The sequence below is a fragment of the Parambassis ranga genome, chromosome 13, assembly GCF_900634625.1.
Source record: "Parambassis ranga chromosome 13, fParRan2.1, whole genome shotgun sequence".
In the NCBI taxonomy this organism is placed as follows: Eukaryota; Metazoa; Chordata; class Actinopteri; family Ambassidae; genus Parambassis; species Parambassis ranga.
The window spans coordinates 10,763,335-10,981,660 of record NC_041033.1 but is presented as its reverse complement, the minus strand read 5'-3'; the positions used below and the strand labels follow the sequence as shown (position 1 = coordinate 10,981,660).

Below are 218,326 nucleotides of genomic sequence, written 5' to 3'. Positions count from 1 at the left end.
TGCTCCTTCACTTTAGCCCCTTTTACCTTTGATATGTCCTGTGTTCTGTGTGAAAGGTACAGAGGCTGAGCAGGGTATACTGTTGTTCCTCCAGCAGTGGAAGCACTTGGCCCAAACAGGCTGTTAAGATCAGCTAATTGAGGTGGTTCAGAGACGTTTACAAGGATGCACCTTGGGCTTGAGATGAGGCTTGCCGGAGTCAGGGAGGCCTGTGTGTATTTCTGCTTTCTGGACACTGATGGGTTAAGCAGCAGCCTTTTTTACACAGTGTCCTCTTCAAATACACAAGTTTGGCTCTTTCTACCGAGAGACAAAACTGTTGTCCACATAGAACGTCCTCACCTCAGCCCTCTGATTACAGCATGACATCACACTGTTGTGTAAAATGTATAACAGGTGGCTGTGACAGCTTAAAGACAGTGAGAAGAGACTAAGAAACATCAGAAACTTTTTTTGCACACAACACACAGAGCACACAGGTCACCATAGAAACCACCGACAGACTTTTTCAACCGGTGTATCAGTGGTAAGTTCAGGCGGGGTCATACAAGCCATCCAATTAAATGTCTGTGCTAATTACAGTCTCCCACGAACACCTTGCAGCAGCACCTCCACAGCGCTCTGATCCTGTGAGTCAGCAGGAGGCCAGCTGCTCAGAAAAGGTTCAAGCCAACTAATAGCTGGACACTTTTCTTATTTTTACCTTCTACTGTGAATTTACTGGGTTAACACACAGCTGCATTAGAAGATTGTAGGAGCAGATGTCATGTTAAATTGTTATGCACCATTTAAAAAAAAAAAAAACATCAGGAAATTCAAATAATCACAAATCAGTGTTTGGAGATTCTGTGACACAACAACAACTGTGCTTTAAGATCAGTGAAATGTAAACACTACAGTTTGGCATGTTAACAGTTAAATCGTGAAAAGTAGCCAGAATATGTGCTGATCCACTGTGTTTTGCCACTGTGTGATGTTAGCTTCACTTTTTTGCACTCTAGGTTTGATTAACTGAAAACACTGGCTTTGGCTGACATAAGGCAGCCATAATTACACATTATAACATGGATAATGATGCACTGTAAATCCTAATGATAAATTTAGAGAAGGATAATTACAGTAACTCCTGTTGGACATTATGGATAGCATTGAGTAGATGATGACTGTGATTAAAACTTACAGCAAAGAGTCACTGTTAATATTTCTACCGTTTACATTTATCCAACTCATTTTCTATCTCCCTAGGCTGCTTCCTGTCCCAGTACGTGTTGCTGTGGCAACCCTTCCTGTGCTGTTATCATTACATAGCAGTCTCCTCCATACAGTCTAACAGTCACATCACACGGGCAAAGTAGCCGCCAGACATTTGTCCATCTGTCCGTCCATCCATCACTGACCACTGTTCTCGAGTCCCACCCCGAAGGAAAGAGAATTCAACAAAGCAGAGAAGACTTCTCTCTGTCCCTGTGGACACCGGAAAGATTGACTACGAAACATACAGCGAGATAAACAACAGTGACCAGAATTGAGATTAAGGTTAAAAAAGTGAAGTAAACAGAGAGAGAGTATAGAGAAAGGCAGATCAATCAGAAAAAGGAGAGAGAGAGAAGGTCAGAGAGAGACAGTGCATGTTGTTTGTTTGAACCCATCAGTCCAACACGGCTGTTTTTGTCTGTCAGCAGCTTCTTATCTTTCCCTTGTGGGCAAACACACACATATACACACACAAAATGTCAGCTCGCTTTGTCTTACAGATTAGGCTGCCCTCAGGCTGTGTTTTCCATTTTCCTTAAACATGCATACATTTAAATGACTGCAGTACACTGCCATCAGTGAGGCCTTCTTGTTCTTGACCTGATTCGCTGTTGGCTCTTCCACTCAGACTCCACTGCACTGCTTGTTTCATCACATCCCTCTCATTCTTCTCCCTTCCATCCTCTCTGTATCCCCACAATGTTTTCTTTGTCCGTTCTATCAGAACAAATCACCACCCTGCAGTTACCTGGGAAACCAGGAAATGAAACCATAAAAGATGAAGGGTAACATCTGAGGATGGTTATTCAAACCTCTCCCCTTCTGACACCCTCTGTCTTTTTCTATGTTTTACATTCCTTTTGTCATTTTGCACATTTCCCTCTCTCTGATGGTGTTTAAGTGCATGTCTGGAGGTAATGTTATGTGTGATTTTCACTCTTGCTATCATGTATTAGTCATCAAGGCAGTTTTTAACAAACCTCACTCTGTGGGAAATTTACCATTCTCATCTGGCCTTCTCTGGCAGAGCTCAGAGACAAAATGAAAATCGCTTCATCCTGTATTTGACTCTGCTTCAGGTCTTATTTATAGCCTTTTAGCACATTGTTTTTGGTGTCAGGCCTCAGAGTTGACAATTGGGGCTGATATTGGCCAAAACAGATGGACCGCGCTGTTTGTTGGTTAGCCTGCTGAAGCCTTTCTGTGGGTTTTCTCTGGGTAGTTTGACTTCATCCTGCATACAAGTTGCATGTCAGGTTAATTAGCTGAAGGTGTGAGTGTAAGGGGGAAAGGTTGTTTGTCCCTGTGTGTATCTCTGTGTTAGCCCTGCGAATACACTGGTCACCTGTCCGGGGGGAACCCATCTCCCACCCATTGACAGCTGGGTTAGACTACAGCCGGTGTACAGAGTAAAGCAGGTTCAGACAATGGACGAATGGAAAGTTGGAGACAGATTGTCAGTTTTGGGATTTGGATATCATATTCATTGGCTTTGCACAAACACAATGTGGTCATTTTCTCCTGGACTTTTATAGATTGAGTTGGCTACCTGCTGGTTAAGATAAAGAATGCTGTTTTATTACTCTCTATGATGGAGAACAAATCAGAGGGAATTCCCTCAACAGATTCACTTACAAAAAGAAAAAAAATGCTTCAGTTTAGATAAATGTCAGAAAAGATCCCTGGAGAGAAATCTATTTTTACCCTCAGGTTTTTCAGGGTGTCTACAGTCTCAGTAGACTGTTCCAATGTTGAACTGCAGTTGAACTTCGTCACCCTAGAAAATGAGCAAGAGGAAGATAAAAAAACAAGGTTATGCTGAAACCATGATCTAATTCAGGGTGGAGGCTCATTGCAGTTAATTAGCACAGACAGTGTTTGAGACAAAAAGAGTTGCATGAATTGACTAATTAGAACAGAAGTTGAACTTGACAGACACAGACAGTGCTAGACAGGATGAGTTGAGGGTGAAGGTGGACACAAACAGACAGACAGGAAAAGGCCTCAAGACAGAAAAAAAAGGATTTCATAGAGACACACACAGAAAAAGCGACACATGGACAGATGATGAGGAGGTGGAGGAGAGCTGATGAAGTCATCGAGGCGTGTAGGAAAGAATGGTGAGAATATGACCCTTAACTGAGACACGATGTAGCGAGACAGCACTGCCCTACATCACACACTCTGAGCTGACATGCAGCAGAGATGAATGGGAGGAACACTGTCAATCTGTCCTCTCATTTTTAAAAAAGGCTCCATCTCTTTTTCTCTGGGTGATTTCCAACAAAAGAAAAGAACATGCTTCAATGTGACAATTTAATGTTGTATCATTTTTCACGATTCTTTTTTGTTTTTGTTTCCGTGGATAAAAAATGTTCAAAATTCATTTTAACACACACACAGACAGACATAAGCAGCCACCCATCCACAACACACACCATTTCACCATGTTTCCTGACCTCCAGCCCCCCCCCCCGTTCACACTACATTATAGAACAGCTTTCATTTAGGTATGAATATTAGATATTTCTTTTGAATAATGGAGAAAGACCGTATGTGAGGAATCTGCAGACATAGGGAGAAAAAGGACAGTCGTACTTGAGGGTCTTCACTTGCACGTTTAAAATAGTCCAATAAAAATGACATTCTCACATCCAAACTGTTCCATTAAATAAATGATTAACTTAAAGTGCAAGAGGAGAGGTAGGCTCTGTGTCTGTCTGCGCTGACTGCAGAGACGTGCTCCTGTGTATCCTGGCTGCTGTTCTGAAACCTTGGCCTGTGATTGGGACACTTTTAGATACACTTCACTGCCAAGGGATGCATTTAAAGTTTCACATGTAACTTCTACAAAGGATGGTGGCAAACAAAACAAATGTTTTTCCTAAAAAAAATCAGGTTTGTGAGATTACATTTATTACAGCGTGATATTGGAAGAGAACAGGGCAAAGGGGGGATCTGAGTGAAAAGGAGAGGGAGAGAGGAATAAACCCAAATAACACAAGCCCCGAGGCGGCAGAGTCACTTTAATTTGATGGAAGTGAGTCACAGCTGTGTGTATCTGTGTGTGTGTGTGTGGTTCATTCTGGCAGGAACCTCATGCTGCACTTTATTCTTACAGACTATTCAATTATCGGAATTACCTGATGCACAAACCTAAAGAGCTTACCTCTACACACACGACACACACATCTTTGTGTTACTTTGACTTTTCATTTGCTCCAAACTTACCACAACCTACCTTACAATAACATTATAATGTATGCCCCTCCCTGCTTTTTATCCCCACAAACTCCATATCCCTGATCCCATAACACAGATGAGACACACATTAAGCACCTTACTTCCAAAGTGACATACAGTATATATATATATATTGGGTTTGCCTTGTATAGGGTCTACTCTCTTACTTTGTATTGTAAAGCTACATATGAATAATGCTAAAACACAATCAATTAACAGAGTTTTTGGCAGCTGGTTGTAATCAACAAGCCAATTTAAGATGCCGCCGTCTGCTTTGGTTCACTTTGAAGGCTTTCTGTCAGTAAGAGCTGACACCTTTAAAAACACCTGCAAGGATTTATTTAAGAGAAAGTCATGCAGCTATTTACATTAACAACTGTCAAAAAAAACCTGCAGCTAATTACCAGTTAATTACCAAAACCTCAGAGGATTCACCATGAGATGCAAACACCTTATCAGTTTCAAAAACAGAACAGCAGAACTTCTGAAAGAAATTCTGGGACAAAAATAATCTTCTATCAAAATTAAGAAAACTGGAAAGTGTCAAGAAAAGAGCACATAACATCTGTCCTGATGTGTCAGACATGGTGCTGTTATAACTTGGGTATGTGTGGCTGCCACTAATTGGAAGCAGCAGAATAAATGCATAATCAGATTCATCATACATGTAGCAACAAGAGCTTTCCACAGTGAAGAGGTGAAACATTCTCAACAACTCTGCTTTCCACTCATTTTAAAAGCAGACAGAGGCCTGAGAGAACATCACGGGGGGAAATATGCAGCCTGTGCTTATGTTTGTGGGTCAAAAACTCATTAGCCCCTTTCACACAGCCTGTCGGAGGAGGGACTCTGGTGCTTTTGATGCACCTCCCTGCTCTGTGTGAGAAGTATGAAGGTGGTACAATAGGGAATTTTGTTACGCCTCTGTGAAAGTAAACAGGCGCATTAGCATATTTGGTGCAATCTGTGTAAAAAGTTACTGACTTCAACTTTTTCAAGAACACGGCATATTTCTGTTCAGTTTCTTTTACGGCCTTTAACTTTGGGCATAATGTTTTAAACTGACTTAAACCTAAAAAAGACTCTTACATTACAGCATGATGAGAGCAGACAGATGTGCCCCCTGGGCCTTCATGCTCCAAGCACACAGTGATAAAACAAGCAGGCTTTCACCATGTTTCTCTTCATGGAAGTCTAATGTGTTTGGCTCAGGCTGTGCACCAAACAGAGCTGGCTGTGGCAGCAGGCAGGAACACTGCCGGTCTGTGTGACTCCCACAGGTTGGTCAGGAAGGTCTGTGCAGAACACAGCCTGAAACTCTCAATATGGAACTCCTCACTGTGTGTCTAAGTGTGTGTGTTCGTGAGTTTAGTGCTTCATCCAAACAACAGGGTTGCAGGGTGCAGGGTTTTGTTTCTAAGACAACAATATCGTGACAAGATAAACCGTTTCTCTCTTCATTTAGTTGATAAATATGGAACACATCAGGATAGACATGCACAACCAGAGCCTGTGTAACCAGTAACCTGGTAACTATAAATGTAATTATTAAATAAGAATGTGTAGCCCAGCCTAGAAATTGCCAATATATATATATAAAATAATGAATAAATAAATAGATCTGTTAAAAATATCAAAATTCATACTGGGCAGATTCAGGAAGTGTGTTACTGTGCGTACTTGTGTACATGCAGAAGCATGCTCAGTTGCACTACCTAACCTCACGGGCCTCAGACTGTCCATCTTGCCTTCTCTTTATTGGTAGTGGGCGCGGGCCAAATGACAGCCAATCAAAGTAGCTGAAAGGTGGGACGTAAACCTGGCATGCACGTAGGCTGTAGAGCGAATACAGGCGAGAGACAAACAAGTACCGGGAGGAGTGCCAGCCGACAGAGGTTTCCTTATTACCTGGTGAATGCAGAGTCTGCCACGGTGTAACGGGAGGTTTCTGGAGGATTCGTAAGGTAAATACTTTGTAGTGGAGTGTTTGTCGTATAAGAAAATGAAGTGTATAACGTCGCTGTTAGCGCGTTAGCATTCGCTGTAATGACGGTGCTATATGGCTTGCTAGTGTGATGCTAGTGTACCTACAAGATAAATTTAGTATATGCTGCTAATGCGCGCTAATTGTGAAGCTAAATAAGCTCGGACTGAGCATTTTGAAGAGACTTTTAGCTGACTAAATTGACTGAGAGACATTGTGTGTGCTTGCCGAAGGATACGGACCAGGAGACAGTCCTTGGGTTTTCTTTACTCATGGCGGCGGGAGCATAGCGTGGAGTTCAGATGCAGTACGACACTGCGGGCCTGCCCGGGGGGTTGCTGGTGCCTTCTTCTGGACTCGTCACTCTCACTGGGGATTGGTCATCTGTTCTGGCTACGACTCTCTACTGAACTGACTGCTGATGATGTGAGTACTCTGTTTACGTGCATTAATTTGTTTTTGCTTGCGTCGCAAGTGAAGCTGTTATTCAGTTTCAGACCACAAGCACACAAGCATCGTTTCAGGCCTGCAACATTTATTTATGGTGGGGAATTTTCATTTAGCAGTGTGTGAGTCTGTGTGTGTGGGGGCCCTTTTTGTTAAGATAAGCTAAAGATTTGTCTGAAACAAACAAAGGACATAAACCAAACAATTGTGTTAACTTAATTTAGGAAACAATATAGATCTCATTTATTTTATTGTTGTTATTAATATTTTGTGTGCATTGCACAGTTTTTTTCTTTTCACCAAATTCATAATTTGTGTTTAAGAAGTATCAAAAATTGTGCTTTATTCAAAAACACTGATAGTGAGAACATTTTGAATTTTTTTAAACTTTCTTCTAAGTCACATGTGTCAAACTCAAGGCCCGCGGGCCAAATCCGGCCCGCAGTAACATTCTATCCGGTTCACACCACAATGTCCAAAACACATATGATCTGGCCCAAATCTTTTTTGTAAATGTAAGATTTACATTTTTCATATAAATTTAAACTACCCGCAACATTCCACTGAATATCACCACAGTAATATGAACAAAAATGATTTATTTTGTGCAGCAAAAATAACGGCAAAGACCAAAGGTAGGCACTCTTACTCTGCCATTGTAGGTGTGAGAGCACAGCTCAGAGCTTTAATTGTTGTACGACTCTGAACAATAAAGGTGTTTGGTGAACAGTTTCAAAGATGGACACAGCAGGATATTTTGGGAAGTTCTGTGAAAAGAATTACGCACATGCCGTGTGTGTATCTGTGTCTGCGCGTATTGGGGCGAACTCCACTCTGTGTGATAGAGAGACCAAAGAAGTGTAAACCCAGGGACTGTAGAGGCGGTAGAGCTATTGGTGACGTTAAATTGACGTTAGACTCAACAAGAAAACGCTGGGAGGAAGCTATTGTCTACTTAAAGTAACAGTAGATGGTATCATTTGGCCGATGATCTGTTGTTTGCCATATCTGCGATAGACATAAGGAGAAGGGTTACAGGCTGGAATTAGTAGATCTGATTCCGGAATCGGAAAATAAGCTCTTACTTCTGTATGTAAAATAGGTGTTTAACAACCTGTTGACTTTCCTGCAGGAAATGACCTCTAGTAAATGGAAAATTTTCTGGGGGAGGACCCCACCGCTCCTTTAATATAGTAATGATAATAGTAATAATAACTAGATGCCCCAACTCACATTTTAATCCCCCCCCTCTCCCCCTGAAAAAAAAAACAAAACAATAAAAACAAGTGACCCCTTCATAGGACCACAAGGTATGGAGTTTCAATTTGAGTTTCACACCCCTGTTCTAAGTGGAGGCACCGCCATTCCTTATAGTCCATGGGTCGCTATAGGCATAACAGGAATTTACACAAGCTATAGTACATCAGAATAAAGCAGAGACAAGGTGAAACTGAGAAACACTGTACCTCATCTACTAAATAATAGAAATAAAAAAGTATGCCCACTGACAAAAGAATCTTTAAAGTTTTGTTAATATTGAACTAATTTAACTAGACCAAGTACAGGTTTGACACCAGTCCACTGGGGGTCATCCAGGGGAGGCGGGGGAAGAGTGTTTTCAGGCCTCGTTGGCGCCTCCGGCCGCCCGTGTGTCGAGCAAGCCGCCTCCTCCTACAGCCAATCGCGAGGCCGAGTGCTACCACGAATCTACCACGAATTGACCAATGACGGAGCCGCCCTCTACCACGATTCGCCAGCTCCCGCCTACCTCCACCGACGGCCAACCACGAGGCCGAGTGCTACCACGAATTGACCACGAATTGACCAATGACAGAGCTGCCCTCTACCACGATTCGCCAGCCCCCGCCCCTGGCAACGAGCCGGCCAATCACAGCTCGGACCACTGCTTGAGGCGGATGTGGCCCGGTCACGACGCTGTTGCTATGGCTTCGTCATTGCCTTTTACCGAGCTACGTCGCCGTGGACGGCTATCAGGATAATTTACCCCAGTAACCGTCTGCAAGATTAATTTCTACCGGAGATTCCGACGTGTCGCGGAGATTCCGACGTGTCGGTGAGTGAGTGTCGTTGTGTACATGCTGGTATGTGATTGTAAAGCGCTACGTTTGTGTAGCAATGTATGTATGAACGTACCTAGCCGGTGCTCTACTGGCTAGGATAAATTCACAGTTACCGACGGCTCAGATGGAATAATTGATCATAGACTGGCCTCTGTGTTGTTTACACCTATAACGCATTTGACTGGGAGAACGCTACATTTAGTGTGTTTTAGCAAACATTTCCATTTACAGCGTTAGCTTCGGCTAATCAGCTACAGACAAGCCTCTTGTTATTGTTAGCTTTAGTTAGCTCTCTCTTTGTCTTCAGTTAGCGTAACTTTCAATGGACTTTAATTACTGTAGTGTAGTGTAGTATTACTGTGTCATAGCATCACTGTATTGGTTTTCAATATCCTATGATCATGTAGTTGTTATAATTAAATTATTGTTTTGTGTTAAAGTGAGGAACTCTCTCTTAGTGTTCTGATAAACATTATGCTTCTCCTCCTTGTTCTTCTATTGTTGTTCTTTTAGGACTATTTACTGACAGACATGGATCCTGAAGCTGGTGGACTACACACCACCAAGGAAATACACTGGTACAGTTTCCTAATGTCTGGAAAAACTCATTTGTATTTAGGTTTAGTGCATATATTAGTACATGACATATGATTTGATGTGTTTGTGTGTATGATTTTCAGGAGAGCTTATGGGGTGGAGTATCTATATGACCAGACAGGCTACGCTTTGCTGGAGCCAGAGGAGTTTGAGGACGGCACTGTCCCCTTGCTGGATGCTCCTCCACTCACTGGTACATCTGCCACAGCACCTCCACTCACTGCAGGCTTTATAATTGTGAATTATAAGACAGCTACTGTAATATCTGGTCATTATTTTTCAAACTAGCATGTACACTTATCTTTTACTGCTATATTTCACACTGCCTTAATTTTCCAGGTGTTTCATCGGGTCCCAAGGGCAGCCAGACCTGTTCGACTCCATTCAAGAAAACTCTACAAGTCCTTGCCTTGCTTCAATCATCTCTATGATTATGACCTGGATGACTGAGACTCTTCATCAGCATACACCAGTGTGTTGTCAACAAAGCCTGTGTGATGGCTGAGACCACCATCCAGCTGCCTGAGGTGAACACAGCAATGCTGGCATGACGGTGAGTAAATCATGAAGTATGTGAACCATGTCAGCTGTATTTGTGGAATATATTGCTTCTGTAAAACTACTGTTTTGTTGTTGTTGTTTTTTCAGGTACAACAAGCAGAGTCGGGCTCGGGAGACCGAGGTGCTTCAGCAAGCCATTGAGTCTCCAAAGCCATCCACACCTCAGAGAGAAGCTCTCTTGACCATGGCTGCAGGGGACAACCTGCACAGCTTTACCGTGCCAGCCAATACAGCAGAATGGCCAGGTTTAAAAGGCAGCTGGTGTTTGGGGGAGACAGACCCCCATCTCTTCTCTGAATCTTGAGGCCAGCCCGGCATCTGCTTCACTGCAGCATCCTGCCACCAGCGCAGCATCTTTGCTGCAGTGTATATCAGTGTGTATATAGTGTAAACAAACACATTCTTTTGGTATCAGTTTCCCCCTCTGTGTAATTCAGTTAATAATAATAATGTTCAGGTAGTTGGGCATGTACAGCTTCATAGAATGATAGTAGATTGAACAACAGGTCTGCCAGACAGTATTGTTTGACCTCTGGAATGTGTGGATTCTTAAAACTGTGAATCTGCCTTTATCACAATTAAATGAGGCTATAAACATTACAAAAGCTTTTGTTCGGTTTTTACAGGATTTGTAAATACAGTCTGATTTCAGTGTTTGTAAATACCATTTAATTCCATAAAATACTTTGATAAAAAATTATGTTTATCCAAATATGAATTTAGACTAATATTAAGAGGCTTTATGAGCAGTAAAGACTGCAAATAAACTCCTACTGGTCCTTTACATGTGCTCAATGTGAGCAATATTCCCCCCAAAAAGTTACTGAAATGGTAATAACACCTAAAAGGTTTTTTTCCATTGTTCTTATATATTTGGGTTTGTGGGGGTTAATCAAGAGTCTGGAGCCATTGATGAGCCTTATATTGCAGACAAGGTCGGTATACAAAAAAGGATGTTAAGAAAAATGCAGATTAACACATTACAGCTTGTTACTAAGGATACAATTATTGTATGCAATCCTGTTCCTCTCAAGCTCTTTCCATATTAGCTAAACAGTGAGCAGATTGCACTTATCCCATTCAATGCATGCATGTGCAATTGGACTATTACAGCAAATGACACGTGAAATTTGTCACATACAAACGGTGTGCATCACTCTCCTTTCGCTTTGTTTTTAATTATAACGTCACCTCGGTAAAATGTCATACAACGACCGATATGTTTCGCGTAATTTCAGTGCAAAATATTAACGCACCTAGCGGGATTCGAACCGGCGCTCTCGGCGCGATTTGTGGCATCAACGTCGACACATGGGCGCTAGCCTTGGCGCAGTAGGCAGCGCGTCAGTCTCATAATCTGAAGGTCGTGAGTTCGAGCCTCACACGGGGCAGCTGCATTTTTTTTAAGGCAACTGTGACAGCAGGTCTGAAAATGGAAGTGATGTAACAGTACTTACATGAGTCCTTATTGTCATTTCAGCCATATACACAGGATTGAAATGTTGTTTCTCCCTGACCCACGGTGTGCCAAACAAGATGTAATCTTATCATAAATATCCAGTAAATATGTTATTAATTTATTATATAAATTAATGTTATTAATTAATGTTATTAATTTATTATATAAATTAATTTATTATATAAATTAATTTATTATATAAATTAATAACAAATAGGAGTGCTCCACCTGCATTAGTCCATATAAAACATGTACCATCAGTAAGGAGCAGTTTTTATAGCAGCTATTTAAAGTAAACAGGGTCTGCAGTGTAGCTCACATTCCCATAACATAAGTGGCTGTGTGTTTATCAAGCATGTCAGGGTAACAACCTTGGAATGCTAAGGTTTTTATAAGGTAGCCAAGGATATGGCTGTGTGATAGTTGTGTGTTTACTTGTACAAAGACCGCAAACATCTCTCTGCAGCTGCAGTGTTGCTGGTTTTTATTTATTGTTTATATAGTTGCTCAGAGGTTTTATACGGTAAGAGTCAGGCTCACTTGGCCTTTTGGATTGTCTTCACAAAGTAAATGTGTAATTCTGAGAAGAGTTTTGGATTTCAAGGGGAGAGCTTTCCTTCTTTTCGTTCTTTGCCATTCCCACTATTACATTAGTATGTAATAATAGTAATGACCATGCGTACATATAGTACATATAGGCAGGTTTATGATCTAAGAAGGTGTCTCAATCTCCATCTCCATGGTGACAATGTGCAGATATGGTCAACATAGTGGGAACTTCACAACACTCAGACTTATCCGGCTAAAACAACTGCCCCGTGTGAGGCTCGAACTCACGACCTTCAGATTATGAGACTGACGCGCTGCCTACTGCGCCAAGGCTAGCGCCCATGTGTCGACGTTGATGCCACAAATCGCGCCACAAATCGCGCCGAGAGCGCCGGTTCGAATCCCGCTAGGTGCGTTAATATTTTGCACTGAAATTACGCGAAACATATCGGTCGTTGTATGACATTTTACCGAGGTGACGTTATAATTAAAAACAAAGCGAAAGGAGAGTGATGCACACCGTTTGTATGTGACAAATTTCACGTGTCATTTGCTGTAATAGTCCAATTGCACATGCATGCATTGAATGGGATAAATGCAATCTGCTCGCTGTTTAGCTAATATGGAAAGAGCTTGAGAGGAACAGGATTGCATACAATAATTGTATCCTTAGTAACAAGCTGTAATGTGTTAATCTGCATTTTTCTTAACATCCTTTTTTGTATACCGACCTTGTCTGCAATATAAGGCTCATCAATGGCTCCAGACTCTTGATTAACCCCCACAAACCCAAATATATAAGAACAATGGAAAAAAACCTTTTAGGTGTTATTACCATTTCAGTAACTTTTTGGGGGGAATATTGCTCACATTGAGCACATGTAAAGGACCAGTAGGAGTTTATTTGCAGTCTTTACTGCTCATAAAGCCTCTTAATATTAGTCTAAATTCATATTTGGATAAACATAATTTTTTATCAAAGTATTTTGTGAAATTAAATGGTATTTACAAACACTGAAATCAGACTGTATTTACAAATCCTGTAAAAACCGAACAAAAGCTTTTGTAATGTTTATAGCCTCATTTAATTGTGATAAAGGCAGATTCACAGTTTTAAGAATCCACACATTCCAGAGGTCAAACAATACTGTCTGGCAGACCTGTTGTTCAATCTACTATCATTCTATGAAGCTGTACATGCCCAACTACCTGAACATTATTATTAACTGAATTACACAGAGGGGGAAACTGATACCAAAAGAATGTGTTTGTTTACACTATATACACACTGATATACACTGCAGCAAAGATGCTGCGCTGGTGGCAGGATGCTGCAGTGAAGCAGATGCCGGGCTGGCCTCAAGATTCAGAGAAGAGATGGGGGTCTGTCTCCCCCAAACACCAGCTGCCTTTTAAACCTGGCCATTCTGCTGTATTGGCTGGCACGGTAAAGCTGTGCAGGTTGTCCCCTGCAGCCATGGTCAAGAGAGCTTCTCTCTGAGGTGTGGATGGCTTTGGAGACTCAATGGCTTGCTGAAGCACCTCGGTCTCCCGAGCCCGACTCTGCTTGTTGTACCTGAAAAAAACAACAACAACAAAACAGTAGTTTTACAGAAGCAATATATTCCACAAATACAGCTGACATGGTTCACATACTTCATGATTTACTCACCGTCATGCCAGCATTGCTGTGTTCACCTCAGGCAGCTGGATGGTGGTCTCAGCCATCACACAGGCTTTGTTGACAACACACTGGTGTATGCTGATGAAGAGTCTCAGTCATCCAGGTCATAATCATAGAGATGATTGAAGCAAGGCAAGGACTTGTAGAGTTTTCTTGAATGGAGTCGAACAGGTCTGGCTGCCCTTGGGACCCGATGAAACACCTGGAAAATTAAGGCAGTGTGAAATATAGCAGTAAAAGATAAGTGTACATGCTAGTTTGAAAAATAATGACCAGATATTACAGTAGCTGTCTTATAATTCACAATTATAAAGCCTGCAGTGAGTGGAGGTGCTGTGGCAGATGTACCAGTGAGTGGAGGAGCATCCAGCAAGGGGACAGTGCCGTCCTCAAACTCCTCTGGCTCCAGCAAAGCGTAGCCTGTCTGGTCATATAGATACTCCACCCCATAAGCTCTCCTGAAAATCATACACACAAACACATCAAATCATATGTCATGTACTAATATATGCACTAAACCTAAATACAAATGAGTTTTTCCAGACATTAGGAAACTGTACCAGTGTATTTCCTTGGTGGTGTGTAGTCCACCAGCTTCAGGATCCATGTCTGTCAGTAACTAGTCCTAAAAGAACAACAATAGAAGAACAAGGAGGAGAAGCATAATGTTTATCAGAACACTAAGAGAGAGTTCCTCACTTTAACACAAAACAATAATTTAATTATAACAACTACATGATCATAGGATATTGAAAACCAATACAGTGATGCTATGACACAGTAATACTACACTACACTGCAGTAATAAAAGTCCATTGAAAGTTACGCTAACTGAAGACAAAGAGAGAGCTAACTAAAGCTAACAATAACAAGAGGCTTGTCTGTAGCTGATTAGCCGAAGCTAACGCTGTAAATGGAAATGTTTGCTAAAACACACTAAATGTAGCGTTCTCCCAGTCAAATGCTTTATAGGTGTAAACAACACAGAGGCCAGTCTATGATCAATTATTCCATCTGAGCCGTCGGTAACTGTGAATTTATCCTAGCCAGTAGAGCACCGGCTAGGTACGTTCATACATACATTGCTACACAAACGTAGCGCTTTACAATCACATACCAGCATGTGCACAACGACACTCACTCACCGACACGTCGGAATCTCCGGTAGAAATTAATCTTGCAGACGGTTACTGGGGTAAATTATCCTGATAGCCGTCCACGGCGACGTAGCTCGGTAAAAGGCAATGACGAAGCCATAGCAACAGCGTCGTGACCGGGCCACATCCGCCTCAAGCAGTGGTCCGAGCTGTGATTGGCCGGCTCGTTGCCAGGGGCGGGGGCTGGCGAATCGTGGTAGAGGGCAGCTCTGTCTTTGGTCAATTCGTGGTCAATTCGTCGTAGCACTCGGCCTCGTGGTTGGCCGTCGGCGGAGGTAGGCGGGAGCTGGCGAATCGTGGTAGAGGGCGGCTCCGTCATTGGTCAATTCGTGGTAGATTCGTGGTAGCACTCGGCCTCGCGATTGGCTGTAGGAGGAGGCGGCTTGCTCGACACACGGGCGGCCGGAGGCGCCAAGGCCTTAAAATGACCCTTCACCCTGGAGAAACAGAGGTGGATGACCCCCCCAGTGGACTGGTGTCAAATGTACGAGGCCTGAAAACACTGCTGACAGGGCTGTTGAACTACCCTATGTTATGTTGATCCTTTGCTGTAGTGATAACTTGGTGGATAAAACGTCATAAATCTGGAGTGTCTAAAGTACAAAGATGAAATTAAAGGATCGGAAGAAACTAGAATGGAGCCTGAGAATAGACCCTTCGTCAGAATAGACCCTAATTTGTCAGAACACTTTGGGATTCCAGTTGTTTTTTTTAATTTTTTTCTAATTCCTGCTGTGTGAAGCTACAGTGAGAGTGATCGGCTGTGTACGCAGTAAATACGTTAAAATAATAACAAAATAATAACAAATAGGACTGCTTGTTGATGAAGATTCTCAGTCATCCAGGTCATCATACGTAGAGAAGATTGAAGCAAGGCATCTGGACTTGTAGAGTTTTCTTGAAGACGTTTCGCTGCTCATCCAAGCAGCTTCATCAGTTCTGTTTGGTGGGGAAACATGGTTTATATGTGGTTACAGACCTATGTGGGTGGGTCTGGGTAAAACTTAAAAAAACAATAGCACTAAATGTTTCCATACTTACCTGTGATGTTCTGGCTGACTGGGCCAGGTGTGTCTAACGACTGGCTAACGACTATGAAACTGCCGGAGGGGGACTGGTTGACAGCCCTTTGTTCTTACTGTGAGTATGTGTAAACTTCCTGGGAATGGATGGAATCACTGCATTGTATGTGGTGGAAAGATGATGTCTGAGGCCACCACCTCTGTTAAGGGAAGGTTTTTCCAGCTTAACATAGATGGCTTCCTTGACTCCTCTTTCAAACCACCTTTCCTCCCTGTCTAAAATGTGAACATTGTTGTCCTCAAAGGAGTGTCCTTTGTCTTTGAGGTGGAGGTGAACAGCTGAGTCTTGTCCTGAGGAGGTGGCTCTCCTGTGCTGAGCCATTCTTCTGTGGAGTGGTTGTTTAGTTTCTCCAATGTACAGATCAGAGCATTCCTCACTGCACTGGACTGCATATATCACATTGCTGTGTTTCTCCCTGGGAATCTTGTCCTTTGGGTGAACCAGTCTCTGTCTCAGTGTTGTCATTGGTTTGAAATAGACCGGGATGTCATGGTTGTTGAAGATCCTGCAGAGTTTCTCTGATACTCCTGACACATATGGAATGGAGATGTTCTTTCTCCGCCGGTTGTTGTCCTTCTTCTTGTTGTTGGGGGGTCTTGTTTTCAATCTTCTCTACAAATAGGACTGCTCCACCTGCATCGGTAAATATAAAACACGTGTAACATTTTGAAAGGACAAAGACAACTCTGAAAGTGCCTCTCCCTACAAACTATGCAGACATTTTCTTTTTAATTAATTCAAGATGAACTAAAACTGCAGCCAATAAAACTCCAATCCAAATACAATAAACTTATCAGATACAGTTCAGAGTCTGCAGACCTACTTCCCCAAAACATCCCTCCAGAAAAGAAGCATCTTCAAGGCCAAACAAATCAGACTTGACTTTGCCTACTGAGTAAACAACCAGTATGGACAGCACACCTCTGAGCATCACTGCCCTCTGCAAAACAAACCTCCACATGAGTATCAGCTTTTCAACAAGATGTAGTTATTTCATTTTGGTGACTTTCACTCACTGAGTGGAAAAAAAGACAAACAGGCCACTAGCCATCATTTTAACTGGAGCAACATCATTTTACAGGACAGGCTCAAACTAAAGTAACAAATGACCCATAACATCAAATTAAGAAAAAACCTCATTAACATATATTGTGTCATTGTATAAGGAAAGTTTTCTGCTTGAACTGGAAAATGTTCAAAACTGTTATTACTGTGCATTTACCTGAACCTTTCTGTAAATATATGTGTGTGTGTCAGCATCCCAGACCCCCACAGGGCAGGTTATCTGCAGTCTGAAAGGAAGTCTGCTCTCTGACACCTCAGTGTGACCGCCATAACTCATAAGCAGCAGCCACAAAACACACAGATGAATGCCCAAACAATAGATACTGTACGTAGATAATGATGAATGTGGGCACGAGCTGGTGCACATGAAGGGACACACATGCACACACACAACCACTAAAATAAAGTCCAGACTGGCTGCCCTGAATGCTCTTCAGCTACATTATTTACAGTGAGGGTATGACCTGTTTTTGATGATGTTGGTGGAAACTTCCAGACCATTATTCATGTCTGTGCAAAATCCTGACGGGGTGGGGCTAATCTGTGTTGTTTTCCTGAGATAATAGCAGATGTACTCAGACTAAGCTGCACGATGGAAATGCAAACACATATTAACATTTCACATCACCGACCTGAGGTATAATCATTCATTCCATGGTTAGATACTGACAAGATGCATTGCCACATATATTATGAAAAAGTGCAAAGATCCAAAGCTGAACTGATAAATTACCAGATCACACCAGACAAAAAATATGTCACACAACCGAGACTTGGTTGTGTGAGACTTCACATCACTGTGCATCATTTTAATGTCCTATTAATTACATGCTCAGGATATTTATGGATACACCAAAACACAAAAGGTTGCAAGAGCAGAGAGAGTGAAGGTGGACTCTTGTTTTAAAATGAAGCGAAGGCTAATACAATCTCAGTACTAGAGAAGAAAATCTCTAGGCCAGATATACTGACTTGAACACACACACACAGTCCCTGTATACTGTATATATGGACGATGCATCCTTAAAAAAAAACAAAAACAAAAAAAAAACAAATGTTTTACTCATCCTAAATTTCAGACAGGGGTCTCAGTGAAAGGAGGATGGATAAGATTGGAGTCTTTTTGACTTGCGTGTGTGACTGTGTAGGAGTATTAAAAGCATTTTGGAGCCATTAACACAATTTTGTCTCCCATCACAGCCTTTTAAAAGAAATGCAGTCTGACAGAGTGTCTCTTTCAGTGATATGTGCTTTGACTGTGTATCTGTCTCTAACAGAAAGAGTGAAATCATGTTGGATGAAGATGAGTCAACCTCACACTCCTTCCTTTAGAAAGTTATCATTTCCCTCAGTCTATCCTCCTCCTCTCCAGCGTTGTCTCACTCTAAACAGATGTGAACACTGTTCCATTTTTTCATCCATTAGCAGAGTCCTCTGTCTCAGATATTGCTTTCTTATATTTATTTATTGCCTCTGTATTTTTGCCTAAGACTCACAGCTTCCATCAGACTCCCTCTGTTCTTTGTCCCCTGGATCACTCTTACTTACATTTGATTCCATCTTTCCACATAATGTCTTCACCCTAATGTCATTTTCTCTGATTTTCCTGTTGTGCTTCTCATGCAATAAAAATCTGTTTTCTCTCTTCTCAGCCTCAGATGGACTGCATGCCAGCCACAAGACAAGCATTAGGGTAGGTAGCTTAATTCATAATTTCCTTTATTAATCTAATGAAAAGTGCCATGTGTGTTAAAGAAGTCACAACCTTTTCCAACCCTAAAACCACCAGCTGTCGCCACTCAAGTCTCTCTGCACGTGCCCGCCATTGGTTCAGCTGTTTTGTCAGACTGTGTCTGTCTGTCTGCTTGGCTGCGTTTATCTTTACTAATGAAGCATGTTAGTGGCAGAAACGCTGAGCTAATCCTTCCCCGACTACAGCGCTTAGCAGAATTACACACACACAAGTGAACAGACATAAAAACATACAGGAGATGCACTCTGTTGGCCTGGAGTGGCCTAAAATGTGGAGGAAGTTAGGAGGTAGAGAAATAACAAAGCCAATCAAAAAAGATCAACAAGGGTTTGTTTCTCAAGAAACTCCTAAATTCAAATAGTGTGGAATTTTTGTCTCTCTCACCATGCCAGTGAGAATAATAACACAAACATTGTGAGTAGCTATGTACATTATTATAATAAATAATGTATTATTGTCCTAGACCTGTGGAAATCTGTCTGTTTTTTGCCTGGTGTTTACTTCTTCCGCCGCAGGTGCAACCACAGACACCAGATCCAAAACTCCAGAATAAATGCAGAACACACACAGACTTAACAGCATAACTGACGTAAACTCACAAGGGTCTGAACAAAAGACACAAGTGCAGGTGTAAGGTACAATAGAATCATTACGAACAAAGGTTTTTAAGACACATGAGCCCATAGCAACAGCCTAAGGACTGAGGATTAAGAGGAGCTACTGTGGAACCAACTATTGGTAACACTGCTGATACAGACGAAAGTAATACAGAGCACACTGGAACACACACAGAAAAACAGCTGAGAGAACATGCAAAGTAACATGAATGCACTCGAGACCTGGTCGTACCCAAAAAGGGTAAAGTCTGTATTAAAAGTTGGAGGATGAACCTTTTATTCAGAAATAATCAATATGAATGAGCTTAAACTTAATAAATGTTTGTGTGACTTCTCTTTAAAGTGAATCTGATCTGTTTTACAGAGAACACTGTGAATCATCTTCACTTGAGAAGAAACTACTGTACTGTGGGAGGTGCAGATTGATTATCACACCTCACAGTAAATAAACTTGCGAGACCATATCCTGTTAAAATTATCGAGGAAATAACACACTGCTGGTCTGGTGCTGTGAGAAATGTGGTCTGATGTGGTTTAAATCCCAGCAGCCGAATATGAACACACACATAAGGAGTGCCTCCTAAAAACATACAGCACACAAGAGTAATAGATAATAACAATAATGTTATATTATGCTTCAATTATTTTAGAAAATGATGGATTTTTCTTCCTCTATGAATTTATATGAGTCAGATTGGCTGTCGTCAGCCCACACATGCTCTGAATCGCAGGCATTCACTGCTTGATTGTTACTGACACTTCCCCGACTGTGCCTCTCCTCGCACATAACTGCAGCCAAGGTCATGATGAGTCATCAGAAAACAAAATGGATGCAGGTGAGATAAAAAAAAACACGAAAAAGTGATGAAAATGCTGTTTTTGTGGTGCGAACATCCACCACACCCTGTCCACTGTCAAAGGAACAAAATGACAGAATAATCATCATCCTAATCCTCTGAGGCTCTTCATCCTCCAACTCTACAGTTTACAGATGCTGTTTACAATTGGTCTAAAAGCTGCGTTTCTATGTGTGTTGATATAGAACTGGTAACACTCAAAAATGAACTACAAAGTTACATTTGTGAATGTAAAGATGAATCACAAAAGTAATCCAGGATCTATGTATGTTGGATTGAGGGTCCACTGGGATACATGGAGCTAGATATCAACATGCTAACTTAGCAACACAATGCATGTGGATTTAAACTGTGACTGTCTCCTTTAAACACACACACAGTTTGGATCTTTTTGCATACGATGCAGCCACAAACAACAACAAAGAGCCTTAATGCTGCCTGAGCATGTGTATCATTTCCACTTTGCAAAGTGTGTGCGACTGTACGAGGTTGTGCCAGTGATCCGAGGTTTGTCTAAGGGCTGGTAGACAGGCCGGCATCATAAATCTGCCCAGCCGTAACCACGGTGATTTGCAGGTTCAGAGAAACCATAAACATCAGCACTGAGCGGCCCGCTGCCCTCAGAGGAGGCTGAATTAAGTGGTGAGTGTGTATCTGTGTGTGTTTGTGTACTTCAATGTGTGTGTGTGTGTGTACGAGTTTGCTCAAGGGCATCCTTCGCCGGAGATGAGAGCTGAGTTTGGTGATTGGCCGAGGGTCTGCGAGGTCATTAATCTACGCTGGTCCATTGGCTGTGACGGCGGAGGGGAGGGGTTAGTGCAGCTGGTCAGTTAGCTGCTGTCAGCTTCCTAATCTGGAACATTCTTCAATATTAGATGGAGTGCACATGGTCACTGAGGCCAAACTGGATGCACCGTAAGGCTAGATTCCTCTGTCCTGCCTCTTTTCATGTCTCACCTTTTTTTTCCATTATACAGCCCACTCGAATGGTTATTATTTATTTATTTTGTAGGGTTTTAAAGGCAAAGTGCTTGCTGGTGACTCCCACCCTACCTAACTAGTGTGCAGAGGTAGGAGGCTGCGGTGTGATGGTACATTAAAGACATCAGAAACAGTATTACTGCAGACATGTTGTGTTTTTAGAAGCCACCCTGTTCTCTGAACCACTCCTAACATTCATACATAGAGATTTACTCAATGAGAAATATTTTAAATTGATTAGAATATAAAAACCATGAATTAAACACAAAATGTAGCTAATAATTTAGAGAAATGGGGTGCAGATATGTCTCCAGTTTATTGTGTTCATGCTCACAATTATGAGTTCTGTATGACAATAATGCGACTCACCCACACTGGAGACAGGAGTTCAGTAGCCTATAATATCCTAACGTTAGCGCAATCCTTCATCTCTTATAACATACTTGCCAATATCCTCTTCTATCAGTAAAATCCAAACTAACCTATCCCAATAGTTGCACAAAAACTTTCTGAATCTGCAATGAGTGAAGACCTGAAGTGATTTTATTTGGTCTATTTTCTCTGACAGCTCTTCCACACCCACACTTATCATAAACATACCGTCTGCTCACAAACCTATCATTTAACAACAAAGTACTCAGGGCGGCGCAATGGTGCTTTATTCACTTGAGGACAATATCATTGCTTAAGCAAGACATCTCTTTTGACTTCTCTCTAGTATAACTCACAATAAACGCTAACTTAAGGCCCCCAGTCACAGCATATAGTACTGTCCACTGTAAGAATGTAACACATAAAGTATCAGTGGTCAGCTGTTTGACCATCTGTGGCCTAAAGTTGGAATCTGATTGAATTTGACTGAAAAGTTCACATTAAATCAATGCAGGGAACAGTTTTTAGATGGTGTGTGTGTGTGTGTGTGTGTGTGTGTGTGTGTGTGTGTGTGTGACCAATGATGGTGACATTGATCCAGGATGGGAAAAAAACACTAGGAAAGTTCAATATCCGGGATAAAAGTCTGTCGCCTTCAAATAGATTTCTAAACTGTACAAGATTACAGAAAAAACAAGACAGAGGAAACAGCAAGAGAAAGAAAAGTAAAGCTCAGTGAGGCTGTTACCAGCTCAATATTCTGCTCAGCAAAGCACTAAAAAAACCTACAGTGTGTTTTATGTGAGACATGAAATATCACACACGTGTTAATACAGAAAATGTGTCCGATTTGCTTTATGACTGTGACTTGCTAAATTCTGTACAAAAGGTAAATAGAACTCAGAGGTAGATGTGAGTCCCACATCCATCTCTGTTCCATTGAAACAAAAAGGTACCCGGTGCTCAGTGATCTTAGCAACAGCCCAGGCCATCTGTACAGCATCTGTACTGAATGGAAACGCTTCTGCAAAGACAGCAGTTTTGGCAGCACTGACAACTACAAAACTGCTGAAGCTGACTTAAAAAATGGATGCTGGGCAAAGAGCACAAACCTCCAACCAAATATTTTCAGGTTGCCGTGCAAGGCCCCAGCAGAGCCAAGGTTTTACTCCCTGAGGTTAGGGATGCTGACCGCTAAGGCTGGAGTTAGTAACTCAGGAGAGAAGGTGTCAGACACAGGAGACTGAGATTAAGATTAAGAAACTAGATTACAAACAGAGAAAGAAACCGATGCATTTAGAGAGAGTAAAACAAGGTGCAGTGCTCCAGCAATGCCATGGACAGCTCCTCCTGTGATGACCAGAAATCTCTGTCTGCCCTCACTGTTTTTTTTATTGGGAAAAATCTCTTCAACTTAATGGACACAGTTCTCTTACAATACAGTGAATGGTTCAAAACTGCAGCCAAGCTGAGTCATCACAACTTCTATTGTTGGTTCTGAGCAAAATAAAAGCATGGAAGCTGTTTGTTCTGAATAACAAGTGGTCACTGTTCACTGTTCAGAACATGTTTTGTTCTTTCCCATTGTGTACTGCTGTAGACTATATTCTAAACAGGCTAAAATCTGCCTAACCATCCAGTCAATAATACACTATATATATTCATATGTCCAACTGATCTCCTAAAGGGCAGATTCATACAGTCTTCCTCTGTTATACAGTGAAGGGAATAAGTGCATGGTCATCACCTCAATAGTCAGAAAATAGAACGTGATGAATATTTGTTTTGCCGAGTTTGAGGTCCTACTGTGGATTTTTTTAATCAAATCTCTAATCTAGTAGACATTCACAGTGTACAGGCTCACAAATACAAAATAATTGTCCCATTTTAACCATTTAGTAGTCTAAAATGCTGCATTAAAGACAAAATAAAGTCTTAAAGGGATCTTGTATAACTTCTCACAATAAAAGAGTGCAACAGTTCTCCTTGTCTGCAGGGAGATCTCGGATTTAAATCATAAAGACACAGACATGGGAGGACTTCTTAAAAGGCAGAGATTAAAAAAAACAACAGCGACAGTCAATTTGTAAAACAAAAGATGTGAGGAAAAAATGTGAAAAGGGGAAGAAGGGAGCATGAAAGATAAAGAAGAAAACAGAGGGGAGAAGAGATGGAAAGAACTGAGGCCAGTCGAGACAAAGAAATAAAAAGAGAAGGAAATTCCCCTGAAGTGTGTTTGTGTCTCATGAGAGGATCACAGATCGCAGAGACAAGTGACCTTGTGGTCATCTGTCAGCCCCTGTGACTCTGCTGGAGGCAGGATATCTCTCCCGGGGAAAGAAAACACACACACACACACACATCTCATTGCATAGTAGCGTTTGCATACACACAGTATCTCATACCTCACACTCACAGGAGAGGAAGAACTATCAAACTGCCAAACAGCTGGACGAAACCTCTGCACTAAGTTCACCTGCTCCAACCACATATCAATGCCTTCAACAGAATAAGATTTAATAATCCATCACAGAGGTGGCTTCATGCTCTCACTCACTGGGATCACTTAAGGCTTTCCACCTTTTCACTCTTGAGTTAAAATACCCTGCAGTTATTTTAATGGTCACCGGGGATCGTACAGTGTGTTGTTATGAGCAGGTGCAGGACATTACCGTCTAGGCTGAAGCGATGGCTGGCCACTCGTACGATATCTTGATATGATCTATGCACCCATCCTAGATGCTGGAGCTGCAACAGAGGACGGTTTATTACAAGAGGAAAGATATCACAAATGCCATGTAAGTAATGCTGTAATATTTTCCCCAGAGAAATGAAAGATCACTTCTGTGCCTGAAAAATCAGACACAAACAGTCCTTAATGGAAGGTAAGAGTGTAGTTACTAGTGAGTGCACAATATGCATTTTAAATGACAGAAAGTATGGATAATTGTTGAATATTAAGGCTACAACATAAAACTTATAGACTCCCCATTCTTGCAGTCAGTATATGTAATCACACTTATGAACTCTCAACATTATGTGACAAACTGTGTGTACCTGGTTGCATCGACTGCATCACAGCAGAACATCTGTGTCAGATTTTCATCGCTCTTCTAAATTGCACAGAAATGCAGTCACAGTGAAAAGAATGAGAGCAAATACAGTAGAGTCAGTGCAAATGTAAAAACAAAAGTAGACCATAAAGGTTTTTTCTCTCCCCGTTTTTGCCTCACTTACATTTGTAGGATGCAGACCCTGTTCTTGATGAGGTCAGGGTCTGCATCCCACAGTAACAGGATGTTCACTGTAGATGACAGTGCACTGCTATGTGTTGGAAGCATATACATTTAATCTGTGACAAAGAGGACAAAAACCTCCGACACTGTGAGACTGCACCTCCTCCCTGCTCTCCTGTGGTGTTTCCATCCTCCTCCTTTCTGTTTCTTCTCACTTCCCACCCCTGAAAACCCTCTGCTGAGGCGGGACACTGTAGCTTCTTTTGTAATCTAGGGTGTTTATTGGGAAAACAGCACAGTGAGCTGTTTGAATCACACAAACACAGTGAAGCTGATGAAGGTGGCAAGAGAGGGAACAGAGGTATCAACACTGGAATTCCACAGAGACCAGGATCCAAGTCTTGGATTTCCACACCAGAAATGCAGCTTCCTTCTAACATCTGACACACATGGTATGCACAACGGCTTGATGCTCAGTGGTGTTTTTACTGTGTATGTGAATTCGTTATTTACTCGTGCTGTTAGATGCAGCTGGCTGTGGCACATCCGAGGTCCCCACAGTCATCTAATGAAAATGTTACAGCAGACTGATGCAGCAGCAATCAGCATTTGAAACCAAGAAACCCAAAAAACTTTTTGTTTTTTACGAGGACTTACCAGATGTTGGCACAGCTGGCACGCTAGTTGCAGGGTCAGATTTTACTGAACAAGCTGTGAAAGGAAGACTAAATGATGCTAATCTGACTCCAATCTGAGAAGGAGTGATTACATATCTGCAGCAAGAGAAAACAAATGGAAAGCTCTCGTTTGTCTCTGTTTAGCGTACGTCTTGTTTTTAGTATTTATTTGGTCTGCAAGATGTGTGTTTGTACGAAGAATGATCAGATTAAAAATCACATGTTTATGTCTCACATATGCAAGCTTTACATGAGCATTGTACTGTTGGCTAAACAACAGAGAAATGCCCCAGATATGTGAATGGTGCAAGTCAATGAGGAAGGACTGAAGGAAGTTGTAGAAGAATGGAGGGTGAAGAAGAAATTGAACAAAGAACAAAGAAGAAGAATTTTATTTTATTTTGAAAAACAGTTGTGTGTGTGTGTGTAGTTATGCATGTATGGCTGATTTGAAGCAGATTTTCTTTGGGGTAAAGCAGACTTTTGTTCGGTGTTGAACTCCCGATGCTTCGATGGATTACTCATATTGTGTGGGTTTGTGATCAAAAAATCCAAACAAACAAGTTGCTAACGCAGCAGCTGAACAGACGCCATCAGAGTCAGAAACAATAGTTTCTCATACCTGGCATGCTAATTTGTGATAAAGACAAACTCTGTAAACACATTACCTTGGAAACAAGCCCCTGGCAAAGGTTTTTTTTTTCTGTTTGCTGCAATGCTGATGTTAATTTTCCACCTCTGCCTACAGGATTAGAAGTCATCAAAATGTAAGGACGTGCTGCGAAACAACACTGCTTGTTTTGAATCCAATTTTCACGATGTATCATTTTTGAGAACTCTTTGGTAAAATTGAACACATAACAGAGGAAAAAATGAGATGCTGTTGAAGAGAGCTGTTATTTCACCATTTAATAAATACATTGAATGTGTGTGAGAAGGATTTTTCGGGGTGTATAAGAATACAGAAATTGAGATTCAGTCCGGTACTGCAGTAAGTATAAACACTGCAGTATCACCTGAATGAACATCTATCTGCTCCCTCCTCTTCATTTCTCCATAACTCACTCACTACTTGTCCTAACCACCTCCATCCATCTTTCCCTTTGACCTCTCCTCTTCCTCCCCAACTCTGTCACCTGTGCCACACTCATTTTCCTGTTGCTCCACCATTTTTATGGCCGTTTTTTTTTCTTGCCCTTTCCTGTTCCCCTGCATCATCCTCCTCTCCCTCCCTGCCTCCACCCCTCAGCCTCCTTTTTCCCTCTCTGACCCGGAGGGCCGTGTTTTGCCGAAATCCAATCCTCGCTCTTTTTTAAACCTGCTGTTCCATTTCACTCCCATTTTGTCACACTGCAGTGCACACACAATACCCGCTCCTCCCTCATTTCAACTCTTTTCTCTGTCTCCACAAATACACTCGCAGTAACACATTCATACACACACACAGCGTGCACACACACACATTTACAAACATTTGCAACTGCATAAACACGATCGAACAAACAGGCTTGCACAGAAAAAAAAGGACAACTTAATTAAGCCATCAATCAAATTTGATGCTCTTGGTTGGATTCATATACAAACACACACACACATGCACACCTTACAAACCTCACACACACTCGCAGTGTGGCTCTGTGGCCATCCATCACAGCTTCACCGACTCCGTTCAACCTCAACTCAGAACCAATCACACAGAGGTTAGGGACTGACTGTTTCATGCCTGTAAAGCCCGTTTCAGCAGAGGTGAGTGAGAGAACAGTGAACTGAGATCTGTATTGTTTACTGTTGAGCTGTTATGACTACTGATAGCTTGTGATTAACTCTGGAACACACACACACGCATTTGATTGATTCCCAACCAGTTGAACTGAAATTAAATGAAAAGGCTACATTAACAATTATACTGAAAGAACACGTTAGTTTCTGCTGCTTCTAAGAATGGCAGCAATGAAGCTTTATTTTGAATAAATAAAGTCAAAAATACACAAAAGTAACAGGATATATATTGTAGGCTTTTGCAAAATGACATCAGCAATGTCGCTTATTTAAATACAGTAACAAGAATCACTGATGTACAGTTTTGAAATGCTTTGCTCCCCTGTACCATATTACACAAATTATACTATATATTATAAAGGAGAGTGTTGGGTTGTCTCCAGGAGTGTGGTGGTTTAGAGCGGCAAGGTGTGGGTGAGTTCCCGTTAAAGAACTAGGATACAGATGTCCTGTTAATTGCTGATTTCTTTTTACCGTGGTCTGTAATAACAACTAAGGAAAAACATAATTCAATAAACTAAATTGCAAGTAAGATACATGGTGAGGAATATATTACAATCATCCACTGGAGAAAACACTCAGAACACGGACTTTTCTCCCGTCATAGGTGTGATGTGTTCAAGTGCGTCAGAGCTGCTATGGTGCGTTCATGATTGTCGGACATGTAAAACTTTCTAACACCGAGGCTTACTGGGCTCACAGTGGAAACTGCACTGTGAGCCCAGCCCATGGTGTCCACTCACTGCTGTTTGAGAAACAGCGCGGCTCCGGTCTGTATCCACTGGCTGGGGTTTGCTCCACAGGGCAGAGAGATGTGCGTGACCGCCTTCACTCTCTCTGAGCTGGTATAGAGAGGCAGCCAAATACTGTCCTCCGATGCAGTGGAGCCGGCAGCTGAGTTCTACAATCAAATACAAATGTAATGAATGATCACATGACTGTTTCAACAGGACTTGTGCCCACTCTCCAATACTGATTTATATGACATCATATTATATTATATCCACAAAGTATTCATGAACATAGTGGCTACCTGTGGAACCCAGGCCATGTAGCACGGTGGGACAGCTGACACACTTGGAGAGTCATGCTGGTTTTCACAAAGGTGCACGCCGTCAAAACTACAACCCTCCAGTTGGAGACCTCCAATCTACAAATTGAGAGAAAGACAGAGGGTAAGAAACAGACTGTAAAGACTGAGATAAACACAAAGTGAGTGTGGTTATGAAGAAGAAAGAGAAACTGAATCAGAGGATGGATTATTTAAAGCAAAGAAGTGTAATTACACATACAGAGAAGAGACAAACAGAGGACAGAGACAGTAAATATGGAGCCCCATATACACACACACTATCATATCAGGCACGTAGTATAAGAGACAGACATTGTTTATGTGAGCAAATTGAGTCCAGTGACTCAGGGATTTTCCACAGTAGGCCAGACAATAAAGGGAACTTTGGCGTCAAGTCAGACATACACAGGCAACGAGTAAATCACCATAATCTGGCCAAGAAAAGGCAAGAGAGTGAGCGAGAGACAAATCCAGAAAAAAACTCATTGTATGCATGTGTGTGCGTGCATGTGCGTCTGTGTGTAGGAGCTCATTGCCTCACAACAATTATCCTCTTTCTCTGTCAGATGTCTGAGTATTTCCCTTCCCTCCCTGCAGCTGCAGCCTCTCTTTAAGCACCCACACCCTTCCCTTCTCTCTTTGTGTATTTTAACTAAGTGCAAGTCAAGTTGTGCCAATTTCTATTGGCATGACAAAAATGACACTATTGCCTAAAAGACAATACAATTATACTGTGAATCAGATAATCAAAATGAAATAAATGAAGACAGAGAGCTGTGTTGTTCAGCATGTGTGTGTGATTGAAGTCTTATAATTGTATATATTTCTGTCTGTCAACTCGGCTAACACACACTGGAGACATGACATGACTGCAGCCCAAGCCTGCAGACCTGTCTCTGTTTATCACTCATGAAACTCTCTGCTTTTTTTCTACCGTAGTTTCTTCTCTTTCACAGCTCCTATCATCTGATTTGCATCTATAATCTAGTCTTGCTTTCAATTATTCTCCCATTATCACTCAGGCAGCGCGTGTCTTGTTTCTAGCACCACTATTCTGCAGCTGGATGAGAGGGTGTGCTACTAATAGGATAATGTGTGTTGTTTACTGTAACTTTACCTTGACTTGTAGCTTGGCCTGTGAAATGGGACTCTTCCATGAGGAGACAAACACCAAACTATCCATAGAGCAGCCCATTGACCTAAAAAAAAAAAAAAAAGAATCATATTAACCTTAACATGCTTCCTCTTTCTGTTTCACATAAACCTAGCAGGGTTCAGTGTTACCTAGCAGTTTCCTGTCTCAGAGCGTTGAGGAAGGTATCTGGGTGAAAGAGCTCAGATAAATCAAGGATGTCCGACAGAAGAGCCTGTCTACTGGCACGCTCCACCCAGCTCTGTATACACAAAGAATACAGTCAGACAGAGGGGTTAATGAACAGAAAATCTGGAAAATGATAAATTAACACCACAAAATTACATTTAATTCAGGCATACACACAAAGCATCATTTACAGGTAATTTTTTTTATATATATTTTAAATGTTGAAATATGACACAAATATAGGATTCTTAGAATATTTGCTCTAAATATTCATCCTCTCACTCGTTTGGATGCAACTACTTAGGGTGAATGTTGTATTTGCCTCTTTAATTTGCCACAGTAATCATTAATCTGCTGGCAAAATGAGCTCAATTTGTGCCTAACTTACTGTGTATTTGTAAATGAGCAGTAAAAGGGTTACAGAGGGAGAGAGTGAAATGTAAAGCCAGTATAAATTTGTAGCTAATAGACAATTTAATGTCTCCTTGTTTTTTTTTTATCACCACATCAACAATGAATCCCAATTGCCTGCTAATTGAAAAACACACACAGACACTAGGGGTGGAACGGTTCACAAATCCACGGTTCAGTTCGTATCACGGTTCTGAGGTCACGGTTTTCGGTTCGGTTTACATTGTTGAGGTTTTTTGCTATTTTCTAACACTCTGGAAATACCACAGATCAGCATAAAGTATATAACCTAATTATTCAACATTGACCATATTTAAGAATCAGTTATTACTGTCGCTGCTGTTGCTCCTCTGAAGTTTCCATTCACACTGCTTGTGTTAGTGCTTCAGAGAGATGCTCCAGTGTTGCCAACTCCTCAGTAAGATGAGTAGCTATTGGCCAACCCACTAAATTACATCGTGTTATTTGCCGAATTGAAACTGTGTCAACTACCACTGTTTTTTTTTGCCATTGATATATGCTATTTACATCCTGCTCTGTAAGCCATGACCGGACCAGCAGCAGCTTTGCGTGGTGTGGGTCTCCTCTCTGTTCTGCTGTGTGAAGCTCCTGTGAGACTGACCTCCTGTGAGTGCTTTAAGGCGTGGGAGGAGCTCATGGTCACACCTACTGCACGGTGAGGACAGTAACTGCAGAATGATCCGTGCTAGTGGGGAAAAATGCCTCACTGCAGTACTTGATCTGCATGTCCTGAACCGAACAAAACACGCACCTGAACCGTGACACGTTTACCGAACAGTTCGGATTTTTGTTTCCTGAACCATCCTATGCCTAACACACACAATATACAGAAATTTGAACATATTTATATACACGCACAAATTCATCGGTACATGTGTGCAGAGACGGATTTGTGGGAAAACATTAGGAATGACGAATGCTTAAGATTCCCATACTGATGCCAAACATAAACCTTATCCAATACGTTTATCCAGGCTGCCTTAGTCAGCTACATCTGCTTTGATCAGGTAAGCATTCTCACTCTGTCACAGCAAAAGCTATTTAGTTTTGCTGTGGTACCTCACAATAGACTTTATGTTCTAATTTTTCCTTTAACTTTTTGGATAATGATGTTTGAGCAGTTCCGCTGATTTCACTCCTCTTTTTTTAGACATTTGCAGCCAAGCTTATGATGCCTTAAGCCTGGGTGGCTGCAGCTGCAAGACTTAAGTGTTGACTTAAGTTTGGGCCCTTATTTGCATTTTTTAAACAGGTAATCTGTTGTCTGTATCACTGCAGAAAGTCATCTATTTGGAGCTCAACTGAATATAAATGCTGACAAATAACTGTATCAGTCTGCGGTGGTTGAGGTTAGAGATAAATGTGCATATACTTGCAGGAGGGAGGATGTGTGTTTGGATAATCGGAGGCAGGCATGCACCAGAAATGTGTGAAAATATGTGTGAGTATTTGATTGCTGTGAAGGTCATCCTGTGCATCTGGGTGCTCTGCTGTGCTGCTAGTTAGGTCTTTATTCCACACAGCAGCTCTGGACAACTCCCTTTATTAGACTGATTAGCTAATAGAACACAGACATGCTGCTGACAGAGACATCACTCAGTACTGATAGGCTGCAATAGACAGTTAAGGACAGTGCAGCCTCTAGCCAGACACACATGAAGACAGATGGAGTGCAGGTAGACAGGGAGGTTCACACACAGATACAAAATGAGAAGTGTCAGGCAGACATACACACAAACAGATGGGTAGGCAGGCAGGCCAGCAGACAGACAGACAGAGGCAGCGAGGCTTGCCCACACGGATAATGAAATGCACCCACACCGAAATATACACAGAAATAAATTTCTCAATGTGTGAGTGTATGTGTGCATTCGAGCCTGAGCATATTGAGGTAGGCGTCCAGTCAGACACAGTTAAAGAGATGGAGAGGAGTTTCTGCCAGAACCCTTATTACTGGCCGTAACCTAAGGCTGACACTTCCCAGAACCTTCCTGCTTTTATCCCCATTTATTATTTTACAAGTGCATTAGAAAACAATATTAGCAGTTTTGCCTGGATCACTTTAAAGTACGACAGGCTGCTATCACGTGTGGGATTGCAGTTTTAGTGCACGGTCCTTTTTAAATGATTTGGAACCTTTAGAATATTCATTGTGAGTGAAGGATATAAATGCCAGATGGATTTAAAAGGACTCCTTAATCATTTTTCTTATTCCATTTTTCATTTTTTTATTCCATTTTTGAGGTCCTCAAATTCAGCACCTGAAGAAAAACAGTCTATGACTAAGACCATAGCGTAAATGATACACAATTAAAAGATACAGTCACAAATGAAAGTGCTAATACTAACACACATATATTTTTATGACTGCCTGTAGGTATTCTTTGCCTGTGCAAAACCATGACAGACAAACAAAGAGGTTAGATGATGTGTTTTAGGTATGTCCATCCATGTTACCTGTATGGCAAGAGCCCGTGTAACAACAGCTCTGAGGTACTGCATGGGCTCCTCTGGTCCCTCCCATCTATTCTGCCATGTTAGAGGACACTGAAACAGAGGGGTCACACAAAAGATAAGTGATTTGAAAGACATATTAAAAAAAACTAGTACCATGGAAGTAGGCATATTGTTCCCAGGCGTGTCTCATAACATCACTAAAGCCAGGCACAGTTGATGAAGCTGGCACACTGTTGGGTCACCTTGTATTTGTCAGCGGTGACAGACATGAGTAAATTGGGTAAATATTTGGCTTATTACGATAAAGTGAAACTTTATAATGACTCCTACACAAATACTGTAGTACATATCTGTCTGACTCTTCATGGAAGTACATTTCACAGATCCTACCTAAAAACACTGGTTGGAAGTAAGCAACACATTTATTCCTCCTAACAGTCATTAGGGGCTTCCTTTATTGATGATAAGGTCATTCCATAAAAATTTTCAATAGCTTTAAGTGACATCATTAACCATAATGGTGGTTGATTAGATAACACCCCTCTGTAGTGTGGGCATGAAACGGTAAAATGTTTGTTTGGGGGGCAAAGGAAGGTTTCCCACAGGAAATGACTGTTAACTCCGGAGGAGGTAGGTACTGTAGCCTTTGTTACTTAAACTGTTAAACACAGATCAAAGGATTTCCCAGCACACACACACACACACACACACACACACATGCACAGTGGGAGACTGAGGAAAGACAATTTGGTGTCACTCAAGCATTGAAGTATTAATGGAACTAAAGGACACTTTGTATGTCCCCCAGCTGTAAGTCAACCACTCAGCATAACTCTCCTGCTGTGTGTGTGTGTGTGTGATTGAAGTATGAGAGGAAGATACAGGCTGAAAAAGAACCAGTGTGTTAGATTTAGGGGTATCTATTGCCAAAAATGTAATCTAGTGCCCATAATATGGATTTATTGAATGTATAGTCACATATAATTAATAATAACACAAAACAATTACAATTTGTTTATAATGTAACCTCATCACATGACCAATTATGGCTACACAACGCAGTCACATGGGGAGTGGCTCACTGTTGGAGTCAGCCTCATGTGGTCATTTGAGTAACAGCAGTTTTTGACACTTAATAAGTTGGCTTCATTTTTCAGTCCTGCTCACTGGTCCCTTTAGTCACTGCCAAACCACTTAAACAAGTTAATGATGTCAGAATTACAGAGTATACCAGGAAGCAATACATATTTTTTTGGGATTCCTCTGAGAATTTTTTTGCGTATAAGCCCAAGTTTGCCTAAAAGTAACTGTGATGATAAAGCAAAATATAACAGGCGGAGTTTGCATGCTAATTACCATAAGTGGCACTGAAAGATTTACTAATACCGGAGATTGTTGAATTAATTACAAAATGCTATCTCTGCATCAGACATCATGTCTTGATATTAATGATGTAAAGGGTGTGTTGAAATTTATGTTTTGCAGCACTCTCTTCTGATGGGTTAGCTTGGGTATGTTCCAAGTATCTAATTATTTTTTACTGCACAGCTGAGGAGAGGGGCAGTGGAGTCCATCCTTTCAGAGCTGTGCCTGCCACACTTTAACAATATTACAACCCCAAATGGTCCATTTCCCAAATATATAAATCATCACCAGCTCATTCTGTTCCTTTTCTCCGGTCAAGACTGAGCTAATCCATGATGGCTGGTAGTAACAGAAGCCAATGCACAATTTGGCTAAACCCTGTGATCTTCGAGTTGTACGTCAAAATACTTGCTGCCAAGACTCGAAGATCTCATTTATATTCTGTTATGTTATGTGCACAACAACCGTCCGTTAACTGGGTAAATATCACATGTAATTAGGACTTTGTTGAATTATTAGTTGAAAAAAAATGAATGCATAATGCCTCGTACTGAGGACTGTTATGTAATATGATACATAATTTATATGTTTTTTTCTTCATTGTAGGTTTTGCTTTGTAACATGGCATTAGTAAATAGCCATAACTAATGATTTCAATTTAATAGACTTTAATCTACAGAAATCTGTAGTGATGCCAATAAAATGACATAAATTAGCTCACCCAGGTCTACTCTGTGTGACGCAGGATAAGCAGAGTCTATGTTTAAGTCATATACTGTCTTCAGTAGACTGTCACTGTTAAGCCTTCTGACAGTTCTCGTTCCTTAACACATACTGTCATGCATATCATCTTTTTATGTGACTAGGTATATGAGCCTAATACCTTTTTCATAGAGCAAAGATTTTCAGAGGAGTGATGTTATCAGTGGATCTCTGTTCAGTGAAATATGGATTTTTTTTCTTTTGAAATGAGAGATAAAGCGAATTTGCCAGGATTATGATTGCAAGTAACCTCTGTAATTATTACAAATTGACATATGTCCCTAGGAAATATGCAAATAGGGTTTAATTTAAAAATAAAAAGAAATATTATGCATTCAGATTATTTAATCTTGATTTTTTTGTTCTTCTACTATACGAGCAGGGTCATGTAAAATCCATGGGATCAGTCTGAGAATTTTCTGCCTTGGCAAAATGTACAACAGCACCATTGAATATGACAGCTGCTGCCATTTTCTCCAAGCTTCAATAACTTCTTTAAGCTCAAGGCTGTATTCGTTCAATACTGTGATTTCGGTCTATGGAAGCATGCTGCCTCTCTCTGGGAGGAGCTATATGACATCAAATAGCCTGAGCCAACATTTTAGGTCAAATTTAATCATGGTCAAACTTAACAAAGTTTTTCTGCCCTACAAAACTCACAAAAGGCATGTGTTTGATTATCAAACAGCTCATTGAAATGCTGCATGTTGATTATGCGCTCAACATAAACAGATCTTAAAATGGGTCCTAGAAATAATCAAAAAAGCTGTGTTCAGTTCTTTGGGAGGCAGTTTAAACTGTTCAAATTAAAAAGGAAAAACAACAGTCATAATGTACTACAAGGTGTCCTCTCTTAGGAGAATAATGGGAAATGGTAGAGGGAGTACATGAGTAGATCAGATTACATCTTTGATAGCAGAGTTATTACAATTAATCATACAGAATAAAATACTGTGGGCGGGCAAAAGACCAAAACAGAAAAAAAGGAAGTCAATTAAAGAGGAAAAAATGAGAGAGAATCGGTTGGGAGAACAATCAGGATGAAACTACAGACCCGCTGATTAACATAAAAAGAAAGGAGGAAAGCAGCAAAGAAAGACTGATGCCCAAGGCTTCACTCAGGAGACTACAAACATAGAAGGAGCGAAAGGTTGACTGTGTGTCTCTTCTTCTCTACCTCATCATATCCCCTTTGTCCTCAGAACAGCCTGGGGACCTACCAGGATACATGTTTGTCAGCTCTGTATACCATGAGTGTGCCTGACTCTGGAGCATCAACTTCACCATGGAGTGGGAGAAATTCTACACTCTACACCTAAACAATGTAGTGAAGAGAAGCCTTTCCAGGGCACTGTAATTCTCAGAGGCAGACCTTGTTGTATATTTAATGGTAAGACGCATTAAAGATACCACAGCAATGTAGTGCTGCTATATATGACAGACCACTACTATGGATGTAGTTCTGATTACTGTGGAGGAACCCTATCCAATCAGGTGAAGAAGCCACATCCTGTATGTATTGTATGTATCTCCTGCCTTACCTCATGATTCAGCAGGGCAGTGGCCAGTTTCTGGACATCCGGTGTTAACAGTTGGGTCCCTCTGATGACTTTGCTCAGTGCAGCCAAGGACTGGTGGATACTCTGTGACCACATTTACAACACTTAGTTACAAACATACAGTACATACTGTGCAAACGTGTTTACCTGTATAACTAGTTATCATGACATTATTTAACTGCAATGATCTGGGTCACATGACTCATCTACAGTAGGTAGTGATTTCTCTAAAGGGGTCTAAAATCTAATGGTTTTCTGTGTCACAGAAAGTAATCACACATACTGAAGTCAGAGAGAGAGAAGAGGATGCAGAGGATAGAGCTGGGTGGAAACAGATCATATGCTGTTTTGAAATGATTCATTTTGAAATTATTGAATGCTGATTATCTGACACACCTGGACCAGCCGGATGGCGTTGAATTGCTCCAGACTGATGAATGACAGTACTGGTGATTTCTGACCTTCTGCAGGTGGATCTACCTTCTGGTGGATCAGAGTAGAGCCCTGATAGAGTAAACAGACAGACCAGACACACAGAGTCATCTCAGTTCTCAGATCTGAAGAAGTGCAAAACACTTTGTATTGCCTTTGTTAAGAGTGTTATACAAATGAACTTGCTTGCTTTATTGGAAAATTGTCCCACACCACTACACCAACATCAATCTGCTCAAATTGGTTGGTGCTTCTTTTTTAAGGGTAGGTTTTACACTGTGTTTTGTAACTTCTGCTCTGTGGCAACTATTATACTAAATGATTCTGTTCTTGATTATTGCACAATAACGAGAAATACATCAAACAGCAAACAGGGGGAACAATTTGTTTCACATTAGATAACATATCTACTGTAAATACATAAAATAGTGACTGAATTTTAACAAATGTGAGCAAACACTGACATGCTGTTGTGTTCTGCTACAGGCATCACACTCTGTACCTGCTCCCTATTTTGCTTTCCCTGCATCCACTCAGTCAGAGACACAAGAGGAAACGGTCAAAGAGGAACATAGTAGGACTGTGCAATGGGAGGATTTAGACTGTGGAGAGTGAGAGATAAACGAAACAATACAGAAAGAAAGCCGGTAGGATGGGATTCAGCTTGACTACAGCTCTGCTATTGTCTCTTTTCAAAAATGTAACTAAACAACCAAATACACACTCTCAGCTGTGTTTTCTCCAGACTACATAAGGATTTGTCAAAATAAATATATATCTATCTACACCCAAAGCTTTCCAGACAGTTTACAAGTACAATGTGCATAAACAGAAGGAGATACATACTTGGACAAATGTATGCACACACACAGACACCCAAAGGGTGAAAATGTGAAAGGGTGAAAACATTCATGCAACAAACAAACATCCACTAATGGCAAAACACAACGTGTTCACTGACAACTAAGGGACAGGTAATAGAATGTAATCAGTGGACGATTATGATCTATGGGAAGCTAGCTGCTGCTACAACAGCAACAATTAACACAGTCAATCACTCTTCTTTCAGTAAATACAAAATAACTCTGCCTGCACACATGGAGAGATGTGAGTGAGCAAGAGAGGGAGCAGGAGTCATGGTTGCCGAAGTGAGAAAGAGAGACTAGGGTCACATGTGATTTACAGCAGGAGAGTGAATAAAAGAGGGGCAGAGAGGGGGGGGGCGGGAATATGATGGCTAAATTATTTAATGTGGAGGTAGATGGCCTTTTGATTTGAAAAGGTGCCGGTCTCCCAGCAACCACACAGCAGTACTGCCTGACAATACACACCATGGGCTTCCACACTTGCTATCACTTTACTAATTTTTCAATTATCTCACACTGCCTTTAATTTACACTACTTGCAGCTACACAGGCATTGTAAAATCACACTGGTTTGCAAGGTGTGAAATATGTTTTCACCGTGTCCTCTATTCCAGCTAGAAAGAGTAAATAGGAATTCAGGTTTAAATTTATAAAGCAAAAAAAGGTCAGATCTCATCAGGGTCAATAGGTTTATTACCACCACAGGAACTCTGAGACGTGTATTACACTGCAATGTCAGGTTAGACTACGTTGAACCCATCTTTGTTGAGCCCTAACTTAGAAGTAACTATTTCATACTGAAAACAACTCTGAAAGAGGTTGTACAGGAGCAGTTCCAGGGATAGGAACATGCACGAAGGTGAGAGCCGCCCTAAAAAGGACATCCTGCAACATCTAAAAGCATCTAAATACTGTTTGGTTAAACGAATAAGCAGAGAAGATGAGGTTAAAAAATGACTGACCTGGTTGAGTTTTTTCCATAAGTTGAGTATAGGCGAGAGTCCATTTGACCAGAGCTCCCTGTCAAACTTTGAACCGGTGGCTACTGAACGGCTGAGGATGCGCAGCTGAGAAATGACCTTGAAGAAAAAATGACAAACACAAACAAATATGCAAACTGAGGCATTATTTACTGAATTAGTGACTCTGTGCTGCATGCTTGCTTGTAAACGGCTGTGAAATGCCCTTGACAGGGACTGGTGATAAAGCATATGAAATTCACTAAACCACACCTGTCTTATGTGAAAAATGTAAAAAGATAATACAATTTTGCCCAGAAGCAATGTAAGTTAAAAAAAAATCCTGTTAGCTCTTAATAAAATGTCATCCACATCCCTGGCTGATACACTCCCTGTTGACACTCACCACTGTTTCAGGTGTTGGAATATGCTGGAAAGGCCAAAACACCAAACACGTCTCCAAACAGCTCCTTACACACCTAATCAAGCATGCTTAGCTTCAGGCTTAGAGTCCTGGATAGTGCTTTTATCTAGACAGCGTGTGTGTGTTTGTGTGATTTTTTTTATATATGTGTGTTGTGAGGAAGGCAAATTGTCTGATAAATGGTTTTCATTTGGTCCAGGAGAACTCTTTACTAACACCGGCTTTATCTTCTCTGCTCAGGAGGAAAGGTGTATATGTATGCGTGTGTGTGCACGAATGTGTGTTTGGGTATATTTAAGAGAGACAGGACAATGTAAAAAGGAAGGATTAAAAAAAATATATATATAAAATCTAGAACTTTACTGGCAGCAGTAAAAATGAGGGCAGCTGTGAAAAGACATTTGAAATATAGCATTTTCACTTGTTAGTCCCTTATCATATTTAAAATCATCTTTTCCATTACACATAAAAACCTCATGTAAATCTGATGGAATCCATAGCAGATATTAAGACTCATTCAGTCATATGTGAGGGGGTCATTCATGCTACTGTAAGATAGGGAATTTATTTTAAATGGCATTCACCAAAACCACAGACTAACCCCTGGGCTCATTTTAGTGTGTGTGGTTAAGTGCTCAACCCACCGACAGAGACCGTGGACTTCTGGGAGAAGAGAGGGCATTCATTTGGAGAACATGAGAAAGAGGGGGAGGGAGAGGAAGAGAGAGAGAGAGAGAGGGAGAGAGGGAGAGATGAAAGTGACAGTGACAAATGACAGCAGGAGGGGAGACAATGACTTATGGGGAAGATAGGTGGAGACAGCGTAACACACGCATAAGTGGCCTTGAGGGAGCTGTATTAGTTAAACTAGGTTGGTGGTTCCAGTGTTCAGTGGAGCACACTAACGGCATGAATGAACCTTGTTTCATTAACACCCACATTTGGACCGTTCATGCAGGCTGTGACGGTGCTGCACGGTTTAACCACGATGCGTGCAAACACAAAACCCATCAGAACCATCACTTCCATTCTTCAAGTCCTTTCATTAAGCTACTTTTCCTCTAAAAGTTGCATGAGAGTGTTTTTTTCTTTTCAAAACAAAGATGAAATGGGATTTAACCTTGTGGGGTTCAAGTTTTAGTTAACATTATTTACTTACAAGAAAATAGAATGGCAAGAATTATAATATAATAAATACCAGACATGTTTGTTTGACATTTACAAACCATACACAGGGTGCAATAAAGTATCTTTTTTCTTTCTTAATTCTTTCACTTGTGGCCACATTTGTCAACCCAGAATGATAAAAAAACAACTCAGGAATATTAGAAAAGAAACACAAACGTCCAATATTACACACAAGCTTACCTTCACAACGGTGGGGAACAGTGGAATTCTTGCAAAATGTTTCACATCTTATCTGTCCTATCATGTCATCTGGACTTCTAATAAAATGTGTTGCATACCAAGATGTCCAAAATGTCATAGAATGTGACAAGTGGCCATTTATAATAACGAGTTCTTAACAGTAACATATAAAATCATAGCCAATGAATATCAGACTGAAAATGAATGAATGAATAAAATGAATAATGAATCTTTTCTCCTATGATTGCCATCTCTCTCTCACTCTCTCTTACACACATGCGCACAATCATGGCAATAAAAGATTGTATTTGGTGGATGTGTGAGAATGTGTTGCCTTGTGTTACATCAGAATCTGCAGTGACCATCAACCACAGTGTATATGCACACACACATACACACACTGATGCAAAATTAAACGTATAAAGACAAAATGGTGATATAATTTTGATAAATATACAAACCTTGTGTCTGGAAGGGAGGTGGGTGTCCACATTATGAGTAAATGTGTGACATAAACACACACCATAGATTAATAAACAAATAATACAATCATTTTATTACTGCACAGCGTTCACTAACTCTGGTATTCTTGACTGTAATTTAACTAGTAATCAGGAGATTCATTTTCTGTTTGCTTATTAACAAAATGTATGCATATTTGTGGCATTTACTGTTATCTCCTCTATACAAAGGTCAAATATATTGTATTTATGGGAAATGTGGCAGAAGTGAAACTGTTATTCACCATCATATATCACACATCAGTGATGTATAGTGAAAGATGAAAAATAAATCTTGACTGGAGGAGAGAAGGGTCAAATGCTTTAGGATGGCTAAGACACACCAGCATTTCACAGCTGATGATGGAAAAGAGTCATGATTCAATGAGACAGGGTGCAGAAAATATTCATGGCAACAAGTTTGCGTTACCCTAACGTAGAAGTAGTACCTTTTCATTCTTTAATTTGGTAAGAATTCACACTGCATTAAGATAATGAGCCAAAACACTTCTTTTGGTTGAAGTTTGCAGACCATAGAAGACCAAGAAATCCTAACCATCATGGACGTTCACATCACCAGAATCCAGATTGTGTGCAATGCAAGCTTATCTGTATTTGTCTGTACAAATGGTGCTGGCGTGTGTGTGCGAATAAGCAGGTGGCTGTGTGTGTGTGTGTATGCACCTGGGAGCTGATGATTCTCTGGGAGGATCTCTCGATGTTGGCAGGCAGACCAAAGAATGCAGGCCTGTCATCCTCTGGGAGATTCTCTATTACACTGCGGTAGTCCTGGGAAGACACACAGACACACACAGGTCACACACAGAAATACACAAATAAGAAAAAAACATGGTGTGCATTTATATGATGGCTGTAAGCCACAAGACGTCTCTGCATTTCTAAGTAACAAGTAAGGCGGGCTTGTTATAATTCTGTGTGGGAGTGTAGAATAAATAATGGCTTACTGAGCTTAATTAGGTGTGTTGTTTGTTAGGTTTCTCTCAAAAAATCGTGTTGGCACCAACAGTATTTTAAAGGCTTAAACTACTAAAACTGATCTCCCACGTATGACTGACTTAAATTGTACAAACAGATTCAAATTAAAGTATAGATCTCCATATTGACTATCTTAATGGTCTCTGCAACTTAATCTAATGGGACTAAAAATGAACAAGTAAACAGTTTTGAGGGAAACATGCAGCTTCTTTGTATATCAAGCTGCACTCACAGAGCATAAACAGATGGAAACCAATTGTGTAGAGGGGACCTAATGGCATTTATTTTTAGTGGGTACTTTATAAAGTAAACTAAAATGAGGATAACACATCACAAACAAATGGGACTTCAATACAAACAAAACCATGAAACATTCCAGCTTAAACTCTAAAGGCTCAGAACATAAGACAGTTTTGGTTACACTTCTTTATCGCAATGACTAATTCATTAAATTTGCAGTCCTTCCGCCTACAGCATCTATGCCCGCAACTGCAGTATAAGTCTGTGTTTGGCAGTTGTATGTGTACCCCGCCCACCTACCAAAACGGAGCAAGAGTTTGGGAGGCTGATCTGAGACGGAAAGAACTGCGAGCCTCCTCTGCTCTTTCTCTGTCCAGCTGAGAGGAGACGTGAAGAGAAGAACTGCTCGAGGTAGGAGCGTAAGATGCGCAGGTCAGAGGGATTGTCGATTCGTCCACCGTAGATGGCATTCTCCAACAGGCCATGGACAAACTCCCATTGAAAAACTTTACCACCTGGGAGACACGTGCAAAAACACAAAGAAGGCTATAAACATGTGTAATGTGGGCACACATTGGGATGGGAAAAAAAAACACTGAGAGCAAACACTGACACACTGAGCAGTGTGCATTGGAGTGCAAATGCTGAGTTTGCATTTGCACTTGTTTGCAACTTGTTTGTGTTGTGCTCTGTCATGAGTGGTGTAGAGTGATCAAAGACCTTATAGATTCCACTTCTCATTACCATGCGCAGGTAAACAATAGTGTACTGCATTAGTCCTCCTACCGTCAAAAAGTCTGTCAATGATCTCAAAGCCAGCGCGAAGGTCCGACAAAGAAAACTCGTAAAACTTAGTCCAGCCCTAGGTAAAGCAGAAATGTGAGTTAGGTACAAAAGCAACAACATATTAAGTTTTTCCTACTCCCTTTATATCCTCCCTGGAAGCTGATCAATAATGATTGTGTAGTGTGTTCATAATTATTTAAACATAAATGTACAGAATAGTGAGATTGTCTTTATTTGATCCAGCCAAATATTATGAATTAGGAACTTGCTGAGTAAAGGTTTTATATGGTTTAGTTCAATCCAGGACCATTATTTTACCACTCATGAAGTATATGTATGTCCACATGTTTCAATGTGTCTCCTGAAACACACATGCACAGAAGAGCACATGCTCCTACACAGAACCATTATATCACAAAGCTGTTAAATCGAGGGCCGTGTCACCTTACTGCTAAAAAGTCAGCAGTTGTAATCTGCCCACTAATGCTGTAGGTGGATGAGGTGAGTGGTGGAGGAAAACTGTGTAGGTATAATTCTTTCACATGTTGTGTGTTCAGTTATTTTGTGTGTGTATTTTGTGTGTGTATTCTTTACACGTTTCTTAGTGTTTTTGATAAATGTGGTTTCATATGTATGTAGGTTACTTTATGTAAGTAGCATTAGCAAATGCTAACAAAGTGTGCTCTTTGGTCACATGTTCAACAGTACATAATTAGCCGCTGATCTGGCCATCAGACAAAAAAGGCTAATCTTTCATACACACATGCACACAGACATAACCTTATAGGCAGAGCTCTCTTTCAGAGAGGCTAAACACTGCTTTGCAAGTAAAATGCTGCCTCTGTCTCAACCCTTTTATCTTTGTCTCATTCTTACATTTGCTTTTTCTTCTGTGTTTTTTTTTTACATAAGAATCTAAAAATGGTAGAAAAGTACAGACAGGAGAAAGGACAGTAGATGAAATAAGGAGGGGGTTAAGTGATGGTGGAGTGGACAACAAGAGCTGCGACTGTTTCAATAACAACGTGATAATGTTCTTGGAGGAGAAACATTACCATTTAAAATAAAAACACTTACCAGAGGTTCAGTGATTGAGAAATAGAAAGAGGGGGAGGGAGAAGGAGAGAGACAGAAAGAGAGAGCAAAGGGAACAGTAGCTAAGGAAAGTAAAAGTGGGAGAGTTTAATGAAGGGGAGATGCAAAGATGGACTTGAGTCAGACATTCTGTATGTTATTTACACATTAATCATTTGATATCCTTCTATAATGCAATCCAGTGTGTTTTCTCTACAGTGCTATCTAGCCTGAAGGAAAGAGACAAAGAGGAAAATATGTGCTTCTAAACTGGAGTATACTAAACCAGTATACTGTATCCCATAATGCATCAGCATATTTTGTGTTCAAAGATCTTTCCTCACAGCAGACCCATTCCCATTTTGAGGGCTCCTTTAAACGCAGCCTTCTCTTTCTTTTCCTTCTGGGAATCCTTCTGAACCTTAAATGTATCAGCTGCAGTAGTCATTGCTGCTAAGTGTTGTGACAATTGGTGAAGCAAATTTGAAATCCTCAGTAAGCCAAATTGTATCACCTAAAATCGATTGGTTTCACCTTTGCAGTCTTCAAAGACCATGCCTTCATAGCTCCCTATGTCACTTACAATTCATTTCCTTAACCTTCAACAGCAATTAAAAGCTTTCTGAAGAATTTGAAAAATGAATAATTTGTTTTATAAATCTGAGCATTTGCTTTTGGACACATGGGTCCCACTAAGCCTAATAACTCAGGCTAATGTTCAGCATCATTTCCTTTAATGATTTTCCATTTGTTATTCAAATCTGTGCACATTGATCATAGCCTTGGGTGTAAACTAAAAACAAAAGCCTGATTTCACTTTCGGAATTAAAATGATCCGATTCTTTACTCCCACGTGGTTATTGACCTTGATTAAAAAAACATCTGAACCATCAAGATTTGTTTGTTTTAAAAAGTATAGTTGTAGTGTAAAAAATACTACCATCAGATGCAATATGGTCAATAGCTCTAGTTTCAGTAGTCACTTATATTCTGCAAAACAGAAAGTCCTTCAGGAAGGGCTTGGGCATGCCCCCGCTGTCTGAAAACTAAAGAGAATAATCCTATTGCACTGCACAAGAAAATTCAATGGTCCACAGTCAATATCCATTAAAAAAATCAGGTCAAGAGACCTTTAAGATGTTTTTAAATCCGACTAATACTACTACTACTTTCCAGAGAGCGATTTTGTGTGTTGGCCAGCAGGCAGGTTACTACAAAGACTTGTATTTATAGTAATACTTACACATACATAGCCATGCACACAAGTCTTTGCCTGAAGCATGGTACAAAGAGCAAGCATTCGTTCTATGCTGGTCAGTTAAAGACAAACAAGAGTGTTCTCTGGGTTAGTTATTCACTATAGGTAGATTAAGCTGGGTAGGAATTGTATACACATTGGGTGTCACACAGTGGTTTTCATTCACAGTGGTTTCATTCACACAGCACAGTTATTGTATCTCATTATCTGCTACGAAAGAACACTAAAAGCACTTAATGAAGCCTTCAGTTCAATGTACACATCTTAGCACTGGATTGTTACAACATTTAAAAATGAGCATTTTTCTTTTTAATGGCACTGGCAAAAACACTAAGGATGTGTTAGAACCAGGCAACCAAAAGGTGTTTATTTGGGTTTGTGTGTTTTACCTGTGGTATGTAGTTTCGTCTCTCTTGACAGACAGCATGGAACCAAGCCAGACAGAACAGAGATTGAGCTCTGGCCAGAAGTCCTCCTACACACAATCAGCAGCATGTCACAACCCACAATAACTACTAGAGTGTTTTGAAAGATACAAAAGCAGATTTTTCTACCTATCACCAAACAAAATGCAAATGTATTTCGATGTATGTATATGGTTCTGACACTGAATACTGTGTTATGCCCCCTAGTCTCTCAGAAGCTGCAAACTCACTGAGAATTCTGTTCACATGGCACACAACAAAAAATAATATCATGCTAGTTTTACCAACAATGATTAGAGTAACACGAAGAGAAGAGAAGAGAAGAGAAGAGAAGAGACAACCTTTACTGATCTGTTCTGGAGTCCAGGACTCATAAGTTCTCAGCAGATTCTTCTTTAACCCGGGAGGATCCTAGAGGTGGCAAAAGAGACAGTGGAGAGAGAAATAAGACTCAGCATAAAAGACATTAAATGTGTGTTCATGTAAAAAAAGATTCATTCCCAGGAGCTAAGTTTATGAAAGGACGTGTATAATCTTCAAAATGTATTCAGAGCAGATGGCACAGCTGATGGATGCTTTTGAGGCTCTTTGATAACAAACAGCCTTCAGACTATATATTTATACCATATGCTTGTGCTATGTATAAAAATTGCATTGAAATGTAAGGCATTCAGCTAGGACCCATGACTCAGCACATATTGTTTCTTTGAACAGTTTCCTCTCATTTTTAGCCCTCTGTCAACAATATATTCATTCCATGCTAAACACTGACTATACATTAGTATCACTTCACACATAATCTTTGCTGAACATTTGCTACCCCCATCTGGAGGCTTTAGTAATACACACAGCCTGTCATGCCAGTAAAGCAGGGACTAAAATCACCTAAGTTGGTGTCACTACATGTATGTAACCAGTTGAGTAGATTAAATGTATTTGATCAGTAGCAGTTATCCTCCAAAAACCATCAGTAGCAAACCATCTGTGCAATCCAAAAACTAAGTAATCTATGTTTACATATCAGTTTGATTGTGTACTGTTATATTATTAGATCACACACAACAGCATAAGGACTTGACCTGCAACTGAGAAATGATGTATTACAGTAACTGGAGTGTGTTCAGGACGGGTTGTGTGACTCATGTGAAGTATGTCAGTAAGGCTGTCCATGAAAGTGTGTGTGTATCTGAGATAGAAAGAAAGGAAAGAAAAAGAAGGACATACAGACAAGAGACAGACAGGCAGACACTCTCTGTGCCGCATGCTTGGCTGCTGAAGCAGCTAACCCCATGAGCATGACTCCCATCAGAAACACACTGAGCACTAAAGCATGCATCACTAACACACACGCTGCAGGCTTCTGCATCTTCTTACACATTACATGTATCAAGTAGAAAAAAACACACATGGATAAATTCTGTTCACAGTTGCCCACAGTCAGAGAGGGAGACAAGAATAATTTGCTGTGTATAAAAGATGTATTAGCATCTATGTATAGAATCACTATATTTAAAGTATGAATTACTGGTTCTATACCTGTGTGTGTGTGTGTGTGTGTGTCTACCTCATATGTGATCTTGAGGCTAGACTGCAGCAGTATGGGAGGAAATTTGGGGTGAACTTCTGCTGTCAGCCAGAGACGGAAGCCAGCTTTGGGCCGCAGCACATTTAGTTCCTATGGAAGAAAAACAAAGCACATGTATATACACTGCATTAGTATGAGTACAGTATGAGACCAGACTACAGTTAAAACAGTTGGATAAATCATTCATTGATTTTAATTTCACTACAAATAAATCTAACCTGTTTTCACATCTTTATATGGTTAATATGTTTACATTCAGCCCCTTTTTAATTACTACAGTTACAGGAACTATAGTAAACTTACATACTATGTATACTAAAAATAAATGTTTATTTTTCTCTCAGCTGTCTCCAAAGCTGTTTCTTCATCTCAGTTCCTAGCTTTCTTTCCCCCTTCCCCCCTTACATTCTTTCCACCATGTCTTTCTTTCTAAAAGACCCGTGGTTAAAAATAGCATGCTGGCACCTTGGGGTCTCTTGTGTCATCTGATTGGGTACTCACACGCAAGCACAAGCAAGCACACACACACACACATATAGACAGGCTTGTAATCAATGTGTTTCTGCATCATTTAGAGTCTAATTCATTCTCATGAAAGCTCACATGATCACAGAAAATCAGACACACACAAGAACTGACGTCCCTCGAAGAAAACTCTTCAGTGTCTCATTTTTGCTTTCGAAGCGTGTGATGTTTTGCCAATCAGAGATCCACAGTAAGAAATTACAATAATGCAAGAAAAAGCAAGGCAAGACACAAAAAGATAGGTGGAGAGAAACAAGAATAGGAGAATAAACCTATCTCAATATTAGCATATCAAACCCTATAATTGCTGAAATAAATCTGTACTGTTAGAGGTCTGTAAGCCATACCATGCATGCACAAACAGAAAAACAGACACTCAAACTCAACAAGCTTTGCATTTGCACGAGTGATAAGGAACATAACATTCAGAAACTCCTAAAAGCATACATACACCATATTCTAAAACAATGACAACAACTATATTGCAGTAGATCTGACCGAAAAACAAAACTTAACTAATGCATTTATTATTATAACATCACTACAAAGTTAGCATCCTCTCATAATGTGATGATACAGACAGAAACAGACTGACAGACGTGCTGAGGGAAAGATCATGGGAGGAATGCATGATGTGAAAAATGAGAGAAAACAGTGCAAGTGGAAGAATGTGAGTGGACAGGAATGAATGGACATCTGCAGTGCCAACTTAAATTATGAACACTGACCACTCTTCTTCTCTGTCTCTCCTCCTCCTTGTCTTTCTCTCTTATGCCGACCAACTGTTTTAGTGAAGTAGGGAAGCACCACATAGACAGATGGCAAACAGAAGCCAGAAAAATGAAAGAAACTACACTGGGAGGTACAGTAAGACTGAGCAGAGGGGGACAGAAACAGAAACAGGAAAAGATACTAAAACAAAGCCCTCTCTTGGTAGAATTTCCACCTGCTTGCTGTGACTCGATTGTTTTTTCCCCACTTTAACATCCACTGTTTGCTCATTCTTTCTTCCCTATGCTCTCTGCCTCCCTGGTTCCCCTTGTTGCATCAGTTTTTCATTTCAAGCTCGACTGATGAGACCCCAACCTCATCGGTTGCTGGGCAAAGACTGAGGAAAGAACAGTGGGGAAAAAAGACAGGAAAACAGACAGAAGGAGTGTTTACGTCATACAATATCAGAAAGAAAGTGGGAACAAAACCTGATGAGAGAGCTTGGATGTAGGTACAATTAAAGAATGCATAATTAACAAAAAGGAAGTGGTGAGGAGAGTGAAACATGGAGGAACACAAGTAGAAGAGGAAAACGTTGAAAGCTGTGGTTTAAGCCATGCAGAGCATACATTAGACACAATAGAGGCATGTACATGCACACAACAGACAAAGGTGAGGGTACACACACATACAAACGCATGCACAGGTCAATCACAGCCAACAGCTTTGCCTCCCAGTGAGATGTGACCTGCTACACTGACACAACTTTAAACAGAACCCCAGGAAAATCTCATGTACACAAATGAACACAAAGAAAGAGCAAGACACTAAAAAACATGCATTCACAACAATTATATGGCACGAGTACTATGAACACCACAAGTGAATACATAGATATTCACTTGCTTCATGCAAACACAGACAGACTATAGACCAACAAAAACACATGGTCACAAACAGCGGCCAAACAACACCACAGCAGCTAATACGGGCCGACAAGCTGAATGCAAAATTTGTATGGGCAGGCAAAGGACAGAAGGTAATTTTAGATATGGAAATGGGGACAGCCAGCAGGATGTGTTCTTGCATTTGTGTATTTAACTGTGTTGTAATGTTATTCTTTATTCTAGAACACTAACAAGCTGGAGTGAAACAAGAAATTACACACACATTAACATCTTCCAGGCTGTCCTTTTCCACTGACCTTTACCCCTATCTCCAACTCTGTCTGGCAATGTGGACTTAATTTACCTATTTCACTAACTCATTTTTCTGTTACAGTATATAATAGAAAGTATGTATAAGTTTAGTGTGGTTTGTGTTGGTGGCTGTTCATTTTTCAGTTATCTGTGGATTAACACGTATTTATATTCAAGCATGCATAATGAAAAATACATTGTCAGCTTCTATTTTCAATTATACACCAAACAAATAGAGTGAAACACAAAAATCTCTGAAACACGCACACACAAATAAATCTTTGGAGCTTTTACAACACACAAAGACTCACACAGTGTACCTACTTTCTCCAGAAGGGGTAGCCATGCAGTGACAAGGTGAAGGTTTTTGAGGCAAAGCCAGTCTCCATTACGGGTACACTCTCTCAGGGTGGCCAAGGCCACATCAGCCTGTCCCTGACCCATAGATATCTAAGAGTGGGAGAGGTAGCATGGGATGAGAAAAAGAATCAATGAGGTGAAAAATTTGATTCTAAACTCAATTTCAGTATAAGTTAGAGACATAATATCTGATTCTGTGTTTTAATTAATACCTGCCCTCAGACTATGAAATACCTGCAAAGGGAGATCACCTCCTACAAAGAAGCAAATGACACATGGTATAGGCTATCTATATATAACTGAAATGTGGTCATGCTAAACTCAGGACCTACATGAGTAAAGTGTACTGTACAGGGTTCCAGCTGTAATAGTCATGGCAAACTGTTAACTGTTGTTTTGTTTGCTTTGTTGTTTTACAAAGAAAAACTGAGAGATGTCACCGTCAATTACACTTCACAATTGGCACACAGGTAAAGACCCTTTGAAAACATACACAATATTCACATGTATAATGTTTACTGGGTGTGTGTGGGGATTTGTTAATAACTGCAGTACAATAAGGCTAAACCCTCAGCATGAAGACCAGTAATGCGACCTACACTGAATGACAACTGAACACGACCTGCACGAAGACGCAAAGAGAGGTAAATTAACTACTTGTGGTCAGTTTGAACCAAATGAGATTTTATAAGATGCATGGATTGTAGTTGGATTCAAGGAATGGCCTTAAAGTTGTTATATAAGGCTTAGTCCTGGGAGCTTGAGAAGCCGCTGCACCACTGTGCGCTGCTATCTTGGATGAAAAAAAAAACACACACGCCCACTGTACAGTATAAAACTGGAAAACTTTTCCCTGACTGAATGCTATTTAAAGTCATTGCACCTCTCATCCTAAAAGTGTATTCAGTTCCTGGAAAGATGGTGGGAGTAATGGGCCTCTAACAACAATATGGTTGTAGGCCCTGAAGCACACACAGACAGGGGAAACAAAGTGATGTGCTGGAGATCTGATCTTGCTAATCTGCAGTGTCTTCTACCATTTCACTACCTCATGATAGCTGTCTCTGCCAACGGTTTCTGCTGCTAGTTCTGCAAGCTCCTGGGATGGGTCTGCCCCTGGAGAGATGATGATCAACACTGGTTCCCATTCCATCGTCTCAGTATAAAGACGCCGCAGATTCAGAGGAGGGGGTGACAGCTCTTTCATACCTGCAGAGGAATTAGAGAACAAATCAACATTTGATTAAATGTGAAATTTGAAATTTCATTATGCTTCTTAAGGTCATCGTAAGCTAATGTGTTTTACAGGGGACAGGAGAGGGGATGGAACAGAGCAGGAATAAAGATGTGGCAGCGAAGCAGCATTTTGTGAGGAGAGATGGGGAAGAAGAAGACTGTATATGGGTGGTGCAGACAGAGAAGGACATAAACAGGGAGGTGGAGACAGCGCCTAAAGGCAGGCGATGGGAAAAGGCAACTGGGGAAAAGAAAAAGTATGAGGAGAGGGAAAATAGAGTGGAGGTGATGATGTAGAAAGAGAGAGAGGGCATAAGAGGAAAACTCTGGGAAAGACAGAGTGGGAAAGATTAGGAGGATGATGTGCTATGCATACTGAGTGCTAGGTATGCTGCAGAATTCACCACATATAGCAGAAAAATACTTTGTCAGCCCACTGGTGTGAAGCCAGGGTATTTGTGCCTGTGTCTAAGGGTGTGCATGTGTATGTGCATCCCCTCAGTGAGTATACTTAGGCTGTAATCTTGCTGTAATAATATGAATTGCATATTAGATATGAGTTAATAGTGACACACATGCCGTTACGCAGGCTCACACAGTCTCTGCGTCTGTCAGAAACTCCTCTGTGGTGTTATTTGTGATCAGGAGATATCCTTTTTATAGTGTTGCCCTTTCCAGTTGATGTGAATGCCCACTGCAGTCTATGCATTGTTTTTATGTCTTCTGCCATCTGTAATCTGTTCTTTACTAAAGTACACGCATGCAAGGTCTTGGCAGACAACATCTCAGAACGACCTTTTGCTGCATCACCATGGCAACAATAAGAAAAACAGTCATCTGACCACATGGCTTGTGAAGGCTGTCTGCAAAAAAGAGAGGCTTTTGCAGAACGTGTGCATGCACAAATACATACACAACTACCTTTGACATGGGCAGCTAATCAGTATGCCTGCTGCAGACCAGCATCCTCTGTCTGTGAATAGCAAAGTTCACCTTGGTCTTTATGACACACAGTCAGGAATCAGGGCAGAGGAAAAAAAATGTTTTCCTGTGGTTCAAACACATAATGGCGACGATAGAATAGACGGGTGTTCACATACAACACTTGAAATCGCAGGCATCCGTGTGCTTCTATTGAAATCTTTTCCTCTTCTATCAAAATCTGATTTGATAAGGTGATATGACTGAACTTTGATAGAGTTTGATAGAGGAAACCAGTGAGCAAGCGCTGTTTGTGTGCTGTGTTCAGTCAGGCATGTCTGTGTGTGAGCAGTGCCCAGGCCTGGACTGGAGGGATTGAGTGAGATTAGCTGTAAGAGGATTACAGACCATGCCTCATTAGCATACTGATTTACTGCCAAAAACATACACAGGAAATCTGTTTTTTTTGTCTGTCTGTTTCTCACGCTCTTTTATTTAGATCTACACACAGTCGATCCATCTCAATCTCTACACACCGTGGGTTCACCAGACATATAAAGACAAAGGGGCAAACATCTGGGGCAGGATTTTTAAAACTACACAGAAAAATAAATAATATTAAAAATGGACAGTAAATGTGCTGTAAAACAAACATGGTTTTAAACATGGCCAAGTTAGCCCATCTATATTGTCCTGGTACATAATCTTAAAAGCTAACTGATACTACAAGCTGAGAACAAGCTGATATAAGCTCCTGTTGGATCGTGGAAAGTCATTTTTCAGGTCTCACTGATTCAGGAGGCAGTGTCTCTTGTTTAAAAACATCTGAACCTCTTGACAGAAGGATAAGGTTTTAGTCATTTCATTTCATTCATTGGAAGCAACATACGGACATGGCAGCAGCTTTCAGCAGTGGAAAACATATCAGATGTGTTTGGACCAAGCGGCAACCTTCGGGGCTCAAAGTTGAAGCCCATGCGGAAGTGTCAAAACTTGTAATTCACGCCGCAACAGCTGGGGGTTGGCTCCAAAAGCGAGTAATTTCCCATAGACTCCCATGTTAAAATGGCCGACTTCACAGCAGAAAAAAACATGTTTACAGCCTGGTACAAAAAACCACTCTGGTCTCAGATGATAGGTTCTCTTCTAGTGTCAATTGTAGGGGGGGTGAATTTTTTTACAACTCACTCGTTTCAATGGTATTCGGACTTAAAATTACGCCTAATTATGGGCGTTGCCGCTTGAGTGACAGAGAGTTGACGTATCACAGTGTGAGTTTCCTGCTCCCACGATCGCCCGCCCCCCTAAACCCTGCTCGTGCTCCCCCTTTTTGTCCATAATCGGAGTTTTAGTTGACGTGACGCTGCCAACATGGCGGCGGTCATCAAGTCCCGGAACCTCCCACCGAGCCTCAAAACGGCTCTTCAGAAACAAACGGGTGACGTCAGGCTCTGTCCATAGTTTTTACTGTCAATGGTTTGGACACATAGGAACACAGATCTTGGAATAGAGATCTTGCTCTGCAATGACTTAACTTTGAAGAACAGCCACAAATCCTGCTAAAATCCAGGGGCCGTATTCGCCAAGACTCTAAGAATCCTCTCAGACAGCTCTTAACTTAGCCAAAAAAACTTAGTAAGGACTCTTAGCCTAAACTTGATTTAAAAACTCGGAGCAAGGACAACACTGAAAGTTTGATCTGAGTGAGGAGGCGTGGTTGACCCCCGTTGCTAAACGTGACGCATTGATTGTTTTAGGAAATGTGATTAGTTGACAGGAAAAACTTGAAAATACATTTCTCATAATATAAACAGAATGGACAGTGACAGGAAGTCTTGTAGTCTTAAATGATGATGTGATCATAAACACAAATGCCTTGGATGTAATACAGCCTATATGATATGAATGTGGGACTACTTGCTCAGCTGTCACAAACTTTCTGTGCTTGCTGTCTGTTAAATAGAGGGACTGATTGGCACAGGTAAAAGAACGCCAACGGCAACCTGGACAGAGGAGCAATGCTAGTTAGTCACAGTTAGTTGACAAGGGAAAAAAAAACACATGGGGCAGTTGTTTTAGGGTAAAGTAACTCACTCATCTCTGTTTGTTAAACTATATTCAGCATACATCCCTTATACCAGGGGTGGGCAATTATTTTTTGTGAGGGCCACACAGACTTCATAAGAAAAGCAAAGGGACACATTTTTTTTCATAAATAATAATATAAATCGGAGACCACTGGCACAGTATCTACCTTTATAAATATGCTCCTGTTACATTTTCATCATTGTAAGAATCTTTTGCTGTCATTTACTGGTTACTGCTTTGTCCTCTCTGTGTGTGTCCATGTCTACTCTGAGTGTGTGCTGGTTGTATGTTGAAACACACAGTGCAGAGCAGCACAGATGATGTAAAGGTATTTTTACAGAAGAAAACCATTGGAGTTAAAGTAAAAGTTAAAGTAGCAAATCCCAAAATTCTGAAAGTCGGGCAAGATCTGTGTTTTTTAAGAGCAGATGACGATGAAATATGTCGGCTGCAGCACCGCGGTAACATCTGAATGCGCCGTGGAGTTTCTGTGTGCTTTTCCGTACATTTCAGCATAGACAGCGCGACCGTGTCGCTCCAGAGAGTAGATTGGATTACGCAGTACAGCAGCGTGGAAGAGACAAGGAGGGTTGGAAAGACGTTACCGGTAATGCCATGCTCAACAGCTGACTTTTGCTGCCTTTGTTTAATATTGTGTGCACGGTCCGCGGGCCGCATTGAAGATGCAAGCGGGTCGGGTGTGGCCCACGGGCCGTGCTTTGCCCAAGTCTGCCTTATACCATACTTTGTACTGATCCAGGCATGACTACACCAGGCACCAAATGACCTTATTGTTATCATGTCTTCTGTTGTAGAATGTTCTTTGTCTCGCTTTTCCCCTTTTTTTGTCACAAGAAATCATTGGGTCAAAACACAAAGCAGAAAAGGTTAATTAAAGCTGCAAGCAACACTGTTCAGGCCCTCATATCTGCTGTGTTTAGCAGGTGCATGAACATGTTGGAAATGAATATGACTATTAATTTCCAATAAAAGAAAGCCTTAAATCATATAAAACAGGCTGTGTCTTACTCTTCTATAGTAGTTAGTCAATTCAGCTTAAAGGCTGTTCCATACTCCACGAGAACAGAGAACAGAGAACTCGCTCCACGGGTACCATACTCTGCGAGACGTGGGTGTGCAGAACTCCTCATACGGCCCTCCTACACAGAGCACGTCACACACCAAAGGTTGACAATGCAATTGTATTGTAAATTGTGTGCACAGTCGTGGTTACCTGTCCTAACGAGCTGATAATGCTTAGGGAAGAGGGCGCATAGCATGACAATAGATAGAAGATCAGTGTAGCTCACTGTAGCAGACCTCTGGTCTCTGTGAGTTTAACTCTGTGAATGTGTGGATGACTGTCTGCAATAACACATCCCATCTCCCGGAGTTTAACGTATGTCCAGCCACTGTAACGTCGTAATCAATACTGGGAATAATTTTTATCGCCACCTTTTGGACAGACGCTCTCTCTGTACGCCGTGTTTCTCTTTCCAGGAGCTGTTTGCCAGCTGCTCATCTAAACTGTCCATCGTCGCTGTACTTCCTCCTGTCTGTGTGTTCTGCACCTGAAGCCCTTGCGCTTCTCCACATTCATCACGCAACAATAAATTCCGACCAATCACAGCATGGTTGATGCAGAGCCCTGAGAGAAAAAGTTCTGCCCGGACCCTGTGCACGATATCGCTGCACAACGGGCGGTCCTTCATGGAATTTGTTGTTCCAGGATTAGGCTCAGGGGATTGTCTGTCCCACCATAGACTAATCATAGTCTTGCAAGACACAATTAAGGCACACCTCTTTTTTTTCCATTAAAAATGACTACATAAAAATATGAATATAGATATTAATATAACTATTAAGATGGAAAAAAAGAGGTGTGCCTTAATTGTGTCTTGCAAGACTATGATTAGTCTATGGTGGGACAGACAATCCCCTGAGCCTAATCCTGGAACAACAAATTCCATGAAGGCACTCGCAAAAAGCTTATGTTTGTACATGTTTTGTTTTTAGTATGGGAGACAGAGACACTAAAACAAAACACACTGAGAAGTGTGTGTATGTTCTTGGCATTTATCAAGGTCAGTGGCAATCTCACTGTGATAATAGAATTAAAAAAACTACTGTGAGAAAAAAAAACATAATTGACAAAAAAATAAAATACTGTATGCCTTACATATCCAGAATAATTAGTGAGAGAGTTTAATTAGTGTCTATTTGCTTGAGTGGTGTGTAAAAAAGGAATGCAAACAATGCATCTTTTTACATAGTAGAATGAATGCAGAGCTAGGTTGTCACAATGTCTCATTATTCATCCTAGTTCTTTCGAGATTTCGGATTCGAGTTGGATTTCCAGGGGGCAGTACCAATATATGCAGAATAAATTGCCTCTGGACACATTTGGATAGACATATAATCAGCCAGAGAAATGAAGTATATGACATATGAAGAGAGACCACCAGACTAGTATCAACAAAACACATCCAAAATGGCATGCAGTGGACCAGTGATTTACTGTTGTCGGTTGTGTTATAAAACATTTTTTGCAATTCTGCAAATATTTTTGAAGAAAGCAAGCAGCAAGATCTTGGACACAAATCTCAGTCACTAAATAACGCCTGAAGAATTGTCACCATGTGAATGGGCGCTCAGGCTAATCACATGTAGCAATCACACTCAAAGAAGAAGACACACAAATCATGTTCCTATTTCATGTTCCTAGCTCATACTTGTCTTGGTAAGTGCAAAATATCTGTCTAACTGTCAAACTTTGTGTTGTCAAAGGTCACCGCTTTTAAAGGTAGGGTAGGAGATTTCATTCTAATGCACTTTTTGTTAAATTAGTGTAACTTCTCTTTACAATCCAATAGCAACCAATTAGTTCGGCAGTTTCGCTTTAAAGCGAAGAATATGAATCGGTGGAATCTATCGAAGCTATAAAACGCTAATCACTCTATTCCTGCTCTGCGTGCACCAGAGAGGTACGTGCATAATGGCCAAAGTCACAGACCGCAACTCGTCTTCAGGTAATGCACGTCCATGTGATTGGGAGGCGTGGCTTCGGGATGAGCTCCGAGAGAAAGGGGCGTGTGTTTACTTTCAAAATCTGGCAGACTCTCACTGAGTTTTCAAAATCTCCTACCCTACCTTTAAAATTATTTTTTTTGTATATTCTGAGCCACAGCAATAGATTAGATATGAACTCAAGCCCAAAAAAGACATCTGTAAAGTAAACAAAGAAAAGACAACAACCAATATGGAGCTTACCCAGGGCTTGGGAGGCAAAGGCTGTCATGGCACTCTGCAGTCGATCTGGTCGTATGGCTTGAACCAATAACAGCTGAGGTGAGGGGAGAGAAGTACAAATATGTCACACACTCAAGAGACACTGCATCTAAACAGGGCACATTCCCACTGTCAAACTCAAGGTCAAGTGTATATAATCTGCATATGCAGATCTACTTTATCCAAATGAACATCTAAATCCTGTTTGGTGATATTTTGTTTTTGCGCACAGTGTTGAATTACAGGGACAGAATCACAACCATTTAAAGAGATTATGTCACACAGTGTCAGTGCATAAAAAAATCCTCTAAATATTCCATAATTTGATAGGAATTTGCAGAAGGAAGGTTAAACAGAGAAGTAAAAGCTTTGCAATAGCAGACAATCTGTTGTTTTTACAGTAGTCAGCATCTTTTACAGTAGTCAGCCTACAAGGTTTTCATGGAACTAAAAAATGCAAGCTAAAAACTCATTTTGCTCCAATGCCTCACAGTTAAGAAGTTGATTGATAGCTGACCTGTTGGAAGGGAGTAATCTTCTTGGCAACGGAGGATGGGATTTCCTGTTCACACTGCGAACTCCGCATGAAGGACAGCCAAAGTTCTGAGTCGCTCAAACACAGGGTCTGGTAGAGAGCTGGGAATGTAGCCTGCCAAAGACAAGCGGCAAACGTACAAGGGTGGAAGACATGTCAGGACATTGTGTTAGATGATTAATCAAGGATTTATTTTGCTGGCATTATTTTGAAAATACTGCTATTGTACATGGTTCACACATTGGCTGAAGATGTAATAATGTTAACACTGAAAGAGGGTAACAATTTTATATTGTGTTGAACATGTACTGTATGTTGTGTATGTTTGTTTACTTTAAAAATGGCCACTGCTCCATGCCTTTCCTGGTCAATCCAAGAGGGGAACTCCTGCAAGAGAGGTGAAGTGTTAGTCAAAGAGACAAAAGGAGGGTGTTTATTAACCCCTTAAGAAAAAAAAAAAACACTCCACCTCTTTCTTGAAAACCTCTCCTACGACAGATCCAGTAAAAACTTCCCAATCCTACAAAAAGCAGTGTAAAGGGTGACATTGGGCAGGATTGAAGCTGAGATTTATTATTTTGAATTAAGTGAACAAAATTCTCAACGCTACCATACAAGATTACTCACATTCTCCTGAAAGAGTTCAGGGTACATGCCTTTCACAAAGTGCATGGCGAACATCAACTGGTCAGCCTGTGAGAGTAGAGACAGAAAGTAAGAAACTGATACATACATCTACATACAGTAGATGGTATACTACTTGTCCCAAATTAAAGAGAATACAAATTAAGCATTATTTTCTTGACTGTGAAATATATACTGTAGCACTACCCTGTGTCACTAAAGTACATATACGGTAAATGGTTGTTATAGCATGATAAAAAAAACCCATAGACTTCAAAGCAGTGGCATCATCCATAAACCTGACTTGCTTTTTCATCTGCTAGTTTGAGTAGCATGAGAAACAACAATCAAGATGCTTATTCCATTCAACAAACCAGTCAGCTGCAATTTAAGACACGATGAACAGTATCCACATTACTTAATATTACATACTTTTAATGTACTTTATGTTACATATCTAAAAGTTATGTGTGTGACATAAGTTGCCCATACAATCTATAAAAAGCTCCATATTCATAAACGGCCTATTTCTGTCTACTGTTGTAGTATCAGTAGTGATTCCCTCAAAGTTTCAAAAACAACACAACAGTATGTATACATTAAACAAATGGACAGTGCACCTAATAAGAGTCAAATACAGTCACTTGTTCTGTCACTAAATTTTATGCACTTAGCAACTGACAGGCAAGGACAAATAAATTAGAATTGGCATGAAAAACAGTAATACGTTTGAGTAAAGGCTGTGCTTTGTAAAATAGAAAAAAGTTAAATGAGTGTGTTCAAAGGACTGCGCTAGGCTTCAGAGTCTTTCAAACATTAAGGTGGAGTTTTTTTATCTTCTGTACCAGCATAGTAAATTAAGTCAGCAAGCCCTTCCTGTGAGACAATAGATGTACTTTTACATATATCAGATTTTCAAAAAAGAGCAGAAGACAAGTCTGGATCTCATCTAATATATTCTGTACTGCTGGCAACTTGATATTGAGCCAGCTTGAGGTTAATCTTAAGGTTTTTTTAGGTCAAAACTCTACACTACTCTGCCCCCTTTCTAACCCTCTCCATGGTTCATCTCTTGATCCAATGTCTTGATGAGTTACACCAAGCTGCCAAGGTTGAATTCATCCACTGAGTGACAGTGAACACTGAGAATCCAGCAGTTTCATATGTAACGAAGATCTGTCAAACTCTGTGTGTGTGTGTCTGTGTGTGTTTGGGTGTGCAGAATATAAAGTGTGTGTCAAAGAGAATAAAGCAAATAGAGTGCAACAACGAAACTCTGCGGCTTGCGTGTGAACTGCTGTCACGCTGACTCCCTGACAGGAAAGGACAACCCAGAATGTGTCACATTTCAGCCCATCACTACCACTCAAACTACTGCATGTAGCATCTGCATTCTGACACAATTAATCTTCTTAACATGTATACCTGCCATACACACGGTCACATATAAATAGCACAAAGTCTCTCCACTCCAATTTGTTTACTCCACTTTCATGTTGGAGCACGGCTGCCATATTTGTTGTGACTGAAATTTTGTCACTCAACAGTGACAAATTCTGGTAATTGCTGAGGTGGAACAAATGCATACACTGAGCAAACACACTGTAGCTTATGTTCAAACTGGAATTCAGTTATTTCATATTAAATAAAAGTAACACAACCCAAACTAAGAAAGAGAAAGAACATCATATCTCAAGATAACTGCTGACAACTTTATTGTATTAGGCAAACTCAGTGTATATCTCTGCTCCTCCTGTCTTTGATCGTGAGATTCTAACAATCAATATTTGTTAGTGAAACTCTGAATCTTTGTCATGGTTCAATCAATATCTTATTAAGCTGAATCAGTTTGGTTGTCATGGAATTTAACACATACAGAAGAGAGAAATGTAACACTGTACATCACATAATATGTGTTAACTTCTCCTTGTTTGTTGTCTTATTCGCTCCTTTTAACCTCTCATTTATTATCTCTTTTTATCTGTCTCCTAAAACTTATCTCTAATGCAGCACTGCTGTTATCTATAGAATGTGTGTAGTGTGTTTTTGTGTAGATAGCACATAGATGTGATCAGCACCCCGATTTTACTTCTTAGTTCCATTACCATACAGGCAACACATCCACTACAAACACATGCAGACGACAAAGAAATTACATCATTTCCTGCCTGATCAATGCAATGATTGTTGTGTGGTTCAATATTTAACACTAGTACTTCATTAATGTGGGGTTTCATTGTATACATGGAAGCATATCTTTAGTTAATAAATTAATAAAGGACTCTAGGGCAGGCAATGTGTGGCAATCTGTAAAATGCGTCACTTGCTGTCACTACCCACTAATCACGACCACAAATGACAGGAACAGAGATGTGCAAAACCACATTTGCTCTATCTGTGTACTAAATGTGCATTGTATTACCTTGAAAAGTGACCGGCAGACATACTCATACACCATAGTCTTCAGGTTGGCCTCTAAAGCGGCAATCCTGGCTTCTGTGTTGTCTTCTTCCTGAAATGCACAAACAAATAAAAACATGCACACATTTAATGAATTACAAAGACAAAGGCCAGCCTCTCTTTTCTAAGGGACCTGATTTTCCAAAGGTTATTCAACAGCAGGTACTGTACTCTTTTTCCACACACATTAATTCCCTTTCTCTCTGACCCACAAATGACCACAGAGAGACCAGACCTGTGGTCAAACTGTACAGTAATACAGGAATATAGACACAATGAAGAGATAGGAAGATTAAGACAATCCAACTGCAATAGTGAAACAGGACGATTAGAGCATTAGAGAATCAGACACACACAGACAATACTAAAGGAGATGAGGAAAATGGTGAAAAAAAAGGAATTCCAGATGCATTCTCTTTGTGACTATGCCTAATTTCCATTCCATCCCATCTGTCCTTCTGTTTCACCTACATAAATCTCTACTGCTTTCGAGCCCTGTCCCAATAGGGATTTTGAACCGGATGTCTTCCAATAATGAATCTAGTACTGTGTGTGTGTGTCATCATTGAGGAGTGTGTGAAGTTTTCTACAAAATTCCTAAGTGTGTTATTTTGGAGTCCAAATTAGCACTCTGCATCCACACTTCATATGAATAATCTATGTGGGCTTCACTGTGTGTTGGTGCTATGTGTTACTCCAGCCATGAGAGGGTGAAATTCTCTTCCAATCTCAGGAACCATCTGCAGCTCATGGCAAATTAAGCATGCCCATTCAGTACAACAAACAACCAACAGATACAAAGTGAGGGGGAGTGCATGAATCAGTGCACTGTTCTGACCACACTCGCTGAAGGTGTGTCCCCACACACACACACACACAAACGTAACAGTGGTGACCAGCTGCGGCCGGGTGACATTCTTGGATGACAGCATTGGCTCTAACAACCCACACAGGATTTGGGGAATTAGTGCTCCATCTCTCAACTCAATGTCTTTGTGAATGTGTATGTGTGTCCTCCAGTTATCAGACAATGTTTAGAGCTCAGATGGAAAACAGCAGTGTAATACACAGTCCATGAGGCTCTCCAGCTGTACAGGTCAGATAAACTTGCTAAAGAAAACAATAATCAGCAGAAATAAATCAAGCTGACTTCAACTGAGGTCAGGTTCCCTAATAATGTATGAACAGTGCTAGGTATTTTAAAAGAGCAAAGGACGCTATATTTTGTGCAATGTCCCAAAGTAAAATAATGACAATTTATGATGATTATCTCTCTACATCAAGCTTCATGCATCTCAGTGATGGACACCAGAGCCTGTGACAACAGGATGAAGCTTGTGCTTTGTATTTGTACTTTAAAAAGTCAACACATTGAAGTTGGAGTTCGTTTTAGTCCAGTCAACCACAGACAGAGAGTTGCAATAGTTTGTTGTTCTTTCAAATTGCAAGTGATCCATGACTGAGAGCCAACCAGAAGCACACAGCTTTTTTTGTCACAAGAGTGTGACATTTTGGGAAATACATTGGAAAGTAAATTATGTGGGTGGAGGTGGGTACTGGACTATTTATTGCCTCTGAGCAGTTTCCAGGCAACAACGAGAGCCCGTACAATCTAACAAGATGTAAGGAGTTAATCAGCAAGCTTTACTGACAACACGAGAGAGCAAGAATGGCTATTTCTCAGAGTTTCCAGCTTATGTTAAGCTAACCAGCAGCTGCTGTAGTTTCTCATTAGTGTAAATAAACAGAATAGCATCCATTTCCTTACGCTGCTAAAAGTGAAGAAAGTGAATAAATACAACTTCCAAATTGCAATTATTCCCAACTTCTGCTATTTAACTCATACACATGCCATGGCCCACTGTCACCGCAACATCAAACAGATTTAACATTCTTAGCATTATTCAGATAGTGTCTTATTAAAACAATGTCTAATTAGGACTGTGCAGTGCCAGTGCTGTATATCTGATGTAATGTCATGCATACATGTACATGGACAGAAGCCTTCTACAACATGCAAAAGAGACCACAAAGAATCCCCTACTACTGAGAAGCTGGAAAATATCTCTGTGTGGGCATGTAAAGTCTCTCTAAAGTCAAGGCTGTCATGTTTGTACAGGAAAAACAGGAACATTTCAAGTGTGCATATTAGCATGTTTGTTTCTCTACTGAATGAATGAAATATTTGAGAGAAAATGTGTTAAAGCCAGGCTGTGAAGGAAAGAACACTGTAATGGAAGGAGCACTGTGAGAGTTGTATGTCACCTTTCTGGCCTGAAGTGCCCTTTGGAAGAGCCGCAGAAAAGAAGCTAGACTGAAGCGGTACATGTTGTTGATCTTTGACAGGTCTGTGATGACAAAATACATCTTGCTTGCACTCTCTGCAAGAGGCAGGTAGGCATCCCGCTCCTGAAATAAAAATAAGGACAAAGACATGAAAAAATGGGAGAGAGAAATAAACCAAGAAGCAGCACAAAAAGAACCAAAAAATGTTATATACATAACACCAGATGGATGGATGATGAACAGGAGTGATACCTGCAAAGATATGCATACAAGTACTGTAGAAAAGGTTTATTAAGTCAAGATGAAAAAAGAAAAGAAGAAAAATTATGATAGACAGCATGAGGTGTGATGAGACACGAAATGTGAGAAAAAAACAGGAGGACCGAAAGATCGAGAGATAATAAATAAATAGAGGAGAAGCACAGTCAGTTCTGATGTAACACTGCACCCTAGAGGATGGTTCTGTACTGCATCTCTAATGCACTCACACTTGTGCATCTGTGCCACCTGATGTTTGTAGCAGTGTGCACAATGACTGGCTGTTGATTTGTGTATCTATAAATGATGGCCTAATTACTGAATGACTGCATTAAACTCTTATGCACTGATATTAGCATTAGTGTAAATATAGACGGTGCTTTGTTTTACATTGACAAACTGGATGTAAGTGTTATTATATAATCAACACATTCTGTTGTGTCCTTTGCTTTAGCCTCACTCCCTAGTGATGTGAACAAATCATTTACCACACAGCACAAATGTGAACAATCATGCTGTCACACAGACTGCTAGACAATATTATACCCAAGAAAGCAGTCCAGGTATCAGGGTCAATGACATGACATGCATATTTTTGAGTCCGAGTCCACTATTTTCTTTCAAAATAATGTAATCTTTTCATAACATTGGTCACTTTTATCTATAAAACTTATTTATTTTGATACATTTTTCAGTACATTCAAATAATTATATTCTTTTCTGTTTTGGCTTCTCAAACCCCTAAAATGTCAGGTGGAGCACCTGTCCGAGCAAATGCTCAGACTAAAAAACCTATTAAAAATGCTCTTTTAATAACAATACATTCAAAATTAAATGCTCTGGCATACTTTTATGTTTATAGTCTTTTGTATAATCTATTTTTTTCTCATATCAACAGTTTTAAAGCTGTTGAGATAACTGAAAAACATTTGTCCCGCAATTTACATTTACTTAATGTCAGGGTGGTGCAACCATAAACAATGGGCTTTTATTTTAAAGTGAATAGACAATAGCCATAAACAGGATGTTGTATCAGCCAGAGGACCCCAAGGGACCCTTGGGATTAAGCTAAAAGATTTGTAGCTCTCTCTTAAATATTGATAAAAACAACTACTTTCAATTCATATACAGACTGGTACACTTTCTATGTCAGGTGGTACAACCAATGGAAAACTAGAAAAAATAAATTTTATCATAAAACATGGGTAGACATGGGTAGACGCTAATACTAGCATCCAAACATAAGCCTATTTATTTTAAGATAAGTTGGAAAAGTCAGGTGGTGCAACCAGTTAGTCAGGTGGCACAACTGCAAGGAATATCACTATATAATGTTATTAAAAGCTCTAAATATATCTGTGACATGTTTAAAATGTTTACTAGTTTTAATCAAAGATATTACACATTTTTACATAATATGTACATTTTAGATGCCGCTTTGTAGGGCAAGTTCTTCAAGTAGTTGGTGAAGAGATTCAGGTGAGCTGCATAAAGTAACTGGGAGGAAAAAATGCTTTCACTTGGCCCCACCGTGCTGACGTCATTTTTTTCTACTCAGCTGAAGTTCTCAGAGTGATATCAGAACCAGAGCCTCTCAATTCATGGCACACATGGCTAATGCATTCACACTGGGAATTCTTTATTACACAGACCTGAGAAGGTCTGTACGGAGCCCCTCTGATGACATGGTAAAAAAAAAATAATTTGTAGGCCACGAAATATGTATAATGCGCGCACGAAATACTAATTCGTGGCCACGAAATACTAATTAGTTCCTACGAAATACTAAGTGGCCATGAATTAGTATTTCGTGCGCGCATTATACATATTTCGTGGCCTACAAATTTTTTTTTTTTTTTACCATGTCATCAGTGGGGCTCCGTAGGTCTGTACAAATATTACTCCATATTTGAAAATGGTTTAATTTTGTTAAAACTTCCCTTTAGTGTTAGTTTGATTGCTGCTAGGCAATCAAACTCGTGTTCTTCACCCTCTTTCTTTCTTTCTTTCTTATTCTTCCGTACATTATTTGGTGCAGTGTATCTTCAGCATACATTGACCGATTTCAGCCATTCAACTATAAAAATGTTCATCTCACAGAGGACATTCCGGGTCAACTTTAAGTTTTTCTAAAAAAAAAATGATAATTTTTTAAATATTAAGCAATTTCGATGTCATTTTTAACATGGGAGTCTATGAGAGAGCCCTTCAACGAGGGTCATCTGCCAAATGCTTCTCCTCCTACAAATTTCAAGCTACAGACTCCATTTTAGTCTTAAAACGCTCATTAGATGCTGCTCTATCAAACTTGTATTCAGCATTTTCTAATTCTGAATTGTTTCTGCACACCAGGCTCTCAAAGTTGGAGTACTCTGCTGTTACCATGGTGACAGGCTGACACACAGAGGCATACAAAGCTCTGAATTGCTCTGATTCTCCAGCAATTCAGAGCAATCCTTCACATCAGCCTTCAAAGCAATGCTTCAGCTGCAGCAATCAAACTTGCATTTTCTTCATGAAATGCCCTTTTTTAAATTATCATTTAGTATAGGGTTGTATCAAATGTAATGTTGTATTAAGTGGTTTTGATGAGATGTTTACTACTCGCATTCTTGAAAAAAAAGATTTATTTTACTTAAAAAAATTTAAATACAGACTATTTACTAAAACACATGTAAATATTTGAAATGAAATGCATTTTTTGAGCATATTTCATGTCATTACTAATGTTGTCAGGTGGTACAACTAATAACCGTCAGGTGGTGCAACCAATTTAAACTAATAAATAATAGCTTAAAGTGACCAAATGGTTTCTAAATGTAATCTGTGTACTTATTTTACTGAATATATGAATTTGTGTATTTTTTTAAATATTTTTTCTGTCTTTAAATACAAAATTGGATGCTAACGATAGTTAAAACCTGACCTACAAAAGGGAAAAATCTTAAATTATTGCATAAACAAAACAAAACTACCAAATAATAATGTGTTACCTAGTGTACACACCCTAATGGATACTTGCCAAAGATTTATCTTGAAATAAATATTAGGAATATATATATATATTTATAAATATTTGGTTGCGCCACCTGACATTTCTTGCTTGTGACGTTGAAAAAAACTGTTAAAATATGAGTTAAAACAGATAGAAATGTTATTTAATAAATGAGATTTGTTTAAACACATTATTCTGGACTCAAAAATATGCATTACGTTATTTAAAAAAATACTTTTTAAAAATAGCCTTTTAGAAGTTTGATTTGTCAATGACCCACCAACAGACTTCTGATGACCTTCGACACAGACAGTCTTTAAGGGAGAGGCTGTCCATATCCAAGGGCAGAGAAAACATAAGGGCAGGGTTTACAAAAATTGGCAAGAGAGCATGAGGGCAGGGACTGACCATGCAGAGTGCAATGTGAAAGGAGATGCAGGGGACTCAGAGGGACTTTCAACAGTCTTGGGGTTTCTGCCAAACATCAAATGTGTATAGTGGCTTTTTCAATCACTGTTGAGGGTATGCCTGAGTCTATGAGGAAGACTAATATACTGTAAATATGACCTATGTCTAGATGGCAGAATGTCATTACTTAAGTGGTGACAATAACATTCTATATTTCATCTCTGAAGGGGGTTATACAAACAGTAGATTATAAATTGCAGCCTCATGATTTGCCCAAAAAAGTTCTTGGTCATGTTTGCAAAACAAAAAAACTTGTCTACACATTATTCCACATAACTTTTACATATTACCAACTTCACTTTAGAAATGTCCCAACGAGACAGGTCAGCAGACAGTATTTGTGTTTTCATGTTGTGCCTAACATACAGTACCTGGTCCAAGGATGCCTGCAGCCTGTGCGATTCAAGTAGTGACTCCTGGATCAGGGCGCTGCTTGCCTTGGTCTGGTTCAGACTGTCTATCAGCTCCCTGTTCTCCAGAATATTACCCTGAGCTGTAGCCAAGGTCTGACAGAAAAAAAAGGCAGAACAGATGGACAGGTTGTAAATGATAAGGATGTGGTGTCATGTATCTGTCAATTGGATGAAGTCTGCAATATGATAAAAGTTGCAAGAGAAAGAGATGCTGTTTGTAACATTTATTATTTTTTTCTTTTACAGTGCCTGGACTATTCCACTCCATCCCGTGGAATCTATTCTCTAGAACGAAGTGATAAAATTTATTCAAATAAATTCAAATAGAATAGATGAGAAAGCAGCAGAGCATGGAAATGTCAAGTCAAATATGCTCCCACAATTCAAGAATAATTACATGTCTAGTACCACTGAAGCACTGACATTCTACTCTTGGCATTATCTATGAGTGTGTGTGTGTCCAAAATTATCCTTAAGTTTGGCGTCTACAGCAAGTGACACAATGTCCATCAACTATGTGAACATTTGTGCTTGATTATAAAGAGGTATATGTATACTATTAAAGGCTGAGCTGTTTCAATAGGTAGAGGAAGCCTTATTACCATCAATGTATATTTTCAAAACTACAAACTACTAACAATAATATCACTTATGATCATTTGTGGTACATACTGCACAGAACTAAGGCGGCTGCCAACTTGAGTAGCTAGGTGGTTAAAGCACCACAGAGACATGAGTTCAATCTTCAGCAGTGATGCCTATGACAAAGTGGTCCGTCAGACACGTTTGGGATTGTTCACAGGATGAGAAGCGATCACAGCATTTGCTACTCCCCCTGTCCATTCTGCACACAACCTTATTCTGTCTGCTACACCCTTTTTGCAATAACAGTGGGAGTCAGCAGCAAGGGCTACAGTGCAGGGAAATATGAGAATTCCAAACTGGGAGAAAAGGATTCACAATGATTTTTTTCAACATGTAATGATGTCAATGATTATACGCAATCTACATATATTGCCTTACTTTAAATGTAGCATTATCCTGTAATGTGCAGCATGTGTACCTCTAACAGTGATTCTTCCAGCTGGGCCAGCTGTATTTTCTTGTCTTCCTCTTGCTGTAGTAGTCTTGTTTTCTCTGTCTCCAACTCTGGTTTCTCTTGCTGGATGGTCAAAGCTAGCAGCTATCACACAGACACCAAAACACAAAGGCAAGTGGAGATACCACATCACTACATAGGCACATACAGTCTTACTATAAAACAAAATACTCTTTGTATGCATATTCTACAGTAAACAAAAACATTTTTACAGCTCTGAAAAGCAAACTCTCTAGTACCTTTAAACCTCCGATCACAAGAAGAGATCCTTTTGATGTGCCACTTTTTTCCAGCTGCTATTGTATATTGTCTATTGTGTTTGATTGTGGGTTAAGTGGGTTACCTGTCCTCGCAAGCCTGCCCTGGTTGTAGTGAAATTGACCTCTGTAACCACGGAAACAGCATCAGGAGGAATGAAGGGACTGGGATTCCGTGTTGCCAGGAAGAGACGGAAGTCCTCGTTGTAATCAATAACCTTGTCTCCGATCTGAACCACATACCTAGGACCTACAATGACATTAAGAAATACTACGTTTAACACCATATACTCTATGATTCAGACTTGCAACTTTGTCTTCAGTAGCCACTTAAAATCCTATTTTCTTTGTCTTCTAGGTGTCTGCAATGCAGCACTGCCATGCCTCGCCTCTTTTCACAATCTTGTTTGACACGACTTTTAAGTGGATAACTTGCCCTTTTGCATACTTTCTCTGCCCCCACTCTCTCCAATTCAGCTTCAAATATACAACCGCCTCTCCTTGGTGCATGATTCAGAGCCTTATGAATCACCCTCATTTTCACAGGTATGTTTCCAACCTCTGTTTACAGAATATGTGCATGATTGGTATGTAATTATCTAAGCCAAGGAACTGAAATATAGCTAAACTGTCATGTGTGACCAGAAGATTTCAGAAGACCAGAAGAGGCTCTCTTTTTAATTTCATTAGACAATTTCAAAGAGTATTCATCCATAAAATAGATCGAATAGACTACACTGCACTGCATACTGATTATATTTCCAATAATTGCTGAGTATTTGAGCTGCCTGTATTCTTCAGTGGCTAAAACGACTTTACATTAGCAAGCTTAAAACATAGTATAGTGTTTAACCTGTCAGAGGTGTGCATGTTCTATTTGTTGAGCACTTTTATAACCCACTCCCCATATATGTAAATAATTTGGTTTATTAATAAAAATGAAAGGGAAGCTGCTCCCTGTGTGAATAGAAAGTTAATGTCACAGAAAACATGTCTGCTGTTGTATGTACTGTATGTATATGTGTCGTCAGCATGCAGTAGGGTGTAATTTGCTCTTTGACTCAACAAGCCCACTCTTTCTAAAAAAAGCACAAAGTATGAGTAATCCAGGGAAACTCACTAATTCAGCTCCTACTGAGAAACTACCACCCTTTCTGTAAAGGATCTATATTAGTCCTTGTACAAATAATAGAAACCAACACAGAAAAGCCATTACTTTTTATGAGCCAGAGAGTGGCATTAAATGACAGTCCTGATAATGATTTTTTGTTTAATTATGATTTATCTTTTTGAAGTGCTCCCTCACAGCATGCTCATTATTTAATTAAAAAAATCTTCCTCCTGTCTAGTTGACTGATACGCTCAATATTGTTGACACACTGGAAAAGGTTCATGTTTGGTGGTTCTGACATATTTTTCCCATTACTGCTGCTTTGGATGTCTTATATATATATATATATACTATAAAAAAGCTTAGCAGTCAGCAATCTGCAATAGGTGAAGCCTCTGAAATATGCTCAAAACAGCTCTTCTAACTGACCTCATGAAAGTGGGTTTTTGTGCTTGTGAGTGTGTATGTGAGCACCCTGAGCTATGAGGTCTCTCCTCAGCAGCGGGTAGAGCACCGGTTCAACTCCATCCATCTCTTGGATGATTAAGGTTTTTCCAAATCTCACTGCCAGCTCCACAGATGTCATAAAGTTACTATCCTGTAGAGAGCAAACACACAAGCATCCAAATGTTAGAGAATATGTTGAATTTTAGAATTGCTTATGTTATACTTTGAAGTTCTTGTAACACACCAGTCATTTAATGCAGCTTTCAAAAAAGTTGCCCAAGATTGAGACTCTGACAAATGCAATTATCATTAGCATTTGTGAAAATCAACATCAGTTGAGGAAAAGGTAGAGAGAGCCCAATCACATAGTCTGGTTGGCAGGTAATAGGTAATAATAAGACTTATCAAGCAAGAAAAAAATGGATCAAGGATATCTAATTAAATACTTCAAATAAATGTTTGACAGGCTCTTGCAAGCATAACAGTTACCTCACTGATGGGTACATTTATAGAGAACTATTGAGTGTGCTATTAGGTTTATGTGCTTTTACCTGCTGGTTGATCACCTCCAGTCGGTGCTGTTTAAGATGTGTGCATAACCACTCAGTAGCTCGGGATGATGGGTCAATCAGGAACGGACAGGCAACACTCTGAATATAGAATGATGAAACAGCACATTGTTTGTCAGCTCACTGCATGAGGAAAACAAGGTGGTTATGCATTCAGTTTGGTTCTGTCACACAGCTGTGATGCTTATTGACCACCATCACTCTCATGTTAGGCAAAGGAGTGAAGTCTGCCTGTCTTGTGTCAACCATTAAGCCATTTTCTTGTTCTTTAAAAAAGGAAACTATTAAAAAATAGCAAATTATGTGTCAAACTAATGACATTCATTTTGATCATTTTTACAATATAAAACACAGGTCACATATGCATTCCTATATTTCAGCTACCCATAATTAGAATCAGGGGTTCCAGATTAGGTGCCTGTGATTTTTAAGGAGTGACAGGTGTAACCTCTTTCACATCTCTTGACTGTGATGTTCTCTTTGCTGGTTGAAGTGTGTGGTGTCATCAAGCCAAAATCTAAAAAAAAGATCCCTAAAGCCTTATTGAACAGGTTTAGATATCTATGAGCCTGGTGAGAAATTAATATATAGATGCTGAAAAAAATCAAACCATAAGGACAGTTTTTTCACATCATTGCATACATTAGCATTGTATAGAAAAGTAAATACAACCTTGTAAGGGAGGCACATACGCAGCAAAAGCAAAATGTCTAAATAACTACAACAAACTAATTGCAGGCTATGAGAATGAACGATGAAACAATTTCTCACCTGCAACTTGAGTGCATTGATCTGAAGGTAGCAATGGTTAAAAAACACAAACACAACAGAGGCAAATGGAGGACAGATGAATGGAAATATTGGCAGAATACTTGGTTGAACTACTAACATAGATATAGATTGTTCAGATCAACAATGTTGTCATACAGTGTATATAATGCAAAGACACGTCACATTGTAAACAAATATAATGATAATGTAACTTCAGACAACAAAAATGTAACTGATAAAAGGTGTGATTACATTTCATTCTGTGATTGCTGTGAATGATTTGCCTAACCTGTAGTATAACCAGTGCGTTCTCCATGGAGAGGTCATCTGACGGCAGGCCTTGACTCTTCCAGATCAACTGTTCGCTCTCCGAACACAGGAATGACCGCAAGTCAAACTCTGACAAAACAACACACAGAACAACACTTATTTGCACAATGTGAAGAACAGTTTGTAATTTTAGTCAGACCACAAGTACTGAATTTACTTGTTCCAATACAACTACAATAATTTCATCTGCATTTAAGATTATTGCACACTGCAGCTTTTGAGTGTCTATATACAACAATAACAACATAGTGCATTGTAGTGAGTGTGGGTAGACTGCTCAGTACACCAGTCTGCAGATGCTCATGCTAGTGTGATAAAAGAAATAATGCATTTACTCTGCAGTCCAGCTTGAGCCATCCACATCTCCAGACACTGTCTTCTGCGGTCTTCAGAAGCTGCTGATAGATAGGTGATGAAGGCTGCAGCAAGCAAGGCCCTAATAGGCAGTGTATCCAACTCATTCTTTATCTCCAACATCTGATTGAAAGACAGAATCAGACACAGATAGAAAGAAAAAGGACAAGGTGGTGGAGGTTGAGGAGTAGAGAGACAGATGAATGAATGAAGTATGAGATAAAACAAAAGAGATGGCACAGTGAGGGGGGGATGTAAAGAAAGGATATGGTATAAAGAAGAGAAGTTGGAGGAACGAGATTGGAAAATGCTCAATATGCAACTTTGCATTAACAAATTTTATTCTAACCCTTCTATATGGTGTACAAAAGTGTATGTGCATGTGTGTATGTGAGAGTATATGCAAATACGTGAGTAGAAAGCAAACTAGCTCTCTGGTGCAGGCCTTCAGGGAGGCAGTGTGAGTTTAGGGTGTGTGTGCAAGTGTGTCACGAAGAGATTGAGTGTTTTAATTAAGGTGCAGACAGATGCTGTGGAGTGGAGTAAAAACAGCCAGAAGGGACCCAAGACAGCAGGATCCATCCCCCCTGTCACACACACAATCACTCTCATAGACACTCATACCTCCTGTTGCTCTTTCATTGTAAATGAGCCCCCTGTTGAGTAAATGTGTATAACCTCCCACACCAATGCACATATCAACACATTCATACATCAAGCTACCTGTGCGTTCCACCGCGTGTGTTCTCCATCCAGTTGTGATATGAGCTGCTGGGCAGCAGTAATTGTGTCCTGAGCTTTTGTCACTTCAGCCTCCAACTTAGCTGCCTCTGCAGTGTGACACTGAAACCTAAGGAGAGTGTAAGATCAGTAAGTCTCGGGGATCGATAAAGATTTCTCAGACAAATGCTCTTTTATTTGCCACGATAAATCTAGATTGTAAATATAACAGGTGCACATTCGCTCCCTCTGTGCTATGAAAAAAAAAGCAGCAGCCTCTGGGGCAACAAACTGCAGAGCCACCAGAGGCTGGCTTCAAAAGTGAGCCAGTGCCCGTAGATCTTTATGGTAAAACTTTTTTACAGCAGAAATAAACAAATACATTTATTTGTTATATAAATAAAACTATGAATATACCAAATTGGTTCATTTTGACATCACAACTGGTTCATGCATCTTTTTTTATCATGCGTAAGATCTGTACTTTGTGACAAAGGCAGGGATTACAGCTGCCCACAGGAGAGGTCATTACATGAATGTATAGACATGGATAGAATAATTTGCTGGTAGAATATGCCAGAAGAAAGAGCAACACAAAAAAAGCTCAATTTCATGTGCACTTTTGCTAAACTCTAAACCTGTGAGTGAACAGCCAATGTCCTGCTATTGGCCAATGTCTAGTTTTGTTTTAATCACCTTATTTACAGTGGTCACGTCTCAGCATCAGATATCACAAAATCAATGTAGATGACACCACCCACATCCAAATGAAAACCCACATTCCCAATTCCAAACCAGCCAGTTCAGCCAATTTAAAAAGGGTGAGAGTCACCTACCCTTCAGGCAGTATTGATTCAGATGCTGTGTACCTGAGTGCTAAAGGAATACAAGCAGCAGAGCAGAGGGAATGCTGCATGCTTTGCAGTGAGTGAAACAAAGTGTTTTTAAAAAGGTATCTAACTTTCTTCGGCTAATGTCAAAACACAGCTGGATGACTATACATCTGTCCCTGACTAGTCACAGTGAACTGATGATCACTAGGAAAGTAAATAGTAATGGGTCGTATAACAAGCACCACAAGGGTGATCCATGACAACATAATAACCAAAAAAACATTCACAGGTTAACAGGAAATACAGGACAAATGAATGAAAAGGTGAGCAAGGGCATACTTCTCTTTCAGTTCATTGACTTTGGCTCCAACAGAGTTGAGCAGGTCCTCTAGTTTATTCTTCCTACTCTCTGTTTTCCTAAGATTTCTGGACACAAAAAAAGACATAGAAAGGTATATTTATACTATATGTGGGTAAAATACCAATCAAAATGCAGTCATATGATGAATATCAACAACTTTTTAAATATAAAAATAATGAGGCATGTTTGTGGGGCAGAAAGAATTCGTTTTAGAAAACCTAGCACATACATTTTACACATTGTCCCCTCTTCCCCTCATTTATATTGGTGTGAATATGTGTTGTGTTTTTTGTTTGTGTGTGTGTGTTCCTACTCCATTAGTCCAGCCTGCTCTCTTTCCAGTGGCTCGATCTTCTCGAGTACGATGGAGTATTGGACATTGGCTTTGACCCAGGCAGCCAGAGGAGCAGCTGCTGCACTTGCACGCTTTGCATTCTGAACATACAGCAGCATAACAAGTCAGAATCAACTCAGTCAACAGCGATGACATGATTTTCTAAAGAAGGCCACTAAGGGGTTAATAACATCGACCATCAATGCATCTAATTCTCATTCTGCAACCACTGAAGGCTGACCTTGGGATCGAAGGAGGCCTTGTTCCTGTCGAGCAGCTCTTCCACACTCTGGCGAATCTCAGGGGCGATGTTCCTGGCTTCAAATGTAGCTATGTCCTCCCTCACCCCACGCTTAGCCAGAAAGCTACAGAAAGAAATAATCAGGTGTTTAAAAACCCCATTCATCCAGTCAAGTCTTTTTCTCTCTAGATGTCTTTTTGTACCCTTTTTTCTGTCTAGTCATTTGTACAATCTTCTCGTCTCATTTCTTCTCACCTTTTCATGCTGACCCAGGAGGTGTCAAAGATGCCCATCAGTCTCAGTACCCCTTCAAGGATGTCTCTGATGACATCAGGGGGCATACGGAGGGAGCGGATCTCAGATAGAGCTTCAGGCTTGATGTTTCCAACTGCACGCTTTGCTTCATCTACCAATGGCTAGAGGGCAGAAAGGTCAAGAAGGGGAGGGACGGAGATAGATAAAGCAGTGAGGGATAAGTGCTATTTGTATTGCAGGCTTAGAAAAGGGGGGGTGTTTTCTAGTGAATAAGAATAATAATAATTGCCTTAGTGACCATTAAAGTCAGTCAGACAACGTACCTGTACTTCCTTCAGCTCATCATCTATTTTGGCTTTTCTCTCTTCAATCTTGGACACTTCTTGAGCCATTTTGCCTTTTATTTTTTCCATCTCTGTCTTCTGGTCACTGGCATTCTGGGTAACCAAAAAGCACAAAAGCCATATGATGTTTATTGTGTTGAATGAAAGTTATACATTTCTGTTTACCTAACCTTCTACATATCTACACATGTATTGCTAGGGAGCCACACTGGACAGGCCAGCAAATGGGGCTACAGGCCATTAGTTCTAACACACAGCTATGTCTTAATACAGTGACAAACCCCTAACCCTTGAACTTTGCAAAAGGAAAGAAAAGAAACAAACAGCTTCTGTTTGAATTTCAGTGCAACCAAAGTAGTGTTATTATGCTAGGATGCCTATTGAGCAAGGCCAAAAGAAGCACTGCTCAAGAAAGCTTGCCCCCTATAAACTGATAACAATCGAGCTTCATTGAAGTACTGTAACTCTGATACAGTTGGGACATACATCTGTAGAGATTAAACATATGGGGATTAGAAATTGTCAGAATGAGACACAGTCACTGAGGACAAGAACAGAGTGATATGTTTGGTAGCATCATTATCTCACTCTTTTTCTTTCTGACAAGCCCTGAAATCCATCCATAAAGTATCCTCACTTCACTCTCGATCAAGGCTAATCTTATTGATTTTCTCTCCATCCCCCCAATTCTTTAATCCTCAAGGTTTGAACACCTTGCTATAAACTCTGGATATTCCTTATTTCCTGTCCTACCACCTCCAGAGCTACTGTTTCCCTCTTCACTAAGCTTCAGTCACTCTTCCACATAGTTTGTTTGACATTTCATTTTATTGTCCCAGTCTTCCTCATTTTCCTCTCCCAGCTGTCTCCTGCCCCAAAGGGGACATAGCTACTATAGACCAAAGGTATGAGCCTGGTTGTTAATTATCACTCTGCAAACTGACTCCATATACAGTTTTTTTTCATGTTCTTGTTTGTTTGTTTTGTGTTATTCTTTTCTCTTGCTACTTTCCTCCATCTAACTCCAACAGCACATTCCCCACAGAGAGAAAGACAGAAAGATATCATAACTAATGAACAGGGTTCAGCTTCCTTTTCCCTTCCATACGTTTATCCACCCATTTTTGACACAGAACCAGCAGGAAGAAATGGAAATATGGGTATTAGAAGATGGAAAAAACAGGACGACAACTCACAAAACAAAAACAAATGCACACTTGCTAAATAAATAGTGTCTTCACAGCAGGGAGGACACAGCCATGGAAAAGTCAGGGAAAAAGTTTTTTGTATAATACAATGCAGATGAGAAGAAAGACAGGGAGAGACACAAAGATAATTGCGAGGAGAGGAGAGGAGAGGAGAGGAGAGGAGAGGAGAGGAGAGGAGAGGAGAGGAGAGGAGAGGAGATGGAGGCAACATGAACCTGTCTGATGCTTAAAAGTTACACAGACCAAAACACATATACAAAAACAAGTAACACACACACCTGCATGGAGGTAGTGATTTCCTGCAGGGCAGAATCTGCCTCCTGCTGTTTAGTCCTTAGCAGTGCACTCTGTTCTGCTGCCCGCCTCTTCAGTTCATCAACTAATGCTTTAGCTTCATTCAGTTTGGACACACCCGCCTACAGAAGAAGGTCAACCATAACATAATAATATGTAACAGATGAAAGATTAAAATAAAGGGATAGAACAGAATACATAGTAAATCCCTACTTTGTCTCATAGTATATTTAATTGTATTCAGTTTAGTAAACAATGACAATCATACTTTACCTTTGGCTGTCAACTATGTATTTTAAATCATGCATGTAAAGTAGTAGTGGTAGTATAAGTTTTATATGCAGTACCATAAAGGATATTTTACCTGCAGGTGCTGTTGTCTGGTTGTCAGCTGGTTTTGCTTCCGGCTGTATAATGCCGTGTAAACATGCAGAAAGGCCATGTACTGACTAGGTGTTGCACCATGTTCTCTACATGACTCATGGACCATCAGGAACAAACGACACAGGTCTCCTTGCCCAGACCCAGCTGGGAGCCAAGCATGAAAAAGTTTGTGAGCATAAACCGGTTTCAGATATGAACTCATTCTCTAATACTGTTGGCCTCTAAATTATAGTACAACCTAGTCTAAACTAAAAAGTGATTAAAACAATTATTTAATATCTAATACATTCAATGAAGAGAAGTGTTATTAGGCAAGAAAATTACAAAGCTGAACCAAGTGAATAATTTACAACAGTAATATTTTTATATGTCACATCCCACACAACTTCCCTTAAGTAATTATGGAGTTTGGCTGAATGCTTTTTACCTGAGCTTTTAACTTTGGTGCCCTTTTCTCTTTCAGTTTCCTCCCTTCCTTGTTCTGTTTTTGCCATCAGCAACTCAGGAATCTGACAATGTACAAACAGACACATCTAATATGAAAGCTCAATGTAAAGACAGATGGATGTGCTGAAATGTTCAATTATTACAATTAAATAATTTGCCGGTTGGGAAAGAGTCATTATTTAAACTGAAGTAAAAATATATGTGTTTATAATGGTATTGTTATCTCTGCTGTTCTCCATTCACCTTCTTCATGCTGCTTTCAGACCATCCTTCCATCCACTGCACAGAACACTTGCGGTAAAATGCTGGGTTGCTCTCACAGTTGATGGTGAAGTTGGAGTTGGAGCAGTCCATAATCAGAACGATGTGAAGATTCTGCTGGATTCCTGGGTGGAGTGAGAGAAAAACAGCAGGGAGGTAGAAGCATAGATTCAGACACAATAAAAGAGATTTCTGAAAAGAAATGACACATTGTAGAGACTTTCAGTGAGAAAGGGACTGCTACACCTCATTTATGTGAACATAAAAAATATTGACCAGTCAAAGGGACTGTGCTATTGATATGTACAACGGTACTGACTGTGGGAAAAGTAGTTATAGATTGGACCGGTGAACCCATCCTGGGAAGCGGCATCTTTGAGAGGGGAGAGAAGAGGCTCCAGTTCCTCTGGGGCGTACAGACCAGGAACTTCACCTGAAATATAACAAGCATGAGAATCTCTTAGATGGAACTCAGTGGATGGTTATATTCTCACACAAATCATGTGGACTCATTAAACTTCTAAGAATCTCTCTTGATAACATTTTTATAATATTCATCTTCAAATTATTTTTGTGGACTATTGGATATATATGGGAATGTCTAACATTTTGGAAATACACTCACTTTCTTGCTAGATGATATGATCATTATCAACCCTAGGACCACAAATAACTAAAAAATAAAATGAAGATATAGATGGGAATAGCTTAGTTTAGCCTGCCTCTTGACACCAGGACATCAATATACTCAATATACACAACAAAGGTAAGGCACACCTGATGACAGCAGACTGTTTACCATCTCCAGGAAAGCTGGGTGAACAAACTGGTAGTCCTCCAACAGTAAAACCACTTGTTGGCCTTCCAGACCTGCCAGCTGCGTCAGCTGTACACATTATACACATCATACGCAAGATTTTTAGCACAGTCAACAGGCAACATCAATCGAGAACAAAAAAAAAAAAAAGCAAAGCACTTAATAAAGCTACTATAGGAGACAATTAACTAGCACAATTTCAACCAGTTAAGCTGTTGAGATTTAATTAAGATCTCATTTAAAAGACAGTCTACACTTACCGTCTTGAGGTCATTGTTGAAATTCTTAAGGGTGTAACCACGGGAGATTTTGGGGGTAAACAGTGTGTACCCATGCATGTGTGACACCAAGCATGTGGCTGTGTGCCGACCTACTCCGCTCCGCCCTGCCAGAAGCAGAGAGCCACCAGGTCGGCTCAGTACACGATCCACCCTGGACACAAAGTCGCACACCTCCCAGAACAGGAGTAGGTCCAGCTCTCTGTTATCACGACTGTACAGCATTACTCCCTAAAGAAAGAAAAGGGATGAACACACAGGGAAGTAAATCCACAAGCACAATAGGAGAAACGTAAGAGTACAAGGTGGCAAATAAACAATAAAAGATGTCCACAATCCTGCTCAAAAAGCATTTTGTTCGTTTTCTTTTCTTACAAAAAAAATAAAAACCTATGGCCTCAGTTGCTAACATGTAAACATTTGACTATTTGTCGAAAGTTAATCCAAGACGAATTAACACACCAGACGACATCATCTTGTCACTGCATACCTTCTGTATAACTTGTTTTAGGTCAGCAGAATCCAGACGCCCCAGCTTTTTTCCATGAGAAGGAAGAGACTGGCCTGGAGCCATAACTGCTGCTTCAGAGGCTCCCCATGTCACATAAAAACCATCTGCAAGCAAGGACAATATTAGCAGCTATTACAAACTTTTTAACGAGTCACATCTAATAGCATTGATGTAAAGTTACAGGAATTTTTACCCAACCTGTGACCAAACCAGTGTAAGCCAATGTATCTGACTAATTACTTCAGTTTCAGAACAGAACCAGATGTTAAAGATTTTTTTAGTGAGAAGAGGGGGTAACCAAAAGGGTTTTTACCAACTAGCTGCATATAAAAAATAGAAGAAAGGTTGTATTACTATTAATAAGGCTGTCAGATTTTGTCTGTGAAATCATACCGCTAATAAAACCTATTGTCAGGGAGAGGCAGGTTAAGCAGTTGGGAAACGTTTGGAGGTTAGCCAACAGCCTCAGGTGGCTAACCTAAAAGGAATCATACTCCAGAGCTGACTAGTTAGCACAAGCTAAGCAGAGCAGCAGATCCAGAGTATACAATTATATAAACAATAAAAAGATAATATATTCTATAAATGACAAGATAATAAAAAGACAATAAAATCAATAAATGGTAACATAGCTCAGATATGCTTTCCTGAAGAGGAAGGACTTTACACCTGTTTTAAAAGCACTAGCCAATTGTGGTGCCCTGAGGTGGTTTGGCAGGGCATTCCACATAAAGGAACAGCGGTTTCAAAGGCCCTGCCACCCCTCTTGAGGCGAGTCCTGGGAGCACGCAGTTGGTGCATCTGGCCTGACCAGGTACTGGAATTGGTGTGTCGGGTGAGGGGTTCAGTAAGATAATCAGGGGCAATTCCATGAAGAGAGAGGTAGGTGTGGAGGAAGAGTTTGTATTCGATACGGGGGTAAATGGGGAGCCAGTGGAGTGTGTGAAGGACGGGGGTGATTTATCTTTCATTTATCGTGTCAGGTTTGTCTCTCATTGTAGGTGTCAGTACTGAAAGCCTTTGTTTAGAACTTTCACAGGCCTTAGATATAGATGCCATTGTACAGCTGCCAGGACCTGTTCTTGATCATTCTAGCTCTGTATTTGAGCCAGCCCTCTTTGCATATTTTCTTTATATGGGTTTCCAAAATTATTTTTCTGAAGATGACAAGCTTTGGCTTGCTCTTCAGCACTTGCCAGGGATATATAACACTGTACCAACCTGATAATAAATATTTACATAGAGCAGCATCTGTAGTTATCTTTTATTTGCAGGGTGCAGATTTGACTATCACCAGATATCGGTCTAAAATAAGCCATAATTCTTCTCATAATTCTCGTCATTGAAATCCAATTTCTAGGTGTTTTATAATCGTGTAACAAATCTCACATATTATTAAGTAGGAAATAATTCATTTGTATTGACTTAATAATCTGAATGATATTGCATTTTTGATCAGTGTTTAGAGATGGGTGCACACAAACTGGAAAATACAAATAAAGCTACATTTCCATATGCAGAGATGTCAAAAAAACTCTTAACAGACAGTGCTTTAATTCAGGCATGGGTGACAATCTGTAAATGTTAACATAACCTCCCAGGAGTGCGTTTGCGATGTTATCTTTTCTGTTGAAAACCTGTTGGACTACTGAATTAGCTGCAGAGTTATCACATACCAGTCATGTTGTCTAGAGCATCAGAGCCCCAATCTCCCCGTATGATGGAAGAGAGGATGTTATCAAAGTTGTGAAGGTCTTTGGAGGAAACTAGCCGGTCTCTGAACAGCCTCCTGGCCTCATATGCTACCACTTCCAACACACTGTCTGTCACATTAGATTGAGCTAAAAAGAAAAAAAAGTCACACACATACATATACATATTTAGATTAATATTCAATTAACATTTTTCTAAATCTTTGAGGAAAACATTTTTATTTTTCACATGCACTGTTTTACAGTCTGCCGTATGTTCAGGGCATAACGTGAGTAAATGTGCTGTTTTTGGCAGGATTTGTCACAGACTACATTCCCAAATGAAATGGCAAACTGACTCATAGTCAACTGGTTTAAACAGTGTTTGTCACATTATATTGAAAGTGTTATGGTGTCTTAACAGGATCACAGATCGCACTCTGGGTATTTTTCTGGCATAATAAATATTAAAAACTACAACAGAAAAGACATAACAAATATATAATATATATGATGTTTGTACATACCAAAAAGAAGGTAAGCAGTAAGGAGTGGAAAAAAGGTGAAAGAAGTAAGAGTAAGTTAAAAATGATGAGCGTAGGGAAAGAGAAGTTTGTCCCTGACGTGTTTAATTAAAATAAATGATTGGACTCACTATCACAGCAAGAACACATTGCAGAAAGAGAGAAAGAGTGACAGAGGGAGAGATGAAAGGACAGCAAAGGGACAAGATGATAAAAGAGGGAGAGACGGACAGAGTGACAAAGAGAAATTGGGGAAAAGAGAGAAGAGAAGAGGAAGGGTGACAGACAGAGTGAGGAAAAAGGTGACGAGTTTGAAACAGTAGCTGAAGAAATACTGAAAAGACACAAAGCCATCTGGTGCTGGTTTCTTGATTCTGGCATCAGTTAATAAATCATTTTGTTACTCAGCAAAACTTTTCTATGTGAGGAATTAGCAGAAAACCAATAGATAGCTAAAATCTCCTTTTTTACATTTAGCTGATGCCACATAACAAACGGCTTACAGATCTTACATAACTTCTTCAGGAATGATCTTGTCATCACTAAAAACAAAAACACATATATACATATACAAATATATGCAGCATTCACATGTGTGTACTCTTTACCTGCAGTGAGGTCATGTCGCAGCAGACTAAGGACCCATTCTGTGAGAACACAGGGGGTGAAAAGGTAATGGCTGTGGTCATCCACTGTAAACTTTGCTTTCACCTAATTAGAGGGAAAAAATGGAGAAAGATCAAAGTTAATTTTAATGAACTGGAAAATTTATTTACCAAAAGGCTTGTTTTAAAAATAATACACTACAGAAAACACAGTTGCATTCCTCCAAAAGACTGGACTTACCAGCAGCATTCTGTCTTTTTAAAAGTTACCAAATGCAACAAAGTTCTCCTCAAGGTCAATATAATACTAATAGACTAACAGACATTTCTTCCCTAAAGTGTGAGCAAAAGTACATCTAATTACTACTCGCAAATGTCACTTAATTACTTATCTGACATTTGTGACAGCACGGTGAAGCAGTAAGATGCTAAGCAATATTTAATGAAGTAGACAGCTTTTTGACATTTTTTGAATGCTAATGTCCAAAGTTTTTCATCTCATCCTCAAATCATTCCTCAGCGCTGTGTATTATTATACAATCCTTATTGAGGAACAAGTATTACCTTATATGGAATTCCTCAAATTCAAAACTCTACTGTCTTGTTTATACATTCAATATTTCAGGGAAGGAAATCTGACAAATACAGATAAGCATGAATGTCAAATTTAATACCTGTTCATAAAGCTGAACAAGAGACCCAGCCAACTGATGTGTTTTTCCTGTGCTGGCCCATGCTGCCTGACTGCCCAGACCATGCTGAAGAACTGGCTGCAGGTAAGCTGAGTAGATAGCCTGCAGCTGCTCTCTGTCTGGATAGCTTAAGGCAGATTCAAAGAAGCAGGGGGAAATAAAGAGGGAACCAGGGACATGGTTAAAGAGAGAGAGAAATTAAAAGTTGCATTGAAAAAAGGAATTAATTTTTAAAACTAAGAGTCCTCCATACTTACTCTATGGTGCAGATCCGTACAATAGAGGAGAAGCGTGAGGTGAGTGAATGGCTCCCGACAGCACCACCTGTTGACATAGAGGCCACCACCTGAATGTTCTCAAGGCTCACCCACTCCAGATTTTCATCATAGAATCCCTTATAAGTCAACGCCTGAAAGAAAGACAGCAATAGAAGTTAATATCATCCAGATGCAGCTCATTGTACTGAGATAAACACTCTTATAGTCTCAGTCTGAAACCAACCACAGTTTTCTTTGCTACTCTTTTTGCATGTATAAAGATTAAGAAATCTTAAATCTAATTTTAATATTAAACCAACCACAGTTTATTTGCTACTCTGTTTGCATGTATCCTCTACCTGCTGCAGGAAGGCAATGAGGTTGCTGGTCCCCCATTTGTCTGGTTTGGGCAAGTTTATGTCTTTCAAGTAAAGGACCAAGTTCTCGCAGTCTTTAGGTCTGAACACTCGGCCAGTGTTGGAGCTGAGCAACAGGCACGTCTGGCTGAGCTTTTGTAGAACATGGCGAGATGAAGTCTGGGCACTGCAGTGCACCACAGCAACTTGGGTGGAACGCAGCCGAGAGAAGGCATAGCGCAGCAGCATGCTAAACAGTGAACAAATTATACAAAAAGTCAAGAAATACACAGACACTTTACAGTGTAAGAGGAGAGTTTGAGAACGGCAAAAACAAATAAAAGGTGTGTGGTATTTAACAACAGGATTTCTTGTGATATTAAGTACAATGTTCATCATAATAGACCAAAACGCAAATAGAGACATATTATGAGGGGGCAAACACAGAGACAATAATTGTAAATTAAATGTAGTGAGTGCATGTCTGCTCTATCCACTATGTGTGAGCAAATTAATTACATGTTCTTTTATCAGAAGAACAAACTGACAAGCCCAGCACCTCACTGGCACAGTAGCCTTTCAGGCGAAGTGAGGCAAAACAAGGGAATGAGAAAACAAGGGACTGAGAGGCTCAACTGGAGTGTAAAAGGCAAACTGAGTGACCCTTGTTCTTCAAACCCCTGGGGAGAGGCACAATTACTTTGGAGACAACAACTGTGTGTGTGTGTGTGTCAGTGTGAGTGCACACACACACACGCAAGGCAGAGCACATACACACACCAATAGATCTGATTGTTATTTTAAGTTGTCAGTGGCTAAGAAAGGTCAAGTCTTTAAAAAAAATGCTGTTTTGATTTCAGTGTTGATCGTGAGTTTGTGTCATTTTGAGTGCCTCTGTCAGACAACTCATGATGCACATGCATGATGCAATGCATATATAAAAAACATTAACTACTAATCTATATAATAGTTAATCAACAAATGCAGTCATTCAAGGGGGTAAGTTATATAGTGTCTATTGCAATTTAAACCCTCCAATTTGGGGTTCATATGGTTATGAGCATAAACTTTATGCACAGTGTCTCATATACATCAGTTGCAAGGGTGTGCAAATACCTCCTCTGTTTATGATTATGCAAATGTGTGTGCATGCATTTGTAAAGCATGTGTAATTACCCCTTTCCACAACCCTCTGGCCCCACCACCATGAAGGGTTGCCTGTGCTGAGCAGTGAGCCATGGAGAGAAACCATGTAGACCTCTCTGCATGCCTGTAGTCTCAATTACAGGTAGCATGTGTGTCTGAGAGAACAGTTCCAGCGTGAGACCCTCGGGATGCTGGAATGTATAGGCAGCTAGATGGCCATTCTCAGAGTCATAGTAGGTGTCAAGGGGTTTTCTGGTGTCTGGTGGGCTTTCCCTGGCCCAGCTCATCAACTATAAAGACACAAAGAAGTACTGATATCTTATTTGAATTAAGACCCATCAATTGATCATTAACTGGTAACAATTAAGTTCAGAGTCGCTCCTGTTCATACAAAAAGTGAAGAATCCTCACCTCCTTAGCAAACTCCTGTCGTGTTTTGAGGTTAAGGTTTCCACCCATGCCTCTAAGAAGGCCAACAATGAACTGGCCTCTCTCTGTCACAGCACTGAGGTGTGATAGACAATTGAAGACTGTGCCCACCAGACTGGTTTCCACCACGAAGTCATTCTTAAGTCACAAGAGAAGAAAACATGGCATATGCAAGTTTGAATAATAGGATTTGTAAAAGAATGGATTAGAAAAAAAAGAAGAAAACGAGAAGCATTGTATGGTAGCAATTAAATACATCGGAAAGTTTTTAAGGCAGTGCATAGATTTATGTTTGGGTAAGTCCTACCTGTTTAAGAACCCAGTCCAGGGCTCGTTGAAAGTAATCCCCCAGCCAATTTTCTAAATTACTGTGACACTCCTCAGGCTGACCCCTTAACCATGACTTTACCAAGGCACCAACATCGATGTCCTCATCACTAAAAATATAAGCACAAACCAAACATGAGGCAAGCATAGAAACAATTAGTATAAACTTCTGTCTGTAACGGAGAGCTAACCTGAGAAAGATCATGCCCATCCGGGATATGGTGGCCGGTGATGCACAGCTTAGGTCATGAGTCTCAAATAGGAAGTTAACATTGGGTCCAAACTGAATACGTTCTCCACTAGGCATGGTTAAAAGCCGATTGTCATCAAGTACAGAGTTTAAACTCTCAATCCATTCTGGATCAATGTCACCATCACACACAATCCAGGAGTTTACCTCTAGATAACACAAAATTACATATCACAAAGGTGATTCATTCATTGCTGTGCCAATAAATACAGCCCACTTTATTATTATCCAGTAGTTATAGTGTGCACTGGGTACAGTTAAAGTGGGCTATAATGTGAATCAAATCCCATCATTATAAACAATTCCAAGCAACGTTGATGTATCCACTGCCATTTGCACTGTATTTCCCTCTTACCCTGTGGTTCTCTGACCACACTCCTGGCACTGTGTGTGAGGACACCATCAGCCCACTCTCTGGTATCCATGTCTATATGTCCTAACAGCTGTTGTCGAGGCATGGCCTTTGGGTTCATCGTGTACAGTTTCACCTACAAAAATACAGCATTGGCAAGATAACACTTAAAGGATGTTTTTATATGATGCACAATACTAAAACCACAACATAAACAGTTAACATCAGTTTGATGTTACATTAATGCCATGTGTAAATCCATGTGAGTTTGTCTGCACTCACCACTTTGCCTGTCTTGCTGAGAGCCGCCCTAAGCATCTTCCAGAGCGTAGATTTGCCTGCTCCACTTGGTCCTACGATGACCACACCCATGCGTTGCCTAAGCTGTTCATTCAGTTCTAATGCTTTCTTCAACTGCAACAGTCAACAGATAGATAGATCAGACACTTGCTGAGTACTTAGTTTACATCATTTATCATGTTTACCCAGTAACTCACATCTAACTGATGTCTTCATTTACTCACCTGGCTGGGTATAAGTTCAAGCTGTGCCTCTTTGTAGACTTGGTCCAGCGCATGCATTAATATCTGGTCCTCCACATCAGTGAAACTAACCCCAGAGAAGACGTCTCTGACCAGAGCATCAAACCGAGAACTGTCAGCAAACGTCAGCTTGGACATGGTGTTTAGTCTCAATGCCTGCACTACCAAGCTGCTCTCCTGAACTGCACGTGAATGAAAGAGGACATTAGTTTAAATTTCATTCCAATTTGAGCTAAGTTAAGCATGTAAAAGTTCTTCAGTGAGAATGCTAAAAATGCTTTCGACTGGTTATGAAAAAAAGTAAGAGTAAACTAATACAGGCATAGGGAAGGGCATGCCGCCTCTCACCCCTAGAAAGCTGGGATAGGCCCCAGGCCCCAGGCCCCTGTGTCCCTGTACTACAGGACAAAGTGGGTTCAGAAGATAGATGGATGGATGAATGGATGGAAGGGCATGCCAAAAACAAGGTTATTAGAGTAACCTAGTCTAGCCGTTACTGGTTTTTACACATAAATCCCCTTTTGAAAATGTGCTAATTAGCAAAGCCTGTCAATACTTTTGTTCTCTTTTCCATAGATGCTTCCATTCCCTTCAGGCATAAATGTGGCATTTTTGTTCACAGCAGAAACGAATATTTGGCTAGACTACACACAGAGACAAACACAAGAAAACCTTAGGGACTCATCGACAGACAGGAGGTGCATGTGGTGTGTCTGTGTGTGGGTGTGTGTGTGTTGGATAGATAAAGTGTGGGCAATGGAACAGAGGGTTTGAAAGAGAGAACGATAGAATCAGGTAAAGACAGAGATGAAGGAAGAAAGACTGAGGTAAAGTATTGAAAGATAGAGACATGAAGGGGAGATGGGGGTGAGAAACAGAGGGCAGCAAGTGAGAAGGAGTGGGACGAGACCAACATCGACAGCGGGGTATCAGAGAGAGAGCTAACAAGAGGTCAGAAGGAGGGGGGAAAGAGGCGGGGAAAGGGGTACTGGAGAGGTAAACAACTAAACTCTGGCGAAGTGTTTGGGAACAAGAGAACGGAGAAGGACAAAAGTACAGGCAAGTGGAAAAACCCAAGGGAAGAAAAGTTTTCAACTGAAGCATTTGAAATAAATGTCAATTGATGGCGTGTCTGTATTAGACGATTTAGAGTGCAAAGATGGTAGGTGTGCAGAGAAAGTACTCATCAATACAGTCTTTTGATGCCATGAAGTATACTCATGCTTTGTGTTTATAAAACCGACTTGAACAGATACTCACACAAAAGGGGCATAGATTAATAACAACGCATTCTGTAGCATGGACCCTGTTGGGTGTGTGATAAGCACCATCAAACCAATTTTCACTATCACTTCATCCTCTAATCCTTTTTATCAGCAGAGCAACTTTCTGTCTCTCAGGTTCGAAGGTTGATATTGGTACAGACACAGTTTTCATCTATTCTCATTAGACACAGTTTAGAGACAGTCAGGCCAAATGGCCAAAAGTTTAATCATTTTAGTTCATCAAGGTTATTTTGAGGAGGTAGAAAAACATTTGCTCGTGGCCTTCTTCAGATACTCCTAGTGAACATACATCAAAACAACAACAACAAAAATGAAAAAGGGCATATACTACAGTCTTGCTGTTCAGTCTGTTAAATAATGAATTCATGCAAAAAAGTTCATTGATTCAAATTGATCATAGTATGTCAACATTAAATATTAATCTACTTTAAAAAGCTTTTGGATGTCTACTGCCTGTTATAATACATGACAGTATTATGTGTATTTTGTCTTTGTGGCATATTTATTTATCTTTTATTTATTATTAAAAGATAAGATATGCTTGCAAGATGTAACAAAAGCACAAGATTTAGGTGGCCAACATGATTTAATGCTGCAAATCTCCAGCTAAGTTTGAAGACTTGTGTCCTGCAGTTGGCCCTTGACATTTAAATTAGGTATCGTGTAATTGCTTTTATGATTTTGTTATTATTCTAGTATTTATGAGGAAGTAGCCTGATGTTGGTCCGTGCTGGTGGAAGAGCATATACAGTCATTAAGTGAATTATAGTGTGATGGCCATGCTGTATTCTTTGCTCACTAGTATTATCTTATCAGGTATAATAAACTTCTCATTAAAACAGACAACACAGGTTTTTATGATCTATGCTTCTAAAGAAAAAAATACGGTGTCTATTTTGACTTTCAATTTGAAGGATTAGACACATGCTGATTTTGCATGGGATTGCACACTCTTACTGTAAGGGTGTTATGCATCACATACATGTAATTGCAGTGACAGATGTGTACATTCTGAGAGCTGATCTGAGTGTTTGGGCAATATGACCAACAATAGTGGCCAGACATGCACCCACTTTCTCCTAACTCAAAAAGGAAAAATGCCTCAAAGGAATATTGTAAACTAAAATGGAAAAATAGCCAGAGGGTGTCTTACTCTTGTCCTTGTCCTGACTCCTCCTCTGTTGCTGCAAGAGACTGCCACAGGCCTTCAGCACTGTCTTCAGAGCACGCAAACCCCAGTCATAATGCTGCTGGGGAGTCAACAACTCCCTGCACAGACAAAAAAAGGCACCGGGGTGAGAGATTGAGAATAATTTATCCTCAAAACAATAGACTACCAGAGACTGTACTAGGCATGAATTTACATAAACACACCACCTTTGCATGATTTTGTACCAAACAACAAAACCACACAGGAGACAAAGGTCATTTAAATACACAATTTCATGTTCTGCTGATAACAGTATGTCGACAGTGACAAAAGTTTTATTGTTCACAATTTCTACCTGGCCAGGTTGAAGACAGCAACTAGTTTACGCCCAAGTATTTCTCCATTCTTGAAGCCCTCAGAGTAGAGGATGACTTCTGCAATGAGCTCATTGTCTGGCCTGCTCATGGCCACAGGCCTAAATAACTGCTTTAGGTTGTCCGGCAGTTTCTGTCTGCCTCCATAGCCTTTTCCTGCTGGGTTCAGGGTGATGAACACCCCAGAGTTTGGGTCCAACTCCACCTGGCGGATTAAGAAAAGACAGAACTATTTATCTTTAATTTTTTTAAAATTTGCAAAAGGTATGGGAAAGTTTTGTTTGGTTAATTGCTTGCTGATTAATGATCCAACCAATTCAACCCCCACCAACTGTTGTACGCAGATGAATTAAGAAGAAAGATATAAAAACTGAGAAAACTATAAATGCTAAAGGCTAGTCAATGCATGCTTTTTGGCATTAGTAGCTAAAAACAGTATTTGTCTGCATCTAACTTCTGACCTCCTTCCCAAGCAGTTCACATGTGCTCTTGTGATGTTTAAGGGAGTCTTGAATGGCCTGAATTTGCATGGAAACTGCAGATAGCACAGCTTCCTCTAAACGGTTAAACTCATCAAAGCAGCCCCATGCTCCACACTTCACCAGCCCCACAAAGATTCGTCCCATTGACTTCACATCGATGCCCTGGAAAGAGAAAGAAAACACCAAAATCTTGTCATTGTCGTTCTCAATTACCAATCAAGCAGTGTGTGTAGAAATCACAGCATTAGTGAATGTATGTGTTTCAAAGATGTGTTGAAATTTAGGGTTCAAACATTTAGTCAACCTTCCAACTCTTTCAAATAAGCATCTTTATACCTCATCACAATTGAACACCAGAACTTGGCGTCCAAACAGCCCCCCTAACGCTTTGACCGACTCTGTCTTTCCTGTGCCAGCTGGCCCATAGGGGTTCCCCCCCAGCCTCATCTTCATGGCCTGGGTCAGAGTCAGGTAGCACTTATCAGTGAGTGGTGTGTGCACCAGCTTAGCAGCATTTCCCTAGGATGGTAAGAAAGAGAAGACAATTAGCAATAAAGTCAGGAAAGCAAGGCTGAAAGAATTCAGCAGAGGTTAAAAGAAAACAAACAGATGATGGACGAATAAGGAAAATAATGAAAAAAACGGATGAGGGACAGGAAAATAAATTTTAAAAAGACTAAATCCAGCTTCCACAGAACTGCAGCAGAAAAAGAAGCTTCAGTGCCCCACATCTCTGCATAAACAGTGCCCCCAAAAGGTGAAAGAAAACATATTCCTGCAATATAAACACAATTTGTAATATACTGAAAGAAACCTGCAGCTACCACATCATTCATGATCCTGTAGCATTTACATCTTTGACTGCAACTATTAACATGTGTGAGAGCATTAGTGGAATACTCAAGTGGAGCCTTCTTGTTTACAAAATCACAGGGGTGTCCTGTGATTTATCTATACTAGAATTAATGTTATAGTGTTGGTTAAGTAAATATAGGGAGACATAACACTAATGTGTGTTACTGTAGGACCATAGAGGCGAGTACGTCATGTACAGTACATTTAAGCAAAATAGAGAGTGCAACATGCACAGGCACAACTTGGCAGAAATATATGTAATAGCACATTAGTCAATCTACAACAGGGGTGGCCAAACTTTTTTCGGGGAGGGCCAGATTCGATAATGCGAAACTCTCCGAGGGCCAACAGTCCCCGATGTCATTATTTTAAACAATAAAAACTGTGTATGCTGTTTTGTAATATGTTATATCTTACAGACTAAGAGCGGTCCAAAAACCCCCTTATGAGGCAAGCAAAATCAAGGACCGTGACGTCGCCCGGTATGGCGCAGCCGGGGCCCCACCCTGGAGCCAGGCCCGGGGTTGGGGCTCGAATGCGAGCGCCTGGTGGCCAGGCCTTTCCCCACGGGGCCCGGCCGGGCTTAGCCCGAAGGAGCGACGTGGGGCCGACCTCCCATGGGCCCACCACCGGTGGGAGGAACCGTAAGGGGCCGGTGCAGAGTGGATTGGGTGGCAGTCGAAGGCGGGGGCCTCGGCGACCTGATCACCGGACACAGAAACTGGCTCTGGGGACATGGAATGTCACCTCGCTGGGGGGGAAGGAGCCTGAGCTTGTGCGGGAGGCCGAGCAGTACCGACTAGATATAGTCGGGCTCGCCTCCACGCACAGCTTGGGTTCTGGAACTCAACTCCTTGAGAGGGGTTGGACTCTCTTCTATTCTGGAGTTGCCCATGGTGAGAGGCGGCGGGCTGGTGTGGGCTTGCTTATAGCCCCACAGCTTAGCTGCCATGTGTTGGAGTTTTCCCCAGTATGTGAGAGGGTCGCCTCCCTGCACCTCCGGGTTGGGGAGAGGTCTCTCACTGTGGTTTCGGCGTATGCGCCGAACAGCAGTGTAGAGTACTTGACCTTCTTACAGTCTCTGGGAGGGGTGCTGGATGGCACCCCAACCGGGGACTCTGTCATCTTGCTGGGAGACTTCAACGCCCACGTGGGCAGTGACAGTAACACCTGGAGAGGCGTGATTGGGAGGAACGGCCTCCCCGATCTGAACCCGAGTGGTGTTTTGTTATTGGACTTCTGTGCTGGGCATGGTTTGTCCATAACGAACACCATGTTCGAGCACAAGGTTGTCCATCGGTGCACCTGGCACCAGGACACCCTAGGCCGGAGGTCGATGATCGATTTTGTAATCGTGTCAGCCGACCTTCGACCTTGTGTTTTGGACACTCGGGTGAAGAGAGGGGCTGAGCTGTCAACTGATCACTACCTGGTGGTGAGTTGGATCCGTTGGCGGGGGAAGAGGCTGGACGGGCCCGGCAGGCCCAAACGTACTGTGCGGGTCTGCTGGGAGCGTTTGGCCGAACCCTCCGCTAGGGAGATCTTCAACTCCCACCTCCGGGAGAGCTTCACCCAGATTCCGAGGGAGGCTGGAGACATTGAGTCGGAGTGGACTATGTTTTCCACCTCCATTGTCGATGCAGCAGCCTGAAGCTGCGGCCGCAAGGCCTCTGGTGCCTGTCGTGGCGGCAATCCCCGGACCCGGTGGTGGACACCGGAGGTCAGGGATGCCGTCAAGCTGAAGAAGGAGTCCTATCGGGCCTGGTTGGCTTGTGGGACTCCTGAAGCAGCTGATAGGTATCGGCAGGCCAAGCGTGCTGCAGCAAGGGCAGTTGTAGAGGCAAAAACTCGGGCCTGGGAGGAGTTCGGGGAGGCCATGGAGGAGGACTATCGGTCAGCCTCAAAGAGATTCTGGCAAACCGTCCGGCGCCTCAGGAGGGGGAAGCAGTACTCTGCCAACACTGTATTCAGTGGAGGTGGGGAGCTGTTGACCTCGACTGAGGGGGTGGTTGGACGGTGGAAAGAGTACTTTGAGGGCCTCCTCAATCCCACCAACACGCCTTCCATTATGGAAGCGGAGGCTGATGACTCAGTGGTGGACTCGTTCATCACCTGTGCTGAAGTTGCCGAGGTAGTCAAAAAGCTCCCCGGCGGCAAGGCACCGGGGGTGGATGAGATTCGCCCTGGGTACCTTAAGTCTCTGGATGTTGTGGGGCTGTCTTGGTTGACACGCCTCTGCAACATCGCGTGGCAATCGGGGGCAGTGCCGCTGGACTGGCAGACCGGGGTGGTGGTCCCTCTTTTTAAAAAGGGGGACCGGAGGGTGTGCTCCAACTACAGGGGGATCACACTCCTCAGCCTCCCTGGGAAAGTCTACGCCAGGGTACTGGAGAGGAGAATTAGGCCTATAGTCGAACCTCGGATTAAGGAGGAGCAATGTGGTTTTCGTCCTGGCCGCGGAACACTGGACCAGCTCTATACCCTCCGCAGGGTGCTGGAGGGTTCATGGGAGTTCGCCCAACCAGTCCACATGTGTTTTGTGGACTTGGAGAAGGCGTTCGACCGTGTCCCTCGCGGCATCTTGTGGGAGGTGCTCTGGGAGTATGGGGTCCGTGGCCCTCTGTTGAGGGCCGTTAGGTCCCTGTATGGCCGGAGCAGGAGTTTGGTTCGTATTGCCGGCAGTAAGTCAGACCTGTTCCCAGTGCATGTTGGACTCCGGCAGGGCTGCCCTTTGTCACCGGTTCTGTTCATAATTTTTATGGACAGAATTTCTAGGCGCAGCGAGGGACCGGAGGGGATCTGGTTCGGGAACCATAGGATTTCATCTCTGCTTTTTGCAGATGATGTTGTCCTGTTGGCTTCATCGAGCCGGGACCTCCAGTGTGCACTGGGACGGTTTGCAGCCGAGTGTGAAGCGGCTGGGATGAGAATCAGCACCTCCAAGTCTGAGGCCATGGTTCTCGACCGGAAAAAGGTAGTCTGTCCTCTCTGGGTCGGAGGAGAGCTCCTGCCCCAAGTGGAGGAGTTTGTGTATCTCGGGGTCTCGTTCACGAGTGAGGGGAAAATGGAGCGGGAGATTGACAGACGGATCGGTGCAGCTTCCGCAGTAATGCGGTCGCTGTACCGGTCTGTTGTGGTGAAGAAGGAGCTGAGCCGGAAGGCGAGGCTCTCGATTTACCGGTCAGTCTACGTTCCTACCCTCACCTATGGTCATGAGCTTTGGGTAGTGACCGAAAGAATGAGATCGCGAATACAGGCGGCCGAAATGAGTTTCCTTCGAAGGGTGGCTGGGCGCTCCCTTAGAGATAGGGTGAGAAGCTCAGTCACCCGAGAGGAGCTCGGAGTAGAGCCGCTGCTCCTCCACATCGAAAGGAGCCAGCTGGCCAAGCGTGCTGCAGCAAGGGCAGTTGTAGAGGCAAAAACTCGGGCCTGGGAGGAGTTCGGGGAGGCCATGGAGGAGGACTATCGGTCAGCCTCAAAGAGATTCTGGCAAACCGTCCGGCGCCTCAGGAGGGGGAAGCAGTACTCTGCCAACACTGTATTCAGTGGAGGTGGGGAGCTGTTGACCTCGACTGAGGGGGTGGTTGGACGGTGGAAAGAGTACTTTGAGGGCCTCCTCAATCCCACCAACACGCCTTCCATTATGGAAGCGGAGGCTGATGACTCAGTGGTGGACTCGTTCATCACCTGTGCTGAAGTTGCCGAGGTAGTCAAAAAGCTCCCCGGCGGCAAGGCACCGGGGGTGGATGAGATTCGCCCTGGGTACCTTAAGTCTCTGGATGTTGTGGGGCTGTCTTGGTTGACACGCCTCTGCAACACCGGTCTGTACCGGTCTGTTGTGGTGAAGAAGGAGCTGAGCCGGAAGGCAAGGCTCTCGATTTACCGGTCAGTCTACGTTCCTACCCTCACCTATGGTCATGAGCTTTGGGTAGTGACCGAAAGAATGAGATCGCGAATACAGGCGGCCGAAATGAGTTTCCTTCGAAGGGTGGCTGGGCGCTCCCTTAGAGATAGGGTGAGAAGCTCAGTCACCCGAGAGGAGCTCGGAGTAGAGCCGCTGCTCCTCCACATCGAAAGGAGCCAGCTGAGGTGGCTCGGGCATCTGGTTCGGATGCCTCCTGGACGCCTCCCTGGGGAGGTGTTCCGGGCATGTCCCACTGGGAGGAGGCCCCGGGGAAGACCCAGGACGCGGTGGAGAGACTATGTCTCTCGGCTGGCCTGGGAACGCCTCGGGATTCCCCCAGAGGAGCTGGAGGAAGTGTCTGGTGAGAGGGAAGTTTGGGTGTCCCTGCTTAAGACTGCTGCCCCCGCGACCCGGCCCCGGATAAGCGGTAGAAGATGGATGGATGGATGGATGGATTATATCTTACACAGCAAACAAAATAACATCTTAGCATTCAGATGAACAGATCAGAAAATGTTATCTGAATTTCTAGCATAAATTTAAAACATTCAGAAACTGTGTGGTTGTGATAACAGAGCAACAGACTCTACTGTGAAGGTGAGATCTGATCATATGTGGCAGGTCTGGTTTAGGAGCAGCAGACATCAGTAAAATCTCAGGTAGACTAGGTGGGAGTCATTTAGTGCTGATCTCAAAGGGTCTGGTAATTTAATGTTTACACAGGTTTGCAGTGCATGGCAACGAGACGTAAAAACGTGATGACGTGCCTTACGACAGATGCGTACTGAATGACGGAGCCTTTTTGAGAGAAGTGCCGCGTCTCTGTACAGCTGACAGTCTAATAACAGAGAACGTTAACAAGCAAAGACGGACTGCTCTGCTGTTCCAGTAAAACATCACAGTTTATAACAGACACTCTGCTCACACGACACAAACTAAGTCGCATGTTCGCATTTCTGGAGAGTTGCTTTTATCCAGCCGCCGGTAAAAAGGCCCGAGCAGGCTGCCGCCCAGGACGCAGCCTCCCCGTGCAGCAGGGAGCAATGAGCGTCCCCCTCCCTGTCCATCATATCGTTTTAACTTCTCTAACGGCTCCAGCATCGCTCCCTGCTGCCTGGTGCGGGCAGGAGCGGGCAGCAGGGAGCGACACGATGGACAGGGAGAGGGACGCTCCGCTCCACTCCCCTGCGCTCCTGGAGCCCCCCAGTACTCCGGCACGTTCCCCAGAGAGGGACACTCAATGCTGCACGGGGAGGTTTCTCTCTGGCCAGGCAGCCCGCTCCCATGCGCCCCGTCTATGAATTCCAATAGGGCTTCTATACTACAACTAATAATAACAATATTTCGTGCGCACGTTATACATAATTTGTGGCCACAATTTATTTCTTTTTTACCATGTCACAGAGGGGCTCCGTAGTTTTGGAGAACTTCACTTGTACAGTACAGATGCTCTCTGATAGCAGGCTGTATGCAGAAGCATGTTTAGTCTCGTAGTGAATTGTGTCAAAGTGCTGAGCCGGTGTTGTGCACCTTCGGAGCCCTCTGCGTAGCTGGAACCAACAACCAAGCCCTGCAGCACCGCATGACGCACCACGATGCAGACAGAGAGAGATAATGTTCTGCTCAGAGAATCATGACGCAAACGTTACACAATGAGTTAAAAACAAAAACAAGAATTGCCTGTTGATTTTGTATGATTTACTCTGTTTGGCTGGCGGGCCAAAAATAACACATTTTAAGAGAGAAGCCGCGGGCCATAGAAAATCCGACCGCGGGCCAACCGTAGTTTGGACACCCCTGATCTACAAGAACTAGTTTGTCAAGTAACTGTTGAAAATGGTTGTTTGTGTCTTCCCTTTCACCAGCATGAACTTAACACTAAGTAAGCAGCACAAGAAACATTAGTGAGCAGCCATTTGGTAAAAGCATCACCAATAAATTCTAACATACCTGGTATTCATAGGTGTAATTGAATTGTGCATCCACCATATGTATGTAGCAGCATTTGTCTGGTCCCATGTAGAAGCGAAGCTGCTTCTTCCAGGCCCAAGCATCAGTACTGTTAACTCTTGTCTGGTTCAGTTGCTTCACCACACTGATGTTATGGATAATATCCAGGATCAAGGCCTTCAGCTTCAACTGCAGAACACTGGACTCTGGAGAGAAGAAGACTCCAGTGAGAACAAGAACACATGCATGAATATGGGCGTTCATATTACGAAATAACAGCTCACCCTCTTGATTTTGTAAAAAGTACTTAACCACTGACAGTTTTTTTACAATGAATTGCACTTTTGTCAACGCTAGGAAGAGGTGTTCAAAGTAAAAGTCTGGGACTGTTTAGTCACAATAATAATTGGTACCACTGGCTGTGTAAACAAACCCAACATCTGAGGTGAAATGATTGAAGGAATAAGGTAACAGACTGGTTTCAAAAATATTGAAAAATGCACAATGTCAGAGTTAAAAATGTGTCCACAATCCTAGACAGCTTTTGCAGCTGAGCAGAAAAAAAAGAACAATATATTTTTTCATTGTAAAGACTTATACAACTATCTGTTTTATCTACCTTTAAAGTCATGCACTACAGATGTCAGCTTAGACCTAGAAGAATACATAAAACTAAATGTATGCTTCCCTGTCATGTCTCTGCAGCAAATGGGAGGTCGCTCCCTGCTCCCCTCATCGTTAATGGCCCATTTATGTACACTGGGTAATTAGATTATCCCTCTTGCCATTACTTTAGCTGATTTAATCAGTACCACCATCCTGCAGCCTGTTTAGCTACCTGGATTTTTCAAGGGTGCTGGTTATTTAATGAGATGTTATCATGGAAATGAGAGCTAATTTCAAGTTTGAGTTTTGCAGGCAAGAGTCACTGAAGATGGAAACATCTAATAGTCTACATCACAGTACAGTGGAATTCCTGGTATACCACTACATGTCTAAAAGTCAAAGCTACGGTACCTTACTAAAATAATAAATGAAGCAGATTTCCAGCATCTAACTCACCTAGCAAGAGAAACAAGCATTGCTTTCATAGACGCTTTTTATTTGACACAAGAGACTTGGAATTTGGCAGCAATGTTCTGTGAAATTATGCCCCTTCCAGGGTTATGGAGGAGCTTTTCATCTCATAAATGAATAAGAAACCTTGATTTAAATGTAACAGTCCCTTTTGCAAATTCAAGTTGTGAGGAAAAACTCAGCTGGTATGCTTTATGTAGCCATCTATTCAGCCTTAGATCATTAAGTTAGCCTGTCAGCTGCTGCAGCCACAGCAAGGGTATTGCCCTGCTTTGAAGTCCCTTGTTTCTATCTGACTATGAGGAGATTCCCACAAGACCAGTGGTCCTAATCTCTCAGTCCAAAGCACCAACACAAGATTCTAGTCAGAATGTAATCCTTAACCACTGAAGACAGAGTCTCAAAGTGGAATGAAGGGCAAATGTCATGCAGCAGTTGTTAATAAAGACAGTATGAAAGAGGTCAATACTGATAAGAATGCAATCAGAAACCTAAAACAGCAATCTGCTACTGAAGTAAACTGACCTCGTGTATTTGCCTAATATAATGATTGTTTTATTTCTTTTAAGGTTGAAAACCTCCCAGATTACAGTCAGACTAAACTACAGTATCTGTAAATATGCATTGCCAAATAAGTTCAAGATATTAGTTATGCATTTACACAGGAGAAGGGAAAGAAGTATGGTACACGCTGCTGTTTTCATTTTATATAATAACAAAATGTACCCAACATCAGTGTCATTCTCTATTATGTTGAATGAATGAATACTTTTGTTGGCTTTTTCCATCAGATTTCTGTCCATTGTGTTTGTGATTATTCACCAATGCATAAGCACAAATCCTACCTTTGTTAGGCTGGTCATCAGAGCTTGCGTCCACTGTAGTGTAATGTTCCAATTTGCCACTGAGTTCCACCTCCACCTGATGCAAGTTTTGCTCTTTTAGAGCTTTTTCGACATCATCTGTAAACTGGATCTGCTCTGCCAGACATAGGATCTATACCAAAATATACCAAATAGTTCACATACTTTAGTTGATTTAAAAGTATACAAATAACACAGCAAATTATAATAGATGAATAAACATTGTGGAAAGCATTTATAGAATATTTAAAAAAATTACTCTATCTTCAAAAAGAATTGGCAGTATAATACGTACCTGTGATGGATAGCGTGAGGGGTCCACCTCCCCTTTCTTCCCTGCTGACACACATTCATACAGCAGGTGCTTCAGAGTCTCCTTCATTTCTGCAGACAGTTGACTTAACCACACCTACAAAGAAGACAAACAGAGGTACAAAGACCACTACAACTATGTATAAAACATAAATGTCACATCCTTTCTTAAAATACACAGAAACTGCCAACACATGCTTCAAGTGTCCACTTATCCACACATTCAAGGCAGAATATCAGTGGTGAAATAAAACAGCATTACCTCTACAAGACTGGAGATGCGTACAAGGTTTCTGAGTGGCACTACCTCTCCCTCCAAAGAACACATGGCGACAATGTGCTGGCACTGTTCATCAAATACAACACTGTGGATGCCTGCACAAATTGTACATATGCACATTACCTTTACTGTCAAACAGATAATGCTATGATACATGCAAAACAAGTAAGAGGGTAGAAAAGATGAGAAACACAACAGAGCTGAGCATAACATAACAAAACAGGGGACACTGGCCTGCAAAAAGTTTCTTGAGGTGTGACTGAATGACACTTGGGTTTGTTGCCTGTCCAAGAATCTCTAACAGATCATCATCTCCTATGAAATAGAACCGTGGGAACGCGGAGCGCTTCTCCTACAATAACCACACAAAAACAAATTAAGAAAGAATCTCACACTTGAAAACCCATGTAAAGGAACAGTGCCTTTGTGTCTACCTCTAAGAACTCATTAAGTGACTTCTGGCAGCGCTGCAGCTGATCCAGTATGGTGACCAAGGAGCTTCTGATGCCCGCTCTTGAACTCAGAGAAACAACTCTGTTGTCCCTCTGAATATCTGACATTATAGACCTGTTATACACAAGAACAAAGTGCTTTATTAAAACCACAATGATAACGTATTTATTCCTTCAGGTAAAATAAATTGAATGTTAGCCTAGTGTATAAATTATCAACCACACTGAACATACAACATACGCTGTATGGAAAATTAAACATCATATTAGACAGATATATTGTTTCAGTAAAACAATACACCAACCTTAAGACTTAGTTTTAGTATGTACATTATATACTGTACAATATATCCTTCACTTTAGACTTTCATTTCAGATCAGAATAACAGAGTAGTAATTTGTCTTCTATCACTTTGTCAAACGTAACTTATATTTTGACCTTTCAGCTCACAAAAAAACTTTGAATCATGAGTAAAGCCTCTCTTAGCTGTCTAGAAGTACCTGAAGTCTTCATCGACCCGTTTGAAACGGGCCTCCTCTCGGGGCAATGCTCCACGTCCAAAAATAGGCTCCAGATAAACCCATCGCCTCTGGATGGCATTTAGACTGAGGAGATATTCATCTAAGTCTGATAGACGTACCTCCCACAGACTGACCTGGATACATGCAGAGTACCAATACAGTTGTTTGGGTTAGTGCTGCTTCATTAAGGATTAGTTCTTCATTTGAAGATGAATAACAAAGAACAGATATAATAATTAGGGTCATTTTTTACCATGCATTTATAAAACGCAAAGCCAGAGGAAATGGACTTACCCCATTAATAACAATAATACACTTAAAGAGTGTGTAATGTTATTTATGGATTCAAGATTTGGCCTAACCTTGTCCTGGAAGCTGCGGTAGTAGGGAGAGTCTTTCAGAGACTGGAGCAGACAGCGGTTATCTCCCACCTGGACAGAGAGTGTTGATAAAGCAGGTGTTTGCTAATCCTTAAGGATTGATTTAATTGTGCCAGGAGATATTCCTACATTTTCTGAAGATATTTTTGTGCCTCTCATGTATCTCTACCAAAAGGATCTACCCTAATTTACCAGACCAATTGAAAGTTTTAATATTAAAACATAAAAATTATAAAACCTGGGTAAATGGTGAAATGCAAATACAGTAGTGACATCAGCTAAATGTTTAAATAAGAAAAACACATGCAGATTATTTTAATTAAACAGCATTATAATAATTCAGAAATTAGCGTTTTGTCTCACTTGTTTATAAGAAAAGATGACATCAATAGAAAGATGACTGGCTGATGTTTGATATTTATAAATCATCACTGTGCCTGAATGAAGAAGGAAGACCCACATTTTTCAGAAAGTACTTACGCCATGTGCTAATGTGCTAGACAGGCCAGTTTAGTCAGGCCTGCTAAATCAAGACCTAGTTTCAGAAACGTTTGTGCAGAGCAGAATGCCAAAAGAGACATGGGTTTTTTTGATTTCTACATCCTTATCAAGTCATTAAAAAATTACCTAATTCAGTGGGGAGACAAATTGTAACCTTTGTCACAGTACATTGTAAATGTTTATAGTTGTTGGTGGTTCTTTCCCATAAAAGCAATAAACTATGGTAGAACAAATATAAGACAGTAAGGATAAGATCATTTGGAAGAATCCCAAATGTAGGTAATAATAGTTGAAATAAAAGTTAATAGTTAAAATTAAATAGCCTAATATTGTTTATTACAAAGCCTTAATGAATTACTCACTCTGTAATCGGTACTGTACTGTGTTTAAGGTACTGTAGGTAAGTCTATTTTGTACATATCTACCTGGTTGACTATATCCTTCCAGTCCTTGATGAGGGTGAGACTGCGCCCACTATTGTCTGTGTAGTCAGTGAGGGTGAAGGTGGCTGCAGCTCCCCACAACTCCAGTTCCCTGAGGGCCTCTCTGATTGTCACCTCTGCTTGGGCCCGACTGTTCAGATCCTGATTCATGAAATGAAAATTTTAGAGAAACATCAAAACTGAAAATGTAAACCTATATATTAAACTGTATTTCAAATATGTATGATGGGCCAAACCTTGAGCTCTAGTGCCTTCTCGATGATGGTGTCTGCCACGCTTAGCAGGTCATTAAAGGTAAGTCTCTCTAAGGTCGTCCCTCTTGGGAGACCCAGCAAACGGAACATGTCAAGCCAATGGTCCTGAGATAGGTGCTCCCCACGTACATACTTCAGCACTGGAACCATGTTCTAGACATGCAGGAAGAAAAAGAAAACTTAAAACCACAAAAACACTAATAAACTTCCCAAATATCTGCTATAATATTTATGTCAGTCATACTTTCACCATCGTGCAACAGTTTTAACAAAACTGGTGCTGCCAATATTCTTTGAGTAGCCACAAAACACACATTCACATTTACTTTAAATATTGAGGGCCATAGAATTCATGGTCTGAAAACATTTTTTACCTTCAAGGCCTTTCTTCTATTTCCACAATTACACAGAAGTGTCCACAAAATATATTAGTAAGAGTAAGAGCAGATCGACATTTTCTGAGTCATTTTATACTCAACAAAATCTATCACCCAAGAGTGCTGCACTGACTAATATATAGCAGTAGGCACTAATAAAGGGTTTTAACGGTATACCTTGTATTTGTCCACTTCCCCTTGTAGTTTGACAGACATGGCAGTGGGTTGCTCTAGTTTCCTTAGCTTGTCCTGCCATGCTAACAGAAATTCCTCAAACGCATACGTCTTACTTCTGTAAAAAAATATATATACAGTATGTACGTATTAATGCAAGACTGTACAGACAGCAAGAAAGAAGAAGGAGAAAAGAACTGAAAAACAACAAAGATTGTTAAATTAAACCCTTGCCTAAATACAATCCAGTCCTCTTGGGCCTTCTCTGTGAAACCCTGCTGCCATTCCTCATAGAGGCTCCACATCTGGCTACACTCTTCCATGTCTCTCTTTGTCTCCTCTGCCAGGGAGAAATCTGGAGCCTCCAGGTCAAAATATGTACAGTCTTCACTGCAGGGAGATGAGGTGGTCAAAAAAACAGAAAGATGTAGGCACATACTGTATCCTTAGTACATTAACTATAACTAAAATAAACTTACAGAAGTTTATTGCGCACTAGCTCAAGCTCCTGAAACTCCTGCTGCTTGTCCCTGATGGTTTGAAGACATGCAAGTAGGGCAGCATGATCCCCAGTCTCAAGCATTTCATCCTTTGGTTTAAGCTGGTCCCACCGTGCCTTAAACCGCTCTAAATCTGCCCTGTAGGCATTGATGCGGCCGGCTGCATTACTTCGCATCACCTCGACCTAAGAAAGAAACAAGGGAAAGCAAGTAGCACAGAAACAAAGTCAGATGTAGGAATTAAAATGGCACATGAAAGGGGTGGAGATACAAAAAGGAGAAAGAAGCTGTTGCTGAAGGCACGTTTCTGTCACCTGGTCTTTAATCATGAGCTGATGGCTTTCCATGACAAGCTCTAGTTTGTCCCACTTGGCCCTCAGTGTAGACAGGGAGTCCAGCCCGGCTCCAGCCACAGCACGCAGCAAGCGATTCTTCTCTTCAGCACATTGGAACTGAGGTTGGATCTGTACACATGCATGCAGTGCATGTCAAACCCTTGTAACTGAATATTTAACATAAAGCTCAATTATGATTAAATGGTGACAAATATTTTCTTTTAACATCCATTATAAAGTAGCAAAACAGTTCAACAAATTATTTTTTATTTTTCAAATTGCAATGCTGATGTGTTTAGGACTTACTTCAGGTTTGCGGGCAAGTATCTGGTTATATGTGCTATTGGCTGTACCAATCTCCTCCATGGTTTCTGGTCGGTTGGACAAGGCCTCCATTGATTCTGACACAAAACTGTCTATAGTTTGCACGTGGCCTAAAAACAAGGAAGAGATCGATTTACACAAAGAAACAAAAACAGAAAAGGAAAGTGAGAGCAAAGGGGATGTCATGGGACTTTAAGAATGGAAAACAAAATTGAGATAAGGTAGAACAGAAAAAAAAAAACCATTTGGTTTTGATTGGTGTAAAATACACATATGATCAAATGCAGTTATTAAATAAAGGTGTTTATTATTAAGGGGGGAAAAACAAACCTATATGGCCCTGTATGAAAAAGTGATCTTTGTTAAGCTGAGTTTAATTTCTCTAGCCACACCCGGGCCTGATTTCTGCCACACCTGTTCTCAATCAGGAAATCACTTAATAGGACCTGTCTGACAAAGTGGAGTGGACCAAAGATCCTCCAAAGCCAGACATCATGCTGTCATACAAGAAAATTTAGAAACAAATCAGAAACAAAGCTGAAACAAAGTACTCGAGATCACTATATCTAGTGTCTAGAGCTGCTGCCTCAGGACCTGGAAGACTTGCTGTGGTAAACGGAACCATGAATTCTGCTGTCTACCAAAACATCCTGAAGGAGAATGTCCGGCCATCTGTTCATGATCTCAAGCTGAAGAGCACTTGGGTTCTGCAGCAGGACAATGATATAAAACACACTAGCAAGTCCACCTCTGAATGGTTTAAGAAAAACTAAATGAAGACTTTGGAGTGGCCTAGTCAAAGTCCCAACCTTGATTGAGATGCTGTGGCATGACCTTAAAAAGGCGGTTCATGCTTGAAAACCCTTTAATGTGGCTGAATTACCACAACTCTTTAAAGATAGGTGGGCCAAAATTCCTCCACAGTGCTGTAAAAAAAACTCATTGTCAGTTACGCTTGATTGCAGTTGTTTCACTTTTTCACACAGGGCCATGTAGATTTTTTCCCCTTAATAATAAACACCTTCATTAAAAACTGCATTTAATCATATGTGTATTTTAGTTATTCAGTTCAAGAATTTGCATCACTCACCACAAATGTCTGTGTTTGTTTACCTTGTATTGACTTCCTAAGTGATAAGAGCAATATGTCAAACAGCCTCTGGATCAGGTCATCAATCGCAGCTTTTACAGGCTCACAGTTGACTGTGATACAGTCTACTTTCTCCTGACTGACAGAGGAAAAACAAGCGAATGATCCTGTTAGCTACAAATGGCTCAAGAAGTCTAGAACTAGGATGTTTTTTTTTCATTTGTAAAATGTCTGTATTATGATTACACTGGCTGTTGCATACTTGTTTAATGCAACTCAGAATAAATCTGGCCTAATAATGATCTACTTCTAACAAGTGATCGGCATAAAATACATTACAGTGGCCATCCTGGTTTTTATTCGCATAAGATTGGATATTATGTCATGTTTCTGTTGCACCATATGAATATTGTGACTATTATAAAGTGGGGTTGATAAGTTTGTGGCTTAGGTTTATATGGGCCAACATAATCATGCAGTTTATCATAAAGTGGTTTGTGTGTTTTAGGAGAAACTGCCAGTCAACACTGACTGAGAAACAGACAAAAGAATAGAAAGTTTAGAAAAACAAAGCCAGTATCCATCAGTCTATTACTATCTATCACAGGATGTCTTTAACCCATTTAGATTTAGATTGCTTTTTGTGATTATTATTCACCATAGACTTCTAAAACAAACTGATAGCTGTTGGTACTTCTTCAAAAGTTGCTGATTGATTTCCATTCGTTATTGTTCAGCCACAAACACATATTTGTATAGTTATAACTATGTTGTTACAATACATACCCGGGGAGACGTTCTGACTCTTTCCCTCTTGTTTTAAGGGCCTTAAAATTTCTTTCCCAGTCCTGCACAGAACTCAGATGTCTCTCAACCAACTTCTCTAAATCCACTTGGCCCAGAACCACCCACTCCTACACACAACACACGCAAATATCAGAAAAGTGAGGTTAAGTGTAGTGCACATTTCCTGTTTTTAAATGTGTCAGTGCCAAAGGTTAGAGACTATATGATGACTAAATAAAAAAAACAGAAGTAAAGAAAGGGGAGATAAAAGAGAAGTCTGGTGTTAGCCGAGGGCTTCCCCCTGATTGAGATATGCATGGCTGCACACAAAAGGGAAAAGATACAATGTCTTCAATGTTCAGTCAAGCTATTAGCAAGGGAAAAAGTTAACTTTGAAAACCTATACCACTTACGTACATTATTAGAAAAGCATGACTGATCCAGGAATTATTATTTCAGAGAATTAGCACACATCAGTAAACACAGGCATGAATGTTGAAACAGAGCCAAGCAGCCAAATAAGCCATGGTTATAGAATTAAACATCGACCCTACATGTAACCCAGCTTCTGAGGTCAAATCAGTAATTGAAAAGCAACTTTTAACTACCACGAGGAAAGAACTTTCTGTCATAATCATTACTAGAATCAAATTAGCAGTTTCAAGCACCTTGAACTTGTGTTGTATAGCCTGCAGGCGACTGAATAGGTCCTCCGCCTTGCTGAAAATGGTGAGAAACCCAGAGGCGTTTCTATCAATCATGATGTTAAAAATAAGCTCCTCCCCCTGTACGCTGACTCCTTTGAACTGGTTTGGGATCGAGATGAAGCGCTTCATCTCCCTGAAATAGCGGGCTCGCACCTCCTCAAATGGTGGACGGAACTGTAAACGGCCCTGCCTGTTGAGATAGATTAATTTAAATGGTAAAGAATGAGAGAAGGAAGAAAAAAGATTTACAGTTGGACAATTCAAAAGGGTGTGCACTGACTTGAAAATGAGGTCAACATGTATTTCAGGCAAGTTCTTGTTTAGAGCTTCCAATCCAGTCTGGTACTGGTGTTCGAGAGCCTTATATAACTGATGGTTCCAATGTTGACGCCATGCCTGCATGTCATCAGACCTGAAACCCTACACACATATACACACATCAGACTTTTTCTGACTCATTATTTTTTTCAGTAAAATCATGAACATGATGACCAATAGAAGTGACACATATACTTCAGTCTATTAATACCTGAGCCTCCAGAGTGGCAAAGCCAGCACGGAGCTCCTGAAGGCCATCCTTCCATCGCTGCTGATGTCTGAGTAGGTCAACATTCATCAGTGTCACCACCTGAGCAATGTACCCCAAAATTCAGACACAAACACATTTAGAACAATAAGACTTCATTCATTTACATAACATTTAGTTTAAATTAGGGCTAAATGCTTCTATGATTTCACCACCTTGTCAATGAAATCAGTGTGCCATTTTCGTAGCTTCCTGTTTGTGGTGGAAAGTTTCTCAGCAGCAGACTGCAACTTGCAGATGTAAACTTCCAATTCTTTAGGGTTGTCCCAGGTGATCTGCAGTTTACCACCAGACTCCTTTGACTGAGAACGAGGATTCTGTCAAAGGAATCAAAGACCAGACACAATTTAAATGTACAAATCATTTCATACTTTTATATAGACTAATCGTCGTTATGTAACATCATTGTGTATGAAAGTACAAAGATTATTATAAAAAAATAGCTGTGCACAGTACCTTGATGACCTGTTCAAAGGCTAGTGCTTGATTAAGCATCATAGGTCGCTGGGACGGAATCATCTGCTGATCAATAGTGTTATAGAAATGGGCCACCTGCAACACAGTGAAAGCATGTAAAACAGGGTATTTGAAAGCTCGGAACAGGCTTATAGAGTTTCTTGAAGATGTTTCACTGCTCCTCCAAGCAGCTTCATCAGTTCTAGAACTGCTCTGCTTCAAGCTCTTGAATGAAAATGAGCTTCATGACTGAGAATTTCCACTGACCTAAAATAAGGAAAGAAAATGTTATTGTTTGTTGTTTTGTATCTTGATCCACACTCTCACCTGTTTTAGCACAATGGCCTGTCTGTAGAATTTGTCTGCAGTGTTAGCAGCTTGTTGTATCTTAGCTGGAATGGGAAACCCCAGAGCAGACAACTGCCTGACCTCCCTGAGCAGACTGACCAGTCTGTCTGAGTACTGGATCTTCAGTCGTCCATCTACATGGTCCAGGTCCATCACACGGTTACTAGCCTGAAGACTAAACAGAACATTGGAGAATTGCATAATGTTAAATTAAGGCAAGCTAGCATCTTTTTAATTTCAGTGCCCACGAGCATAGTGCCAATGAGAAATGGCGAAGAATATAAATATAAATTAAAAACATTAAAAATTATGATTACAAATCATTGTAATATCACTTCTCAGATTTTTCCAACCTGATCCCTGACTTTGGGTCATTTAGTCCAGACAGTATATCCCTTGACCAGTCCTCGAAGTGTTCCTGTTCATATGCCCTCAGAACTTCCATCAAGTCATCACAGAAATGCAGGAACCCTTTGAACCCAGACAGGTCTGAAAGCAAAGCCTCAGCTATGCGGACAGAATCTTCCACCTAATGCAAGATTACAAGCACAATGTTATTTGTCTTATTTGATGTTCAGCCACATGCAGTATATCTAGACATGGGAAAACACATAGTTACACACTCAGTTACCTTGTGTAAAAGCTGTCGCACCCAAACAATTTTGTTCACCACCTCAGGAAGGTTCCGACCAATAAGTGGGCCTGATTTGTCTCCAGGGTCTCCATGGCAACGATTGTCAAAGTCTGACTTTAGGCCTACAAAAATAAGTCAAAAATGAGAACGTGTGACTTAACACTCTACATTATACAAGACAAGTTAATACTTAGCATTCACTTTGTTTACGGAGACAGTTATAAGAGTGAGTCATGAATTGATATGCTGCTGTTTTAAGGATATTTGCAGGACCAACTATAGTCTTTTGCTGACACAATTCCATACATTTAAGAGTTATCATAAAATCTACCTCTTTACTGTATGGCAGCCTTCTTGAAAGAGACTAACTGCTGCCATAGACATCCTATCAAAATAACTGCCAGACAATCCCTCTGGTTGCCTCGCAGCTTCACTGCTTGGCCACCACATATCAGTAATACTTTGAGACAGAACGGTGTACCCTTGTTGTAGTCTAGTAGTCTTGCTAGAAGGGTTTCCCTCTCTGACTGCAGCTCTTTGCGGATGGTGGGGCGTCGGATCAGTTCCTTATGTTTTTGGAACACCTGCAACAACTAGACAACACACACACAGCACACGCTGTTATTCCTATGACAACACACAACCACACAGCCAAAGCAAAGTGATGCGTTTCACTACCTGTTGTGGGTTTCCCTGAATATCTGCGATGTAGCTCTTTAGTCTGCCAGCAACTTCCTGCTCTGATGGAGCCATCAGGCGCTCAAATTGAGCCACTGCTGCTCTCCAAAGAGGCTATAAAGACATAAAACTGTCATACTATGGCTCTTTTACTGTGTTTCTGTGCCCCTGGAGGGGCCATAGAGCCAGTGTACCACAGAGTTAAAGTAAAGTGGGACCAACAAAACTGGATGAATATGATAAATGGCTAAAATGCACAAATTGAAGTTGTGTTGACCAGTAACTCAACTTGAACTTTATTAGTTAATTTTCCAACCCAAGGAATTTCCATCTTTTCTTTGATAAAATAAAAAGTGTCATAAACAGAGTAAAGATATATCTTCATTGCCATATAGATTGTTAATTTCTTTGTCTTGAACAAGATAAAACAAGGCTCTATGTGCTCCACAACAAACCTCTGTATATGGGTTGTAATGCAGAGGGTTGAGACCAGAGAATGGTTCAAACACACGATCTGACGTCAATGCCTGCTGCTTCCCCCCTGGCAGCAAACATAGCAGTTTCTCATGAACCATACGCAGCGTCACCACCTAGTAGATAACAGTACATAAACAGGGAGAGTGAAATCATGGGTTATCACCCAGTGATGTTATTTATGTGTTATCAAGCCCACAGAAGCATAAATCACTTGTTACTGGCTTTTAAACCAGGAGCATAATGTGTGTGTGAGTAAATGCAGTAACTTTAACTAAACCACAAATATAGTCACAAGTGTGGTGTATAATCCTTCCATGGAAGATGCTAACAGGGCAGATTAGCTAGTTCCCACAATTAACATTCAGTGAACAAGGGAAATGATACAATTTATTGAAAAGAGGAAAGAGTGTATGTGTATATGAAACAGTTTTCACATGTATCTGAATCAATACAGACACCTCCCCAAGTCAGTAGTTTGTTTGTTTGTTTGTTTCTGTAAATCTTGAACAAAAAGTCTTATTGTACAAATAACAGCCAAATGTGATTGCATGGTTATTCAATTTCAAGCCCAACGTGGTTGTGCGGTATAACTGACAAGTACTTTAAGGTGAATAAAAAAAATAAAAAGAACATGTAGCTCAATTCATGATTTTGTCCTGACAAAAACACCAAGTTACAAATTCCACTTAATATGACATTACAAAATAGCAGAAACAGGAAAGGACAACACTACATTCCAATGAACAACTGGGGCACAATAAAATGTGCAAAGAAACATCTATTTTTACAAAAAGAAATAGAAAGTTGTTTGGTGAATTTGTTTCAGAACCACATCCTACCTCGTTCAATCTCTTTGCAAGGCATTGCAGGGTTTCTGGACAGTGCTTGTTTTCCTTCCAGGGGTGAGGAGCATGTCTCTTCCACACCTGAAGAAAAAGGCAATTGCTCACATTTTTTCAGTCAAATATTATTTTTATGCTTTCTTTCCAACTGAATTAAAATGGCATTAAAGATTTCTTTAACCATTCTGACAGTTAAAATAAAGAAACCTTTTCCGATGTCTTCCTCACCTGTCCAGTCAAATGCTCACAGGCTACCACCCACTGTTCACAGATAGAAACTCCCGTTCTCAAGTTCTCTCTCACCAACACAAATGGCTCCTCAAAAATTCTAAGACCACTCAGTTTTCTCTGGACATATCTTCCCAGGGCTCCACCTAGTATATCAAAATAAATACAACAAGAAATGTCACAATTGACACATGGAAACATTCACAGCAACACATTTGCTACAACAGTGACTCTTCTATTGAAGCGCATTTCATAGAAGGGATCAGAGTGACCAACATTATAAATAAATCACTGAAATCTTAAGCATTTCTACAATTAACAAGGCACATTATATCAACAGGAATGTGTGTGGATAAACAGGTTCAGAGGGAAATAAAAGTTGCAGCATGCAGAGAGAGTCGCACCGATAACATCCATGAGTCGGACCATACGTATCTCTGGATAAGGATCAAAATCAGTCTGCCTCCAAACATCATCCAGAGTATCTCTGCTTTGCTCCACCAGATCGATGACATCTGACATAGACAAGCCATCCAGGCCACCATACTCCTGGTAAAGACATGAGTTTGCTGTGTTAGAGTATGTTTTAGCGTTCTCCTAGTATACTGACAGAAATTATCTTTTAGATTACCATTCATATCAGTGCTTGTCAATGTTTTGGGATTCACAATAAAATTTGATTATTTTCCTTTCAATTTTTTATAAGGGGGTTATATATACCTTTTGTATGGGTTTGAATTGCTCAGCGAAATGTGTAGCCCTTTCTCTCACACTGTTCCTCTCTGCAAACTGAGAGAGATCAGCCCAATACTGGAACTCATCACTAGGAGTCAGGATCCCTGCAAAAGCAAAAGATATTCAGTGCAGTACAGTGAATGAAACTCATAATGTAATCTGGTTATAATCAGATTTAGCAAAAATGTTTGAGTCAGGTAGAAATTAGTGTAGTTTGTGCAGCTTTCAGCAATAAGGATAAACAATAACAATGCTTTAAAATTTTACATGCACGATCACACATGTACAATCAAAGTGTCTGGCATACCCAGGACATCCTCCTCCGTACGGCCCTTCCTGGTAGAGGGTTGTGCTATAGACTGGCGAACCACTGAGCCCAAGCCCAGCTCCAGCTCACTCAGCAGGCCTGCCAGCTTAGGGTCAAATGCTGAACTCCAGTGATCATCCTCGAAAATAAAAGTCAAAGGTTTTAAACTAAAAAGGTCTGCCTTGAAGTACATATCAAATTGCAAATTGTAGCTTCACATGTATTGGTGTTGCTTGTCATCTGTGTGGTCAACAATAATCTTCCACAATAGGTAATTACCTCCAGAGCCTACATTGTCCAATTGTCCTAAACAAAAGGACACGCTTACCTTTAGTAGTACAGGTGCAAAAACCTGTTTGACAGCCTGGTAGAGGGTATTAATGGGAGATTCCAGCATGGAAGACACCAGGAGGCTTTGATGAAGGTTATCCTCCGTGATGACTGTGGGATGCAGCTTGAAGAACACCAGCACTTTGTCTTTGCTGTCTCCCAAAGCTTCAATCTAGTGTAGCAGGGTAAAACGATTTTAGTCTAACAGTCAGAGTTTTATTCAAGGCAAGTAAACATTTGATATGTAATTTTACAGCATAAAATTAATGTTTTTCTTTTGATTATACATAAAAACAAAATCATCAACCAGTTGTCTGTGATTGTGTTTTTTGCTCTGCATGCCATAAGGCATATCATTTCCACTTTTAAAATTCTTATGACATTATCAGTAACAGTACCTTATTGGACAAACGCAGATCATTGTCATGTCTGCTGATAGACAGGACAAATTCATTTCCATCATCCAAGAAGTTATTTAGCTCTGGACTATCAGTCAGGGACGAGGAAGGCTTTATTCCGTAAAAGTTTCCAGTGGTGGTCAGAATGAACTTTTTGCGAGCGTCATCTGAACCGTGGGGCATCTTTCAGCTGGAAATAAAGTACTGACTGTGAAAAAACAGTAATAACAACAACACTGTCAAGGATCACACTATGTGATGCATGAGCCTTAACAATGACTACTCCTAACATTACACTCTGTTTTATAGTCACTGTAATCTTACAGCAGGCTGCCAGCACGAGGCACCAGCTGGCGCTTGTTGTGAATGAGTGTTATCAGGCTTCACTTAAAGCTAACGTTCTTTAAACATAACACAACTTCACTTTCTTCCAACTCCAACACAGGCAACTCTTTGTCAAGCGACACGGCCGTTCACGTTTATTGGCAGTGGTTCGTCAAGCAGTGTGTAGCGTCTTGTGCTGAAGCAGTGCTATGCTGCTGTTTTTGCTAAAGTGATAGCTCGTGCCTGTCTGTTAGCGCCGAAACAACCTTAGTCCCACAATGCAGCGTCCGCTACCGATGCCTCCTTGCTTAACCACCTATACCATTTGCACAGGAAGACTAAAATGCACAGTTTACTAGTAAAGCAATGACTATATGTCTACGCAGAACATCCGCTAGCTTCTTGATGTTAGCCTTGTCTCTGCCGTTAAAGTGTAATAACTAGCTAGCTTCAGTTCAGCGTGCTTGTAAATTGAAATATATGAGGGTTCCATACCGTTTTGCCACCAAATGGTGTAATAATAAAGATTTTGCTAACTTAATCCATGGGCTAAACCTGCTTGGTGATGCCTGTGCTTCGTAAGCTAACACTGGTTACTAGGTAACAGCTACGTTACGTTGCACCACGTGACCCAGCGTTTGGGAACCCGTACGCAATCTACGTACGCCCTTTACTTATGGCTGGCGACAGGTCAGAACGTTGGTTTCACTGTAACCACGTTTTTCACATGGCGTTTATACATGAAAATTATTTGCCCAGGATTTCTAGGACGGATCAGCAGGTTTACATGGTGAATTAAGTTAGGAAAAACCACGTACTGCACTAGGTCTTACTTTATTTCTCAAACTTGGATTGGGAACTCAGCCACACTGAGCCCACCTACTTCTGTAATTTAGGTAAATGTTGTCACAAACAAATAAATATTTACAGAATATGTAAAACCCTTGTAGATCGGTATGGAATATGTAATAATAATAATAGCACTGATAACTAACATATCCACTTCCAAACATTTCTCAAGACACTGTCAGTGTGAATTTAAAACACAATAATCCTAGTTAAAAGCCAAAAACCAAATACAGCATGATTTGGTAAGACAGGCAAACAGGAGCCAGATAAACTCTACATTTGGCCACAGTTACTAGAAAGAGCTGGTTGTATTGCAGATAAAGTTAAGTTGATGACAGTTTATTTTGCAGAATGAGAAATGAGACATTTGGTCATTGTACATGTAATCAAACTTTCCTCCCACATACCAGAAACCACCACATTTTCATGCACCATAAGGATGTGAAGTTGTTAGACTCAAACTTACAGAAAACTGCAGGTGTGTGGTAAAACACACCCTTTGTTACTGGCAAACTTCTCCTATCAGCAAATATGCCACCATGGTGACCCTAGTCCCCTGACTAGGATATACATATGGCATGAGGGTTGTACAGCTACAGTATGTGTGTAAAATTTTACCATAACTAATATATGAATCTTAGTTACAGGGAGTTTTGTGTGTTCACAGTGACCTTTGACATCCAAATTGAATCACATCATACTGAAACCCCAAAACCCCAAAACATAACACAAGCATTGGTGTATTGTTACAACAGGAATGAATCACTCCTAGTTACAGATTATTTATAAGGGAAACATGTTGCTACTGTGGAGGGACACATGGAAAATCCCTGGAATTCCTGCTTTGGTGAATCCATGTTCTCCTTCTTGTGACTAAAGTCATGTTTGATAACTTGGTGAAGAATGTTAAATATATTGTTTAAGTCAGCTGTCCAGTCCATGGTATTCCCCCGCTATTCATCACACATATATTTCAATGTAACACTGTCGATGCAATATCTCAGAAGTCATCAGAAAAATTCCCATCTGTTCCCAATTCTGGCTTTATATGCCATCGTTTAGCAGCTTTGTAATCACTGTGTTGGATCTGTTCAATCCCTCCTCCCAGAGGTCAGGTTCATGCTCTGCTTACACAACATAGATGACTTAACAGGGCTGTGTCAGAGAAGCCTGTAGCCAGTCTGCCAGGATATCTGTGCTCTAGCAACAATAATAAAACAAATAATCCAACAAACGAACAAAAAGAATAGCATGATGTGTCCTAAATGTAACTTCCATTTCTTCCATTTTTACCTACACTAATGATGTCAAAATGTCCCACGAATTTCTATAGTAAAGTGATTGGAGGTGTTTTGATGTATAAACAAACTGAAAAACTAAAGAGAGAAGTGACAGGATGTTGTGCAAAATACACCCGAAGAAAAAAGTGAACAAAATGTGAATGTGAAAATGTTCTGTGGTTAGTGATGTGACTGAATACAGCTGTTGGAGCGTACACAAAACAGCACAGCACTCCTAATAGAATGCCAAAAAAAGGCAGCTTTGACCCAAGCCACAGTCATGAGAAAACCTTTATACACAATCACACATGCATTAATGTTTGTGGTTAAACCATCATGGAAGATTTCCACCCAGTAGTGTTGCATGACAGTGGCCAAACTGATCATTGCAATCAGCTTTATCTTTAGTTTCATTTTCCCCCACTCTGAGATAACTGTGTGTGTCAAATTAAAAAACAATATGTTGGTGTGCAACTTTCAGTGATCTCTTCTAAAGAATTTCTGGTCAGCTGACATGGAGGCTGATGTCATGTCATAGGTGACGTAGGCACGGTACATACCAGAACACACACAGCCTGGCTCCACCCTATTGGCTCCACCATTCATTCAAGGAAGCTCAGAGATTCACAGCTTCACTTCTCACTTTGCTGCGATACACAGCACCAGCATGGTAAGCTTGCTTTGCCTTGTTTCTTTTACTTTGTCTGTTTTAAAGATGGCTCTTAACAATACAACAATTATCTTACATTATCGATTCGTGGATATTTCCATCACTGATGTCAGATAGGCAGTGTCTTATTAGCATTGTTTTTGTAAACAAATACAGTTTAGCTGCAGCTTACTGATAATTTGTCTGTCTTACCGCACGACTCATTTCTGTAATATTTATAGAATAGAGACAGAAACTGTTCTCAGAATATATCAATTGATCTCCAATCTTAGTCACCTCACAGTCTTTACCAATGACTACAACGTGTGTGGTAATCACACAACTTGGGCTAAGATCTCTTTGGGGTGACTCACTCGTATATACTGGTGATTGTGGTCGAGTGAGTTTTTTCTGGCAGCCGGAATTGATTTTGAGTGTGATGTGTGACTTGGTTTAGATCTAATTATAGATTGCTAACTAAAAACATACAACATTGTATTTTTAATCTGTGTTGTTAAGTAGCGAACATTTCCTCATCAGATTAGGAAGTCTGATAACTTGTCTGACAAATAAGTCTGACGTTTGTTATCACGCTACGCCATGTGGGAATTCCCTAACCTCATGTTTACACACATTATTTACTATTAGCTATATGAAGGTGCACCAATAATGAAGATAAAGTAAAAAAAAACTAAAACAAAAACACAGAATAACAATGTCAATCATAACACCCCACGTGTTTATATTGCTGTGTTTTGGATCTGACAGCAGTGAGAGTCCTCTGATTGGTTAACATTCTTAGTTGAAACCAGGATACAGATACGTGTGAACATCTTATTCAGGTTTCTGTATATTTTCTGCTTTTAAAGAACTTTGGGGCACAGCTGATCACAAACCTGGATATGTACAGGAATATAGATAATTGACTCCCTGTTTATTTTCAACACCCATAACCTGGATACAGATATGCACATAAATGCAATAACTCAAGCTGGTTGTTTATCTCTTTCTGTTTGATATTCTGGCAACCTGCTCAGGCTGTACCCTGCCTCTCACCTACATGAGAGTCAAATTAACAAAACATTTTGTCTGTCTCAGTATATATGATGTACATAAAGATATTTACATATAATGATAGTCACATTATGGTGTTATTTATACAGACAATAAATGCATATGGCTCTTACTAGAACTAATTCTTATTTCTCTGTATCACTATGACTACATCAAAGATAAATATTTCAGCTCATCCGCACATGAAAGCAATGTTTACATCTTTGAGGTGAAATGGCTTTAGTGTGTGTGCACACTTCGCACCATAGCAGCCAAGGAAATGGACAAGTTTGATGTTTGCCATGCGTGTTTTATGTTGTGAGAGTGTGACTTTTACCCAAAACCCAACCAGGTAGGTTACATAAAACTAGCCAGCAAATGAAGATAGGAGTAAGAAAGTGATGGTTTGAGAAAGGAAAGACAGCCCCAGTCTGCTGGGTGAGAGTCCGGAGTTTTAATTCGGTCTTCTTTAAACTGAACAAAAAATTACATAACATTCACAGTTTATATATATATCCTGAAACTAAAGATACCCAGTCCAGTAATCATATGGGAATTTCCCTTGATGGAATTTCTGCTTACTGCTGCTGCTGTAAGCCAATGTGAATTTGTAGGGATGTTTATGCTGGAGATCCTCTTTGATGCTATTTAATACTGTTTAGGTGTATATTTAAATACCGAGAACCAAGAAAGTAAAAGTAAAGAAGAGACTGGAAGTAACCTTCTAAAGGTGTGATATTTCTATTGGCTTGATAACCCACCACTAAAACAAATGCAAATGTTTTTTGTCTTTCAAGGAATTTCCTGAGATATGAAGTCACTGTGAGCAGGTCCAAGATGTCAGAAAATAACCATTTCCTCATGAACAGCTCTAGATACTAGTTTTGGCAATTGCTACACAGTCATACACAGGGCCGTGACTGAAACTGCTACTTAAAATTACTAGTTTCTGTGATGTCACATACAAAGCAACAGAAAAAAAGTGAAAGAAATTTCCCTCAGCAGGTATAGAAACACACACATTTCTCGACAGAAACAGGCTTTCCCTGATACAGCTCACTGGGACTTTCCTGTAACAAGTTCAATGTTGAAAACAACTTGGGTGTGTCCTTTCATATTATAACTTTAAGACTGTGAGGGCCAGTCAAATAAAACTCTCTGTCTGAGCACCTCATCTACCGTCAGTGTCATATTAAACATCTTTACATGAAATGTGTGGATGATTGTGTATTCAGCTATAAACCTGTTACTCTGGTATACCCACGTCTGATTTAATTAACTTCTGTGTCTCCTACAGGCATCATCTTACAACCTACTGGATTTTCAGTAAGTGTCCTAACTACTTTCTGTGATAAGAATGTTTGTACTTTCAGCCCTGACTCAGTATAAATTGCAGAGAACAGGGCCTGCAATGAGAGAGTACTGAAAGAATGTGTGTGTTAAGGTGTAGACTATCAGTGAGAGGATTCCCAGGAAACAACAGGAACTTTCATTTCTTGGTCTGAGCTGAAAACATGGCTCACATAGTTTCATTACAACACAAGTCCACAAAAAAAATCTGTCATCTCTGACATAAACACATAGAAAACACACTATAGCAAAATTCAATAACACATCATTACAAACACAACACACACTGGCACACTGTGTGTTGTGTTTGTAATGTAACAGGAAATAGAGCCATCATTTTGGCTCTTTGAAGACTTTCAGAGCAGAGGCACACCCAGTCAGGTCATCAATAATTAAATGCACAGAATTACCTCAACCATCTCTAGGCACATAGCCAAAAACTCTGTGATGTTGTGTGTGTGTTACTGCTTTGTGTTTACAGTGTATTTTTCCTGCCTTTCTAGGAGTTCCACATGTTCCAAGCATTCCAAGCGATCCCTTCAACTACTGGCTTTGGGTTTGATAATGTTCTGTAAAGTGACAGGTGAGCAGCTGTGCCTAATAAACTAATTGCTTTGGGAAAATATGCTTATTTCCCTTACCATGAGGTAAAAAAGAGGTGATTGATAAGTTCATGGCCCAAGGTCCATAGCCTAAAGTAATAGGGGAAATTAAAACTAAATCAAGCACAATGTTTTTTCCAGCTGCTGCTATGTTTACACACAACGTCCAGGGTTGATGATGCACACAGATCCCTTCTTAGTAGACAACCTCCAGAAAGTGCTTCACACCCAGGATAACCTCCTCATCTCTGTCAAAGTGGCAACCACACTGTTCCATCTTTATCTTTACTAACCCTCCATTTATCTTTGACCCTCAGTCACAGTCACCAGCAAAACAAAGATCCTTGAGTGGCTAAAAAAAAGCTTTTACATCCTGTTTCATGTCTCAGAAAGTCTGTGCTAAAATATGCTAATATTACCGGGCTGTTGGTAGCTTTGATTCCATTTTCTTATAACCTGCCCTTTAACAAACCCCAACGTGACAGTGACTAGTTAGTGAAGAAGATTGAAATCTAGCAAGTTGAAGGCACAGACACTTTTTACAGAAATGTATAGTATAACACATGAAAGGACACAAAAGAAGAACTGAAAGTAATCTTCGTCACGGAACTTGCAGTTGCTTAAAAGTTTAAACACAAACTCTTTGCGCCCACACAAAATCTAAAATTAAAACCACTTACTCAGCATAATAATGCTTGAAAATGTTTCCTTCTTATTCAATTATTCATTTGTTTTATGAAAATGATCCGATATACTCTAATGTAATCTCTCTCCTGCTTACTTTTTCCGCAGACATTGCTGCTACGGATCAGGTCACAGGGGAGCTCAAAGGAAATGTGACCTTTGACTGCCACGTCTCAGAGACAAAGAAGCCTAAATCTGTGTACGTTCAGAGGGGGAGCATCTTTTTGAATGGCTTCTATGGTTCCAGACCCATGCCAAATAAGTGGCCGAACACAATAATGTACCGTGAGACATCAACCATGGTGATGTTCAATTTGAAATTATCACATATTGGGACATATTGCTGTCACATCTGGTACACAGATGGTTCTGAGGAAAAGCATGAAATCCAACTGAGTGTCACTGGTATGTATCCATTAAAATCCACATGTAAAATGATTGATTCATTGGCCAAGCTGTAGTTTCTCCTAACCTAATGTTTAGATGATCCTCATACATTTATTTTCCCCCTGTGATTACCTATGTGAAGTAAAGTTAATTATTGAACAAAACATCTGGATCTTGAACCAAAAAGCATTATTGTTGTCCTGTAGATTAAGTGCACATAAAAGTACTAATAACAACAACATTAGCTCAAAATCTTCTGCAACAGTTATAGAAATGTTTCTGAACTAGAAAGAAAACAACATGTGTACTACTTGTGGGTAACCATCGATACTTAAGTTGCACAATAAATAGCCAGTCCTGTAAACATTGGTTGTATTTAAGACCATAAAAGGTTTCCAGGATGATATGCAGTATCTTAGTTTCAAATATAAATAACATTGACAGTGATTGTTTTCCATATCCCTCTTTCTTCTAGCAAAGTTCAGTAAGCCCTCAGTCACGACACACTGCACTGCTGACAACTGGAGCTGCCTGGTGACGTGCCAGTCACATGGTGGGTACCCAAGTGACACAATGATGTGGGAAGTGAATCAGACTAGGAATACCAGCAGCCAGATGTGGAAAGTTGTGAACAGTAGCGAAGTGCAAAGTACAGACACCATGGTCTTTAACATCTCCAGCACTGCGTCCTTCAACTGCTCGGAGGGTGCGCTATTGTTCACCTGCTCCATTGGTGACCTCACATCAGACATGCAAACTGTCTGTGAGTAATGATTTCTTTACTTAAGTCCTTTTCTTTTCAAGTAATGTTGTGAGGGAGAACATTTCTTCATCCTCTCAGAAAATGACTGGATTTTATTTGTTTTTATCAAGAGGAAATCTTATATCTTATATCTGCAGCCCTGTTTTACGCAAAACACTGAAAATGCTAATGTCCTAATGTCAAGCAGGCATTGAGAGCTCAAGAAAAAACCTAAAGCATGCATTTGTAATTTGTGAAGGTTTCCCTAAGGGTAGATGACAGTAACAGTGAATGTGAAAGCACTGAGTTACAGAGGCATCTTATGTGTTAGCATGTAAACATCTGATAATTCAATAATTAACACTTCCTTGTCCCTCGTTGGTTTACTTATATGGTCAAAAAGGGATGTTTTTATACTATGTATACTACTGTACCAATACTGTACTATATGTATCTTTTAATATGACTTTTCCAGATGTATTTAAGTTTAAGGAGTTATGAATCATTGCTGTTTCAAGATTCTTCTCCACATGACATATGTTTACCCACATTACTGCTCTTTTAAAGCAGGCTGCTGAAAAGTGGTGATTTGACTGTGATTTGTTTTCACCTGAAGGTGCTCCAGCAGCTCCACACGAGGTTGCGGAAGTTCCTTTGACAGGCATAGCCATCTGTGTAGTGGCAGTTTTCATTGTTGTTGTAGTGGCAATAGCTGCTGCGCATTTATACAAGAAATGCAGGAAAAGGCGGGCAGGTAAGAGCACAGTTCTGTACATGCTGTCTACATCTTTGCAAAGGCATCAGTATCAACAATAAAATTCATGGTTGGTTTCCAGAAAGACCAGAACTTGCTAAAAGGGACGAGGGAGGACAAAAGAAAGAGTAAGTGGCTGTTTACTACTCATATATGCTCACAATAAAATCTCTTTAATGACATCAATATTTCTTTTTTTCTTTTATGTTTGTTTTTATCCAGTGAGGAACTACAGGAGTTAGCCCAGTTAGCAAAAGGAAACAGCGAGATGGAGGCACCTTGAGACCTGAACCAGCTGAGAACAGTTCTAGAAGTGTTCTAGGCGGACCAAACCTGGAGGTTACTCAAGTGTACATTACATTTGTAGTCACATACATGCCAGGAATTGTCAATGTGCACATGAGCAGGTGATTCACCTGGGACTACACTGACATTTCTGTGACAATGTTGACTTTTAAGTGTTTGAGGAAGTATTACGTTAATACCAGTAATGCCGAGTGCGTCAACAGACTGAGAATGAGCCACCAAAATAAAAGGACATTTCCAGTGGTGTTCATGTGGTGAGTTTGGTGCTGAATACGGGAAAACAAAAACACCTCCTCACAGTGACACCAGTGTTATTGCTGCACTGACCCCTGTAGGCAGCAGGTCTGTTACACTAGAAGTGTCACTACTGGACTATTTCTAAACCACAGTGGCTGCACTTCACTGCCTCAGTAGCCCAGTTTTTTTGTACTGTACTGTAGCTTCCTCAACTTGAAGGAACTAAGAAACAGAAGCTGTGAATGCAGAAAAGGCAGAAAAGTTTTGTGTGGAGAAAATTGTTCCAGTGTTCCCTCTGAAGTGCAATAAAAAGAGAAATTGATTTATTTTACTTTATTTTTTATTATTATTATTATTATTATATTATTATTATTTGTTCTCTTCACAACCACTGACAGCTCATTTTTCTCAGGCTGACTGTTCTCATAGGTTTTTTTAAAAAAAAATATTTATTACATTGTAAAAAAAATGTTTAGTCTGTTTACAATATTTAAGGTCATAACAGCTTCTGTTATTCCCCTTCTGAAGAATTGCCAAACAGTCTCAAAGAGCTGGTTTTATGCTTTCATTTCCCAAATTTGTCAGAACCTGTCAATTCGACTTCCTCTCTTTATGCATTTTATTTCAAATAAATCAGCATGTGTTTCAATAGCCTATATCTATGTCTGTACTCATTTATAATATGTGTATGTAATAAGTATGATATATTTAGATATGTATTAAATACAGCTATAGATAGATGTTGGTTTTACTTTCAATTGCAGTACACAACACCTACCACTAGATGTCAGCCAAGCACCACATAGTAAAGCTAAAGTTAGAGTAACTTGTAACCAAACATGTAAATATTATATTGATTCATAAGCTTATCCACAAAAGCAGCTGACTTCCACCTGCCCAGGGAAAGAAACAACGTTTATGCATTCAGCACATGATGTGCAATCAGAGCAGTGTCAGCACTATTCTTTTAAACAGGGATGTGTCTGCAGAAAAACGAGGTTTGGGGGCAAAGAGAAGAGAAAGGAGCGCATTAAAGAAGAAGGAGGAGAGGTCATGCAAAGCCATTTCCTCACATGAGTGAGACCAGAAGATTGTCTGTCTTCATGCATTTTCTTTTAAAGCACACCTCCATCTTTCTCTCATTTGCTCCTGAGCCTTTGTGACAGACTGTCAGTCCATGTCTCTGCCCTGTGTTTACATTGGGCAGCAGAGCAGCACCAGCTTGGTTGCACTTCAGGAATGTAACCCCAAGGTCCCTGCCCTCCTCCTCCTCCTCCTTTTTCCCCTCTCCTCTCCCCCTCCTATCTCTCCCATCTTTTCCTTCCTTCATTCTTTTATTCCCTCTTTGCACAGACTCACCCATTTCTCTCCTCTTCACTTTCATTTCCACCCCATCCTCCCTCTAATTATCCTTAACCATCACAGCCCCTCCCTTCCTCCCTTTTCTGCCACCTTTTCTGGTTTCTCTCCCCCAAAACCCCCATTCTCCCTCGCCCTTTTCTCTATTCCCTTTTCAAAATTCACAGACCATTGTCCATGCTCACTTGCAACCCCCTTGTCCTCTGTCATCGTCCCCTTACCTCCCACTCCACCCCATCTCAGTGTCCTCCCTCCTCTCATTCCTCTGCTGTCTAACCCAAACAAACCAGGGAGGACCTTCCTCTGTGGTGGCTGTAGGAGAAACACACCACATGTCAGACTTGGTTTAAACATAAACATTAGTCAATTTGAAGAACTGTAAAAGGATATGAGGCACGTACATTCAACATTAGGTAGAACAAAACAACAGTTTCAGTATGTATTGGCCTGACGTGGGGCAACAATAAAAGTAATAAAACTGATCGGCAACAGGAGGCACAAACAATCCAATTGTCTTAACTCTAATGAACATAGAAATAAAAATGCAAGGTTTTCAGTCATTTTAGACAAATTAATAGCCATGGCAAATGAAGATGTTAGGATAGATATCAACAATCTGAGCAGACTTTTGTGTTTTTCCAGTGACGCAGCAGAGTGTGTAATCTGCTGCTTAACGGAGAATACTTTCAGTCCTGTGCCATTTCTCAGTGAGTGGTTTGTGACCTCTGCCACACTGTTCTGTGTGGGATTTATAATCAGATTATACTTGTTATGAAAGTCAACTAGATTAGTTTTAGTGCAGGGAGCCGGAGTACAAGGCATCGATTCACAGCAGGAGAGGGGGGCTGATCAGCTCAGGGAAGACTGGGCAGTGCTGCAGGGAGCAACGCAAAAAAAAAACAAGAACTCTATGAGGCTAAAAACTGCTTCAAAAAAATCCTTAAATTACAGATATTGCTCATTTTGTGTAATATTATAGCTATTAATGTGCCTTTTACTGTAACCGGCATGAGTGTGCAGAATAAGTGGATGAAATAAGACAGAGCTAACATGAATTTACACACAAACTAGACTTAATGATACAATGAGCAGCAGTGCATGCTAAACAATCAAGACATTGCTACTCAAAAGCTAACAAATATGGTACAGCTGATAGCGATAGATGACAAAATAATGTTATAAATATCGACATTAGAATGAGCTGTGACGAGTGACTGAACTGCTGAACACACACACAGCTGGAAAGGGGCCCTTTAAAGAGGTTTCTTACTGAGAGGTTATTGTTATTCATCCATTGGAAGTTTGATGGACTGACATAAAAAAGGATTCAAACTAAACACTGGACAGATTCGGGTCCTTGGGGGCACAGCCGTCAAATAACCTAACTGAACTTTGACATTGAAGAAGTCGATTGGTTATGAGAATATATCAATTATATTTTCCTGTTATATTACTGATGTAAACATTGATATTAGAACACACTAATAACTTGTTCTTGTATTATAAGATCAGCGACATTCCAGCCAGCATTGTTTGGGGAGGCAGAATAAAGCTGGTGGAGCAGAGCAGGTCAGGAGGCTGAGTTCTAGTGCTGCAGTTGAATGATTGTGTTTTTGCTGTCACTGCAGAAACCCTCTCTCTGACCCCCTGAGACAGGAGAGGTGACCTGGAAGCATTTATCACCTCTGTGCTTTCTGACCCATGACCGGACACGACACAACTACAGAGGGAGACAGGGGGGAAATAAAGGAAGCGATATAGGAGGGAGTGACCAATGCAAGTTCTTAAATGCTTAAAATAGAATCTTTTGTTAAGTTTCTTATGAGAACGAATTGACTTCTGTACCCAAAAAGTAGCAAACTTATTTCACTGGACTCCAGTGAAAGCTATGAAAAAAAATCAGTGATAATATTGTTCTTGGTCAGAAGATGAAAACGTTGCTGGTATGAATGTGTGGTCCTATGTGGTCGAACTATCATCCATCAGCAGACTTGACAAAGATGTTAGTTAGAGCCCAGTAGAACCATCAACACCTCTCTGTAATGGTGATACACGAATGCAGCTCGTGGCTTTTTTTTAAACTGTGCTATGACCCAATATTAGTGTGTGTGTGAGTAGGATTTTGAGCAGACATTGACTGCAGTCACATCTCCTCTGAGTATTTATAGAACTGCTTAAGATTTGACCTTTACTTTGAGCACACATTCACAATCTGCAGATACAATTCTATATATACAGTTTTAATGTCATGCTAGTGTCTATCTGACTGCGAACTGTACAGTAGACATTGCTTTGCTGCCCGAGACACTCAGACAGGTGATCACACTGAGGCTAACTGTCCCATGGGAGGATTGTATGAGGGGAGCCAGTGAGAGAAACAGAGACCAGTATGAGGGATTTGATGGTGAGATGCCCAGTTGGCTGCAGATAGCTGGCAGCTTCATGTTTCTGTAGAAGCTCAACATCAAAGACTATCAGAGGTATTTGTAATGTGTGCTGTGGAAGACCAAAAGTGATGACATACTATTAACTGTAAACATGTTAGCCACAAGATGTCTCTTCTTCTTCTTCTTACTGGCTGCTTCACATAACTTATCAAGTGTTGGATATTTACATTTTACAGCCTACTACTGTTTCACTCTCATGACCTAATTTGGTTACTATCAAATTTCCTAATACAATACAGAAGGCAACTGCACAGCATAGTCTTGACTTGTGTTGTTGTTACCACACAGAGATGTCAATAACTTTTGTAGTGTTCCTGTTTAGGATTAATTGAAAAATTGCATTCAACATGGTATACATGGTAAAGCATCAGCAATCGTGACATCACTTGCTGCCTCAGTCTTAAAAGCTTATGAGGTCCGCGAGGACAAAGAAGCAACAAAACTGAAGCTAACATGTCTTTTTACAGCAAATAATAAATAAGTGAGCTGCTGACCTCAAACATTCCTGAAAGATGTTCGCCATTCTGGGAGGACTATCATCATCACAGATGATTGACAGATTAACCAATTGCACCATGGTACATTACCACAGAGATACTGTATGTTCTGGCAGTTACCCATAACAAACTCTAAATGTCCAAGGTGCCAAAGATAAGATAAGATAAGATAAAACTTTATTAATCCCGAAGGAAATTCTTGTGCCAGAGGTATCAAGTTACATTAAATGCAGTTAAGTACAGAGTATAAGAGTATAAGTGTCACTATAATCCAAAATAAGAGTACAGTACGCAGTATGAGCACAATATATGATACATGGATACAAATATGGAGATGTAAGGTGCTAAGTAAACATAAATATAGACAAGTGGAGGGAATGAGAGTGATGCCTGACATGATTATCTAGCGCTTCTCCCTACAGAAAGGGGAGGCTCAGAACCTGAAAATTGTGGCCACTTATTTGCATTTCTAAGCAGACACAAAATAACAAGACAAACTGTGGAATGAGTCTTTGGATCCCATGGAAGCAAAAACGGGAAGTCTGCAGGAGGCGCTGCAAAGGGTTTCTGTTGGGGACTAATGGTAACACTATTACAGCCCTGCTGCACTGATCTCTGGAAACAGCAATAGGAAAACCTTACAAGTGGAGCACAACAACCCAGGCTACAGAGGTGACATCTGCCTACCAAACCAGACCTACGTAAAAATACAAATTGCACATTTTTGCTTCTGCACCGATGTTTATTTTTTATTATGCTGTAAATAATGTTTATACTGTCTTAACACCACTTACAGAGGTGTAGATATGAGAAATTAAAAACAAAGTGTTGCTGAAGGGAAGACAGTTAGCAACTGAAAGTAAGAAAAGATGTGAAGAAAAATGGCTGACATGCTATGCAAGCAGGGGATACTTGACACCAGCAGGTCGCTACAGCAACCTCCACTTAAATTTATCTCTGCACCCCAGACGTGGTGAGGGATTTGAGGAGGGACATGCTGTACGGACACTAATGTGGAAGAGGTGCAGTGCCACATGAGAATAATGAGTATGTTTCCATATGTTGGATGTATTTATCTGACCAACAATATATAAATGAGATGGCATGTGTCTTGTGTGTGAGTTTGACGTTGTAATTAAAGGTGTGTTTACGTGTGTGTTTGCGTGTGTGTAATAAGAGACACCTGAGACAGTTAGAAGGTCATTCCTGGAGTCTGATCGCATAGCTTTGATCATTTTCTCGTCGCCTCAGAAATAGACCAGAGAGGACAGGGCTGGCACAAACACTCCCACCCAGTGTGTGTGTGTGTGTCCAAGAGAGAGACCAAGGGAAGCTGCGAGCTCAACAGACTGACAGGGAATCTGCACTTGTTTGTAGTGCACAAGCCTGTGTTTGCATGACTGCACTAATGCATTTGCACACATACCTTTGTTTAGAAGTACTGTGTGAATGTGTTCATGGACATGAATGCAAATGCCTGAAGGGAGCAGTGTGTGTTAAGAGGTGTTTAAATTCTTAAGTTGTCAAAATGGTAAAGTCATATTTTAAAAGATTCCTTTCTTGTAAAAACATTATCACGAACATAGTGGCTAAACTAAACCTTACACACATACACACAACCAAGCACAGTCTTAATAGCAGGTAGCTCCCCAGGAGGTGTGAGTTCCATTATTATGTTGAAGGGCAAAGGGTGCAAAGTTCGCAGAATAAATCTGCAGAAAACATTGTAAGGAAAACTATTGACTCAGAGTATAGTGTCTGTGGACAAAATAATTCAATATGCCAGTTTGCCATTAAATATGACAAAGCAAGAAATGTGATCACCATTATTTACTGGTACTTACTACTACTGTAGTGGTCTTTAGGCAATAGATATGCAGATGATGCCCTTAGAAGTGTAAGAAAAGCATCACTATTTATCAGGAAGAATGTAAAATGTGATCAATACTTAGACTCCTGTGATTCTGTCTATATATTGCGAATGTGTGTGTTTGGACTTGTCACAATGGCAGCTGAAAAATGTTGTGAAAGTGTGAGTTGTTCTCATGACCAACCCTGATTGCAAATGAAAGCCTCATTGAAATGATGTGATCCAAAGCGCTGCCACCTGAGTGAGAGTCTGGAGCTTAGGTGGAGCATCTATGGCTAACCTAAAACTAAACAATAACGGCAGCTAAATATTGACCAAATGTGCCATTCAGTTTTCCGTCAACAAGCAGCCACACATACGTAAAATAAATGAAAACGGACAAATATACAGCCGCACTTATTATAACCACATTGCACTTTATCTGTGTTTGCTACCACCACAGTCAGGGTACATGAAATGTAACTGCCTCAGCCCCTGTAACATTTTAACACAGTTAAATGTGTTACAGCTTTAGCCTGAGATGTCCTGAAAATGGCCACAAGGAGGAACCCTTTTCTCTCCATACCTGTAGCAATCTAGACTTCTATTGTTTTACAAGCACTACATATTTATTACAACTTGGCATCCAAGGCAAATAAGAGACATATCCAACAAACACATCATATCACCCTCATCACTCTAGGTAGACCGTGTTGTCACAGCTGAAAAGACTATAATGGGGTGTAAGTGCAATCAAAAAAATCTTGTTTTTATTTTTGTGTGCTGGCAGTCACCATTTAAAATGATGCATCTAACTGGTTCATATCAACAGCAGTAAATAAGTAAAGCAACAAGTCAGCAGGTGTTAAACTACATATGAAGCCTGAAGCAACAACCCACATGGATTCTTATTAGATTGATGATGCCTCTGTGTTTTGTCCTTAACCACACATGGTTCTTGTCAGACCTTTGCTTGATGATCTTTTGGTTTGCTTACATAAAATAAAAATCAATGCTTGTTTGACTAAATGCCCAGAAAAAAAGCAGAGCGAGTATAACAAAGAGTATTTTGTTTGAAACTCTGCACAGAGGCCATGTTTGGTTGTACTTCAAAACTTCTTAAAAGGCCCACAGGCACCATCAATCCAATATAAAGGTATTGCAGCATCTCATCCCTCTCAGAGTGGAGCAGAGTATCAGGGGACGATGCAAAGCATGTCTGGCCTGACTCTCCCAACAGTTCCAGTGGGACAAATTTCTGGAAGCAGAATAGACATTGTTAAAAGTACGTCACTGTGGGATATGGTTTAGGCTCACCTTCCTGTTTCACAACCAAGAAAAATAGCTGAGAAACGTACGTTCACAGAAACAAATGCACCCAAACATGCAGGCATTCACTCCGAGGCCGGAGGAAAAACAAACAAGAGAGCACACAGACACACAAACACACTCACGAGGGACTGGGTGTAAATCAAAAGCATGTTATATGCAAACAGACCAGGGGAAATCAGAAGCCCCGAGGATGGGGAGGAAGACTGTGAGAGAATTTAAAACAAGGGAGCAGGGAATATTGATCATTCGTGTCTACAGAAATCAGATTTTTTTATTGTGCCTGTGAGACATTTCCACACACATCTGTGAACATGTACAAGTCTCTCATAGGTAAAACCTAAAAAGTCAACAATGTGGGAATTTTGTAAAGCATATTTAATATAGAATTGTTCCTATTTGTGACTTGTTTGTTGTTGTTTGTTGCCAGGGACCGTGGCATGCTGAGAATTTGTTGTAGAATTTTTGAGTCTTAAAGGATCAGCGTGACACTTTAAGTGACATCTAGTGGTGAGGACCCACACCTAAGATTAGATAACTCCACATACAGACATGAGGGGTTCAGTGTGACAAAACAACAACTTAAAACAACCCGCAGCAGCTATAGTGAGTTACACATAAATAACAATATGAGTATTATAGATCACATATTGGTCCTTCAGCAGTGTTTAAACAAAATAAAGCAAGACACATGCGCTCAGACTTCACAATATACTTCAATGGATGTTTCATAATATAATTTAACAGCCCATTTCATATGGATTGTGTTGTGTCTGCCATGATTGATGATATCTCTGCCTGCATAATAATAATAATAATTATCTTGGTTACCTGAAGTAGTTCTGCAGTCAGCTCTGTTTTACTGTATTTTTCACTCCTTTCCCCAAAGTCCCCCCTTTGTTTTCATTCTTTTCATGTGTGAGAGGAGGTTGAGGAAATAAAAAATATAACTGCATACCTTTCCACCAAATCAAATGTTGAGTTATTATAAGACTCTGGAAGCCTGTGGTTAGCCAAAATTATAATGTGATTATAATGACAAAACAATTACTACTTTAACACCAATTGTGTTTATGTTTTACATATTTGAACTCTTCCACTGTCTTTTTTACAGTATCACTCTGTGATGCCTTTTTCTTTTTTTCCTATTCCCTACATACACACACACACACACACACACACCCTTCAACTATTGTCAGTAGGAATATCAATAGAGATGTCTTGACGTTTGGATATTGAGATGCATCAAATATTCATCAAAGCATCACATCGATTTGAAGACTTGGATGGGAGGCAGAGGGAGAAAAGAGAAATTATCAAAGGTGAAACTGCATGAACCACATAGCCCTTCTAGCAAAATGGCTATTGTGTCTGCAATAAATGTGAAATTTATTGACAAACACATACATAATTGACCAAAAAAATATACTATTGAAACCAAACCAGCTCTTTGCTGTGGTGTTTTCACAATGATATATGGTCTTGGCGTCCTAGCTAGCATTTGTAAGAGTAGGGTTTGGTTTCAAAACATGCAAGAGAATTTAAGAGTACGGTGCAATATTACGACCACTTATTTTGGGCAGGGGAGCTCTGCTTGGCAAAGAAAAGCAAACAAAGGAGCCAAAATGTCAGCAAAGAGTTAGTCAAAGATAAGAACATGCTGTATGAAACAAATAGAGAGGGTTAATGATACTTATCAGAAGAGCGTTGTCAAGCTTCTGTTGTGTTTCAGACCTGTAGCCACTCTTACCCAGCAGCTGTATAAATCCATGAAATGAGCAGCACACTGCTGGGCCAGGAAAAATCTGCTCAAAATACTACAACAGCCAAGACACATTTTAACATGCTGAAAAATATTAGGAAAACCTTCCAAATTACAGTCATAAGAACAAATCGCCTGTCCAGTATTTTTAAAAGGAACCAAAGGTTCTCCCTATGTTTTGTGAGAAAGCTTGTGTCTCCATTTGAATCATTATTTCTAAAACCTGTAATGTAATAAGAATGCTGCATGACCCCAGGACTGAGCCAAACCGCTGGAAAGGCATTGTCAAGTATGAAAAATAAATTGTCGTCAGTCAGAAAAAATAACACTTTTTCTTAAACTCTCATGTGTCAGAGTGAGGTTTCTGTGGGTTACCGCTGTGTTTTTAAAAGTTATTTCACAAACCCGAAAGGATCACAGAGCTGGAAAAGCAAAACTGATGAAAAGCTAATCTCAGAATCAGAATGATAATCGGCCTTTCATGTTGTTTTTGGCGGTGCTCCTTAATAGGGAATAAATTGACTTGGAAGCATACCCGACTCGTCAGTCTGTCCGCCCCCTCCTGTCTATCCAAACTGCCTCCCCCCCTGCCGCCAACAATTACCCCCCTCCTTCCCAGCTCCTCCGCCCAGGCAACCCCTTTGCCCTCTTGTATCCGGCCATTTAGCGTGACAATCCATTATTTTGACGGCTCCCAGAGAATGAAAGAGAGACTGAGGGGGGGAGACAGAAAGACGTGCACTGCTTTGACTTTCAGACGTGGGCTCCAGTTTTTATTTCTCCCTCTTTGTCATCTTCCTCTTGTTTTACCCCTCTACATTACTTTCGTCGATTATTTTTCTCCACCACCCTCCCTCCTTTTCCCCATGCCTCTTTCTTTCCTTCCCCTTTCTTTTCCTCCTCCTCTCTCTCCCTTCAGACCCACTACACCCCCCCCCCCCTTACCCCTGCAACCACTCCACACCCCTCCGACTTGTGCACCGTCTCTTTTTGGCTCTGTTTTGCTTTGTTGCTGGCAGCCTTTTAGGAAACCTGATAAGGCCTATAGAAAGAGAGGAGCCATGGTTTAAAATGTCTCAGGTCGACCCCCCTCCAAACAGCCTCCACTTATATCAACCGTACACCCACCCCACCCAAACACACACACACATACACACACTTCCCCCAACTAGCCTTCCAGCACCCTGACACCCTTCGCACCCTCAACCCCCACCTCCTGAAAACTTCTACAGCATCTTTGCCACAGGGGTGTTTTCACACCTACACTGGCTGCAGTCTGAAGTTGAAGGTGGGTGCACATGCACCACCACAAAATGCTCCTCCATCCTGCAGCATCCAATCATGCAGCCTGCCTTTCAAGTCCACTCACTCGTATGTAGAGCGGCTCAGTTTTACAGTTTGTGAGTCTTGTAAACCCCTTAACCAAGTTAGCTTACTTGGTCATAATGACAGTGAGCATAACCAGATTAGCAAACTGGATTATGGGTCAATGTTTCGAATTACTGTTGACATACAATGTGTATGCAGATGGAAACCTAAAATGGACCTATGAACAGGGAGGGAGGTGAACGGAGCAACACTGCCAAATACAATTTGGAGCAAATGGAAATAAAATTGTTCTTTGACTACTAGTTGACAACTAGTCCTGACAGAACATGTCACCACTGATGTGGACAGAATAGTAAGGAGTGTGAAAAACATTCATAGAACTGGGTTTTAACTATTTACACTAGTTCCATGGCTACAGAAGTGCAAAAAGGGAAAAAATAACCCATTCCCTTTCTTGAAACTGTTCTCATTCCTCATACAACCCCCCACCCCCCAAACCATCACACCATTTCCCCCACGGACTCTGTAAAATGTGTGTCAGGGGCTTAGAAGTGTAGCCAAACCAAACACCTGGCACAGTGCAGTGATCTGCTACATTTCACCTTCTACCACAGAAATATGCACACTGGGAGTTCATATGCACAGACATACACTCATACTACAGTAAAGTCTTAGTTTGCCAGTTTGTGTGTGTGTTTGTGTGTGTGTGTCCAGAGCAGATGCTGGTAAATTCATTAACTAACACATATGGACACTCAAGCAAACAGAGTGACACAGAAACAAGTGGATTGTTGGCTGCCGATCCTTTTCTCTTTCTCTCTCTCTCTCTGGTGGTGTGTCATGTTTCGGGGGATAATAGGTGTCACAGTGAGACCCCTTTGGTCTCAGCGCTCTGGGGGACTCTAATGACACACACACACAAATGCACTCTCTCTCACACACACAATGTGAGCACAAGCAGCTCATTCTCTGGACCATGGGAACCACAGATGACTCGCCACTGCTCTCATCTTTCTCTACCTCAAGTTCTGTCTCTTCACTGGCCTTCAGTTTCTCTCTTTCCTGCCATCTGCTTTTATCCTATAGACACATTTGGTTTATTTCTGAATCACTGTTCCCTTGGATGATCAAACAAGAAGCTAACTATTGAGGTCTCTCAGCCTGTGTCTTTCTGTCATGTTTTGTTTCTGACCTTCACTTTCTTCCAGCATTGAATCCAGATGTATAGGGCTCACCGGGTCACCGAACACAGAGCAACACTGGCAATACGTGTGAATAATCTATGAGTCAATTGCCTAGATCTGGGAATCCACCACATTACTGAGAAAGAGATCAGACAGGTAACAAGCAGTCAGACAATCATTCAGGTCTGAGAAAATCTTCCCAGCAAACCAGGAGGAAAACAAAGTAAACTGCCATATTTTTGTTTTAGATTAGCATGCTCCTTGATCTTGGAGAGCACAGTGTTAAAACATTACTAAAATCTTTGTTCAAACTCAATTTTCTAACTGTAACAAAGAAAAGTTATCATTTTATATGTGTTTTGTAGCCTATTTTATCATACATTGCTAGATGAAGTGAAGGACGTTTATTGTTGCATTTTTAGCAGGATGACAGACAGATGATAAACTACTATGACATACACCTGTATTAACTTTCATGTATTGTATTACTTATCCTCCCTCTTTTCCTTTCTAATATGACAGACAGAGCGACAACTACTCACAGCCACAAGGCAGAAGGAGGGAGGAAGAATTAAACTGGGGAAGAGGAGGGGGAGGATACCTGCAGGTAAAGCGTGGGAGGATCCTGCCTTCTCCTCATCCTACACCTCCTCTCCTCCCTCGAGTGCTCCAAATCTGTGCAGAGAGCATCAATGTGTTTTTATATCAAGTAGCTTAACTTGAATGCTGTCAATAATCGCTGACATTTTCTTGTACGTGAGTGAATTATAAGCCTTTAAAAGCTTTCTCGGCTTTCACACCTCCAACACACTTTAAGGCCAGGTGAGTTGTGAACCACAGCCAATCGAAAAGAGGCATTACAGCAGCCCTCGCTAATCCACCACACCTCACTCAACTGTCACAAGATCAATCCTCCTCATAAATATAGGTTGTTTTTTTTAAAGAAGCAGTAAGAGACCATCCATTGTAAATAAAAGGTGCATCTGAGCTTGACATATTGCTGATGTTAAACAATGGTAACTGTGTCCTTTGAAGTGAACTGTGAGCACTGTGGACGTTTCCCCTCAGTTACCAATGACTTTGCATGACACCCTTTCAAAGGTTAAAAAAGGTCTGAAACAAAATGTGGTTTGATCCTCTTTCTGTTTTAGAACTTCCTCATTCAGATAAAGCAGTTTACTTCTCAACAATTAGAGGCTCCTAAATCCACCTTAAAAGTCTTCATAGGAAGATTTTATAATGTATTTAATGTTTTGTGCTTCTTTAAACATGGAAGTTTATAGACACACTACAGTACAACCGCTCAGATTACACTAACACAACACACAGAGTGTAATTATGACAGTGTGTGTGTGCATGCTGTGTGTAGCTATCTTAGCAACAGTTGTTGTGCACATCCTAAACAAACCAAGTTGTTGTTCTCTAACCCCCTGTCTTCAAATGTAACCACTGGTGTGTGACTGGACATGTTCACACACCTACCCTGTAATGCTCTCACTCCACGGTCACATCATCATGACATAACACTGGAAACTCATCCAAAAAGTTGCATGGAGACGCAAGACGCTAAATATTTGGCATAGCAACGTACCATTCAAACTCAAGCCTTCACTTAAAGCAGCAAATTGCAGATTTAATATGCAGCAAAAGCAGTTATGACCCTGTGTGTACATACTGCTAATGCTGGATATACACAACTCATAAAGTCCTCCACGCATAACAATTTGATGCATCATTTCCTGTTTCACACCGCTCATAAAAGTCAAGCCACCATGAATTTAGTGGACTAGTTTCCATTTAATATCATAAAGGCATGTGTTTTATGCTCGTGTGTTCGAAACATTACAAAATGAGCTACTATTACCAAGACAATGTGAATAAATAATATGTGTTGATACAGAAGTTAGCTCAGCCTGCACTGCACAAAGAACTGTTGTGTTTATACAGCCTGTAATTTGCCTAAATAACTGCTCGACCTTTAAAGAACAGCAGAGTTACACAGAAGTCTAGATATGCAGTAACAAAAATCCATTGTACTCCATTGTACATGTATCTTACTATAAATCAAAACAACAAGAGTGATGTGTGTATTCTCTTAACAGAACTCAGAGCAAACCATGGCCAGATAACAGGCCATAGTGTCATGTCTGCACATAAAAGACAGCTGCACATCATCAACACCTGGTGGAAGTGCGCAGACTTGTGAATGGAACTTCTGTCTACTGTGGAAAAGATATAAATTATAACCTGACGCATCTGAACACACAGTAAGAACGGTGTTGCCTCTTAGTTCTAAGTCATTGCTGATTTTTTATTTTTAAGTCAACTCCATGGATACCAGGGTCACTTTCTTAACCCTTTGTTGCCCTGAATATTGTAGTTCCAGGTAGCACAGAGGTTAATGTGCAAAACTCTTAATGTCAAACTTAGCACCACTACAAGTCATGATGATCACAACTTTACACAGGCTTAGTGTACTCACCTGCATTACAGAGTACAGTGTTTGTACTCATAAGGCCGTTTTACGATGAAGAAAAACCCACTGACACCCACAAACATCTGGCTTTAGACATCAGTGTGTCAGCTGCCTCCCGTTTTATTGAAGAAACTCCCACTATTTGTCGGGTTGTCTTTGATACAAGTAAGCATTATACACTGATCCAAATCTGCTGCATGTTTGACATGACCTACGTTTCCACATCATCTTTGAAACTATTTGATCCACACACAATCCTCCCCAACCTTAAAATGAAGCAGGTATATCTTAATCATCACTTGTCCCAGGCCACAGAGAAATGAAAACAGATAAAGTATGTTGAAGGAATGACAGGCTGGACACAAATAAGCAGGCTCAGAGTGACAGTTGAAGTTGTAATCTCAGAGTTTAGACACTGAGCTCTTTAAAGGCATCACAGTATAATAGAGACAGGTCGTCCTTTATCTCCTTTTTTGCTATTCTTCTTTTATTTGCACTTTGACTTTATGTGCTCATCCACTCATCACATCCTTCTCACTGCTCTCATCTATTTGAATCTGTCATTGTGTCTTTCTCTGCCCCCCCCCCCCCTTCCAGCCCCACCCCTCCCTCACTGTCTCCCACAGTATTTTGTCTTCTCTTCAGGAGGTACAGTGAGAGGACATCATATTGTAAGGGTGCCCCCACACTCCTCTCTTTCTACTGTTTAGAAAAGAAGAGCACCCCCCACTCTTTGTGTACTGTGTATTTAATTCCCTGCATGTCAATGCTTCAATCACCCTCTCCCACAGCCTCACCCCAAACAGAACCAGGAACTGCTGACCTGTCCACTGACCCCTCTGCTGACCACCTCCCCCAGCTGTGTGCTGCCACAGTGAATGCTGAGGATTAGTTGCTAGGGAAACAGTAGCCACTCTTATCCTTTTGCTTTTGTTTTTCTTAGGTCTTGAGAGTAGCAGCAGGTATTTGACTTTGTAGCTCAAAAGACAAAACTTTGAGTTATTGAGGAAAGGAATGTTTGCATAAGTGTGTGTGCATGTATGAGGGGACTATGGAGTGGTAACCTATATGACCCCTGGGTTCCTGTAGTCCCACTACCAGCCTAATGACTCCCAGCAGAAATAATTGGAACACTAATACAGCTCACATATGCGCCTGTGCTCACACACAGTTTTTCATTAGGGCATATACTCCCACATTCATACACCACATTCCTCTTGCAGACTACAAACACACTCACATAGCATAAATTAGATAAAGACAGCCTGACCCTATAAACTTCAGATTTTATCTACTGACGGGAAGGGCAGAGGGAGCAGAAGCATTCATATTTTCCACGATATTTCTCTGACAAACTGAGATGAACTTTTGCTTGTTGATGCTGCAGTCTGGTTTGCATTCCCTTTTCTAAAATTAGCCCCCAAAAAAGCAATCATTAAAGAAGTAGCTAGTTATGGGATGGAAAGGTGCTGTAAAAATATAAATCACCTGAAAGTTTAGACTCAAGACAATGTATCTACTAAAGGAGGTCACCACATCCAAGCTGGCAGATCCATTTGTCACTGAGCTCAAAGGTCACCTCTGAGGTGTCTAAATATGGGGAGACAAATGTGCAGAAACTAAGCAGAGGTAATGGAGGGAGGCCAAAGTGAAGTCAGAGCATGTTTATGGTCCCTCATAGCTCTCTGTCTAAAGAAAGTGAAGGATTGTGGGAATTCAAGAGTTTGAAGCAGGACGATTAGGCTTGCAGAGTTTTCTTAAGGACATTAAACTGCTCCTCCAAGCAGCTTTGTCAATTCTCATCACAGAACTGGAATTGGTGCAACTTGTGTACAGTCTGTACTCCACAACAATGTCCAGTCTTTTTCACAACAGGGGTAACATGCACAGCTCAACAACACTGCACAGAAGTTGCCTATTTTTACAAATTATTGACACAGAATGCCACAACACATATATATGCATCTTCAAAGCACTATCATAATATCTGGGCAACAATATCATTCTTCTAATCAAACAACTGCTATCATTAGGAAAGATGCAAAGAAATCTTTAGGTAAAGACAAGTATGTACTTTCACTGGCTAAACATTTACAGAAACCTGATGAAACATTGCTAGCTATAGTTGACACTTGGGAAATATGTCAGTCATCTGAACCATAAAGGGATTACTGCCATGAAAAATGGCACATCATCCAACAAGACAAGAGTGACACACTCCAAATCAGATATGAGAGAAAAAGACTGGACAAATGGTACATGTGGTCTAGAACAGAGAGCAGGAATCAGAAACAATATATTCTCTTGTCACCATCTGGGGAATTTCTCTCACTTTGTCTATTTTCTGGCAAAACAAGGGGAAAGAGGAGGAAGAAAACGAACAAAAGACAAAGCAGGAGGTCAAGAGGTTATAACTGGCCAGCGGCAGGAGTGAAAGGTTAAAGTCAGACTGCATCCTGTCAACAAACAGAGGGAAGGAGTTATCTGCCCATCAAAGAGTGTCAGAAACTCTGTCCTGCACTGTGCTATAGAAGAAAATCTATGTAAATACATACACAAAATATTATACTGTAATTATTCAGACTACAAGAAACAGTTACTATGGTAACTATAAAACAGAGGTATATTTTCTCAGAGCTTTAAGAGTTATGTCAGGTCCAGTAACATACATTAGGAGTTTGTGACTACACTTGTGGCCAAGTTACTCTGTGAATAACAGAGACAAGGTGTCCACGAGAGTCCATGTCCAACAGCCTTGGTGTGAATAGGTGTGAATAGGCAAATGGGTTGAACACATGTTCATTATCCCATGTGCTGCACAGGGTTTCTGAAACCTGAACCACCACCTTTAAAGAAAATCCAAAGTCTTTATATCCAGCACAGGGAGCATTGTGCAGTTTTAAAACGTCTTGAAAACATGTGTAACCAGACCTGCCTTCTTTTCAGCTCAGCCATGAAAAACAAACTGAAATGAATTAGTGGATAACAACTGTGACAGTATGAGGAAGCATTAGATCAAAACATTAGAGGAGCACAGATAATGCTGCAGTGACAAGAGCAGAGTCTCTTAGAAAGAGAAGAATGAAGGCAGTGTAAACAGAGGAGGACACACACATACTACTACCACATACTTTTTTTGTACCTCTGACAACACTCCTTGTTGCAGTTGCCCTCTCCATCCAAGCACCTACAGTTGCTCCAAACACTTCGAACATGAAACTCAAATCTCTACAAATGATCAGACAAGTGTTCCATTCTAAACAATGCCTAGATGTCATTGTTTGGTCAGGGGAGTTTAAAATGATTTGGCCGAGGGAGATTCTATGAAATTTCAGCAGGTTTTTTGGAAGAAATATGCAGCAACACTATTACCATGGGATGACCCCGCCGTCAAAAATGGTGAGGGGTGAGAAACTGAAAAAGAATAAAAGAATATCTCATCAACCACGTATAATGTCTGCAGAACAAGAGACCCAGCTAATCATCTCTGTGGTCGGTGTCCCTGTGTGTGCGGCCTGATCCAGCCTTGCTAATAGAGTTCCAGGAATTATTGGATTACCATGACAAAGACCTGCTGTGATCCTCAAAGAAAGACCAGATAGGAAAGTAGTAATCCTCAAACAGCTCACATTAAAGCTAAAGAGATGTCACATTTGTGCTGGCGACACCACCTGCAACATTCTGGTTTAAATGTAGACACCCTGCTGTGTACAATCTATCTATTTTATATCACATACAGGCACAGAGCTGGGGCATTACATGTCATACATCTTCTATAGTACTGTTACTAAATATGGTCATTCATATTTTGCACGTAACCGCTGTTACACATACTCCTCTACACTGTGTGAAGCAAGCTGCCTGAGTGTACTTCATTTTAATGATATTTACATTAAGGTCTACATCATTTTGTCCCATCTGGAATATTTTGGAATATGAGACATACAGTAAAACATTTTTTTCTAAGTGATGACAAGCTAAAAGCCTGAAATGGAACCAGAGAGAAAGTGAGAGAGGGAGGGAAAGCAAGAGATGACAGAAAGTGAAGCAGAGGTCTGTTTTTATTGGACTGTTTCTGGAAGCAACACATGTTCCCTCAACTTTACAGGGGAAAAATCTCCCACAAGGATTCTGTGTGTGTGTGTGTGTGTGTGTGTGTGTGTGTGTGTAATGCCCAGAGAAGAGAAGAGAAGAGAAGAGAAGAGAAGAGAAGAGAAGAGAAGCTTTACCTGTGAATGAGATGACATTTGTCAAGCCAAACAAATGGGGATTTCTATTCAAGTAAGCCCTCATCATGGGCTGTTTAGCTGTTTTACTTCCTAAAGATGACACAGATGGTTTAATAGTTGTGTCATGGAAATTAGCAGTAGGCCAGTGTCTGACTCTCCAAGCACTGATTTGTTACCATAACAATGGACTCATTTGGCCAAAAGATTCATTACATAAATCTTTCCATGTTATGATGCTGGGTGGCCTGATGAGGCCATCTTGGAACAGGATAGTACAGGTAAACATGCAGGACCAGCTGAATGGCCAATATAAATTAAAGATCACTAATAAGACAACATAGTGTGTTTAAGGTTTATGGTCTGTTAGCTGTGTTCTTATTTATCTCCACTATTGCAAAAGATGCACACATCCAGCTGTCGAAAGGTCAGGGCACAAGTGTGCTTCTCTGCTTTCTTCCCTGTTCCTTCTCTCAGTTTGTCCCTCATTCCTCCAATAGTCACTTCCCCTGGGGACAGGTGTGGCACCCCCCCTTTCTTCTCTACCCACCCCTTCCTCGCGCCAAGGGACAGGTGTGGGGTGTACTGGCCTTCCAGCGACCTCCTGTCCTATGGGTTCTCCACCTCCTCCTCTTCCTCATTCTTTTTTCCTTCTCCTACCTATAGCTCTGCCTTCCACCTGCTTTAACCCCACCTGCCTCTGAGGAGGGAGTTGATCTGGAGGGGGTAAACAAGGAAGGCAGCAGGAGGGATGATTGGGGTAAAAGATCAGGAATGAGAAGGAGAGAAGGGGGGTGGGGAGGTTGCGAGACAGGACAAACGCAGTGGAGTTACACATCTCCTGGAGTGAATGTACTGAGTGTGTGAGTGAATAACAGAGCAAAGAGTCAGAAAGAGTGAGACAGACATGTGATACGCCACAGCCCACCAGCTTTCTTTGTTCTTCCCCTCCAGCAACTGACAGACAGGACAATAGCACCGGGCACTGCTCCTTCTCTCTCTCTGCTGCTCCTCCCCTCCTTTTCTCTACATTCTCCCCATCCTCTCTCTCCCTCTCTCTGCAACTCCATTTATTCACACATCGTGCTGTTGCACATGGTGGATGTTTTGTATAAAGCCTGCAAAACTTCACAATCATGCCTTTTTAATGCCGCATGTGAAGCATTGTGTCAAAATAAAAGGAATATCTTGATAGAAGCTTTTTTCTGCCAACAAGAACAATCCCAGGGCAAAACTACACCCACTAACACTAACCAGGTGTACCCTATATATCACTGCTAGAAACTCATGTGAGGACTGATTTTGCATTGATATTATCCTGCATGTATTAGGATGTAAAAAATATAGACAAGCAGAAAGAGAGTCTGTACTTTGTGAAGAGACAATTAGCTGCTGTATTCTATGACATTATATAGATTTTCTAGTAGGGTGCTGGGGGGTGCACAGATGCATTTAAATAACATACAATTCAACAAAATATTAAATCATGTGTTAATTAATTGTAAAAGCTATGATCATTTATTTGTCCCCCTTTTCACTTTTTTTCTTGTTCTCTCTATCTGAACTCTTCACCTCAGGGTTGCACTTCTGACTCTCTCCACTTTGCTCCCCCTCACAGATCGCACAAAGACTCATTCACACACTCATACACCTGCCCCGCATTCAAACACACACACACCCACAGAGTTAAGTGTCTTCTTCAGAAGTCTTCTTCTCCAGTGCCTAAATCTAAACCAGGGGATGTTTTTATATGTATTTTAATCTACTAATTATCTAGTGGAATAAATGTGATTAAAAATACTATATATGTCAAAAAACTAGTTATACTAGTTTCAGTCAAGAAGTAAGTACAGAAGGGGGAATAGTGTGTGGGGAGTAGAAGCGAAGATATGGAAGGGCCCCTCTCTACACTAACACTCGGGAGACCTATCCATTGTCCGGCCAACATCCTCTTTGTGTGTGTGTGTGTGTGTATGTGTGTAACAGGATGTCCCTGACATCTCTGAAAAGCAACTTTACCCCCCCCACCTCCACACCCTGCACACCCATTCCTGTGCATTGTTTCCTACTCAGGCGCTAAAGGCAGAGAGGTGTGTGCGTAAGTGAGAGTTGAAAACAAAGCAAGGTGGTAACTAGGAGCAAACATAAAGGAGGCAGAGCAGCTGTACACATGGGAGAGATATTGTTGGGCAGCAGAATGTGAGAGAGTTTTCCTAAGACAGAGAGAGTCAGACGGGCAGACAGAAGGGGGAGCTGGGCACAGATGACAAAGGGACTGAATAGTGGAGAGGAGAGATGGAAGGATAATGGATGATAATGTGAGAAACAGGAGAGGAGCCAGTGAAAGAGATTATCTGATCTGACCGCACTCCATACAGCAAAGACACAGTGGACACACACACACACACATTAGCCAAACAAGAGAGGTGCGAGAAAACACTCCGACAGCTAGAAAGGCTTTTTTTCCCCCATCACTTCGCCTTATTCTATGTGTCGCTAAATTATAGCTTTGTATGTGTGTATGTGGCCACTTTCTTATCATTGTGCTGTCAGGATAAGTGCATGTCTTAAAATAAAGCCAGGGTTATATCAAAAAATGTCACAAGTAGGCATCATCAATCAAAGCAAAACCCACCTATCATCATCTCTGGGAAGCCTGCATCGTGGTTGGGATTGGTCAGCTCCCAGTTCCCTGTCTGTGTCTCTGTGATGTGATGTGAAGATGCACAGACTGAATGAGAAGAATCTCACAGACTGAAAAGCTTCTAAAGCAGCCAAAGCTGGGGAGACAGTGACATCCAGTTGCTCTGTGTAACTGTCTGCTGCATTGTCACGTTCTGTGGGATGCTGGGTACTTGCCCAAATATTTGTCTGCCTGAGTGAAGTTTTGACTGTAAGTGCATGCATACTTCAGTTCAACATGTATCCAACTTGAATCTAAGGACTGAATGAAGTGTGTGCCTTCCTGAATGACACAACACTGACTCACCCTTGGCAATAGAGTGCTTAACAAGCAATAATAATCCATGATTAGATTCACAAACACTATTTTTTTTTATTGTGTCAGATGATTTCTGTGGGTCACTTTGGAATGTTTTGGGAAACATGCCTCAGAGGCTGATGGGGCAGAGGTCGCCAAAAATAGGGACATAATTTAACCATGAGAACATTTTCATGTGAGCAACAGTTTTGTGTGTGTGGGTGCATGTGTGTGGGCCGTGTGTGTGTGTGTGTGTGTGTACTTAATCCATATATAATGAGGGATGTGTATGATATTTCTTGAGCTTTAGCCTCGATGACAGAAGTGCTTTTCCATTAAACCATGCTGTCTCCCCTCTCTCCATACACCTGCCTTTGTTTCTGCCTTCATTCTTTCTTTGCTGTCTCTCACTCATCCATCTCACCTCTCCATCTTGCTCGGTCTCTTACTTGTCCTTGGTCTTCTTACACCACTTCTACCACTGCACCCACCTAATTTTGCCCTCCTCCTCCTCCTCCTCCTCCTCTTCCTCCTTTACTCTTTCTCTCTCTTGCTGTAGGTTTTTAGGCCTTGTATGTGCTGACAGCCCAAATGAGGTGATCCACTGGCAGACATCTGAAAAATGTACCTGTACAATTACTCCTGTAGACACAGACACACAGAGCATCAGACTTAAGAAAAAAAAATCAAATTCCACATTGGAGAAACATGTATTTAGAGTTTCAACACTTAACACTTAGCTGCACTAAAAGCCAGACACAGTGCAGACAGTGTGTGCGCTGTCAAAAAGAGGCAGAACAATAGCTGTCAGTCTGAAATGATCGGCCATGTGAAAACAAGCTGGGTTACACATACACATGTAATGGGATGATGACTGAGTGTTTTGACAGGCTGCAGCAAAGCAGGAAAAACTCATTTCAAAAACACACTTTGCAATTATATATCAATAGAATACTACCAAAACAAATGCACATTCCTTTTAAGCACATACTATTTAAAATGTGTTGGTCCTCTGCTAGCATGAGTGCAGTAGGTTGTTGGAGTTTTGTGTTCCTGTGCGTGCAACTGTACGTGTTTGTGTGTCATGACGTCATGTTGCAATTGTCCGTGAGGAAAGTTTGTAGTGTCAACTGTCACAAAACAAAGGAAAAGACGACATCCCAATGGAAATGTGTGTGTGTGCGTGTGTATGTTATGTCTATGTGTGAGAGTGCATGTGTGTGAAACAGAGACAGAGGATATCATATACAGCCTTTCAGGAAGAGCCATTGTCTGACAGGAAGGTTTATATTGTCAAGCACGCCAAAATAACAGAATAGGGGACATCCCAACAGATCCCAGCGGAAGTGTGTGAGTGTGTGTATGTGTCTGTGTGTGGGTGTGTAGGCAGATTTCTGCCACAGCTAACTCCTGTGTGATTTGTGTACAACTACAAGAATCAAGCAGCCAACCCATGACATCTGATTTAAGCTTTAAAAAGTGATTATTAATATATATTAACCAAGCTGGAGAATCCAACTTCTCCATACAACAGACATAGAGCTGTGAGACAGCATGAATACATCTCTTAGGACTGCATGGACTATGCATCAGAGCTAGAATGCTAGCACTGATCCTGACAGCTTGCAGATTTTATAATAAAAAGGTGTCAGAACAAAATGTTACACATCACTTTGTTGACCATGGCATCTACGTTCTAACAAACTACTACTAAGGAGACTTTTCATGCATTTAAAGACCCACAAGAGGGCTCACTGCTGCATTAATACAGGTGACAGGCTAAATGTGCTAAACAACAACAACAACAACAACAACAAAGCAGGGAAAATGACTCTGTATTTACCCTCAGTCTCCCTGGTCCCAACCCTATGTGTCACTACTAACAACTAGCTATTTATTAGTATCATTTAGAGGGTTTTTATCAAACTGTCAACACTATAAAAAAGTGAGAGCCCACCAAAACAATCAATTTCAAATCTGGACAGTTTAACAATGTGCTTAAAGTCACTGTAAAACTTTGAAGAGCTGCAAACTGAGCTGATAATTCTCTGTATGTTTATGTATGTGTATCACTGCAAGCGGCCCACAGCCGCAATCTTTACTCAGTCATCTGATACATTTTCATTGTAAAGTATTGCTTATAGTCACCTTAAGTGACTATAACTGGACTAACTTTGCAGTCTCTCTGTGAATAAAATCCATCATGTTACATCTGACATAATGTTACGACTAGCAGCGAGCTCACCATCGCTTGTCGCAGAGCTTAGATCAAAACACTTGTTTTCAGTCACAGAGAAAGTGAGCCTGCCACAGAAAACATCGTTAGAGCTTTGAGGTATGCAGAAGGCCTCCATCCATGACAATAGGTCCAGAGGAGCAGCGAGCCATTTTTAATTGCCTGAAGTACTCCCTCAATGCTTGAACCCTTTAGACTGCCAAATCCACCATTTCAATCAGCCTTCTCATTCACTCTTTTCATTTTTTTCGCTCGTTCAGTCTGAGCCTCTCTTTTTCTCTGACCCCCCCCCCCTTCTTCTTTCTGTCCCTCTCCCTCTCTCTTAACTAGCTCTCTAATTCTTTGCCTTTTAGGATTTTATTCCATTCAGCCACTCCTGTGAAACCAGCTAACTAATTCATCTCCAGACAAATTGCCAATCAGCTGAGGACAAAGAGAAGAGGAAAAAAGGGACTGGTCCTCAATAGAGCTGATCGCTGTTTTACTAAATGCTCCTTCAGAGGAGGAGGGGAGGAGGACGCGAGGGTGGAGGGAGAGGGGAGTATGCTTTTAAATGTTTGTCTGTGCGTCCGTGGGGTGTGTATAAATTTGGTTTGTGGGGGTATTTGTGTGTGTCAGTGGGGGTGTCTGCATGTATGTGTGTGTGTGTGTGTGCGTTCATTAAGACAGTGTGTGTCCTCATCACCACCTCCTGCCAGGGTTCACCACTCTGTGTATGCAGAGGTTAACGACCTCGCCGTCCAATCACATTCTCCTGTCAGGGCCCCGTCGCCAACAGCAACAGGTGGTCCAGCCAATTGGTATCCTGCAGAGCGGAAAAGTAGGGGGAGAAAGAGATGGGTGGATGAAGGATGGAGAAAGAGTGAATCAAGCAGACTGGCTCATGAGATCGTAGTTTTCCCCAAACAATCTACTCTTCAATCACTTTTATCTGCTGCTTTGTCATCCAGGTTCTTAAACACCTACTATAGAGCAGATGACATTGTTAGCTGGGCTCATAAAATAAATCTAGCACTCAGCACTGATGTGGACCACAGATGACACACCTTTTTAATATGCTACAAGCTATCCACAAACATCTCTGTCTTACATCTCTGTGCCTCAGTGTGTCATTTTTCCCAAACTTGTGATGGATGGCATGTCAGCACTGGCACAGAGTCACCGCTGCATAACATGCCAGACAGTTCTCAACCTAAAGCGCTCCAATCACACGTTCTCAAACCCAAAAGCCCGACCTGGCAGGTGCAGTGTTTATGAACCGAAGCTGGCTCACATTTTATCCTCCAGTGCCAGAATACAGTGGAGAGCAGCAGTTTCCCAACACTCATAATCATTATGGGCCTGAGTCAGCTGACTACCTGTGGAGCCCAATTATAATCATGTCGAGCTGTCATATGACTCAGTGACTCCATGTCATCTCCAGTGGATAGGACAAGTGAACTCCAAAAACTCACAGTGGCCATTAGTTTAATGACTCTTATAAATTAACTCAGGTACAAGAGTAAATCAGGATTTTATGTGTTTTACATGACTTTACAAACATGTCTGTTTAAGTATGGAACCCCAGATCTTTCGTCGTGTGTTTCCAGAAATTTCCTATCCAATGTAAACACAGTGAATTTTACAGAGGGGAGGATAAGGTAAGGAAGGATAAGGGCACAGGAAAAGAGAGGGTGGGGCTGTGACAAGTTTAATTGATTGTAACATTTAATCATTAATGAGATTTTTCTTTTTCCTTTACCCCCACCCCCGCCACCACCTCTCTCTCTCTCTCCAGCCACTAATTAAGCAGCAGCCGACTCCCAAAAAGATGAAGGGAAGACAAAGGAACAAGAGAAAAGCAGCATTAGTCTGGGCTGAGTGCTTCTGTCTGGTTAGATAGGGAGGGAGACTGAGAGTGAGTGAGACCCAGCTCCAGCATCTGTTTGATCATTAACTCACTTAGCCAGACGTGGCTATAAAAGCCATCACCCCCCCCCCCCCCCCTCCTCCTCTTTCCGTGTACTCATTCACAATTATTGAGTCATATCATATCAGTCCCTGCCTTCTATTTGTTCTCCTTCAACAGTGACCATAAGGTATATAATGCAGCTTCTGGTTTCTGTTCACACAAAAAGCACAAAGATACACACACATGGACACACACACCTCCTCCTCCTTCTATATAGGAACACTATAGGAGAAGCAGTTACTGATGTGAGCTCAACACAGAATGCAGAAACTGTCCAAAGTGAAGAAGACGTGGGCTTTGAACCTGTTACACAATAACACAACGAAGGTCGGTGTTTGAAGGAGAGAAGCCTTAAGAGCAAGAAAAGGTGAACATATTGATATTTACAGTGCCCTCAGCACATATATGTGGGGTTTTTACTGCAGTCTGCAGGGCTATACAGAGAAGAATCAAGACAGAGCCAGAGGAAGGAAAGCAGGAATTGGGCATGTTTCCCAAGTGTGATTAATACCCCTTTCAGACCAATGCAGTGACGCTACTTAAACTTGTGTCAGGGGAATATCTGAGATTAGGAAACCAGGCAGACCGAATACAAACCCCAGAGCCTCTGCTCTTACCATTAACTCTGTTAAACTGTGTGTGCCTGTGTAGCTTTGGTCCATATGGGACAGAGCACTGTCAGAGGTGCTGCTGTTTCCCTCAACCCCTCCACTGTGTCTGCACACATACAGGCCTTTGCCACAACACAATCCAACCCAGATCAATACTCACATATGCTTTTACTGCCATGGTCAATTAGTTGATTCTATAACTATAATCAGAGAGCTTTAACAGTGTAGAGTGTAGCCACACTGCAGGACAGTTGTGTTTAAGAGGGTAATGAAAAGGGGCAGAGAAGTTTCCAGACTTCATGATTAGATACTGAGCAAGTTCACGGAAACAATAACATGTCTGCAAAATCAAGAATATAGCAACAATGAAAACCTCTGAACAGCAGCACAGCAGCCTCATTTAATTATAATAATACAGCAGGCAGTTACTTTAATACTTTATTTTGCTGGTAGTACATTTACTGGGTCCTGAACTACACTCACACCGAGGTGTGTCCAACAAACCAAAGGGGACCATCTGAACTTTGGTGGGATTTTTCGTGCTTGTACCTTCATTAAAGGACCAACATTCTCCTTCCACCAATGAGCAAGAGAGCAAACAACAGGAATATTACAACACCAGCTTCACCTGCAACAATTAGTTTGTGATAAAGCCCTGTTCGTATTCCTTTCATTGTCTCACTCTTTTATTGTCATTCTCGGTCCGTTTCATCTGTAACAGGTTTAACCTGTTATGTTTTCATGCTTCACCGCACACAAAGACATCGTTATCCAAAACTTTATTTAATCAGATCACGTTCCAAGTACAGCTGAAATTAGACACTGTTTAGTTTCTTGATTGATCATCTTTGTGCCTGTTTATATCAAATTGAAAATCCACTCTCCAAAAGCAAATTTATCTCTATGTGTGTGTGTTACCCCTGCACCAGTCATCCAAACATCTCTTTTGTTTACATTAGTCCTCTGTGGGGAAACGGTGGGTGTGCCGAGAGCTGGGTGTGCCCATCAAACCTCCAATGTAGGGCACCAATGGGGCATCCTAATAAAAAGTATGAATCATCTGAACTGGTGGACACACATATGTTTTAGACTAGGAATGGGCAATTAACCAAAAATATAAAAATATATGTCAAAACTGACATTTAGACCCTCTAACCAACATAATCTTGTACTCATGTCGGCTATTTTGGTGCCGTCCCCCTACCATTAACTATTTACCAATTAATCGTGATATTGATATTATGTATTATTGTCCAACCCTATTTTAGATCCATATGTGGATCCTATGATGATGAACTTCATGTCACACAGACTCCTGAGCTGTTCGTTGGATGGTAAATTAATTTAAGTCAGAATTTTTGTAACTACATTTTTACACTTTTGCAATAAAATTACATGGATGTCTCCCAGAAGCACCTAAAACGTAATGCCACATTCTGACATGGTCAGAAGTTAGCTTTGATCTCACCAGCACTTAATATTTCACAAGTCTCAACATTTCCCCTCTAAAATCATGAAAGGCTCAAGACCTTAAATGGACATTCAGTCGGTCATTAATTCCTTTTTTTTGTCTTTCTGTTTTAACTGCTCTGGCCAAGCTTACGTCTCACTCTGAGCACAAATGTACTTACACCCTGCCAGACACACACACACTCACACAAGGAGTCCACCCAAGCTTACGTCTCTCACCATTATTCACAAAATGTCCAAACATCCCCTCACCATGAGCAGGTCTGACCCAGAGTCAACAATGATCATGACAGGATCAACAGTCAGAGAGGGAGTGTGTGCCAGGTTTGAGAGTATCCATGCACATATGTGGTACTGTATCTACAAATCTGCCAAAATACCTATTTTATGTGACAGCCATAAAATGTTACTATAGTGCAAATATCACACAGATTCCAACTATTATGAACGTGTAATAAAAGTTATAAATCATAACACTGCTGTCCTTCTCTCTGCCTCACACACTCAGCAGTCTGCATAAGTAAAAATCATGTGATCTTTATTAGCCGATTTATGAAGGAAAAGTGTGACAACAGTGAATGAGACTAAAACCAGAGGGGGGTTTTTCCTGAGACTTTGTCCAATCAGGACAGAGGAAGCCAAACCCTTCCGTTCAAACACACACACACGCACGCATGCACACACACACACACACACAACAGGGAAATGAGCAAAGCTGCAACAGTGTGATTTTCATAATCTTTCTTATACCAAGTCCTCTGTGCCTGGTTCTACATGTCCCGTTGCTCACACACACACACACGCATTAACACCAACATAATACGCAGCACATTTCCTCAGCCTTGCTTCATTAATTTGTCGGCTAGAAGGAAACACAACACAAAGTCAAAATGTTCATTATTTAGGCTTTTTAGTGTTTCTTATGCAGGCATATGCTCATAAAAAAGTGTGTGTCCCTGCATGTGTGTGCACACTTCTGTGTGTGTGTTTGGGGTGTGCACGTGCATGTTGGGCGGAAACGGGCTAATTTGTCTGTGTATCCTGACCATGTTCATACGCGCTGCTGATGCTGCTTTAATGAAGAACACATTGGGGCTGATATTACTTCCACATGCGGTGGAGACAAGGGGGGGGGGGCGCTGTTAGAATACACACAGGGCTTGTTCAGCACACTCGTGTACTTTTTTTTTACCCTTTTACTAATTGTATTCAGTTTTCAGAAATGTGATGGAGATAATTGGGAGGTAACAGCTGTAATAAAATGGGAGGTTGATATTAATAAAGGATTCTGAGTCTACTGCCTGTGTGGAGTTATTTGGGTAAAAGAAATAACACATAGTATGTTTTTAAAGGTTCTCATTCCCCACTTTAACTGCACAGCTTGAAGCCTAGCTAATGCTCTATTGCTGAAACTATTGGTGTTTGCTGAGGGCAGTTATTAGCTATATGTACTCTCTGCTTCTGGGGAGCACACTTTAGGGCAGGCGTCTCAAACTTGCGGCCAATATTTTGTGGCCCCACACTTCATCAAAGTTTAGCACATTTTTCTCATACACACTTTTTTTTTAAATTGTTTTATCACGTATGGGCTACCATAGCTCAGGCACATGACAGCTTCTGGTGGTATTTGTTAGCCAACTTGGTCACGTGGTTGGAACGTGATTAACTAAGAGGTTCTGAGGTTCTATGTGCTGAAGAACTGTTCACGTTCTGACCTGTAATTAATAAAGATTTAGAAGATTGGAGAAGATTTTTTGGAATATTTGAAACCTTTTTTTGTGGAATACTTGATGGGGCCCAGCCTCACCCAGACCATACCCCCGGTAAGTTGAGTTTGAGTCCCCTGGTGAAACAAACACATAGCTTTAAGTGGGGCAATATGAATTACTGCATGTGGTCTCACAAATGTCACAATACGGTAATTAGTAACCTTAGTGAGGTAGTAAAGGAGATCAAAGAATAACTGTGCTAAGCTAAAAAGCATGCTTTCTCAAGCTAAGACCAACTGGACTTACTTGATGACATCAATGGCCTGATGACCGCCAATCTCTTATGATTGAGACAACATTAGGAAAGACTTCATCACAAGTTAAAACAAGAAAGAGAAGCAGCTTCATTTATGAGTGCATCAGTATCAGTGCTAAATTGTGTGTGTTTTTAGAGGTCATTTGACATGTGATGTCACTTACAAAATGATAAGGAGCCCACAGTCTGACAACACATGACGGATGGGCCTGATGTGCTAACGAATCATTCTTTGTCAAAGAGGAATGACAGAGTGAGGCATGGTGGAAAGGAAAGACAGAGGTTCAGAGGAAAGGGAGTCCAAAAACCTGAGAGGAAGACAAATAGGGGAAGGCAGAAGGAATGAAGAAAAACAGAACTTGAAAGGGACAGAAGGACTCTGGCATTTTTTGTTATCTGAGGGAATGCAGAGAACTGAACACTGAGACATGTGAAACAGTGCAGACCTACACCCCCGCAGCCAGTTCACTTCCACTGGAAGAGATATCAAAAAGGGTGAGGGGGAAAACAGAAGAGCAAGAAGAGAAAAACAAGGAGAGAAGCAGCAAAAAAAGTGAGTTGAATACCAAGAAAGGAGACAGAACAGAGCATGAAATGAATCAAACTGTATACACAAGAATATAAGAGGCAGACGGATTGGAATATCATGCAGCGAGGGGACAGAGAGATGAAGGGGGAGCATGGAGAGGGGGAGGAGGGGTCATTAAAGAGCTCTAATGACCTGCTGATTGACGAGGGGCCCAAACGCTGACCCTAAATTGCTGCAGAGCCTGAGAACCAGTCCTGTGTTCTGCACTCTGTGTGGGTGAGCATCAGTGGAGGTGAAATTAGCAGTTCCTTACATTCAAACTTCTGATGCACATTTTCCAGTAACACATAGAAACAGAATGTGAATCCAACACCTTCATATATAGTCTATTGATGGGGGCAAACATGACCAACAAGGTAAAGAACTCAGAACTACATTAGTGATGCAGTGATGCACATTATTCACCAACTGCAGGCATTCTGTTATCTTTTTAGCCTTTAGCTGCACATTGCAGTGCTAGTTCGTTTAGGTGCGACATGTTTCATGAAAGTTTTCATCCTGGTGTTCATGGAGGGAGGATAAAGGATGATCCAGATGATTCCATTATTATTATAGTTTTCTGCACAGTTTGAAAGTCTGCAAAATTCCTTTCCACTTTGTGTGGCTGTTGCTTGTAGAATCAGACACCAGTGAAGGCTAACTGACCAGCAAGTATCACAGCAGTTGTGTTTAGTTGTATCTTCAAACCTGGTTTTACCTCTAAACCTTCTCCATGTTTGCTGTGGTGTGAGCTTTACTCCTGTGCCGCCATCCATGGCGGTAAGGTCGACTGACAAAGAACAATCCGACCAGGTAAAGGATAAACACACTTCGATTCCATTGGAAGAAATGTGTTGATTGTATTGATACATGCTATATAAATACAAAAGGAATCCAATATTTACATGAATAAAAAATGGCACACTCATTATGGCCTGTGACAAACACACACGCAGGCAGGACGATACAGAAGCAGCCAAACATTTGTAGTCAAATGAAGACCAGATGAAGCAGCCCTGATGAAACACATGTTCACGCACACACAATTCTTAAGCCTGTGCTTCATCCAAAGCTGCAACCACAGCTCTGTTTCTCCTTTTATTTCCTATAATCCCATCCTTTGCTCATGCACACAAACTCAGCACACTCCCAGCAGACGCAGCAGGAGCAGCAGCACCGCTCCTTCATTACAGGCCTGTAAACTACACAAATCTGTTTGTTAACATGCAATAAAACTCTGAAGTTTTTTCCACTCTCCCATCCTCTCACCTTCTTTTTTCTCTTTGTGAGTAAATAAACAACGTTGCTATTGTTTACCGATTTAATCACTCACACACCAAAAAAAAAATGCCACACATAAATATCCCGTTAAAACCGCCAGCTCAGAATTTACTTCAGACATTAGAAAAAGCTTTATTTGCAAACAACAAAATGCAATAAACAAAATGATTAGACTGATATTTTCTCTGCATTTTATTCTTTTGCTGTTGAGAACTGAAGCACAGGGTGAGCTGCCCTCATGCCAGAAGGATTCAGTTTACTATAAACAGGGCGCAACTGTGGTTTTGTCCAGCACTAGATGCACAAAAAAACTAAATCGTCTCCTCATAATTGTGGCTTTGAGAGATCTGATGAGATTCTCAGTGTTCCCAGTTTACACTCTGACTCTACTTTAACTGCATGCTGAGTGTTGTACAGTCCTCTGCTTTTAAGGTTCAGTTTGTGAGGTATGCTTGATTTTATTGAAACAAATCTACCCATCCCTGCTGTGTAATTCATCCTATGATGGGTTGGTATGTGAAGGGTCGACTGGTTTATCATGTCGCTGTGATACAATCATCAGTCTCCACATAAAGCCTCAAACAAAGATCAAATTTTTGACAGATCTACAAGCTCAGGTAGAAAAGCGGGAGTGTGTGTGTGCATGTGTGTGTGTATTTGTGTACTTGACTGTGTAATTGATAGGAGAATTTGGCCCAAAGCACAATATGACCTCACCGCTGATTTCTCAGAGTTCACAGTTTTACATGAGATTGGATCAGGTTAACAGAAAGAGCTAGCAGGCTCTGTTTCTAACACACACACACACACGTAATCTGTCCCATTCCACCGCATCTTTCAGCTGCCTATGAAAGCTTTTTTTCTGCAGCTGAGACGAACCACAGACTAATTTGGGAATACAATTCTGCGGCTGTTGACACATAAACACACACACACTTCCACAGCAGAAAACACACATGCACAGGCATAAGTGCACCAGATAACATTTTAAAACAACTATTACTTGTGGTGTGTGGTGTGGGATAAGTGCTGCAAAGCGATGACTGTTACCTTAAACAAACTCCAGGCATTGAAACAACACACAGGATGAGGAAAGAGGAAGGAGAAGAAGAAAAAAAAAACTGGAGTCAAACAGCAAGAGGAGGAAGAGGAGGAATAAAAACAAGGAGTACATTAGGTCAAACACTCCTCTACTTTGCAACCTCCTTCATTGTAAGGAAAAAATAAACCCCCGAAAGCCCCCTGAAACAAACATGTTGTGGTGAATAGAGCACAAATACCAGCAGAAAGGGCATGAACACATAAAACAAGAATTACAACAACTTGGACTCTGCTTCAGAAACAGAAACAAGGGAATTAAAGCTTTAAATAGGCAAACACCTGCAGGGTTTGGGGGGCCCACAAAACTCCCATTGGCTCATGAGGTGAGAATAAACCACATGTACCTACACAGTCTGTATGAGCAGATGGTGAGATGGTGGTAGGGCTGGCAGTCATGTTTATTTTCTGCTCATTGTGATTTTTTTCTCTCTTTAGACACTGTTGGGTGTAATTGCTCTCTTGGTAATAAGCCAGCCGTGTTAGGCCTTGTAGCATGTGTGTGTGTGTGTCTGATGTATATCAAAGTTCACATGTGTAATGCCAAAATGTGCACACATACAATGCCAGGCTCCGGTCTCACCTATGCACAGCTGGTGTGGAGCGGGTATGAATGTCCGATTGTTGGTTTTGGAAGACTGCTGAGAAAGTTCGACACAGACTTACCACCCACCCCCACACACTCCACACCACCCCCACACCCCAGGCTCATATGCTGGAAGGCTGGAAGGTGGAGGGGGGTTTCCGATGCTAACCGGGAGGCAGTTTGGACAGATTTTAAATCCCCCATTAGTGAGTGACAATGAGACAAAAATAAAGAGAGACAGAGAAGAAAGTCTCAGAAGGTCATTATAAAAGCCATCCCCATCTGAACCGAAAGGACAGCCACCTGGACAACTTCCCAGTCAGTTGAATTATGGCAGTGTACTAAGGTGAGATTAAGAGAAAAAACATCAGGATATCATATACACACCATAACCATTTCAGTGGCAGTTACATCCATCCTGTAGTGAATGTCTCTCATCCATCAACGGAAGATATTTAAGTGAGATTTAGATTGTCAACGATGGACAGGACGTAACATCATTTTTGAGCAAAAACAGGCAATCTGGGCTGTTCTGTAGTTTAACATGTGGGTTGTGTCATATAATTCCTGTGTCAGCTACATACAGGATGTACATATGTCATTGCTCTGCTGCACAGATCTGTTCACTCTTCAGGACATCATCATCTGAAGGTGGCATGCTACTTTAATTTACTGAGAGAAGAGTCGTGGCAGCTTTGAAGGTTTTGATGAGCATCACAGACTCATCACATTCAAGAGCACTCATGAGTGGAAGCCCTCCTACAAGAGGCAAAGATATGAAGATATGACCTCTATCACCATGTCCATGAAAATATAAAACATAAGTGGTAAGGGAGCCCTGGCAGTTCTGCATGATGACTTCTTTTGTTTGAACAATGGAACTGTCCAATGGAGACCTATTGATGAACACAAGTGTTTACATTTTTGTACCTACCTTAAAAACACTACAAATATAACTGGTCATACGTTACTGATTTTGACACAGAATGTGTGCTTCTGTTGCAAGTTTAAAATGCTCATGTGATTGCAGGTCTTAGTGCTAAGAACCACAGGATTAGCTTTGTATGCCTCAGCTAGCAGCCTTTATGACTCCTAATCAAATCAGTGAAATATGCTGATTTACACATTTCAAAGGAGAATACATAATATCAGGAAGACATTAAAAAAATGGTATGTGGACACACAAAAATGTAAAGTATACACTTGAAATAAACTGAAGCGAGAGAGTGTGTGTCTGTGTGCCTGTGTGTGTGTGTGTGTGAGAGAGAGAGAGAGAGAGAGAGAGAAAAGAGATTGTTGTTTCCATTTTTTGGCTCAGGCACAGCTGGTAGTACAGTACATGTTCTCTCTGTGGGTAAAGAGGCAAGTAGGAGGCCTCCTTCCCTCTCCACTAATCACACTTAATGATTCAAATGGGCCTAAGACATACCTTTGAAATCAAATCCACTTACAACTACACAAAAACACAGACACACACATACACACAGAGCTGTACAAAGGAACACTTTTACAAAACACACACACACATACACAAATTTGTCTGTGAGCACAGCAAGTGATTGTTGTGCAGAGTGTGAGAGCAGAGGATGTAACTGAAGAAGTGCGAGTGTGCCTTGTGGATGTTTCCAATCCATCAGCAGGTCTCTAACTAGCCCTGCAGTACTACAGCTAATTGCTCCTAATGATCTCATAGGCACGCATGCATGTGTGTGTTAGTGTACGCGCACACACAGATCCAAAGGGGAAAAAGTTTAAACACACACACACACACGCAAGTGGTACATGTAAAGGGGAAAAAAAGTAGCTGAGCCAACTGGTGACCATAAAACACGGCTCTGTCAAACTGTGTGTGTGTGTGTGTGTGTGTGTGTGTGTGTGTGTACTACATAAAACCCTACAGCTACATCAGGCTCCTATAGCGGCATTTCCTGAAACCTCTGAGCAGAAAAAGATATCCTCTTTCACTCTCATCCCCAAACACACCCCCAACACACACACTGAAGGACTGTTGGCTAAAGCTGATCTAAGGATTCAGACTAATTTGCCGTAGGATATATCGAGTTTTATTGGAACAGTACAGAAGTGTGCTGTGGTGCTTTGAAAAGGTTGCTATAAACAGACATGACAATAACTTGTAAAAACACAGATATAGTGAAAGGCCTCACATCCTCCAGAGACAAACGGTCGTTTCTCACCCGGACTGAATGAATCCAGACTGAGGCAGCTGCAGACAGACTAATGTCTCACCCTGCTTTGAGAAGGCGTTCAGACGTACACAGCAGATCAGCATTTACAGGCAAAGGCAAGGCAAAGGTAAAGATACAGGTCACAAGAGTGAGATGATGTGAGAAGTCATCTAACCCATCCCAATCAGAGCTGTGCCTGCCTCCAAACACACATTCATTCATTTGATGCATGCACATTGTACACACCATAACACAAAAGCCAGAGAGCAGTGAGGTTATTTCAATAAAACCACAACATTATAAAGTCCCCTATTACTTAGCTGTTAGCTAATCAGCAAAACAAAGGACAAAATACTCTCATACAAAAGTTTGTGCATGTTCCTTTTTTATGTGCCAAGAAACAAGCAATTTGTTTCCACTAAACCACCCCAGCTCCCACAAACACACACTCATATGTGCACAGTCTCCTTATGCTGTGAACAGCTCTCTGTGCTTCTGGGTGGCTTGCACCACTGAGCGTGCACGTAAAGAAAACCAACACCACAACACTGGCATCCACAGCCTCTCCATCATTAATCACTTCAGTATGGATTTTATTGTTACCAATATAGAAGGAACACAGAGCTGTGTTTCTCCCAAACAGGCCTCCAGGTAAATATAAACACCCTCAGAAAGTAATATAATGGTTGGGTGGCATTATTTTCCTTTCTGATCCAGCTGGCATGCTGGAACACATCAACTCATTCAACAAACAATACCGCCTCACACAATTCTCATTTAAATGTTCTCGTCTTTTAAATACATTTTAAAAGCATTTTATAGAACCAAAGGAGAACTGATTCAACCTTTAAATGAGGTGACAGCAAAACTGTAAAACAGTAACATTTGCTTGATGCTAACCAGATTGAATGTTTGGCGTGGAGACTTTTATTATAGGTTGTCATTATAGTGAACATTCTGCTTTGCTTTTTTTGTTTGCACATGCCATACAACGCCTGTGCTTCTCAGCACAACAACACAATTCATCTGTAAACAAAATAACACATAAAATGTGCTGTTCAAGACTAGAAGTCTGCCTCCCATGTGAAAGTCAACAGCATCATTGTTTCAATGCACAAAAGCAGTAGCACAGGAATGATACTGTGTGTCATTCATGAACATTTCATTCAAAACCGATTCCGAAAGTAACAACTTTATCATCACTAAAGCAAAATTGCTGGTGGTTCTTCAGCATAAACCGAGTGACCGATCCACTCTTGTTTGGACACAACTGCATCACTTGATCGATTATTGTGAGCTCCCAAGGTCAATCAAGTAATGGAGTAATTTATTTATTGACAGAGAAAGATGTATCCCTGCTCACATGGATGCTATTCTAATGTTAGCATGGTGCTAACATGTGCTTAAATCACACAGGAGTTCATGACAAAACTCAAATGGAGCAAACCTCCTGCAATATGATGGCAGATATGACAAGACTAAGAAGTAACTCCCCCACACTATTATGCATCATGAGGGTTGACTGCTTCACTGTTTGAGCTTCATACATCTTTACATTCAGTATTTGGGAGGTCTGGCTGTCTGCAAAGTGTCGTTGTGTGTTTTGAAAAACCAGCAGTTATGCATCATTATACTGATGATGGCATTTCAGTGAATATTAAAGTAACATGAACTGTCTGGAAGTTGACATGTAGCAGAACAAAAAATAGTCAGCAGTTCTAAATGGAGACAGACGTCATGGGACTAAACTGATGTATAAATCAAGACGAAGCATATCTGATGCTTTCCTACAGTTAACAATGCCTGACTCCATTTAATTAGCTTGTTCTTTGGGTGTGGAGTTCCTTTGGAAGCTCAGCCTATGGCTGGACTAAGTTATGGGAACTAATGGAACACACACACACACACACACACATACATCTGTGTGTATTGAATTGAGAAGCATAGGCTGTCTGCCAAATTGCAGTCAGACAAAATGGCTACAGCCCTGCTAAACACACTGTGGTCTGTGGTGGCGGTAGCACTCAGTAAGACAAACAAACACAGCCGCACCAAAGAGTGTGGTGTGTGCATGTGTGTTTGTGTAGCGTTTTTTTTTTTTTTTTTTTTTGCATCCCTGCATGTATTCATTGTGTATTAATGCATAAGCACGTCTTACTGTGTTTCTGTGCGTGTGCAGAAGCAAGAAAGTGTCAGAGCCAAAACTACACACAGGGCTGCCAGGATGGAAAGAAAGGAGAAAGAGGAGGGGAAAATAATAGCTGTTCACAGTTTAAAAAAACAAACTATTCCAATAAATTTACCCCCAACCCCCATCTGCCACCCCTTTTTTCTTGTTCCGAGCTGCTTTTATGGGTGAAATTAGTCCTCCCCAGCCCCCTGACAGTGCAATAAAACACTATGCCAGGTACATACACTTATACTAGACATTGGAGAGAGAGAGAGAGAGAGAAAGGAAAGTGTGGGGGGAAAAGAGAGGAAAAACACGAATGGGGGGGGGGGTATGGGCTATTAGGAGAATGTAGGAAAAAGTGGAAAGCAGCCAATAATAATTAAGAAAAAAGCGCAGTGAGAAATACGTTAATAGGAGGGGGTGGTAATGGAAATATGAAAATAAAAGTAAAGGGAGAGAAGGAACGGAGGAAGGAGAAGAATGAGAAGCAAAGCTGAAGAAACAGGAGAGGAACAGCTCAGGAATGACTTTTACATCTGTGGCCAAAACTCCCCCCGGACCTCTACACATACAACAACACACACAGAGCAAGCACTTACACACACACACATACACATGCACAGATTCATCCATGACAGTCCTCTGAGATTTTTTTAAACTTTAGACTTTACATCCTGAAATGCATATTGTTGATTTTTTTCTGTGGGGGAACAGGGAGGGATATGGAAACATATAAATTTATAGGGTCTGTTGACAGCAGCCAGGAAAACAAGATGATGACTTGCCATGAGTGACCTCAACAAGGTCAGAGGGCGCAAACCCAGTGAAAAGGAGGAATAAAGGATGGAAAAGAGAGAGGAGGAGAGGAGGAGCTGAAGGGAAAACAGGAAGTTCTGACTGACACCCATAAGACAAACATATATAAAGATTTAACTCTGACTATGGTCCCAACTTTTCATGGACTTCAGCTGCTTTAAAGAAAAGTTGTGTTGTTCCCCAGTGCCAGATTAATCATTAACAGAGAAAGCAGAGTTTTCTGAGCACTACTGTAATGGAAAACAGCCTTCCAACAGGAAGTTCTGTGGTTGGACACACGGGCAACGGTGCAGGGTCATCCAACAACAACCCGTTCCTGCAGTCCAAACACACCTAACGGTCACCTACTGCTCTCAGTCCTGCTGGTCTTGGTTGTTTTGTCCAGTTCATCTTCTGTTCAGCTGAGGAGTAACACTTTGATTCATTGTAAGGCACACAGGCTGTCTCTGCATAGAGTCAGTATAACCCGGCAAACTCATAAATCAGTTCCTGTTGAGCTCTCAGCAGCTCAGTTTCTGGATGACCTCTGCAGGCTGTACTCTGATGGAAAGAAGCTGAAATACAGCTGCCTCCTTACTTCACCTGCTGATTACTCAACTATCTGCTGCTGTTGTTCACACTATATGATTAATTTTAATATATATAGATATTAGGGCTGAAGGATGTGGGGAAAATATCTGATTGTGATTCTGCTTTGATGTGCTCTAGTTCACTGTTCACTCTCGGGACTCAACATTTGCAAGTTTTGTAGATATTTTTACAAAAAAAAGTCAGTTGGTGGAAATATTATTTATTATCAAGAAGGAGCCAGAGTTCTTTATCGTAGTCTCGGTTAGGATGACATATGAATGTTTATCATAGCTTTTCTCTCCGTGTTAGCATCACTCTTTCTCAAGATGTCAAACTGTGTTTTTTAAACACTTTTTCTGTCTACCTAAAAAGGGAAAACTATGTTTAAGCCTGGTGATGGTTTATTAAAAGAGGCAGTACCTGCAGTATCTAAACCCTGGATGAATAATTGGAACCTTTTAGCTCACATATTTTTCTTCATTGCTCTTGTAATTCAGTAAATTTGTACTGTCACGTTCGTCGGTCCATCCAAAACTCCTTGGCACCTGTGTTATGTTCCCGTAAAAAAGATAAGATGTTTGCAATTAATTCCAGGAAACACTGGTAGTAGTCAACAACACCATAAAACGTGTAAAAATGCCTCGTAACACATTCCACGGAGCGTCCGTACTGTGTCAAAGATGCCAGCGTTACTTTTTTTTTTTTTTAACTCTGGCTATTGAACATATGCTACAAGTTGCAGCGACAAAAAAGCTTCTGTCAACTGTTTACCCTCACAATAAGGTTTGAGGAATCGCGTGCATATAGGCGCCCACAGCGTCACGCCCCTCTCATCACGCAGCACAGTGAATACACACAGCACACTATCTCTGCTGCAGTCAGACAGACAGAGACAAGTGTAATTGTGGCTTGTGGTTTGGCTGAGCATTCGAACGGAAAAGCAGCTTGTCCACATCTCTGTCTGTGTGTCAGCAAGGTCCATTTGTCTTCCAGCCTGCATCTGTGTGTGTGTGTTTGGGTGCAGATGATGTCTGTCAGCCACTGTCTGTGGTGAAAAGCCAGCAGTCGTGAGACAAAGATGGGACACACACTCGTACACACACACACGTCAAACCACAGCTGGGCTGACTGAACCTGGTATGGTGAGAATGCCACGCCGGGCACCCACTGCTGCAACAAACATGAATGAGCCATTTGTGCAAAGCATTTTCCTCACACACAAACACACACACCATATGCTAGATGACGTGTGACTGTAAACCCCCGTCAGGTATCAAAACCAAACACCCACATCAGCTTACAGTGTACACCCAGGCTTTACACGGTTAAATAGGCAAATTAACTGTCTGCACTAAACAAAGTCTATACTAAGAGATAACACTATGATGATTAAATATTTTTGTGCATGTATGTGCATTCTTTTGCGGTTATTCTTGTCAAGACAATATGAATGAGCGGCAAGAAAACAGGAATCTGACTTTGAGCAGCAAGCTCAGGGAGGGGACACACTAACATATCAAAACACTGCGAGTGTGTGTGTTTGGTTTTTGTCCTGAATATAAACGAAACACACACACTCCTTGTGCACACTTGATTATAAACAGTTGAATGATTTTATGAAAACAAACACACACACACACATTTACAGTAAATTTGACATTCAGATCAATGTTCGACATCAACCCTGATGGAAAAGTTGATTATAAGACAAATCTGTTTGTACTGGTATGTTTCTGTGTGCTCTGTGGGTGTTTGCAGTGATGAATAAGTCAACGGACTTCATGCAGGCTGCCAGTCCAGTTCTCTGCAGCACTGGAACGCTCTGCTGATTAGTCTGGACTGGCATGACCTGAGAGAGAACATCTTCTAAGATGCTTCAGCTTCAGAATGAGGTGCACGAGTGTTTACTGAACAGCAGAGAGTCTGCGCTCATCCAAGCATACAGTATAAACCAGCTGTTAAAGCCCTGTTCAGGACTGGTTTTGTCCTTTTAATTTCTCTCAGAAGGTGTGTTTTTGGCTCAGAGTGGGTTGGGCACGAAAATACCTGCTTGAATCTATTTTATGATGATTAAAAGGGACAACTGTGGGGTTATATGGGTCACTTATCCACTGTCACAGTAGATGGAGAAGTAAAACAATGACCAAATAGATGGGACTGCATACATGGGTATTTTAGCCACCTAAAAATAAAATAGAAGAAAAACAGCCTTAAATCATTATCAGGCATGAGGCCGTCATGCACATCAAGCAATGCAGGGAGGCATTTTTTCCACTGGCACAGAGAGGGGTGTTGCCAATTTGGTGACTTTCCAAATTTATCTGGCGACTTTTGGAGACTGACGTAAAAGCACAAATAATTCTGCAGTTACCGGTACTGTCCTCAACGAGCAGCGGGTGTCACCGTGAGCTCCTCCCACAACCCAAAGCACTCTCACCGGAGCTTCACGCAGCAGTCTCAGCTGCAATCAGAGCAGAGAGGAGACCCACACCACTCCTGCTGGTCCCGCCATGGCTTACAGATGTAAATAGCATATATCAATGGCAGAATTTTAAAAAAGAAAAAAACAACACAGTGGCAGTTCACACAGTTTCAATTATGCAATGATGTAATTTAGTGGGTCAGCCAATAGCTACTCTCTACCCAAGAGTGAACACTGAACTAGAGCACATCAAGCTACACTGAGGAGTTGTAAAATATGAATTTATATTTTAAAACACCAATGTTACCCAGCATAGACAAACAACTCCTGAGTAACCACACATAACACTACTACCATAGTTTTGTTAATGAAGTCTGGTGGCTTAGAGGACAGAGAAAACAAGAAAAGAAAACAATGTTGTTTTAGTGGTTCATTTCAATTAAGCAACAAAACACACTTTAAAGTGTGTGCCATTTGATTTTCTGCACTTAAGGATTTGTCACATGAATTTGCTTGCACACACTAACATCTGTCATTTGTCCGCATAAGGAAGCGGCACAATCCACATTCATTAAGCAGCAGTCGTGGATTTTAATTGGCTCCAATCTAGGCAGTGATGGAAACGGGACACCTGGGTGGGACCTCCTTTCGTTTTAAGTTTAGGACGTTGGAACGTAAAATAACCAGAAACATTTTTTTTTACTATGAGTCTATAATGAAACAATGTGCATTACTGAAAAGCTGCATGTACATGGAAAAAATTGTTCAAAAAAGTGATCAGATTTTAATCTTCAGAGTGACCGACATATGTATTTAATATGACTCAAAACATCATCCACAGACTTGCCCGCGGGGTGGTCAAAAATAAACTCTGGGTATATTACTATACAGATATGCTTGCATGTGTATGTGTGTTAGTGTGTATTCCCACGGCAGGGCCAGTGTTTACTCTTCCTCTGGAGACATGAGTTCTATTTAGGGGAGTGGAGCAACAAGACAGGGAAGAAACAGGTGCCAAGGAAGTCAGCTTAGAGGTCTATGAATAACAAACTGAAGGAGAATCAGATGATGGTGTGTTTACCATAGAAAGCAGCACACAACTAGGTAAACAATGATTCAATTTCAACAAAGCAGCGGATTGAACACACACACATTTGTTCTTATCACAGATTAATTTCCCAACTTTTATGCTTGTGTGTGTGTGTGTCATTGCAATTATTGTACATGCACAATGTGTGCAAATGTGCTTTAAATTCTCATCTCATGGTGTCATGGTATCTCTGCAGGGTCCAAGGAGTCTCACACTCAGGCGTGAGTGATTCCCAGAAGTTTGTCTGTCAAGTGGTAATCCTACTACTCAATTATGCACACTCTCATGAAAAGGTTCGGTATCTTGGTTTTGTGTGATGTACAGCGGGAACATGGATCACAGAAAAACAAACCGTATCGGCTACTCACGCTTGCCAAAAAATGCCATGGCATGAAAATGATCACTTTACTTGCAGGCACTTCTCAATAAGCATATCTGTATTTTCATCTCTGCTGCTACTTCATTGAATAACTGTTGCTGCTTTGAGTAACAAACCTATCACGTGCCCTTATATGAAGTAGTGTTCAAATAAGAAATGTACATTGCTCCCACCCACGCTTAAAAACAAGCAAGCAGAAGGATAACTCAGCCTGTGAGCAGGACTACAGAGATCCATATTATGTGGTTACTTAGTTACAGCACATTAATAAAACTCGTCCCAGTCACCAGTCAGAGGAGAAGAGAAACAGCTGTGTCTTCAGAAGGTCAGGAGGAGGAGGAGGACTACTCCCTGACTCTCTGCGAGCATGAATGTGTATGGGAGCATATTTAATCTGAATTAAGTTTTTACACAATGTATTTCCCTCTTGATTAATTGTGAAGTAGAGAAACACAGTCATAACACAAAGAAACACATTCAGCAGCTACCTAATTGGGTCGCCCAGACTACTAATTTGACCTCTGTGCTGACATGCTCGGCTCAGATGTGTTTTTTCATCCATTAAACATGACATTTCTATAATCACAGGAAGCTGCCTTCAGCTGGCTGCGCAGATGTTCAAGGGATGGGAGATGATTTTATTTTGCTATTTTTCTGCTATGAGCCAAATTCTCACCCACACAGTCACTCCTTTACAGCAGTGGGGACATTTTTTTTTGTAATGAAGCGGACACATCCGTTTACATCCCAACTGGACTGCTACCACCTGCTCATCAGATTTCTGGGAAAGGCTCATCAGCTGCCCTAGGCTGTGAGAGGGGAGTCTGCTGTTACAGACTAGCGGGGTTACAGGGGTTAACTCTGCAACAAGAGGCCGATTTACAGCCACGGACAGGAACCATCTATCAGCACTCTGCTGCTTGTCACCAAACAGGCCAGGCTGAGCTGCCTTAGGCCAAAGTCACCCCTCAAAAAAAGTGCCTTATAGAATTAAAAATGAATAGACAAGAAACACAGACGATGACAGCCAATGCATTATACTGAAGCTAATGAAAGCATTATATATGGGACATAAACCATCAGCCTGTGGTGAAGGACTACAAAAAAATAAAAAAGAATCCAGACTATATTGTATGCTGCACATGATGAGCTACATCACAACAAGAGCATGCACACTGATGAGTCTACAGAATTAATCTGAAATGTCAGATTTAATGGAATTTTATGGAAATGACATGATAAATACAGCATATGTCTGCACTCTGTGAGAGAAAAATACATTTACATGTTTCTGCTTGTGTTTGGGGATGTTATGTGTTTACATTGCTTTACACAAGCTACGAGCCATAACCTGCACTTCTCTGGAGTATATCAATGAACATTCAGGTCATTTTTTTAATTCAGGGTCCTGAGGCAGAGCAGCTGGACTTGTTAGAGTTTGATTGAACAACTTTTTAGTAATTGTAATTTGTAAGTAAAGGATTTAAGGTTGTGCTTTTTTTTTACTTGAATTGTCAAGCAATATTAACCCCTCTGCTGTCTGACTGAGCCTATTTCTGGTGAAGACATGAGTAACAGCGTGTGGTCGTGTGTGTTTAAAAAAGCAGAAATAAGAGAATTTCCAGGGCAGAAGATTAGGAAGTGCTGAATTAGAAAGGAATGAAAGGTTGGTGTTTTAGTGAGGACATGGTTTCCCTGTCATAAACGGAATAATGTTTTGTTTTGAAGCTAAGAGTTTTAAAGATAAGAGTAGAGTGCTGTGTGGTATTAGAGTGTAATGTAATCATATTAAACCACAGCTGCTGTAGTCTTCTCTCTTACATTATCAGTATTTGATTAGCAACCGTTTCTGAGAACAGTTATGGCTGACATTTCTGAGAAAATGCACTGTAGTTGTTGCAGTTTGGTAGGCTGCACAGAGACAGAGACAGGTAAGTAAAGAGATGGAGTCAGAGGCCAGATTATGATGGAGGAATGTTAAAGAAAGACAGAGTGTGGATATGTGTGTGGTATTCTACAGCAGAGTAATGTGAGCCCACAGTCCCACAGGGGACAGATCACCTGTAGGAACCCCCCTCCCCTCCTTCTATCATCTCCCCCAAACTATGCGGTGACATCAGCTCTTCTTCCCACGCATGCACAGTCATCAACCTATCCTACAGGCACAGAAAGTCAAAAAACAAAATTCATGGAAGTCAAGCCACACAAATTCAGCCACTCTCTGACGTATGTAGAGCATTTGCAGTTATGCACACTTACACCATTCCAAGGAGTTGGCAGGCCTATTAATACCACAACTTCAAGGACCGAGGGATTGGGCATCAGGCCATAAGATGCTATCTGGTGACAGATACACACTTGTGTCTCTCTTTCTGTCCTCGGGGTACTGCCTTTCACTCTGCCTGCCAAAGCTGAAAGGTTAGTACGGTTGCACTGCCACAGCAAGACCAAGTCGGACCAGCAGCACTATGGCCAATCTAACATACTTATTATTCATTTACAGAAGGGGCATCACACTCAGATAAATGCTGTTACATCTGCTGACTTATGAAATGATAGAATGTTGCTTATATGACTAAAGCAACTTATCTACAAACACACTACTGTGTCTGAAATCTGAAGTGAATCCTAAGCAGATGGTTTTAAATCATTAAGGACAGATGCAGGTGCCCTGCCCACTCCAGCACTGCAGCTGATTTTAGCAGCTGCCAGCTCAAGTGAAGCTATATTATTAATAATCATAAATCAACTCCACATCCATGCAATTTTAAACCGGCAGGAGAAATGCCAACAGAAGTCCTACTGCTCTCAGTGTTTGGTCTTACCCTCCATAATTCTGCACTTTTGTTTTTTTCCTTGCCACTGTGGAAACAACAAAGGTGGCAGCGGTGCAGAGTAAGGATTTAGGAAGTTAAAACTTTAGGGAGGCTTGAACTCAGGCCAGCCAGGGCACATGTCCTTCCAAAGGCAGGGATTTTAAGCATTAAACCATCAAAATGTTAGCAGGGGTGGGTAATTTGGGAAGGAAAACCACACCACTGAGTCCTCTCTGTTGGCATCAACATGCACAAAGAATCACATGAATGCTGTGTTTGAGAAAACTGTGTGGCATAGATAATTAGAAAGCCCTGACTATTTTTTGCTTGGCCTTGAGGAGTGGAAATGAGGCTGCAAAACAAACTCTCACACAGACCTCACACTGCCTCAATCCACAAAATAATATTCAATGTGTCAGCACTTTATGCTCCAAAATCATATAAAACTCTTCGGACGTATGATCCTGGACCTCGCACTTCCCCTTTAATACACTTTACTGCCTCAAGGGTCCACCTCTGCAGCCTTCAAATACTATTTTCCATACAGTCACCATCAATTAACCAGTCAGCACAGATGCTTATGTTATGCTTGGGTTAACCCAAATATTGGCAGCCTTCTTTTCCTCTACAGCTGATTGCTGGTTTGGTCAGAGAGTGGTTTGTGCAGAGAAGCAGGATGGCCAAAAAGAAATCTCTATGATGAAAATGAGCACTAAAATGATTTATTATGCACTGTGTCAGCGTTATTAATATTCATAAAACTGCATCTAAATGCAGTTTTCTCTTCTTTACGTCATCGGCACTGTGTCAATATCAATGCAAAAGTGTTTGCATATTATTAACTGAGGGGTTTTACAGCTTAAAGAGTGAACTGCCCTTATTATCTGCTCAGTGTGATGGTCATTAATCTGTCAATTCCAACACGTTGTGCGCACACCCTGGCTATTCACACTCTACTGTGAAAGTAAACAGGAGGGGATGGAGTGTGCTGTTGGCTCCGACTGATAATGTGCTGCTGTGCTCACAGGAATATTTTATACACACAACAACAAAAGTATACTTCATTTCACCTTCCTATCCATTAACTTCTAACTTTGCTTGCATGCCCACACACACCAACACACACACACCACTCCCTTGATAACCATCAGCTCCAAGGCACACTATTGTTTCAGCTCAGTGCTAATTACTTCAGGTCTTGACCCCCGGTTCAGCCATAGAGCAGCAGCAGCAGAGGGGGGTTGGGGTGTGTGAATATATGCGTGTGTGTGCTGAGAGAAGTTTGTGTGTTGTTGGGGGGTGGGGGTGTTAAAGGGTTAGGGTGGCTGGGTGGGAAAGGTCATTTGGGCTGCCAATCAATTGTCACACTGGATTTGCCTAAAACATCACACTGCAGCACAATGAGAGAAGCCAAGTAAGTGATTCAGCTTGTAATTCTTGATCATTGTTATTGGTTTGTTTTCAGAGGGATCATGTGAAATGGAGCATTTGTTTCTGCTTCCATGATCATGTGTGAGATTTAAACAAACTACTGTTCTGTAGCCACAATAACGAGAACCTGTGATAATACCCCTTTCACTAGCATGTGTTTCTACATATTCTGCTTCTAGCAGCCTTTAATGAACACAAATTACTTACACGCATCCTCATAGAACCTGTGGTTACAGTCACCAGAGACTATGTTACAGTGATTATATCTGTCACTGCAGTCAATGCTGAGCAAACGATGCATAAGCTCTAATTACATAGAGACAGATGGTAATTGTGGCTGAGAAAGCAAAGAGTAGCTGAATCCACAGAGGTGTGTTAAAAGTGTGTTTTGTAAAAAGGGCTTAAGACCCACTTACATTTTACCACTTGTTCCATGCACCTTCCGTTCTGTGCTGTCGTTGTTGTCTGTAACTCCTTACAGAAAGAAAAGAACTACTTTTTCTACAGCATGATCATGAGTCTGCCACCTTTGAGTACCTGCATTTAAAAAGACATTCATATACACACTAATTTCAGTGTAAAAGGAAATCAGAGTTCATGTAATTGTTTATGTGGCCCTGTGCATGATTGTTTAAATTAACATCATTATAACAGTCAGCATGTCTGTAATGCCTGGAGATTGAATTTCTGAGCTTGATTCTGATTCCTCCTGGCAGACACTTCAAAAAACCCTGAATTGTACAAATTACTTGGAAGAAAACACAAATCAAGTACGCCTCAAGCTTTCCTCCTCCCAGAATATTTGCAACAATTCCAAGACCACTTTAACACTCGCACAGAAAAGCCAAAACAACACTCTTTACTGCAGGTTTCATGCTGTAAAAGAGAAACCTTCTCCCTGGGTGCCACCGGCAAACAAAACCTGTCCAGTATGTGCATTCATTGCAATGCAAAACAGATTTCCAATGCTTCAGCATCACTTAAGGCCCTACTTTCAATTACAATGTCACGGGCACTTAGAGCTGACGGGCCTTTCGAGAAGGGGAGTGGAACCTGTGGTGAAGTTCCAGACAGCCTTAAAAGACCATTAGAGGGTTTAAATATAAAATAAAAACACACACTCTCTCTCACACACACACAAAGACAAACTGCAAAATCCACTTTTCAGATGCCTGTTTTCTAAAAATACAGCCAATAAAAATATATGTGAGCCACATCAGCGGGTATAAATACTGGTTCTGGATATTGTCAGAATTAGCTGGGGAATGCTTAGTGATTTTCTTTGCAGGAGAGGAGAGGGAGAAGGATGAGAAAAGGAAACGAGACAGGAGCAGGCAAAGTGCTGAAGGAAAGGAGAGAAGGGGGAGAGAGAACAGGGGGAGAGGGGAGTATGGATGAGGCTCGCTCTTCTATTTTTCTCTCGCGTCCCGCCCTCCTGGCCACGGGTTGGTCAGGGAAACACAACTCCCGCGCATGGATTGGTCGGCTCCGCTCTGGACCGGGGAAATAGTCTCTCTTCACAGACACAATAAAGTTTAGCGCTGGACGCTCGCAGGCAGTAGGCGCAAAAGCAGAGCTGCTGTGTTTGTCGTCGCTGCGCTGCGCTTTCCCCACTCGGAGATACGAACGGGAAACAACACGAGAAGGACTTCAGGATGTATCAAAATGTAGATGCTTTAAACCTGCAACTGCGCAGATTGTTTTATTGAAAGCATGCGCTTTTGATTACGCACAGATTCACTGCTGCTTTCTGGATATGTGAGAGCCTCCTGAACGCACGGACTACACGCGCTCCACTCCTGTTGGACTATACACACACGCGCTGCGGTTTGCAGGGCGACCTGACCTCACTGTGTTTCAGTATATATCGGTGCCAACATTTACTGCAGGGGACAGACGCTCAGTATCAGGGTGACCATGCCCGGGATGATGGGGTCGCTGACCGGGGCAGCGCTCCTGCTCTTGCTCTCCGGATTGCTCGGTCCGCTGTGCGTGGTGAAGGCTTTCGGCGATGAAGTGGAGGAGATGACCTGCGACCCGATCCGGATCAGCATGTGCCAGGGTCTCGGTTACAATGTCACCAAGATGCCCAATCTGGTCGGCAACGTGCTGCAATCGGACGCGGAGCTGCAGCTGACCACGTTCACACCGCTCATACAGTACGGCTGCTCCAGTCAACTCAAGGTACAGCTGGATTCATGCACACTGACATTACAACAGATCAGAATAGTCCATGTGTTATTAAAAGTACACACGGAAGGCGACACACGCATGCACTAATTTAGGCAGCAGGGGTCCTGGTCTTAAAAAAGTCTGGCTGAGTCTGAGAAAGTCTGCTATATTTATGTGTGCGCACGCACAGAGAGGCAGCAGCAGAGTGTGGTCCCAGAGCACATGACAGAGAGCTACCAGCAATAAGTGACTCCTCAGTGAGCCCTTCAGACTGATGGTGCCACTGATAATCAGCAGCATAATATAGGTTGATTCCCATTGAGCTAAAATAAATGAAGGGGGTCCCTGCCTTCTGTTGTCCTCGTTGTGCCGGACTGTCATGCTAATTTCATTGAAAATGCCCCCTCTGTCTGTTGACATTCTGAGTTCATGCCCCTCATAGCAACAGCTGAATCCTCTCTGCTGCACTGTACTGACTCCCTGCTCACAATGGTGCCCTCAGTGTCTCAAGACAAATGCTGCTTGTTTGACTCATGCACCATGTCAGAAAAAAATTAGATTTTACTTTATACTATAATTGGAATGACTGATGACACAACAGAGAAGTCTTGAGTTTGGGGTTTACTTTTACAAAAATTGTCCTTTTTGTTATTTGGATAAACACATAGACACATGCATACACTGAACTCAAAGTATATACACCAAGTCATTATTGTTAAAGAAGTTCTCTGTCCTGTCCTGAGTGTTGTGTGATTTTTACTGTGAGTCATTTTTGTGTATAGATCCGAGTAAAAAATATTTTGGCATGTTAAATTAATACAGCGCTTAAGTGTGTGAGAGACAAAAAGACAGAAGAAGAAGAAACTGCAGCATAAAAGTTGTAAGTTCTTGTCTAAGTTTAGCTCACTCTCTCTCTCACACACACACTCGCTAAAGAGGCAGAAAGAGGAAAGAGAAACTGTATCTCCTAAGATTTGCTCTAATGGGAGGCTTCCTGACTGGTAACTGGAGCAGCTTTTAGCAGTGAAGTGACAGCACTCGGGTTACCAACGCTCGGGGAAAACACCCAGAATGTGTTACAGTGCTGTCACTAGATGGGTATGCATAACTCACCGTGAGAAATACTACAAACTGCATTGCATTGTAAGTTAATATCTTCCACTTTAATAATTACTAGGCCAACACAGATCACAAATGACTCTGGACAACTAACCTAAAGTAAATCTCAGGTACAAAGATCCTCTATTTTCCGTAAGAAACTTAAGACTGTCTCCAGATCAGCCAGCAGGCTCAGTTTGCAGAGATAACGGTGCACCACAGCTACAGATACCGATCAGAGAACAGTGTAACAAACTGAGTTTAAAGGAAGTTCTCGGACTCAGATAACTGATTTTGACATTGAATAGTTCCTCACAGTCTGTGTAGGACCCACTGAGGACAAGTTTGTTTTTAGTGGGTGTAACACGGTGCACAGATGCACACTCTTAATGTTTACTTTGCAAATAAATTCTCATAGACAGTTCAAGTTGTATAACATTTCCCTGTGTATTTATTTCCCAACCTTGACACCCTCCTTGGATTCATGTTTCATTTGGGCTCCGTTCAAGGTCTGATTTCAAGCTGGGATTTGTCTATCACCGGATCAGGGCTTCAAGCCCACAACATTTAGTTCTTTTTTTTTTTTACAAAAAAATGAGAAACAGCAGCAAATGGTTTACTCCAACACATTTTATTCCAGTTATCACCCAGTCCAAGCGCCTGCAGCGTGTGTTTGCCTTGTTTATCTCAGGGTAGCTGGGTTAAAAGTACTTTCTGTCTCTATGTATTTTCGTATCGTGAGCCTGGTACAATTTTACACTCTGGCTTCAAAAAGAATTCACCGTAAGTGCATGAAATCACTTAAAATTGCTGCCTTCAGTAACCTCAGAGCACTTCTTCCCTCACATCACTACCGCCTTAACAGTCAAATGTGACTTCAGACTGTTCACTATCTTTGCAACCCCGACTCAGATATCTATATAAAAAACCATTGCCATGGGACAGAGAAAACCGAGCCTTGGATTAGGGGGATTATACAGCATTACATGGCACATGCCCATAGTGTTGTTAAGTCGGCAGATTGTTTTTAATGATGCAGAGTTGTACGCATAACCTTGGAGCTGGTTAGTGTTGGCTGTGGTGTTTTGACTCAAGATGTGGTGTTAGAAGTGAAACTAGAGAGGCACCAGTGGAAGAGGTGATGCAATGTACTGAAAGGTAAAGCAGCGAGAGGTGTAGGCAAGTAGATGGAGGGGCCACAAGTGGGAGTGCAGGGTGTAGCTATCTACCAGCTCTAATCCTGTTGTAATACACAGACAGATTGGCCCACAGAGTACTCGCGGCACTGTTTCCACTACACAACCACACAATGCAATTTACATTCTGCTTCACAAATGTAAGTGAAGTGCATCAAAGTTTACATAGCAGCACGACATCCAATTCCTACATTTTCTAAGCCGAAATTGGGTCTTCTTTGCTGTCATTTTTAACTCGTCTTACATCACTACATTTGTTTTTCCACTATAAAGTTATGTATATACACATCTCATTCCTACTGTTAGTCAGGCTCATTTTATACTGACCCAAAAAAGCCACTATTATCAGGCTTTTGTGTTCAGTGGGACAGGTCAGCATTGACAGAGATGTAAACATGACACCCAGGAGGACATCCAAGCCTGCATGGTCAATTACCTTTTTCATTTGCTTACCTGAATAAAAAAACTGAATATATATGTATATGCCTTTTTACACAGAGACCTACGACTCTCTTTCTTTCTCGATATCAGTAAGCAAGCTGATTGCTGTTGGATGTGTGTCACTAGAAAACAGGGTTTTCTTCTTGTTTTCTGGTGTCTGTTCAAGCGGCTCTAGGAGAGAAAATGTGTGTATCCGCCTAGGTGTTCACATCACTGTAAATCAAAGCTGGAGCCGATAAACACAGCAGCAGAGTAAATGTCATTTTTACCCTTTTCCACTGAAGACAAAGGCAGGAAGTTAGTGGGTCTTAGAGGGTTTTTATTCCAGTGTGAAAGGAGCTTTGGATAAGTCAGGCATTGTTAGCAGAATACAAAGAGCAAAATGCTAAACCTGTCTGTAATCTCTGTTTTCCTCCAGTTCTTCCTTTGCTCGGTTTATGTGCCGATGTGCACAGACAAGGTTCCCATCCCCATTGGTCCATGTGGCAGTATGTGTCTGTCCGTCAAGAGAAAATGCCTCCCAGTGCTCCAGGAGTTTGGCTTCATATGGCCTGAGGTGAGTCGCATCATCGTCAAAACATCCCGCCTATAAAATAACTCATCATAGCTCCCACAAAGCATAAATACCTTTTCCTCTCCAGGTGCTCAACTGCAGCCTCTTCCCACCTCAAAACGACCACAACCACATGTGCATGGAGGGTCCAGGGGATGAAGACCCACCCTACCAGCCTGTCCGCCACCCTCCCCACCAGGAGGAATGTCAAGCCCTGGGATCAGCACCCGATCAGTACACCTGGCTCAAACAGACTGAAAGCTGCACGCTGCAGTGCGGCTATGACAGCGGGCTGTACCGACGAGGGGCCAAAGTCTTCACGGATGCGTGGATGGCGGTGTGGGCCGTGCTGTGCTTCCTGTCGACTACTCTGACAGTCCTGACCTTTCTCTTAGACTCACAGCGTTTCTCCTACCCTGAGAGGCCCATCATCTTTCTCTCCATGTGCTGCAATCTGTATAGTGTTGCCTACCTGGTCAGTATCAAACAATGCATTTTTTGTTTGCTTTTATCTGAGATTAATTCAGCCACACCTAATTTTGCCTTTTTGTTCCTTTGTGCTGTTTTGTAGGTCCGTCTGACTCTGGGGAGGGAGCGTGTTTCCTGTGACCTGGATGCAGCAGCGGTACCAATCCTGGTTCAAGAAGGATTAAAGAGCACTGGCTGTGCCATCGTCTTCCTCCTCCTTTATTTCTTTGGCATGGCCTCCTCACTCTGGTTAGTGTACACGCTCAGGCATACACACAATCATTCGTATCAGTCCTTCACCTTTTTGTCCCGGTTTGTGTCATTAGCTGTTGTGAATGGCCTTAGGTGTAACAATAGCAACACGAGACTTGCATCCTGTTTTCTTTAAAAATTGGACTATCCTGTCTCATAACCTCTGTGCTAGTTGGATTAGTTTCTCTCCATACAAAGAGGTAAAAGTGCCAATTGGAGTGTGTGTTGTGTTGGAGACACACTGCTGTCACAGCTCTTTTTCTTCCTTTTCATTTGACCCTTGTTTTCCTGTTTGACTTCACTCATCCTATTTGAAAAAGCAGCAGACTGAGGGCTCTCCTAAAATATGATCACAACCAGTCATGAGTTATATAACTCATGACTATCTGGTATCACGATAACCTCATTATAACATGTCTCCTGATTGGCTATAAAAGAGTCACATAAAGATGAGAATTTGCACACATTAAGGAAGCCTTAACTCTTCCTGCCCCTCTCAGGTGGGTGATCCTGACCCTCACATGGTTCTTGGCTGCCGGGTTGAAGTGGGGTCATGAGGCCATTGAAATGCACAGCTCCTACTTCCACATAGCGGCATGGGCAATCCCAGCTGTTAAAACCATCGTCATCCTCATCATGCGACTGGTGGATGCAGACGACCTGACGGGGCTGTGCTACGTTGGCAACCAGCAGCAGGAGGCGCTCACGGGCTTTGTGGTGGCACCGCTGGCCACATACCTACTCATAGGTAAACACAAGAATGCAATTAACTGATCTCTTGATTGATTACAATCAAAAAATTAATGTCATTTCAATATCCTCACTAGATGTTTTTGATGGGTAACTAAAGTCATTATGTGGCCCTCTGCTGGTCTAACAGTGTCTGACTTGGTTTGTTTGTGTTACTTTGTGTTAATACATTAGTTGGAATCCCATTTACATGTTAATGGAGCAACAAATCAACAACTCTTGTGTCCTGCAGGGAAAAGTTGAATTTTTGAGTTTGCTGACTCTGAAGACAACAACAGCTACAGTGATAACGTTGCATACAGCTAGATTAGCTACTCTAATCAGTAGGGGTGTTCTGACCACCATCTAGTAAAGATAATACATTAACTATAGACAAGCACTTCGTACAGTCCTACCAGTAACTTTCACTGCTTTATATGACTGTCATGTTTTCTCTTTTTCTCTCTGTTGCTCCTTAAATAACAGCTGTTTCCTCCCCCTCCCTTCAGGCACCCTGTTCATCTGTGCAGGCCTTGTAGCTCTATTCAAGATCCGTTCCAACCTGCAGAAGGACGGTGCCAAAACAGACAAGCTGGAGCGTTTAATGGTGAAGATCGGAGTGTTTTCAGTTCTTTACACTGTCCCAGCGTCCACTGTCATCGGCTGTTACCTCTACCAGCTCTCTCACTGGGGAGAGTTCAGGGCCAGCACCAGGGACTCATATGTGGCATCAGAGATGCTTCGAATCTTCATGTCACTGCTGGTAGGCATCACATCAGGGATGTGGATCTGGTCAGCAAAAACCCTCCACACCTGGCAGCGGTGCTCTGCCCGCCTGCTTAGAGACACCAGGGCAAGCCGAGGAGGCAAGAGGGCACCGGGCGAGGGCTGGATCAAGCCAGGGAAAGGCAACGAGACAGTGGTGTGAGGAGAAAGCGGGAGTGCACGGACAGGAATGGAGTTCTACTTGCCTCACTCTCACTAACAGAAACAAAGGAAAGAGATATTCAAGAGACAAGAGGGAGATGAAAAATGTGACACAGGACTTTTTTTTAAAAGAAGCCACTGGATGTAATGACATCCCAAAAACTCCCTGACAGAGGGAGAACACAGGAGGACTGAGACAGACCTTCGTAGCAGCAGTAGCCTCTCTACCTCTGTTAGACTTCTTATGTCCAGACAGGTGGAGAAAGCAAACAAAAAAAAGGAAAAAGAGAGACGGAAAAGGCAGAACAGCAGCGTCAATATGCAGACGAGACACCCCAATAAGCTGTATGGCACCATGTCTACCTCTCTGCCTCTCTTTTGAAGGGTCTTTTGAAGGTTTAAATTTTTTTGTACACTGGAGCAGATATTATACAGCTGAAGGCTTAAGTTTCCCAAAAGCATCTGACACCCTGCAATTATTTGTTAAACAATAAACCACCAGACAAAAGCAATGAGAATCTGAAACAATGCCTCCTACCAGCATTTTGTTTGGGTAACATAAAGCAGGTGAGATTTTTTAATGGGAAACCAGCCCTAAGCTGTAATAACGCACTATAGTTAGTATATAATATGTGAAGGGTCAGGGCAGCAGCGGCGGGACTAAGAACAAATCATTATGCAGCACACTGATATGCACAGAGCCATTAATGGGAAGAGTCTGGTCACTGTGAGGTATCACGGTGAATCCTGGGAGCTCCAGCTGTGCTTTTTATTGGCCCATAAAGCTAAGCCAGCTGGGAAATGTAGGCCCTTTGTGTTTTAACTCACACTAACTTCCAGTGCTTGGTGGTAACCCCATACTGTACTGTAGTGTATAGGCTATATGAAATGCAGGAAATTAAATTATTCCCTCTTTTTTCCAAATGCTGGAGCCTAGGCAGGTTAGAGAATTTGAGTTTATTAGAGAATCACTTGCCAAAACACACATTGGGCAACAGCAAAGGGCTGCCAGAGACACTCACATGAGCGCATGTGCATCCGTGCAAAAGTCGTGGGATAAAAGTACAAAGTGAGAATTCATAAATAGTATTTTCATTGTTCATTAGACAAAGTGAATAGAATAAGTTGCATTTAAAACACAATGCCTTGTCAAATACCTAACCTGATGGTGTGTGATGGAAACGAATCAAAACAAAGAAATACCACAAAGCAGGACCGTTTACCAGAAACACTAATACTGTATCTTTCTATTCTATCATCACAGTTGAATACAAATCAACCTTGTATTTTTGGACCTTCACATCTACATTGTGAGCTGGCCGTTTCAAACCTAACACCAATGGGCAAATTGCTCACCACTGTAGGTTTCCTTACTTTATTAGAAACTGAGGAAAAGTGTTGCAGTCTGCAGGTCCACCAGTAGATGTCACTACAATCCTGCACACTGTTCCTTTAACGTGTGCCATTGATCATTCTTTTTAACCATGTCTGATGCTTCACAGCTCATTTCTCAGACAATCAAGCCCCTCTTTTCTTACATTTCAAAACTTGTAGTTTTGCAGTTCCTCCCAATAACCGACTCCTCCTGTCTTATGGCTGCATTCAGTGAGTTCCAAAACTGCTACTGTGTACCGTATATTTGCCTGACAATCTATGTTGCAAAGCTCTTGCGTTTCAGTGAGTCTTTGTATGTATAAAACGTGGTGTATGTCACATTATGCCTTCTGTATTTGAATAGACTCTGGGCAAATGAAATGTATAAGGGCTTAAATAATTTGGAGCTCTGAGTGTCATCTGCACCCAGCCAGTGCCTCACACATGTATTTTCTAGCTTAACGTTTCAAGCTGCCTTTTTTCCCATGACATGTTAAATATGAAACCTTAAAACATGAAAAAGTGTTTCTGAAACCAGCATAACTTGGCACACTTCTTAAATCTCTGAAGTCAAACAAACATTACATTCACTTAAAGTGAATTAAATTAACCTCTGACCACCTCTGAGCTAATGTAGTTTCCCTCTGAAATGCTTTTTAATGTCCTGGCTGCCTCCTCTGTTATGACCACCCTGAGCTTCAGGTGACATTATCCAAACAATCACAGAATGTGCCTTGAACACACAGCAAGTGTGTGTGTGTGAGAATGTGTGCCATGCTTATTGAAGACTGAGAACCACTGGTAATGCAGATTTGTAAATGCTCTTTGAGAAGCCCAGACATGAATCACAGCTGGGGTCAGTTCACTGACACTGATCGTAGCCTTTAAGGTCTAGACTGCTCCCTTGTGTAGATAACTCATTGTCTTGACAATGTCATCAATGTATTATAAAGAAATTGCTAATTTATCCTTGTAAAAGTGGCAAAACTTGTTTGTTATTTAAAAAAACACACTTTTGTATCAGAAGAAGATGAATAAAAACTTTTTGGTTTCCAATATGTTGACACAATATGTCTGTGGATGTGTATGCTGCTACAAATAGAGTCAGAGAAGATGGGAAATTAGATTATTTGATTAGTTTGAAGCCAAAATCTGTAATCATCAGTTGAAAAAAATCCCTTCAAGATTTTTTATTACAGTATTATTTATCAAACAAATCACAGATTTCATTCGTGTTTGGCTCATTTGATCCCTTTAACATTACTGACCCGCTACATGCTTCTTGTATTTTCAAATATAAATCCCAGAGGGGAAATTCTTTAAGGGGTAATCTAGGAAAAATACAGTAGATTCAGAGCAGAAGAGAACAGAATGAGACATTCTGCTTCAGTGTGCCATTCATAAAGCCACCTACAGGGCAGCTAGGATTAGCTGGTGTGTGAGTGAATATGGATTAATGTAGTCATAATGAATCACTGTGTTGAACAATGCTGCCACCTCTTGCCTGATGAGACAAATTAAGCACTGCTGTTTTATCATCAGACTCACAACACAAATCCACACAGCAGTGCCTTCTGGTGGCTTTTCATATGTCTTGTTAACGGTTACTCAGAGTTAGGATAAAACATGCTCTATAACCACTGAATTTGTTTTTGAAGCCACGGTGGAAACATGGTGATTACACTGTGTAAACACTGCTTTACCATCAATCATGTCTCATCCGCAGCTCACACACACACACACACAGAAACATGTGCACACGAGCACTCACTTTAAAATGAGGTGTAATTTGGATTTACAATTACACTTAATGCAACTTGGGCTGTAATTAGTGCAGGGCTACAACTGCATAGGGAGAAAGTGATTAATTCTGAGCAATCCTGAGCATGTTTGTGTGTGCATGTGTGCGAGTCCAAGTATCTAGGAGAACAGCTCAGATTGCCTTCCTGTAATTTACTGCGAGTGAATTGAGTGTTTGTTTAAGAACACGCTCTCAAAAGCCTGAGGTAAAGGGAAAGTGACAGCATCCACCGCTCTATTGTTTCCAGATGTGTCTCCACTAACACACACACACACACACAGTGTACACACACACACTCACACAGTGTGTACACACACACACACACAAACACACACAACCATGTTCACAAACTGACATGCACACAGAAAGGGGTGCAGTTATACAAGTTAAACTCTCTCCAATTCATACCTTAAATGGTGCTTTTATAGTGAGTGTGTGTTGCCAAATGCCACAGGTCATCCAATCATACATAGACATAGAAAGAGACAATCAAAGGACAGACAAGATAAAATGATATAAACGTGACAAAAATAAGGGGTAAAGTTAAAAAGGGACTGAGACAGAGGAAGAGAGGAAAGGAAATCTGTCGTCATCCAGCAGCAGAAAGCTGCAGCTGTTCCCTCTCAGCAATGTTGAAATCGTTTTCCCATTCTGCTCAGCCTCTATGTTGTATGAATAGTTGTGAGTAATGGCCACCACTAGGGGATTCTGGGTGACGTAGTCGCCTTGGCCCCAGAGCCAATTCGGTGCAAGAAGGATTTGTTAAGGCCGGTTCTCAGGCCAAACATGCTAACGAGCGGAGACTGAAATCCAAAAGTCTGGCCAAGGGGGAGATTGGAGAATTACTGGCCATCGAGCTGAAACAGAGAACTCTTTCTACACGGCAGGGAGTGTGAACGATCAGATTTATTTTTTTGGCAGTCAAAGACACACTCATACATGTCAGATATTTGAAAATGCATATCATAGTAAAGTCAATAAATAATCTTGAAATGTCACTGCCTGTAACTTAGTACAGTATATTATGTTTTGACCCTTCAGGCTACAAAGAAAAATGCGCTTGTCTTTTGTAACCATATATGTTCCTCTCATAATCTCTTATAACCCTTAAGCCTCTGAAGCAGCTGACACTCAGCTGAACCTTATAAAATCTCTGCTTTACACATGTGATGTTAATGTGTCGGCTGTGTTGCTGTTCTCATGTTACGCTGCAGTATGACCTTTGTTTTCTGTTACCACTAGGTGTCACTCTTTGTCCATCATGTGGTGAAGGGCTGCCTACAAGTTCATATTCTAGTTCTGGACACAGTGATCACCCACTATTGCTGCTGCTTTTATAGTATATATCAATATAAACCAAACACACATTTTGACTAGATGTGATGACAAAACTATCGACTTGCTACTGCTCTATGTTTCACATGTGTTAGTATAAACACTGTGTCATGTAAAGGGGTCCTGATAATCACTGTGTATACGTGTGGTTCTGTTGGTGGTGCAGCAAATGTTTCACAATGAATCCACATGGTCCCATATGGGAGAAAGGCGGAGTGATTTCATATGGGTTTAGCAGGGTCATTTGTCAACTTTAGAAATGTCAACCGCTCAATACAGTCACACACGGGAAGATGAGGAGGCAGTAGGGAGCAACAGACGAGGGGAAAGGAAGACAGACAGAGAGAGTGGCGGCGGTGGTGTGATGAAGGGCAGTCAGAGGAAAAGGTGGAGGGAAATGTCCAACAAACAGAACGTTATAAATGACTGCATTGTTTTCCTCAATCAGACAGGCAGCTTTGGCACACTAAATGACTGGAAATGACTCATACAAACATAATCTATCTCCAAGAGCCTGTCTGGGGTTGTTTCCTATTAGCTTTTTTTCTCCCCCTCTGTGCATCTGTGCTCACTCAGAACAGAAATAGAGGGCATAGACAAAACCTGGCACCTGGCAGCAGTCACACAGAAAGTCCTGAGTCATGTTTCCTCCAAGTTCTGCTGATGTCTGATTTAAATGGAAACAATTCACCCAGTCTGATTTATACAGGTACAGTGGTATAGTACACAGTTATTGGGAAAAAAATGCTCTAGAAATATCTCAACAGAGTTTTATCACTAGGACCTCGGTCCATGGCTTCTATGTATATAGAGACGCATGGCTCAGATTCCACAGACTACAGGGTTCTTACCAGCCAAACAGCCAATTTCACAGGTAAAATAACACTGTTAGATCAGGAAGCCACAGCTGTGACATTATGTCAAAGATGCTGATTTATTGTGTGAAGATATCTATAGAAAGTAACATGCTAACCAGCTAACAGGAGCCAAGACAGTGTGTCAGAGAGCCCTCAGTCCTATAAGAGAAGACGTAGTGCTGCCCAGAGACTTTTATATAAATTATACTTCTAAACTCTTGTCAGTCATTTTGACAGACAGGCAATCAATGAAAGAAACAGTCAACACAACAGTGGCAGAAGCTTCTAGAGAACAGGATTAGGAGGATAACCGGCTGGCTTGGATTTGACCACTTTTAGTGAAAAAGGAACTTTTTAAACAGCAGCTGAATTAAAGCCTGAATTTTAAGCATCTACCTGTTAGTAAATGCAGGAAAATTAGTTTCTGTTTCATTATGAGGTGTTATCTTCCTGTCCTCCCTGGATGGTTTTTGTGTCTGCGTGTTGTGTCATGTTTTATTCTCGACAGCATATGTGGGTGTGAATGTTTTTCTGTTTTTGGTGCCTGAATAGGAATGAGACAATTAGCTGGAGCCTATGATCCAGGACTCACTATGCCCAGCTTATTAGAACTGGACCAACACTGCATCCGCACCTCTGTCACACCATTACGGAAATTAAGTGGCATGCATATGTTGTGCACACACACACACACACACACACACACAACATCATCAGATATAAAGTAGGGAAACTGGCAAAGGCAAAGTGAGTGGAACAGAAGCAGAGGACTGCAGGCTAAAAAGTGATGCTATCAATTTTTCTGTAATATTTTATAAACCACATTAAGAATAAACACTTCTAAGAGTTTGTACTCTCCTAAAAAGGTCATTCAGTTGTCGTGTTGAACAGGCCCTTCATGTCCACATTGGGACCTGGTCAAAATCTGCACTGACTCTAGATAAGGCATTTCACAAGTTTTTCTCAAACGCGAGGACAATTTGATGCCTTCTTTACCACTAGATGGCACTAAATCCTCCACAGTTGTCCTTTAAGGTTTTGCTGAGAAATGACTATAAATTAAAAATAAAATACAGGCTCAGAATTGGGGACATTCATGTGACACATATTGAACAGACCATTTTGAGAAGTATGTCACATAAACTGCCTGAAGCGATGCAGCCCAAGTATTACTGGCAGTTTCAATTTGAAACCACTACACACAAAAATCAAACACAATATTTATAGTTTTATATAACTGTGTATTGTGCCAGAGATTCAGAAAAGACCTTTTCTGAGAATCGCTAGGGATCCTTCAGCTACAACAACACTCTGACCTCTGACATTACACAGATCAATGGATGTTTTATCCTGACAAAACAAAGTAAAGTTTTTAAAGCTAAAAACCTTACTTATTTAAAATCATACACAAATTCACAATCTGTAACAGCTGAAGTTAATCACATATCACATCTTTGTCAGGCGTAGATGTTAAGTGCAAATACTGTCACTTCAGAAAGGCAGCACCAGAACAAAAGCTGGTCTGCACTGACAGTAATGTTAGTTATTCATTCAGTGAACAGACTGATGCAACAGAAAGACACCAGCTCTGTGACACACTTTCTTTGACATATTGGCAAGTAAGAGTGCAGTCACATCACCAGGACTGGGCTCTTCTGTGAAGTCCAATGACACAATCCTCGTTAGTATAGTGGACAGTATCTCCGCCTGTCACGCGGAAGACCGGGGTTCGATTCCCCGACGGGGAGTGTAAAGTTTTTGTGTTTACCGACTGCTAATCATTTAAAAGTCAAAAAAGTCAAAAAAGTCAAAGACTATGTTTCTGAGTTTTAATTGTGTTGCATTGTGTTTAACAAATATTTATAGAGGAGGTGGGGGCATCAATACTGTCTCTGTCCAGAGACCTTTCACATGTGAGGCAAACATGACAGACGATGATCACCCACATTCCACACAGCAGAATTTCACATCCAATAATTGCTGACCACGTATGTGTCTACATGGGTGTCATGTTTTGGATGTCTTGACCAGAGTGAGAGCCAATAGATACCCATGCCTACTGTAGAGGTATTTGACCAGAGAATGGGCTCCACTCTTAAGCACAAGAGCCAAAAAGCCAGTCTGAAAGCAACTCAATACATTAAACCAAGCAGACTGGATAGACTTGTGTTTCTGAGCTTATACATGATGACATGTGAGTTTCTGTAGTGTAGTGGTTATCACGTTCGCCTCACACGCGAAAGGTCCCCGGTTCGAAACCGGGCAGAAACAATTTATTTAGGCCTACTCCTTAATATCTATTGATCATATGTGATCATAATGCAACACACACAGAAATTAGTTTTAATAAAGGTAGCTTTACATTACACAGTGAAATATGTTTTCTATTTACAGACTGGTCTATGTCACAGAGGCAGGAGATTATATTGTCATCTTAAATCATCCTTGGACTCTTTAACTATAATCAGCTTTTATTCATTTCCGAGTACATCATTCTAGCAGTGGGTAAAATATCAAAGTTCACACTCCACATCAGGAAGTCAAACCCCGTCCTTTTAAATGACAGGTGACGAGAAACTAATGAGGCAGCCTGTGTGCTGTCAGGTCTAAAGACTTATGAAGCTGTCATAGCGTTTACAGGGTGTCGAGATTCAGGTTAGAAGAAACTATGTTTTCAACATTTTTTAACATTATTTATAGCCCAGGTCCAGAGCTGGGGTCCTGTGTGCTTCTTTAACCCCTCTTACCATAGTTTGACTTCATATTCACCACTACGACTATTCAACATGTTGGTGGAAAGACCCACAAATGATCGTCTCCACAACAAGCAAGTTAAGACCTGAATAAGAACATCGACATCAGCTTATGGCATTTTCTGTTCCCATGCTATAACTGAAGACACAAGGACAACAACTCCACTAAAAATATAATAATTTTACCTTGAAGAGTCTCCTGATTATAAAAATGCCAGACAGGATGGCTGGAGCAGAGGAAAGAGATTGATGAGGCCAATCGTTATCCATTGGTGATCCCAAGACACACAGCCCGAATGAGAAAAGGCACCAAACCCAATATACACACTAAACACAGACATACACACGTTCAGATACTTAAGGAGTAGACAACAAAACAATAAAGCAGTACACAGCATGCCCACAGCAATAAGCTTCTCTCAGGACTGTGTTATGTGAGCACAGTGTAATCATGTGAATGTGCACAACCTGTGCTGCAGAAATTCAGCAGTGTGTGGTGAGGCAGTGATGGTGGACCAGTGGTCTCTGCAGGTCGTGTTCCTACTTTGTATGATGTAAAATTGCTAGCTTTATATGTAATCGTTACCCTCTTACTCTGCTACTACGCTGATTTAATTACACTTTGAGACAGCAAACAGGACACGTAGCAAAGAAGCAAAACATGATCATTAAAGAGACCTCGGAGCTGTTAAACAGTATCAATAGAGGCCCCATTCTACAGAACAGTTGTACAACTTGGTAACAAATTCCTCTTGATGGAACAGAATGACTTTAGAGTTGACATTTTGGCCCCTTCTAGGTTATTACAGGCGATCCTGACTCACCCTGTATATTCCCTCTTTTCCTCCAAATATCAGTGAGTGAAATGTGTTTGGGTTTTTGGCTGTTTGTTTGTTCACAGCGCTGTGTGCCCTTTCTTATTATTACGGTATGTTTGTGGTACAGCAGCAGGCTGCCTTCCTGAAAATATCACAGCTGGCACGGCTCTTATTAAGCCAGATATAAAAATGTACTAAATATATGTTACCCCAGGCTAAGCAGGTTTTATTACATATGATGGTGAAAAAACTCAAATATTCGGTCGTTAAATGGAAGTGTTTGAATAAAGTAAACAAAACATTTGGCGTTTTAACTGGGCAACATCTAACTTTCTAACTTTCTGGCTCTAATTGGGACCACCATGTACTACACCTGCAGTTTTGTATCGGGCCATAAATAAACAGGTTTGTTAAAGGGATGGAAGAAATCCTAAGCATACTGCCAGATATAACCCAATCACTGAGGAGTGAGGTGTCAGAGAAAAGGTCGGCCTGTCCATGACCCACCTGAATTATTGTTAATATTCTGTTCATTCTGTTAAGGCAAATTTACATTATCACAACACATTTGATTTTCCAATAATGACTATTGATTTTAGTATACTGTAAACATGTATTTGAAACTGTCTTTTCAACGTAGTATTGAGGTATTAATCCCTTCAATCAATCACATTTTATTAGTTTGAACACTTGTTTTTACCCAGCCATACATCACCATCTCCCATACAGTGCTGGCTGTGATGAGCACATCCACTTACTCTTGTTGGGATTGTTCCTCCCACACACTCAGGTGTCTCTTGACACCATGAAAGCAGCAGAGCTCCCTGCTCTGACTACAAACTCTATCCTCCAGTGACTGTAGGGGAATTTAACAGCACAGGTGAGCGCTTCAGTGTGCCGTCATCTTTCACTGAAGCCACCAAGGGACTGTCAGAAGAGGAGAGGCTTCAAGGCAACTCCACCATTAAAAATGACTGAATACTTTGTCCCAGAAAGTCATTCCTACTGTGGTCGCTCATTCAGTTCACCAGGAGAAAAACGGAGACAGTTCAATCTCCAACCACTGACAAGATTTAAGACCATGTGTTTTTTGAAGCACAGCACTGAACTGCAGAGGCAATAAGATTGTACACATTACAGTGTAGCAAAAGACAACCTTTTGAATCATATGATGATTCATCGAATCAGCATTACCATGGAAGACATACTGATGCAGAACTCCCACTGCCCCAATGTTTCCCGTGCTGCCATCTGGTTGACTATATGGAGCATAGCAGGAGGAGATAGTGACTGTTGGTGCAACAATACAAAAACAAAAACATCTACACATAAAGATTACAGGATTGCACAACCCTTCAGAGCCCAATATCTAGGGGGACATAAGCACTTGTATTTACTGCATATTAAGGTTAGTCGATCGAACATGTATCTCCCCCTTATGGCAGTGGATGTAATTACACAAATACTGTTCTCATGTAGGACCACATGCCTCTCTTCTGTGACTGTCCATGGATCAGTCCATGGGATAAACCCAGCTTAGACATTAGACAGCAGCACAAACTATTGTCAGAACAGGTTTGGTGCTTTTTTAATAACCCAGCAGACAAATCCATTATCACAAATATGACAAATGGTGCTAGCAGGCTGGCTAAAAACTGATTAGCATGTGTGGCTTTTTTTAAAAAACAGACAAAAGATTTAAAATAGCGGCATACTAAGATAAAACAGAGGCTTAATCAGCACAGTCAGAACTCATTAAATGTAAGAGATGTTCATTTAAATGTAGGCTGCTTCACTATAGCTTTAAGCCATCACTGTCTGCCCATGAAACAGCAATCAAAGGTCACTCGTTTTCACTTGTGTTTGAATCACGATTACCGCTCTAGTTAGCATCTGAATGGACCCTGCAAGTCTAACTGGCTTTCATCAAGACACAGAGGTCAGGAGTATTGTTATAGAAATTATACTGTTACACAATAGTTTGGGGTTAAACACCAATTACTGTGTGCAGCCAAGTCCATCACACCATTTTACCAGGTTAAGAGACATTGTTGCACCTTAAACCCGATGCCCATGGTTGATATAAAAAGATACAGAAGCTGCTACAGGATTGTCTTCAGTTTTAATATGCTGCCAAATATATTTGAAGCACAGGTAATAATTCAGGTCTATAAAAAGGTTAACATCATTCATAGGAGCAGTATCATCATGTCTGCTTCCAAAATAACTCCCAGACATTTAAGCACTCATTATTTCTTGGTTCCAGAGTGCAGCCATCTCCCATCTGTCTGAAGCCGCACACTACCAGAGGCCGATCAGCTGCACATTCTTCACAAAGATCCATGCCACTGTCCAGAACATATGCCTTCAGGCCATGTTAAATACCTGCAAATTTAATCACCAGCTTGAGCAGCTCTGACATTAATTGCATTTATAAACCACTGCTGTTCTGTAGTACAGGAGCAGTATAGTGAGTGTGACAGACTGCACCGGCACTTAATATCCCCCTCCACCTCTGGCTCTCTCTTACCCCCACAGACCTGACGGTACACACTGTACCACGTAGTCTGTCATGTTCTGCTTCGTCTCAAGGTGCTCTGGTGGACTCCTGCAGACGCTGAACTTATCCTGCACCGTGCAAGTGAGCAAATGTTGCCCTTTCTCCCAAAGCTCAAATACTTTTGGATGAAACTGGAGGACTTATTCACCACCGGTATATTTTCCACACAGGGAATTACACTGCACCACACAGTCGAGTACAACATAAGAAGCTAAAGCACACAGACACACACGTTTGAGTGTAAAATGGCTCGCAGAAGGACACTTGTGCATCTGAAGGAGCCCTCTTGAGAAACATAAAATTACTCTTATGCATAAGAGTGAGCGCAGACACCGAGCTGAGTGATCAGTCTTATTGTAGAACAGCGAGGGAGCAGTCTGCAGAAATCAATGGGAAATTAAATGTCAGACAAGGCCTTAAAGTCAGTATAACCAAAATGTCAAGAAATCTACATTTACTCTCGCCTTGCAGGTGGGGATGCACACAAAGGCACACGCTGACGCATCCTTTCATGGGCAGTGCTCCTCTACATTTTCTTTGCATTTCTCTTTTAAATTTCAGTCATCTACCACTTACAACACAATACAACAACTCAATGAGAGGGAATCTCATTATGGCTGCAACAAACAATTATACTCATTATTAATTATTCTGACAATTAGTCACTTGGTCTTTAAATGTCAGAGAGGCAAAACCCAAATGCTTCATCTGCAGATTAAATTTCCCTTATGATGGGCAAGCAGTTCAATATTCTTTAGAGTAATGAATGTCATTTATCAAAAGAGCTGATCCGAGGTTGTTGAAGTACAGCAGAGGTTTGACTTCAGATTGTGATATTTAAAAATCAAATATTCATACCAACATGTGCTCTATTCATCCCACAGAAAACTCAGCCAAAGACGGTGATGGTCATCATAGACACACACTGGATGTTAAGAGAAACCTTAAAAGTCTTTCAGGATTGCTAGGCTTTAGATCTTTAGCCTTCTTTCCTTTCTTCTCACATCTGTCTCATTCTGTTTGTCCATTTGTCACATTTTCCCACTCCACTGTCTTCTCACCTTCTCCTGTTTTCAACAGCCTCATCCTCCCATGTGCACTCCTCCTTTCATCCTTCCACCTCAGTCTAATCCCTGGCCATCCTCTCCATCCCTCTTGTCCCATTCCGTCTTCCTATCGAGTGCTGCTTAAGGCTATAATCTGTCTCCTAGTACTCACTGCTGATTGGGTCCACAGAGAATCTGTGGCAGGGGACAGGTGGAGCGGCAGGACAAAGGGGCAGCTGTGACTAAAGGTGTGTGTGTGTTGAAGATGCAGAAAGGTACCTAGAGACAAGCCCTCATTTAAGAGTGAAACTTTTCCTGATTTTGCTGCAGGTGTCTCTGAGCGACACACACACACACACACACACACTTCCTCTCTCTCTGATTTCAATGAACAGACCTGGATTGCATGCATTATGGAAGAGAGAAACAAAGACAAGTGTGCAGGTATAGGTGTGTGTGTGTGTGTGTGTGTGTGTCCTGGTGCTGGGCAGCGCAGCATGACAGACCGCTTGTAGACTCCCAGTCTAAATCCTCTTTAAGACAGGTACATGGCTTAGATCGATCCCTGAGATATAGTGTAAGAGATGTGTGTGCTGAAGCACATCTGTGCTTCCCCCTGCACGTCCATCTGTGAATAATAAATCAGTGACTGCTGAAAAATAAGAGTCTGTTCTATGTTCGTGGTGCAATTTATTCTAACAGCCTGTGCAGCAGGAGAGCTCATTTCAGTCCTGCATGAAGTTATTTAAAACTCACAGTGACTGCGCTCCAGCCAAAGTCTGTTTTCAGACAGGCACAGGCCAACCGCCAGACTATGCACACAACACACAATTAGAACCAGAGGAGCCGTGCTAAATAAAGCTCATGTAAGAGAAACAACAGCCAGAAACTGACCAAAACACACCACACTCACTTCAATCCAACAGCTGAATAAAGCAACCAACACACATACTGTAGACGCAGGTACAGTTTGGAGCACCACCCACCCACACACACACACACACACACACACACACACACACACACACACACACACACACTTACCTGTTTAAATGGCATCAGGAACATCCGTGTTATATGACCGACCCTCTCTGCACCGCTCACCGCGAACACGACGTTAATTTCTTACACATAAATGATACTTTTGAACTCATAACCGAGACACGATTAGTTAAACACAAAAACAAAAAGTGCGCGTGTGTCTGATTCTCAGCATCATGCCTTTCAGCTACTCCCAGCATGCACCTGTGAGCGGCGCCATACGTGCAGGTGTGTTTGTTTAAGCTCCCTGAGCGTGCTAACCGGGTGGGGCATTACTTAATCTAACATTTTAAAGCTATTTAAGGTGTAGCCTTAAATAGCCTAATAATAATGCCAGTCTCTACTTATAACTGATACAGGTTAGTGCAAGAGAAATCCTCCCATGTGCATGTTAGATCAGGCTACATAAAGTGAGTGAATATTTCTGATACGTTTATTTATGACAATAAATAGAAATAACTCATTTGGCAGAGGAAAAAAAGAAGCATTTATTTCGAGGGGACCCTGAAACTTGTGTTGATGTTTTAGATCAATGTGGAAAGCCTCTGCTGCCAAGCTGTTGTAACTTTGCTGAAAATATTGATTTAATGTCATCTACACCAAGCTAGTTTTTCATAAGGACTGCAAAAGCTGATACTAAATGCAGATAACCCAAAGTAAATCACTCAGATCTGCTTTTAGTTTTTCGTGCTTGTAACTGGAAAGTAATGGCAGCCTTCATAACGGCTGTCAGTGTAATACTATGCATTGTGTGTTGATATTCACTCACAATGAGGCCATAATGGAACTACTTGTAGATCTGGAGGAATCAGCATATATTTAATGCAAATCTCAGCTTGTATAATGTCAGCCTGGGGCATGTTTAGACTGTTCCACCGCAGCAAATCTACCTCTGATCGGTGTGTGTTTGTGTGTGAGTGTGTGTTGTAAGGGCCATTTCAGAAAGAGACACTGTGCCCATACAGCCGTGGCGCAGGAGCGTCTGCCAGCCTCTGGCACTCAATCAAAGACAACAAGACAGGGGACAGAAAGGGAAAAAGACATGAAAGCGAACCAGGGGGATAGAGGCGAGAGAGGCGTGTGTTTCAAGGCATATGCACACTGTGTGTGTGTGTGTGTGGAGACAGATGTTCCTGTTTGGAGGCGAGGGGTGAGTGCGCGCACGCCCTGTTGCATCTGCTGTTGCAGTGCGCCCATGGGATGAAGAAACAGATGTGTGGAGAGGCTGTGCACTGGGACTCTCAGAGCTCATCCAGCCATCCTCTAATGATATTCACTCCTCTCAGTTCCACCTATCGCCTTCATCATCTCCTCTTCATGTCAGCATCGCGCCTCATTTTCACTATTGCTGGTGAGCTGCTTATACTCTGCCTTCTATCTCACTAACTTCTTTGACAGTATCTTTTCAACTCTTCTAAAGTTACTCTAAAAACACAATGACAAAAAGGGTGCACCGGAAATGACCATGAGGCAGGAGTTATCCCCCTCCACAGTAAATCTCATTAGAATCATTTATCTCCTCACATCTTTAGGATTTTGTGTTTTTTCCTCTTTTCCTCTTCCGCTGTCTGTAAATATGGACAGATGAGTGGGGTGTCAGGTCTCAGGTGGTCTCATGTGTTTGCTCTGTCTTCCCTCATTCTCCCTCCCAGGGATACAGAATGATGTTAATACAGTACTATAAATCACATTTTGTGTGTGTGTGTGTGTGTGTTTGAGAGCAAGAGAGATGATTAATGTGCAGAAAGCAAAGGCTGAGAAACTGGCTGCACATCCAGTCCTGCAACATTTGTCATGATGTGAAGCTGAATAAACACCATCAGATAAATCATAATAATAATGTGACAATAAATATGTTTTAACTCATGTGATGCACATCATCATCATTAGTTACTGTTACATGAAAATTGAGCAGCTTAAATTACTGCAGGGTAATCTGGATAAAGGTGTCAGCTGATTGGACATAAATATAAACATAGTGGCAGTCTGTTATTACAGATAAGACCTTGGGGAAGAGATTAGATGTTTCGGTCACATTCCTTGACCTTGCATGTGATGTGTAGCATTGATAAAAAAATGCCTTAATCCACTCTTAGAGCTGCTGGAAGCTGAGGGTCAGGGCTGTGCATTGGCATTAGGCAGAAAAACACATCACATGCATTTACAGGCAAACCCCAAACAGCCACAGACACTAAACGTTTTATTCAGCCCGACCGATAAACCTTTTTTTTTGGTCCCCTACCAATATCACATTTTTAGTATATAAGAGCTTTAAATCTGATCAAATAAATGTATTACAAAAATGCTGGACTTCATATATCGTGTACATTAGATGCTGCTGATATCATATCCGTAATGATCATTTATTCAGGTTTGCACCACTGGTATACTGAAGCGCCTGAGAGGTCAGAAACCTGATGGAGTTAAGTGCCCTCAGTGTTTTGATGGTGAAGCAGTAAAGCTGTGAATTAATAGGCCGTGTGTGTGTGTGTGTGTGTGTGTGTGTGTGTGTGTGTAAGGCAAAGAGACAGGGAGGGTTCAGAGAGTTACTGCTCCCCATGTAGGGGATACCTCACCGATCTATACGAGTCATTAGAGCGAGAATCTAAACACACATACACACACATAAATACACCCCATGACAGCTTCATTGTAATGTATTACCTCTATTTATATCCGTTATAGTCAGAGAGCGAGTGGGTGGTGGCGAGCTGGGGATTGAGGAATGCAGGGAAATGGGGCAAGAGGTGGAAGGATATAGAGCACGGCACACGAGAAAGCAGAGGGGAAAAGAGGAGAGTGAGCAGAAAAACACAACCGCATTTAAAAAACAAAGGGAGACAGAGAGAGGAGAGAGGTCTGTAGGATTCTGGGACAGCTGAGATGTTGTGGAACAAGACGACATCCTCTGTTGCCATGACAACTGCCTCCATGTGAGCCATCACTCGGTCCCATGCTTGCTCACCCACACAGAGAGTAAGCACACACACACACACACACACACACATGTTCACTGACAGACACAACTCTTAAACATGCCCTCAAACTCCTACGCTGCCTGGCAACTTACCTCTCATCCACCCACCTCCTTCCTCTCCATCCTCCCACTCTCCATCCATCCATCCATCCATGCAACCCATCTCCCAAAACATCCACTGTCTGTCACCTTTATTTATACCCAGATACTCAGATAATCAGAATCTGTTTTATTATTATTATTATGGTTTTACGGTTAAACTTGTTTTCCTATAAATGTGTGTGTTTGTGTAGTTAGCCTGTGTGCGGTGAGGGTGTGTTTGTTGGTATGCGGTGTGTGTGCAGTACTACACATGCGCTGCTAGATAGCGCTGTGAGGCACCACAGAGAGGACCGCAGCTGTTCAGCTCACTCCACAGACACACTGACTCCAGAGTACACATGCACGCTCTGTGTAAAAACACATTCACACACACCAAACACAACACAGGATCTGCCAGGCTTACATTCACTGTGAGGACATTCAACATAAGGTCACATTATTACGTAGACGTTCTGTCCGCATGCTGTTCTGTACACTTCCACAAGAGGAGACTCAGAGGTTGGCACAGAGGTGAAGGGCACTGCTGACCAGTTTTCCCTGCCAGAGCTAGAAGAGTGCCAGCAAACACTTTGCAGCTACACACACACACATGCAGTGGCCTTGGCCAAAAGATCCATCCCAGGGACAAACAAGCTGTGGCAGCAATCAACTTCCTGAGCAGAGAGACTCTCATATGAAGAGGAACCCATTAAATCTATTGTGACTTAAATTATACTGACATTTCCTACCTTCTCCTGCCAGAATAGGAAGAGGATTAAATGGACTTATTGGGTGTAATTGTATGGTAATGTGACATGAGAATAACTCTTTTGTTTCTGCAGATGACACTGTGGCATCACTGCACATAAAGCCTCTACATGAAACAGAGCCGCTGACAGGATGGTACGTGTTGTCCTGACAACACACAGCTGTTTTTCAACATTCTGCACCAAAGTGTGTCACGGCCGCTGTCCAGGGTGCTGATCCGTGTCACAGCCGACACACTGACACTGCACATCCTGTGCAGCAGGTGGAAATAAGCTGCCGGAGAAGAGTAGATACATGTTTCTGCAAATCAGTGATGCCTTTTAAAATGCACTTTTAAACATTGACTGGCTGAGCAGGGTCTGAATTCTATTATTGTTTACCTTCTTTGAGCAATGCCATAATTACAAAAGTGCACTTGTGAGTGGGAAGTGCTTTCCTTTCTCACATCAATATGAGAAAAACAAAGACGAAGAAGCTATATGTGCACACATTGGTGTGGAGGGTTTAAAGTACCTGCACCTGCACTAAGTTTTGGTTTATTGAACAGTCTGGATCAGACCAAGCCCTCTGCAGTTCTCTTTGCTTAGTTTTGTGTTGTAATTTAGACTAAAGGCCCCCTGTGGGCAGTTCTTTGCTGTCTCAACATCTTGTTTAGGACTGGGCACAGCATATTGTTGTTTGTTTTTCTTTTTGCCAGTCTGGCATTGTTACTGTAATCAGCCTTTGTTTATCCTTTTTACCAGCAGCAAAAACAGAAAAATATTTTCCAGAAGCTCATCTTGTTGTCCTCTAACTGGCATTTTCTTCTTAAGCAAAGGGAGCAGAGCCGACATTTTGTGCTGTCATGTAATTTGGTAGTTAGTGCAGCAATTTGTCTCACTGATACTGAGGCGGAGCAACAGTGGGGTTAACGAACAGGTAAACCAGCACTGACAGAGCTGCAATCACTCAGTAATCACTGTTTGATCCTGTGTGTGTGTTTCATCGTTTCAGTCTAATTTAACCACATTAAATGAATCACAAACAGAGCCTACTATTTTCTAAGGGAACATCTTCTCATTTGCGCTAACATATGAATACCTGTATAAACTCTTTGATACAACAAGCTCTTAATTTCAACAGGATGAACATATTGGAGGCAAAAATGCAGAAACAATATGACATCCTACACAAATGTGTCAGATAGCACCTGCTGCATGTGTAAACACATCTTCAAGTGTAATCACTAGTGCATTTTGTGTGTGTCGGTCTGGTGTTGAACTGGATTTGGTCTTTGGCTGAGCTGGTTGTGAATGATGAGTCATTCAGAGTAAGCCTTTAATATTCCACATTGCACTCCATTTAAAACTCACTGAAACTTCAGCTGCTGTGAGGTCTCACAAACACACAAACACTCAAACACACCATATCGATCAAAGTTGGAGGCGCAGACGCTATTTTCATTCATCCAGAGTCTCCCATGGCTCCTGCTGTATTGATTCTCTTTTACTGTGTGTTTAATTCACAGCCAGAGTGAGCCTGCCACAGCCTCTACTTCCAACACCTTTCTCCATGTTTATCGACCATATAGTAGCACCACTTGTGAGCTCAGTGGCTGTATTTTTCACTGGCTCTGTTTTTTTTATGGCTGTGGTCATAAGATGTTCTTATTTATACTAAATGCGTCACTTCTGCACGATGAATATCCTTTATCTCTTTAGGGTGATTTCTTTACTCGAGAACAAGCTGCAGATTCTTAGAAGAAATGCTGTCAAACATCAGCTGATGCTACACTAAACATTTAAATAAATATACACTGGCAGGTAAGGCCATGTGCCCACTGCTGCATGTGTAAGAAACAGTGCGAAAAGGAGACTTTAAGTCATCCTCGAATCACGTGCAGCTTATTTCCTTCTTATCCTCCGTGACTGAGAAGTCTTGTGATTGCAGTCCCTTGTTATGGTTTATCTCTCTCTCTCTCTCTCTCTCTCTCTCTCTCTCTCTCTTTCCTACATGGGAAAGGAAATCAAGGGGGACTACAAGGACAGGGTCTGTAAGTAAAGAGAAGCCAAACTATCACTCTCTGTGTTGCTTGTTGCTTTAGAGACCAGCAGAGAGCGAGAGATAAATCTGTGAAATCTGTGTGTGTATGTGTGGAGAAGACGGCGTCTGTGTGGGTGTACAGAGAGGAGGTTTGGTTTCTGTGGCTAACCTCTCTCTCCTCTGCAGCTGCCCTGTGTTTTCGCTCAGAAATTGGTACATCAATGCTGAAAACCAGATCCAATTATTACAAATTAGAAAGCCACACTGTCTTCCTCTGCTGTGCGACCTAACCTCTAAATCAGTATCTGACTCTGGCGGACGATAGATTGTGCCTTTGTATCTTGTGGATGAAAAGAAACCGCAGAGTTAATCGAAGCACATAAATGTTATCTTTATAGGGAAGTAATTAGACAGCAAGTGCCTGTGTGAGGCTGAAATCTGTTGACAAATGAATTCATGGAAGCTAGGGCAGCAAATCAATCTCTTAATCTTCTCTTTAAACACATTTTTATGGTGACCTTCTACACGTGCAGTGGAAAGCTTCTTTACAGCAGTATGTAGGCATGAAGGTGAAGTCCGCCTGCAGTCACATGGTTGGTCAGTAGCAGGTCAGAGAAGGAGAAGAAAAGTCAACAAACAAGCATTATACTGGAATCTGAACTTTTCCTCTGTGAAATCGGATTTCGAGCATATAAGAGGGAGTGACTAAGCCTTAAAACACACACATATTGAAGACACCTAAAATCTGAATATCCTCAGACTGTGTCTTGAATACGATGGGATGCTGTCTGACGTTAGCAGCCACTTTAGGTCACTATAAAGCAGCAGCATTATACTGTGAGTCAACTGACTGTAGATGCAGTGGGCATGAATGACAGCAGCTATATATTAGACATTAGCTATTAAATCAGTTTTCATTGCAGCAGAGGCTATAAAAAGTTTAAATAAGTTTGTTAATGATTATTGAAGTCTACTGCAGCGTGTGTTATGTAGACATATAACAGACTGAATCACAGCCACAAATAGGGGCTGGAGTCTTACTGAATAAGGCACAAAACACAGACAAATGTAAATAAATGCAGTTATTTTGATGATGACATCGAAATGAACAAGACCCTGCTGAAACAGACAAATGACAGCCAGCCGGTCAGTAAAGCTGAAATGGTTTATTCATATGAACATTTGAAAACTGGATACATCTTTGGTTCTATGTTCTGTCTTAGTTTGTTTTGTATATAATATTTACATATATATTTGCATCCCATAATTACAAATATTACAAACATTTCACAGTGGAATAGAAATATAATATAACACCACTGGACACAACAGACATAATGCTCGCTTTAACACAGCTTTCAGTTAATACACAGTCAGTGTTTATCATAGAGTTACCATGGAAACCATTTGTGAGTGATGAAGATAAAGAAAAATGTGCATCTTTAGGAGCTCTTATAAATAATATATAGTGAATATATCTGTTGAGGACATTATTAAATAAGGTGGGTTAAAGTGTTAGACAAGGCACTTTAATTACATCCATATAACCTGCGTTACATGTATGCCATAAACATGACGATGTTAAAGTAAAAGCCATATAACATGGCAGTGATCTTATTAAGACAGAGATGAGCTGCTGATGTAAAAAACTACAAAAAAATGCTGTCAGGACGACAAACAACAAACATGAGAGAGTGGAAGAAGTGGACGAACGACAGCTACCATACTTTGTGTAGAGCGATTACCACCACAGACCTTTAGTTAGACACAGATATACTGTGATCTGCTGCAACCTCTCTGTGCATGTGTTCATTAACCGTGTCTCCATGGTAACCGAAGTGGCAGTGTCAAGACTTGAAGTCGCCCAGAGGGTGACCTTGCCTTTGACAAGCTGCACACAGCTGCATCCATCTCTCTGTTTCAGTCCATCCAATTCTTTAGCCAGCTGCATCTTTGTCATCCACCCACCCACCCACCAAACCAAGCCACCAGACAGGAAAAGAGTTGGCACCCACACCCTCTTCTCTCAAAAGCAGCCAAAGTTCCTCTGTCTCAGGCTCACACACAATCCTGACTTTCTGAGTAATGAGATACAAAAGGACGTCCAACTGTCGGGAGCTGTTACTGGGACCTGAAGCAGGACGAGCATGTCCCACCTTTGTCCTTCTCTAACTGAGGGGTGATGGTGTCGGGAACTTCTGATTGGAGCATGTCATTTTCACTGGCAATGATGTGTTTCACCAAGCAGTTTGCTGCTTCATCAATGTTGATATTTTCCTAAAAAACAGAGAGGACAGACAGAGATGGTAAAAATAGACAAACATTATTATAAGACACTGAACCAGATGCCAAAAAAGTGTCTGCGGGAGGAAGAAGGTGTGTGAGCAAGTGAGTAAATCAAATGGGCCGTAACTAAACTGAATAGATGGATAAAGCACCAGTCAGCAGCCATGATGGGAACACAAAGTGAAAAGGGACTGATTCACTGTAGCTGCTGGTGACAGAGACAAATGAGAATGCAATCTGACTGAAAAAAACAAAAACAAAATAAAACCATGAAAAGAGACACCTCAGTCTTTACACACATGTGCTGCAGCCTTCAACACTTGTTGTTATTCACATCACTGAACAGACATGCATGATGGATCACATAATTTAGAGAGGTAAAGGTATTTAACTACACTGAATAAGAATGGTGCTTCTGAGCTTTAAAAGGCAAACTGAATCATTTTTGGTCAGATCAGCCTCAGGAAAGGTCTCATTTTTTAATAATCTTTTCACATGGTTTACAAAAGTTGCTGAATTCACAAAAATATAGTGAAGTTCTTACACAGGGGACTTATTAAGGTGCATTTTCCTATGTATATTTTCCATGAAGGAAAACAAGGTTGATGTCACCAGAATTTACATCCTAATTAAATGCAGCCATCAATGCAGAACCAAACAGTGCAGCAGCATCCAAACAAACAGTGAAGCAGAGTAATGGATCTGAGGAGAAAATGAGCACCAAGCACTGATGAGAAACACACACACATCTGTAACATGTATAGTAGCAGATATACTCTACATTTATGAGATGTCACGGTGTCCTCAGAAGAATGTGAAACTGTGCATCACAGCACAAACCGCTCTGTGTGACACAATCAGATTGAAAAAAAGAAAGAAATCTTTCAGTCCAAATAAAATCACGACAAACAACACGTCTGCCAGCTCCATTTGTTTCTCTGTGTGATCCTGTGAATGCAGAGCGTGTCCAGTTATTCAAGATAAAAGTTTGGAATAATTGTTGTGGCAGATGATTTTGTCAGTGCGCCCGTCACCCTGATATCCACACACTGCACAAACTCATTCAGCTCACAGAGGGACTGTGTGCTCGGGAACCAGTGGCATCAAATGCACATCTTACTTATCATTCATGACCAAACGTTACAAACATGACAACATCTGGCTGGAAAACATTTTTATTAACACACACTGGGAGCTGCATGGGTGTACACACACCACTTTTATCTGCATGTATTTTTCAGACATGTCATGACTGCTCCTCTGTTCATTTGTTTGTTTGTTTGTTTCCAGCCACAGCAGTCACAGTTTTGTCACTCTAATTTTTGTTTAACACCTTTGTTATCCATTTCTTTGTTTATTTAGAGCAACCTCTCAAAAACTGGCTGCACAGTATTAATCTACTTAAAAAAACATGGCACATGTTGTTTCTATTAAAAATGAAATAACCACAGATGGCCGTGCTGCCTTGGCAGGAGCTGTCTGAGTGTTTGAGTTTTGGTCAGGTTTTATTGTAATTCTGGCTCTATATATGGGTGTGTTTTGGGTGTGCATGTCTAGTCTATTTTCTCCCCTTACCATCACGCTGTGAGATTCCTCGCTGCTGACACTACACTGCTGAGTGTCAGTGTGTCAGTGTGTAGCTCAGCTTACAGTCAGAAGCCACTCAGCACATTCTCCTCCTGTGATAATGCATTCTCTTTTCTTTGTCTGTGTACTTTAAAGTTTAAACCTCCAGGGCTTAAAAACTCAGTGTAGAAGTGCTAAACCTGCAATACCTGGAGTGGCCACTGGAGGCTGGTTACAAAAGGGAGTCAGTACCTGTAGACCTCCATGTTAAAATAAAGGGTTTTCACCATATTTTGCTTTTACTATCAGGACAACTGTATGGATTATTAGGAAGTATGGTGGACTCCTTGATAACTGATGACTGGATGAACCACACCGACCTTCAAACCTGCTCATCAGGAAACTTATGGGTAAGTTCAGAGGCATTTGGACCATCTTTATACACATTCTATGGCTTTTGCATCAACATATGAATTTCTAATTGGCACGTGACTCCAGAAACCGCCCCTTTACTGCTTGTGCAGTCAGGGTAAAACAGCAGGCTTCCCTCAGCATTCCTGAACATCCTGTCTGGATAATAGAGCACCTGATACAAGTGCAGCTGACCTGGAATAACACTGCTGTGAGGAAGCAGCAGAGCTCTGTGATTGAGGCGTTATTCATATGCAAATAGTGCATAAAGTGTTCCACCCTGTGCCTCTCCACAGGGCAATCAGGTGCTGCCTCTGATAGAGTCAAAGAGTCAGCTGCTTCTCAAGGACATCTGAATAGAAAGGATGTGCCTGCAGACACAGGACCTCAGACCTCAGGGCTCCTAATGTTTGTTCCCTAGTATGTGACTGCGTTGTATAGTGTGTGTATGTCTCATTCTCACCTTAGCAGATGTCTCATACCATCCCACAAAGCCGTTCTCCTGGCAGAACTGCTCCATCTTTATTCCATTATTGGTCAGTACGTCCCGACCCTGGTCACACTTATTAGCCAAAAGCACAGTGGCTACATGTTTCCCATTGGCAAGTGTCAGTTTGGAATCCAAGTCCTCCTTCCATTTGGTGACGGCCTCAAAGGAGGCAGGCCGCGTCACATCAAACACGATGAAGGCGCCCATGGCTTCTCGGTAATACACACGGGTCATGTTTCCGAACCGCTCCTGACCTGGAGGTTACACACACAGACAGAGACGCATACATAAACACACACAGAAGAGTGTGTGTGTGGTACCAGAGTGAAGGTGTGTAAATTCATCATCTACAGCTGGACAGACAGCATCAGATGAAAAATAAGCTCATTTCATCATGCTCCTGTCTCTGACATGCTTGCATGCATTCCCCACATATTCCACCTCCCACACACACACACTGCATTTACACACACTGTTTAAAAAGCGGAGGAGGAGGAGAGGTGTTTCTTTGGTGTGTGTCTGTGTGTGCCTGCCTGTGAAATAGACTCAGGGTAAAATTAATTTGATAAGCTCTGTTGGAATGTTGTATCCACACAGATTTTCCCATCCATAGCCTCTGTAACAGCCCGATCAGACCCAGAATAAAACCTGCATCATAGCTGCTCACCAGGGTGGCCAAGATACAGGTTTTTGTTTTTTGCTTCTTTATTAAGTTCTACAGGATTCTCACCTGAACAGGTGGATCAGAGCAGAGGGTCAATGGCTGGAGGATAAGAGTCTCAGTCAGGCACAAATCAGAGTGGCAGACACTTGTTAAAAGAGGTGATACTTTTAATATAAGTTAAAAGAGGAGAATGTAAGAATGTAACTAAAACTAAGCAACTATTTGCTTAGGTTTAGGAAGATTTGGGTTAAACCAGACACTTTTATAACATTTATCACATTTGCAACAAGCTACTCTGCCATTTTGCTAGTTTGATATTTCAATGTAAAAGACAGTTTACTAACACCATAAGAAAACCTAGAAGGCAAGGGTGAGGGTCAAAAAGCTGTGAAGGAAAGAATATACATATATAGGAGTCCAAACAAAACTAGAGAGAAAAGAAAATCCACTCGACTTTCTGATAAATATAAAACTCGACTGATAAATATTCAGGGCCGTTCAGGTCGCTTTAACATATGAATTCCTCCACAGCTCAACATAATCTTTGTGATTTCAAAAGGCTAATACCACTGAAAATAACCTCCATTCTGCTCTCACTAATGTGTACACAGCAAAGGCCTCTCAAGCTACACCGTCAGCCCAGGCCACCAAAAATAGAGTGTGCATGTTTTTCCTGGGAAAATCACAGCAACAACAAGTCATTGATCATATCTGAGAGGCATGAGAAAACAAACATCCATCACCAACACCAACAGTTATAATCAGTGTGTGCTAATCATAATTCTGCTGTAAAAGGCCAGATCTCATTCAAATCTATGCACCTACAGGCTTCTGTACTATGAGTGCAGGGAGCACATCACTACATGTCTAACAGTGTTCTCTGAGGGAGGCGCTCATCTTTAGTTCATAATAAAAAGCTTTCTGTATACAAGAGCTCAGGCCTCAAATCTCCCTCACATGAGTTTGAGACACATGACTGCTTGCGCTTACTGGAGAGAGAACGCACAGGAGGGGAGAGAGCAGCAGGTCAGAGGATTCTTCTAAACCTCAGCCGACACTCATGTGACATGAGACTGCTGTAGCCTTTAGGTTTGTCATCTTACCCAACCGGCATCACGGTCAAAAGCCTGCATTATAACAGCGGGCGCCAAGGGCAATCAAAGCATTAAATCCTGATGGGAATTCATATCAGGATTTGTCTTGAAACAAACCCTTCCTCCTTAGATATTAAGTAAATATGTTCCTACTTAATATCTGAATATATAACAAAATACACACTGTATTCATAAATGGGAAAACAATGAGAAACTGGCTGAACTACAGATACAAGTTTAGGTGAATCGCACAGATAGTTTTACAGCAGGAAGACTACAGCAGGTACTGATGACCATGTGATATTAAACAACGATCAAATAAACAGTCCTGTACTGTCATGGCCTGGAAGCTGTGCTCCCACCTGCCTGTCAAATAGAGTGTATTACTTTAGGCCACAGCTATAGTGCAGTGGCATTAATAGCTGCCAGGGCTGCTTTCCCTTCCATGGTGTGCTACCATCATGCGACCTTAGGGTTCATTTTATGCCTAAATGTTATGAAATGAACCTTTGCTTTTGTAACATGTGATTGCAGATGAGCATAGCCAACTGATTTCAAGTGTCATTCCAGTGATCAGCTGATACACATGAGAAACCCTGCATAACCATATCATGATCATCACATCAGATCCTGACACAATAAGGGTTTAATAGCAACTGTCATTTGGACATTTTCATCTCAGGCTGCGATTGTCTGCAATAGATGATTCTGATCTGAGCTGTTGCTTTTGTAAAGTCTCCATTTGAGCAATCAACCATTTTATCTCGAAAGCTTAGTCTCTCAACATAAAATGGCACAAAATGGGGGGAAATTACTGTTATTATTTTTTTGTTTCATACAATTCTGACACTTATTAAAATTTGTGACATTTGCTAAAGAAACAGAAAGTGTAAACATCATTTCATCAGTGGCTGCAGCATTAATGAATTTTCAAATATGGCCAGGAGGTATTTTTAATTAAGATACCGAGATAACGATATTACAAATTCCCCAAAGAATGTAACCTCTCAACTAAAACCCAAACACTTCCATTTATCTATCAAACATGTACATACTTTCAGTTAAAGTAAGTCCCACAAAGCACGCTGCACCGCTTCTGTCTGGATGTTACACATGAGCCGTGCGTAAAAGTTGGAGCATACCTGCGATGTCCCACAGCTGCAGGCGCACCGTCTCCTGGTCCCAGTTAAGGACTTTGAGTGCGAAGTCGACCCCGATGGTGGCTCGGTAGTTGGGGCTGAAGTTGTGATGGACATACCGCTTGATAATGCTGGTCTTGCCGACCCCGAGGTCCCCTATCACAAGAATCTTATAGAGGCGCTCTTTATGGTGGTTGTTCTGCATGGTGACCGAGGAGGGCGAGAGCTGAGCATGAATCCACCGTATAGGAGAGGACCCGAGGATAAAAGGGGGAGACGCAGAGAGCGGCGCAGAGAGGAGTGAGGAGAGCTGAGAAGGAGAAGGTAAGGTACGCCCAGGCCTGCGAGAGGGAAGAGAAGCAGAGACGTCTGGACCTTGTGACTCACGCAGGGGAGCTGCCAGGGAGTGCCGGCACATTTCAACCCTGGGGAGGATAAACATTTACTTAATTTTAAGTATGACGACAATATTAGAGGAAGAGTTTAGATTAGAATAAAAGAAGCTGGTAGTAACTTAATTATTAATTAAGTTAAAGTTAATTATTAATTTAGTTACTACGAGCTTTAAGTAGACGCACACAAACCTGTGTTGGCCATCACATCAACCTATTATTGATGCATTAATACAAACAGTTCACTGTTGCAGCTAGAGCTTAAAAATATAATGTACAGAAATGTAACAGTGGAAGCACTGTAACTATAGGCTACTGCAGTGCTGGGACAACAGACTGTAGAGCAACCTGTAACTAAATATTAGAAGACCTACATTATTTGTATAGGTCACCTCATGTGTTTTTGCTGCAGCCTCTGGTCAGACATACAATGGGGAAACTGTCGCCAAACCCCCGAGTGATGCCAACCGAAACAACAAACCTTGCAGTTTATTTGAAATGATGTCCCATCTTCATACACATTAAACATTAGTCTGATATGCTGATATTTGTCCAAATTTATTGAACAGCAAACAGGAGACAGAATAAAAGGCAATCAGATGGATTCAGATATCCCTTTTAAATGCACCACAGGGAACTCACTAACAAATGACCCCGCTGAGAAACATGGCAGCTGTAGTTTCGATTTGATGCAAGAACAAAAGATAAAAACCGAATATCCACTGTGCTTCCCTGAGACAAAGAGTCGAGGTCCTGCACCTGACAAGCAAACAACACAGACTCCTCAGTTCCCTTTAAATGTTGCAACCTTTTTTGTCACAGCATGCACCCATTCATTTAAACTCAAAGTTTGTATTGGCAGTTACAGCTGAAAGTAATCAGTGCCTGTTGAAATCAGCAAAGATAAAAGAGAATAAAAAAATATTTTAGGGGCAGTAAACAAACAGTATTTAAAAATACTTAAAGAAATTGACCCTTTTTATGCCATTGTTTTGTAGTTTTAGATAACGCAACACACAAAAATTGCAATCAACGGCAATTAATGATTTGACAGCTGAATACAAAGAATTAAACTGATTTCAGATTTTTGAGTTGATTTCCCTTTTTTTATATCCATACATTTTTAATTTACTGTGCAATATTCAGCACTTTTCACTCAGCAAAGACAGAAAAGTGCTAAACATGACAAATGAAGTCATTTGCTTCTAATAAAGAGTCAGATATTTCTCAGGAATAAAACATTGCAGATAAAATTGCACTTGCACTAAAAACTCTTGATCATGATTTTTCCTGTTCCAGGTTCCCTGCCTCTACAGCTTGGGGATGGGGTTGGCTGCAACCGCGATGCTCTCGATCGCACACTCGTCGCTTCCCCGGCGGATACGGAAGTAGCCGTCCTCGCCCCAGCCGGTGCCCCAGCTGTTCTTGACGATCCAGTACTTCTGTCCGGTCATGTGGCAGCGGCCGTACCCCACCAAGAGCACAGCATGGTTGGTGAGCTCGAAGGGGTTGAAGGGGTCTGCGAGGCCTGTGTGGTGGTAGATGCCCTCCTTGTAGTGCATGAAGTCTGGGTAGACCTGTGGATGGAGGTGGATTAGTCCCTCATTTTTCCATTTTGTTAAAGCAAACTCTTTCTGTGAAATGTTAATGACAGTGGTCACCTTCCTTCATGCCAAGGTTGCAAGATATTGTGCACTTAAACCTTATGTATGTATAGGAATGGCTGTTAAACAGTGAGGTGCTGTTGTACCTCAAAGGCCACTGCCATGGGTCCTTTCTTGACCAGTTCCATGATCATGGCCGTCTCGCTGCAGCCGCCATAAAATCCGCCTACGTAGTTGTATTCTGCAGTGTAAGTACGGCCGCAGTTCTGAGGAACACCGCACGGAGAGTTCTTTGCGAGATAAGGAAAGCACGATTCATCCACGATGCCAAAATCCTGCACATATTTGCCAATCAGGTACGGGAACCCTCCATCGCAACCTTAAAGAAGAAAAAGACAAGAATGTGCTCGATATACAAGCAGCAGTACTACAGTTTTCCAGCCATATCAAGGACCACCAATATTCCAACTTATAAAAGAAATATATAAATAATCACTCCAGGTTACCCATATAAAGCGAACGGATCAGGTTAAATTATCAGATAAGATTTACTCTTAGTTTACCTTGAGAGTATTCAGAGCAGGAGACCACTTGCTGAGGGCTGAGGATGGGAGTCTCACTGTTGTTGGTGAGGATTCGAATACGAGCTTCCAACATTCCCATGCTGGCAAAAGAGTAGCAGCTACCACACGATGCTGAAACAGATCAGAGATTCACACTGAGAGAACAGCATCTATATATAGATCCTGATTCTGTGAGGCTTGTTGACTGTACAAAGTTCAACCATATCCGAGTCTGCAATGAGCAGCGGCGTTACATGGCACTACGGCCTGAAAACCTGACACAATCTGTTACAACACCCCGAAATAAAAATCCTATTTACTCTGCGCACTTACTCAACAGTGCATTACTCAACAATGCATTGTACTGCTCAGCTCTAAAGTGTGAGACGTCAGGTCCTTAACAAAATAATGTGCAGGTACAAATTAGGTCGGGCAGAAAAGGCTGCAGGGATTTACAGGGAGGTTTAATTGTAGTAATGATTCAAGTCAGGGTGACACGGAGAACCGTTTTTATTTGGGTCCAGGTCCTTAGGTTCCTAATAAGGTGTAATAGCTACTCTATTAATTTCAAGAACATACGCAGGCGGGAAAACATTTGCCGTTTCAGACGGTTCAATGACCGACTGTGCGGCAGGAAGTGGCTTTCATGGCAGACGGAACATTTGTGATAGCAGACACACACTTTGAACCACATATGGACAGAGGGCTGAATCCAGACTTGATACCGAAATGATGATGTGCTGTTTCCAACAGCAACGATGCTATGTGAAGACATGCAATAAAGACCTCAGATGATACCTTATCTGCCTGGTGTTCACATCACCACAATAACACACATGCAACTTATCACAAATAAAATGAATAAATGAATAAAACACAACAACATATAAACATACAGTTTGCAAATTTAAACAGGAATCAGCCATACATTTATGAGACACTGTGAAGCAACAAGAGTAATAAAAAACAAACAGTGTTTGAATATACTATAAAGGAATGACTGTATGCCGCATATAAACATCATGCATATATATGAGATACTGGTTAAAACAAGTCTATAAAAGTAACTTGACTCAGTGTGCAAGTGCTCCTCACATCACAGCCTGTGTAAGACCAGACAGGCCAAATTAATCCTCAATTCTACCAATTTTTGTGAACTGTAACAGAACCTAAAAAACTGCACCTGACTTGTAACACTGAAGCAAAATAGGCTCCACAGCCAGACACAGTGGCTTAGAGGGCTTCCATTGAAACACTTCAGCCCTCTCCAGATCCTTAAACCCCACCCTACTGCGGCCCTCTCAGACACTCAAAGTACTCAGCACGCATAATCTCTCCACTCACACACTAGGCTGTGCAGAAACACAGGAGGGGAGCAGAAAGCAGACCCAGACCTGCCAAGAGGAAAGCAGAGATGCAGGCAAAGTGCTTTCCATTGTCTGGATGACTGACAGCTGGACAATGTAGAGAAATAGCTTTGTCTACCTCTGATCTGGTTCAGTCTACTGAATTACATTGTTTGGACCTTATATGCACAGATAATAATAACAACACAGTTCATCTTCAAGACCCTTTATAGTCAACCATGTGAACTAAATAACATTTCATATGTGTGGTGTCAAGTCAAAAAGTTTAGTCTCACCTTGGTTTCTCACAGGGCTAACAAAGTTAACACCGCTGATATTTCTCCAGTCCCAGCGCTCAGGTAGAGCTGCCGCCATCTTAGCCACATCAGCTTTTACAGGAACGGAGCGAACACGCCTGAAGTGTCAACACAGATTCCATTAAAGTCCGATATTTGCAGAAAAGCTAATACCTATGGAAAATGAGCTGCATATAAATTAAAAAAAATTAAGGTGGAGGAATATTTAAAGGTTTTATAAGATAATTTCATCTGTTCTTTTGTTGGTTACATATTTATAACAGACTTGAGCCGAGTGGGGGTCAAACATTCCATTCGAAAACAAACAGATGGGCATTTTAGTTTATTAACTAAAAGTAATACAGTTTCTTACGGAGAGGAGCAGAGAGACCTGCTTGGGTGTTGATGTGCTAGCAATGTGTATGTTGGCAGTTTTTTCCACATAATATGACAGAGTGTTAACCATACATATAAACACTCATTTACACAGCGCTTCCCCCTTCATGTCCACTTGAGAGTTTAAAATGGTAATTGCAAGCAGAATACTCACACAGGGATGTGTGAGGCGGGCCCTCCTGATCTGTAGTGCAGCTCCTGTAAAGTGTATGTCTCATGCTCGGGATAGGCCACAGCCTTCCAGGATCTCTGAACAGAGTTGATTATATCGATGAAGTCCAGGTTGTGTTTGTATGGCTTCTGGAGCAGCCTGGAAGTTTTAAAATAATCATAAAATCACATATTTTACAAATAAGTAATATACTGCACCACAAACAGAAAAAACAGCACCACAGAATGATTAATTAGCATTTGGTTAGCATGCACAGATACTAAGCCTTACATAATATGATGCAACAATAAAATCTGCTACTAGCCTAATGGTTACAGTGAATTACTACACATCTGCTGTTGTTCCTCTTTCTCTCCTGCTGCCAAAACCATCAGTCAAATAAGCTTGTAAATGCAGGAGAGCACTTTTGTGTGGTTTGTACTATATTTAAGTGTCTTCCTCTTTATGTACATATGTAGCTGTGTTTGCATGTTACTAATTTGTTTTATGCCAGCTATGTTGTGTTGGTGGTTACAAATCCAGATCAGTGAACATGCAAATCATTACATTGGCTGCCAAGTTTCTTATTTCAAACTGATTTCAGAAAATGGTGACTGTGAGGTTACTCTAGGAGTAAAACATCAAGTCACACACAGGTCAAGACTCAATTGCAGCCGATTACAAAAGGTCTGTGGTTCATTTGGCCCAACCCATTTGCAGAAGCTGTTGTGACAGTACAACAGTAGCCCTCGTTAGTGTAGTGGTCAGTATCTCCGCCTATCATACAGAAGACCGGGGGTCGATTCCCTGATGGTGAGAATATGCTTTTCTTTCTGCTACAGATTTTCTATAAAAGTACAAATGAAGGAGCTCAGAAGGAGCATTAAAAAAATACATGTTCAGATCTATTTGCATCCATGTTCTACTGTGGTCGCTTATTTATTATCAACTGATAATATTTCTGAGCATTTTCATTGTGTTATCATAGTAATCATGAACAGGGAACATGAATGACCCCAGTCTCTTTAAACTGAATGTTGAAGGAGGATTCAATCACACTATTAGGAATAATATTTAAATCTATCACACAGCAGCTTTTCTTATGTACCACAGACTGTGTTCAGGTGAATGCTATAATTAACAAATTACCTGCTGCTGAGGAGTGGTTTGTAGTCTGTACGGATTTTCACTGGGTTTATCTTCTTGCCTACAAAGCAGGCCCAGTTGTTTCCCAGGACATCATGGACCCACCCTGGCAGGGTCTGGTCACAGTAGCTGGTCACCTTAGGACCTTCCTCAGAGTACTGAAAGAGTGCAGAGGCAAATGGAATACAACTAATGTCATTTCATGTAATTGTAAGCATTTTCTTAGAAAAGCAACATAAGTTATTTCCAGGAGATTGCTCAGATAACCACTGAGTCAGGCGTCTAAAGAAATTTAAGACCCTGTACAAAGTATAAAGCAACAACTGCTACATGTTACATAAAGTTATATTTTAACCCAGACAACAAGGAAGCTGAGGTAGACATGGATAAATTATGACACAGTTTGGAAGACAGAAAGGCACAGTCACTTCCCCCAACTCTGTGTCATGTGAGTGACGAGAACTAACACCTGACCACAAGATCGACTCAGTAACTTTGACTGTGCAGGTTATATATAGATAGCATGCACATTTTAGGTACAATCATGGCAGATAACATGAATGGAATTTAGATAGCAAACAAAATCTTTAATGACATGAAGTGCTTACAAAATATATAAGCTAGATAACAGTTAACCCACAGTGACACTTCCTTTACACGTCATTGCCCTGAAGTGCTCGTTACTTTGAATAAAAGGTCTTTAAACATTTACCATTTAAATTAAAATATCAGTGTGGAGCAAAGTCTCTGATCATGATTTGCAGCATTTTCAAAAACACTTATTTTGTTTATGCGTCTTACTTTGAAGAAGGCGAACCACTTGTAATTGTTTAAGACCACCTCAAAACCCTGATTGTAGATGAGGGTGAAGAAGCCAGTGTTTCCCAGCTCATCCCTGGCTACAGACAGTTTCTCCAGGGTCACAGTCACAGAGATTTCACCTGTAGCTGAGGAGCAAACAACACAATGTGTGAGGACTTTATGTGTGACAGGCACTTTTAGGCCTTTTTTTAATACCTAATATTTATATTTGTACTTTTTAATTCTTAAGTTATATGTTGACTTGACTAACATATTATATAGTTCATATTTGCATTATTGTTCCAGTACTAGCTTAAAGCTAATTTACATGCCGATACAGCTAAAAAAGATCAGACTAAAAGCAGGCCTCGACTTATCACACGATTTCCAAATTACTCAACTGTCATTTCCTTCTCTGTGATGAGCCCTGTTGTGAGGCTAGTTTATGTATTCTGAGGCTAGTATATATAATGTGAGTATTTTACCCTCAGCGGAGCAGTTAATGGTCTTGTCGCGTCCTCCTTTGGACAGCTGGAACACCCAGGTACCCACCAGGTCTTCATAAGTGCAGTTGGCCGGTGTGTCACCCCGAGACCCTTCAACCCAAAGCAGCAGCACACACACCAGCACAGCGCTCACCCTCATCTTTACACACAGCTAGCTAACCACGCACAACAACAACCTTCAGTAACTACAGACAGATGTGCGTTGTCTGAGTAAACAGCAGCAGTTTAACTGTGATTATTAGTCATCTGCTGCACTTTGACTTGTCTGCTGCTCCGTCCTCTAACAATAAATTCAGCCCACTGAAACTTTTTGTCCCAAGCTGTCAAGATAGTTCACTGCAGACCACCTGCACAACGCCCATGCACACTAACTGTTAGCAGTATAGCAATGTAGCTAACAGCCAAACCAGACGTAAAAATAAATGTAAAAAATACGTTTATGAAATGAATAACGATACATGGGTACCTAAAAGACATAAGCATTACAACCACTGACAATTATTGCATATTACTATAGGGGTTGAAGATATTTGTTACGCTTTTACGCGTATACTCTGTCCAATCTACAACGAACGAGGAAACACACAGCCCAGAACCTCTCGCTGCTAACGTTCCTTTGTTTCTTCTTCGCCTGTTTGGTTTCGTTTTCCTTGTCATGTGAGGGGGCCGAGCATGCGCAATAGATAAGGAAAGACAAAATGTACATTACATTGTGTCATTATGTCTTCACAATGGACATTTGAACAGAACAGGTGCATATAATATAGTATAATATATAATCAATATATTTATAACATAGTCATCTTATAGGATTGTAAAGTGCAAATACAAATATGATACAAAACAATAAAACAGTAAAAGAAATACACAAAAAATAAAGAGGATGCTAGGGCTTATTTAGCAAATCATATGTGTCAATCAAATTAAAAGTTTTATTGCATATTTTCCTTTCATTATTTTAAGGGCTTTAGTGAAGGAAACAAATTCGTTTTGAAACACAAAAAATCTAGGTTTAACCGACATGTATTTGCAATTGTGTATGTAAAGTTTTCCAAAGATAAGGATATTGTTAATCAAGAAATCATATTCCTAACTTTCTGAAACAAAGCCATAAATAATGTAATGACTAAAGGGTTCAAGTAGAACAGTGGTATGAAGCCAGTCATGAATATCAGTCCACAAAGCTTCTGAAAACATACACTGAAAAAATAAGTGATCTGTAGTTTCAATATCATCACAAAAAGCACATCTATTTGTGTCAAAACCAAACCTTTGACGTAAAAACTCATTAGAGGTTTACACACCATTCAATATTTTGAAATGCATTTCTTTAGCTTTAAATACTTTGTTCTTTAGGAGTGTATAATGTCCTTTGTGAACACATGGCCAGTTGAATTTCTGAATGACAGAAGGGGATAAGAAATTCCATTATACATACTTCTAATTGTTTTGTTAAGAAATTTGGAATTCGATGGAAAAACGTTCATGGCCACAAAATACACGAATTTCTATTTCAATAAATGAAAAACTTTGATAATATAAATTACAGTTAAACATCAGAAATTAGTTACACCATAAATAAAAACTAACAACTATATAGCTGTATATACACACACAGTGGTATATACAGTGTTAGAATCACGGGATTGGGTGTAGTTTCATATTTTCTAGGTGCTGAAAATGCTGAAAAGGGAACAAAATATACATTTTGGAGCAGAAACATCAGCTTGATCTGCTTGGATGTGGCGGTGAGGTGCTTCGTGAGATTTGAATTGCTTACCGCGTGGAAACACACGTTGTTCCTGGACATAATGTACATGTCATATATTCTTGCTCTGTATCTCAACAAGGGAAAGGTAATGTTTGTTGTACCAGTTTATAAAAAAAACTACCTTCGGGTTCGCGGAACTCTCCATAGCAGCATGTGTGACTTCTTCGTTGGTGTGTGCGACTTTGTATGTGATTGTCTGAACGCTTCACTCCGCCTCTGACTGGATTACCATGAAATTGTCCTCTACCTTAGTCATTACTTATCGTAGTTTTATTCTCCTCTCATCGAAGAAGAAACTTTACAGCTCCCACACAATCTGTTTGGATGAAGTCAGTGAGCTCAATAATTACTAAAATAGTAACGTTTATTTATATTTATATAACCCAATAACTCTGTTATTCCCATCACTGTAAGTAACAGCTGGGCTGCACTTAAACCAGCCAATGCCTAAAAATAACAATATGCAAGGCATTATATTATTGTAAGAAAGGAATATTTATCTATATTTATGAAGAAAAGCACAACCTCCCCGTCGGGGAATCGAACCCCGGTCTTCCGCGTGACAGGCGGAGATACTGTCCACTATACTAACGAGGATTGCTGCGGTGCTTTTTCAATGACATAACCCAGTTCATTGCGCCATTACGCTTTTACAGCCCGCAGGGCTGGAGGTCTGCTCTGTGGTAGTCTGTGCAAACAAAGCGTCTACTGTCTTCACTTTTCTTGTCAGCCGCTGTGTCTGTCATGTGTATTGCTGTTGTCCCTGTGGGGGTATTTTCTCCTCACTTGTCTGTATGGGGGGCAGGGAGTCAGCTGGCCTCTTGGCGTGTTTGTGGGTGTCACTGTGTCCTGATAGGTCTGTACTTAAAGGGGTTAAAGAGCTTATTTTAGCTAGCAGGCACTTAAGGGAAGTGCTGGAAGCTTTGATCACCATAGTAACCATGACACAGACTGACTCATCTCCTTGACAGACCATAATAAGCACTCATCTGAAGAAGGGACTGAAGAGGGTATTAGTCATGCAGTCTCATTAGTGCCATTACAGTGTTTGTGTGGAAGTGTGTGCACATTAGTGTGGGCACATGTGTACATTATTGCATTTGTATGTGTCTGTGTGCATGTGTGCATATATGTGTGTGTGTGCACTAACACGAGTAGTGGAGCAGAGAGATGTTACGAATGTTAACAGGCTGAACCTGCTGAGCTGCCTCGAAGAGTGACTCATTGAAAGTCGTGTTTCAATCTTGATATTGTTCTCGCTTCCACTGGCAGGAAATTAAAACTCACATGACTTTCAGTTCTGCTGTATTGGCACCCTCAGACCTGTTCCCTGCTTGCTTGGTTTCCTCTCCCTCCCTCCATCAGTTTTCTCGTTTCTCTGCCCTCCTCTTAGTCTTATGTCCCCCCCCTTTATGTGTTGTACACACACACACACACACACACACACACACACACACACACACACAAGCTATGGATCAGAGCTGGTGAGAGTCTGTTTACATCCTGAATTTCCCTTCGGGGATCAATAAAGTATCCATCCATCCATCCAACCATCCATCCATCCATCCGTCTATCTGTTAATACAAGGGCACTGGTCAGTGGTCGATCACCGCCCACCTCAGTACAAATCTGTCTATAAAGACGCACAAACGTGCAGGGTATCACATCATTGTGATGGTTTCTATTGTAGGTTTTCTTATATTAAGAGTTATTGCAGTCAAACAAAAAGTTACGCAAGTGTATTTCTTCTGCAGGGTCTGTTGAGCTGTTGTAGTGTGGCCTACACCTCTGCACATTTTAACTTGCTACAGTGTCCCTAAAAACAAGCCCTCAGAGTCTAGTCATACTCGAAACAGAAACTGCAAGCCCACAAGTGGCCACTTAAAGCTGAGTCAGTGCCACATTAGAATGATTTAATATGGTTTCTATTGAGAGTCTCCCATTCACAGCAACTGTTTACATTTATTTTATCTATGAAATGCATAGACAGTATGTGACTATGGACAGAATAAAAAGAAACTTATCAATAGAGACCAAAGACATTTATTGAACCAGGCTGTAAACATTATTAAATGTAAATGTTTAACATGTAGTGTGTGTACAAGTGCTTGGTGTGACAATTTCCTCTCTCCCCTCTTTGATTCAGCCTAATCATCCCTGTGTTTAGTAGTTAATGCAGCATTTAACAACACTGACGTTAATGCATTTATGCAAATATGCACTCTGAATGAATTCCTGAAATTAGCGTTGTAATAATAATAATAATAATAATAGTAATTTACTGTATGCTGCAGTGCTCATTTTATGCTGGTTGCGTCATGGTCGAAGCTGTTATGAGCTCTGCCTAAATGTCCAACCATTTACAAGGAATCATGCTGTGTGAAAGCCATAAAGTACCTCATGTTCCCCATGTCTGTGTGGTTTTAGCTCCACTTGATGGGAGCCTCGTGATAATGATGAACTCTGGCCATATTGTGTCTATCAGCATCTCTCAGCAGCAGCATCACATCAGTCCTGTTTCTGTGCTGGTGCCCACATTGATCAGTTGGTTGTGGTGTTAATGTCACATACTTGATATTTAAATTAAGTCAGCTAGAGTGGCTTCACGGTCAGTAACCTCAGCCATATGCAGACACCTACACACAAACTCAACCGAGCAGTGTGGAACAAAATGTTTTTACTCACCTCTAGTACGTATGTTTGTGCCCACACATACATGCAGAACATCTATATATATATGTGTGTGTGTGTGTATATGTCCACATACACACACAACCACATGCTGCCATGACACTCCTAGCCCACCCAGACTTCATATATAGAACCCATCAGCCCACAACATACCATTACACACCAACAACTTGCAGTAAATGTATGTTATTTGAGGATTACTCACTGCATTATCTTAGTCTATTCTGCCTGTGTTTAATGTTGAAAGTCATCCTCTCACAAGGAGAGTGCATTAATTAACTTGCAAATTGAATTTTTTTGGACACTTAAGGAACACTTCACTGCTGAAGAGGAAGAAGGAGACTTCAGGAGCTTGTGGGCTGGATGATAGTCCTGCTGGAGGAGCACTCCTCTTGACATGCAAAGAGTTCACTGAGGTTTGAGCATTACATTGTACACACACTGTACGAGGACATAAGGGCTAGAAACAGTCATAATACATGTATAAATACATCTTTAACCGTGCAGAGCACCTGCCATGTATTGTGAACATGCATGTCTGCACAAATTGCCCTCATCGTGCAAACAAGCCCATCCTACCTGCTTGTGTTATTATTATTTTCATCTTTTACCTATTTTTTTGTATCCTTGCTGTTTGCTTATTGCCATTTCATCCTTTCCATTTACTTGAATTGTGGAGCCATTTGCCACAATTTGTAGATTTCATTTCAGAGAGAGCAATTTCTGCTGTGAGAGGTGCAGAGAGGGAGAGGAAAAAATGCAGAAGAGCAACAGTGGGAAATAAAAAGGGGTGAATCGGGGAGATGTGGAGGAGATGAGGGTGGAGAATGAATGATGGCAGGGTAATTTCATTGTCCTGACCTGCAAGTCTTCAGTTAAATGAATGAAATGTTTACGGGAGCTGATTCACAGCAGAGCCGTATCACTCTGACATACGGACTGCCATGTGACACCAAAGGAGATGGAGGAAGGAGCAAAAATCAAGGGAGCTGTCAAGGTGCTGTCTAGCAGCTTCCACTGACTGAGTTTAGCAGGCTGGCAGGAGACTCACAGACTGCTCAGCTCATTTATCGTGGGCGAAAACTGGGAGACAGTCCAGCTACTGGAAACACTCTAACCAACATAGACTGGAAAAGTAGGTGTCTTCACAGCTTTACGTCTGTATTTCTCTTCTACACATCATTTTGAACAATAATTGTTGTGTTTTCTGCTTCGATCCTGCAGAAGTTTTAGGCTCCCTCCTGGATGTAAGTATTATCATGACCAAATGGAGACATGTGTCAACAGGAATGCTGACAGACCCCACTAAGCATTCTTAATACATAATAATACAATCACATGACAACAAACATGAAGTCAGTTATACAGTTTTTTAATAACGAGTTCAATAATGATTCAAAAGTACTGTGTAGTACACTTACACAATGATTCTCAATGGCAAGAAAAGAAAAAAACTGTTTCGCCTCCACACGCCCCCCACATCCCATCTCCTATCCGACTGCACAGCACTGCTGTAAGGTGGTATCACTGTCACAGCAAGGAAAAAATAACCACTAACACCACATGTCATCGTGGTTCAGAGCTGTTAGTTAAAGACTTTTTCCCTTTTTAAATAGGCTACTTCAGCTCTTTCCTGGCGCCCAGCAAGTGGGCGTTTGACTGCAGTGAGTCAAACTACGGTGACTTTTAAAAAATCCACCTGTTAATGCCAAAGTACTGTGGCAGCAGGGAGAGGAGAAACGCTTAAGAAAAGGACTGGATTCATGTGTTCTTCTAGCCAACAGAGTTCTCTGGTGTTTGGATGTACAGCCAAGCTCACGTATGCGTGCTCACTGTTCTTCCTTCTGCACGGGCTTATGGAGATACCAGGGAGAAGAAGCATGGAGCAGATCTACCAACATCACCTGCAGTACATCCTATAAGGATGTGTCAGTTAAATGAGCTCATTATTTTTTTGTGCTCTGAAGCTCTATCAAAATCACAAGAAACTTCCCACTCTCCTTGCTCTTTGCTGTTCCCAGTGGCCACAGATCATCCCAGAGAAGGGCCTGTGTGAGAACAGCCGTGGGCCAATTTGGAAGAGGAGATAAAGAGATTCATTAATTGGGAGATGAGATAAACTCTGTTTTGGCCAAATCTGCTCACAGGTCTGTTGGGAACCTCCAAAAAAGCCTGTGAACAAGGCTCCAATGTCAGCAGCAAACAACACAGAATCCAGTTCTATAAAACATTTAGCGTCTGCTGTGACTGAGGCAAAACGAATCTATGGGTGTAATAAAATGTAAAGTTATAAAATGTGCCTAACACATACAGTCACAGACGTCCTCGCCTCGCCCATCCAAAAGCTAGAGCCATATATTCTCATGTCTGAGACTTTAAAAAGGTGACTGAATATTAATACATAATCAAATATCCTAATATAAAACTATCGTCCACTACACCAATTAATAGCATTAAATTACATTCTGAACATCAGGAAAAACAAAACAAACAAAGTCACTAAGAATCAAATGTCCCAGCAGGAGGATAAACACTACAACACTGGCAGTGTAGCAGCCCCTGTAACACAGTCCGCTCTCTGTAGTGTTTATCCACCCTGGATAAAAAAAAAAAAAAGATAAAATGCAGTAGCACTTGAAATAAAAAAACATGATAGAACATTGGCACTGAGGATGTTAATGATGCTGTAATGAAACACCACTGCAGTCAGGGGACGCGCTGCTATTTAAGCCTGGCATTGCTGCGATCTCACAAATGAGTAAGTAGTAGACATCATACATTTTCAATGGAGTGAAGAATCCAGCTCATTCCACTACTCTTTAATTATGTTCATAATGAAGCCAAAGTGGCCGCTCCGATCAGCTCGGCTGAATTCAGCTTTTGATGAATCTGGTATGTAAGG

The 218,326-nt window shown here is 41.2% G+C and overlaps 5 protein-coding genes and 3 non-coding genes across 8 annotated transcripts; 4 read left to right on the top strand and 4 right to left on the bottom strand.

The window, feature by feature from the left end:
- Positions 1-27,674: 27,674 nt before the first annotated feature.
- Positions 27,675-113,402, bottom strand: dync2h1 (dynein cytoplasmic 2 heavy chain 1). The gene is made up of 96 exons (XM_028419152.1): positions 113,298-113,402; positions 112,479-112,668; positions 112,079-112,252; positions 111,751-111,889; positions 111,429-111,547; positions 111,113-111,257; positions 110,709-110,854; positions 110,478-110,564; positions 109,617-109,751; positions 109,162-109,275; positions 108,965-109,076; positions 108,481-108,605; positions 108,203-108,378; positions 107,829-108,024; positions 107,502-107,597; positions 107,201-107,362; positions 106,989-107,087; positions 106,740-106,879; positions 106,421-106,649; positions 105,753-105,880; positions 104,990-105,105; positions 103,859-103,986; positions 103,532-103,681; positions 103,197-103,402; positions 102,952-103,107; positions 102,721-102,835; positions 102,149-102,319; positions 101,895-102,053; positions 100,951-101,019; positions 100,568-100,722; positions 100,049-100,181; positions 99,849-99,966; positions 99,597-99,709; positions 99,318-99,431; positions 99,005-99,155; positions 97,083-97,288; positions 90,710-90,892; positions 90,353-90,535; positions 89,873-90,096; positions 89,521-89,636; positions 87,064-87,263; positions 86,822-86,953; positions 86,543-86,675; positions 86,129-86,336; positions 85,918-86,047; positions 85,593-85,748; positions 85,212-85,471; positions 84,039-84,285; positions 83,680-83,831; positions 83,405-83,549; positions 82,734-82,836; positions 81,587-81,751; positions 79,890-80,014; positions 79,382-79,630; positions 79,082-79,190; positions 78,624-78,737; positions 78,287-78,429; positions 78,024-78,105; positions 77,577-77,740; positions 77,197-77,334; positions 75,690-75,803; positions 75,367-75,527; positions 75,112-75,235; positions 74,850-74,971; positions 74,515-74,601; positions 73,346-73,472; positions 72,604-72,745; positions 72,228-72,337; positions 71,150-71,248; positions 70,626-70,749; positions 69,127-69,290; positions 68,748-68,867; positions 67,643-67,777; positions 63,530-63,673; positions 61,227-61,316; positions 58,808-58,873; positions 58,650-58,700; positions 58,514-58,567; positions 58,163-58,294; positions 57,628-57,700; positions 51,161-51,321; positions 50,077-50,202; positions 47,297-47,407; positions 46,074-46,143; positions 45,697-45,782; positions 42,976-43,051; positions 42,490-42,704; positions 41,638-41,742; positions 38,665-38,781; positions 36,801-36,908; positions 36,387-36,488; positions 32,719-32,808; positions 29,793-29,902; positions 29,626-29,707; positions 28,470-28,586; positions 27,675-28,337 (listed from the first exon to the last, which is right to left on the bottom strand). The coding sequence occupies exons 2-96, from the start codon at positions 112,659-112,661 to the stop codon at positions 28,176-28,178; spliced, it is 12,903 nt and encodes a 4,300-aa protein (XP_028274953.1). The 5' UTR covers positions 112,662-112,668; positions 113,298-113,402; the 3' UTR covers positions 27,675-28,175.
- Positions 113,403-115,528: 2,126 nt separating this feature from the next.
- LOC114444768 (uncharacterized) lies at positions 115,529-122,343 on the top strand. Its single transcript, XM_028419568.1, has 8 exons — positions 115,529-115,601; positions 117,931-117,959; positions 118,487-118,566; positions 119,378-119,674; positions 120,132-120,419; positions 121,015-121,152; positions 121,235-121,280; positions 121,375-122,343. Exons 1-8 carry the CDS (start codon positions 115,599-115,601, stop codon positions 121,433-121,435), a joined length of 942 nt encoding a protein of 313 aa, XP_028275369.1. The 5' UTR covers positions 115,529-115,598; the 3' UTR covers positions 121,436-122,343.
- A 48,050-nt stretch (positions 122,344-170,393) lies between these two features.
- Positions 170,394-179,110, top strand: fzd4 (frizzled class receptor 4). Its single transcript, XM_028420272.1, has 6 exons — positions 170,394-171,026; positions 174,168-174,305; positions 174,391-174,777; positions 174,874-175,019; positions 175,523-175,770; positions 176,261-179,110. The coding sequence occupies exons 1-6, from the start codon at positions 170,760-170,762 to the stop codon at positions 176,677-176,679; spliced, it is 1,605 nt and encodes a 534-aa protein (XP_028276073.1). The 5' UTR covers positions 170,394-170,759; the 3' UTR covers positions 176,680-179,110.
- A 4,611-nt stretch (positions 179,111-183,721) lies between these two features.
- trnad-guc (transfer RNA aspartic acid (anticodon GUC)) lies at positions 183,722-183,793 on the top strand. The gene has a single exon. It is a non-coding gene; the product is annotated as a tRNA-Asp (tRNA).
- Positions 183,794-184,243: 450 nt separating this feature from the next.
- On the top strand, positions 184,244-184,316 carry trnav-cac (transfer RNA valine (anticodon CAC)). Its single transcript has one exon. It is a non-coding gene; the product is annotated as a tRNA-Val (tRNA).
- A 13,065-nt stretch (positions 184,317-197,381) lies between these two features.
- Positions 197,382-204,096, bottom strand: rab38a (RAB38a, member RAS oncogene family). The gene is made up of 3 exons (XM_028419835.1): positions 203,765-204,096; positions 200,838-201,118; positions 197,382-198,388 (listed from the first exon to the last, which is right to left on the bottom strand). Exons 1-3 carry the CDS (start codon positions 203,964-203,966, stop codon positions 198,233-198,235), a joined length of 639 nt encoding a protein of 212 aa, XP_028275636.1. The 5' UTR covers positions 203,967-204,096; the 3' UTR covers positions 197,382-198,232.
- A 596-nt stretch (positions 204,097-204,692) lies between these two features.
- ctsc (cathepsin C) lies at positions 204,693-211,520 on the bottom strand. The gene is made up of 8 exons (XM_028420515.1): positions 210,942-211,520; positions 210,457-210,602; positions 209,659-209,813; positions 208,513-208,668; positions 207,963-208,081; positions 206,321-206,452; positions 205,904-206,136; positions 204,693-205,730 (listed from the first exon to the last, which is right to left on the bottom strand). Exons 1-8 carry the CDS (start codon positions 211,099-211,101, stop codon positions 205,464-205,466), a joined length of 1,368 nt encoding a protein of 455 aa, XP_028276316.1. The 5' UTR covers positions 211,102-211,520; the 3' UTR covers positions 204,693-205,463.
- Positions 211,521-213,258: 1,738 nt separating this feature from the next.
- On the bottom strand, positions 213,259-213,330 carry trnad-guc (transfer RNA aspartic acid (anticodon GUC)). The gene has a single exon. It is a non-coding gene; the product is annotated as a tRNA-Asp (tRNA).
- Between the last annotated feature and the right edge of the window lie 4,996 nt (positions 213,331-218,326).

Bases quoted from the DNA above. Each gene is read 5' to 3' on its own strand.
- fzd4 (XM_028420272.1), top strand. From the start codon at position 170,760: ATGCCCGGGATGATGGGGTCGCTGACCGGGGCAGCGCTCCTGCTCTTG. The intron at 175,020-175,522 runs GTTAGTGTACAC...TGCCCCTCTCAG, and splicing joins GGCATGGCCTCCTCACTCTG to GTGGGTGATCCTGACCCTCA. The intron at 175,771-176,260 runs GTAAACACAAGA...CCCTCCCTTCAG, and splicing joins GGCCACATACCTACTCATAG to GCACCCTGTTCATCTGTGCA.
- dync2h1 (XM_028419152.1), bottom strand. From the start codon at position 112,661: ATGCCCCACGGTTCAGATGACGCTCGCAAAAAGTTCATTCTGACCACC. The intron at 102,054-102,148 runs GTTTGGCCCATC...TTCATGAATCAG, and splicing joins AGAAGGCACTAGAGCTCAAG to GATCTGAACAGTCGGGCCCA. The intron at 72,746-73,345 runs GTAGCTTGATGT...TCTTTCAATCAG, and splicing joins ACACGCGGTGGAACGCACAG to ATGTTGGAGATAAAGAATGA.
- LOC114444768 (XM_028419568.1), top strand. The intron at 119,675-120,131 runs GTATGTATCCAT...TCTTTCTTCTAG, and splicing joins AATCCAACTGAGTGTCACTG to CAAAGTTCAGTAAGCCCTCA. The intron at 121,153-121,234 runs GTAAGAGCACAG...GTTGGTTTCCAG, and splicing joins ATGCAGGAAAAGGCGGGCAG to AAAGACCAGAACTTGCTAAA.
- ctsc (XM_028420515.1), bottom strand. From the start codon at position 211,101: ATGAGGGTGAGCGCTGTGCTGGTGTGTGTGCTGCTGCTTTGGGTTGAA. The intron at 208,082-208,512 runs GTGAGTATTCTG...TTGACACTTCAG, and splicing joins CCCGCCTCACACATCCCTGT to GCGTGTTCGCTCCGTTCCTG. The intron at 206,137-206,320 runs GTAAACTAAGAG...TTCTTCTTTAAG, and splicing joins CTGCTCTGAATACTCTCAAG to GTTGCGATGGAGGGTTCCCG.
- rab38a (XM_028419835.1), bottom strand. From the start codon at position 203,966: ATGCAGAACAACCACCATAAAGAGCGCCTCTATAAGATTCTTGTGATA. The intron at 201,119-203,764 runs GTATGCTCCAAC...TGTAACCTCCAG, and splicing joins GCAGCTGTGGGACATCGCAG to GTCAGGAGCGGTTCGGAAAC. The intron at 198,389-200,837 runs GTGAGAATGAGA...TCTGTTTTTTAG, and splicing joins GGTATGAGACATCTGCTAAG to GAAAATATCAACATTGATGA.